Genomic DNA, 288,358 nt, shown 5'->3' with positions numbered 1-288,358 from the left:
CTCTTCTTACCTCTGTATTTGGAAGTGAGATTTAGTGATATATATTTTATTTGCATTTTTTGATGGAACAATTAAAGATTTTCAGCCACTCTTCAGTCTCAGCCTGTCGTGGTTTAACCCCAGCCGGCAACTCAGCCCCACACAGCCACTTGCTCACTCCCCCCCGGTGGGATGGGGGAGAGAATCAGAAGGGTAAAAGTGAGAAAACTCATGGGTCGAGATAAAGACAGTTTAGTAGGTCAAGCAAAAGCCGCGCACGCAAGCAAAGCAAAACAAGGCATTCATTCACTCCTTCCCATGGGCAGGCAGGTGTTCAGCCATCCCCAGGAAAGCAGGGCTCCATCACGCGTAACGGTGACTTGGGAAGACAAACACCATCACTCCAAACATCCCCCCCTTCCTCCTTCTTCCCCCAGCTTTATGTGCTGAGCATGACGCCATATGGTGTGGGACATCCCTTGGGTCAGTTGGGGTCAGCTGTCCCGGCCGTGTCCCCTCCCAGCTTCTCGTGCCCCCCCAGCCTGCTCGCTGGTGGGGTGGGGTGAGGGGCAGAAAAGGCCTTGACTCTGTGTCAGCACTGCTCAGCAACAACGAAAACACCCCTGTGTTATCAGCGCTGTTTCCAGCACAAATCCAAAACACAGCCCCATACCAGCTACTGTGAAGAAAATTAACTCTACCCCAGCCAAAACCAGCACACAGCTGAATATGTCCGCATCAAGGTACTGAGGAATTGAGCTGCAGTTTGACATTTTATGTAATGTTGTTGTTGTTTAGCAAACTCTATTGAAATCTCAGATTCACTATGTCCATCTGTCTCACTGCTAAATAAGTAAACTAATTTCTGGTGTTAGAGGACTGAAACCCCACCGCGGATGAAGTCAGTGCTACAGAATGAACAGGAGGGTGGAGAATGCTCATGACCATCCTATGCCATAATCACAAAATCATGCACATCTGAAGCCCTTTTTGTTTAACAGTATATGTGAAGACTGCTTGATGAACATCCAGATTGTATTCCCAGTATGATAGTTGGAGGGCTGATCCAAACCACAAAAAGCAATTTAGAGATTTTTATAAAATCCTGGGAATAATATTTAGCATCTTAAGATACATTTTCCAAAGGGCTCCACTGAATTTATAGGAATGTAAAAACCAAAGGAATTCATTAGTTTAAGAACTTCCTTTCATACTTTTTCAGAAGTGAAAATTTGACCATAGATAATAATATATTCTTGAAAGCAAAGGAAAAAGAAAAGACAGGGAGGTAAATGAAAGTTGTGTCATGTGTCTAACATCTCTCAAAGCTCAATGTCTGTTCCAATTAAGAAAACTCCACATGGTGTATAAACATGTTAGCATTGGCACGAATCTTTTATCCTGTTTTTTTTCCCTCACAAGAACTGAGAAATAATAGCAGGATACCTACATACTGCTCAGTCACTGTGAGGCACAGTACAAGGAGATGGACTTCTACTGTCAGTGTCACAGTTTATTAGCTGCTTAACTTCCATTATCTTTAATGAGAATTACATGGCTAAATCTCTGTGCTCTTAAAAACTTAGGGCATCCTTGAATCTCTAATGCCTACTATCAGGAGCAATTCTTTCCTCTCCAGACACCAAGGACGCAGAGCATACTCAAGCAGTGAGTTCTGCTTGGCCACGTGAAGGGTAACAACTACGTATTTGATGCTTCTCTGGAGCTCTCTGTGTCACATGTGTGCAGCAGCCCTGAACTCCACAAATTGCAGCAACAGCCCGCTGCTGAGCAAGAGCACAGGGCAAGGTGTTTGCTAAGTCTTATCAGTGCTGTGGTCTAAGGGGAATAAGACAGACTCCCTGACATGGGGCTGTATGAGCTGCAAGACAAGGCAAAGCATAATGAGCTGTGGCAAGACACAAAGAGTACTAGCTTTTAATTGTACTTACTCCGCGGTGATACTTAGGCAGAGCTGGGAGAAGAGGAACATCTCGGGCATGGGTGCAGCACTACCAGGATCCAAGGGCGCTGGCAAACCCTGCAAACTCAGCAGGGGTCACTCACCAAGAGGCCACCTGTGAACATTTCATTCATGCACAATGTCCAGCATGTGTCACATTATCTTTTGACTTAACAACCGTAACACTTGCTGCGACACTCTGCCATGTGAAGACGTATGACAGGAAACAGAGGCAGCCTTTGTACATGACCAAGCAAGAAGCAGACCCTGACAATTTTAAACTGCATCATTGTTCAAAAGACCTCAGGGACATCCCAGCAATTGATGAACAGCACAGCCTGAGCGGCAGGATCAGGACTAGGAGCAAGACTAGGGCATCCTGCCCTGGGAAGTCTGGGTTTCCATCATGTTGCCCATTCAGTGAGTCCCAAGCCCTCACCCGGGAGAAAGGCTCTTTCAGCCAATTCTCTACGATCTAAATCTGCCAAACAGTGGGAAAAGGGCTCCATTTTGTATATTCCTATGTTCAGCAAAGGTCTTGCACCTGAATTAGTATCTCCAGAGACCATCAGACACCATCATCTTCTGAAACAGTCTTACAGAATGCAGTGGGAAGTGCTGGCATCTATAGCAACTTTCCCAAGTCACTCTTCAGGCCAAATAAGGAATTTCTTTTCAGAGAATCTCTCTGCAAAAGAATTCAGGTCACAGAGTCTATAGGAAATATTTCATTTCTCATTAGTGCTACACTGACTATGCATAAAGAGTACTGCAACAATTACTGTTGTCTTTATCTACACATGCTGGACTTTGTGTCAGCACAGAGAAGGAAATACATGTGAAGAATGCTGTCTAGAGGAAGTTTGACAGAGTTGAGTAGCTGTGTTGGGTAAGTTGTTCTGGAGGATGTCTACACAGTAAAACTGAGCTCTGCCCAGGCCCAAACCTGCACCTACCAAAGTCATGTAGATGCTATAAAATCAAACTATCAAGCCTGCCTGCAAGGACCTGTGGATTCCTGTTCACAAAGATTTGCAATCTCTTTTCTTTTCTAGACAGAATTACAAATTGTGTATTTGGTTTTGGGTAACACTGAAGGAAACAGATACTCACATTCCCCAGGATGCTTGGAAGTCTTCTGAAAATGACACCATACGTATGTTCACTTTGGCTACTGTTATCCGTAAAGAGAATACAGCTTCTAGTCAATGACATCAACAACTGAAGAAAAACCTCACAGATTAGAGACCCAGCATGGAGAACCCAGCCTTCATCCAACTGTAGTAACGCAGGAATTCAGAAAATCAAAACATTCTACTGGAATTTGGACAGCCCATGCAATGCCCCTTTTCGATAAAGAAATGTCATTTTAATGATGTTACTAACAGCATTTTAATACCTCATTAACTCCTCTGAAATCTGATGTCATATCAATTTAGCTCTAACACTGTAAGGAATTGATTGATTTTTGATTCGGAAGAAAAACCACCACATGCGGAGTCACCAGCACAACTTCAGCCTCCTGTAAGGACAGCAGGACAAAAGTGCAGAGCTTCACTTGCACTAAGTCCAAGAAACAACCCTGATGATGCAACCTAGTTTAAATTTAGAGCTATCAAGGGATGTACACAACCTACCGCATCTTGCTGGACTGTTCAGTAACAAACTCCTTTCCTTTCACAGTATGATCTTTATTTCATTTGACTTCATTTACCTTCGGTGTTCCACCTTTCACTTCTACGTTTCCTTGTGGTGTCTGAACTCAGTTTCTGAGACAAGATCAGTGGCACTGGTGAAGTGGTACTAGGGTAAGATTTACTACTACTCCCACACCCAGATAGGCTCCCAGATAGCCAAAGGCAGCTCCTAGGAAAGTCCCTCCACCCTATGTCGATGTCAGTGGGAAGATTCTAACTGGCTTTGGGTCTAGCTCTTTGCAGAATGCAACAGGGTCGGTTCAGCCGTAGATCCGAGTGCATATGTTATTCATATGCAATTTATCTCACAGGCTGAGCCCGCACCATCTAACCCAGCACAACATCTAAAGGAACATTACTGCAGCCCCACAATTTAGAAGCATGTGTGTACACGCTTAGCTCTTCTCTCCATGAGCATGGATATACCTCTGCAAGACCAGAGCTTGCACAGCTCAGATTCTCTGCCTTCAAGTGCAAATGACTGTCATATTTCCGATTCAGAGTTACCATTTGTTTTTCCATTTGCCCATCCCTACTTCACGCAGTGGCTCTTCCAAAGCTATCAGCCTGCAGCACTAGTATCTTAGTCCACATTCAGGACTAAGAGCTTTAAGTGATGATTTTTCCTTAGGAACATGGATTGCTGCCTGTGCATAGCAAGGCAAAGAGTGGAAGAGTGACACAGAAGTAAGCATGGAGCAGTGTTTTCAAAACGCTTAGCTCCAGAATGCAATTTCTTTCTGTTTTCCTTTTTTAATATTAAGAGTTATAAAGTCGCATTTTACTAACACACAGCTCTGGTTACTCATGAAGTCACACTACAAAACCCTTAGTAAGTCAACTATTCCTTCTTCATGCTAATATAAGGTTTCACCATGCACTGTATTTTCAGTATTTCGTCCAGCTGAGTTACAATGGAAGAAATGAAAGTTCTGCTCAATTTTCAGCCTTCTGAAAATATCTAGCAAGCCTGGGAGGTGTATGACCTTCCAGCAGTGCTCCCCAAACACCCTGGTCCCAAACCAGGGGAAACAGGTTGTAATTTGTTTCTCCACATGATGTCTTTTCATACCTCACCCTTTTTCTCAGATCATTTGTCAAGGGTTCGCTGATCTCTTCTTATTAGTTACAGGGGCTACAACAAGACAGAAAAAGAATGTTTGACCAAGCATATAATGTCATGAGTCATGGGTTTAATTTACTTCCACCAGAATCTCGATGTGACCTTGAAACCTTCTAACACAATAAATCAGACCAGAGGGTATCAGCAGAGGGTGTCTGACAAATCCCAGTGGACGCTAACTCCATCGGGTCTGCTCTGGAGGGCACCCCACGTGTGAAAAGCCCACTGAAGAGCCATCTGGGTGTAGAGTCCCCTCTCGAAGAAAACCGCCCGTGGGGCGCGGTTACCGAGGAGGGAGCTACGGCCGGAGCGGGTTGCGTTCACCCTGCCCGCAGCTCTGTTTGAAGGCACCGGAGCCAGGCCCCGCCCGCCCGGGTGCGGGTCCTGCCGGCCCGCAGGTGGTTCCCGCACGGCGGGAGGGGAGACCGGAGCGCGGGCGCCGAGACCCCCTGCCTGGAGAGCGCCCCTCTCACCCCGCTCCCCCCGCCTCCCCACGGCCCCCCATAGCGGAGCAAACTCCACCCCAGGCCGTGTCAGTCACGCTGGTGTGCCAGGCGGCAGGAGCGGGGCGCGGGAGAGGAGGGGGCCGGGGCGGGAGGCGGATCGCCGGGGCGCGGGCTCCTCCACTTCTCCTCCCGCCGCCGCTCCAGTGCCGGCGGGGCTGCGGGGCAGGACCGGCCGCCGAGCATCCATCCTCCGGCCGCGGGGCCTCGCTGCGCTCCCCGCTGGGGCAGGAGGCGGTGGCAGGTGTCCCAGGCCGGGCAGCCCGGGATCCTCCGGAGCGCCCGACCTGCAGCGTCCTCGGAGCTCGGGCTTAGCGGATTCCTCCTTCCCCGCTCCCGTCCATCAGTCGGGCGTCGGGGGCTGCCGGTGGCGGCGGCCGCAGGACCCGTCGGTCCCCTGCTTGCCCCCTCACCACCGCCACTGCGGGAGCGAAGGGGAGACCTGAGAGCTCGGGCGAGCCGCGGGAGAAGATTATGGCAACGTGACGGGGAAGCGGAGCCGCCTGGCCGGAGCCCTCCCGTACCCCGGCGGAGCGGAGAGAGCGGAGCCGCGCGGCTCCCCCAGCCGAAGCCGCTATTCGCAGGCAGTCTCCAGGGCCCGCGGCTGAGCGGAGCGTCCCCCAGCCCTGCCCCAGGTTTGTGAGCTTTGCTTTCCTAGGCGAGACACCGGGGAGGGCGCAGTCCCGCCGTCGGAGCTGCGCCCGTGGGCGCGGGCGCTGCCCCGGGGGCTGGGGTCGCGGCACAGGCAGCCCTGCGGGGGTACCCGACGCCTCCCGTGCTTTCAGTCCGGCTTATTTCGCCCTGCCCATGGTGGGGGCCGACCGACGTCCTGCCGCCCCTTCGGCGGCGCCGCCGGCACCTGGCCGGGCCCCGGCGTGCGCGCTGCGGCTCCGCTCCCGGGGCCGCAGGCGAGCGCCGCGGCTCGGACCGGGACTCCGCCGACGGCAGCCCTCGATCTGAATTTCCCTCCCGGCCCCGGGCAGGGCTGCGGGGCGCTCCCCGGGCTCGGCGCCCAAGGGACGACCATTCTGTAAAAGCAGTGAGAGCCAGGAGTCTCTGGCCGCGGCTCACTTGGGAGACTCGCCTACTTAAATCAACCCCCCGACGGTAAAAGTGCAGGCTTGCAGCAAGGCTTGCAGGAATAAAAGCCTTGGGGAGAGCGGAGGGCGATGCGTCCGCCCGCTCCCTGTGATGGAGGGGAAAGCCCGCCCGTCCGGGCTGAGCGGCCCCGGCCTCCCGTGCGCGGCCGCGGGGCGCCCTCCGCTCCGGCTGCGCCGGGCCCGCCGGCGGAACGCCTGGCCGCCGCCGTTTGATAGCCAGCGGCGTCTGGTAGCGCCGCTCGTTGCGCGGCGTCTCCCGGGCAGCCTCAGGCCTGCTTTTTTTTTTTTTTTTTTTTTTTGCATTAATCGTAAAACGTGGCGAGGCCGGAGTCTGCCACTGGCAGTTACTAAACCGGGGCCTTTGGAGGGCGAGGCGTTAAAAACAGACCCGTGTGCCTCATTTCAGTGAGTAACTCGTGTAAGAAGTGGATCGCTTCCATTGTTTCTACTAAGCAGAAAACACGCCAATAATTAACAGGTTAATCCGAACTGAGATTGTTTAAATCCAGGAATATTTTTAGGACATTGCCCCTTGGGGAAATAAAGGGAGTGTGCTAATAGTGAAAAGTATGTGTTTATATTTGGAGTAACAACAATACAGAAATTAAAGAGAATTAAGACAGACATCAAAAGTCCCCATCCCATTTCTGTTATTAACTCCTCCATTTCACATTACCGTGCAGCATTTCTGAGCATAAGCAGTCCAAGTTTTAAAATGTTCTTCCTTTTGAAGACCTGACATTTAAAATGGATGGATTTCTGAGCCTTTCTATTCGAACTATCCAATCCAGCTAACAGGTAAAGTGCTGCACAAAGGATAATTGTGCTCCATTTATAAATATTGTTTGCTTAAGCAACCCCCAAAAGAAGGCCAAAATATTTAAACATTCACATTTCTGCTAGTCCCAGTGATGTGCTACTGTTGTTCTCAATGCATGCATGATGTCCTGGGACTAAATTACGAGGTTTTAATTTTAAACAAGTTTTTAAAAGGTTGTTTGGCTTAAAAATGTCCTATGTGATTCGAACACGTTGAAAGGAAAAAATGACTTACACTTTTCTTCTGAAATTGGAATATTATTCTCAGCTTCCAAAATGAATGGAAAGTTTGTTACTGCATAGGGAGTGTGCTTTTAAAATAGCATTATTTTTTTGAGTGTTTTCAGATGCAATTTGCATTGTTTTGAATGAGCTTACTGAGTATAGACAGAGTAGTTGCATAGATTTGATTAGTTAAGGAAGATGTCCATTTTGGTTGTGGTTTGGGAATGTAGAGTAGAGAACCGTTAAACAGCAAAGGCAATAAAAACACTGATAAAATCAGATCACCCACCCTTCGTTACAGTACCCTAGATCTCAGCAGTCTTAATAGGAAGATTTTCTTTTTAAGTGGTTGTTAACTTACTGTTTAGTTAATTTCTGTAAGTTATCCACCACTTAATTTTGAATATACATATACAACTTATTATTTCTGCTTTGGTTATCTGTGAGCTGAAACATATTTGTGTACAGTTCTATTATTTACATGAAATCTGAAGGGGTCAAATTAGTTTACAAAGCAGATTGTTTATTTTTCCAATAGTGAATCTTTTTTTTTTGAACTTTTGTAAAACTGATTGTGAATCCACATCAAAAGTCTTAAAATCAAACCCAAATCTTTCCAACATTGTAAATTATGGACAAGTGTACTCTGGGAAGATAATACTTTTGCATTGAGTTCTGATAAACAGTAAAGCATCAACATATTTCTCAATTTAGAATCTTAGGTTGGCTATCAAAAATAAGTAAATTCTACTTTAGTTAATTATTTTCTCCCTTGGTTTTTTCATTGTAAAACAATTCACCTTTTAAAAGCCCGGAAAAGATAAACAGAACGGCGCATGCAGCAAGTACGATACCATCTCTGCACCACACAGAGAAGAATACATTAAGCTTTGCTCCATGTGCAAGATTCTGCCATTAAAGATCTACAAGAATGAAGACGATGTGTCATTCCCCCCTTCGACTTTCAGATATCACAGCAACGGAAGGGTTAACTCCAGGAAAATTAATTATACACAATCCCAGAACAATAGTAGTTGGGAGAGGGGAGGAGGGGTGAATGGAATAGTGGTGGAAGCCTGTTAGATGCCGTGAGGAAGACTCCCATTGACTACAGCATGGCCAGCATTTCACCCGACGCGTGGATTTCCGTAGTGCAGGGCCAATACTCCAGGTATACCCAAGGTTAATTTTACAATGAAGCAAACGTGTTACAACTGACACCTGTATTTCCTAAGTTACATCCAGAAGAGCTGCTCTACAAGAAAATCTCCCAAACTAGTTTCTTGTGAAAGAGAACTTTAAGAATTTAGATTGCTTACTTGCCAGATTTCTCTGCTTTGGAATAAAATAAGGACTTTATTAGAAGTAATATCCAGTTTTCAGCTTTCATGAGTGGGAATGTGGCCCCTTTTCCAAAAATGAAATGATCTGAAGCCAAAGTTGTTTCCATGAAACAGATTCCATGATACAGACTGATTTTTTTTGGTTCTGGCAGTTTAGGATTTCTGTGTGCTGGATGAAATTGTGTCAGAGAATTTAAGTATCTTACAGGATTTTAGTTTAATTCATTTAATCTTTTCTTCCCAACAGCTCAACATTCTCTACTTGGAGGCTCTTTCTTTTCCTTTTGTCGATAAAGATGAGAAAAAAGTGGATATTGGAGGATTTTCATTTTATCTTTTTTGGTGTGCTCTGTCTCCTTTTCATAGATGGAGGTAAACTAGAACAAGTAAAACGTAAGTAGACTTCAAACAAAGCTGTCACATTCACCCGAATTTGACATTTTCCTTCTATTTGACAGATGTGGTTCAGAAAAGATCTTCAAACAAGAATGTCCTAAACTGTGGAACTGTGTTCAAAAACCTTCTAACATTCTTCCTCCTTCTATTCCTACATTTAGTAGAATCAGGTCACACCCACATTTGGGGCACATTTTCCTGAAGCTGTACAGGTTTCATTGCATCATAAAGAACATAACACATCAATTTTAGAATCTGTTTTATTTCAAATATCCTGAATCGAGAGAGTGCTTAATTCCATTTTAGTGACCTCTGTAAACATCTGACGGATTATCTGGATTTTATCCCATGTGTAAGACTGTTGTGCTGAGGTTTTCAGCCAGTGTAAAGTTCGTCCAAGACTGCTCTGTTGTGTTCCAAAAACAACCTCATATGAACTGGATTAGAGACATCCTTTGAGAAAATTAAGAGTCTAAGCACTGTCAGAAACTTGATGGGAAGAATTGAAAAGAATACAAACAAAACAAAGGGAATATTTCTACAAAGCCTGTCATCTGTGGGAGATGTTAACACATTTCCAAAAGCATGGCAAGGAGGAATAACTGCCCAAATAAGTCTAGGAGTTATTGACTGCTACAGCCTTGTTACTAGCTCTCTGGAATGCTCTCCTCACCTGCACAGGCTGGGTTTTGGCCACCACCTTACAAAAGACATTGTTTCCCCTTGAGAAGTAGTTAAAATTTTCAGCCTCAGTATCAGCACCTTCTGCTTCTAAGGAGGTAGATCCCAAAAAGAAAAAAAAAAAAAGAAAAAAAAAGAGAGTGAGTTCCAAAAAGGCCACCTTCTCCACTGAACTTACTCACAAGAAAACAATGTGCAGGTATCCCTGTTCAAAGAAAGCACAGTGTGAGAAATTATCAAAGTCCACTTCAGCCGTCTGCTTTTTCAGATCCTGCATTTCATTTGTCATGCTTTTGTGTGAAGTGAAAGCAGATCACTTCACCGTTGCAACTAATAATCCCTACCTCTTGCTACCTTCTTTTAGCCCAGTAAATGTGAAGAATGTCCCTTGATTGGATTATCACTTGGAAGACAGGTATTTTGTTTGATACCCTGAAGTATCATCTATACTGAGGGTGATGAATTAAGCTGAATTTGGACATCGTTAAGAAAACAGGAAGGACTTCTCTCATGGAAACACATGAGAAACACCCTTTTATTGAAGACATTTGAGTTTTCAATGTGAAACCATAATGTGACAGGGAGAGACAGGGCAGTAATGCCCGATAGGTAGATGGATATCTGCAAAACTGCATCTGCAAGATTAGAAGTGCATAATGAACAGAAAGATCTTAAAATATTTTGAATGCTGATGCATATGTAAGTCAGCACAAATTGTTCTGAAATACTAGGACAAACTTCTTTTTTATTAGGTTGTTAAAATACGGAGACACTGAACGTGCAGTGTAAATACAGTGCATTTATCTTCCTTCTGCAGTCCCCTTGTTCAAAATCTCTCTGCTGTACAGCCTGGGATTTTCCTGAGTTAGCCAATTGCTTTGGTTTTGCAGTGAAAAGGTTTTGTTTCCTGTAAACTTGTCTGAGCAATCAAGCGCTTTAGTTTTGTTACCTAAATGGGACCTTAGCCTGTGTTTTTGCAGGTGAAAGGATAAACTCACCCTGTATGAAAGCCATTTTGTCAGCTATTTCAGGAGCTGCAATTTTGGAAAGATGGGAGGCCATGTCATTTATTTTGGTTTGGGAGGTTAGAAACAACAGCACGTGAAATTAAGGGCATTTCTGTTGTGTGATTCTCCAGGGGAAGAAAAAATATTTTACAGAAAACACTGCACACCTAAAAACACTTCGTAAGCATGGCATGGGAACATTCATTCATAGCTCTTTCAATTCTTTACTGTTTTACAGATTCAGATACGTACTGTGTGTTTCAAGATAAGAAGTATCGTGTAGGAGAAAGATGGCATCCTTATCTAGAACCCTATGGCCTCGTTTACTGTGTTAATTGTCTTTGCTCAGAGGTAGGACTGCTGAGTTATTGATCCTACAATTTCTTCTACTTGCTTAATTGACTAGAATCCTTTATGTTGTATCTGCAATTTGACAAAGCCCAAACCTGTTTTCACTAGCAGGTCCTGATCATGCTGCAGGAAATAGAGGCAGGTGATCCTAGCGAAGGGAAAACATTAACAGAGAAGGCCAATACTGGCAAAAAATACTTGCATGGGGTAGACAAAAGAGCTCCTTAACTAGCGAGAAGCTTTGTCAATGCTGAGCGTTACATCTTGAATAATTGGACCCCACTGCTAAATACAATCCTTGCAGTTCCATCAATATGGACGATTATGCTGAACCTGAATTTGGTAGTGTTTTGGTCTATGTACAATGCCCACATCTTCAGAGGCATTTCCACAGTCAAAGCATCTGCTGCCCTAAAGTGCTGAAGGAACAGGCTTGGATATCACTGTGTGTAAGAACCTCTGGAAGAAGAATGAGATGATGAAAAATGAGAACAGGGTATGGGGAGCAGAGAGAACTGGGTAGGACGTGAAAGGACAGGTCCTTGGCTACCATCAGCTGACGCCCGATACGAAGACACAGCAGTCATAGATCCCCTAAGTATGTCATGTACAGCTGCGGGGGGGGGGGCAGGGAAATGAGGGCAGACTATGTCCCTTGGAGTACTTTAAAATGACTAAACAATAAGGGATCTTAATCACTAACACATGAGACACTCCAGATGCTGAGTTTTGTCTGCTGTATTTAATGCAGAATAAAGTGTTCTTGGCTATTTCCCCCCCTGCAAGTGTAAAATATCAGGCCCCTGTGCAGCATTTGCTTTGAGGGATCTGCTACTACAATTTAGTGCAGAGATGCGCAAACAGTAGTCCTACAAGCCTGGCTGCATCTCAGATCTGTGCAGCAGAATGCATCTGTAAGAGAAAAAGCAATGTAGTAGGAAGAAAAGGAAAAGTCCCTGGTTATAGCAAAAAGGAGTTTCCACTCACTTTTGCTGATCTATATGCAAAGTTGAAAACTACGTCAGAGTTCGTGTGTGGTAAAACACTCATTAAATTGCTGGAAGGCTGTGTCTTGGGTGGGGATGAAATTCATTGGAAACCCTAGAGATCTGGATACAAATCATTGCTCAATGATTTTTAGGAAGATGTTAGACAGTCTGGAGGGATGGGAAAGTGCATGGAATGTGCCTCTAGAGAACAGCACTGCTGTGATCCAGGCATACCCATGCGCTGTGAGGCTCCAACAAACGGAGTATATTTTATTTCTTTCCTTCACACATGGGCATGGAAGACCAGAGTGACAGTTCAGGGCAACAAGGTTAGTAAAGAAGGAAACTGCTTGCGGTTAATTATCAGTACATGCAGCTCAGAAGTGGTTCTGGACTCTACTTCCTTGTTTGCTCTGTTTTACCTTTGTTGTACTGTCAGGGTGCAAAATGTAACTTAGGGTTATTTCAGCAGTGGGGATGCTGAGGGATGTCTGGGATGTGACTCTTGTTGACTGGAAGGAAGACGCCAAATAACTGCAGCATCCAGCCATTCATTTGAGCTTTGTCCTGGCCAAAAGAAATGCCCTCAGAACACTGACCTACAGTAAAAGCTCCAGATCATCAGGAAACTCTCAATAATTTATAATTTTAACAAAATTAAGGTTAGATAAAGCATTAGAAAACATGCCATGACATAGCACAAGCACAGACCTTAAACTAAATATTACAACATAAAAAATGAAACTTAAGTGTGCCACAGACAGCAAATAGGAGAGACCTAAGTGTAACCCACCTATGATTCCCTGGCAGTAAATCAGTTAGTTAGGCAAAGGATGTGTACAGAGTCTGAAGCAGCAACCTAGTCCCTCACACTGCAGAGAAAAGCAAAAAAATCCCCAGGGGTCTTCATCACCAGTGCGAGCAAAATTTCTTTGCTGGCCTCAAGTATCATGATGCATATGGTCTCTGCTCAAAACAAGTCATACCAGCCAGGCAACACACCGAGATCTCTGCTCCATCTCTAAACGACAGTCTGTCCGTCCATCCCCCCAAACACACACTTCTGATGTTTAAGAAAAAGGCGAGACAAACTAACTAACTAAACAGAGGCCAAATTACTCAGCCTGGGATTAAAAAAAAAAAAAGCCTTTGTGTTTTTGTGTGTATGTAGTATTGTATTTTTACAAGTTATAACTGACACACTTAAACCAGAATAAAACTAAACATAATTCAGTGTTCTCACCCTGTTCCCCCTTTCTTTTACAACCCCTTCTCCCCCCCAGAATACACAGCAGAGACTGTTGACTGTTACTGTTAGGTACATTGGAGCACTCACAATTTGTCAGATCATTATTTTACTCTCTAAAATACAGCAGCTTTTTGCTTGTGTTCCTAGTCAGATCTGCAGACTTCAGGGGCTAAAATGAATGCTCTCCACACTTAGCACTGATAACACAGCTCGGGAAGAGAGATGCATTGTCACTCTTCGGGTATCTGATGCAGAAATGCTAACCGTGGCCCTAACTCACAGAGGCCTACAGGAGCTTAAGTCCTACTCTAGTCAGTAGGGCTTGGTCTCCCAAATATCACTGTGAATCTAAGCATAAGATCAGTCTTACCAAGCACAAGATCTGTCTAGTCCTGTCCTGCTGCAAACAGTGGAGTACTGAGGAGCAAAGTAGGCCTGCAGAATTTTTATCACAGCTGGTCATGCACAGAAAGTAAACATTCACCTCAGGAGATTTCACAGGACTAATAATTAAAAAGGGAGTGAGGCCATGGAACAGGTCAAGCAGGGAACATGGAGCCAGGCCAGCAGGCAGTGCCAGCCTTTCTTCTGCGGTAGTGCTTTACAGGCTCTCAGATGATGGTCTACTGGGCAAGGAGCTGTGCAGAGCAGTGATAGTCCCTATCCTGCAAAGAATCTACAGCCTAAAATTTGCTCCTCCTCTATAAAATCAGTATATTTAATTTCAATCATCATTGGAAACAGATGGTGATACCGTTTTTAGTGTCTCTTTCCAAAGCAGATGCACAAATGTAGTTCGTGGGTAGTAATGATCTAACAGTATGATTCCAGCCTGTGGTCTGCAGATATTTAGGAATCAATGGACTATTTTGAAAGAGATGGCTAGAAAAGTCTATACATATGCTATCTAAGGAAGTCTGCACCTCTGCTGGAAACATTGCAGTGCTCCAGAAGGCATATGAAAATGAAGTGGGTTTATTCCTGACACCACCTAAAACTACAGTCATAGTACAGTATCAGTGTTCATACTGAAAGATCTTTCTTGCTATAAGCATGAGCAACTCAGAGCTAAATTAGGAGGATAAATTATAGATGGGAAATGGGAATTTGAAATGGATAGTATTTTCTGGTTACAGACAGCGGAGAATGAAAATTCCCTGTGTTTTAATCATAAATCAAACTTAGATGTGGTCAAATAGAATATTATGTTAATGACATGAATAATGAACACTATTCCCAAGACTGGCTCGTATTTCTTAGAAAAATGGCTACTTACCAACTGGTGTTTTTTGTCTACTGGGGAACGCATAAAACAAAAACAAAAGACTCTCCACAGTTTTCAGGAACAATTACAGACACTATTGTCTCTTGTGGTCTTGAACTAACCCTCTGTAGGGGATATCTCAGAGACCTACCATTCATTATCTGTGTCTTAGTTTTGGAAATGCAATTCCTAAGCATAATTTGCTCAAAAGAAAGATTGTTGCAATCCATTTTTAGGCACTTCCTCTGATTTTAAGGTTTGTATGGATTTCTGCTACATTCTGACCTCCAGCATAAATTCAGAGGCAGTGAAAGTAGTCTGGGCTTACCCTGGTGTGAGAAATCAGAATGTTGTAAAAAGGCATTTGTTTTTAAAATATCTAGATGCAGAATAGAGAACATGGAAATTGGTAAGACAGACCATTTCATTAAAGTATTGTATTATGTTCCACCTGCAGAATGGAAATGTATTGTGCAGCAGAATAAGATGCCCAAGTCTACACTGTCCTTCCCCTGTGCATGTACCACAGCTGTGCTGCCCACGATGCCCAGGTAATTCCTATTAATGACATACAGTCCTGAAATAGTCATTTAATATGCTGAGTAACAGCAAAATTAAATGTCTGTGCTGGAAAACTTCTGTGAAGTAAACATCCTTCTGTATCCATTTAGGTCATGAGAGGATTGTCCTACAGTAAGTTACAGTATTTCCTATGGTGGTTTCTTTTTAGGAAATCAGAAGTATAGATTTGGGAAGGGATCAGGTACCAAGTCCAGTCCCCTGCAATCCAGGCAGAAGGTAGCAGAAGTTTCATTGATGAAGTCCATGGACTATCCGCTCCCCACTCCTTCCCTTACCTCTAAACTCCATCACAATAAAACCCCATCCCACAAACTTCATGGGTTTCTGCGTTTGGTGCTTTTCATAAGAGCAGGCTAAAATACGTAGTTATTTGCAATGGTTCTCTGTTAACAAGCAATTCAAAATTGCTGTGGCAAATGTGCATTTGTATAGTATCACTGTACAACCAGTCTGGTAACATTTGCCTTTCACATCTCAAATCCAGGCATAGCTTCATAATTAGTAGAGACTGTTGTAAATCATAGAAGCAGTGCTGTAGAAGTTTATGACTATATAAATCCAATTGGATACTGTATAGTAAATTCCTCCAGACTGTACATTTATTATATGCTCATTATTAAGAGCCACTGTATGAAAGAGACTAAGCAGGATCTTTCACGAGGCTGTTACAACATTCCCGACATGGCCTAATGACTGGTAGATTTGACTGGAGCTTTTCCCTAAATCTCTGTCTTAGTGGCACCCCTCATTTCCACTTATAAAAGAGTATTCATGCAGCATCATAGAAAGGGGTTTTATTTGACTTTCTCCAGGGAGTTTCATTGTCTGAGGAAAACAGCTGTTCCCTGACCAAAACCTGTGAGCAGGAGGCAGTACGCAATGGTGGAGGGACATGAGCGCACAAGTCAGTTTGCTGTTCAGCTGGGTTTGGAGTGCATTCATTGCACTTACTGGAGAATAAATGGCACCCACCCATCAATTTTTGGTAGGATTCGTCTGTCCTGACAATTCTGTACATCTGTCTATCAGATGTGTATATCAATAGCTGATCTAGGTATCTAGAATCCTTTTTTAATCAGTGATGAGGAAGAAGCATTTCAAGCGCATAACTCATCTGATGCCATGATGCCACTCTTGTGTCCTGGGATGAGATTCATCCCATTCAACTTTAGATCTAACACTTTGGCATCTAGTTGATGGTAGAGTTTTATCTATGATGGTCTAATACATAGGAAAGAAAGTTGGTAAGATAGTATGCTTTATTTGACCAACTAGTACTGTTAGATTAATGGTAAGATGCTGGGAACATGAACCCCTTTTCTGTTTTCAGATCAAAAGAAGGACTGGTGTGCCAGTGTGCCCAAAACCCGGTCTGTTTTTCCAGCTAATCTAAACTTCAGTTGGCAAGGGAATCACCTAGATACCCTTTATAGCTGTTGGAAACATGCTGACCCCAGAGGGTGATTCATCCTGTTAGCCAGAATGAGAAGAATTTTTCTCTGGAGATGTCTGTCTCTCTCCACTGATTATTGAGGGAGCACAGGCAAATAGCTTACGTTAGATGCTTACTTTTTTGACAACTTAAGTTAAATGACAGAAATCCCACGCTCAGTATGTAATTGGCATTTGGGGTCAGGAACTTTTTCTTTTTTTTAATCTCTGTACAATATTTAGTGTAGAAAACATAAATACTTCTAGATTGACCGTTTTTGCTTCAAGTGCTCTTTGGCAGTGAGCTGTTTGGCTTTTTTCTGTTCATGAGGCTGTAAATATTGTGATACCTATCGAGATTTTAAAACATTCTACAATGACCTAGTAAGGAAGAATAAGGGCCGCTGTAAACTCTGAAGTCCTTCTTATCAAATTAAGTTCTTGCTATTGACAGTCTTCAGCTAGAATTTTGTACTGTGTGTTTAAACTGATAAATCCAGAAAATTATCAGAATGAGCCTTTCCTGAATTGTGATCCATTATCTTCTCTCAACTCCTCCTAGAGTCTATCTATAGTCTATCTGCTATGGTGGGCCATTAAATTGCTAGCTGGGCAGCATCTCATTAAAAATGAGAGTCCTACTAAGGTTTATTTTTTCCCTAATTGAATCTGTAATTCAGATAGATCTGTACCAATGTTTGGCAAAAGAGGACCAGGAATCTCCTGTGATTTCAGGGGTTATTTGCATTCTGCTTTCTGCAGTGATTAGGCATATCATATTTGGTGCTCTGTCTTCAGCGGTAATGTTCATGCCTGATCTGAATAGGAATCGCAAGCATTCTTGCACATCTTATGCCAGCTTTCCATTCTTATGTGTCTGGCATACAATGTCTTTTGTGCAGCATCCCATGATATGCAGGAAATTCACTTCTCTCGTTTCCCTGGTTATTTTTTAAAGGAACGTGCCAGAGCTCTGGCCATTAGCCATCCATACAAATTACTCTCATAAATGCTCGCTATATTCTGTCATGTATGTTTCCCCTCAGTTTATCAAGCTGCATTTCAGAAATGAGTAGTGCTAGTCAGTGACTTTGGGCTCGTCCTCCTGCCTTTCTGCAGGCCTTGTAGAGCATAACTGCCCAAATAACTGCCTCCTTATTTAATGAAGCAGAGGTAATGCCAGAAGGCAGCAACTTTCATTGGAAACTGAACTTCATAACTACCTAAGTGGAGGAGCTGTTGAAGGGATTCCTTTGAGAAAAGTTGGCACTGCTTTCCCCTTGGAATTAGTCTCCTGCATCCATAGTGACACTGGACTTACTGACACAAAGAGATGCAGTGTTTGTATCCTGTCTCCTTGGCACCAGCCACCATGAATCTTAAGTAGTCGTCAGACATACGTTATGAAGCATCTTCTACTTTTCACCAGTGGTTCAATCCTACCAGCTTCTACCACAGATTCACTGCTAGCTTTTTTTTTTTTGGAAACCTATTCTTTCTAGCATTGGCAAAATCCAGACCTTGTGTCTTATACAGAACTAGATATTCCTCCCTTTTGCAGCTCTGAAAAGGATTTTACTATCTGAATTAGATTCTTATCATCACACATATGTAACCAAAAATACTAGGTCCACATTCATTGGGACTCTTTTTACACATCAGTGAGACCCAAAAGGACATCACATGCTTCTGAGCTTAAACTCCTTCCTTCCAGCTCAGGGTGCGCCAGGCATTGTCAGAGGAGAGGTGATTTATAGAGTCAGGGAGAGAATTCACCATCATTCTTACAGCTGGATCAGCTCTTGAGCTAGAGTGGACTTCAGACCTCCTACCTCCTGTCATGAAAATAAACTTCATGTACAAGTTCTTCAAGCATTTAGCTGCAGCTGTCTTTTATGGCACTACTATGGACAGTGCCTTTATAAATGGAACATTTATTGTAGATTGTATCATTTTTACATGGAACGATTGCGAATCAAAGCATTTAGAGTCTAGTTAAAGATCTAAAATTTTTGAGTACTCTCTGGAATATGTAAATCTAAGATGGGGGAAACTTACATCGAAGGAAAAATGCACAACTGCAGGATTTAGAAAGGGTTTCCATATTCCACTTGCTGGTTTGATTTCCCAGCAGATAAGGCTGCACACTGATGTATGAATCAGCCCATCTGGCTCTAGTATTTTTTAAGCTTGCTGCCCTGACTAAACCTACTGGCTTCCAAGAACGTTCATGATTAGTAACACATTGAAGTTTAAGCTCCTTTGGTACTATGATTTTTCTGTATCAAATTCAAACCACTTTTCTGATGTACTTTTCGTTGTTCTTTAGATATTGAAATAACAACAAAATGCCAGGTGGTACCTATATATATAGCTGGACTAAATAAAGATGGACGAGATCAGGTATCTCACAATAGTAGTCTGAGAACATGACCTAAAAATAGATGAGGCTATGTCTGCACAGTAGACTTGCAGCATGACTTAGTAATACCTGTATCTTTGAACTCGCTATTTTAGATCCTGGAAGCAGCCTGGTTAGGACAGTGCAGAACTCACTGCACTGCCGAACTCACTTAAGAAGCAGGAAAAATGCGCCTGCAATGAGCTCAGTGCTAACTTTCCTCAATTCCTTCCAGTAACTGAGCTAGTCCAGGTAACACACTGCACTCTATAGTGTAGATATTCTTGAAGACGCAGCCTTGCAAGATGCTGAGTATGTACACCACCTGTTGACCTGATACACATCGTGTATGTAAACACAGAAGCATATGTATAATACAATGCATTTGCACTGAATTACAACCAAAATCTTCAACCTGGGCAGTTGGAATGCTCTGGTGGAATGATTTTCCACTGCAGAATGCAAATACAATAAACCATTTGGTGAATAGGTTTTGGGTTAGAATCATAGAGTCATAGAATTGTTTAGGTTGGAAAAGACCTTTAAGATCATCAAGTCCAACCGTTAACCTAGCACTGCCAAGTCCACCCCTAAACCATGTCCCTAAGCACCACATCTACGCGGCTTTTAAATACCTCCAGGGATGGGGACTCCACCACTTCCCTGGGCAGCCTGTTCCAATGCTTGACAACCCTTTCGGTGAAGAAATTTTTCCTAATATTCAATCTAAACCTCCCCTGGCGCAACTTGAGGCCATTTCCTCTTGTCCTATCGCTTGTTACTTGGGAGAAGAGACCGACACCCACCTCGCTACAACCTCCTGTCAGGTAGTTGTAGAGAGCGATGAGGTCTCCCCTCAGCCTCCTTTTCTCCAGGCTAAACAACCCCAGTTCCCTCAGCCGCTCCTCATCAGACTTGTGCTCTAGACCCTTCACCAGCTTCGTTGCCCTTCTTTGGACGCGCTCCAGCACCTCGATACCTGTCTTGTAGTGAGGGGCCCAAAACTGAACACAGTATTCGAGGTGCGGCCTCACCAGGGCCGAGTACAGGGGCACGATCACTTCCCTCCTCCTGCTGGCCACACTCTTTCTGATACAGGCCAGGATGCCATTGGCCTTCTTGGCCACCTGGGCACACTGCCGGCTCATGTTCAGCTGGCTGTCGACCAGCACCCCCAGGTCCTTTTCCGACAGGCAGCTTTCCAGCCACTCTTCCCCAAGCCTGTAGCGCTGCATGGGGTTGTTGTGACCCAAGTGCAGGACCCGGCACTTGGCCTTGTTGAATCTCATACAATTGGCCTCGGCCCATGGATCCAGCCTCTCCCGGTCCCTCTGTAGAGCCTTCCTACCCTCAAGCAGATCAACAATTCCACCCAACTTGGTGTCATCTGCAAACTTCCTACTGAGCTCATGCACCAGAGCTCCCAGGCTCTCAGTTCTAGTCTTACCTTTACATTCAGAAAAACCCAATCTATTTCACAAATATTCATGCAATGGAGGAAGGCATATTGTGCCCAACTCTTCCATTCTCTATGCAATTCTTGTTGCTACCACCTACCTTATCATATTGCTAAGTGAGAAACTCATGGCCCAGAGCTCACTGAAGTTACAAGGAGTTTTAATTGCTTTAAACAGATGGGTGTGAGGCCTGAGTAGGAAAGAGTAAAAAACATACAAATATGGTGATAGTAAGAGATGTTCAGGTGGTCTCTTACTGAGCAGATATTGTTTTCCATGCCGTTAGTATAAGAACAGTTGTTACCTCCCATATAAAATGTATCTCTGTTGACTGATGCTACACCTCTGAAATTAAAGTCAGAAAAACTTCATATCCTGAATTCCAGACTGAAAACAGACTATTATAGCAATACTCAAGATCAAGAATTTTTATGAGTAACCTGGCAAAGGGCATATCATCCTTCTAAAAGTTGTGCCTGAACCAATACGCGTGGTTCAAACACATAAGTATTTAATGAGAATTTGGAGATGGATCCAGACTTCACACATGACTTGCAAAACTTTAGAACTCTCTACTGTCCAAAAGATAAGATCTCTGCCCTACCATGAAAGATCTTCAAGGTTCTCAACCCTGACAAGTTGCAAACACAGAAACCCTTTTCCTTTCTGTATGTTAATCTGTCTCTCTATTGCCTAAGTCCCTAGGCAGCAGAATTTCTTCATGAACTGTGCTGCCAAAACACCCACTTTCTATCTTAACCCATAAAAAGATTTGAGACCATTGGTCATAAGGCAGTATAAACAATCTCTGAGCTTGTGATTTCCTTTCACTTATATAATGGTGAAAAGATTAAGGAAGAAGGCCACAGGGAGATTCTTACGAGAAGAATGATATGCAGATAGCATTTCTTTCTTTCATGATTCTTACTGAAATTTGAATTTGACAGTAGCAAATATTATAGTTACTGAAAGTTGATACATGCTGTATTTTGAGACAATAATAAAAAAAAGGCATCTTACAAAGGTGCCTCCTAAAGGCCTAGATGACAGCAACAGCGCAATAACAGCTGTCATTTTATGAAAGACTTGATAAATTATGGAGAAGTCTTATAAAATCCATCACTTGTGGAAAACAACAACAGCCTGTAAGTGATTTTGATACTGAATTCTTAGTCCACTACACACAGCTGATGGGAGCACTGTGCTTGACACGTGAAGGGCACTCCAGCTAGCAAGGATTAAGGAATGGTGGAGGACAATCTCTGTGTAAGTCATCAATTGAGAATGGTTAAATCTTGGCAGAAACGTTCCGATGAAAAAAAATCCAAGGCAGCACAAGCATCAGTAAAGTTAGGTATTGAAAGTACAACATTATAATAACTGGGGTTCCCTTCACGCAACTCTTGTAGCCATCAACAATTAGCATTGGAGGAGTTCAAACATCTGACCTACATGTCACCTACAAAGTCTAATCTATCAGTGACAGCATAGTGTACCATATGTACAACTGAAAGTCCCAGGAAGTGTCTCCATACGAAACACAGTGCTAAAAAAATGAGGAAAAAGAAAACTCAGTATGCAGAAAGTGATTTCTGAACAATTACTTTTGGAATACAAGAGTGGGGAAACTTCAGGAATAATCAACATTAATGAATGAACTGCAACTCTTGAAAGTACTACTCATATTATTCTTTGCTCATACAACATTATCCACACATCTGGAAGCAGCTGAATTGTCTGAGAGAGAATATAAAAAGCTAGACTCCTGAAAATCTTGCCCATTGGAAACCATTATCCATGCTTGTCTGAACTGTTCATCCAAAGAATAAATTCTATGTATTCTGCAACTGATGCATGGTATATAACAAGTTCATAACCACCTTAGTAATGCATCCTACAAGGATTGTCTTCCTGACACCAAGGAATAGACAGTTGGCACTTAAATAACAGTCCATTGACAGAAATACGAGTTTGGAGCGATAGGCACATCTCGGATTTTAGAAAAACTGGCCACATTCTCAGTATCCTGCCCACTTTGTCACATGTCTGACGTGAGCCTCAGTTCATGGAAGAAATTCTGCATACTCAGCTCCCTTTCAGTGTTCACCTCTGTCTTCCCTTGTTACTTTACCTCTGCACCTGAACCTCTTGAGACCTTTATTCCATGCTGTTGCACTGCCTGCAGGCCCAGTAGCTATGCCTTCACTGCCCACCTCTGCACTTTTCAGATAATGAAAAAGAAATTAAAAATAACCTGTGACCCAAGCTCTTGGCAGTCACGGAACAGGAGACTGCGGAATAGGTATGCCAACATACACAGCAGCTGATAGTAATAACTGGAGAACTACTTACTATTATCTATTGATAAGAGCAAATTTCAAATTTTTCCAGTCCGCATTTGGTTCCTGTGGAGGTACCATAGAATTACAGAGCTGTGCTTGTTTATGGTTATTCCACATACACAAACAAGGTAGATATTCATATCTGGAATCTGAAAGACTCACAGAATGTTACACAGCACCAGAGATTAGTGAGATGCTCTGTTTTTTGTACAGTCCCAACAATGGGTAGCTGTCAGATAGTTCAAATAAATTGTTTATTTGGAAGTAAATGTGATTTGGAAATAAAATGATATAGGCATTCTTGGGAGATGTCTAATTTTTTCCTATTGATGTGTGCTCAGATAATTCAGTTTGTTTTGTGATTTGCCTTTGTTACTAGCTCCATAAGGAATGTTTGCTATCACAGCCAGATTGAGGTTATCACTTGTTTCCATTCTACTTTTTTGACCATAAAAATTCAAACAATCTATCTGTAAATCAGCATCCAAAATGCACTGAAAAAATATGTATCTTCCCACATGGATGACAGAATTAGAACTTCCATTCTTTGGACTGACATGACATGATAGGATAGGATAGGATAGGATAGGATAGGATAGGATAGGATAGGATAGGATAGGATACTCAGAATTTTTCCAAGATAACTTCCAAGAGCTTCAAAGATGCTTCAGAGAGGATTGAAAATGCACCAAAGCTTCATTCAATTTGTTTCCTTGGCTGGGAGAGTGATTGGTAGATTCATATAATAGTTCAACCTTAGAGCAGGAATTAAAATGGAGCAACCTAGAAAGTGTTTTATGACTCCTTCAGAGTTTTGCTGGGCAATTTTTTATGCCACTATAAAAGAAAACACAGGAAATTAAGCTGCAGAAAATATATTAAAATAATGTGAAGAGCTTGACTTTAGCCCTAGAAAGCTAAAAAACAACCAACAGCCTTTTGAATGTTTAAACTGAAACTACATCTTTGCCTTGAATCTGTATGAAAGTTCATACTGTCTAGATAAGGTGCTACTAGTTTCTTCAAGCAATGAGTTTCATACACTTTCTACCATCTGACCATATTAAAGACTAGCTGTTGCGATTAACTCTGAATTACCTTGGAGTTTTTAGAGCTTAACCTGGTCCTTGAAGTTATTTTAATGTAAAGCATTTTGTGGCTTAATATCTTTGACACCTGCACCTCTGAGAGGCACATATGGATTTTGTTTAGAGCTTGTGTTTGCAGTTTTTGGATAGTGCACAACTTTTCAATCCAAATTTATTGTCAGCCTCAGTCACTGCTTTAAAAACAACATCGTTGTACTATTTTTGTTGTTTTTTAAAGGGACCTTCACACATCATCTATGTTCCTTTAAATCATAGATTTATAATTAGTTGGATTGTGATGCATGAGGCAAAAGGCTAAATGCAGATGGACTGAGGGTTGATCCACAGTCTACTGTAGTCAATCAACAGATTTCTATTAGCTTTGATAGTTTTTGGACTCAGCCTTCTATGAAAACAGATGCAGTTATTGACTGTGATATAGTCCCCTCTCTAGAAATGCTAAGGAGTATGGTAGAAATATGAGACAGAAGATGAAAGAGGAAACTGCCTTTACGCTGTACCACACAGAGTAGGTGTTTGGGCCAGGTTCCAAATCTATTTAGTTCAATGGACTTCAGATCAGACCTTGAGGTGACACATTCATGTAGAGTGGAAACAAAAGTAGAGGGAAGAAATTAAGCAAAGGAATTTTTAATAGGAAAGAAATCCATTTGCTCTCTTATACTGTGCTATAATCCCCCAAAGACCTCCAGACACAAAGGTTATTTAAAATACTAGTAGGTGACCCCTAGAAGATAACCTTGCACTGAAACAGTGTAATAGGTTTTCTCTATCTGAGATTCCTGTATTCTCATGAGATGACGAATCAGGATTTAGTTCTGAGGATGAAGTAGCTCTAGAATATTGTGTTTTACCCTTCTTGATGTGATAGTGGTAAAAACATTTACCCTTTCAGCAGCTGGTGGTTTTGACCTTGCAACAGCCAGTTTGCAATAGCAGTTTGTCCCACCACGTGCTGACGGCACTCAGGGCTCACTTTAGTTGTCCAGCCCTGAAGCTGCACTAGGAGCAGGTCAGGAATATGTAGTAACTGAGTCGATGGCGCTGGCAGGTTTCCTGCCTTTCTGAGGCAAATGTTTGCAAGAGGCCTCCACAGATACTGAGGAAAATTTGGTAAATTTCTGGAAAAAAAAGCGCATGCGTTACCCCAGATCACCATGGCACCTGTGTTCCATCATGCCCCTTGCTGCCTATAATACAGAGATTCCCTGTCTTCTCTGTTTTCTTTATCCCCTCTGCATTTGGCCCCTCTCACCAAGTAGCCCCAGCATAGCACACTCATGCTGAGGTGGCCAAAATATGATCACAGAACGTCTCCTGCACTGAAGGCCTTTTTGGGGAAGTGAACCACAGTGGCAGAATGAGGAAATCCAGATTCCCAGCTATATGCTTCTTTGCACTGGTCCTTCTGGTACAAATGCATGAGAAGATAAGCATTAATTGGATCTCTGGGTACAAAGCAAACCTACTGCTGTCACCATACCTTCGTTTCACTGGAACTGCAGGGAAATAGGCAAGTGCTCTGTGTTATATAAAAGCACTGCTATTTGTGCATGAAATGCACTGCATAAACACGGAAGAATATTATTTATGTGATCTTTTTCCCGTATAAACATGAGGATCTTTTTTTAAAGAATATTTAAAAAATATAGTTTGGTTTGAACACATAGCATCACGGTTAGTTCAATCAACAGAGTTGTTCCAGATTTATTCAACATAACTATGATCAAAATCTCGCTGACTGTCACTCTTCTTGCAAACTGCATAATCTCTTTCTGCAGGATGCTTCCCTCACCTCTTTAAGTCTTAGGCTGCTCTGTTTTGAATTTGTAAGGATCAGATTATCAACACATATTTATTCTTCCATTCCAAATATGTGTCTCATACTGAATAGCTGTTTCTTATATATAATAACCATATTCCATTGGCTTATGTGTAGTAGAGGGAGAAGCCTAGCACAGAGGATTTCTGCCTGGAGGCGGGCTTCTTTATCTTTTACTTGGAATGTTACTAGCACTTAGTTTTTTCCAGGACTGGGAAGAGCTTTGGCTGAACCCCTTGGAACACAGACACCAAGGCAGCAGGGGTCAAAGGACCCATTACCTTTTTCAGAGCTCTGATTGCTTAGGTGAAAGGAGGCTAGTTCAGATATTGTTCATCAGAGCAGCTCCACGACTGCTCACATCTATACATGCTTATCTAGCTGTCAAAATGGGTGTTCCAGCAACAGGAAGAGGCACATATCATTTTAAAGCTGGAGAGAGGAGTTTAGCCCAGGTCCCCTCGTGAAGTGAATTTCAAAGTGATTAGATTTACTTGCTTTGTGTTTCTCTCCTGTACATCAGGGTGACAGAGGATTCAAACATGTTCCAACTGGCTCTGCAGTCAAAAGTAACTATAAGAGTACGTTGCAGTCACTCACTCTGGGCCTGCTTCATAAGATGCCAGATTGAAGTCTGTATCTTGCAGTCAGTAGGAGCTGCAAAGGAGCTTTAGATTCTCAAGTATTGTACACATGTCCTTGGTGACAGAGAAAGATAAGTAATGTCACTTAGTAGGCAGCAAACATGCACAACTACAAAGGAGAGTCCAAACCCACTGCCATCCAATGTAATACTAATATATCACTTGCTGTTGCTTTCCCCACATACCAATGACACAGGGCTTTACTAGCACACACCATCGAGAATGAAGCACACCACTTCATTTGCCAGGACCCTCCTTTTAGTTTAGTTTCTCCTGCATGAGGTGCAAAAGCATTACCTGCTGAAGGGAAATGTTTTGAACCAAAGCACAGCTCATGTGCTTTGAATTAATTTTCAATACTGCTGCCCCAAAATTGAAATTAAAATGTTACACCTTGTTTACTTAAGAGTCCTAGTCTCCAGAGTTATTCACTGAGGAGTACTTCCTTCCAGAAGTCATTCCCTGGCTTCACTGGGATTCATTTGAAAGAAATGGACTAATCTATACTGTGGTGTAAAAGATGCTGTTCACCACGTGCAAGGTGGGACCTTGGGGTATATTGTTACCCTTAAAGTTTTAAAGGTTCTGCACCAGGAATTAAAAAAAAAGAAAGATCCACGTGTAAGCCCATTGTCATGGGTGTTTGGCAAAAAAAGACAAGAACTGTTTTTGCTGCTGCCAGTTCCAGCTCCGCTTTCAGATAAAAGCTGAAAGTTGGAGTGGAGGCACAGTTCCTACTCCGCACGTGCCTGGCTCAGGACAGAGCTATTGCTATGAATGGTAGCACTGAGGCTAGCTAATTTGGGGAAGTCTTGTCCCATACACAAACACAAAGTGAATTCCATTCTAAGACAGATGCACAACTCCTATGGGTGACAGCCTGTTTCATGTTAAAAACACATTTCAGTGGTGGAGAAAAACACAGCATTTTTTACATTGTGGTTGGCCTTTGGCAACTGCAACCTGCATTCTGGGAGCAGCTGAAGAAAGCTAGAGAGGTAACAAGGTGCATAACGTAAATAAAGCTTCCAGAATCTTATCTGCGACTCCTTCCTCCCTGCATTTCATGCTTCCAGCTCCTCACATGAATTGCAGTCAGTGCAAGTTACCATTTTATTCTACATTGCTGCCTGGATTTCTTTCAACCCACTTTGTAAATTGCAACTCCACCTGCAGGTTTTTATCCAGAAATGTAATTTTCTGCACGAGTAAGTTATCCCATTACTGTTATTCCAGAGTACTTCAGTTAGTATTTTGGGGCCTCCTAGAATTAATCCTTCACAGCAGAACCTGAAGCCCATTGTGTTAGCCTTTAGCATTGCTATGAAAAACACCAGTAAAAAGACTCAATAAGCAAGAATCATCCCTGTATCTCTCTACTGACTTATGTGTACATTACCCTAGAGAATGATTTTGCTTGTAGGGAAAAGACCTGGACTCCATGAAGGAGGAGAATTAACAATATTTTTCTAACAAGGAGACCTAGGGGTATGTGCAACTCCTACCCAAGCAAACAGTTTTCCAAAAACAGATGTCAGGTCATCAAAGTGCTGCCCACTTGTGTTGGACAGTGTGTGTACCTAAGCTGATTCAGGTTTCATAAAATTTTCAATAAGCAAAACAGGGAGAAGTACTCTCATACTCTAGTCATGTTCCCCTTTGGCATTAGAAATGCTCGTGATCTCCACATTTCCCAGAATTGTGTTTTATTTTGACCTGCATAATTGCTCTTTATGTGTTGCTTCTGAATAGTTAACCTGCAATTCTTATGCCAATTTTAAATGTCAATGCAAGTAACACGGCCTCACATGATGTTATGTGACAATTTGGGGTGACCTGATTTCTGTACAGAAGCAGCATGTGAGATGACCAGTTAGCTGGCATCCAAAGACAGTTTCCTGTACCAGAATACAGCCTAGAGAGCTTTGAAGTACCTGTTGCAACTAAACTGACTCTCCCAGTTGTGTTCAGTAAGTAGCAAAACTCACCGGGAATACAAGTGAATACGCAGGAGAGATGCCAATGCAAACAGTTGTCCCAGAGTTGTAGCAGAATTCAATTGCTTGTCTAGCGAATAGGGTTCTAAAGCAAATCCTCAGTCTCTTGGTCTGTACATGCTTATGCTCTGTGCTGATTCAGAAAACATGTTTCATAAAGTCCTCTCTGGATTCAAATTTGTAATCTATCATCTGTCTACTTACAAAAGACCAGAGAGACTATCTGCAGAACAGTTCCCAGTATGGTAAGTTTCTTAAGGCATTAGACCTCATGATTAATTTCATATTGTTTAGCACTTGATTGTTTTTATAAGGGTGGTTAATAAAACAGACAAACTGCAAAAACCAAGCCAGGCTGAGCACCTAGCATTTCTGCTTGATGTTAAAAGCCCATCTTTTTCAGTAAATGACACTAGGTGATTCTGAATGTTGCAGTTTAAAAATAGTTTCTAAGTCAGCAAGCCAAGAGTCTGTAGGATTTTTAAAAAATTATCTTTACCAGATGTTCTGATACTAAAATAAGCAATGGTGAGAGTGGTAAGTACTAACAAGAATGGCCAGAATATTGTACAATAAAGTATCTCATAGAGATGCAATAAAAACCCACAGACCCTTACTGAGGTGCTGTGCAGGGTCCTAACAGACCCTGCTGAGAGGTATGCAGCAGCATGAACTTTGCCTAAACACCTTCTTTGTCTAATCTGTACAATCTCCATTTCGGGAGTACACTCGGTTACCACTTTAACCTGTTACTGGTTGCAGATCAGTAAAACTCGGCACAATGACTTTCAGAAAGCCAAGATGCTTGGTCTCATTGTCCACAATGGTGACGACCACCTGAAAGCAACTGATTTTCTTGTCTTGAAGGTCAGATGTCACATCATAAATACTTCACTGATTATCATGCCATGACTGTACTGATAATGAGGTGGTTTTGCCAGTTTGTTAGTTCGTGTCCTAAAATTGGTTGTTAGCAATTGCACCTGTACCTCCTGACTTTATCCAGAAGGAACCAAGTTGAAAACTTGATTGACTGTAGTAAGGCCTGGACCCTAAAGCCCTTCCTCAAGTAAGTCACCCTACGGTAACATTTCCCAAAAGGCTAGTTTGCTCATAGCCAGTTACTGCTTTTCACTCTCTGCACATAAATACTTTTACAGAAGCTACTGCTGTTTCAAACACCAGGAACTGCCTGTGGAATTTGTCTAAGCTATTCAAGGGATTAGTTGCAGATAACTGATGCTCTTCTGCTCCATATCCAAGTAAGGGTAAAGCATCTCAGGACCAAGCTTTTGTAACAATCCAGGAACAAACAGTTGTGAACAGAAAAAGCTAAAAGATGGCATTTCCAAAACCGACTGTGGTCCGTGTAACACAGCATCTGTTTCTCCCAGGAGACTGGAAAGCTCCAGAAGCCAGGAAGCCCTGGACTGTGTACATAGTATGGCTGCCCTCAAACCTTGGCCCTTGGAAACCTCAAGTCATGGGCAGACCATCAGGAACCCAGGCATGTTTCCATGAAAAATCTGTGATTGGAGTAGATTCCACTGAACCAGAAAATTTCCATAAAACATATCAAATTGATATCTAACTCCGTTTTGTCAGGCTATCAGGAAAGCATTAGTGCTGCACTTCACACTAAGTTAGCATCCCTTCATGGAAACTTTTTGCCATACTGTTTCTTCACACACCCTGCCAAATGGACTATAGTTCATGGAATACGTGATCTATACCTACATGCAGTTCTAGTTCATAGTGAACTTTTATATCAGGCTGTACTACAGATCTGAATTGATACAAAGCTTGTTTGTATGGCTCAACAGTTCCTCCTAGTACAAGCATCCATCTCAAACATAATCTTAAAAAGCAGCCGTCAAGCAAGCACCTAGGCTAAATCCTGAAGGAAATCTTTCTATTGGCTTCATTGAGGCTAGGATTTAGCTTGTGTGTATGGTACGCCAGTGAAAAATAGCCTAGGTAGACAACAGAAGCTGGACAGAATCCCATGTTTGGAAGAGAGAGGAATGCTTGGATATAAGAATTCAAGCATAGCCACCATAGTCTCCAATTGCTTTAAAAAAAAAAATTGTTCTGAAGCTAATCCATTTTTGATACAGTTGTATTCTGTTGCCTGTTTGTAAAACCTGAAAGATTTCTTCAGCCAGGTTCAACCTTTAAAGCTACTTAAGGATAAGTTCAAATCCATATCGAGTCACGTGAAGCCTCGGTTGCATGTCTTAGCCCCCTGCCATTACCTAATGCTAATGTTGGTGATAAATCAGTGCTATCCATATTGCTAACTCATGGTCTTATCTTGAACGCACTAAAATTGCAGGCAAATGTAAGCATGGCTGTCAACTTCTATACTGAACTCTGAGCCCTTAGAGAATAAATGCCAACCACAGAAACAAAGATACTTCCTTTCTGATTGATGCTATAACATCTTTACCCTATATGTTTTATATTGCTTCCACTGACATGCTATGAATGCCAGAAAGAAAAGCTCAGATTGAACCCAGTTAATTAAAAGGATTCACACAGATGGTTTGCCTGGTACTTTACAGAGGCAGCTAATTAAAGCAATGTTAGTCAGCACCATTAAAATGCCAGATAAAGCTTTGGGAACAATCCTGATTAGGAAGCAAGGTTTACAAATAGAGCTTTGAGCAATGCAGTATATTTGCAGTTAATTAATCTAATTCTAACATATCTTAACTAAGGCACAGAATAATGCATGCTGATATCAATATTAATGCCAAGATTTTTCAAAGTTCAAACCTGGCACTTATTAAAACAATCCACAATGACTCTAATTTCACATTCTACAAGAGAATATGATATCATGAGGGAGACTGAACTCCTCTAATTAGCCATAATTTAAAGAGCACTAGAAAAGAAACCAAGGCAAGTCCTAGTTGTAGAAAGTCAGCCACACATTAGCAAAGACAGAGAGAAACTGCACCAGAGCGAAGTTATATTTAGACATGCAATATAAACAAAGCTTCCTTGCAGTTTTAGACAGATGCTGTGTTTGGAGAGGATCAGTCGCACTCTCCAATATGCTGTCTCCAATATATGGCTGTATATATATTTTTTTGCAGTAACAGTAATGTGGTCTTGATCTGAAAACTTCTAAACCTTATTTTATGCAACCAAATAGGCCCATTCAGTTAATGTGCTAAAAGATAATCATATGCACAGGTATGTGCAGCATAGGACCTAAACCACGGTCTTATTCCCTGTAATTGAAACTGACTTTTCTTATCATTACTTCATCAAATAAGACTTCAAAATAGCAATAGAATTTCATCCCATATTCCAAAGACAGGCAGATGTACATGTGTTTTGGGCTGCATGTTATGATTTAGCTGTTATAGGCCTAGCTTCTATGATCAACTTAAAAGAAATATAGATGAAAGCAACTACCTACTGCAACTCTCCACTGTTGTTTTCCAAGCAATAAAAGTTTCACCATCCTCTTTCCCTTATTTAGAAGCCACAGTTTAAAGGCATTTGGTGATTTCATAGTGATCTGAGCAATGTGGCACATACCAAGGTAAATCTGCAGTAAAATTTACTCTCTTCATCCAATTCTCTGAAGAGTCATGATGAGTCATTCAAGTATTGGTCTTTGCAAACGTCAGACCACAAGCCAGACACTGCTTTCGGACAGGCATCCCACATGGGCACAGCAATGTCCTACAGAGTCTGCATGAACAGGGCCTCATATCCAGACAAGAACCATCTGTATTCTCCTTTCATTTCTCCTTTCATTTTCATTTCTTTCCAGTTCTGCTGCTCTTCCAGTTGCCCAAGGGGCAAGGGGATAACTAAGGGTTTGGCAATCTCTTCTTCTGCTTTCCATGAGATGACTCTCGAAAGCCCAAGAAACTATGGCAACCTAAGCTTCAGGAGGTAGCACAGTCCTGAGAAGTGCCTCTTTATTCATGTTTTCCAATATTTGTGCCTAATGGGACAGTAGCTGAATTTGTCACTTGAATTTTTTGCTGATGACTTTCAAAGGATGTGTCTTAATTAGAGCACACATCTTGCCATTCCAGAATGTGTATTACTAGCAAACCATACAGAAAGTGCCGAAAGCTCTGCATTTCTATGCCAAGCACAGGTGTTGTCAAAGCTCTTTACTATTTATAAGATTTTGGAAAAGTATCATTAGACACCCTTGATTGCACTGAAATAATGATGTATTTGGTGCTTCAAAGGAGGAGGTGCAAACACCATGTCTGTCTCTTGAAGAGAAATGAAATGTCAGGCAAGGAACCCTAAACAGCTAACTTCTGCCATTCTCCTGCAGAATGTTCTTTGCTGACCCGCTAGACTCTCAGATACTGTAGTACATGTATGTTCCACAGCCAGATTTGACATTTACCATTCAAAATATTATTTGATGGACCAATGTAACTAAATATATGCTTTTATGGAAAACTCTAAATGTTTAATGCCAGTGCATGCCAGCAGAAAACTGCTCTTTCACTTGAGCTCCCAGCTGAAAAATGTGCATTCTGTGGTGGCACAGTTTCACAGAAAAGTCTCCCCAGGTTTATCTGATAGATAATGAAAGGGGCTACAGCAAAACCTGAATTTTCAGGTCAGGTTTCTTTTACATGAAAGCCCAAACCCACTGAATGAAATTTCAGCTGCATTCCTAGAAATTTGCAGTGATTCGGGCTCCAGAGAACAAACACTCCACTGTTACTTCCATAGAGCTCTTGTTCGAAATGCCTCTTCCCATGCTGAGATGCTAAATTCATGTGAATGTAAATGTACAATGCCAGATTCACTGCCCAATAGGTATCAAGTGACTTACATTTCATAGGTAAAGTATAATCCCTTTGCACAGTTTGTCAACTGCTAATAGTTAAACAATCTAGGGGATGTTTTAACATAAGGTATGGATAGCTTTATGTCTTAGAAGAAAATTTAACCCATGTGGTGCAGAACTCAATATGATCTTGAGTTGAAACAGGAGGTTTCAGGGTTGAATTGACACTGCCGTCATATGCACTCTGTCATATGCACTGAGTTCTGTGAACAAAATGCACTCATTTGCACATCTGACATTAAAATGCATGTAAGAGAAAAATCAGCTTTTAGGTGGCTTTTGAAGTCTGCCTTTGACAAGTTTTGCCCATTTTGAAAACAACAGCAGCAATGAATTGTGAAGGCCACTAGGAATAAACACTTACATAGTACATAGTTTTCTCTTGACACAGTTCCATCATCAGTATCACTGCTCCGCTACCAGAAGGTTTGTGCCTGTGGATGGCATGGAAGCAGCATCGTGCACGCCCTATGGCACAAGCTGCTAACCTGCAACTCAGTCTTCTATGGGCTACAACACTATAAATCATTAACAAAATTATACCAGTACTAAGAAGGGGGAAACCATGCTAGAACAGTGCTATTGATAGTGTGATTCTGTGTGTATACAGGGCCTAATGCCTTCTACATTAAAGCATGAAAAAGCCACGTAAATATAACAAGTGGGCACATAACTGCACCTAATCCCAATACCAAATACTACAGCAGGCAGAGCAAGAGAAAATACAGCAGCATGAGACATGGCCATCAGTGCTGGCATTGCAGTTGATCATCAACATCCTAAGATTACCTGGGACAGTCAACTCAAAGTATGAATTATTAAAGTTCAGCAAAACAGCAGCATGAGAATATCACTTATACTTTGTAGCATGACAAAACTTGTCCTTTTATAATAAAGAGAAATGAGGGAGAAGGGAAGCTTTTCCTCCCCTGTATTTGTGATATTGCAAGTTGTCAAGAACATTTGCATGAAGTGTTCCTTTCCCATTGCTTCCAGAAGACTCCCTTTTCTCAGTAAGCAGCAAAGTCACCGGGAAATCCTGTGAATACAATGGCACCACCTACCATCACGGTGAAATGTTTGTGGCAGAGGGGCTTTTCCAAAACAGGCAAGCAAACCAGTGTGCCCAGTGCAGCTGCTCAGTAAGTAACATGATTTGACAGAGCCCTGCTCTGTCTATGCTTCATTTCTCCTTTCTAGAAGACATGACACTGAAATATAAGCAATGCATAGCAAAAGCTGGGAGTTGTGAATTAATGCTGAAACTCATGAGATTGCTCAGAGCCAGTCTGCAGCACCTGGTAAATGCCAGGCTACGTCTTACACACAGTGGACAAAGCTTACCCTGTGAAGCATCTGCTGCAAGTGAGCTTACAGTGCAGAGGCAGCAGGTAAAATATTGCTACTTGGCATATGTAGAATATTTCACTTCAACCTGACTGGAAAATATAGCACTAAGCCACTGACTGAAACTGAATTCATTTGGACTGAGCTGATGAGTAAAGAGCCCCCACAGGCTGGGAGTGGACAGCTCTGTAAACTGGCACTGGGCCACAGAGATGTTACCAATTCAAATCCAGTATACTTGAGCAGTCACCCAGTGACTCTTCAGAGCCAGTGTCTGAACCGAAACATCCCTCTCAATCCAGCCAGCTCTTCAGTATCAAGTATTGGCAACTCTGGACCTCCTCTGATCAAATCATCATCATATTCTACATTAACTACAAATTTAACAGGCCAAGTACTGAACAGACTTTATGACTTTTAATTACTGCTAAGCTCTTCCTCCAGTTCAATGGTAAGACACAACAGCGGGAGAAGAGCGAGCGGCGGAAATTTACACTGCGTGATTTTAGTACCAATGTCAGGTACATTTTCAGCCTACAATAATTGCAACTCTTCTCCCCACTCACTTTTACCTCTTCCCTTTTCCCTGTTTTTTTAAAGAAAGGGACCTTCCTCTGTGCGACAACAAATTTTAAAAAAGCTATTCAGACTTTTCATTGGTCTAATATTCTGCTTTTGCATACTAGAGTGGCATTTATGTAAACACACATACTAGATTTAAGTGTGTCCATAAAAAATGCATATACAGTACCAGACGAATCGATGACTCCTTCTAAATTCTCCTTGTGTTTTACTGGCAGGAAGGAAATGTGTACTGTGGGTTGAAGACCTGTCCCAAATTAACTTGCTCTTTCCCAGTTTCTGTTCCGGAGTCCTGCTGTCCAGTTTGCAGAGGTAAGTTCGAGTACAACCACAGAAGGACAGGCTCTGAATTTACTCCTTTCCCTGTCAGAGCCCTGTCTGCGCACCAGCACTGTCACTCAGGACGCTATCTGCAAGTTTCCTGTGTACTTACAATCCAGTGCATGTTGGGAAGTTAAACCTCGAATTCCATCAGGCTAACATTGCTACCTTTGTTTTCCTAAATTGAAAGAAGGAGAGAATGCACTGATGATAAAGTTGCATCCCCATAACGAGGTAAATCAAGGCTTCACATGATGTATTGAAATAGCTGCCATTGCTCTGGGTAGAAAAGCTTTGCAATAAAAGACAAGCTTCTATGTGACAGGTTACCAGACCTGCTTAAGTTATGCAAGGCACAAGAATTTCAATTCGGAGGGTACGGCAAATTACTCCAATTTAAATTAGTTGTCAATCTATACTTAGGTGACTTCAGTATTTTACTAGCAATTGCATTTTAGATCTTGTACACATAGGGAACTTGATTCTAGAGGCTTTCGCAGCCTTTCTGAATGTCTAAACCTAAATGTCTGCCTAAAAGCCTGTCTAAATGTCTGAGAATTTCTGAATGTATTTTATCTCACTGTTAGTATTGTGGCATTTGAATCACCACTTCTAGGGTATCTAACCACCTATGGCCAGTTCTCAAAGATGCAGATAAGCACCTAAAGGTACCTATGGTTTTCAGAAGTGCCACTGTTGATATCAGTGATGCCAGGCTGCTTTGAAAAACTCTCCTGCTTGCACCTTTGTGCACCTATATCCTTTTGAGATTCTGCTTGTTTGAACTCAGTACTATTGCATGGTAAAAATAAGGAGTGTTATATTATCAGTTGTATAATTTTACCTATGGTGCTAGAGTTGTGACACACAAACTAGCATAGTCCCACAGTCCCTGTCTACTGAGTACACACACTGGACCAAAAGCTCTGAGCAGTGAAGGGGCTAAGCCAAAAAGGGGGTACTTCAGAGTGCATCAGTGCTTAATAATGCAGCATGATGCAGAGATAGCACAGCATGCTTTGAAGGAACAAGTTCCTGGATAGAAGCTGTGTAGTCATGTCAGTGCAGCAAGCTGTCTAAGCTACTTAACCTGCAGAGATGCAGTGGTAATTAACTTAAGTGTGGCACCACGGAGGACCTGAACTAATCTCTCGGCAGGGCAATGCTGTGCACTGCATAAATACATCAGCTCAGTCAGAGCAAGGATGAGGATCTCTATGCATGGAGATTGTTCCTCATTCGCTGCTGCTTTGCCATGTTACTCCACAGTATCTTCACAAATCTTGAAACGTTTTGCCAGGCAAACTGCTTATAAAGCTATCTGATTTCAAGCAGGCAAGGTGATAGTCCTGGCTTCCCAGGGTGAAATTTAGTGATACACTGTTTTAAATGTAATACATTGACAAGTTAATTGAAGTAAATCCTTGCTAATCATCTGATTCCTGGTATCTGTTCCCTGATAGTTATATGATCTGTATTTGAAGCCAACCTCTTCCAGTTAACAAAAATCAAACTAACTTTCAAAGTACGAAGTATCAGACATAGCTATGCTGTAAACTAGCCTTACACTGGAGGTAAACTAGCCTTACACTGGAGAAATCAGTCACTTCAGCCAGAGAGAGAGTCACTAATGAGAAATAAGTTCATTAGAATTTCCATATCAGAGGTGAGATTAAATTGGATTATGCAGTAGAGACGACCCAGTGTCTCCATCGATGCAGGGGTTTTTTTAATGTATTCCACTATTACTCTTACTTAAAAATGTTAAAATGATAATTTATCTCGTAATTAACTTTGTCCTTTTCAATATGGCATAAGCTGTTTTATCTCCCCTCTGTGATTCTTACGAAATGCAAACCTAAACAATATGTTTGCATCAAGATCTAGCACAGCTCATGGGGAGGAAACTGTGAGTCAGTTTCTGCTCCCTGCATGGCCAAATTTATTAACGTAATATATTAAAATTTGCTGATTTTCCTATTCATTTCTCTACTACTGACTAGAGAAGGCTCCAAGCACTATGGTTCAGATGCTGATTTATGTCAGGATCCAACTTCCCCTTAAGTTAAGGGGGAAGTTCTCATAAACTGCATAGAGGATAAAATGCTAATACATAGTATGCACTAAAGTAGTGGATCCATGATGGATCTGATTGAGTTAAACTGGATGAGTTAACTCCAGAACTGGAGGCATACCTGCATCAGCACCATGGCCCTCCCAAGCCAGTATCACACACTACTACTGCTGCAGCAGCTATCCTGCTTCGAGGACCCAAGCCCGTGATCTGTGCCATTAATGTAAGGCTCCTGATGTAGTGGTACTGCTCTGCATTCCAGTGCAGTGCTTGGCACATCTAGAGCTAGGCTTTGAGCCACTGGCAAAGCAGTTTTATCTGTACCTGTATCTGAATTCCAAGGCTGGGATAAATTCCAAGCTCCCCTCCACACTAAATGATTCCTCATTTTCTTGTACAAGTTTTCCAAGAATCGGCTATCAGTTCAAGTTCCATGGCTTGTATAATCAAGGAACACCTCTAAATATGTCTCTGAAAACTTCTTAAAGCCACATTCTCTCTCTAGCCTGAACTGGTTTTTCCTTGCCATAATTTCCACCCTATCTTATGCTTAGTTATGTTTGTATTTATGAAGTTGTCTTTACAAAGAAAACAGCTGGGCACTACTCCTGAATAGAAACTGAGGGTTTCTTATTCTTTCCAACTTTCCTTTCCATGAATCACATGTTTGGCTGTGAGGAACCAAAGCCTGGCTCTGCAAGTCGTTCACACTGATTCTCAAAAGCATTCATTACTTCTGCATCACATGCACAAATCTCAAGTGCTCTAGCAAAACCTTTTCTCTTTTAAAAGGCAAGTCAGAATGTCCTTACTTTGTTATGAGTGTCCTTAGTGCTATGAGCCTTATTCTGTAGTACTTTTATTGGCCTGATTCAAAAAAGCAGTGCCGAACATTTCATACTCTCTACATGCAAATATAGGATCCTACAAGCTTAGATGGGATCCGGTCTTAGTGGGCCAACTTCTCATACATCCTGCCATAACTCACCTGGCTTCCTGGAAGAGGTGCTGTTTTGTGTCTCATGAGTCATGCACTGAGCATGGCCATCACTTCTATTTATGAAACAGTCTATCTTTGATAAACAGATGAAAGCACCTCCCTGGTTCATAATCATACCTGGGGGTGAATCGTGACTTAGCAATTTTTATTAATTGAAGCATAAATAAGAGGGAAAAAACAACCATATAGATATGGGGACAGGAAATTTGCAGGACAAAATATGGCTTACTTTTTCTTGATATATATAATACAATGTTATTTATTAATGGCTACGCTTCAGAGCTGACTACAAAAATGTAATTCAGGATTCAATTCTCAGTCAAGTTACATGTCAGCTGAGCAACAGTAACTGTGCTTGTGGGTTCCCTCAGCCCACAGTAGATGGAAGGTCACAGAATTTAGCCTTTCTCTGTGAGCTAAGCTAAGTCATGTCTCCTCACCTTTGCCTGAGATCACATAGCAAATAGTTGCTGGAAATTACCTTGCCCGTAGCATCTTGTTAAGCCGCATAAATCTGATTGATAGTAAATCTTCATCTTGAGTTTGCATAATGTTTGGGAAAAGATCTTCCTTTTGTCTCTACAGAATCTAGTACAATAAAGTCAGACTACAGACTGACAATTCTGCACACTGATGCAACCTCCACCCTAAATTTAGCTGTAAAGCTGGATGAGGCTTTTCCCCTAAGTATCTCCCAAGGTGTAGCACAATTACTTCCCTAACTGATACTGCTCTGTTTCACATACAGGAGATGGAGAATTATCATGGGAACATTCTGATGGAGATATCTTCCGTCAGCCAGCCAACAGGGAAGCCGTAAGTGTGACCTACAATTTAAAGACCTATTTTACTGCCATGCTGTGCGTGCCAGTACATTGGGGAAAAAAGAGAAAAGGATGCTAACAGGTCTGAACATCTACTGCTTCATCCTGGGATCTGTGAATCTAGCCCAAAAGAGGTTTCTTCCACTTCTGCAAACCCTTTAATAAACTCAACCTGAATTAATGAATAACGCTGAATTATAAACCCTATGAGCTCCTGTGGGTTCTGGATTTGGTCTTTGTTGTATATGCTCTATAAGAATAACATTCTACAGCATTTTGTTTGCTATGCAAGCATCACTTTTAAATCATAATTGCAAACACTTACTTCCCAGTTGACATATACACATGTATATATTTACTTTAGGGGCTTCACTACCTCTGGGGCTAAGAGTATCCATTAACAACTTACTCCTCAAGACATGATTTTTATAACATCATTTGAAGAGAATATGAAGAGCTTTTAAGCATTAGGTGCACTACCTAAATACATGAACCAACAAATTGGTTGAACCAAACAAATTTGGATTAGTGAGAAGAATCATGCCTTATAAAATAACTGCTGTAATATACACTATTCCTTCATGCCCATGGGTATTTTGGAAAATAATTCTCTGAAAACAACCAGTGTTTTTGCTCTAGAAAACACGCTGCACACTACTACTACTACTACTACTACTACTACTACTACTACTACTACTTTCCTTTGCAAAGAAAATGAGACTTCCCAGTCCGTTAAGACAAATTCTAGTAAGGTTCTGCTCAGTCTGTGCAAGGCTAACCCTGGCCTTGCATGAGAGTTTAAAGCTGCAAGCAAACAAGCTGGACCGTCATTCTGGATGTGCTCTGCCACTGGAGCCCTAGTAGAAAGCAATTTTGATGAGGAAAACTAGACAGGCTTACAATTCTTCTCATCTAATCTTAAAGTAGAGCAGACATCAGTAAAGTGGATACCTAGCTCTGAACACCATTTTTAATACATGGAGCGAAATAGGCACTTCTGGGTTGTGATTCAACTCCTCATGATCTAGAAATCCACAACAGGTCAGGTTCTAAAATTGCCTCTCTGTCCATTGACTTGATTAGGGACTTCAGATGACCAGCTTAGATAAAGACACCTACACTGACATATACAGTCTGGTGAGATGAGTTACAACTGCATATGTGTAGATTACTTCATTACCATGTTAACTATCTGCAAAACCTGAATGGCCTTTATTTAGTATGGTGCCATTCATTACATTTAACAATGTTTGGTGTTAGTGGCAACACTCTCGTTGCCTGCGTTAAGCATCTAGTACAGCCTCTTTCCCCATGTTCTTTGGAATGAGACATTTACTTCCCTGCTCTCTTTCTGTCTCCAAACAGAGACACTCATACCATCGCTCCCACTATGACCTGTCACCCAGCTCTGCGAGGCAGGTAGTCAACATTCCACGATTTCCCAATCCCAGGAGTAACCGTGGAGTCCTACCGGATCCCCAGCAAGCTTCAGGAACAATAGTACAAATCGTCATCAACAACAAGCATAAGCACGGACGAGGTAAAGACAAGTACTTCTTGTAATATTACTCTGGGTCAGGAATCAATCACCTTCTCAAAATATACAGCAGAATCTTGGAAATTCACACTGGTACCAAGAGATCCAATGCAAATCAGGGAGGCAAAAAGCAATAAGCTATTAAGGGTACAAAATTAGCTCTTGACTGAGATCAGTTGTGCCTACACATACAACAGTGCATTTCACTCTGCAAAGGCACCACCCTATCGTGTTGCTCTCTGAATTACTTTGTGGGATTGTGGTATGTAATTCTGAGAACACATGCAGCGGTTACCAGGGAAGTGAGTGCTTTGTGCCATAAAGGACACCACGATGCCTTTAGATTCGCTAACTTGTTCACACAGTGACTTGCCCAGTAGGAAATTGTTCGTGGTTATTTTCTCTACACTGTCTTCTATTTTGTAACTTTACTAGCTGTAAACAACATATGTTTAAACTGCCCCACAAATCTCAGACCATAAAGCTTTGCCATAGTATCAAGAGGTTTTCTGCCTCCAAGGCTTAGCAAATTATTCTTAAGAAAGACAATATCATGACTTCCCCCACCTTAAGCTATTTGTCTGAGACAGTGGGATGCAAGGGGTGCTTTTCCTCTTCCATGACTAATACTAGAGGCAGGGTAGGCAATTAGCCCGTACTGGATGCCTGAGCACTAAAGAGGCAGAGCTAACCAAGGTAATGAATCTCACTCTAAGAATCCTTTAGTGCCTTTCGAGAATATAATATAGGACATACTACATTAGGGGGACAGCAGAACTTTGAGCCAAACCAAGGCAAACCTTATCCAAGCATGACTAAGCCATATTCCTGCTGCATTACAGGAAGGACAAAAATAGAGGGAAAATATCAATTCTCCAGTTAGTGGGACAGCAGGTTTTGTACAATAAAAAGGGTGGGATGCTCAGTTCCCACTGTGGGTGTACCTTGGTGAACAGAGGTCTGCAGGAACAGGCCTAAGAAGCCATAAAAGAAATAAATAGCTGTAAAAATGCATGTTCAGAACAGCATCTATCCGCAAATACAAATGCACTTAGAAACTACCCACAAAGAGTTAAAAGCCCTTGTATTAAGGCCAACTAATCTTTTAAGGTATTAACTAACAGAAGGAATGTTGGCCATAGGATCGTTATTATCCACCTGAACAAGCATGAAAAAACATTCAGATCATGCCAGTGTTTTATGCTGAATCTAGGAGCAGGAATCTCCATGCAGTGCAATATCTTTGACATGTAGTTCACACATGAAGACATCATCAAAGCAATTTCTAACTGATTTGTTTCAGCAAATAAAGAGCATACAGATGAATAGCATATTTCTGGATGCCAGTATATAGTAACTGCCACAACTTCAGACACTCACTGCTTGGAGAGTGTCTGAGAGATCCCCATGATGGAAACAGGAATGCTGACCATGTATTTTCTTTTGTTCTTGTGCAATTAACAACTGTTTTATTAATTTATGCACATGCCCCTTGAGACGCATTTCAACAAGTTAAAAAATAAACACACAACAATCCTCCTGACATGCAAATACTGTGCAGTTGCATGGATACAGATTTATCATTCTAAACATGAAGAGCACTGAAAACAGGGCATCAGGGAACTAGAAGTTATTTGCCATACTTTGGCTTCTACTGGAGGCTTCATCTGCTGCCTCAGAGTAATTATTTGACTGTTCTGTGCTAAACAAACCCTTAAAACAGAGAGAATATGTATCTACACAATGTCATGTATTATCCCTTCCCCTGTCAGGGAGAAATCATGAAATATTTATGTCCATAAAGGATCTGGAGAACTCTAGCTGGGAAAAAAATCCATATAAGCATAAATACAGTATTTAAGCAAGTAAGAAGCCTGCTGAGCAGCTGAGTACTTACCAGTTTTCTCATTCGTAGTTTTTTCTCCCCTGTTCTTAGTATACAGATAACACTTTATTTGCTTTTATTTGAGAAACAAAACTGTTTCCTACCTCTAAAATAAAAAACATGTCTTAAGAAAGAGTTAAAAAGTAGCAAATTATAAACCAAATGATAGCATAACCCCATGAAAGACAATACATTGCAAAGAACACTCCCCATAAATCTCAGTAACTCAGTAAAGTATAAGCCAGTTGGTCACATCTGTTACCAGTTAGATGTAAATTTCAGATTACAGATAAAAATTAAATTGCTTTTGAAAGTTACAGGCAAAATAGGAACATATTTTACAAATAAAAGCATTAATAAAAATGATGGCATATTAGAAGAATTGGAAATATTTACAACATATCCCAGCTTCACTTCAGTTGCTTTTAGAAATCAGGCAGTGCCCTTTCTTTCACCTTGTTAGGATTAGTTTGCATTTTTCTTTGTGTTTATAAAATATTTAAAAAGAAAGGAGTAAGGTTTATAGGACAAATGCAAACACGGTGTAAAGTGATATAATTCCCATTAACTGCCGGGTGACCCAAACTGGCTTCCACTAGGCATGGATTTTTCCACTCTCCTTGTGTCAGCCGTATTTCTCCATCTCCTAAGGGCACTGATGAATAAAAATTCTGAGGTGCTTAGACACTATTGGAATGAAATTTCAGTCCCATATGCATCCTTTCATGTTAATGGTTTCTTGTGATTCCAAAAGCCAAATGTCTCTATATACCTATAGGCATATATATTTCCACAAAGGACATTAAACGTCATTTTGCAACATTCCCTTGCTTTGTTCTGTGTGTTGTGTAGCAGGAACTCTCATGCAAAAGCAATAAAAGGCCCAGGTGGCACTAATCCATCCTGCTGATAGCATGGCTCTCACTGCAAAAGCTGTTTTTGGCTAATGGTAAGAAAAGTTGTGCAGATGCCTCAGTAGCAAATGTCGTGATCCTGTCATCTGCAGATTCAATTCTAGAAGCCAGAGCCAATGTAGCAGGCTGTGTCCTGTGTGTGGACTGAGATTAGGAGGGGAAGGAGGAGTGAGTTTTATAAGCTGGTTAATGATGCACAACTGAAATGCGTGCACTGGAGAGGAGCTAGTCAAATACTTGACTCAGCCACCTTCACTGTTCTCCTCAAAACAGTGATGGACACCAGTGTCAGCGGAGTTGGAATCAAGGCAAAACCGCTCAGAAAAGGGTGATCATAGGCTCAGACTCATTTTAAGTAGCGAAACTCCAAGTTAAAGTGAACAAGCAGAGAAATGGGCCAGAGACACTAACAAATTATGTATAGAGACACTGCTTTAAACAAATGTGCATGAATCAAATGAATATTCATAGAGAGATAGCCAGCGAACATACCTCTTCCAGTTGTACTTTTTCTTCCTTTTCTCTTCTTTTGTAGTTTGTGTTTCAAATGGCAAAACATACTCACATGGTGAATCTTGGCATCCTAATCTCCGGGCCTTTGGAATCGTAGAGTGTGTGTTGTGCACCTGCAACATCACCAAACAAGAATGTAAGAAAATTCATTGTCCAGAACAATATCCCTGCAAATACCCTCAGAAAGTAGAAGGAAAATGCTGTAAAGTCTGTCCAGGTAAAACAAAGTTGATCACAGACCACCTTTTTGCTGTGCATGTTGAGGGGCTTGGCTCAAGCCCCCTGGTCACAATAAGATCTGATGAAAACAGCAATAGCTGTGCCCATTGTTCTAATGTGTGTGCAGAGGTCTCAATGTGAGACAGGCAGAGCTGCCTGGCCAACCCTGCTGTTCACTGCTGTTCCTCAAATGGGGGGGCTTGCTGCCTGGGGCACATATGTTCTGATCAGTCGCTGCCTTTCTCTCTACTGTTAGCGTGACTTCCTGACACTCATTTCCAAAGAGAATATTACAGAAACGTACACAGAAAGTTCATTACAGTCAAAAGACTCTCCCATCCTTCCCTCACTGCAGTGCCCACAGAACCTTCAAATCATTTTCTAGCTTGTGCAATTTGCATGGAGATAATATCATTTCTGCTTTTTGAAATGCACCAGAAGGATTCAAAACCCCTGATTATAAACTGATTGGTCTCAGTTACGTAACTTAATCCTTAAAATAAATACTAACTTATCACAAATTTAGCATTGCTTCTAAGCTGCACTAATGATTAAACTTATGTAGACGTTACTTACTAAAATCAATGCCTACAACTAGTGAAAAATCTGCTAATATGAATCTGCTGATGGTCTGCCAAATGACCAGCCATGTTGCATATGATATAAAGGGTAAAGGAGTGTCCAGTTCCTTTCTGTGCCTTTAATCTTCTTCTCTAATCTGTATGGCCCATTTCTGTGTTTGTTTGGTGGTGCATTGGGCAGAAATGCTCTGAGGAAATGAGTTGTTCAGTCGTATACAGAAATCCTTCGTAGAATGCACACTTCCCATTTTCTCTTGCTAGCCTTGCTTACTGGGAAAAAGCACGATGCAGTGGCAGTAGGCAGGCAGGAGATGTGTATCTAGATCCTTTTGGATACTTGTGAATCAGAGACCCACAGCTTTTATTGGGCTCATCTGAGATGAGAACCGTCAGCAAAACCTGGCTAACAGGCTTCAATAGAAAATTTAATAGCAAAAAGAAAGTTACTGTCTTTTTCTTTGAGATTCTATGTGCCACTTTTTAAGAAAGCTGAACCTCTTCCTGCGGTCTGTCTTGTATGTGTGGAGATGTATTAATTACTAGGTTTTTCCACAAACAGCAGTCCGAGTTTCTGAGTTGCATCATCTCTCTTACATTCTTGTCCAACTTCCAATTACCAACAGAATAATTACAATTTCTACTTATATGCTCTACGACTTTACCAGGTGGGCAAGAGATAATGATGTGCACTGTGGCTAGCCCAGGCTTGCACTGGCCAGCTGGCTGCTGCCGAGCAAAATGCAAACCTTGTAGGTTCTACCTGCCCTTTTCCTTGGCACAGCATTAATTTAGGTCTCTTCACAGTCCATCCACCAATTTTCATTTAGTTATTTTATTACCTCTGAGACTTCTACCATTATTTCAGATATGTTTGAAAAGTGGACAACAGGTTCAAAAATTGTGAGGAGTCTCACAGATCACATAGTTTTACACAGCTCATTTCCTTATGAAACTGGAGTATAAATACGAATACTGTCTTGCCACCATAGACAGGCCATCAGAACCTCACAGAATAGAACACTATTAAATGTTTGGGGCTTAGCTGGAGATGGATTTGAGTGGCCATACAAGTGAAAATTCTATTTTTAAACTAAACCTGCTTGGCTGTCGGTGCCAAGTAAGTTCTGGAGGACTTGATTACAGCTGCAGTATGTGTTTTGGGCTTTTTTTAAACAGAAGAAGTGCCAAGTCAAACCTTTGACAACAAAGATTACTTCTGTGGGAAAGAGACATTTCCTGTCTATGAATCTGTTTTCACGGAGGAAGGAGAAACCATCAGAAAAATTGCAGTAGAGACTGAAAAGCCGCCTCAAATAGAAATACATGTGTGGACAATTAGAAAAGGTGAGTTGAGCAAGTTCTTTCTTTAAACAGTGTATCATCTTCCATTAAAATCCCAGGACAATTTACAAATCCAAGCATCTTGAGACTGCTGTTCTGGCTATTTAGGATATCGCTATTACAGCCACTTCCAACATAGTCAAGTTTTGCTGTACAAAACCCATTAATAACACACAAAGCTCTAGTTCCGCAAACTCCTACCCTTCATTGTGAGCAAAAGCACAATGACAAACAGGTTGTTAGTAATACTCTCTGTAATTTATTGCAGAGAAATGGGTAGTAGGGTTTGAACCAAGTGCCTGGAGGTTCTTATTTAGGATGAACCAAAAAGCTTTCCATTGAAACCAGTTTGCCCTATCTGCCTTAGTGATGCTACACCCGTGATGGTCTAGAATATGGGCAAAAAATGTGTTAAGGATGGAAACAATATGTTTTACTAGACTAACTGATAAAATTAGAAAAAAATAGAAAAGCATTCAGAAGCCCAAGCGCTTCTGCAAGTCCTGAACTTTTAGTATAATAAAAATTCTCTCCAGCCTCCTAAAAATCCTATCTACTTAATCTACTTTAAGCAAAAAGCATGTGATCCTCATAGGAAACCCTCATATAGTGCAGCCCTTTACACGGAAACGATACATCTCTAGAATGCACTTTAAAGCACAAAGCTAAGCCCAGAGTGTGAGCAGAAGAGAAGTCACAGAGGATCGGATGGTTAATAACTGCCGTGTGTGTTCAAGAAGCCACAAAGCCTTGTGATGATTTGACAGTGATGTTGCCTGCTAGCTCATGACAGGCAAAATGGTATCTGACTGCAAAATGATACTGTTTTTCTCCAGGACATTGGGATTTTGGCTTCTGTAGTAATCTTACATTTACTCATACTGAGGAAGGGTTCAGCTATGTTGGAAAAGAATTGGCTAATTCTCACACCCCTCACAAACTCTCCGCAATCGTAAATCCACAGAAGGATTTACAGGGGAGTAGCAAAAAAACAGGGGGGTGGCAAACAGAATAAAAACGAATAGGGTGAAAATCCATGTAATTGGTAAGGATTATTTCACAAGGTGACTCGACATGGCAGTAATTCTGTGTAAAGGCAGGACAGCAACCCAGGTTTAGAACAACAGGCACATTTCCAGTAACATACACTTCTCATTTCTTTGCTGAAGGGATTCTGCGTCACTTCTATGTTGAAAAAGTGTCCAAGAGAGAATTTGAAGAACTTCCTTACTTCAAGCAGATAACAAGGACAACCCCTAGTAAGTAAAATTCTGACCTCTTCAGGTTTCTATTCTCCATATAATCATAGCCTTGAAAAAACATTCTCTTTTACTCAACACAGTCAAAGAGATGTACTATTTTTTCCTCCAGTACATGGCTCCAATATTTTGTAAGTAAGTTTAGATTTAAATAATCAAAATACAGCAATTTAAAATACAGATCCATATAACAGTAGTTCATGTCCATGCTGTCTTAGTCTCCTGTATTTTGATAAAATACAAGATAGGCTGTTTTCTGCCCATACTGCCATAAGTCTGAAATATGACTGATGTCAGCACAGCAGCACAATTTGGATTTATTTAAGTAACATGTCAAGTTACCCCAATTTTTTAGAAAGTCATTTAGAAGGGAAAAAATTCAGAGATGATTAAAGGAGTTCTCCTACATACATATACGCTATATTTGAAAGAAGCATTTCCTATGTTCTTAACAATATCTTCATTATTAAAATCTGTCTTTTGAAAGGACATGTAATTCTTTTATCACTCGTGATTCAATTTCTTTTTTGTATTTCATCCAGCTTGGGATATGACACTTACTTAATTTGATAGTTGAATTAAGGTATAGACATTTTTAGTTCCCAGTTCTTTTGCATTACAAGTTGTCATTTTTTCTGAGGTCTCTAATTAGGCAAGGAAGTATTTTTCCCAGGAATAATATATTCTTGATAATACAGGCTTAGTGAGAAGCAGACACCTTTTCATATAAAAAGTTTCCTAATTTTTTGCTGTCAGCCTTCCGTAAGCTTGTCATTGTTATCTGTAATATAGGATTCTAGTTACAAGGATAGCAGGCATTTCTATTAACATTATCAAAAATGTATAGAAATACTAATATCCAGCAAAGACAGTTTGTATTACACACAGGTAGGCAGAGTTCACAGTGCCTGAAACACTTAGACCTGTTGCTTCCCAACTTTTAAATACTCTGGTTTACCATCAGAGTTAAATTTTCACATCACTCTGTCCTAAAGCAGAGTATCCAACGTCATAAATGGTTGAACAAATAGGGTCAACTTACAGTACTACTTAATGAAAGAAAGGAATAATATTCTGGTCCTTGTTCATTATTTTTAACAAAGTTATTTTGCATGGAATATGTTACGTGATTGTAAGATACTTTGAATATTTTCCATGGGAGGATTGGACATTCTGTCTTTGACCACTGTGAGTCTGGAGAGTGCTTGTAAATGTCTTCGAAGTTCCCTATGCCCTTTTCTAAGTCAGTATCTGTCTCCTTTGTATTTTTGTTTTCAGGCCAGTGGAAAATATTTAGCGAGGGAGAAGCTCAGATCAGCCAAATGTGTGAAAGCAGAGTGTGCAGGACTGAGCTCGAGGATTTGGTAAAGGTTTTGTACCTTGAAAAGTCTGAAAAGGGTCACTGTTAAGGGAGACAGCACTGGAGGGAGAAACACAAGAAAACTTATGAAAACTTGGATCTGCAGCTGGACTGCAGGCTTATTTTGCTTAAGTCAACAGTTGCCCTAAAAACCAAAACTATAATGCAGTAATTATTCACATCATGCACAGCAAATTTGCTGCTTTATGTGTAGTGGTCTGTGTCAACCGTTCAAATATCTCCTCCAAAAGACTAGGAGGCTCTGTATTACTGGTGGGGGAAGGAGAAAGAGAGACTGTATTTTCCCAGAGTTGCATTTCTTTACAAGTTACAAAGAGAAAACAGAACATTTTTATTATTATTATTTGGCAAGTTATTCAAACTAATGAAAAGAAGGACACCTCATAAATGTGCAGGAGCTATGGAGAGCATTATTTCCAGTGCTGAATTTATACCATTTCTGGTGTTGAAATGACTCACAGATTTTTTTTTAGTAGTGGAGGAAAAATACAAGTGATACAATACTTGTGTTGGAGACATAAAAAACAGATTTAAACTAACAAACTGCTAAGCAGCCTGCCTTTGGGATGTTGTCTTGTAGTTGAGCAAACTGAGTCCATAAACTGAACAGCAGGTGTTAGTGGCAATCACTCTATTTTTGTAGCAATTTGAGCAAATGTTCGCTTTTAAGTGGTTTTCACTGTTTCCTCCACCCACTTCTCTAAAAAATGTGAAGTGTTAGCTCCCTATCACAGCCCTAATAACTTCATTCTTCTGGGCCCTATTAACACGTGGTCTTGGCTGATAAACTGCCTTCTAAAGTGACGTGACAGAAGGTGGTGAAGTAACTTGCAGTACTTTCAAAACACCTAGAGGCTTAAATCTCCCGATTAATAACTCCTTAAGAGTTGCGACAGTGCTTAATTTATGTGTTCTGATTTGTTACAAACCTAATCTTCTGCATTTTTTGAGGGTGACTTCTCAATTCTCACGCTTCAAGGACAGCTCTCTCCCATGATAAACACCAAACAGCTACAGCAGGCCTTTAGAACACAGCAGCTCTGTGAAAACTGTTACCTTTGTGAAAAACAAATCTGAGAGATTCTGTTAAATTTAGTGTCACGTCTACAGCACGTTTAAGAAAGGTGGCTCTCATCTGCAGAAAAAGTGTAAGTTTAATTTAAAGAATGTTTTCTCTGAAGAGTCACCAAAATACTGTACTGCCTCATGGCTGCAATGTTGGATGAAATCCCAAGAAGCAAGTGACTCTGCCTGCTTTCGCTCCCATTTTCTACTCCACAAGCAGACAGGAATACTGCTGTTCGTTTGAACAAAGCTTTTTGGAAATGGTCTGAGCCAGGGGCTAGGTCTTCACAGGGAGTGAAATCAACAGTGACAGCAAGGATTTTGAGGTTTCTCATTCTGCCAGTGACAGCACTCCAGGGTGTACCCATTTCTAAAGGGATGAAGGTGTGGGAGAGCTCAGTGCCGAATGCCAAAAGCCCATTTCAGGCAGAGCTTCACCATCCTGAGGGGATCCTTGTCTTCAGCAGCAAACCCTGGCAGCCTCCCTCTGCAGTGCAGGCCTCAGGGCCAGGCTTCTTTGTGCCGCCCAGGTCCTGCCTGTGCTGCCTGCAGCTTCGGGTGGAGTGTAAGGCAGGGCTTCTCAACAAAGAGGAGCAAGTGAGGAGAACAGACTTGAAGGTGAAGGAAAGGCTGAAGAGAGTTAGGAGAATACATACAGGGTGATCTCAGGTCCTTAGTGATCTTGCCTGTGTATAACCACCCCGTTGTCCCTAGGCCTGGACAGAGAGCAGATAATACTTAGGAATACTTCCCTCCTTACCAAGCACTCGACATGGTCCATTGCATAATAGGAAAACACACTAAAAAGGGAGCTCCTCCAGCAACCGCGTGAATTTGCAAGAACGAAATTCTCTCACCTGGTATCAGTAAGAACCACGGGGGTCTCTTTCCAAGCCTCCATGGGCTGCAGGGGAAGTCCTCCGTGGTCCCTCCACGGCCGCGAGGGAGCCTCAGCTCGGGGCCTGGAGCGCCTCCTCCCTCCTCCTGCCCGGCCCTCAGTGTCGTGAGGCTGTTTCTCACACTTTTCCCCTCACCCCTCACTGACCAGCGGTCTTTTGCCCTTCCTTAAATACGCTTTCCCTGCGGCACCAGCCTCGCTGAGGGGCTCAGCTGTGCCCTGTGGTGGGGCCGCTGGAACCGGCTGGAACCGGCCGTGTCCGGCACGGGGCAGCCCCTCAGCTCTCCTCAGAGGGGCCCCTGCAGCCCCGCTGCCAGCGCCTGGGCACGGGCACCTGGTAGCACTGGTACCACGCTATAGTGCACAGACCTAACTAGCCCCTGGCCCTTAGAAGTCCTGTATCACTGGTCATTAAAAGGAGAGCTAAGTGAACTGTCCCACCGCCTTTCCATGGGACTGTAGCCTCTGCCTCCATAAATCCTGTCCTGGTGTTTGAAAGGGGTGTAGCGTATCCTAACTGAGGTCCTAAGACCAGAGGTTACTGCACTGTAACTGTAGAAGCAGCAGTTTGGCATCAGCAACACCCACTGCACATGGCATCTACTGGGTTGAAATGTGCTGCAGAAGGGCAAAATTTTATTATAAATCTTCTACTAAGTCATGAATTAACCTTATCGTTCCTTTGGTGAAGACATTGTAAGGAAGAGGTTCTGAGGAACTGTAGCGATCTGGTGGGAAGACCAGCAGTTGATTTCTCACCTCACGGGCATCATCTGTTTGTAGCAGTAGCTGGTGAAAACAGACTAAGTGGAAAGTGTACAGTGTTTGTAATTTTTTTTTTAAGAAGAAGAAGAAGGCAACCTGCTTTTTGTATTTGTGACAGGACAGGTGGATCCAGATTGTGTATTTATTTTATAATAAACACTTTTTAAGAAAAGCAGAAAAAAATCATAAGTATCATTTAGTAAAATGCAGCGTTGCATTTTTCCAGTTTCTGGTCACTTAAGACAACAAAATACACAGTGTCATGTTCTTCATTCTCTTCATGGGATGTATGTCTGTTACGGTACTTATTTATGTACTTGTTGTATCACTTTGACCTGGTTTGATAAATTAATAAACTCTGAAGTTGATAATAAAACAAGATGTTTTGTGTACAGTGCTGTTTGGTCAAGCTCCCTGTTTGCAGTCCTGCTGCTGCCACCTCAGAGAAAGCCTGAACCCGCGCACCCGGCTGGGTGCAGTGCGTGGCTGCCTGCTGTGGAATCGGGTACTGAGCTATGGAAGAGGCAGATTCAAGACTTAGACTGCTGGACAGGGTGCAAAGTAAGGCTTCGGCACCTACCCGCATCCTTAACACTTCAAGTGTGAGCTTGAACCACATGGACTTCAGCAGCGCACCTAAGACGCCAGTTTATCAAAAACCTAAAAGATACTCATAGGTTATGAGCAGTTCTGACTTACCGTCACTTACAACTGGGCCTGAGAAGCTGTGTGGAGTGCAGCCATGGGAGTCCCAGTGAACTCAGCAGGATTGTGTGGCCCTCCACAGCCAAATTCCCTTCAATTAATTAACTGTTGCGATATGCTGCAGTGTTTAATCCATAGGGGTGGTAATATTGCTCCCATTTAAGCAGTTTCAGACCAAGGCAGTAAAAGCTTGCGGTAACTCAGCATCCAGGGGGTCGACACTGAGCCCTGACTTCTCACTGTGTCTGAAAATCAGGCACGTAAAGCTTGCAGCAGGACAGCTGTGTCCCCAGTGCTGCAGTAGTTCATTCTTTCGGTCTTTCTCAGGAATGTCTTCTGCAGAATTTTGCAGACCAATTTACACTAGCACTCATCTGAGCTAAACTGAAAAGCTATAGAAATTATCACAACCTGGGTAATGCGAACAGACAAATTAGAAGGATCAGCAGGATGCTCAAACTATCGGCTTATTTAAACTGTTGCATCTCAAGAGCCACGACTGTTTGCTTTCAGGACTTGTTAGTAGGGCAACAATAGTTTGCCAGGGAGACAGCATAGGACCTGCAATACATAGATTTTCTGCTCAGAGGTATGTTTGACCTTTGGGAAATACTCGATTTAATTCAGCTTTCACCTACCCAGCATGATTAATTTTGAAAATCAAAGCATTGACATCCATATATGGAAACCAACTAAAGAAGAAATCAAGCATTGACAACTGAGAGAACAGTACAGGACATACTGCTTTCTGGGCAATACATATTCTGAAACTCAAAATAATTGGGGAAATGTTGATGGAATCAATCTGTACTAATGACTAAAAAGAGGTGGTCTTAAGAAACATAAAGTGTAAAACATTAACTCACACGTGGCTAGCAGTGTAACTAAAACGGAGAGCATCAGCCTTGGGAAAGATGATTGTTCAAAGTGGTTCCACAGTAAATCACTTTGAATCAGTAAGTACACCAAACCTGAAATTCAGGATGTCTCTGGAAATTCTTCATGAAATTAATTTCTGTTATTTCATCACAACCTGCATATTCATCTTAGCCACCTTTTTATTTTAGCAAGGCATCTGTTACAAGAATCCTTTCCATGAGGACACACCCTAGGCATGCATACCTACTCTGCTCTGCTCTCCTCCTGTACCGGCCCCCTCCTCCAAGCCTAACTATCTGAGGGGCATTAGCCTTCCTAGTAGTCGCAGGCCGAAAGTCCCTAACTGTCAGGGTTGCACAGCTGCATCCCCATTGAATGCATTCTCTTGATTTCATAACATCCAAACGCTTTTTAGCAGCACACTAAATCTTATTTCGCACTTCACTCCTATTCCCCTCTCACGTAACACAGATCATCTCTGACTCCACATGGCTCCACAGGCCAGGAGGGGCTGGGTACCGAGAGGAGAGCCCTGTTCACTGCTTTGGTCTTCTGAAATTACTTTTAAATATACCTACACAAGTACAAGAGAAAGAATGTGTCAGCCTAACACTCGCATCTTCATACACTCTCCATTAAAAAAAAAGGTCAAACCATTTCACAATTCAGATGATGAATACTTCCAAAATAATTGATAGCACATGAAGTATTTGCGTATTACTGGTGTGCTCTGGTGCCTATTGTGTTATCCATCTAAGATAAAAGCCAAGATTTTGGAGATTTATTGTGGGAGGGGTGAAAATTGACAAAGTTAATCCTTATTTCCATTTATTGCTTTTGTTTGGGGTTTGAAAAATGTCTTCATCTTCTGATCTGAGGTTTTGGACTGTTTTACTTCTTGGGTAAAGTATGTCTGCAACTACATGAGTATATGCGTATGAACCCACAGCCCTGCCCTTCTCACATAACACCAACCCAACTGTGAGCAAGAATGCAAAGCATCCAAAGCAAAAACAAATAATTGATTTTAACCCGGCAAAACAGTTTTTAATGTAGACATACCAGATGACAGTTCAGCATGTTCAGAAAAGGCAGTGAGCCTGATTTCACTACCACTCAAAGTAAAAACTCCCAATCTGTCCTCAAATGACCTCAGCTCAAGAGACAGAGAGAGTGCAATCACGCTAAGCTTTTAAGTGTAGCTAATTGCTTCTCAGACAGCACCCATAGTTAGTTGATCTCTCCACCAAGATCAATTCTATCTCCTATAGATTTACTTCTCCTGTTTCTCTCTTCTTTATTTGTTTGTTTCAGGATCACACCACCACAAAATCAGGTAAATTAAAACTGCATTCTATTCCCACTGAAGTAAATAGCAAAACTCCCAATCCCTTTAAGAAGGGGTCCCTGAAGAACTCATACTGATACATACTGTCCTGGCATTAAACACATTTTAGTGTGCTCTAGTATTTAGCGTGTACCAAAGCTACATTTTATACTTTTCACAGACAGATTCCCAGCCACCTAATGTTCCTTAGCCAGCACTGCTACTCTAGCCTGTTCTTCCCCAGCTCAGTTCTCCCCTCTGCCAACAGCTAGGATGGGACAATGACTTTGAGTCCTAATTTCAGAGGCATAAATAGGAGTCAAATGATGCTGAAGGTTTATGTACTGGGGTATTTTTGTTCCACATCTCTAAATGGGAAGACTCAGACTTTCCTGTTAAAACATCTAGCTTGAAATTAATACGGTATTTAGTTTCATTTCCTGTACTAAAGTGTTGTGCAGCATGGCCAGGTTGTATGCTGTTAAATATGCAGTCTGGGGTAGCTGCAGTTCAATAGAGACTGAAATAGTTCCTATATAAACTTTTCGTAGTGTACTCAGGGTGGAATGGGAAATGCTGTAGAAGCATCAAACAAGAAAAGTGAGCTCTTGGGCCAGTTTCCTCATTAGTGAAATGAAAAGACATTATGTAGAAGTATTTATAGTTACGGCTGCATAGCTATCTCATAAGCCAATAGACAACAGTCACCAACTAATCAATCTTCACAAAGTTCTTCCTAGAAAAAGGAAGATTTGATTGTAAATACAATTATTTAGTTAACAAAAAAATATTCTTAGAGACACATGTACAGCTCCAAGTGTTCCAGAAAGCTGTGTTTTCAATTCTGTGCTCTTAGAAAATATTTCCTTGCTTTGAATGCCATATTATATATTCACATAAGCTAAGCCTCACAAAATCTTCAGGTTTAGATCTAGCCAGACAGTGGCCTCCTTTCAAAAATGGTCCAATGACAGCATTAAAAAACATTAGAGGATGTTTACAGTCAGAACTGATTATCCACTAAGTTTAACTTTGCCACTTCTATTAATGCAAAGCAGTTGTAAAATCATGCAACCAAATCCTACCAGTAGCCCTTCTCACTCACTTCACACTATGTAAATTACTATAACCAAGTCTAAATTAAAAAAAAAACACGTTATTTTGAGCTTCAGCAAATGTGCTAAATTTCTGGAAATAAAAACCCTGCTGCTATTTTGTTTGAAAGACTTAGTTTATAAATTATGGATTGTTTTCACAAGTGAGAGGAAAAAAATGCAGATTTTTTAATGAATTCAAAGAACATTCAGCCTAGAGACTCTTTTATTTTGCAATCATAAATAACTGAAAGATTCAATTGATAATAATGGTCAAAGCCTACAGAGACTTAAGAACTTACAACAGCTTTTCCCACCCTGATTTTTCTTCTTAATTCAAAGTCAGACGTTTTTTAGAGACCTTTGCACTGATGAGTCCCTGCTGAAGAGACTGGGCTCTTCCCATGACATCAGCTTATAACAAGCTCCCAATTTCTTTATAGTCAGCATGTGCTGGGAATCATTTACCCCATCTAAATGATGTCTATGATGAGATCACTCTTATTAAGACAAAGCTATCATAACTACCATGCTCATGATGATCACGGCTCATATTAATACATAGAGTGCCTAAGAAAATGTAGTCACTGATTTACTTTTCAAGCAAGAAGTTAGGCAAACCCTAGCAAAATTGAGGAGCAGAGAAACATTTGACAACTGCAAAACTGCATTTGAATACTAAAAGTTGAAAACTGGAGCTCTTTCTCCTGGCCTTTCCACCAAGTAGTATATTTCTAAAGAGACATTTTATCTTTTTGTCTATGATTAAAATATTGAAAGGAGCATTTGCTAGAACAGTGCCTCTAGAATGACGCTCCAGCAAAATCAATCTGCTGGAAGATTCTTGGAGCCAAGAATCCAGTAACAGGCAAATGGGCTTCTCCAGATCTTGGACTGCACAGCTTAAACGTACCACAAACTCACTGCCTGCCACTGTTCCCTTAAACTACATTTCCCTGTAAATCTACATAATAGTCACGATAAACTCTGAAGGTTTTTGTGAAACTCAGTAGAAAAAGATGCATCAAGCAGGATTTCAAATTACACAAATTCTGTGTAAATCAGTCCATTTGCACATTAGGGGGACATCTGACCCGACGGAGGAATGAGCACTTTGATCTGGACAGAAGGCGCAAGAAAAAAATTAGGAAAAATATGACATTGTCTGTTATAAGTGTAAGGAGAAAGATTTTCCTCATCTTCACATTTTCTTTTTAAATTGCAGTTTTCGGAGCCATTGCAATCCATTCATTGCTAGTCCTGCTGAACAACCTGTGAAATCTTAATAGATTTCCAAACAGAGGTTCCCAGGGGACTGCTTAGCCCAGAAGATTATTAAAGAGAGTAGAGTAGTTGTCATTTTGAGTTCTACTTCAGGGCAATGGGATGAACCCAGCAGACTAGCTTTTATTTCCATCTCAGAAAACGCATCTGAAGACCTTGCTTGTAAATAAAGATTGTTCTGGTCTAGTACATGAAAGGTAGTCAAGGTGAACCCCAGGATCTCTGCTGGGGCTGTCTCAATCAGCCAACGTATCTTAAAGCCAGTGCTACTGGTCTATAACATGTTACCTAACCTAAATTAACAAAAAAAGTCAAAAAATATAGACTTCTCCCGTATCAAAATAACCTGATTTTTATCAAGTGTCTCCTCTCTACCAGCATCCTTTCAGTCCTAGAGCTAAGGACACCTTCTTCTTGTACCTATTCTGCTCTGAAAAAATTCTGGTAAAACAAGATTTTGTGACCAAAAAAAGCCGGAGAGCCAAAATCTGCTTCCTAAGAACTCTTGGTGCCCTAGCTGGGAGAAACTCTATAAAGTTCCAGCTCTGCTGCCCTGGAAATCAAAAAAGATCCTGGCCCATTTCTGCAAAAACTTGTGAAAAGCCAGTCTGCCCCTGCCAACAGCGTAACTGTTATTTTCACTAATTGCCAACTGAGAGAATCCCAAAAGAAAGTTGGTGATTAAGCTTGGGAGACCTCAGAATGATGTAATGTTTGACAATAAGCTTTTGACTTAAAACAGGTAGTCCAACAAGTTGAAAGTGCATTTAATTAAAATATTTTATAGATCAAAGGGTTTTCCTTTCTACAAAGCTTCAGGTGCCACAAAATCATAAACTTTTCAATTTGAAGGTTTGACTACTGCATAGGAGATGCCAAAATCAGGGAGGAAATGAGAAAATTTGACATAACCCCTTCAAAATGAGCTTTTAGGTAAGTTAAAATAGACTGATGTGCTCTTTTTTACATCTTAAATTTTGCTCTATAAGCTAACTACTTTGGATATGCTTATGTCTCTCTTCTCCATTATAAAATCTCATTAACTCCTCACTGGAAACACATCATCTTCCACTACCCATCTTGTACAAAACTAATTTTTCCAAAATAATGACAAATAAAATAGGGTGAAAACAAGCTTAAGGCAGTGATGGAACTCTTTTATGAAGTGAATAGGTGCTCTCTGTGCCAATACAGTCTGTTTAATCACAGCCTAACATTTTAATTATGTATATAGCTAAGCAGACTTGCTTGCATTGGCTTAATTATTCTGCATGATAATATGAACAAAGGGCCTCTGTTAAAGTAATCAACAAAAATTTTAGCTGGCTGAGTTTCCTCAAATGTTCCAAGAGCAATGAAAGATCTGATCATTAAGCATTTACTGCCCCTGAGAGCTATTTTAAACCTGTTCCCTTCATATCACAGCTGGCCCTTTGAGTAGCCTCAAATTCTTTTTATCTGAAAGCCCTAGTAAGGCAGAACAAAAGAACGTTTCTCGTTTGGAGTGAGCTGTCTGTGTCATCTGTGTGATGTTCACTAGCGGGAGATGTCTATCTTAATGAGCTTTTGGCCAGGAACAGCGCCGCCACTTTCTAACTTTTGTCCAGTTCACAGGACTCCTGATGCAGGGCGCACTGGATGTGTTAGAATTGTAAATGAGCCCCAGCAACTGCACATTGCATAAGGATCCCACAATAACAATTAAGCAATAGCCTCTGCTGTCGTGGGCCTCTCCTGCCAGATAATTGACCATGACGGGAGCTATGCAGAGAACCCACGCTGAAGGTGAGGACACATAACAGAAGTGAAGGTTCATTATCTCGCAATGAAAGGGACGTTAGCACCAATGGGAATTGGGGTTTAAAGGACCAAAGGGTTAAAGCTTTCACATTTTGGAGGCATTTACCATTAATTTCTCCTTTGCCCAACAGAAGCCAAGTGTTTTGAAACACACTCCATTTTAGTGGGCCCTGGGAATCAGATCAGTGGTAGCTGTGTGAACACTCCAAACCTACCCACGTATATGGTAGAAGAGAGTCCAAGAATGCTAGAAAGTCGTGCAGAATGTGTGTCTTCATTAAAAAGCTAAACATTCTGTCATTGTAAAAGCGTTCCATGTAAAATCTGGAAGCTCGGGAAGAAAACCAACAGGCAATTTATTACAACAAGGGTGGATCTCTCTGGTACCCTGCGAAAGTTGAAGTCCAAGTACTTTATGACCCCACTTCCCCCTGTAAGCCTCCCTCACCAGATCACACTTCCCATCACGCACAACCTGCTCTCACAGAGATGACACACCACAGGAGCACCTGTCCATGCTGCGTCTTGAGAGATACAGCTCACCAGCCCCACCGAGGAGAACAGGGATGGGGGGAAGAGAGCTACAGGAGTCATCCAGTACCATGGTGGGCATTTACATAACTTCTGTGTTAAGCCGTTTTTCAAATATCCATTTTCTCAATGGATATTCTTCCTTAACGAAGTATGCCAAAATGTTGGTGATAAACCCAGCAAGAAAGAATTCAGGAAGTTCTAAAAACCTGTTAACTTATTATATGGGAGGCAGATTTACTGGGGGGGGAATAGGGAGGTCTACCGTACTTGCAGGCAGCCCCGTGGAGTACATGTGACTGAGTAGAAGCTGTAGCACCATATAATCCCCATGTCACTACCACAGCTAATTCAGTCTCACATCCAGCATATAGCAATGTGGTATTCCTCCTGTTCAGTACAGTCTTTACTCCTGAAGCTGCACTCTTGTTTTGCACTCAGCCTTCTGCTTCTTGCTCTGCCCAGCTGTCTCAGCCCTGTACCATTCACCCTAATTCTCTTCCCTGCCCCTGTCGCTCCTGCTAACAGGCCTTATCATTTTCCTTAGGCTTGTCAGTCCTCCTTGCCTTTCAGTTCCTCTGCCCCTCAGACTGCAAAGCACGTTTCTTTTCAAACATCGTATTTATGCAGTTGATCGTATCAGTGAAAAGGCAGCGGTGATAGATGATCATTTTGAATAAACTTGTGCAAAAAGAAAGAGCATAGCTGAAGGGAGAAAGTGCAGTGTCACACTGTACAGCGGGGAAGGACTAGTCCCGTTAGCCTATTCTGTTATTCAGGAAAGTGCCTCAAGGTGACGGTTAAATTGTTAACACACTACATCATTAAACAAGGCAATAATAAATATGTATTTTTCAATTCACACTCATTAATAAAGTCAAAGCCACTCCAGAACTGACTATTCCCGGGATCTTACTTCCCTCATCTACATTCTAGTCCAGTCCCTGAAGCTTTTCCCTCACCTCGTCTGCATTTTTCCTCATTATTTTCTCTTTCCACAAATTCAATTAGTTTTGGCCACCAACTCAAAAACTCTAAAGGCTACTGGAGAACAATGGGGTTTTTCTGTCATCTTATTGGCAAGGGTTGCTGTTAAAAGTTAGCCTGAAGAATAAAAGGAGAAATAAAATGAGGCAAAAGGATGACTGAAACTCCTACAACGCACCCGTGGTTTTAGAGAGCTGGATGTTGGTGAGCTCAAATCTACCCTTCTGAGACATAGATATTCACTCCTGATAGGAGATGGTAAGAAGGAAGGAAGCAAAGGAGGGGGAGAAGAGAACTTTTACAGTTGTGCAGATGGCAAACATGAGAAAAGGATCTATAATGGAAAAGAAAGGGTGAAGAAACCACCACACCAGTCTTGTCTTGTCTCTTGCTGAACAACTACGGTCGATCGACTCTGCAAATCCTTGAGCAGTTTCCTGTGCAGCGCTTCGCTGTTTGTTTGCGTGCAAGCCTTTCTGCTGTGGTCTTGGCTCCCACGTTTGGCATACTTCCTCTGTAGGGTGAACCTTATTTCCAGACATACTTCCCCCACCACAACCATTAGATTGGACTATGAAATATTCACAGCCACACGCCTGGTCACAGCACAAAAATGATTCCCTTAAATTGTTCACAAATGTCAATATATACGGCATAGTAACGGCATGATGCCCTGGGGGAAAAGGGCAGATAGCAGATATCTACCAGTCCTACCTTAAGAGCTATACTGCGCCAAACCCCAGCTTTTACAGCTCAAGCTTCACTGTCATCGAGCAGATCATCCCCAGCGCATGCTGAAACAAACAAACAAAAGGCGTCTCAAGCTTCATTGTGGTCTCACTCCAAAATGCAAATCCCAGAATTTATCTGGATCATCAGATTTGAGTTTTGGGGGTCTGAAAATATCTACAAAGCTCTGAAAACATCAGAACCTCACCAGAAACTGCATGGAGAAATGCTTTCTCATACTGTACATTTCTCTGCAAATTCCAAAAACTGTGGCTAACTCAAGAGTTTTCTCACTTACGCTATTTTTATGCAATTCACATTCATTTATTAACCCTGCCATCTGAAAATACAGCTCCGTATTAGACATGTTCTGATCTTCATTTGGAACTATTTATAGAATGTCGTGGTTTAACCTCAGCCTCTGATTTTGGGGAAAAACAATCCCAATTCTCTGTAGCATGGATTTGCCTCAATATGCAGCAAAAGTCAGCAAGAGGTTCCCCAGGAAAACAGGTATGGATGTGATGTAAGCGTGCCACTATGTTAAGGTCAAAAAGTTACCACCAGGAACTAGCTACACCCCAAGGTCTTAACAAATCCTTGCTTTTCTCCTTCTTTGATCTACTGAATAGCCGCAAATTCAAAACTGGTAAAAAAAAAAAATCTCTTCTGCCAGCAGTCTTTGAAAACACCGCTGCAGGAGACCACACGCAGGAATCCAGAGTGTTAGAAATGGATTAGAAACTTATGTGAATAAGATAATCAATAATTAAAACCCTAATCATTTCACTTTTATAATGGGACAGCAAGAAAGAAGCAGATCAGAACTGATTTCTGGCAGTATGCAGTGTTAGCATTCTGGCATCATTTTCCATACACACAGATCTACCAAAATAGAAACAACAAGCATTAAAACAGTTTAAAAAAAATAAACTTGCTTTCACTAGAGATAATAACACTTCTCTCCACCCTGAAGAAACATCCTTTTATTTGTCAAGTCAGGAAGAAAGGTCATGACAGTTTTCATAAAATTTGGACAATTTTCAGCCAGCTCTAACAACAATGACAAACGACAGTTGAGAGACTTAAAGCCAATGTAGGAGGGAGGGAGGGCTCTGCACTATGAGGGATTCATGCTTTCCTGTATTTCATTTCTGTCTTATTTCTATTTTATGTGTTTAGAAAAGCATTTATACACATAGATGTCCAGGCCTAAATTTATGCCTGTTTTCAGGCGAGTTATATCTCTGTCTCTCCTGCCTGCCCTTCCAGTTCTTTCTGATTAACTCCAGTCTATCTGAGTTAATTTGTAAAAAAGCCCCGAGTATAGTTTTCTGATAAGGAAAAAAGAAGTTTGTGAAAAATATTACATTCATCCTGCCTTTCTCCACTTAGTTTCCTTTTCCAAATGTGCTGGTTTTGGCTGGGGTAGAGTTAATTTTCTTCACAGTAGCTGGTACGGGGCTGTGTTTTGGATTTGTGCTGGAAACAGCACTGATAACACAGGGGTGTTTTCGTTGTTGCTGAGCAGTGCTGACACAGAGTCAAGGCCTTTTCTGCCTCTCACCCCACCCCACCAGCGAGCAGGCTGGGGGGGCACGAGAAGCTGGGAGGGGACACGGCCGGGACAGCTGACCCCAACTGACCCAAGGGATATTCCACACCACATGGCGTCATGCTCAGCAATAAAACTGTGAGGGAGGTTGGAGGGGGGGCCGCTGCTCGGGGACTGGCTGGGCATCAGTCAGTTGGTGGTGAACAATTGTTTTCATTTGCATCACTTGTCTTTCTTGGGTTTTATTTTTCTCTCTGTTATTTTTTTCCTTTTCCTTACAATTATTTATTGTTGTTGTTATTGCTTTTATTTATTAATGGGTTTTTATGGGGTTTTTATCTCAACCCATGAGTTTTCTCACTTTTACACTTCCGATTCTCTCCTCCATTCCACTGGCTCTCTATTTATTTTACATGAAGAAAAATCAAAGAATAGGTGTGAAAGCACAAACGGGGAAGAAGCAGGTCTGTCTGTCTCCAGTCTCCTACTAGAAACACTTCTCAGCCCCTTCCTGTGCAAAGCTGGCATCTGACAGCTAAAGGTGCAGCACCCAGACTTATCACTACCTATCTGCCAAATTTTCTGAAGTCCCTGCTAGATTATTTGTGGCATCCAACTTGAATCAGTTACAAAAGTGCTAATTTTCAAAAAGATCTATCCATAAAGACTGTAAAGCTGAGTACCAAAAATTACTCATCCTTTGATCAGGATAGCTTACTAACTGTTAGACAGAGTCAATAAAGATTCTTTTCCCTGAATATAAAAAATTGTGAATCTTTATTTACACTAGAAATCCAACAATGAATACTATATTAGGGTCAAAACATCTTGCCCTGATTTTGTTTCTTGGCATGTATATTCCAGGGTTGTTGAGTTCATCATGGTTGTCTCAGCTCTAGGAACAGCATCTCAGAGTACCCCTGGCCACACCTATCATGAGCAAATGTATAAGTAAATGGCTAGATATGGTACAGACTCACTGTATGTTATTTATCGCCCTTATGTCAGCATGGTCTGTTCTAACAGCATTTTCTGTCCCCAGGTAATCTGCCTTTCACCTAAAAAAGACTCTGAGTAGAACAATTGTGTTGATGCTGTGTGGCCGAGTCCACACCAGTGAACAAAGCGAGGTTCAAGACGACTTGAGCTGCCTTCTTGCGTGTAGTGCTTACAGCCAAATGGAAGCTGGACTGCAATGAGCTGCAAGAGCCAATTATTAAGGAAGCCAACCATATTCTGAAGATTTGAACACATTTCCTAGTGCAAAATCCAGCCTTTTCTGACGCAACATGTTGAGTAACAGAAGACAGAAGCATTGCCTGCTGTGTACATACTCCAAGCAGCATCCTTTCTAGCAAAATGGGTATTCAGGGCTGTAAGATGTCCCCACGGTGGCTACACGCTGCTTAGTTCTCTTATGGACTGTTGGATTAGCTGCTCCCTGCAGCAGTGAGATTCTACCAACAATTTTCTCCTAAGTGAGTAGAAGACCTTCGTCAAGGATGGTTAGATCCACTCTGTCCCAGCAGTAACAAAGCACAAGAGCAGAGTAAGCCAGGACAACGTTTACAGGGGTTCTGACCTACATTTCCAAACTGGGTTCTGAGATTGTGCAGATTCAGAGTCACCTGGCAGAAACCTCAGAGCACCTATTCTCTAAAAATGAATCTTTCCCCAGTATCTCAAATTAGACACCCAGAGAATAAATAAATCTGCAGCACTAATATTCAACTTTCTATTTTCACTAGTAGCAGCTTTTGCCGGGATAATTTAATTCTTCTGTTTCATCTAGCATTGAGGCTTGTAAACTCCTTTGAGGATCCCTACCAGGAATTCATCAACATGAAGGATATATACTGGGAAGATCATAATCAAGTCAATCAAGGGGAGACATTCAAAAGCTTTGCCACTAAAGGAATCAAACATAAAAGCCTCCCTGGGGGGGAAGAGGTTTATGTACCATGCCTGGCCTATGTTAAGAAAATTGAAACTCGTTTCACAACATAAAAGAGCCAAAGTGTCAAGTCACTAAAACCAGTTTCCAGTACAGATGCCCTTTTCCAGACTGGTTTATGAGGGAAATACAGATTTATAATACATTTAAAGAAACACAACTGACAAAAACATAACTAAGGGATATATACAAGGAAGACAGCACAGAACATAAATTAAACAAGGACAATTTAAATGCAATTTAGCAGCCGTCCATGTTGCTATAACTAAGGGTACTTCTGTTTATATGCATGGCAAATTTCTTACTTTTTTCAAAGGAAATGTTTGCAGAGCAGATACCTCTAAAGAAGCTGGCCTAACATAAGAGTTGAGCTTTGCTCTTATTATTTCCCAGAGTCTATTCAGATGGAAGGGTAGCAATGCATGAGAAAGGGAATCCAGACTACTGCTGGGGTATGTGTGCCAATGAATGGAAAACCTACTTGGGTTTGCTGCTTTTTAGTTCTGTTGGAATAGGCAATTCTCCTCTTCCCTCCCCCTTGTCTGGTTCAGTAATTTTGTTTTGAAAGCCTGCATATTTAAGGTGAAGCACATTTTAAATACATCATTCAGAGCAGGATGGAAAGAAATCAGTTTTCTGAAGACGGCTGTCAATGCAACGTCCAGAAAAGGAGAACAGGATATAAACCGATTGTTACAGGGTGCATGTCAAAAAACAAGGTCTCATATTCCTTGCGTGCAAAAAGGATGACCTACTAGTTCCTTTCCAAAACTGTCCTTCCCCTTCGCAACTGTGTCATATAGAGGACTCGATAGAAATGAAATAGAAAATTTAGCTGAAGAGAAAAATGGGGCTCTTTAAACTTGAGGAAGTAAGATGATCTCTAACTTTATGTTAGCAGTGTTTTGGGAAATGCAGCTACATAACTGGGTAAACATTTTGTTGCCTCCAAGAAGAGCCATAAAGAATCTGGTGGAGATTTTTCAAAGCTGCCTTAGGGGCTGGATGTCTAATCCCCATTAAAATTAACAGAAACTGGCTCCTCAAACCCAGTCAATGGCTTTGAAGAATCAACTCCGTGGGGGTAATATGTAGTATCAAAGGGTAGGGATGAGTTGTATGGTTAACTGCATCGCATGGGAGTTACTTGTTTGTTTATTTGTTTCTTTGAATAAAAAGGAAGTGGGGGAGAGGAAGACAACAGCAACAATAACAATAGAGATTGATGATAATATAATAACAATAACAACAATAACAATAACAATAATAAATAATAATAATATAAGAGATTGAGCTAAATATCCAGACAGATTTTTCCCAATGGGCTTTAAACACTTTAAATACTGTGGAAGGTTTTATAATGGTAACTGGAATTCCCTGACTGAAGTCAAGACTCAGATCTTTTCTGGCATGAAGATACAATTCAGCAAATCATTATTGGCTGGAACACAGTTATTTATTTTTAAGTTTGCCAATTTTCTCATTGTATGCTCTTAAGGTTAAAAAGAAGCTTTTAGATATCCAGTAAGAAAGAAAAAAAGGAATTAAAATGTCATGAATGTAAATGCTGAGAACTTTCAATTATCCAAATGACAGCCCTCTTAAGGTTGAATTTTTTTTGGAACATTAATAATCCTGAACACTTTGAAACAATTTCCACCAACTGTACTTAAAAAGCATTTTTAATTTAAGACTGGTCCTTTCCTTAAATTACTAGAAATGTTTATGAACTGCTGTTCTTATTAAGTATTGGTAATATCCAATAAAACTTAGAGGCAACAACTTAAAAATTGATAAAAGGTAAATATTTAATGCAGAACAAGAATCTCTAGAACTCATAGACACAGGAAATAGTTGAGGAAAAGCTTAATTGCATTCACGGAAATATTAAATGATTACATTAATAGACATATCCACGATTCCATAAGACTGGGTCAACAGTTCATCTTTAGGAATTCATCATCACTTATTTAGGTGGGATTCCCCAGAAATACATTGTGTATGGGCAACACATTCTGTTTTCCCAGTCTTATCTAAGATAAAAACTTCTTTCATACTTATCTGAAACAGAGATACTGTAACCTCTTGATGACAATGGTCCTTGGTCCCATTTTGCAGATTGGGAAACTGAGGCTCAGGGAGATAATGCAGTTTGCCCAAGGTCAGCAGCAGAGTCAAGAACTGGCCCTTACTCCCCACACGTCAGGAACTGCCTGCTCCGCGTCCATGACCAGGTACTAGAACAGATTCCCCATTGCTCGGTGCTAACGCGCCTCTTGTGCTCTGCGGTGCAGGGGCCAGGCACACTCGCCTCTCTCCCTGAATCCACCTGCAGCAGTGTTTGGCAACGTTGAGAACGATGGGCCTTATTTGAAGAAAGCCGCATCACTGATGCAGCCAGCTCTCTCAGTCCCACTGCCTTTTTTATAATTTTAAAATCACATGCTCTTATTTCTTTTATAGGAAAAAAACTCTTCCCTAGAAAGACTCCCACAACAAAAGATAAAATGGATCGTTTTGAGAATCCGTGAGACTGATTATGTACAAAGTATTTTTCCTTTAGCCTCTTTCAATATTTGGAGGTGGTGTTTGTTGCAATGCAGAAAAATACACGCAAGTTGAAATGGAGCTTTGACAGTATTAAGTTTCCCTTTCAATTAAACAGCTCCTGCCTTCTCAAGACAACCCACACTTGGTAGGAGCATTTCACTCAGCTTTTCTCCTGGCCTCTGGCTTAAGGGTTTTATTTCTACAGAGTAAAATGAGAGTGAGTCCATACTTAGGTGCCAAGTTGGGGTAAAAGTCACCACAAAAACATGAATAATTCTCAATGTTACCAGAAGTAAATTAAGTCTAACTAAACAAGCCATGGCAAACAGGGTAAACTCACACTGTAAGGTGGACTTTCACACAGAAGGCAGCTATAAACTGAGTGTGGCCTGCAAATCAATCAGCCCCCTGCCTCTACCTAATGAGACCCTTTTCTTTATTGCATTTTTATAGACTTATAAAACCAGCATAGGATGGATTATATGGGCCGTCTGTCTACCCTGTCCATCTGTCGCTATGCTATTGGTGTTCACCCCCGTAGACCAGGATAGTACTTGGCAGGGGTTGGAACTTAAGGGAATATAGAGGTGATTGAGAGACTTTTTAAAAATTAACACAACAACAACAGACGTACAACCTCCTCCCCACTAAAACACTGAATTCAAACAACACCAGTGTGTAAAAAGGACTGTAAAATCAAAATGAGTCAACAGGAAAACTTCTCTACAAATGCAGCACAACACTTCAGCAGCCTTTGTGTGAGTACGCATGTGAATGTCAGTCCTAATGCACGTTAAAAACAGACAATTTCTCAGAACTCTAAATGTAACATAATTACTTAAAAAACCCAAGTTATGTCTATTTGGGTAGAATTATTTTGAAACTCTAGGATAATGCCTTCATTTAACATGCATTACAGAAAAGATGTATTTGGAGCTATTCCCATAGAATCAAAGCTTTCCTGTTCACGTAACTCATTTTTGTTAGCGATTCTTTATTTTGTCAGTGTTGCTGTAAACAATGTGCTGCCCATGGCAGGGAGGGGAGAGGAGAGATTGTTTAAGGAAAAGTAGTCATCCTTCCACAGAATTTTGTAGTTACATTTACCAGCTGCATAAGTGTTCTGATAAACTGCCAAAAAGGGTCACTATAAAGCAACGCTCCTTTAAAGTTTTAATCCCTATTAAAGGAAATTATATGGACTCTCTCCAGAAACATTTTGGGGGGGAGAAAGGGGCAAAAGCTTCCGCAGAAGATCAAATGTTGTTGATTATAAATTCATTACCAGCATAGCTGCTAACTTCAGTAAATTAACAAGGAACTTTTATTACATCCAATCAAGCTCTTGTTAAAGATAACAAGTTCTTTTCATTCCTTGTATTTGTATAACAGTCACTTTTCTGGAACTCATCAAAGCTTGTTGTGAATCCATGCCAAAGCACCACTCTCTCTTTTAACAGCTTTAAAAAAATTAATGAAACCTTATGATCACAGTGAAAAAGCACTGATTATTTTAAAATATTCCAAGATAAAAGATTTGGAATTATAGAGAGATCTGCCCCAGTATCAGCAAAGAGACTGATATTCCACAGCAGAAAAGTCCCAAAATGATGAGGTTTTCACACTTGATTTTTATTGTTTTGTTTGTACAGAAAAAGCTTAGCTAAACAGCCTCTTTATGAAATCTGATAGTGTAACAAAGATCCATTATGGTTTCACTTTAGACCAGGCTTTCACTCAAATATTAATTGCTAAAAAGCTATTTTACATAATCAGTTTAACCATATGATTATGTTAAGAATCCTTTCTTTATCAAATAATCAAAAGTGGGAGGGAAGAATGTTTTGCTTTGAAGCTTCTCACTAATAATACATTTCACAGCAAGTTAAGGATTTTCTAAAAAAATAACTACTTCAAAAGCAAATAACTTGGTGACAGGCTATTGCACTGGGATACCTTTCTTACATGCCATGATCCAAATACATATTTTTCATCCATTTCATGTGTCTGCTGTCCAAGTTTACTAGTGATGAAAGAAGCCTTTCTGGAAAAAAATTAAGAAAATTCTAATGCCCACTGGAATCAATGTCTAGACTGGATTAGTCTAACATAAGAAGTTTTCTTATAAAACTTAAAATTATCCCTACAACAAAGTATGATAAAAGCATACACAATTGATAAGATTCAGCACTTAACAAAAGGCAATGCAAAACAGTTTTTCTCAGTCCCACTCCTCTAGCAGTACTAAAAGAAAATATAACCTAATGGATAATACGTGCCTTTTTAGGTAGTTCAACTAAAAATCCTTCTATATACAGTAAGATATTTCCACAATTTAAAATTTTTGTTGCTACACTCAATCAGTAGCTTATTGCTTATTACTGAGATTGCTTGAATCCTTTGTTCTAACAAGCTATTTAAGTAGGAGCTTTTACTGAAAATGCAGTTCTTTTGTTTATTTCTTTTCGATGTCTGTTGGCCAGAATGAAATACTCATGCACAGAGAAGCTGAACACGAAGATGGTCATTTCTTCTCCTCCCAGTAGGACACAAGTTGTATCTGGGCAGCCTGCCATTGCCTGTTGTCCCGGCATAGAAGTGTTTGAAAATCCTCTGCAGAGGCACAGTCCAAAAGTCAAGAGGTGAAGCTGAGAGAGCAGCCACCTGTGGTCTTTTTATATCTGCGTAATATCAAATACATTCAACTTAAAATGTTCTTGGACAGCTCTAGCATCCTGTAATCATCATGTAATGCAGCCCTCCTCCCCGAAGCAGTCTAAGGTTCATTGGCTCCGGTTAGATAAAAACGGTCATCATTAATAAGACTAACGTTATGTAATGCGCGGATAGAAGGCCTACGGAGCAGCACTGTGGTTCAAAGCATAAGCACTCATTTGCCTCAGGAGACTCGGTCCTGAGTGCTGCCACTGATTTTCTGTGGGGCCTCAAGCAGGTCACTTCATCTTTGTGACACCTCCTTTGTGCTGTGCAGGCTGAGAAGGAAAGAGCTCTGGTATACTCCCGCTGGTTTGGGGCTGGTTCGGCCCTCGCTCTCAGCCTCGGGCTCTCAGCCTCGGGCTCTCAGCCTCAGGCTCTCAGCCTCGGGCTCTCAGCTGCCTCAGAACATGAACAGAGCAGCTTTTTCCTTGGAGGCACGCTGCTAGCAGTAGTTATAGCATTGGCCGTGCTGTGTTTGCTCTTCTCTCTAGGCCTGTTCCTCTGCAGTGCCCAGTCCTGAGTAAACCGAGCTGTATACTTGGACAATGGCAAGTGCTGTGGTAATTGACCTTTGTACATGAGGAGAGAAAAACCCTGGATACAATGTGAGGCCGAAGAGGTGAAAATAGGTGTCTCACATACACCGAAGTGTCCCACAATGTTTCACTGAACATGAAAAACCTAGCTGAAGTTGAACTGAACTATGTTGTACTGGCATCTCTGGAAGATGAAGGGTTCCTTGCAGAACCATGGCATGACGCGCTACCCTGTTTCCACAGCATTGGTTCCTTCCTACAACTTAGAGGTTCTCTGAGGAACACAGCAAGGCAATACTTGGATGCAACAAGCGGTGTCCTTCCTACCCAAGGATGCACGGTCACAATGAGATCTAGGAAGGAGGAAAAAAAACCCAACCGGCAACTAACCTAAGAAAAGACAAAGGAGCTGAAAAGAAGTTGTCCAGAAAAGATGAGGGATTGATGATGGAAGAGAAATCCTGCAGAAAGAAGACAAGTGGACTGTGTTCACAAAAAATCTTAAAGGACCGTAACAATAAATTGGCCCTGTGTGCCAGAAACTGCCGCAAATTAGCTATGATTCTTTAATCTGTGTTTAAACAAATCTGCTATCATCTAAGTTTGATGGTACATCATCTATAACACCAAGAAAATTCACAGTCAGCTTTCCCCTTAGAAGCAGACTCTTGCTCTAGCAGCAGCCAAGGCTGACAGGCGTGCTCCTTGGGTTGCAGACTGTTTCGTTCTCAAAAGCAAGCAAAATGTCAGGAAAGGAACACTGCCACAGTTAGCACATAAAAAATTTATTGAAGACTTTTCTCACAGCAGCAGGCAGGCAGAAACACTAGCAAAAACTATGCAACTCCCCAAACAAAATACAACATGAAGATTTCTTTTCTGTATTGAAAACTTAAAATGTAACAGCCTATGAACAGAAAATGTTAAATAATTAGTTATATAATAAGACGGGTAACAACACCCATACATACCTTTCCTCCTTTGAACCACAGATTTATTGGCTGACGCAGATTACATAAGTATTCTAAACCTTGTACAAGTCAGAAACAACAATCTCTGCCATTGATATTTATCATGTGTTCAAATGCTGATTGAAATTTGAACATCTAAAACTGAAAAATGACCTTACTGGTTACGGAAAAAAGTTTCCTTCTGGTACCAACAGCAATTCAACATTATTAAATCTAAGCTACAGCTCCTGTGTTGTTTTTTTTCTCCTTTCTTTGTTTGCTTTGTTTCTGTACTTGCCTTTCATCCCATTAAATTCATTGGCCAAATCAGTCACTGTTATCTGTTTTAAGAATCATTTCATAATTAACCAAATGGGAAAAAAAAAAAAATCAGGTTGTTTCCAATTCCCTAAAACCCAAATCTTATCCACCCACTCCAACATCTGCAGACGGTAAGCACAGTATGTCTCTTCATTAATATCAATAATGTTAGTTGTTAATACCTACATACGATAATCTTTTGATCTACACTGAAACTATTTGTATGGCCTCGTTCTGCACTCATTGCGCAGGCAAGACTAACTCTTGAATCAAAGAGAGCTTAGCTCAATTAAAGGCTACCAGGAAAGAGCTCTTATTTTGCTCTTGGCACTAAGTGCACTGGAAGAATCCCGTAAGAAGTAGCAGTGCTATGGGGATCTACGTCTTTGTATTCAGCAGCTGCAAGAAGGTGTCTCAGCTCTGTGAATCAGCCCTGTTTCGGTAAAGCAACTACTGGTGGCGATATACAAAGAGATTTTTTGTGGAGCCAACAAAAACAGGGTTTGGTAGGAACTGGTTATGTTCTGCTACAGTTTGAGTATCTCTTACCATTTCAGAAGGGACATAATTAAGCAGTAATAAAGTGTGAGAGATAATAAGGACTGTCCATCTCAAGCATTTAAAAAATAAATCAACTTCTCCTTCCCTAAAGAATGAGCCAAATCAAAATACCCTTTTTAATAGACCTTGGGCTTTTTTTTAATAGATTTTAAGTCTTTGAGGTTTGTGTTTCCGAGCTTTTCTCACAAGGGGTTCAAGAACTTATTTTGAAAACTAAGATGCTTGCAGAATCAAATTATTCTAGCAGCTGAGGCTTTAGAAAAAAAATACTAAAACTCATAAAAAAATTTATTCGCTATTTCTGTATGTCCTACAGATTTAGAATTACCTTCCATGCCAGTTCAAGGCCAGAGAAAAGAAAACCTGTTTTCTGAAATATGGACCACCTTTTTATAACGCTTATCATTCAGTTGTGTGTTTTTGATACTTCTGCAGGTTTCATTTTCTATTTACAAATGCCCTGACTACAGCGCCATGTTAATTCAGCTTTGCCCAGGTTATTTTCATAATGGATAAGAATAGGGTTAGCTGGTTTAGAGACCTAGCTCACTCCAGAAATGTTCTTTTTGAGGAATGCTGCTGCAACCATTACAGACAAAAGAGAGACAAGAAAATTTGGTTTTCCGTGAGAAGAGTGGTGATCGCATTCATTCAGTGAAGGCTGAGCACACTGTGTTTCATGAGTTGATGGATATTCCCAGAACGTGCCATTAAAATGCAGCTGTTCATTAGGAAAATAATACACTATTCTTGCATACGTAAGGTGTGTCATGAGCAAATAAAGGGGTCATTTTTGGTCCAAAGCCAGTCTGTGAATAAACGCTGGACAGGAGATTTCATATACAATTTGATAATCTGCAATAAAGAGGCAAGACTTGAAGCAAGAGCAGCAATAAGCTTTTGAGAGTTGAAAACATGACTTGGAGAAAATCTTCAAAATTACTTTTAATAGTCGAAAAAATCAATACTAGCAACACTTACACTGAATTTAGTTAGTTAAAGCATCAGAAATTTCTAGGAACTTTTCTTCCCCAAAACAAATACCAACCCAAAAAGACATGCAGTCACAAAAAGAACTATGTATTCAATATTAAAAAATTCACAGGGAAGAAGTAAGGGACAGATTCTCACTTTCACACCGACTCTTGTTATTGCTGTAGCAGGTCAGAAGTCTTCAAAACTGCCAGTTATACTCACTCTGTGTTTAAGGTCGGGTTTAATTATTGCAATATGAAAAAGACCTTTGTGCAAGCATAGAGTGGCTATATGGTATAGGTGCTGATCTGGTTGTTATCTAAAATAAGAAAAGGAAACTGCTCGCTGCTATAATTTTTAGTCATCTCCTTATTCATCACATTCCTCTAAGCGTTTGGACCTAGAGGAGAGGCAGCTCCATGTTTCCAGTCTGATACTAGCAAACTCTCAAAGGCTGCTATACAATGAAAATTTCACAAAACCTGGTCACGCAGGATTCCCTGTCCATGGGACAGAAGTGACTGTTCTCCTAAGACATGTGAATTTATCCACAAGTAAGTCCTTTCCGCTCTGGGTTCCTTCACTGAGGTGGCGGGTGTGTTTTGGGGGCTCTTCCTCAAAACTTGTTTTTACTCTGTAATTCAAATATGCATCGGTAAAAATTGCTGGTTTGGAGTTGCGTTCTACTTAGAGAAAAGGAAGATTGTTTTCTCTTTTTCAGTTTCACAAGGAACAATGGCTGGAAATGTAGTTACTGGACAGAGTAAGACTCAAAAAATGAATACAATTGAAAGCGGTATGTTTTAGTTACCGCAGTAAAATGGTATACAATCTTGGCCATTAGGAGATAAGGCCTGCTTATTCATTAACTTAGAGAAAGGCCTTGTCCAAAGATTATACCAATGAATTAAAGCAATAGGATCCCTTCAATATGGTTTTAATTGCACAGGCACCAATGGAATAAAGGTGATTCTTACCTCTAGGGCATAATCTACCTTTATTCCAGTAACTGCATCTAAGGTATGACTAAGCATTACTGTATAATTTTAATAAAAAATAATAACTCAGAGTGATCCATCCATACCTCTAAAAAATTACGTGCACTCTTGCTTTCAGTTCATTTGCTGTCAAATATCAATATATAGAACAGCCACTTAAATTTTTATGATATATAAACCATACTTATTCAGACATATTATCTCCTCAGAGACCTAGCTTGCCAAGGTCATCTTACATGTATAAATTCTTAAGTCAGAGGCCATATTATGAATTATTAAAACTAAGATAAAAAACTGCATTTGATTATTAGTTTTTCATTATTATACTCTAATGTGCATCACATTTATCACCAGACCGGGGAGAATATATGAAAATGTATGCTCTTCATCTCTGAAAACGTGCTTATCCAATTCAGTTCCAAATCAAAACAGATAACAGATAATGTCAATTGAATAAATCAAAAAATGATTAGCTAATATGAGGAAAACAGACTACTCATGAGAACTAGCAGCCACAAGGTTGCCAGTTTTGATCCACAGCAAGAATTTCTCAAGGTCTCTCTCTCTCATTTGCCTTCAAGATCATGAGTTTTCTCGCCCAAGCCTCAGTGGGTAGTTGAAAGGCTATTTATTTTCTCTCTTCTTCTGGATTTCTAATTGAAATCCACCCTGCTTGTGATATTTAATATTCCAATAGGAACTGGTGAAAAAACAGGAATTTTCAGGACTGAGCATACAAATGACAATTAAAAAGCACATGAGGAATCTCTTCTGCATTCTCCAGAAAAGCCTACTTTTCTCTCTTGACTATATCACCTCTATCAATCTCTTCTTAGAATAGCCGAGAAACACTGTCCCTAAAGACACTTTTAGTGAGCTAATCCCTCTTTTTACAAATTCTAACCCAGCTAACAGACACATGTCTTATCTTCTAAGCAGCAAGGTTGGTTAATACTCAATTCCTAGACATATTGAAGAACTGGATACCATTCTTGCATAAATACAGTGGATTCTAGGCACAGGCAAACATATACACAGACGCACACAAAGGCACATATGGGAGATATACTTGAGGTAAAAGCAAATAGAAATATCCTCTGGTAAAGGTATCTTTCTGCTAACAAAACAGGAACATAACACCAGTCCAAAATTACTTATCTGTCTGCCAACGGCTGTGGCCCTTACACCTATTACACCTCAGTAAGTTGGTGCGTGGTTGCAAAACTTGGCCGATGGCTCGTAGAGGACCTACTGACAAATAAGAATTTATGTGATGGTATTTATCTTAAATGTTGCATGTAACATACATTGCCATCGAGAAGTATATGGGAAGGAGGTACTCTGAAGCTTTGAAGCATGCTGCAGACTAGCTTCACTGCTTCTTTCTTTCATCAAGTTTTGTCAAGGTGGTGCCCTGGTTCCCATCTGAACTTCTCCATGGGCCATGGCATAAGCAAGGGGGATCACGTTGACGCAAATAAAAAACTCCATTTAAGACATTTGAAAAATGTCCACCTGAAAATCCACAAAGACATACATACATGCATCGGGCCCACTGTTATTTTGAATCAATCCACAAGCTTTACCTCGACCACATGAGTCAAGAATAATCTTTACAGTATTAAGTTCACAACCTGAAACTACAGAATATAAATAAAACCACAGCATAAAATAATGATACCAATCATTCTGCTATACATAGAAGAGACAGTATTACAGAGAGCTATTTAGAACTTCTCCATTAAACTTTGGTACTTAACATTTCAAATCTGAACAGCATTTTGGCAAAGAGAACATACACAGGAAGGTTAAATTTTCATTTGGTTAAAAAATAGCCCACTAGTTTCCCCTTAAAACTACCATGCAGCCATTCATTTCTACGCAGTACATTTGTCAAGTGAGGAAAGAAGCCACCAGGGCTAATGTTCTAAAATTTGCAACATCTAAAGCAATGCTCTTAAAGTCATGTTTAGAGAGAAGAAATTGTTCAATACCCTCTCTTATATTCTATGATTATCACAGCTCACACATTACAGTTAAATCCGTTTGTAAGCATCAAAACAGAAATGTTCTGACTTTAGAAACTGCCAGCCACCTGCATCATACATTGACTTCAGTTTATTTTGCAGGCACTCATTTCAAATAGAGACTTTCTTCAGGTGTACCCAACTTCAGTCAGCCAGAGCGCCTTCACTTTTGAGTGCTCTTTAAAAGACGAATGTTGAAAAGGCATGTTCCTTCCTCCTTTGCAGTGAACGGATTCTTTGAGGAAATGGGAGTATTAATTGTGATACAGCTACCCTTTTTTTCAAATTCTTTCACAAAGAGATCACTGCTTCTGGGACCCACAGGCCCACATATTATTCACAGACCACACACTGGGAGGAGATGCACTGACCTCAGGTCTGTTACATCACCATTAGTGTTACTCCACCCAGGATCTGAATAGTTCATTTGGATGAAGTTTCAGAAGTTATCAAGAGCAGCCTGCATAATAAGCCACAAACTTGGGCTGATTCAGTTTTGAAAGTCTAAACAGTGCTCAAAGAGTCAGAGAGTCCAGATTTTCCTCAGTTTTTGGTTTTGGTGGTTTTTTTTAATTTATATTACGGATTCCCTATTTTATTGCTCGGTCCCAAGGAAATGAGACAAACCTTTCATCTGTACTCATTTATCTCATTTATCATTTAGAGGAATCATACAAAAATCCCTTCTGGATGACATGGCCTCCTGAATTCTACAAGCTGGACGTGAGGCTCTGCCTTACGTGAGCAAAGAGCACAGTCTCCAGAGCCAGACCGCAGGGCTCTCCTACTTCTTTTGCACAGCTGAAGCAACACAAAGCAAGTGAGAATTACTAAGGATTCCTTCCCTCGACACAGGGGATCCTTTGGGTGGATGGATGACAGGGTAACCGCTTTACACAACAAATGCATGTCCTTCCCAAAAGGGGCCTGTCGGGGGTTGTAAGCAACTAAATGAATTGGAGCAGACATGATAATGTAAGAAGTCTTTGAGCAGCAGAATGAAGGACTGCAGCCCAATCTTGAATATGGGCTAAATTAGATAAAAGCCAGAATCTTATTAAGATGGAGGGAACAGAAAGAGACCTGGCTTCCATGCTCTTCCCTTTTCAGATTTGCTGAGCATAAACCCAGCAAGACTGAGAACTGTGCTTTTGGTTTTTCATTTCTCAATCCACTTACCCTTTCACGTGCCCATAGGACAAAGGGTGGAAGTAACAGAGAGGGTTAATGGCTTCACTACAGTTGACTGGTGTTAAAGCTGGGGCAGATGTGGGCTTTAATTAGAAAGCAGCTGCACATACATAAACCACAGCAATCTTAATCCAGAGAGTGACAGTGTGAATACAGACCTCTTGCAAAAGCACATACGTTTAATCTGCATTTGTCTGTGTTTTTAGGGGGAAGGGGCTTCAGCAGAATTCTATCCAGGAGCTCATAGGAGATAGAAGGAAAAAGTACATATATGTCTAAAAATCAGAAAAGGGCACTAAGAATGTAAACAGAAAAGAATAAAAATAACCACATAGATCAAGTTACTCAGCACCAAAACAGAACAGTAAAGTTTTCCATTACCTTTCACATAACAGAGCTCTCCCACTATGAGCAAGGCTCCAGCTGTTCTCCTGGCTTTCCCTTGGGCATTGATTATGCTGGACATCCTGTGAGCCCCCCCAAAACCGGCAATTCTATCTAGAATATCCCAGCCCTTTAGGAATTCAGGTACCCAATTTGCTAGAAATACTGCAGAGAAGGAAATCATAAACATCAAGTTTACTCTGTTAATTTTTACCATGGTCCACTGGGTAGAATGTGGAGGTTCCCTTGTCAGGAAGCAGATGAGCGCACAAGAAGCAGTGCTGCCAGACAAGCCAGGCGCTACATACTCCCTTCACATCTGCAGGCAGCAGCAAAACCCTACAAGCTGCTCCCTGACAACAGTATAAAATGGAGGTTACTTACTTAGACCCAGAAAGTCCATTAAGTCTGAAGTCCACAGGCTTGTTCATCCTATGTATAAGTATATGCCAGAGTACTCCAGGGAGAACAATTTTTTCGCACTTCTCATTATCCACAGAGGAGTGTTCGTGTCCTGCCTCATCATTGGGGCTGCATATGCAGTGTAAATGGGTGCAATGCACTTTGTGCTGTCAGCTCCTCTCAGCGCTAAGACTCTAAAACTTCAATGGGATTTGAAGGTAGAGAAGAGGGTGGGTAAGCTGGGAATTTATATATCTCGACATATACTCTAGTAAACCATCTCCCTTTCTGTCTTGAGTGATTATCCATATGCAGTCTCTCAGGATGCTTACTACCCACTAACTTTCCCACTCCACCAATGTAGATTACTTGAATGAGAAGACCCTGGCCCTCAAAAAGAAATAGAGAGACAGAGAAGAGGACAATCCTATCAAGAATTACACCAGCCCCAGAACCTTCTGGAATAGCACATTGTCTAGTGTAAATAGAGAACCATGTAGCGGCTTTGCAAATTGCATGCCTCATGAACAAGATGAGGGACGTTAGCTCTCCCTAGTACTCCCGTAACAGTTCTGACAAACCTGATGCCCAGGCAAAGAACTGAGCATTCTTCCTATAGTGTCAAAAGGCGCAGAAGTCTTTAAAGATAGTTGTGTTGGGTTTGCGTGGCAAGGTTTTGGTAGCAGGGGGGGCTACAGGGGTGGCTTCTGTGAGAAGCTGCTAGAAGCTTCCCCCATGTCCAATAGAGCCAATGCCAGCCGGCTCCAAGACGGACCCGCTGCTGGCCAAGGCTGAGCCCATCAGCGACGGTGGTAGCGCCTCTGGGATAACATATTTAAGAAGGGGAAAAAAAAACCAAACTGCGCAACAGCAGCTGAGAGAGAGGAGTGAGAACATGTGAGAACAGCAGCTCTGCAGACACCAAGGTCAGTGAAGAAGGAGGGGCAGGAGGTGCTCCGGGCGCCAGAGCAGAGATTCCCCTCCAGCCCGTGGTGAAGACCATGGTGAGGCAGGCTGTCCCTCTGCAGCCCATGGAGGTCCATGGTGGAGCAGATACCCACCTGCAGGCCAGGAAGGACCCCACGCCGGAGCAGGTGAATGTGCCCAAAGGAGGCTGTGGCCCCGTGGAGAGCCTGCGCTGGAGCAGGCTCCTGGCAGGACCTGTGGACCCGTGGAGAGAGGAGCCCACGCTGGAGCAGGTTTGCTGGCAGGACTTGTGACCCCGTGGGGGACCCACACTGGAGCAGTCTGTTCCTGAAGGACTGCACCCCGTGGAAAGGACCCACGCTGGAGCAGTTCGTGAAGAACTGCAGCCTGTGGGAAAGACTCACGTTGGAGAAGTTTGTGGAGGACTGTCTCCCACGGGAGGGACGCTGGAGCAGAGGAAGAGAGAGAGGAGGAAGGAGTGGCAGAAACAACGTGTGATGAACTGACTGCAACCCCCATTCCCCGTCCCCCTGTGCTGCTCAGGGGGAGGAGGTAGAGAAATTGGGAGTGAAATTGAGCCCAGGAAGAAGACGGGGGTGAGGGAGAAGGTGATTTAAGATTTGGTTTTATTTCTTATTATCCTACTCTGATTTGATTGGCAATAAATTAAATTAATTTTCCCAAGTCGAGCCTGTTTTGCCCATGACAGTAACTGGTGAGTGATCTCCCTGTCCTTATCTCGACCCACGAGCCTTTCATCGTATTTTTCTCCCCCTGTCCAGCTGAGGAGGGGGAGTGATGTAGCAGCTTGGTGGGCACCTGGTGTCCAGCCAAGGACAACCCACCACAGTCCTTTTTGGCGCCCGAAAGGTGGAAATGAATCACTCTGTCGCTAGACAGCTACAGGTTTGAAGCCCACACCCCAGACCACTGAGGGTCATCCAGGCCCTGCAGCCCCCCCGCCACCAAAACCTTGCCACGCAAACCCAATACAATAGTAGAGCCAAACAGGCATGTCCCACAGGAACAGGCACTCAGCTGTGACAAAGCTCATCACTTTTTCCCATTGAAAAATCACGGTGGGAATTCAACACTGAAAGGACAAGATGCTAGCAGAGCTGAAGAATCTCTGTTCTTCCATACGTTTCCATGGTTGAGTGGATGAATGTGCACAGATGAATGTGCACAAGGACAATCAGTCAAAAAAAAAAAGATGTAGGGGGAAATCTTGTATGGGTTCTACACAATGTCTAGCTAAAACTGCCTTTCTAAATCCATATTGGAGTCCATCACTTGAGTAACCCTGGTATACATACACAGAGACAGCATGGTCTTCAGTTGAGAGATGGGAGCGGTCCAGTCTTGGATCCTGTTTAAATGCCACCAGCGATTCACCTCCAAAGGATGGATCACTTCTGGCCTGGTTCAGTGGGGAAGCCACTCAGGCACTGAAGCTGGCTGGGTAACATAGATGCCACAGCAACAACGTGGGATATGAACCAGAGGGGCAAAGAGGGGAAATAACTAGTAATAACCCTAATATTAGCTTTTTTCATTTTTCAGCTCTAATAAGGTGCCTATATCCATATGTAAGCACACTAATGAGGGGCCTGATTTCCAGAACCATTTCTGTGGAAACTGCTGTGTAAAAATCTAGCGTCTTACAAGGGACTAAATGTGCATTTGAATAGCTAAAGCTATGCCTCTGTTCTTAACAATGACATCTTGATATTTTGGTTACATATGGGCAGCTGGGGATGGTGCAATGCTGATCAGCAAACTGAAGTGGGATTACAACATAAAGCCAGTATTAATTGTATAAGCGAAAGCCAAGGTTGGTAACCTTTTATGTGGAGACTGTGCAGACTGAATATTAAAGGGGAAAAACTCCAGAAATACCTGACAGATTTTCTTTGCTGCAGCCACTTGGGGAGGGGGAAGCAGAAGAAAACAGACATTCAAAGAAAACAAGGGGGGAAGGAAAACAGGAGGTTAAACATTCCTTTGATAGACTGATAGGCTGAAATAATTCAGGATGACAACATTTTTAATTTCCTGACAAACACTCGGGCCTGCTAGTTTGAGAATTTTGTCCCTTCTCTTCATAACTGACGCAAGGCAAAGTGCCGGAATTATGGGGATTATTCCCCCAGAAGGCTGTAAGGTGTAAACCACGGGACAGGACACCAAATGGTTCCACTCCCTGACGTCTTCCTTTAGTGACTGATTCAAAGAAATAAAAAACATTTACAAAGATTCTTTACAATAATTGGAGTGACAGTTTGGCAAAGGAAGATAATGAGAAACTCCCCCCCCCGCCCCTGCAATGTTTACCTTAAGCCATTGTGGATCTATCATTTTATCACAGCCTTCAAGGCAAATTCTATACACAATTATAACAGAGTAAATCTGGAGTATGGGTGTGGATTTCATGGATTTGGAATTCCTGATGATTATTGTTACTGAGATTAACATTGAGCAGAAATCAACCTTCAGGTTGAGCAGAAACCAACCCTTCATAAAGGTAGATGACTCTGGAAATACTGATCACCTACATAGTCCTTAACTGGACCACTGCTTAATGAAGGTCGTGATTCACATTTCATTTGTGAATATGTACCACATTTCCTTCATTTCCCAAGCATCCCAGTGATGGCTGCTGGCATTTGTGTGCACAGAAAAGTAACTAGTAAAGTATTTAATATATTGCAGCTTCTTCAATTCAACCGAACAGCAGGAAATAGCCATTGTGTGTGTCAGTGCTTCAGGGACCAATCGCCAGCACCTGATACAACGCTGGTAGACCTTAGAAGCAGTGCAGGAATTACTGGCATAGAGTGAATAATTTGTGAGTGAAGTGCACTACCTCCAAACGAAATCTTTCCACCCCAATCTTCAGCTATAAAATAATGTGCTGCGGCCATTTCCTAACATCCATATTATGCTGCAGCTACTTTTTCACGTATCTTCTTTTGTACAAAGCACATTGAAGTGGGGAGTGATGGGAAGGTCAGATTTGTTTTGGAAAAGACCAAAAGCTCTTTCTGCAGCACAGTTATTAGGAGGACTGTGAGAAGGCCCAGTGGCAATGATATATAGATAAACATCTGCATTCCTTACATACCACAATCATTTTTGCTTCAAGTAGAACTTCACACTTCCAATGCTAAGCAGATTGTGTATGTGTCAATTAGTCACCCAAATTCTCTCTCCCCATTTGGTGTCAGGTATCCATTTGATAATTTGCTTTTGCATTATGAAGAGCCATGACTGACTCGGTGATCCTCTCTTTAGATTTGTCAAAGCTCTCTTGCACGCTGAGCAAACATTTAGTCCCCTCACAATACTGTATTAGCTGACTCCTTAGTCAAAAAGTATTCCACTACCTTAGAGCTGCATTGCAAAGATCCCCAACTATTTTATGCACTGCCTACTTAAAAAATAAATAAAGATTGAATTACATTCCTGAGCCCAGGATCCTCTTGCTCTATACAAATGTAAGTATTTAATTTGGCTTTCCCTGTTTATGTTTGTTTTAGTTGCTCTGTGTCTTACTCAACCACAAGAATGCAGTATAATTGGACTTATTCAGTACTGTGTGTCTTTGGCTGCTTTTTGCTTCCCAGAAGTAGAAAAAAAAAGGGGTTTTAAAAGAAGGTCTAAAAGTGTTTTTTGTTCTTCAGTTGTGAAACTAAAAACTAGACAAACAAGCAAAAGAAATTTCATACCGAGAGCCTGCAAATAAAGGCATAGAGTTAAAAAATGAACTGATTGTAGCATTGGTGAAAGGCAGTGGATTGCCAGCCTGTAGAGATTGAAGTCTGCTCACCCCTGCAGAAACATGTTGGAGATTAGAACTGTGTGGTACCCCCTCCAGAACTCTCTTGTCAGCCTAAGTTGGTTTATGGCAGGTACAGGGGAGAAGAGGAAGAAACCACACAATAGACAGTGATGGGGTGACCTTCCCTGGGAAAGTTTATTCTAGCCTGCAAGAACTGGGAGGTACCAGAAACCTGTTTCAGCTCCCACTGTAGGAAACGGAAAGTCTGCTGTTGGCTGTAGAAGGACCTGCCGCAGGTCACAGGAGAGGCTCAGGTGGTTGTCTCAGCACCACAGTGCTTCATGCCCAAGCAGCAGGACTGACAATACCAGTCCCCACGGCTCCTTCACTGAGACTGTCCACAGCGGGTGTCAGTAGATTCTAATTCTGGTGGGGTTGGTTGGTTGGTTGCAAAAGGCTAGCAAACGAAAGCCTGAGCTAAAACCCTACTTATTTTACACTGGTGTCCGATAAGGTTTCATATGCTCAGTCACCAGGAACACCATTCTGAGAGACCGGAGCCTGGCACCTAGCCTGAAGAGTGGCTCTCTCTGGTTGTAGGGGTTTATCTACATGGAGCTTTTTGCAGTTAGACCTTAGTGATTTAGGCAGACTGCCCTCGGCGTGTTGGGAAATGGTGACCATACACAAAAGCAGGTCTTTCCACTTAGTAGCTCAAGCAAATAAACTGGTAAAGGTTCAACACCTACTGAACTTTTTCTGACTTTCCATCCATCCCATCATTTCATTACATACAGATTAATTGCTTAATTTAGTATTTTTAAAACAAAGAGTTTTCAAATTACAGGCTGTATTTTTATTAGCAGACATTACTGGCAAAACACAAGAGGCCAGTAGGAGCATATTTATTGCTGGTGTAAGCCAGTTCACCCCATTGGTTTCAACAGTACTATGCTATTTTGCACTTCTTTAGAAGCTGGCCTTGTTTTTGTAACTTAATTTAAAATGGTTTAATACTTTTTTATCTGAGTGAAAGAAATTTGCACCAGCATCAATATCTCCTACACCTAAGTACTGACATTCATTCAATGTCTACTATGCCCAAGTAATGACAGCCCTCACATTCAGAGAGGATCTTATGTCTCAGCTCTTCTCTGACAGATTTCTCCTTTCTGCACTCAGGAGTAAGAAGCAGGTTCGGGGGGGATGAGAGCGACCAGGTAGGATGAGGGACTATCTTCAACTCTGCAGGAAAGAAATGCTACTTGAACGTCAGGCTCTAAGGGAAACGGGGAATCCTGTAGGCCATCAAGCAGCAGTGGAATTTAAAGAAATAACCCTGGCCTCACGGATCTTGAAGGTCATCAGCAGAGCTTAAAAGTCGCAGGGGCAGCATCTGGGACAATATGGAAGAAACTTTGTGACCGATGTTACTTTTGGTATCTTCCCTTAGATTCACACTAGTTTACAAGTACATAAAGTTTCCCTAAAAAGACATTGAGGATTCTCCTATGAAACATGGTTTGTCTAGCAAGATAAACTCTGCATAAGCAATCACTCACATCCAGTTCCACATCGAGCACGCCGACAGCTTTTCAGTGCAAAGTGCACGGTCAGGGTCGGGGCTGGAATGTGAAGTCCAGCCCTTCCCAGACACAGGGAGCGTGCCTGAGAGTGAGCCTAGCTGAGGGAAGTTCAGGGCAGCCCTGTAGGTGCTTTGGGCTATTTCTATGAAATGTGTTAAATGAACAACCACCAAAATAAAACTCCACAGAAAGCAGCAGTACCCAGAGCAACTGTAGTCAAATATTAATGACTAGCTCCCAATTTGGAGAGTTCTTAGTTTTTAGATATCTGATAAAGATGTCGCACCCAGAATCCCCAAATCAGTTGCCACATTTTAAAAGACTGACTTTCTTATGCTGGCTTCCGTGCCACAAGAAGCTCTATCTAGCCATAAAAAGCTCAATAATTTTACTGAAACTGCAGGAATTTCAGATCTTTACATTTTACAATTGTTTATAATTGAAAATTGGGTTGTACAAGTATTTGAAATGAAAATTTATTGTAAGTATAGCTCTAGTGCTTGGTTGTTTATGAGCACTGTGAACAAAACTGGTTCTATACTCAGTTTTAAAATGCGTGTACAGCAAGCATTGCATTAGCAAATGAAGGAATAGCCAAAGAGGAGCAACATAAAGCAGAGGCACACCCTTCTGAGACAGAATGCAAAGCAACACCCATAAGTAAGAAATAAATAATTCATCACAAATTTTATACCTTACTGTTCTGTGTTTCGGGGGCCAATACATAAATATTTTGCAGATGCCATCTACTGGGGAAGCAGGAAAATTAATTAATTGTACACGATTTTCATGTAGTAAATAAAATAAATTGGGAAACTATTCCTAAAATCTCATAATTTCTTTAGTGATGTTAGCTGTTGCAAGAAGAAAAGTGACCAAGGCAACTGTCTCTTAAGCACTTATGATGAGCCAAAAAGAAACAGGGGAAATGTAGATACATGAATGTTAACATCACTGAGACAGCAATCAAAATAGAAATAGCTTTTTAAATTAAATCCTGATGATAAAGCTAAGAAACCACTGGTATCCTTGAGAAGTACCACATTTAAACTCAGAGTGATTAGATGCTTACAGACCTTAAGCTGTCATACTCTCATTGTTTATACAATGCTGCCCTCTAGCAACTGAAAACCAGTGCACAGGATTCATGAAGGTTTTTCTCAGAACCCAGGTTGTCTTTTCCTTTCAAAAAGCGTTTGTTGTTTGCCACATCTGTGCTTTAAACCGCATTTTAGAGCTCTTATTTCATAAATTTTCTACACTAGTTGTGTTTCTCCTGGCTAAAGAGAAACAGGAAAATTGGCTACTTACTTGCAATGGTGAAAGTTACACATATTTGGAGACCGCTGCCGCCTTATAAAGATACATATACCTGACTAATCTTTGCTCCATTGGACTACCTGATTCCCTGATGTATTATCAAGGAATCTGGCTCCAGCCCTTTGCTTACTCAGTGCAAACTGCACTATAAGAAGAACAGTCTGGTGCCAGTGAACTCGAGCAGTGGCTCTACATGCTTCCAAAGACCTACGTAATATCTTGTCGTTTTTTTCTAGCGCTACATGGACAGGGCACATTCCAGTTCAAGGCTGGAACTATAGAACCCAACCACACTAGACCACACTCATGGGGTCTGACACATCCTAACCCATTCTGCCTCTCCCACATGTTCCCCCCCGTAACCTGTGATCACTCTCTGCTGCTAACTCAATCCACCTGGGAATTCAGAAGCCAATAAAATACATATTCATTGAAATTAAAAATTAAATCAATAATTTTTAAGGGCAGTTATAAAACAAATAGTTATCATTTAGTTTCTTGTTTGTCCTGGTAAAACACGTTAAAATTCCCAAGCCCTGTGTTGATATTCAGGCCTAGGCTAGCAAGGCATTGAAGCACATGCTCATCTCTAAGGTACCCTGAACAGTACCACTGAAGTCAGTATGAGTTAAAGACAGACCTACAGACTTTTCTGAATGCCTGCCCTAAACAGAAGTTAAGATTCTGAGCTCTAATTGAGTTGAAAGGGCTTCATTTAGAAAATCTTGTTCTAATTAAAACAAACCCAAACTGGCTCCAGACCTAAACTGGAGAGAAACATAATTAAATATTCTGATTAAATGGCTTCCATGATCACAAAAAATAAATAAACACGAGTTTTCTGTCAAAAAAAACAAAGCCATCTCAGGGAAAGCACCAGAAATGCTGACAAAACAACGAAGGTGAGCTGGCAGCCACTGGGCTAAGGGAGGCCCTTCAGTACCTATAAGACCAAACTGTTCTTTGAAATGATGCAGAATTGGAAAGTCATAGCAAAGTAAAGGTCAGGCGTCAATAGAAACATACTTCAAAAGGCAAAGAAATTTGTATTTTACAGAGTACGCTCCCTAAGGACCTAGCAAAAGATCACTGCTGTCATGTGAATTCAGTTGAGCTGAAGAAGCATTGAGAAGAAGACATCAGCAAGATGCATTTGACTCCCTGCTTCTCTTCCTGCCATTACCCCAAGCTGAATTAGATTGCCACAGGCTATAGCACCCATAGGCTGGGCGACTCAAGATGGCCATACTGATCTACGTGCCCTTCTTACCCTCTTTCTTTTCAATGTCTGTTGTAGACAGCCCAAGTGGAGGGGGTATGACTACCAGGAATAGCACATTTGCACTAAAAAATCTGAGCTGTGTATTTGAGGAGGCTTTTGTATTGCCCAAACAAGACAGCAAACTTGATCATTAAATATCAAATATTAAATAAACATATGAGGGGCGAAGGCATGGTAATGTATCTGCCTTAGGGAGACCAAGATTCTGAAATTTCATTTTACAGTAGACTGCTACATTGCATCTGCTGAGAGCTTCATATTAAACTCAAAGCATTTCCACTAACCTTTCCCCCATAAATTTAAACCTTGGGAGGGGTTTACAAGTGACGCTACTGAAAAGCACAGTACAGTAGTGGAAAAATGTGTTACATGGAACAAATCAGTAGATTAAAACCTCCACCTCTATTTGTCCAAACAAATATTCTTTTCCATTAACCATAACACAGGAATCCTGTACCACAGCCTTTGAGGCTGATTATGTGGAACTGCTTTAAATATTACTTTTGGGTTTCTCTTTTTAACTAACTAACCAATGGGACATACTTAAAATACCATCAAATTATTTCCCTTGCTTAATATTAATAACAACACTTTTTCAAATGTTCATCTTCTTGTCCGCACCCCATTTGCTGAAAGGTCAGAATTAGATCCACTAGGGATTCATACTGGATAATTTTTCAGTGTGTTATAACCAATAATTGTCAAATAGCACTGTTTAATCTTGCGTAGGATTCTACAGGCCTCAGGCAAAATTCCTACTGTAGTCATGCGAATTTTTCTTGAGAAAAGACCAAGGGATTAAACTGTTGAAGGAAAAGAACAATTTTATGAAGCCCTGCTGGCCAGTTTACACATCAGATAAACTGGTGTTGGAACTGGCAGGCTATTTGGACAGGAATGGAAGAACTATCTCACCCAGTCAGACCTCTGATTCAACTACTGCAAAATCTTGCCTCTGAAAATCAAGGTTGCATATGCAGGGGGAGACGAGAAAGCCCTAGTACTGAAGATACCTCAGAATAGTACTGAAGTACCTCAGATATGAAAATTACACTTAATCAAAAGAATGGTTAAATATAGTCCTAATATAGTCCTAAATATGGTCCTACTGCAATGTAAACTTACCTTCAGGTACATGCTTCAGTGCTTTCCTGATTCAAGACATTAATGAACATGGCGTTTCCTACAGACAGTACTATCTAAACTGAGAAACAGAAAACTTCAAGAGTACATGTAGCCACAGAAGATGTTTGACATCTTCACTCATAGGAAAAACACCATGAGCTGATAAAAATAGCACTGCCATGGAGAATTCAGGTGCAGAGCAAAGAGCTCCGAGGGACAGAAAAGGTAGCAACAAGTCTCTGAGGTGAAGGGAAATTTTGGAACGATGGTACACACCGTGAAACCTTACTGACGTTGCATTTTATTCCTCTTTATTCCTCTTTGTTTGCGGGTTGTATTTTTTTTTAACTGGTTTTGGACACTACCAAATTTCCCCAGTTTCAAAATGTACCACAAATCAGCTATAGATTGGAAAAAAGCACATGCTTGGGCTCCAGTCTGGATCCTGACATATTCTTCCTGTGCAGCTCTTGACAAGTCATTTAACTTCTCTACTCTGTTTCTTCTTTATTATAAAATTGTTACCCTACCTCAAAGGACTACTGTGATACTATTTTGCTATGCATGCTTTCTCAGGATATTTAGAGAGTCTGACGGCAGGCAGCAGATATATAAAAAATACGTTTAAACAAGAGGAACCTCTAAGCCATCTTAGAACAGAATCGCTGCACTGGAGACAGATAATGATGATGAGAGAAGGGAAAGGCAATGCAGCAGCTGCAATAGCAAATTTTCCCCACAGTCAACATATCAGACAGAATGACACTGATGGGGTTCAGGTTGCAGCTGACTTTTAATGGAACCTTTCCTGATTTGTACACTTCAGAGTAGAATCAAGTCCAACAAAAAAGCCCTAGCTCTTTCACAGAAGTCCATGCATTTAGAAACTGGGCTAATCACAACTATGAGATAAAGTATCTTTCCTTTTCGTCACTGTGAAGCTCATCTCAAGAAAGGATATACCAATCATCTAACTCAACTTCTACACTGATCTGAAATGTGTATGTTTAGAAAGAATTATTTGGATTTACAGCTGTACAATGGAGCAGAACCAGGACCATTTTGCTCACTATTTTCCCTAACATTCAGAATGAAACTTTTGGTAATGGAGTTGTCAGTATCCAGGAGTCAGTTGCTTTGGAGTATTCTGGTTTATACTATTGCATATATAGAACTGAAGAAATATAGGAATGCCAAATTGAATGCTTCATAGCATGGGAATAATTGTGGGTTTGGTGGTTGTTAGTATCAATTTCTTACTATATTCTCTCACTTTGCTGAGGCAAACCTGCAATGCTCGGGCCAAGCAGATGTAGAATATATCAAATTAGCACCTTAGGGCAAGGAATACAATAAGATGTTTCATTATAAACTCAGGGAAGCAAACTATATCCTTGACATACTCTGCTCCCAGACATTGCTGAGGCAGTTGATTTCTTTATGTCTCATGTGAGGATCACCAGAGAAAAATCTCTGGAACTAGTCATTAATCAAACAAAGCATAGCACAGAGTCAGAATTTTTGAAATGGTGCCAAAAGCAGTTGTGGAAATTTGAAATGACAACTGATGAGAAACTCAGTGCCTAGAGGGAGGGCAGGGTTGTGGCTTTCTTCCGGTTTCGGTTTTTTTATTTTATTTTTTTATTTTTTATTTTTTATTTTCTTTTTCACTGATTGTGACAGAATCTTTAGAGGGATCTCAGAAAATTTTCCAGTCAGTCCTCTGCAGAGAAGAAAATCAATTTTACGAAGAGTTCCTATTATACTGGCACCTTTCCTGCAGTTACACAGGATGAGACTCCTGCCCCTCCTTCTTCACTGCCCTTGGTGCCTGCAGAGTTGTTCCTCTCACATGTTCTCACTCGTCTCTCCCGGCTGCTGTTGCGCAGGGTTGGGTTTTTTTCCCCTTCTGAAATATGTTATCCCAGAGGCGCTACCACCGTCGCTGATGGGCTCAGCCTTGGCCAGCGGTGGGTCCGTCTTGGAGCCGGCTGGCACTGGCTCTATCGGACATGGGGGAAGCTTCTGGCAATACAGTAGATAAGAGCAAGTGTCTAGGCCTACTTGGCCTTAGCTAGAACGGGAGAAATATATTGTAGCAAGTCCGTGTGAATCAGTTGTCAGGTATGGGAAGGGGCCTTACTTTCCAGGTTCCTGTCATAAAACGAGATATTCTGCACATTTTTGCACGCTGCCTAGATAAACAGTGCTAGCTACGGATCGCTGTACTGAAACAAGGAAAAAGGCAGTTGCAGTAATCAAGGCCATTAGCCTCAGGTTGCCCTATCCCACCAAAGCCGGACCCTTACTGTTGAAAAAATTCAGCTAGACACATTCTTCAAGGCACTAACACTTATTCTTATGATATGCCCTGGGACACTAGTGATGCCTTTGAGGACATAACAGAAGGAAAAAAATAACCACATTAAAAATAATGCGCACACAGAGTATCACTGGCATTCCAACCAGAAGTTTATTTAACATATAATACTGAGCAGCAGATTATTCCAAGATGCAGCGGACCTTATGTTTAGGCTTTTAGATTGGCATTTTCCAAACTACTGCGTTTGAATTGTCATTTAGTATCAAACAAAGCATCTAGGAACATATTACATGAAAGGCATCACAGAAGAAGGTTGATTTGATACCTTAAATGAAATGGGGAAAGCCTTTTAAGTGCCCCAAGGAACTCTCAATTGTTTTGATTCAATAGATCCAGTTTAACCCCACATTGTTAAACTTTGGTAGAAATATTTTGGTGTTGATTTAGTGATAACATAGCGAAAACTATGAAAATTGCTCTGAACACTGGTATTTTTCAATTCAAAGTTAGGAAAAAGACTAAAATAAAATTTCAGCAAATAAAACCTCACGATTTATTCATTTTGCTTCTTTGTTCCTATCATGCAACTTTCCACATTATTTCGTAAGAAAAAGAAATACATATTAGACAGTTAAATCCACCTTGTCAGTGAAGAATTGGGATTATGCCTATAACTGCTTCAAACAGTAATTTATGGTTAAGCTCTACTCGCTACCTTAGCTGCTTAACAAGGATTTATAGAAACTACATGTATTCAGCACAACTTTCACAAGGTACCGATGAACGGAAGATAGCTGCCTTTGTGGGTACTACACAGGTGTTTGAGCTAAGTATTACATTGCTAGCATTTCATGAAAGCATAATATGTTATTTTATTCTCAAGGCCATTAATTATTTCACCATTAACAGACACTTTCAGCAGATCTTCTCCAAGTTTACTACTTTAATTAGGACCTCATCTAGCACCCTGAATCAAAAGGAGTTTTTCTATTGATTTCAGTGGGACTAAGATTTGTTAGTAAATGTTATTAATGTTATTAAAACCAGGATTTTCTCCAACTTATTAGCCAAGGTATTATATTAATTTAATGATTAGCTTGTTTTGAGTTCAGAAAGCTCTCATACAAATTTTGGTCTTTTTTTTTAACTCCAAGTTACTTCAGGTAAGTTAATCCTTAAAGTTTTCATACTGCAGTGTATGTGTGCTCTTTCTCTTCTCACTGATCTTACCAGGGCTGGCATTTGAGGCCTTTTTTTCAAATGATGGTCACAGTTTTGGATAATGCAAAACGTCATTTTTGTACCTACTCTAGCATTGTCATTAAAAGATAATTATCTGTCAATCCACTGGAAATTTTCCTACTTCAGTGACTTACATGTGCCAGACATAATTTTGAAGTTTATGCTCCAAAGAGCTCACTGAACAAGTGACTGTCTAATAGGAAAAACAATTGGTGACATCCTGCCCCAGTGAAGTGTGTAAAACATTCACCTGCATTTCCCGGTTTATTTTGCTCAACAGGTTTCTGTAACGGAGTTCTCATTTACAGCCACAATAGTCTGGTGACTCGAGTGCACTGGTAGAAAAAGGACTTGGTTTCTCCAGATCAACCAACACCTACAGGCAAGGACTCTTAAAGATTACCGGATGCTGAAATCCAAATCCTGATGTGCATACGACACAACGGCAAACGATTTATTGATCACGCTAGACTATACAGTGGGCTCACAGCTAAGTCAGTCCTGGTGGGATAGCCCTAGTTTCGGGTACTTCTCCCCTTCTTTCCAGGGAAATCAAAGATGAAAGCCAGTACGTGGCTTACACTGGGTGCTCAGGCAAAACTCAAGTCACATGATATTAAAGAAACGACTGAATTGAAGAAAAGAAGAACAAGAGCATTCAAACATTTAGCTCTCAAGAGCGTGTTAGATAATTTAGAGGTATCATGATATAAAGCATCATGCTTAGTGGAAGATGTACTTTCTCCATACATCTGTTTGATAGGCACCATAAGCATTAGTGTTTCACTCTAAGAACGATGAATGTATGCTAACGTCTTTGTTTCCATGCCAAACCACCCATCTGTTCTCTGCTCAGAATTCTGTCCTGCTCTTTTCTTTTCACTTTTGCCCTGTTATATTTAAGTTAAAAAATACAAAAATATGCATTATCTCATATATATAATTTATGATCTAGACTCTCAGTACTGATGAAATTCAACAAAGAGAGAATGGAACAAAGAGAGAATGGTTCAGAATACTAAGTTTCCAATTCGAGATGAAGCACTGCTTTATTGTGTTGCATTAGCAACCTCTTCATAACAAGGAGAGACAAAAAGAGTGTTTGAATTAATGACCTCATTTGTGGGGGGAAAAAAAATCTCATTTTTTAATGCATAGTTCATCTGCTAACACACAGGCACTAGCCTCTAATGATAGTCTTCTGCTGATATATCACTAGCAGTGTACCACACATGATGAATTACCCAGTAGCCATCATTATTACTGGCTTTAGGTTTTATTAACTTACAAAAAAGGTGCCTAGAAAGTCTTTTGTATTATCACTTGCTGCTTCAAAGACAGGAACAGAGGTTTGCATTAGGAATTTTTAGGAGATTAGTAATCAGGCTTCTTGAGCTCACCATGAAATTTATGAGATAATATATACCAACACTAGACATGTGTAAGTGCTTACTGCCTTTTGTCTGAGAGTGAATGCTGCAACATGAGTCATAATTATTTAGGCCATAATTTCTAATATTCTGCATTTCCTTTTGGTCAGGAGAAGTACTTCAGAAAGTTCCTGCTGGGGTATAAATACAAATAAAATGACCAGCCTACTTCAGGGATTGTCTATTCTTCTAGCTCCTGGAACAACACTTACGAGCTGAACAGTTAGAATTGTAGGTAGACCAAAAGACCTGATAATGGGCCTTTTTCTCCAAAGCACCTACAAAAGGGAAGGTCACAGCTAGGCATTCGCAGCTGCCCTTGTACATGTGCAACTTAAACGCCTATTTATTTTCATTGGACAAATGCTTAACTCCTTAGCCCCACAGAACGTCACTGTGAGTGTGAAACTACAGCAACTAGTATATATTAAATACATTCACATACACACAGCATCTTCAAGATAAAATGCACAGATACTCTTAAAGAAGTATAGCTTCATTGCGTAAAGTGGACAGTCGTATCAGAATGATTAAGTGATCACACACCACTATGGTTGAAGCACATTAAATATTTTGTTCTCCCTATGATGCCGTTATTGTTTGGCACATCTTAAAAAACTGATGTTAAAGCGAAAGCACATTCTGAAGTAAGGGCAATATTCAGCTCTTTTCTCAGATGCACAATTGCTTTCCAAAGCAGCAGCTTCTCATAATCCAGTCCCATGCGGCTTGAATCTAACCCAGTTATAGTACTGAAGCTTTTTCCCTTTTCAGTGTCAGCACGAAGAGAACTGGGGACTAGCTCCTAGTCCATGCTCTGGCAGCTTTAATATTGTCCTAAAGGGGTTACTGAGGATTATGTTTTGCATTACTTGGGAAACTTAACTGATGTCAAGCCAATGTACCCAGCTTTGTGCCAACTGCTTCTTGTTCTCTTCTAAATCAGGGAAGTAACATAAAAAAGTGCCAGGGAGCAAGCTGAGGACTGGGGCTAAAGTATGCTACGCTCTAGTGATCCGTGTAAGCACAAGGAATCCATAGGGGACACTTACAGACCAGAACAACCTGGAGTAGTCCTTAAGCTACTATAATTTATTCTGGGCACAGTACAGAGATACCAGCGCCTCCTCCAAGGCTGTGCCAATACCTTGGCAATTCTTGATATTTTGTCCATAAGTCAGTGTTTACAGAAAATTTCCAATTTCCTAAAGTGTTATGTTATCCTTCCTTCCTTCCTCAAAACTTCACCTGAAATCCTTTCACTCTGTGGGACCACAAATGGCTTAAAGGGGGTATTTAGCATACACCCTATGCAAGACTGAGCTTTCCAGAAGTTAGAACCCTGCAGTTTCCAAGACCTCTGCAACTGACTGCTTTGAAATTTAGGAAATAGGGCATTGCTATAAAATATTGCCACTACATCATAGATATTACAGTTGAAAAGAACTTTTTTTTGCTCATATTTTCTCTTCCACCTGCTATTGCAGAACTTTCTTCCAAGCTGAACTCTTAAGGGTTAACTGGCATCGGGTGGAGGAGGGGGAAATCAGAGGTCAGCTCATGTTCTGATACCAGTGAACTCACAAGTTACTCCTTAAGCATGTGGTTTCATCCTAGGTTCTTCCTGCCAGCAATTTCTCACTTTAATCTTACACCCACAGCAACCCAGATCTTTAAATTCAGCAATTCTTTCTCAGGTTTCAGCAAGTCATTGGCAGCCTGAGCTATTTTTGGGATATTTTCTCTACTGCAGATGCAGCTCAGGAAAACGCAGGGAGCATGCTAAAGACCTGCAGCTATTTGCCTTGTACAATTTGCTCATTTCTCTTTATTTCTCTGTTTTCCTGCACTGATCACTTAAAGGACAATCTCTCTTGCAAACAAAATCCCCGGAGCCTGATTAGAGGGACTGGAGGCTCCCAGACACGGATTGCCTGCCAGCCACAGCACGGTAAGGACATGGACACTTTTGGCTAGCCTTGCATTGCAGTTTTTTAAGCTTTGCTGAATGTTTATTTGTGTCCATCGCTTCCAAATCAACACTGCTGGCATGGCAGGCAGTCTCCAGCTCCTGGTCTCCATTTTCATTCCCTAAAATCCTCAGCACTTGTAAGTAACACATTTATACTCACCGTCTCTTTGTGTGTTCTAGAAATCAATGACTGACACTGATTTTGATCAGTTCCAGGGGTTGGGTTTTTTTCCTTACATTTTAGCATCTTTGGGAGAGCTGTAATTTGTAATCCTGATTGAAACTGTGGATATTTCTATTGCCTGGTCTTCCCTATTTTAGGTATATTGCTAGTCTTATTATTTAGCTCAGCAAATTATTCAAATCAGGGAATGGTTTTATGTACAGTAGAGGGAAACATTATTAAAAAGACCTGCTACTGCTGATTTACAGTTATATACATAGCTTTCTTGTCTTGTCTACCGGCTCTGCTATAATACCTTTAAGCTGCCACAGAGCAGGGAGCTAACACTACAAAGACATATACAGCATAAAACCAATGCAGCAGACGGAGCTGTACCAAAAATGAATAGGTTTTATCACGCAGTTGTTTTTATATATGCTCACAGAAATGCATCAAGTAAGCTCTGCAAGAACGGTGAGATTCCAGTTTTATAGGACATACTATTTTATTGAAATACTTGTAAAAATAGTTTAACATCCTCAGGGACATTTTACTTGTACATACTACTGCAGGAAGATTAACACAGTACATGTCTAATGAATGTACAAACCAAATTCTGGGAACGTCTGGTGACAGAAACTGGAAAAGGGATTCTTTTGGTCCTTCCCCGTACTTCAGGCTTTTTAGAAAAACTGGAATTACTTTATGCTTTATCCTTTCGTGTTCAGTAATACGATGATTGCAAACAGAGCATTCCCCTGAGGGCTCAATGTACATCATCCAAATGTTTGACTGCAACTCAGTGTTTGTTGTCCTATTAAGAGAGGTTTTAGAAAGCCTGGCTTTGCAGTAGAGGTAGGGAGGCCTGCAGATAGAATAAGCAATCAAAAGCTACCTGTGCCTGCTGCCAGAACAAACAAGAGCATACGGTACAATTGTAGCTCCATAATATTTCCTATCAAAATGCTTAGACATCACAGTCTGCAGCAGAAACAAAAGTCAGCACAGCCTTTGAAACAGTATTTTAAGAACTTATTCAAACCTCACCTTTCACCTTTTCAATATGGGAGAATTTTTTGTTCATTTTCTAGCTTGCAAATGTTTCTTGAGGGATTTGTAAAACCGATTGGAGGGATGGGGGAAAGGCCGTATGTGCACGAGTGGACTGAAGGTCTTTAAGGCTTAATTTTCAGTATGGGAAAAGTTCTGATGTTGATATGCAAACAATTAAAAAAAAAAAAAAAAAAGAAGCCATCCAGGATATTATGACTTACAACTCAGAACACTAGAAGCAAAAAGTGAAAACTTAAAGTACCAATAGATTTAGGATCAGGCTCCGAAAGTGGTATTTTTGCTTCTGAAAGCCTCTTGTCAATTTTGAGACAATTTCTATGATACCATTTATGTTGCTTTTGAACATAAGACTGATCTCTGAGCCTGGCTCTCTCCTCCCACTGGTGAATCTCTGCCTCAGTTTCACTGAAGTCACTGATACTAAATTAGCTTAACAAGACATATGAATCAATCCTTTAGTCCTTAGTTCCATCTTAAACTCAATCCCAAATGTTAGCACTCAGCTTGCTGGAAATCTTGAGACTCGACACATTTCCCAGAGACCACAGAAAGAAAGAAATTATTATAGCTGGATGTGTTTTGCTAAAAGTTAGCAAAGCATTTGATTGTTTACTGTTAACTGAGGATATGTCATTAGACAAGTTACAAGGCGTGCATGTAAATCCAGATCCCGTATTTCTCTCTCTCAAAAAAAAAGTTACTCTCAGCACAAACCGAAGTCAATTGAGGAAGTTCTACTGACAGGACAGGTCTGTGCAGAATTGAGTGTTTTGGGAATTGAGTGAGATAAAACTCAATACAGTGATACACCTGTACAGATAACTATTCAAGTGGTGCTTGTTTGGGCTCATTTTAGAAAATGTCATACTAAATTGTGCCATTGATAAAAATTATTATTAGAAAGACAATGCATGTTATTTCACAATATGTGCAGAAAAGAAATAATCGGAATAATGAAAAAGCAGGTGCCATCTAGGATATATTAACTTTTCCTTTTTAAGACAAACTGTCGCATACAGGAGCTCTCTGGAAGTTGAAAACCCCATCTTTGTTAGAGAAGGAATATAGACCACAGGGATTAGCAACTCTCCAGACGGTCCCGGCTGAGGATACACTCATGCTGTGTTATTACACTTACTTTGGCTTGCCACAGCCTCCTGAACAGCCTTTTCACAAAAAATCTTCAAGCTAGGACGAAGAATAGCCCCCAACTCTGCTATGTACAGAAGTCGCTGCTGTTCCTGGTGTGTGATAGGGATCATACTTTTGGTATGCAGGCCATGTCCCTGAAAACATAGATGTGGCTCCCCATAGGTGCCCCTCCTCTAGAGGGGCCAGTGGAGCAGACGAGAGGCTGATTGTCAACAATAGACGGAAATCACCTCCTGATCTTCCACTACTGCTGCTGTTCAGGTTCTGCTGGTAGCACCCACTAACTCCACAGCTCCTAGTGCAGGTAACAGCATGTACCTCTCCCCACTCATTCTGTTCTGCTGGCTGAGGCCCTGTCTCACACCCTTAGTAAAAAAGCACTAGATGAACACTGCCCTTGCACTCCCTCCTGGGGTTGGTGAAAAAATTGAAAATGTAGGGGAAGAAATCAACAACTCTCCATGCTGTTGGTTTTTTGTTTTGGGTTTTTTTTGTGCATATACATTAAATCAGCCACACACAAGATACAAAAGATTAACTGACTCTATAAATGTACTAATTTATAATTCAGCAGCAGCTATGATGCCAGGCACTCCATAACTCATACTTGATGGTCCTTGCCTAGAGACAAGTATATATAAAGGGCTAATGGGTATCGTAAGGGCAATGGCTAAAGTGGAACCCATGATGACTTACAGTAGAACTTGTTCTAGAGTCAGAACATGAGTCAAAAAACACAATCATTTCTTCACTTGGACAATCACAGAAGTGGGTCCCTCCAACTTTAACGACATCCTCAGACACACACTAAAGTTACAATAAGTTATTGCGCATGAGCACAGCCATGGTAATTGGCCAGTTATAGTCTCTTCACCTGACTTTTTTTTTTTAAAGTTTACTCTTTTCAATTTTAGCTTAAAATTCAGTTAAAAAAAGGTTCAATTGGTCCTGCACTACTCTGTAAATGGCTAGACTAAAAGCACATATAGCCTCAATGGCTCCACTGACATGCAGTAACTTACTACACTGTAACAACCTGATCAAATGGCTGAGCCCTTCATTAAAATTGAAGAAACAGTTTTATTTTTCCTGGCTGTCACTTTGCACCAGACTAATTCTATTAAATCCAGTTGAGGGACTGGGTTGAAAGAGGAATCGTCAACAAAAAGTGACTAGTACAAGAATTCTTCAAGGACTGGGTCTGAATTTTAATAGCCTCATAGAGAGAAGAGAGGCTCTGCAACAAAAACCAGGAAAATACTGACAAGTTTTGCTGGCGATGTGTTGGGAGGCAGCATCAATTTAGAGGAGGAATATCACAGAGTAACAGAAATGAGAGGAAATGTAGTAGAAATTTAAGGCTCATGGGAGGCAGGAATAAGCGAATGAGGGAGCAGCCTAGAATGGCAAGCTGCAGACTTGTGTGTGAGGAGGTAGGCACTAGCTTGGCTAGCCCAAGTAGCTCAGCTTTGTCTTCGCTGTAGCTGCTGACCCCTGGCAGCGCCAGCAGTCCCCAGCCTTCTCCCAGGTGGCAGCAGAAGCATGAAGATGCTCTGCAGCCCATTTCTCTCTGATCCTCCCATCTCCATTTCTTCGCACATCATCCCACAGCAGGAGTAGGCCTTGGCCTGCTTCCGGCTCTCACCTCAGCCTCAGCCTCTGGTAACAGTTAGAGAAGCACAGGGAGGTAGTAAGGGCTACCTGGGAAGGATGAGAGAGGGGCTACAGGCCTGGACAGCAGGGTGGGAGTGACACAGGAACGGAGATGTAACAGGACATCCTGGGAGGAGCGTGGGAAGAGACAGGTAGACGAGCGAAGTGCAGCTGCTTCCACCCAACACTTCCCAATGTGATACAGCTGAGAAAAAGACAAATCCATTTTACAGTGTGCCACTAAAGATAAAGACACTAGAGACAGTATAGCACTGATGGCATCCTATAAGTATGGGTGAGTCCCTATTTGGAATATTGTATAGTTCATGTCACTCACAATACAGAAAGATCAATACGTATCGTAACAATGAGCCAGGAGTGTTATTGGTAAAGATATAATCAGGGAAATTAATTATTTAAGATGTATGACAATGTTGGCCCAAGAACAAACAGATATAAATCAAGCATAGCAACTAGAATTAGGAGAATACACTGAAGCAGTGAGATGGGAGCAAGAATCTTAACTATCTTTTTTTTAAGATGGAGCATGATCAATTACCAAAAGCATTGTATGCTTTTGCAAGTTGCTGCAACACTATAATCACTCCAGGACTGTTTTCTAGGTCACTGTGATACACGTTAATATAAGTGAGATAAGAATCAGTTCCTGGATATCATGCATGGATGAATGGATAAGTGCTATAATTTACTTCAGCAGATGTTGGTCCTTTTGACATCACTTCTATCTCTGTACAAAGACAAAGATAACATCGATGCGGTAACATCAACCTCTTTAAGACACACAAATGAAACTAGCACTTTGAGCTAGAGAAGAATGAATGGAGCAAACTTGGTTCTTGTTGATATTCTGAAGAATCTAGGAGATCTGTTGTGAGGCTGCACAGATTAGGGTATATTGAATGTATTTTAAGTGTAAACAAGTACCAAAAAGTTATTTTCATGTTAAGATTTTTCCTCTTTTGCTCAAAACCCAAGTTGACCTGGTAGTCCAACAGGCTGCCCTCACTGTGGAGGGAGGGGAAGACTGAGAGCATGAGACCCTTACTTCCTTTTTCCCCAAAAGAAAATGAAATTGAATGCTACATGGATGAGAGACAGAGACTATAATATAGATCTGGACTGATTTGTCTGTTTGACATCGAAGCAACAGACCTCAAGCACCAAGGCTAAAATTTTTGTCAAAAACATGTCAGAATATCATAACTCAGTTTCTATGTTTCTATGTAGATTCTACAACTGCCATATAGATTACAGTATGTTTGACTTGTATACTTCAGAGGTCTTTTCACAGGCTGCGGTATCAATGAAGAGAAGGCTCTAAGTAGCCTTCAACAAATCAGCATTGCCGTTGCAATTAACCTTTAGAAATGGATGGCTGTTCTTTTCAAATTAACTTTTGAAAGATATCCTTGCAAAATTTATGACTGAAATTCCATCCCTAAAACTGGAATCAGTCACTGCAAATTCCATAATATTCAAGTATTTAAATTTTCTTGAGATTGTAAGGCAGTGAGCTCTCACAGCAGCAACAGGGAGTACAATATATCAAAGAGATCTGTTTAAAGATGACATGTCTGAGGCTACATAAAACAGTGGCTACAAGAAACAGTTCAACTTCAGTCACTGGGTAATTTTACCTTAACTGCACTGAAAAGAAATAAATCCATTGGATGAAAAGACTAGATTTCTGGCATTTAAGATACCTAATTTGTTGCCAAAAAATAAGTAAAATTGTTGAAACGGGTAAGCTGGATACTTTCAAATGTTACCTATATAAAGACTGACTTAGTTGAATCACTTAATAATTTTCCTTAAAACTAGTTGGGAAAACAAACCATTGTCATTAACGTTTCATGAATTTCAGTGGTAATGCTTTGTAGTCTGCAAGATAGATAGATATAATCCCCGATACCATCTTTTGGCTTTCTAGACATTGGCTCCAGTTAAATACAGCTGCAATAGACTCCTTAACCTTCCCTATCAGATCTGTCAAACTTTCTTTAGTCCACTCTAGTGGATGTTTCTCTAATCTTGCTGATTCTTGATTGACTTTGGTTTACTACATATGATGATCAGGCCAGCAATCATAAGAAGGAGGACCGTTAGCAAAGACATAAAAATGGTATTTCATTCTTGAAAGTCCAAGCCCAAGTCACTAAGGCAAGTCACTGACAGATACTAATGACATACAGCAGATCCTAACTCCGACTTCTCATTACACAATATCATTTCCTCCGCCACCTTCTGTTAGTAACTAAAGTCACTAACTTTATCTAAAGCTAGATAAAAGTATACAAACTCAAAGAATATAATATATCAATGCAGCAATGGTCTACTAAATGTAAATACTACTTTTAACAAGGATAACAAATGCAGGCAAAATTTGGCTCTCATTAACACTGTCTCTCATTTATGCTGTAACTATGTCTGTCTTGCTGCCAGACACAGTATTCAGCTGTCAGTCCTCAAAATCTGAAGGTATAAAAGGGTTGAAATGAATCATTTTTCTGTTTGCAAAGGAAAAACAAAAGGTCTCAGCTGAGAAAGAGGAAAGAGATTATTACCACTAAGTATGAGAAGGCTTTCAGATAAGATATTGATCTAGTCGTAATTATGTCTAATAATTTAACCATTTTAGGGTTAGACAGAAACAAATGATATTTCAGCCTTGCAGAGCATGCTGACATCACACAGCCCCCAAATTTAATTCTTTCATGTAGTTTGTCTGTGCTGGTGTTATTAATAGGCACGCTAAAATGGGAACTTCACCCTGGCTCAGCTTTGACTCACTGAATGGCCTTGGGCATCACATAACCTCTGTCTCCAGTTCTCTATCTGCATAATGCATTTGTCTATCTAGTGACTTTTACAGAGTCATGGGGCAAACAAATGAGCCACTTCACAGAATTTTTAGATTGCAATACACTGGCTTCCCTTATAATCCCTGTGCACTTTTATAATATATTTCCTGAATTTTAACATAAACTTGCCTTTTTCATGAAGGCAACCAAACTGTTTAAACAGAAGGAAGAACTTTTTAAAACTTCCAAATTAAGCCTCCTAGGATTAGTACCTTGAAGTAAAAGAATGGAACCATAGCCACATAACAAAGCTTGTAGTCTCACAGACCAAAATATCTTTATTTGGTGATGTTTTTAAAAAAGCTCTTCACTGTTCGGGGGAAAGGGAAGAAAGAAGGAAGCTTAATTTCTCACCTTGCAAAGAAATAACAGATAACATGGTTAGTAAAATCTGCACTGCAAAGTATGGTCTGGGCATACCAGATGGAAGAATCTGTCAACCAGTCTCCATTATTAAACTGGCAGGGAAAAGAGCTATATTATTTTGGAATCCAAACTGGCTCTGAGTACAGGACAGTCATATTCGTTTGACCGCACCAGAGGACATAAATCCTCAGTGCAGCTGAGATGATTTGCCCAAAGGTAATTGAGTTACTTATATGCTTAGTTAATTTTTTTCCTGTTGTCCATTGGAAACTATTCAAATTTTCTAGCCTTCTCTAGATTATAACTTCTCTGCTCCAAGTCTGACCCTTTCTGTCTTAAAGAGATAAAGACCCCCTCCCATCAAGGAAGCCCCTGAGGGGACTTCTAAGACATGGACATGCAATACTCAAATGTTCATTTATTTATAATGGGAGCCTAAAGTAGACGTAAAAATAAATTATGGAGTCATCTGACATTAATTTAAAATGCAAAGATGGACAAAGCAAGCACATAAATTATCAAAAGTTGAATAGTTCAACACTGATTACTGCATCAGTGAATGCCAGGAGATAATCTCCATGCTGCAGCTTTACAAAGTCCAGACATTAGGCTAACTACTGATGCCTCATTAGATACAAGCGACTGAATCTTTCAAGGTGGTATTCTTTGGATGCTTACTCATCCATCGTTTTCTTATTTTTTTCTTATGACTTGATTGACTCTTTGCTTGGATTAGGGTCTAGATCAAAAATGAACAGACAGTAATGTAAAGGAATATTTATAATCCTGGGATACATGAGACATATGTTGAACAGTGTTGCCTTAACTAACTGAGCAGTGAGTTGTTCCCCAAAGTTAGACCCTCTCAGCTATGCTAACCAGGAGCACGGATCTCCAGATAGCACAACTCCCAGAGAATGGTAAATGCCATTCCACTTCTAATTATATCACTACAGAACAGTGAGGAAAAATAATGTATTACCCAAATAGAGCTGCACGTACATATGTATGAATGCATAACAGATGCCTGGTGTTGGAATTGCCTTGTCCATTCCACAAGAAAAAATAATTCAGAGCTCCAATCTAACTCACAGCTTGTGTCCTCATGGAACTTGGCAACAGGACAAGGGAAAAAAACTCTGAAGCTGATCTAATTACCAATAATGACATAATTATTATGACATAACTACAAATTTATGATAGATCTAGTCTGACAATGCTATTTTAGGACGATAGTTCAAACAAGGATGCAAAAAACCCAAGGTCTAATTCATTCCCAGTGTAAACTGGCAGTATTCCCGTTGACTTCAATGGGAGATTTACTTGTTCACCCCAGTTCTAATTTTGGGTCAGCACCTTTCCAATATTTAGGATTGAGTTGCACCAGCCTAAAAACTACTCATTCTTAAATCCAAAGCAAGCATCTCCAGGGAAAGGCATATTTTCATTTAAGTATCTGCATTTAAACAGAACATTTAGATTTACTGTTATTGAGTAACTTACCCATATGAAGAGAAAAGTTCTTAAAAAAAAAAAATTAAAAAGCCTCAAAGGCAGAGCAGCCAGAGCCAGTCTAAAATATCTATGTGACTCTTTTATATGCAGATAACCAGAAAGCAAGACTCGAAAGTTGCGTAATGGCTGAGCAAAATAAAGTCTAACATACAATTTGATGGCAACAGCTCTGAATGTCAGATGAAAAAAGGTACAAATTCTTAGCAAAAAGAGAATGAAAGATAATGGGCATTTGGGTACATAGAGCCCCCCACCATGATCCTGACTAGTAGACAGGTTTACCGCAGGGGAAACCTTCGGTCATGTTAAGCTGAGGAAAGAATAGAAGTCCCTGAAACAGAGAATAATGAGGAAGAAAGGACAGGCAGAGCCTTAGATATATGTAACCTGCTTGGGTTGTGTAAGCAACAATAATAAATTGAAACACTAAATCAGAATGAAACATTTCTACTTTTTTGTTTTGCGGGAAACGGGATTTTGTTTTCATTGTGATGCAACAAAATGAGTTTCAAGCCAGCAAAATTTCCCGAGGAAGGGAACTTTTGAGTTGTGCTATGTGAAATACTTTAGTCATGTTAGTGTGTGAATTGCAGTAAAACACAAAAAAATACTCCACCCTACTGCAACCCAAACTGTAACAGCCATGAGGCTAGAGGATCGGTAGTAGCCCACAGACAAACCAAAAGTATTGCAACAGTTCTTGATCCTGGAGAAAACACTTCACCATAGGTTGGGCTACCTTTATAATTGCTGTGATGATAAAGCATATATTTAGATACTTTACTGTATTTTGCACATTGTAGCTTTCACAGAGTAGCTCTATGAAGGGAAAAATGAAGAGAGAACTGAGGCAGCCAAGTGGTCCATTATGTCTTCTCGGAAGACAAAACAGTGAATCATTTATGATTATTTATCATTTATGATAAGCAAAACCACTGGTTTTAGAGCTTAGCTATAAATACATTTTTTTTAATGTGGTTATTGATTTACTACTTAATGATGGTTGGTTAAAATATGAGGTTGCCCAAGTTCTGCATCCATTACCATTACAGGATAAGTGCCTAGGACTTGTGGATAGGTGCTGTTTATTGACTTTGATATATTGCATAAATATTGTGGCCATACCTCAATGACTCAGTCAGGTCAGGGTGTGTTGCTCAAAACCCTGTACAAATGTCGAACAAGTGAAATCCCTGAATCAGTATTTTATATATTAAAACATAAAAAGTAATATGTTTCATAAAAGCACAGGACTTGAACAGTAGTTTCTGAACTGCTAGGTTACTTTCAATAAAGATCACCTAAATTTTCATCCACTGTAACTATTGCTTCGCATCAAAAAGAAAAGAAATAGACTGGGCTCCATTGCCTAAATAACACTGCAAGTTTCTGCCACTAGAGTGTGCCAAGGCATATGTGAGGACTAAACCTCATTATACACCGTATCGTTGAATTCAAACTACTACCACAGCATTGGACAAAGACAAGCAGCTTGAATGTACCATTTTTCTGATTTCTTGCTTGACTGCTAGAACTTGTCTTAAAGGCTATACTACTGAGGAAAGGTCTCACCCCATTACTCTGCTGATGCTGGGCATAGGGATTTTCACATGAACGCTGAACAACACAGGCATCCAGAAACAGTCCAGCCAATTTTAAGATCCATTACACTGTGCCTGTGTTTTCAGCTTAATGTCAATGAAATATCCCTTCCAGGCTAAGACTTACTTTGATGCAATACAATAACCCCGTTATTTTGTATTGAAAAGTCAGCACATCCAGTCAATGTATGTAAATCGGTCCCGCCCTGCTTCTCTCTCTGCTGGATGTGTGCAGTTGAACAGTTGCAGTAAAATTTGGGGAAAAAAAACCCACGTACCTATGCAAAAACTGAAAATCTGCTGTTGTGCCGAGAATGGAGATGCTCTGCTGTATTTAAGAAATCATTCTGAAGAGAAACTATAAAAGCCCCTCTCTTTGATAGTAAAAAAAAAATCAGAACAGTTAAAATTAGAAATGCGTAGGCATAAAGCATTGCCAGTATCAAACAGAATATGTTGAAATCTACACATTTAGAAATGCTAAAAATCAGGTTCTGCCTCCATACTTTACTGAATCAAGGCTTGGCCCCTTCTCCATCTGTAAAACTGCACTGACAGCGCTCCCTTCCTCTCTCTTTTTGCTCATTTTTGCCTCTTCAGGTTGCAAACTCTTATTAGTTGTTTTGATTACAGAGGCTAGCTCTTAGTAATAGCTTTTCACTGTCCATACTGTCACCCTCTTGCTGAAGATTTTAGCTACCAGACCAACCCCATTAACTATTCTTTAAAATACATTAAAAAAAAATTTAAAACCCCCAACACCCAAACAACTACCATATGAGAGATAGGAATCCTACACACAAATTTGTAGTGACATACATGCTCAAGGGGTGTTCTGAATGGAGACATGTAGCACTTGATTTCATGATCTACTTTACTTCCCTTAGGAAAGGTTTGCTAAGCCTTTCTCGGAAATTGTATCAGCTTTCTGAGCTTCCAAAGGTCCACAATGTTGTAGTGACAATGATGACTGAGCAAAACACCTTCTGAAATCCTTAAGGATCCTTCCGAGTCTGCCACATAGGGTCAATCATAGAATCATAGAATCATAGAATCATTGAGGTTGGAAAAGACCTCTAAGATCATCGAGTCCAACCGTCAACCCAACACCGCCATGCCCACTAAACCATGTCCCTAAGCGCCTCATCTACAAGTAATGGGAGAAGAACCCCGGATCTGAAGATCTAGCCTTTGAGTTGCCCGGATCAGCCTGAGAAAATGAGAGAGTCTGACAGGGCACCTGGAGTTCTCATCTCCTGCTCTGTAACTTTACATGAAAATTTTAAATGTCGTATGTATTTGAAATGAACTGGTGGCTGACAAGAGAACAAGGAACGTGAAAGAGAAGAATAGGAACACGAAGTATAAGGGAAACATCAGTGACCGATAAGGTCTCTTTTACTCAGCGTATACTGAGCTAATGATACGTTAGGTAGGTATCCCCCAATCACATCAGAACTAAGAGATCCTTCTTTTCATGCGTAGCCTGCTGAAATCCCAAATCCTTGCACACCACATTTTCGTCCCAAAGAATAGGAGTACAGCACAGGCAGAGTATGCAGCAAGGCTCAAGGTCTAACACTGGTACAGCAGAAGGGAGGAACTATATCCTTACACAGTAACAGAGGTGTAAGCAAATGTCTTTTCACAAGTCACCTGAAACTTATCAGGACAGTGCCTCATAAAGATTTCATAAATAGAGCTGAGCAAGTGAAGTTTTCTCCAGTTCAACAACCAAACCAAAAAGTCAGAAAGAAGCAAACAGAAACCTCAGTTCACATAGAGCTCACACAGAATATTTTTTTTCTTACAAAATAAAAAACTAGTAATTTTAATTTGGGATAAACCTGAAATATTACATTCAATTAAAAATAAAATGTTTCATGCCATTTTTAAAAAAACCCATATTTTACTTTTTTTTAAATTTAGATTAATTTTGAAGTGGAAAATGGTATTTCAGTTTCAAAAGATGAAAAATTGCATTTTAAGCATGTTAAAATATTTCCTTTAAAAACTGAGAAAATGTTTTCATATTTTTCCTATTATTTCACTTGAAACTATTTGTCTAGTTCAACCCACTCTCAAAAATGGACCCAGTCCTTTCAAACCTCTGTTATTCTAGGAATTTAAACATAATTCAAAATTTTTGTCCAGCTCTATTCAGAAATTCAAGCCACATTTTGGCCCTACAATCTTGGGAAAGGAAACATTCAAGAGCCTTTCTAAAATACGTTTCCATTTCCTGCCACTGTGTCCCTAGTTGATATTGCTTGTATCCTTGTGCAGCGGTAGCTCTACCCTCACCATGGCAGAGTCCCTCGTTAAACATTTTCTAGAATTACAGTGTGAAGGCTAGAAAGTGAACTTGCTGCTTTTATAAAGAGGGAAGAACACCCAGGAGAAGGTATTTAAATTACGTCCTGAGGCAGAACGAAGTTGATTTATGTCAGGGATTATTTTTATCTCTCCAGTCAACTAGAAGTTATGCAGCAAAGTCTGCATAGGCACAGGCATGCAGCACTGTTTTGTACCAGGCTCTGACAGCGTTTGAAAATAAAGGAAACTTAACAGCAGGCGGAGCTCTGCCCTTCTGCAGCCCTTCATGCCGTTCTCCGCAGGAAGCGTCTCCCAGGCCAACCACCCAGGAGCTGGCTCTCTGCTCAGGTAGGCACCAGATCTACCCAGTTTGCACGGCTCAGGCAGCACAAGCCAGACTGCGCCTTGCAGATTGCCAGTGGAGAATTTCTATAGAGGAAGGAGACTGCTGGGTTTGGCTTCTGCATCGACCACTCCACACTTGTCCCGGCATAACGATGATGGAAAAATGGGATGGTTATGGCAGAATCCCGTGCCCCGTCCTTCACTCGCATACTGACACTAAACATCGCTAATCCGTGCTGAGATCAGGGTAGTTAAACCATGAACACATGGGATCTTTCTCCCTCCTTTTTGGGCTGGCTCTGACACATGAAAGAATATATTCTTCCACCCCGAGACCTCAATCCAAAGCCCACGATCTTTCCATTGATTTCAAAAATCCTTGGATAAAACGCTAACCAATTATCTCTGCAGAATAACAACAGGAAAACAAAAAACCCCACAACTGTGAAATTGCCTCTGGAAGAGGAATGGCTGTTCCCTCAAGATTTGTTTCTTTGAAAAAAGGCAGTGTTTTTACTGAGTTTTTAACATGTAGAGGCATGTATTCAGTTGCCTGAAAGAACATGATCTAAAACATTAAACCTCTGCATTTAATTTTCATGGGTAGAGAAGGAAAATCAGTAAAAAGCTGCTAGAATAAAAAAATAGAGAAATGTTTCCAAGCAGCGTACTAAAATAAATAAATTACTTGGATTTTAAAATTCTCTTGCAGTGTTCGAAATACAAGCATTGCACCACATTTGCAGTGCTTGCAAGCAAGAACAAATTCATTATAAACTAACATAAAACTACATTTTCCTGTACCACTGGTGAACAAGCAGTGATGTGCAAGCTCTTAAATAAGAAATTTAAATGCATTTGTATGTTAGTAAATGTAATGATGTATATAGCTGAATTGTAATCTAGTGAATACAGTTCCTAAATTACAGAGGGTAAGGAACTAATCAGATTCTCCTCATCTTGTCTGTTGGCTATGAGTAGCATATTGTGCGTTCCCTAGAACTGAGAAAGGACACCACTCTGGAACCAAAGGAAGGAGTTACATCCAGAGGCCATCAAGTAGCTTGAACTTTATGATGAGGAGCTTTTTCTCTCTTTTCTTCTTTTAAATTTTCTAAGTAAAAATACCACTTATTTTAAGAGCCCCCCCCATCCTTTGAAACAAATACAATTGAGAATCAGTGAGATGTGTTATAAAGAAAAAGATAATTATCAAAATAGTAGCTAAAAGAAATAGTTCTTAGAGCAACACACATACTTTAATCTCTTTGAAATTTCAGACAGCACATCTTCACAAGAGCTAAAATGTGATTTTACGTTATTTAATACAAGCGTAGAGGTGCAGTGGATATATATGTTTTCCTAATGAACCTATCTCTGAGTTCTTGACATTTTGAATCAGAGCAGCAAAAAGCACTGGGACATAAGATGGGGTAATGCAAAAATAAAAAATTCAAAAAAGAAAAAAAAATCTCTGTACATGTTTTCTGCTAAATACATGGTATATATATACTACACTCACAAGCTTTATTCCTTTCTTGGCATGAATTTTTATGGCAACACTACTTGGAATTAGAACAGAAAGATTATAACATATATTACAGATTTAACACATATAAATAGTGTTCTGCCAACTAAAATCCAAAAATTTTTTTGAGTCCTGTATTATATTTGGTTATCTTTTTTCCTGTTATGAGAGGAATCTCATATCATTCCTATGAGATAATGACATCTAGTAAGAGCAGATGAAATTTGCACAGCAGTTTGCAAGAAAGAGAACTATTTTTTAATCTCCATTTTACATAAACAAAGCTGATAATAGCAAACCTTCTAGTGAATAAATTATTAGCAATTAGCCTTAATTTGGGTAGTGTATGCTATTGGAGCATTTCAGCAGTAGACAAATGCAATTTGAGAGAGGTTTGTTCTCTAGCAGTAAAATAACAGGCTGAGGTCGCTTTAAACAAATGTTTGAAATGCAGTGTATTATTAGTATTTCAATCACTGCCAATTGCCTTTACTTACTTTAATTATTGTTTCATAAGATTTAGAAAAAACATGTTTTGCTATCTGCTGCAAGACAACATATCACAAATTGAGGTGATTCAGAGAGAGACTTCTCTTATTGTAAGCACATTCTGAAGCCAAGACTTTAATCCTAATATAAATTATTCAAATCTCCTCACAACTGTACCTCTTCCCTTTAAAAAATAAAGTAAATCTTGTATGAATTTTGCCCTTCCTTCTCAGAGATGGCTGCTCCTCTGATTCTCTTAGTCAGGACTCACCCATTCCAAGTATTAATTCCTTTCTACCGCTTTTCCTTTCCTGATTTTCCAAAAGGAATCTTAGTGGCCACAATTGTCTGGTTTTGTCAAAAGTAACTAATTTACAGCTTTCTACAAGCTTCGTGGAGTGGATTCCCTTTTTCCATTGAAGGGTGATGCAACAGGCCACCCTGTTTTACCTAGCAAATTAAAAGCAAACATTGGAATAATTTACTTGCAATCTAATGTGTTGGTAATGAATAGAAAACTACCTGATAATGTTTCTCATGATAATTTTTTGCACACTGATGTTGGATGATGACCAGCAGTGGCCTTGCTGAGGGAGCATATGGTTGGGACACTGATGACCAGAGATGACGTGACATTGACTTTAGGGACTTACCCAACATTTTTAAAGCAGACTGTCTTTTGATGTCCTAACTTCTAAGTGGTTATAGTAAGATAATGCTATCAGATTTTCATAAGTAAAAAGTACATACGTTTTCCATTGTCATCAGCTGGAGAGCTATCACAGCATTTCTCTTCTTGTGCACTTGTTTATAATAACAATTACCTCAAATATTGACAATCATAAATCTATTGTAATATTAAATGCTGTATAAGCAAGTAACTATCTTTCCAACAGATGTTAAATGTTTTAAAATAGAAACTTTAAAAGTTTCATAAGAAATGCATTCATAATGTATCAGCTTTGCAAAAAAAACCCCCAAGCAAACCTCCAAACTTTTAATTTATCTTTCAGGGGAAAAAAAGGTATATGTAGGACAGTTAGCATGAATGGCTATTATTATCTCCTTGGACTTGGAATCTGTGAATGTATGAATACAACGGTTCATACCACTCACTTCATACATCGCAGATAGAACAGGTTTCCTGCATTGTCCTCATGGGGCCCATAAGAATTGAAACTCTGCATTAAGGCAATAAATGTAATCAAACCACATACTTCAGCCAGCAATCCACAGGACTCAGGAAGGAGTTAGTTTCCCTGATGCACAATTAGTTTCCCTGATACACAATTAGTTTTTATCTATTGGATTTAGGTTTGGTATTTTTCACTTCCCTCTGAAGCATCAGCTCAGCCCTACTTGCCTAGACATACATCCAAACTCTACCCACCCAGATCAAGTCAGAAATTAAATCAGATAGTGCCAACAGACTTTTAATTTTAAAAAGCAATGTAATTCAGCAGTGTATAAATCATATTCTTCCACTGGCAGCTATGCAACTCTAAAGCTCATCTGGTGATTCTTGTTCCAAAGCAGAAAGAAATAATTTTATCTTCATTTAACAGTTTCTCAAATAATTCCACAAACTTTGTATAGCACAAATGGCTTTTCTGATATTTTGATTTATTTTTCCCTAGTAGTGACAACTATATAAGTAGGACTAGAAAAGTGTACTATTATGTTACAGAATTCTGTTTTGGTTAATATATTTCTAGTCTTTGTGACCCTTTTCATGACTGTACAGCATGGCCCTCACCCTCCACAGTCCTGAGACCCCTCCCTCTCTACCTCCTCCCTACTCTGTGGGGTTTTTTTACAGCCCTTTTTCTCAAGCACACAGCCTAGGTCGGTCATGGAGTCCACTTCATGATGGACTGCAGCTTCAGACCTCTGAGTGAAATACAAATATGATCTCATTTGACATGGCTTCTTTTCCTCTTGATAACAGCATGACAATACAGTTGATGGCAACATAGCTGTGTTAGAGCCTGGGCTGCTGCTAAGGAGAAGGGAACTTGGGAAAACAAGGTAGCAATGTGACTTTAAAATCCATATGCACACAAGGTCTTTCACACATCTATATACTGTCAAAAGTAACTAATTTACAGCTTTCTACAAGCTTCATGGAGTGGATTCCCTTTTTCCACTGAAGGGTGATGCAACAGGCCACTCTTTTACCTAGCAAATTAAAAGCAAACATTGGAATAACTTACTTGCAATCTAATGTGTTGGTAATGAATAGAAAACTACCTGATAATGTTTCTCATGATAATTTTTTGCACACTGATGTTAGTTATATTACCTCTATACTGGGAAGAGGAATACAGAAGTCACAAATGGCATTATTTCTCTATTCCTTGGATAACCAAGGAGGGCTACCCATGAGGTCAGAATTCATACAGAAAATCCCAATCTTTTTCACTCCATCTCCATAAAGGCTACCAAGATCACATGTAAAATTTGGGGAGACAAGAATTCTACATCACTTTAGGTACTGACAGCACTTAGAACAATCTTAATTTGATCGACTTCTGATCCCTTTTCTGTTTATGTCCTTGGTGCAGGTAGTTCAAAGAACAGGATTTTCCTTATCCCCCTTCTCCTCCTCTGCAAGTCCTCTGTGGTGTTCTCTGAACTTTGTTCCCGGCATCTCTTACTTCCCTCTCTGTCTGGCAGACAAGGCAACCTTTGGGACCCTTGTGCTCTTAGTGTCACCACAGGGCAGAGGTTACGATTCAGAGAAGAGCTGTCTCCTGCCAGGCTGTGAGCGGTACGCTAACGTGACAGCTTGGCAAGTATTTGAGAATGTCACTTCTAGAAAAGTAACTGTCCTGAATGGTATTTGTCATATATACCACATATCCATCAACAAAAAAGCCCTACAAAATCCAACTCTAATATATATTTCAAATGAGATGCCCACAGGCACTTATAACATGAGTACATGTCAGTAGCCATATGTGCTCTAATCCTCCTCTTTATACATATACCCAGCATAATCCTTTCATGCACCATATAGCTAATCTGTATTCTCTGTTTTGGAAGCAAGATTAATCTAAAAATTTCAGAATTAATTCAAATGCATTACGTAGAATATGAATCTTCATTACTTTGCTACCAAGCAGTTAAAGAATGTGGCAAATGACCAAATCATCAGTCTGCCATTCAGTTTCAGCTATATGCTGTGCTACCGTTTCATTTCAGGTTCTTCAAAGCCCTGCAGCTGAACTACAGCCGGGTATTTAACGCAGAATTGTATCTTTTGGGGGAATGTGTTATTTTTAAATGCTTAATAATTATGAATTCATTTGCCATTCTTTTTATAAGCAGAGGATCATAATGAACTCATCTGTTATTCATGTGAATGTCAAATGTGTTCCCACAGGAGTTTTATTCTAATTCACTATTAGTTAGTGGACTCATAAAATAAAATGCTATCCATTTTTTACTCTGAACATGTAACGCTTGGTAATTGTTCATCAAAGGGCAAATGTAATATTTTTCTTTGATAACTTTCAGTTCTGATTTAACCAGATAAAGAACTAGGTTTAAAGTAAGGGTACCTTTAGAAACAGAAGTAGATTTGATAAGCTGTGAGTCTTCCATTTAAAATGCAGTGAATGAGATTATCATGAGCTAGTATTTAAAAATATAGATGTATTATACTATAAGGATACATGCTTGAACTACGTGCATGTAACGTAACAAGACAAACTGTACCCCAATATATAATGCCTAATGATAGTTCAATGAAAGACACATTTTCAGTATTCATGAGGTGATCGCAACAGTTTTCATGCAGCTGTTCTATTGCAATAGCAAATTGAGAGGTGAGATACTTACAGGTCACCGCAGGATTTGAATGTGATGACACTGGACAGTGGGACTTTGACCTGTGAAAACAAACACAAACTAAGCAATAGAAAAACAGAGAATTCAGACTTTGATATGGTTTTTTTTTTTCCAGAGAGTTAAATACATGGGGTTTTTTATGAAATTATTTTCAAATTTCTTCTAAGTCCCTAATCTAAACGGAACGCTAGCTGTAAGGACTTACCCCATGAAATGATAGCCCTGAAACATTTCAGCAACAGTTCCTTAGATCTCACATGCTGTGCTAGGCTTCTCCTCAAGTATGTCACAGTGACTCTTCCAATCTTGAAATGCTCTTTAGAAATGCAACCAAACTGAATGAATTATTATAAAGATGCATTTTCAAGGCAGATGGTAACAAATCCAGAATCCCATTTGTAATTGGAACCACTAGATTAATATATTTATAGTTTTACTTTAAAATACACAAGCAAAGGAGTTCTTTTTTTCAGTTGAAGTAACAGAAGGATATGTTTTTAGTGTTAAGGATTATCTCAATTACTTTTTTTCTGCATGGAAATGGTAATTCCCTCAAATCAAATGTACAGTGTTTAAATCAAAGTATGTTACCCCTGTGCAATCTCTGGCAGTCAGTAGGTTATTAGAATACTAACCATGAAGAAACCATTGAGAAAAACAAGCATGCAGACCAAAGCTCAGATGCAAGTCTTGATGATCACAGATATTTCACAGAAGCATAGAATCATAGAATGGTTTGGGTTCGAAGGGACCTTAAAGATCGTCCTAGTTCCAACCCCCCCTGCCATGGGCAGGGACATCTTCCACTAGCCCAGGTTGCTCAAAGCCCCGTCCAACCTGGCCTTGAACACTTCCAGGGAGGGGGCATCCACAGCTTCTCCGGGCAGCATGTTCCAGTGCCTCACCACCCTCACAGTGAAGGATTTCTTCCTTACATCTAATCTAAATCTACCCTCTTTCGGTTTAAAGCCATTCCCCCTTGTCCTCTCACCACAGGCCCTTGTAAAAAGTCCCTCTCCAGCCTTCTTGTAGGCCCCCTTCAGGTACTGGAAGGCTGCTACAAGGTCTCCCCGGAGCCTTCTCTTCTCCAGGCTGAACAACCCCAACTCTCTCAGCCTGTCTTATGTTAAAGATTGTAACTTCATGTTTATAACATTATGTTTTTTAGCAGAAAAACATAATAAGCAACAGTGCTTCCTGAATGCTATGACTTCTTTCATAGTTGAAGAAATACTATTTACTTTACTCTTTTAAAATATTTTTTACTTTATTTAAATAATGATCATGTTAAAAACAAAAAGTCTGTCTTTAATTGCTGTAAGGTCAGATAGGAGTGACTGAGTTATACAGATAATGTGAAAATAGGAATATCAGAAATAGTGAATGAAAGGAAGAGTGCACAAGAGGGCTAACACTACTATGCCAAGAATTGGGTGAAACTTTATTGAAGCTTGCATGTTTATCAGCTGCTTTTTATTCAAAATGAATGTAACGTATTTATTTTATACATTAAATAACTGTGACAAAAATTGTCACCACCAGCAGGCAGCCTGAAGGCCCTTCCCTGGAGTGAGAATACAAATGTGGGAGATAAGAAGAATGAGAAGACATACAGTTTTGTTTAATGGAATTTGTGTGTGCATGGACGTGAATCTATATAAATACTGCTTTCCTTGAAAGCAGAGGATAGCTCAGGAGACTTAGGAACAGACAAATCATTCACCAATTTACAAGGGAACCTACAGGTTTAAAAGGCCTGATTTTGAACTCATCATTCTGTAACGGTGAAATTCTATTGACTTCATTGGAGTAATTTGATTTATGCATGTCTGAAAGGAGAACTGGCTTTTGCAATAGAAAGTACATTAGAAAATATTATGCTGGAGAACATGAATTCTACAGAAAGGAAGCAATAAAACTAATTAATAAGTAACTATGAATAAGTGAGGTACCGAATCCTACCAGTTCCCACAGATTCAATTTTATTCAGAAGCTTGCAGGACTTGGGGTTCAGGCTTGCTAGTCTCCTCTAAAGCCTTAAAGGTACAAGAAAGATTTATGGATGCGGCGCACATGAGCTGTTTGGCTTTTGCTACCGCACCCGAAAGAAAAAAAAGAAGAATCTGCAGGACTGAATACGTGAAAGCAGATAGGGGTGAGGGTGAGAGGTGACTCCGAAGTGCCGTGAGGATCAGCCTTACTGGGGCTGCACTCACAAATTGCCAATGATGAAAGTAACAACTGCAATGAGAAAGGTTTTGCTGGAGCCCTGCTGGCTTTTTGCCACAAAGGGTAACATCTGCTATTAATTAACATTCTATTTATATCACTAGGCTCTTTTAAGACAATGTATTAGTGCTTTTAGCGGTTACAGTTTGATAGCGCTGGAGCACCAGCACCTGTATGGCAAAACACTGGCATTTGCCATTTTTTTCTTTGCATCGAAAAAGAGAAAGATAAGTGCACCAAAGTGACATAAATGGTGATTTTATAAAACTAATCACAGAAAGGAGGATTGATATGACCTTCAGGGTGACACGTACAGATCAGAAGCACTGGAAGACGTAAGGTTAAGTAATTTAGGCATTGACTATAAAAAATGCTGATGCTTCTAGGGAAAAAGGAAAAAAATACATTCAATAAATAATATGTTACAATACTGAAGAAAGAGAAATACTTACGACTGACATGCATATTTTTATAAGCTGCAATAGTCTACTGCAGCTAATGAACATTCTTTCAAAACAATAGCCAAAATATTTCATGAGGTGTGACTAAAAACATCCAATATGAAGTGATTAGATGTTCGAACCTGGAAGAGTGGAAGCGGTTCTTGGCCATCTTAAGAGTAACAGATTCTTTTATAGAAGTGAGAATGGTAAGGGCAAGCAGAAGGATTCACTGATTTTTCGCTGCTCACAAAGATTAAAGAAAAAAGTTCTTCAATCTTTGAAGAAAAGAACAATATATCTCATTTCTCTGAAAGGAACAGAGAGATGACAGCTTCAATGCTATCTGAGCAGTGTAAAATACCAGAGCAAGGGAGCATGAACCTAAGCTAAGAACTGGCCGTTAGAGGAATGGAGGTGGAATTCTTTCACACCAAAAGCTAGATAACATGCACAAAAAGATAGCAAAAGCAGCAGCCAGAAGAAATTAAATCATTTCACAAGAAAATTAAATAACATCTGAAAAAGGAAGCTCAACACAGACTTACATCAAAAGGAACAACAAAATTTATGCTGGCTAGCTTCCTTACACGGGAGCATTTCTGTCATCCTAATCAATCGACATTGTTAACAATCAATTAACATTGCTAACATTCCCCTCTTTTCTGAAATTTCTGCTCCTTGTATTAACTAAATTTATGTGAAAGTTTCATTTTGGTGTTTTTAGATGAGAGATAAAATCAAGTGCTGACCACTTGGGATGGTTAAAGATCTAGTGCAATTCTTAGAAACAAACAGGCATGTAATCATGGTGTCCTGATCAGATTTTAATTCTCAGCAATTGCATTCTATCCTCCTAATTTACTCATTCATTTGAACACTAATGATTACATTTTTTCCTAATACCCCTCAATTCCTGTGTCCTATTAGATTGTGGTGTCCTATTAGATTGTTGCTAGGTTTCATTAGGGGTGGCTGTATGACTGCACTGGATAAACAGACACCTGTATATTGTTCTAAATTTATTAACTTAAAAACTCTTAAAGCTAGCACTTTACACTCTTCAGAAATGAGAAATGCTATTAATACATATGGTTGCTCTCAGTAGTAGAAAATATTTTATGAAGGGGACCAACTACAAACAGCCATGTCAAAAAATATGTCCTAAGGCTTATTATTAATGTATCAGCTAGCATAAATTACTGTAGCTCCACTGACCTCAATGAAACCATGGTGAATTTATACTGAGAATATAGCTATGTAAGCTACATCTTTTATCACTGTACAATGGAAAAATACGTTCAAAAAGGATAGGAGATTGCATTAACATTAATATTTGAGGAACATTCCAGCTCACAGAATTAAGTGAAAAGAATTCCATGAAAAAGCTACTACTAGTCTCACCTTTCATTTATTGCAAATGCGTTGATCCTTAGGATTATAACTGAATAACTTTTCTGACTCCATTGACACATTTAATGTTTTTATCTCGTTAGAAAACTGTCCAGTCCTAGATATTTAGTTTGACAGATAACATTTTAGAATACATGGTGGGTTTTTTTTGTTTTCTTGTTTGTTTTGGGGGGTTCGTTGGTGGGGGCTTTTTTGTTTGGTTTTGGGTGTTTTGTGGTGGTTTTTTTTAAGAAACCAATGCCCAGTTTTGCAGTGCAAGCTCCATGCGCAGATGCTTTAACAGGACCAAACCCTAAATTTGCTTAAGAGCGAAAAATGTCTGTAAAACAATGTTAATTTTAAAATAACACAGATTGGATTCACAGTATGGTGAAATTAGAACATAGCTCAAAATTTGAAACAGGGCCAGGATTCCAGTAACACAACATGTGAGGACCTTTTGTCTGCTGGCTGGTATCACATCCTGAGATGACTTTTTGTACAAGACTTTTTAGAAGAGACTTCAATAGGGGCTTGATATGTGGAACAATAGCAGGATGTGGCCTCTAACTGGTAGGAGCAATTACTGTTCTCAGACATGTGCAAGTTAACTTTCATTAACTTTATTGGATTTTGTGCACACTTTCTGGCCTAGATTCAGAGCTGCATCTAATTTCTCCTGGGGACAGCTGAGACGGGGAGTGTACTGAAGAACAGTAACTATTCTGTCTAAGCAGAATATACTGAGGAAAACTCACATGAGCCTCAAGAGTGCAATAGACCAGTTTGGGAATAATGTGAGAAATTAATACAGGCAAACCCACTTTCTTCCCAGCTACACCCATAATGCCTTGTAGGCTGCAGGGCAAGGGAAGAGTTGTCTAGACTGTCTCCACAACGGGTGGAAACTCCTCAGACCAAAGGAATTCTCAGCATGTAAATCTTCCAGTTTTATGGCAGGCCCATCCAAAAAAGATCATTATGATGGGAAGATACAAAGATAGAATTTAACCTTTGAATTTTGGGAGATGTAAGTACAGACTCTTCTCTAGAATAACAACTAACCAGAATAATAACTAACTAGAATAATAACTAACAACTTCATAGAGATGCTAGCTGTTTACACTGTTCAATTTTTGGAGTTTGGCTTTTACAGAATTAACTGTGGTATAATGTTTCCTTTAGTTCTAAGAAAGTGGAAAATGATATATTTTGAAAAGAGGGCTGTTTCCCTCTCTTTCATTTCCTAGCTCTGACTTTTCTACAATCTCAGGCATAAACTACTTCCCCTCACTTTCAAGGCCCTTTATCCACCCCTTATCTTTCATGTCTTTCCTCAACTGGCTTTCTTCACCTATTATTATTTAAAATTCAAACACTTCTGTGACTTCTCACAGTTTCCCCATAAATGTGTTTCCTGGTTTCAGCTGGGATAGAAGTAATTTTCTTCCTAGTAGCTGGTATAGTGCTGTGTTTTGGATTTAGGATGAGAGTAATGTTGATAACACACGGATGTTTTAGTTGTTGCTGAGCAGTGTTTATACTAAGTCAAGGACTTTTCAGCTTCTCATACAGCCCTGCCAGCGAGGAGACTGGAGGTGCACAAGAAGCTGGGAGGGGGCACAGCCAGGACAGCTGACCCCAACTGACCCAAGGGATATTCCACACCATATGATGTCATGCTGAACAAAAAAAATGGGGCAGTTGGCCAGGGGGGTGCAGCTGCTGCTCGGGAACTGGCTGGGCATCGGTCAGCGGGTGGTGAGCAATTGCATCGTGCATCACTTGTTTTGTATATTCTTTTATCATTATTATTATTTTCCCTTCCTTTTCTGTCCTATTAAATTGTCTTTATCTCAACCCACGAGTTTTACCTTTTTTCTGATTCTTTCCCCCATCCCACTGCGGGGGAGTGAGCGAAGGGCTGTGTGGCGTTTAGCTGCCTGCCGGGTTAAACCACAACACGTGCAATGCCGCTTTAGGCTGCATCTTTTCATTTTTCACCAGCACTGTTTAAGCTGCCCAAGGCTATTAATTCTCAATTTTGTATAGCTACTCCAATAGGCCAACACAGATTTTTGTGCAGCCCTCTGATAAACCAGACTGGAGAACTGATTTGGCTGAAAAATAAGGGAGGGAAAACTATAATTGTTTTTCAGCTTGATCTCCTGCCTCACATCTGCACAAACAGCTGCATGAACACAACAGAATGGGTGGGACAGGAAAGAGAACAATTAGCTGAGGTAGAGCTGCTTAAACCAACATTACTACTACTGCAGAAACACACATGGAACCACAGTCTAAATGTGCTATTTTAAGTACCCTTTTAAATCCCTCACCTGTCACAGTGCCTATTAAAAGAATTGATACTAATAAGGCAAGGATTATATCACTCCTGCTTACTGATGCAGCCCAATTTTGGCTCACTGTTTCCTTGTTCTGGTTGTTCTTGTCTTGTAATTAGATTGTAAGATACTGAGAACACATATCATCTTTTGGCCTACTTGAGAACAATCTGACTTCTACTACAGTCAGTGCAAATTATACCTCGGATTCAAAAGGAATTGGATCATGTCTGTTAGGATACCATTTCCCCCAGATACTAGCCATTCTGATTTTTTGTTTAAGAAGGGCAGTCCTTCAGAGCAGGATTTGGATCGCTGAGAAGTATCTTTCTGCAAATAATTCTATTTCTATTTTTCTTATCATCATTTCTCTAACAGCTCTTTTCAAGAATCATGGGTTGTGATTTTTAATTAAAAAATTAATTTCAGTCTCTCACTTGTAACAAGTGACAATTCTAAAATCACTGGGGCTTTAGAACACGAGGTGAGCAATAGTGCTAAACAGCTGGAGTCATAAAGGAGAGCTACATCACACCTAAATTAAACTGATCTAATTGCACTGCCATACTGACTCCGTTCGTGCTGTTAAAAGAGTTTGGTTTTTATACTGAATTCACTCAGTACGTTTGACTCATATGAGGCACAGCATAGTCATCAAGCAACAGGAGAAAATCTGCTAAAGTTAGCAAAATATAGAAGTACTATATACATGAAGGAACTGAACACATTCGGGGTTCCTTGTAATAAGAAATGTAAAGGTCCTTGAGACTTAACTGAAGCAAAGGGTCAATGAAACAGATGTTGCAGTTAACTGAAGCCATCTTATCCAGAGAATAAACTCTTCTTCAAATATAAATGGAAATTTTCCATTGAGCTATGAAAAATGTTTTGCGAGTCAGCAGTTCTCTCCACTTCAAGATACTGACAAAAATATTTGATAATACAGTTGTGTCTTCCTCTTTCCACTAAACAATAATTTCCACGGTTGTGTTCGCTATTTGCTGTTGTCTCTACAAAAGAGAGATTTGGTATACATTACATTGCACTGAGGTAAAACAGGAGGACAACTATAGGCAAATACAGCAAAGAACATCTGCAGAGGTGGAAAAAGGAAGGTGTTTTTAATGAATAAGTAATATATTTAATTTAGCCTTTCATTCAGGGACCATTGCAATACAGTATTTAATCAAAAAGTGATCGCTGTGCACTATCAGTAGTCTTGATACTGCATAAGGATATCAGTCCTAGCTCTGAGACTTACACTGAACCTTACAAATATCTGTCTCAGTGGAGTGAACAATTTATATTTGTGTCTGTATCATAAGCTTTTGCAATTACTTGCTATTTTTATAAATGTTGGTGTTAAATAATGTAGGATGGTAAAAAAAATTAGAAAAAGCCAGAATTCAATACCTGGAGAAACTGTTTTCCCAAAAGCAACAGAAGGTGTCACTGCTAACTGATTTTAAACAAATGAATCCCATAAGTGGAAAACACTACCTTTGTTTTGAAAGAAACTTGAAAGTTGTTTAAGAGACGGGAACTGGGTTCCCTTTGCAAGTATTCTCCAGCTCCAAACATAAACATTACATTTAAAAATGAAAAAGACTGCTTTACACCATCTAATTCTTCTCCTTTCTGTTTGCTGTTATTCCCTGCAGCTGTTTCACCTCAGGCTACGATTCACAGTCAGAGCAAGAGAAGTTTAGGACAGTATTTGGACAGAAACCCTCAAAGGGCTTTTTAACCCATTAGTATTAGAGCTCTAGTAACTGGGGATTTACTCTTCAATTCCATGATAATTCAAGATCCAGACAAAATTAAGACCATGAGGATGCTGGAGAAACCATTTCCAACAAGAAATGTAAAACTGAGTCTCTAAGTAGTTTGTGACTGTGAAAACTTCCTGTAGGCTGCATTTTAGCTTGGATAATGACTGTCCGTCTTTCTAAACTTGCGATATTATTTTAACTCCATGTGGCAGTCCTCACTGCCTTGTCTTCCTTGATACTGTACTGTTGCTATTCTATGTTAAACAGCTGTTACATCCCATGCCAGAGATGGCTGTGTAACACTGACGGGTGAGATGTTATTTTCTAAATATACATACACACAGCTTTTGAAGTACTTTGTGCCTGTTTGCAGGTCTCTCCATAAATTCAGATATATCTATATGTGAGGCTACTATAAAACACATTTCCCCTCCCACCCTGGTAGCTTGGTAAGCTTAATTTTAGATGTCTGGAGCACTGCAGGAACTCACATCCTTTTCCCTCTGGACTTCCCTTCCCTAGAGCTCTCGCCATAAGGAAGCCTGGGCTGCGGGCACCGAGGGCCATGGTCTCACAGGGTCACAGCCACTTGCCCCGTGGCTGAGGGCCTATGCTCTGAGCCGCTACTTGTTGGATATGAAGTAATTGCCAAAGCTGTAATTAAAAAAAAAAAAAAAAAAGTATATATAAAGCCCGTAGCTTTTAGCCATCACAACTGCACGTTTAATAGGTGCATCCAAGCACTCTCTGCAGGCTCCCAGCCTGCCGACTCCAACACAGCCCCTCGCGTCTCTTCTTTTTTCCCCCCCTCCCTTCTCTTCCCAAGAGAAAGGCATCTCAGGTCACTTGAATTATTTAGCGGGGTGTTTTTAACAATCTCAAGGGCTTTGCTTCTGCCGTGCGGCTCCCGCGGAGCTCGGGTTTGTGGGTTTATTTTTATTTTATTTATTTATTTTTAGCACGCGGGGTGGAGTTGCTCCACTTCCCTGGCAGAAGGAGGAGAAAAAGCACGGGGGGAAGGCGAGAGGGGTGGCTCGGCGTGTGGAGGGGAGGGGAAAGGCCGCCAGGCCCCGCCGCGGCCGCCACACCTGCGGGCCGCACTGCCCCCTCAGCCCCGGCCCTGTCAGCCGGGGCCACTCACCGGGTCGCTCTAACGCTGCTCTCTCTGTCTCTCTCCCCCCCCCTCCATCTTCCTCCCCTTCCTGCTCCTCATTCATTCTTCCCCCCTTTCCCGCCGCCTCCCTCCCTCCCGCCCCCTCCCCGTTGCAGGCGGAGCGGGCCCGGCAGGAGGCGGAGCGGGCCGCCGCACGTCCCCCGGCCGGTCGGCCGGCCCCCCCGCCATGGGTCGGAAGCGCTGCGTGGGGGGAGACGGCTCCAAGATGGCGGCGGGTTGCTGCGGGGTGAAGAAGCAGAAACTCTCCAGTTCCCCTCCCTCGGGCTCGGCCGGCCCGGGAGGCGGCGGCAGCGGCTCCCACTGCGGCGGGGCGGCGGCGGCGGGGGGCGAGCCGGGGGCGCTGCCCCCGCCAGGGGGCCCCCGCCTCAACGGCCTTGGGGGGCTGGCGGGGGGCGCCGCCGGCTGCGCCCTCTCCCCGCCGCTGCCGCCCAGCTGCGGCGGGGGCCCCGCCGGCCTCTCCCCGCCGGCCGCCTCGCTGCTCTCCTCCCCCGGCGCCGGCTCCGGCGGGCCCGGCTGCAGGAAGATGGTGGTGTCGGCCGAGATGTGCTGCTTCTGCTTCGATGTGCTCTACTGTCACCTGTACGGCTACCAGCCCCCGCGGAGCCCCCGCTTCACCAACGACCCCTAGTGAGTATCGCCGCCGCCGTGCCCCGGCCCGCCGCCCTAAGCCCGCCCTCGTGGGCGCCTCGTGCGCGCCCGTCCCGCCCGGCTCCCCCCGCCGGGCGCCCTGCCGGCACCCGCCTCCTCTCCCGGCACCTTCCCCGCCGGCGCCCGGCCCCTGTCCTCGCCTGGCCCCGCGCGGCCCGCCTGTCCCGGGGCCTGGCCCGCGGGCGCCCCCGCCCCGCGGCCGTGCGGGCGCCGGCCGGGCTCCCCGGCGTGCCCCGGGGGCCGCGCTGCCCTCCCGCGCCCGGCTCGCCTCAGGAAGCGCCCCGCTCCGCGCTGCCCGGCGGCCGCTGGCTCTCCGCTCCCCGGCGGCGTGCCCTCGCTGGCCGGTCGCAGTGTTAACCCCTGCCGGGCCCCTCTTGGCCCGTCGTGCACGGGACTCGCTAGTGGCATCTCCCCCCTGTTCCCTGACACCTCCGGCCGGGCCGGGCCGTGCCTGCCCCGGCAGCGCCCTGCTCCGAGCAACCCGCCTTTGTGCGAGCACGTCGTGCCGGGCTGCACGGGGCCCTGGCTTCGCGGCGACGTCCGACTGCAGGCGCTTCACGCAGCGCCCCGTGGTCAGTCCCCTCTCCCCGCTCCTGGTTTTTGTTTGGTAGCGCCTGAGTAGACTGCTCCATGCTCATTTCGCCACTAGTCCTTACTGGGACCCCTTCACTAGGCGGCCTCTCTCTGTCCATGTGTTCTGCATGAGTACGGGCCTCTGCTTCGCCAGTGTGGGATGGCGAGTACCCAGTGTGAGAGGCCTGTGGTGTGAATCCCGGATTTGTGAGCACTGGTGTACCAGTACGTTCCCTGTGCCAGGCACTTGTAACGCTACTTTGGTCTCAGACTGTGCAGAGTCCTTGCTTTGTAATGACCCTGAAGATCACCCAATGTTAGACGTCCCGGGTCCCTGAATAATCCACCACATCAAATTCCCAGAGTTTTGAACAGATCACATAAACACCTGTTACTCCCGTCCTCCTCCGCCTCCCAAGCCTCCATGCGAGAGCCTCCACCAAGGGCCTGCTTCGTTCCCGTCCCTGGCCACCCTTGTTCAGTGTTTGTCTTGAACCCCATGCCCTCCCGCCTTCAGAAGTGACCTGCCAGGATGGCGTTGCTCAGCATGTTGGCACCTGCAGCCTGCCTCCGCCGGGGAACCAGGCGTGCTGTTGCAGATAGAGCTCAGAGACTTCAGGGAGTAACTTCTCTCTGACAGCAAGTTACTTCCTTTCAGCTGGGATGAGTTACCAAGTTGCTGCATGCTCCAAGTCTGTTTGAATGCAAAGTTAACGTAAGGGGCTGTTGAAATTAAGTTTCTGCTGTTTTACTTTGCTTTTAAATGGGATGGAGTTCATGTGGTGACTTTCCAAGCTTCAGCTGAGACTCGAGTGCATTGGTCCACCAGAGTGCATGTCACTTGTTTCCTCTTATGTATAGCATGACTGTTGAATCTGTGAGAACCTGTACTATACCGGTACTTAATGAATACAAATTTTTTGTGTGTGTCCTAGACCCTCATGCACCCTCACCAATGCAAATGGTTATCATGCAGTCTGTGTTTCATTAATGAGATGTAGTGTATGCTTCTCAGTGTTTAAAATAATGTAATGTATTAATGATCTTATTTGGAGTCCTTGCTATTCTAACACCCAGGATCTATACATCTCTTGCATACTTTCAGCTGCTGTCATGACAACCCAGCTCTGTGGATTCCTACTTAACCTGCCAACCCAGCAAGTCTTCCCTATATGCTCTTCATAACTCCTATGTGATTACATCAGAGTACCAATAATGAAAGGAGGGCAGGGAGACTCCACTGTGAGTTTCTTTACCCAGGTCTTTTGTAAATCCATGTCTGTCCTTTTGTAGATACCAACTGTTTAGGAACTGCTGCTCTAAGTAGCCATTTTGCTTTGCATTGTCCTGTATCTGTTCTCCATCCCAGACCACTACAGGTTACAGCATCGGCTTTGTGCTGTTTCACTCTTTCATTGCTGTAAGAGAGTTGAATTCTGTCTGTGTCTCTCTGTAACAATATTACCTTGCTGTTGTTATGGTTTTTTTAATTGTATTGCAGAATGTTTTGTTGAACAGCTTGGTGCTACTGTCTCTGTTTCATTAGTGGAGGAAACTGAGGCAGGGGTGAAGATCTCGCCACTGAAATGTTTTCCAGTAAGCACTTTGATTCCTCTTAGTAATCAGTAGATCATTTCACTTTTCTTCTCCCACTTCTTACTTTAACAAGAACACAATAGCAAATTAAGTAAAATGATACGTATTTTTCTAAAATTCATATGTGTGCATAAGTGTTCTTCAGATTTAGTTGCTAGACCTGGTGAAAAGTTGCTCTGTCAATGGACTGCTGAAAATGACACTGCCATTAAAATTAGTGATATCATTTCTGCTTATTCCCATGCTTGTGCCAGCACGCACGGTTGTACAGATTGAGAAATGATCTAATCATAATTTTATTTTTTTCCCTGGTTAGTTTTCACAGAGATTGGTTCCCTCTAGATCGTTGCATGGCTTCACAAACACTTGTGCCTGCACAAGTGTGAGGTGGGAATAAGCAGACAGATGGCAGAACTGCTGCTTTCAGCAGCCTTGTGAGCTGATTATGTTTGTGCAGTTGGGGAAGCAACTTTGAAAAAGTTGTTCAGTATTACATGGAAAATTCTAGGTCGGTGAATAAATTGCTCCTGCTAAGTGTTCAGAGGCAGCATGACTTCTAGCATTCGAAAGATTTGCAGGCAGTCTTATCGATAACTGGGTAGCTCACAAAGATATGACGTTGTCTTTGAAGCTGAGCTTCCTCCTGTACAGCAAAAAAACCTGAATGAGAACTGGCATTTTTCAGCAAATGTATGTTGCAGCTTTCTGTCTGGAATCCTTCTGGAAGTTTTGTCCGTAGACCAAAATACCTGTTCTAAGAGTAGTAGTCTAAAATAAGAGTTTGTATGTGAATTCTAGAAATACTTCTTTTTAAATTACATTAATTACTGGGAGGATGAAAGGCCTGTAAGCAGGTATCCTCACACAACCATGACTCGTAATCCTTGCAGGTCTTTGAACAGTGAAACTGGGCATGGTCAAAGAAAAGCAGGCGGCTGAATCACTTGGGCAAGAGGTTCTGGTGTGTTGTCTTTTGAACAAAACCTGCTTGTTGACACCTCTGGACTTTTGTAACTTTTTGATGCCAAGATGAGGACTACGGCAGGGCTCAAAAGGAAGGAAATTTGGAGCAGGTAGTAGAAATGAGATGAAATGCCTTTTCTGAAAGGGTGCAGGTTTTGGACTCTAGCACAGCCCATACATGGATAAAATAGTTGGCATTTTTGTATCTCTGACTGTAGTTCCTAAAGCACAGGGTATGGGGTGTTGGTTGAGTGTATTGTTAGGGAGCTGTTGGGTTGGAGAGAGTGACTCATGGAGTCAAGAGAAGACAGCTGGAAGATGCCAAATCTGTCCAGCAGTGTCTTGGTGAGAATAGGCTCAGCAAATCCTTCCAGCCACAGGCTTCCTATTCTCTTGTGGGCTTCCATTGATCTGCCAACATTTTATTCTATTACTGTCTTAACTGAGGAGCTTTCTTCTACCTATAATTTCACTTCACTTTGAGTTGCTCTCTAAGCCACCCCTTCCCTTCTTCACAGGGTATGTTCTGCAGGGCAGGCGCTTTCCCCTTGCTTCTACCAGTGTGGTGTCTCTCAAACTATAGGTGCGGAAGGAATGTAAAAATTATCCTGGAGGTCTGGAAGCTGATACAAAGTTTGAAAATTGCTGCCCCAGACAAAAATTGTCACTTATACAAAGTGTCATTCAGACACTGTTCTTGAAAGTCAGTTTGATGAGAAAAATTATGGAACACTGCAATTGATTAAAAGCAGGTTTTTTTAGAAGTAGCAATAGAAATAAATTGTAAGGGGATGTAGGAAGAGTTGTAAAAACATTTTACCCCACTTATTTAGGGAGAAGGAAAACTGAGTAGCCTTTTTTCCTGTGTTTGTTGCCTTTCTGACAAATAACTCACATCCTTTTATTTCCTTTCTGGTTTGGTCTCGTGCAACACACCCTGTGCCTCCGTGATCGGTGGAAACAATACCATGTCCTGCCTTCCATTGTGGAAGTGGAAAAGGGCCGCCCACCAGTGCGAAAGGGCTCAAGGTTCACGCTACTCACTACTATTTTTCTTCTAGTAGGAAAGTGCTTGAGCAGAAGTGCAAGCGTGTGCAAGAAGGTTGTGACAGGATGGGAAGGGTAAGTGTGCGAAGAGGAGTTCAGTTGGAGCTGTGCTGTGGGGAATGAGGAGAACTTTTTTTTCTTAACAGTTCTCACATCTCTGCTCACTATAAAGATTTCCCTTGGCACACAGAAATCACCCTTCTGAGTTTTTGATCCTGCACAGTGTCTGCCTCAAGCTGTTCTTGCCTACTTAATTTTAATGTCGACATCTTTGTGGGGAAGACATTGTATGGCAGTCCAGCAGGTTAACTCATTTGCCAGTTGTTTGCTTCTTATGGTCCCTTCCTGAAGGTCACCTGCTAGCGAACAGGGTTATTTTAATGGTGACCACCCATACTTGACACAATTTGTAAGGGGAATTGTTTGTTCTGCCCCTGTCATCTGGTACGTGGTAACCAAGAACAAGATTTTGCAGCTGGAATGGCTAATGCCACTTGTGCCCTGCTTCCCGTCTGGCTGAGGAGCTCTTCGGGAAGATGTTTACCACGAGTACCTTGCATCCAATGCCTAGATGATGGCTTGCTCATATCCTCCTCATCTGGCAGCGGAGGGACTGTGCCAGAGGCATTAAATGGTGTGTATAGCTGATCTGTGTACCTGTGGTAGATGTGGTGCTTCAGGGAAGCATCAGACCTGCTGTGCCTGCACAGGCTGTTAGCTCTGTGCACGTGGAGAGACTCCATCCATCAGACAGAAGCATTGCTGGCAACCACGTTCTTTGCCACAGGAATAATCTGTATGGCTTGACCATCTTCTGTGATTGAAGGCCTCTGGATTAAAATATTTTCTAGGCGAATCCAGTCTCGACCTAAAGACTTGGAAATCCATCGGTTCCTTTCTTCATTGATGACTTGTAGTATTTTGCAGCAACTCTTCCATTTGGTGACAGGACAGAGATACAGATATGCTGTGGTGTTGATGTGCCTGACCTTTGTGCTTCATTGTGTTTTCAGGTCTAAGATCTGTCAATTTACATATTCTGGAAGGGTATGGGGTAGCAGTACTACACTACCTTAATTCTTCATTAGTGAAGTTTGGAGACATTTAAATTCAATACAGTTTAAAAATGTGGAGCTAGCTAATCTTGTGCCCATTAGTTTTCACACTCTCAAAGAAAGTTGTGATTCTGCTCAGAGTGAGTGTAAATTGACCCTGTACTGGCCATCCAATTTTTTGCTTTAGTTACCGTGTCCTGATACTGTGTTGACGCTAGTGGTGGCGATTTGCTAGTAATTTAGATTGAAATAGTTTAAAATCTTCCTGTACAGTCCCAAAGCTGATTTTTTTCCCAAAATGTTAAATTACTGTCTGATGCTTTCTTTTAAGGCATTGAAGAAAGATTAGGCTTGTCTGTAGGTGTGTACATATGCTTACACATATATGTAAATAAAAATGTTACAGCTTGCAAGTTCATAGGATTACATGATTTTCTCAATTTCTTGTTTCTTGGCTGCAGCCTGACTTCCTGTTTTAGTCTCTACAACTTAGTGTAATGCTTAAAGTTGGAGCCTTGTGTTTGACTCCTTGCTTGCCTTGGTATATGTTTCGTTACAAGCATTTTTGTGAAACTTTGCCTGGAAGCTTACCAAAGTATGAATTTCATATTGTCTTAAAAAAACCCAACATTCTGCCTCCGCAGTCCCTACTCAGAGTTCAGCTGTACCTATTGACACTACTATTCTTGATGTCAGAACTTTGAAATTTTGTTGTTTCTCTGCAGTATTTAGTTGTATGGCAGTGGAGACTTAACTTGTGTGGCAGACTCTGTGCAATAATTTGTATTTATTGTCACACTCAGTAACATTACACAACAGCTATAATGATTGCTTGGTCATGGCTAAAGATCAACACCAGTCATAAAACAAAAAACACAGCAACAAAGCACGCAGACAGGGAAGTGTTCTCTTGTGTCTGTGTGTCTGTCTGACTTCATTCTGTTTTCATGTGTATGTCGTGGTTTTGTATAAGCTTCAGTATTTTCTTCTGACTTGACACAGTCTTTACTGTTGAATATTAAATGTTGGAATATGAAGTGGTGGTTCTTTCAGAGTGGCATTCTGTGGTAGACGTTTTTAAAATACAGTGCAGTAGAAAATGTGTATTTTGGCTGGCATTGGCAGTGCTCAGCAGGGAATTCCCAGCATATTTGAAAGCAGGACGGGTGAATGCATCTTGGTACAGCAGAGGAGGAAAAGGGATAAAGCTGGATGGCTTCAGAAAGAACTTACCTTTGCCAGTAGGTTTGTCTTCTGACTTGATTGGTGAATGGAGAAAATACTGCTATGATAAACTCCAAATTAGGTTAACTATAATTTGAGGGCTTTTTCCTTCGTAAGCTCATTTTAGTGAGCTGTTCTTAAGTCCAAATGAGGTAGTTCCTTTTAGTACAGGAGATCACATCATAGACAGTCTTAAGCATGGACCCTGGTTTTGTTTCTTCAGCTAAAAGCAGTCACCACAAAGTTATAATAAATGCTCTGATTCGCTGCAATACTAGTTTTGCGGAAGTTAATTGTTCTCATACCCCTTGTAGGGTGAGGAGTCATCAGCAGCCACCTCTCCCTGTGCTATCAGTCTGGTCATTCATTTTTATTGCCTCCTTTGTTTTAGTTACATTCATCTCTTTTGCCATGTTTTCTTTTACTCTATCTTGTACTGAAGATAACTTTCTGAAAAAGATTTCCATGGATATTGCCAACTCAAATTTTGACATTGTTTTTGACATTATATATTTCTATTTAACCTGTCTGCCTGTGAGAAAAATATGTTTTAGGTCTGAATTTGACTTGCTTCACGTGTACATCTAGCTCTAATATTCTTTGCTAGAAATTGTTGAGAAGTTAATGATTTAAGAATGAAAATATTTTATTTGGAGTTACTAAAAGAGTGCAGAGCTCTGCCTCTTCTTCAGTTGTGAGTTAAACATGTTGTTTCTTACGACACCTTTATAATTGTAATGTTATTTAGCATTGAATACTAAAACAAGAGGAATCTAACGTTGGCACTTTTTTGTCATATCTGTTAAGAAACAAGTAGATATCATCTAAGTGTATGGACAGTTCTGTTATCAAGCCCTAAACATCCTTTTAATTGCTCATCTCCAGATAGATAGGGAGTAGTTGCTGTTGTTGACAACTAAGAGAGAACCAGGAAATAGAAGTTCGGAAGACTGGGCTAGCTCAGTTCGCTTAGTTTACAGATCTAGGCTGTGACCAGTCAATGAATGAAATATATTTATCTAGTCCATAGTTTTTGGTTCTCTCAAGACTCATGCCATAATTAATGGAGCAAACTCAGTATGCCAAGCTGTCTATTTTTACATTAAGTACTTGTTTACAGTTAACTGCTGGTTTTCCATAGCATCAAATTATCGTCTTCAGAAGTAGAAGTGCTAGTATGCTAACACAGAAGTTGTTTGAGCCATATGCTGGTGGTTTCTGTGGAAAGATGCAAATTATTTAAAAATAATAGTAGACTTGTCAGAGTTTGGCCGATACATAAACTGTTGCTAGGCTGGAGGCCAAAACAAGTCCAGTCAGGCCCTGACCCTCATTAGCAAAGCATTATGAAAATGCTTGACTTTTTTTATGATGTTCATGCTCCTACGGAGTGGCGTGTTATATTGGTGCTCAGTTTAGCATTGCAAAGTTTGTATTTAAATAAGAAGATGGGGCAGCCCTACCGCAGTTAATTCACAAATTCTCAAAAACGTGTCCTTAATAACAAAGAATGTTAGGGAGTGCAATAGCTGTAAAATGGAATGTAGCTGTTAAGTTGGTCCTAGTGCTGCATTCAGATAGCATGTAGTTAATAATCTGAATTTGGATTGATACATTATCTAGATTTCTTTACTGTTTGTTAGTGCTGTGGTGTATGCTGACTGACCAAAAGCTGTGGTGTCTTTCAGCCCAGCACTGTAAACAACAGTAGGTATCCTTCCTGGGCTACTTGTATGACCTTTTGAAAAGCCCCTCATTTTCATAACTGGGATCTTGGCAAAAGGGATCAGTGTAAAGAGCTTCATTTGTTAAGTGGGATACCCCCCTGCTTCACTGGCCATAAACATTTATTCGGCGAGATATTTGTTGCGTTTGTCACGTCTCTTCACTCCTGCTGTCCCCCTTCCAAACTGCACATACATTTCTGTGCCTTATAGGATATGTCCTAAATTTTTGTGTTCTGACTGGGCTTTGGTAGCTTCCTGGAAGGCAGTGCTTGTTGTGAGTAGGTGGATATTGCTTTGCCACACTGAGTACTTGCAGCCAAAGTTATTAAAGTGCTAATTTCATGAGAATGACATCTTATGGAATGCAGAACAGCTCTGCTGAGTTGTGGCAAGGTCACTGGGACAGCAGCCATACAGAGATGTGTATGTCTTACAGAAAGGCACGAGTGCTCTGGGTTACAGGGAGTGAGTTCTCACAATCCTTAATGCCATAGAAAATCTCATTTTATGCCCTTCTTCCCATTAGCTTGAACTCTGTGGCATTTTTGGCAAGGTCCTGCCTAGGGCTGTGGTGTTTGTAATATGTGAGCCATAGACATACTCCTGTAATTTATTCTTTGCCCCTCTGCCAGCAAAGATGTCTCCTCTCCACGCTTCGCTGGCACGTGATGGGTTCCAGCATCTGCGACACTGCTTTACTGGGTGGTACTTGGAGTCCATGTTTGAAATGGAGGAGAAAGGAGGGAAGGATCCTTGTCATAATCCTCTTCTAATCAGCATCAGAATTACTTCTGCTTCATCCTTTCCAGAGAGTTAAATCATGTTCCTTGTTTTCCATGTGGCATTTTGCACAGAGATAAGAATTGTGTGGATGAAGCTTTAGAGTTCATGAGTTTTAGGTGTATTAGGAAAGGTGGAAAAAAGTGTGTGATCCTCCACTGATGGGCAACAATGTGGGCCAACTAAGTAAATCTGGCCACTTCCAGGCCCTTTTCCAGGTGACTGTAAGAATATAAGGGTTGGGTGCCACACCATTTTCCTTACCTGGTAAGTGAGCACAAGGATAAGTTCAGCTGCCAGTGAATGACAAGTTGCAAGGCAGTTCTTTTCTGTATAAATAAATGTGCTGAAAGGTTGACTTTTTGGGAAGATGATGTGCTAGGTGGAGGTCCCTTGTAAGCTTTATAAGGAGAAAAAAGTATTTTTCTAGTCCTCAGTACTTTAATTTGACTGCCACATTAAGCAGGCAATGAATGCCAGTCAGATAAGTGTTGCACCGGCCTTCTCTAAGTAGTCTTTCTGCAGAGAGAGTATTGGAGGCTGAGGAGGTGGTTGAAAAACCCACAGAAAAGGTGTAGTCGTGATGAGGAAAGAAGCCCTCTTCAAAGACTGCTGCAGTGCCTGGAGGGAGGTGAGTTAATTGCAAGTCATGTATCCCTTATGCATGAGGGGAACAAAACTCCAGCAAGCCACTGGACCAGATGAAAAACTGCAAGCCAAGCAATAGAAGGCAAGTTCTTTCGGTACAGTGTTGTACAAGCAGCTATCCAAACTCTGAAGAACCAAATGGAAATGTAATATTAAAATTAATCCCTATTAACATGCTGATAGAATGTGAAATTCTAGTGATTAGACTCATTCTTCCTTAAGAGATAGGAACATAATTCTGGCCGTACAGAATTGGTTCAGTTCAACTGGAACTGAAAAGTAAACAGACAGAGAAGAGGCAGGTGGCAAAAATCTCATGTGGGATACTCGCCACCATAATATCTGAATTTCTGTAAAATACTGGGAACAAAAGTTGAAAGATAAAGATTGGTGCTGTTCATTTGGAAGGAACGCTGGTTAAAACCAAGCATTAAAAATAAAGGGTTATACAGAAGGATAAATAGAATACAAATTACCTTTCTCTTATTTCACAGAAAAAAAGATTCAAGTGGAAAAAATATTCCCGTGTACGCTTACCATTGTGGTCTCGTTTCACCTCAAGGATGAATTATTGCAGTTTGTAGTGCTTTGACTACATTTTAACATCGACATCTAAGCCGCTGCAAAAAGTACCTCCCAGTAGCGCCTCTTTTTGGGGGAATATGAAATCTGTACTTCAGGTTATTTGCTGCCAGCTGTTTGGTTTTTTTGCTTCTCCCCCCCCCCCCTTTTTTTTTTTTTTTTTTTCATTTTGGAGGATTTCAAGGTGTTTTGGTTTTTTACATATGTAATGTAAGCGGCTTGGAATAACCTACTCAAAGACTGCTTACTACCCTATACCATTCTGCTAACTTAAGTGTGTTTTCTTCCTCTTTAAATGTGTCAGAAATGCTCAGCAGCATATGAGTCTTTTTTTGTCATAAGCTGAAAGTAGTTACACTAGACAGGATAGATGAAGATAGAAGAAGGTGATGAGCACTCTGCTGCTACAGTGTGTTTTATGCTAAGTGGTTGGAAATAAGAAACTTTTGTCTTTGCTAAGTAAGTGGGTTATTCCTGAATGGTTCCTAGTATGGTTTCTGTAAATTTTTGCAGCCTGTTCGAGACTGTCAAAATTAATAAATTGAATTATGGAGGCTATAGGTCTGATTATTTCTGAAGTTTACACTGAAATTTTGTCTTGATTTAAAAAAATGTTCTCTTTTTTTTTTTTCTCCCAAGGAAAAGTGCTAAGCCATTGAGACATACTTAGATATGGTTTCATCTTAAAAGTCCATATGCTACAAATTGGAGATGTGAAATATTTACTCTTCCTCTGAGCAGTATTCATCTAAATGTATGGATCACAGATGTACACCAAAAGCTAGGCAACATAAGCATAATAAACTTTCTTGGTTGTCATTTTATATAGAGTGTTTAGTGGAAATTGCTCTGGAGGAGAAAACTAGAGCAGTCCAGAGTGTCTCTGACATTTTGATACTAAAGTTTAGGTTTTTGGAGATGCCAGAAATTTCTTGGAAGATGCCATTGCAGAGAGATTAGTAATCTTCACCTGGTTCCACAGATACGGCCTCTATTTGTTTTTAAGTGATTGGATTAGTCTAAAAAGAAAGAGATAATCTTACATAAAAACACTGATTGGCCACTGGACCTCTGAGTGTTTCTAGGATTTTGCAGGTTCTGTCCAACTTCTCTGTATGCAAGTTATTAGATGAGGCAAATGTGACCTGAAGGATAAATCACTGCAGTGAGGTTTGGAAGACTTGTGTTTTGTTCCTGACCATGTCATTATGGTGGACAAAACTGGATGAGACCCTCAATCTGTCTACCTTGTGTTCTTACTGAAAAAAAATAAGGTACCTCGACCTGCTCTTCTTTGTTAAGTTAGTAGTGAGAGGGACTATAGGAATTGGCTATTGTTGCAATTGTTCTTTCCCTTGACTGGATTACTGTGAAAGGCACGCCAGGAAGCTCTCCAGACTCGGCTCAGGATATTTTTGCCTAAATTGGCAACTTGGAGGCATACGCTTTTTTTTTTTAAAAAAAACACCTGTTATCCGTTATATCTGAAATGAATCATGGTTGTATTCATGTTAGCTTGAATCTTTCAAAGGCTATTGTTGCCTCCCAATTAAGTCACAGAATTTTCAATGAATTTTTTTCTTCAGGATAGTTTTCTCCATCTGGGTACTCTCAGTCAGAGTACCCTCCTTCGTCTTTTTAGGCTACTGTTCCGTGAATCCTTTCTCTGAGAATACCTTAGACAGTTTTAAGTCTGCTAACACAAATCGAAGACAAGACCTTCCAAAAATTGTTTTGCATAATTGTTTCTGCTGTAGACATCCTGTTTGTCCTAGTCGCGTGAACACCATTCTTTTGTGGACATTTTAGAACTGAGAGGAGGGTATGGTTACCTATTTGGTAACATAACTTAACATGGTTCTGTTACGAAACAAGATTCCTTGATTTACTGAATGCTGAAAAATGGAGATGAGCAGAAAGAGAAGGTAGGGTGGCAAGGAAAGGTACAAGCAGTGACTGTATAATGATACTTCCCCAAATATTTTTCTAGTCTTCAGCAACTTTGTTTGGGATGTCTTGAGCCAGAAGTGATGTCTTTTATCAGTTATCCTCCCCGACACCCCCCCCGCCCCCAGCAATGGGTAGGTTATAATGAAATTTTAATGAGGCAAAGTTGGGAGGAGGGTCAGAATGCTCTACAGGAATGATTGAAAAACTTTAGGGGCTATACTGTTAGAAATGGGATGAAAATCAGTATTTTATAGAGCCGCTTTATGTACTTCAGGAGTAATTAAAAACTGATTCTGTAAGTTTGGAGTTTTTCTCTGCTTAGTGGTTCCCAGGTATTACCAGTTGACTGCCAGTTGTCTCTTAGCCTTCATTATGCTATAGATATGTAAAGGGCAAGTGGCTATTTTAAAGAGAAAATAGAAAAGTATTAAATACAATTGTACAAGAGAGGCTGCTACTCAGGAGAAAGACATTTTGCTTTTGTAGAGCAGGGCAGCCAGAGTGCCTGGAAGAAGTGTGAGGTCAGCTTGCAAAGGAAGATGAGAAGAGCTAGGCTGCTTTAGAGGATCAGAACAAAAGCTGAGAGGTACAAAATTTGATTGGGGGGCGGTGTGTATACATAAAGTATACATCTGTTTGTGTGTGCATATGTATGTGTATATAGGAGAAGAAAGACAAAGGGACACAAATTAACTGTTTAAACTAGATGCCAGTACTGCCAGAAGAACAAAAGGAGATAAAATGACTGTGAATAAGTTTTAGATTTGGAGTGTAAGGTTTCTACTTACTGGAGCAGCATGGCTTTATAGTAACCTTTAATAGGATTAGTGGGGGCAAGCAAGCCAAATAGTTTAGAAGGATCTTGATCACTTTATGATAAGAAATATATGATACATTGCCTTTGGTAGTGAGCTTAACAGATTTGACAGTTTAAAAGGTCCCTCATTCTCTTTTGAGTTCATTGGAGTGGATTGTGGATTTGAGCTTTAGGCATCAGAGTGGGGATTTTTTTCCTTCTCATGGTCCCTCTGTGGAAGGGGACTGATGGATGGCAATAATCCTGGTCCCTTAGTGGTTTCTACTTTGGTAATATGTTCTAGATTGAGAAATCTTCAGGTGATGAAGTTTTCAAGAATGAAAACATTAGTTTTGCCATTGAAAGTCTCCAGTTACCAGGCTATTGTGACAACGCGTATCTTCTCTGGATCACATTATTGTCGGTTTATTTCTAGCTTAAAAATTCCTCTTTTTTTTTTTTTTTTTTTAAATTGACACTTGCAGACATTGGTAAATTGTTCATGTCCTCTTGTACAGCCACAGTAGGTAGTAATGATCTACAGATACTTCTGACATAGAAGTTCAGTGCTGTCACTAGTGGCTTCTGTGTCTGAGTATGGGGATAGGTGTTTTAAATTGTGACACTGATGCTGCTCTTCTTTTTCTTTTAAAGGAAAGATTATTATTGGAGAACAGTGATGATAGGTGAAGTTTAATACCTTATCTCTAAGGACTGTTAGATGAACTCTCTGTAGGCAGCTTCTGATAGAAAGTGGAATAACTTATTTTTTAACAGATGATTTGTTTAAGTGTTAGTTCAGAGATGCCCAAGTTGGCTCTCTGCAACCTGTTTAGGTCTAGCAGGATTGCTAACTTAGTAAGTGGGGTTTGTTTTCTAATAAGCTGTTTTGCTTTGGCAGAGAAAGTTTTACTGTTCTTTCCACCCTGCTTTTTGTTTGAGTAAGATTTATGTCTTTCTTGAGGTGGAGATGAATAGAGGCAAACGTTGGTCAATAACAGAGCTCTCTGGAGGTAATGAATTTGGGGAATGTTATGTGTATTAATAATTTTTCACTGAATTGGAACTGAACCATAACTCAGTAATGGTTCATGTTGAACAGGGAATGGGGATATTGCTTTTCTGAACACAGTATCTTTGCTCTTAGTAAGAAGGGTTGCCAAAATAAAACCCGAGGAAATGACAATTCAAATGGCAAACAAAGTATTTGTTAAGCAGTAATTTTTTTGAACTAGTGATACTGGAGACTTTACTACTTGACTTCAGCCAACTAACAAAATGGATTTTGATTTGCACAGCAATTCATGACAGCAAAGAAATGGAGCAGTTTAGGAGCACAGGTTCTATGAATGGGAGTAACAGGGAGCTGAAATGACAGGCTCACCCTGAGGTATCTGGGGAAGTCGGGGCTTCCACGTATACTTCGGGATGTCAGAAGACTTCAAATTGATAGGTTTTGAAATTGTGGTATGTGAACAACTTTGCTTGAAAAGCTGGGTTTTGGTGGGGTTTTTGTTTGGGTTGGTTTTTTTTTTTTTAAAAAAAAACCAGCGAAGTGAGATAGCAGGTGATTATTGCTTCCACAGCTGATAATATGTTTATTGTTTATCAGTGTTTTTAAATGGTTGTTCTTCTGTTTCCCCTCATCCCAGTTGAGGTTTCCCCGATCAGCTGAAGGATGGCTACTGCTACCTGTGCTTTGGGCTTGGATGCAGTTGAGGGAGTGGCAACCTCTAAGGAGATAAAACTGGAAACGAAGGTCAAAGGAAGAGTTTGGCCTCACAGCATGAGGTAAACTGCTGAGGTGGAATGTGCCACCTCCTGTTCACGGAGGTGTGTATGGTCTGGCACAGAGCTGAGTGCTGTTGATGGGGTGGATGCTGTACCAGTGGCTGTACCTGAGCAAAGTCAAGTATGTAAATCCATGCTTTAGTTTTCAGTTGAACTTGCCAATCACAGTGTAAACCCACCTGTCACAGGTTACCGAAAGAAAAATAGGTGCCGATCTCCAGCTGTCAGGTCTGGTGAATAAGAATTGCAGCCTGGAGTCTGGTCAATGAGTGAGATGATAGCTGAATAATTCTGCCTTGGAAAAGGTGAAAATAGGCGACCTGGCACCTTGAAGCATTGCATTGAGAAATCCAAAAAGGAACAACTTAGACCTCTCTGTTTTCAAGGAATTTATAGCCTTTTTCACAGTCCTTTAAAAGCCATCTAACATTATAAGTGTGTTGATTTTAAAAATAAATAGGCAGTAGGATGGTTGAATCTTTAGTCTTCTGGAATAAAGATACATCTTCAGTGGTTTGGCCTTTAGAAACTTCATTGACTAACCAATGTACAGATTTAATAACGACAAAATAGTATTGCCCTTTAGGTCAGTGATTTGGTCCACAGCTGTTTTATTTCAGTTAATTCCCAGAATAATGATTGAATTATGGTTGTGTGGGATCTGTTCATGGATAGTGAGTTGTTGGGGGCTTTTTGGTAGTATACCAAATAACTACCTTTAACAAAACTAACAATTTTATACTATATATTTTTGTGACAGAGTTGTAGCATACAGTATTTTCAGAGAACTCCGGTACTACTTTTGAAAGGCTATATATATTTTGCTGGTGCACAATGTAGTTGTAATTTCACGTTAGATAGCTTCAGAAGTGTTGCATAATTTTCAAAGTTAATTTGAAAATGTAGTTAGCTTTTTGCTTTCATAAAATGGTAGCTAGTGAAGAAAAACCACACATGAACACGCAGGTTTTAATGTGTCAAAATTAAAATGCACCCTGGTTATTTTCCAGTGTTTCCAGGCTGATGAGATGGTTTTTGAAATTCGGTTTTGACATTTGAAGGGATCTTACTGAAGGTGTTCTGTACATAGTTATGAGAGACTGTTTGTATCTCATGTGGTGTTTGAGAGAGTATTTAATTTTAGAAAGAAGTGTTTAAGCTTTGTTGTGGAAACGTTGTAGTCTCTTTGCTTGAGGCTAATTCTAGGTCTTCCAGAATTTTGTTTTCCTTTATTATTGTTAGTGTTGAATAGCTGACTATCTTATGCAGTGTATTTGTATCCTGTGAGCCACTTGAATGACATTGTAGAACTGGACTGTAGTTTCACAATCTGACTTCAGTCACATACCAAATCTATTGCAGGCATAATTAATGGTGTGACTATAGTCTGCTGGTTTGGGGAACGAATGTGAGTTAAATGCAACTTTTGGATGAGACTGCATGTCCATGGCAAACAAAACATGCTCATATGTGTGCCCCACACCCTCACTTGAACTACTTGCATTGATCAGTGTATTCTTGCTGTGCTGTTTCTGCTTGATAAGTCAGCAGCAGATACTCTACTGCTTTTTGTTAGGCTATTTTTTTTGCTGCGTTGTAAGACATTTTTGCTGAGTCTTTTAGCATGCTGAATGCCAGAGCTAGCTTAAGGGATTGGGTCTTCCCATGCAGTCTGGGAAGGGATGGGACCGTTGCAGCCAGCCATTATTAATTTTAGGCTGCCAAGAACTACAGCTTAAGTTGCTTTAACCTGAATTTGTTTTCTACTCTGAGAATGTAACTGCTTTCCTGGTTGAGACCAGTAGCCTGCTATTGTCTCCAGCAGTGCTGAAGATACCAGTGGAGAGAAATGCTTGAGTTTCAACCTGACTTTTTTTTTTTTTTTTTTTTTTTTTTTTTTTGTGGACACTTCAGTGACTTTTTTCAGCTTTTGCCACCATTGGCAGGTAGATTGGTGCCTGTGAGTACATCTAGAAGCTATGGAAGAAAAAGCAATCACATATGGCAGACCTCCTTTTGCGTATCTGTTCTTGGCAGTATTGCCAATTGGTTTGCCCTACATCCAATTCCCCAGTCATCAGAACAAAGCTTACAGGCTGGAGTATAAGGCTAAGCAAGGTTACGGGATTTTTTTTTCCCCTGCTGAGTTCATCTGTGTGTGTCACGGTGCTTTTAAGCACATAGTTGCAGACATTGCAATGTACAGCAAACATGTGCATCATGGTTTTAAGATGAAGTTTGCCAGGAGCCTGCAATATCAGAAGACTGAGGTACTCAATGACTTTTTTGCCTCGGTCTTCACCGGCAAATGCTCAAGCCACACCACCCAAGCCGCAGAAGGCAAAGGCGGGGACTGGGAGAATGAAGAGCTGCCCACTGTAGGAGAAGATCAGGTTTGAGACCATCTAAGGAAGCTGGAGGGGCACAAGTCCATGGGACCTGATGAGATCCATCCATGGGTCCTGAGGGAACTGACAGATGAAGTTGCTAAGCCACTATCCATCATATTTGAGAAGTCGTGGCAGTCCGGTGAAGTTCCCACTGACTGGAAAAGGGGAAACATAACCCCCATTTTAAAAATTTTAAAAAAGGAAGACCTGAGGAATTACAGGCCGGTCAGTCTCACCTCTGTGCCTGGGATGATCATGGAGCAGATCCTCCTGGAAGCTATGCTAAGGCACATGGAGGACAGGGAGGTGATTCGAGACAGCCAGCATGGCTTCACCAAAGGCAAGTCCTGCCTGACCAACCTTGTGGCTTTCTATGATGGAGTGACTACATCAGTGGACAAGGGAAGAGCTGCGGATGTCGTCTGTCTGGACTTCTGTAAGGCCTTTGACACGGTCCCCTACAACATCCTTCTCTCTAAATTGGAGAGGTATGGATTTGATGGGTGGACTGTTCGGTGGATGAGGAATTGGTTGGATGGTCGCATCCAGAGGGTAGTGGTCAATGGCTCAATGTCCAGGTGGAAATCAGTGATGAGTGGTGTCCCACAGGGGTCCGTACTGGGACCAGTACTGTTCAATATCTTAATGACACAGACGGTGGGATCGAGTACACCCTCAGCAAGTTTGCAGGTGACACCAAGCTGAGCGGTGCAGTCAACACGCTGGAGGGAAGGGATGCCATCCAGAGGGACCTGGACAAGCTCGAGAAGTGGGCCTCTGTGAACCTCGTGAGGTTCAACAAGGCCAAGTGCAAGGTCCTGCACCTGGGTCAGGGCAACCCCCAGTATCAATACAGGCTGGGGGATGACGGGATTGAGAGCAGCCCTGCCCAGAAGGACTCGGAGGTACTGGTGGATGAAAAGCTGGACATGAGCCAGCAATGTGCGCTCGCAGCCCAGAAGGCCAATCGTATCCTGGGCTGCATCCAAAGCAGCGTGGCCAGCAGGTCGAGGGAGGGGATTCTGCCCCTCTACTCTGCTCTGGTGAGACCCCCCCTGGAGTACTGCGTCCAGCTCTGGAGCCCTCAGCACAGGAAAGACACGGACCTGTTGGAGCAGGTCCAGAGGAGGGCCACGAAAATGATCAGGGGGATGGAACACCTCTCCTATGAAGGAAGACTGGGAGAGTTGGGGTTGTTCAGCCTGGAGAGGAGAAGACTTCAGGGAGACCTTATTGCAGCCTTGGACAGACTTTTTAGCAGGGCCTGTTGCGACAGGACAAGGGGGAATGGCTTTAAACTAAAGGGGGGTAGATTTAGACTAGATCTAAGGAAGAAATGTTTTACGCTGAGGCTGGTGAAGCACTGGACCAGGCTGCCCAGAGAGGTGGTGGATGCCCCATCCCTGGAAACATTCAAGGTCAGGTTGGACGGGGCTCTGAGCAAACCTGATCTAGTTGAAGATGTCCCTGCCCACAGCAAGGGGGGTTGGACTAGATGACCTTTAAAGGTCCCTTCCAACCCAAACTATTCTATGATTCTATGAATAAGTAGCAGAGGAATGTGCAGGCTGTCACAGAAAGTCTTGAGCCCCTTTTGGGTGGCTGAAGATTACACTTAGAAGTTTTTTCGTAAATAATCCTGATTGATCCCTTCCATAAGACTAGCCAGTGTTCAACCCAGATATTCAGTGGATCCAACAGCTCAGCCCCCAAATTCAGAGGGATATGTAAGCTGGCACCAGCTGGGGGGAAGAGTTGTGGTCTTGGCAGGATTTCCTTTTACAGAAGCTGTGCATACTCTTTCCAACAGACTGTGGTTGTCTGTGTGCACAGTGATTGGGTCTGTTGTTACTTTGCAGGGATGGAAATCATATTTGCTTTTCTGTAGTGCCAGTCCCTTTAGGGTCTTTTACGTGCACTGGAGTTACACTGGCAACCTGTTGCCCAGCAGTTCTTCAGTTTCAGGTTTGGAACTGTCCTGTAAATGCCTGGTCTAGGTGAACTACATCTAACTTGTCCGTTCAGCCTAATGCCTCCTCTGTACTTAATTCAAATTGACCTAGTCCCTCTGACCTATATACTATAAAGGTAGGTGTGAAAGTTTCCCCAGTTGCTTCACCAGTAAAGACTGGGAACAGCGTTCAGTGAGCTTCCCTGCATTGGTGCCGTCATCCTTGTATCCCTTTTTTACCTTGGTCTGCAAGAGATCTCACTGGTTTTTCTAGTTGGTTTCCTGGTTTTGATGTAGTTAAGTAACTTTGCAAGGTGCTACCCAAACATTTTTAGTTCTTTATTTACTGTTTACTTTTGACCTACTATGTGTTTTATAATCTCTTCTGATCTCATTAGGTAAGCTTTCTGTTTTTAAAAGCTGACCTCTCTCTGATGCCCTCCTTAACTTCCCTATTCAGTCATGCAGGGAGTAGGATTTTGTTGCTGGGGCTGAGGTATTCTTTTGACTGCTTTTGTTTTCTCTTCTAACTGTGGTGAATGTTTCACCTGGTCTTTTAATACAGAATTTTGTCTGCTTTTGGGGTTTTTTTGTGTGTGTGGGGGGTGGTTTTGCTTTTAACAGCCTCCAAGCTGTTGCAGTCTTTTTGCTGTTTGGATTGCTCCTTTTAGGGTTGTGTGTGTTTGGGTTGGTTGGTTTGTTTGGGTTTTTTTGTGTGGAATGGGTTGGGAGGATTACTAATTACTTCAGTTTTTTTTTACACTGTTCCCTTTCTTGAAATTCATTATCCATGTGCCAAATATTTTTATTGCCTGCTGTATTCAATTATGATGTTGAAATATAATTGCATTGCAGGCACAGTTACAGAGCAGCTTTCCTATTGATACCCTTTAACTAGGTCGTGTGTACCACTCAAAACCAAACAAAAAATGGCATCTTTTCATGTAGGTCCTAGCACTAATTTCCAAGGAAGCAGTCATTACTTGGAAAAAAAAAAATACTCTCTACGTGTCATTCTAATGAGGCACAGGGTCCAGTTTATATCAGGAGATTTCAGTTGCCCACTTATTACCTTTCCTAAATTTGCAACTTTATAATTTCCCTGAACTGGTAGTACAGTTGATGATACGTCTTTATTACTTGATTATGTGACTTCTACCATAAGAAGTTTATTGGGTTTCTCTTCTCCTGTAATACTTTACGCCATTAAATGTTTATATGTCCTTCACATACAGTGCCGTTTCCCACCTGCCTGTTGTTTGTCATTCCTGTTGGAATTGCTGAGTAAGCTGGTAGCTTCTCAGCGTTATACTGCATTGATTTGTCCTCCTTCCACCAAGTCTTGGAGATGCTTATTACTTCGAGGGTGTCGGGTGAGGCCAAGCATTTGGGCTTCCCACGTGTTACTTCTGAAATTTCTAGCAGTAGTGTAGAAGTGTTTGTAAGTTCCAAAACTCTTACTAGCATGCCAGTCTGGCTGACTCTGGCATGACTAATGTGCATGCCTAACAAGTTCTTCCTGTTCCCATCATGCCTTAATCCTCTCCCTCTGTATCATTGGCTTCCTATGTCAGCCTCCCTCTCAGGCCTCGCATGTGGAACTGGCAGCATTTCAGAAAATAACACCATGAAAATCCTGAACATGAGTGTTCTGCTCAATGACCTGAGCTTACTCTCCAGAGCATCCATCCTGTGTTTCCGTACACTACCGTTACTGGCATGGATCCTGTGGACTACTGTTTTCTTTGCTGAATCATCAAGTAGTCAATGTAGATGCCCTGTGAGGTTGCTACCTTTGCATCTGATGGGTGGTGTGCCAGCTGATCATCAGATGCCACAAATACAGCTAGCTGTTTGTCTAGTGAAGTCGTTCAATACCCCCGCCTGCTTTTTCCTAGTCTTTAAGTCTGTCTGCTACAAAGAGGATCCCTAGTTCAACAGGACTCAGTAGTATCAACTGGAGGGTGGATTGTTTCTAAGAGATTAGCTCTGACCCAACTTATGACCACATGAATGCTTGAGATGGCAAAAGACATGATGAAGCGTGGAACAGAAAACAAGTAGGCAACATGTGAGAGCGCCTTTTTCAGTGGCATTGCTAGTTATCGATTATAAAACGGCAGTGAAGTTCATACGAGGCAGTGTTTTGTGGTTTGTTTGGTTGGTTTTTTAAACTTTTTAGATTTGTTCCCTTGTAATGAAAGCATAACCCTAAACTTGTCAGTCTTCAAATACAGAAAGTGCATTTTTTGGAAGCAAAAGTACTGTATTGTAGACAGCATCTCTGTATCTGTGTGAACTTGTGTTTGATAAGAGACAGTGAAAGAACTGATGTCCCAAATGAAGATCCACTTAGCCTTGTATGTTGGCTCCCAGGGCTGGCCAATGGCAGATACCGCTGGAAGAATATAACAATAGGGGAAGTCTGTAAAGATGCTGCTGTATCTTCCAGTAATTTCCTATACTAGAGCTAGTGTCTTTGTGTTTATTGGTTTTCTAATTGTATGGCTAGTGGCAGCATGTAGTAACCAGTATACTTGCTCAGAAAATGGTGCTTTGTCTGTTATCTTGATGTCTGAGAGTAACTAAGGCATGTCTGCTGTGTACTAAAAATTGGGGCCTCAATTAGATACTCTATGTACTACTGCATCATTCTGTCACTAACTGCAGTTTATCCCTCTTCAAAGGGACCAGTGACTGGTCATCTGGCCTGTCGCTAACGTGCTTCTCTGTTGCCTAAATGCTAAGTGCTTTTCTTGTTCAAGGTTAGCGTGGTTATGTTTACATTATGAGTAGTTTTGTTCTGTCTTGTGCTTTGCTTAATCTGCTAAAGCAGCAATGTGTCTGAAAGCTCCTCTTCTTTTTCCAGCAATATAGGCTGGTCTAATAAAAGTAATTATCTATCTTTAAAAATTTTATTGCTGTTCCTTTTTGTTTAGGCTGTACTGCATGCATTTCTTCTTGTGGGGTGCAGATGTAAGCAGTCATCATCCTTGCCCCTTTTTCACTGCCCCTTTTGCCTCTTCCTCTCTTTTTGAGCTGATGTCCCTGCACATGCTCCTGCACAGTGAAACACAGCAGAGAAACAAGCTTGGTCTAAGTTAAACTGGCAAAAAGGAGAGAGATATATTTTTAACCAGATCAGTTCCCCAATCACACGTTTGTTCCAGAACAAGAAAGGAGGCTGTCTATCTGGGGATGGGAAGGTTGCGTGAGGCTGTTTTTAAGCAACAGCTCTGAACTTCACTGTTACTCAACCATCTATGCAGTCATTTGTGATTTAAGGGGTGGAAAGACATTGAGAGATCGTCTAGTTCTTCTGAAGGCGTGATATCTCTGTGTTTGTATACCTACGCTGACTGACAGATGTCCATCTGTCTTAAAAACATCCAGTCTCCATAGCAGACATTACTTTCAAGACCACTGAGAACTCCCTGATTTTGAATCATCTTTGTCAGTCTTAAAAGCACTCTTTGGTATGTCTTTTCTGTGACAAAAATATAAATTCCTTTTGGCTTTAATTCCAGCACTGTATTTAGTCTGCCTTTGAACCGTTGTGTCATTGGTTAAATTACATGGCTAAGTTCTATACAAATAGTGCAATCTAGAGTGCATTGATTTAATAGTAATTCGTGTGATCCAAAAGATTAATTTATTCCAGCTGTAGAGTTAGTGAAGTCTGAATTAGAGGGCAAATTCAAATTCTGCTGAGGCTTGTTTCTTAGCTTGTCTTGCAACATTATCGTGAGCTTCTTAAAAACCAGTACCAAAATAATTGAATGGTTATTAAATTGTCAAAGTTATGCATTTTAAAAATATTCAAGTATACTCTAATGTGTCTTGTTATTGTATAGTTCCTAGCGTTTCAAGTCTCTTGCAAGCTACTGTTTTGCAGTGGACCTTTAGAATATGTAGTTTAACGTGAAGAAGGATCAATGATTTTTAAAGGAATAGTTTTGAATGTTTGGCTGAATTGCAGTCTCTCCTGTTAGCTGATATCTTGACATACAAGTTTTGTAACATATTACTGCTATTAAAAAATCCTGTGTAGTTCCAGTTTTTTCTTAAGAAGAAACCTTTTCTTAGGTTTCTTTAAATATTTCTCATTCCTTTGAACTAAGTTCCACTTAAGCAGAAAACTCCTGTGTGTTAATTTCTCACAGGCTTGGCAAATTCTCAGTTATTGGCATAAATTTTTTGTTCAGCTGTTTATGTTGTGCCCCTAGGTGCTTATGTCTCAGCATGCATTGTGCATTTGGCAACTAAAAAAAGCATTTTAATGGTCCAAATGGATGCCTTTATGACTGTATGTCTAGTGTCTTGTATGTGTAAAGTGTGTAAATTTAATTAACAAAGTTATTTTCCAGAACAAATTGCATACATTTCTGCCTGCTTCTACTCATTCATCTAATATTTTGAAAGAACAACATGTCTCACAGTTAGCTGAAATTCATTAAAACATAAGTTATGATTCATCTGTAGCAGGAGAATCCCAGTTATAGCTCTAATAAAATTTTGTGTGACCTTTTAATATCTACAACTCCTGGTTTTCACTGATGTCTTGACTAACTGCTTCAGGTCATATTTTAGCAGAACAAAAAAAAAAATTATGAAAACCCAGCATCCCCGTTGCTAATGGTCACTGGCAGTTTGGGTAAAACTGTCAAGTAATTGGAAGGAAAAATTCAGTATCCTCATTGGCAATGAGAACAGACTTTCTTTTAAGGTAGTATGTGTAGACGCTAAAGGTAGGAGTTGTGTGTTAAGCTGCTGTCTGAAATCTATGCAAAACAATATTCTCTGGCTCTTGGTTTGTAGTTAATATGCATGGAATTTCTTGCTCTCTTGGAAGAATGGAAATGGTGCTGTGGTACTAAACTTCCAGACTTTTAGTGCCTAGAGAATGCTTTTTCTCAATCAACTTTCAAAACTAATTTTATGCCTGAATCGTCCTGCTAGTGATAGAAGGGGAAACATTATACTAGTGCCTCAAAACTAGTGTTTGCTGCATTCTTGCTAGTGACTTCTAAGGAAAGAAAGAATCTAGGAGCTGGAGCTGTTCTTGTCTGATCTCTTTAGCATTGTCTTCACTATTTTTTACAGGGTAGCAGTTCTGGGGACCTTATGCAGCTTTCTAAAACATTTTGCATGTGGTGTTCTTAAAACATTTGGTTTTGGATATGTTTTACTTCATGGAATTTTAGGAAAGGGTTCTTCTGAATCTTTTTGAAGTATTAATTGCAAAAAAAATGGCTATTTGAAGGAAAACGCTTTCACTGGAAGTATTTTGTCTCAATTCCAGTTTGTAAGTAGGATGATCATGAACTGTACATGAGATCTTTGGTGGTACTGAAATTGTTTCAACTTCGACTTGCAAAGCTTCCAATGACATCTTTTTAGGGTGACTGTGTTGCATCCTTCAAAATGTTATTCTTTGACATTAGCATCTCTAATTCAGGACTACTTGCTGCTCCTGGAGAGGAGACTGCATAGCGTTGCTGGGGGAGGATAAGTAGTGGCAGTCCTTTTAAGTGCTTGTTAATTTGAACATTTGTTAATCTGACTACACTTGGAACATGGAGTACATGGGTTTTGAGGTCATTTTTAGATATGGGAGCAGCATGTGGTTTTTAAGTTGCTCACTTTCTTTGAAAATTGGGTGGGGAGGTGACTTTGGCTGGGACCTATCCAGTTCAAAACACTTACAATGTAGCCAGATGCAAACTATTTATTGGATCAAATGCAGTATTTTCCTGGTTTTTCTGTCTGCTGCTACAAAAGCGAACATAAAATCATTTAATGTCTTCTGGGGTATGAGAAGGGTAGGAATAGCCAGGGAGAAAATGCCAGCTTTGCTTTAATAGTTTTTGTGAATAGTTTTTGTTAACAGTCCAATAGTTTCAGTGTATAATCTGAAGGTAGTTTGAGTTGATGAAAAGAAGTATAACGTATGACTAATAATAAAGGTATTGGGGAAACAAAATTATATTTCTTAGAAATACTTAAATATGCCCCATAGAAAGTCATAATCAGGTGACTGCAGACTCTGAAGTAATAACGTTAATAATTTGTAATGACACTGAATTGATTTAACAACTTCATAAAGTCTGATTTTTCTGCCCTGGTTCATAATTGTGCGATTGGGGAAAAACAATTTGCTTAAGTAGGTCAGAGCATAAATGTGAACAGTTTTATAATGTAAATATACATATTGTTATATAATTTTATTAAATGTTACAGATTATGGTGTCTTAATAACGTAGAATACATTGGCATTTGTTCTTGGTTGCTTTTGACATTAGAGCAAAAGTTTATCTGGAGGCACAGTCCTTACTCTGGATATGTTTAATAAGCATGTGTACCTTCTTGAAAGATTAAGCATTGTTTTGATAAGAGGAGTTAAGTCTTCGTGTTTGCATTCCAAAATTCAAAATCCACTTTCTCATAACATTTTACTGAGTTTTTTGGGAACGTGCTGAATGCTTCCGAGGTTTTAATCAAAATGAGGGTTCCAGAATTTATGAAAGCAAATAACCCGTTTAGGGAGAAAGGCCTCAACCCTAACTGACTTGTAATGGGCATGTGGAATGCAGTAACTTACTACTACTTTTCTTCTCCCCCCTTTTCAAAAGCTGGTCACAAAGGGAGGTAGATTAAGTATGAAAAAGATGGAGGGAGGACAGAAATGGAAAAGGAGATGGAAGGGGAGGGGGAAGGGAAACAAAGGTTAAAAATACATGAAATACAGAAATGAGCACAATGGGCAGAAGAATGAATTTTGAAGCGTAACGAGTTCAGAGTCTGATGGAGGCAGGAGTACGCACTTAAGCTGTCAGTTCCCAAATAAACAACTAGTTTTTAAATTTGTACGTACTGATGGTATTTGGCATTCAGGATATGTGAGTGCCCTACTACTTCCCATAAGGAGCTGCGTAGAGAAGGGATTCTGTGGCTTCTCCATCCCTGCCATTCTGATGCTGGGCTGCCGAGAAGGCTAGAATCCCATGGGTTGGAGGGCTCCCTGGCTTGGCGAGAGATGGGAGCTGGCAAGTCCAAGCTCACACCTGCTTTTCATCACCTTTACCTTGGGCAGTATCAACAGTGGCTGCTACTGTTGTGTTTCTGCAGTGTTCATTGAATAAATTGTGATTTTTGGTAATTTATTCCCATTCTATAATACCTTGTCACATCTCAAATTGTGTGAGGCTGGTAATGCTGATCAGAGGGGTGTTATGTGGTTATGGCTTTGTTACAAAACAGTGTATGGTTCAGCATTTCCTGATCTAGTGCTTAATAAGAGCCAGAATCAACTGGGCTAAGTGCAGAGCCAACCTATCTGCTTTCACATGTATGGCGCTGTACTGCTCAGATAAGCATGCTCGACTCGAAGTAGCTGAGGGATGTCTGTCTTCAAGCTCCATTGCTCCCTCTAGACCTGTGCTGAGAGACTTGTAGGCACCTTTAATGGAAAGAATATGTATAAAACAATAAGCCTTTTAAAAAAAGCAAGGCTGATTGATTATTGTCTTTTGTGATTTTTGGTGTTGAAATAGAGAGATTTGGTTGGTTGGTTTTGAGGAGCGTGTTCCTATGTTTACCTTGCTGGTCAGGACTTGGATAGGATTAGCAGAAGTTTACAAGATAGAAGGCTAAACCGACAAGTCAGAGGTAAATATGGAAGAGCAGGGGATCATGGTGTGCGTGATCACAGAAAGTACTGTGATAATACCCTGGTGAGGAGCCTCGGCATCACAATTGCTGTGTTTTAAAGAGGATGTAACCCCTCGTCCCATTCTGGTAGTTCCTTTTTATGTCATTAGTTTTTATTATTTAAGACTAGCAGGCTCGTTCTACTCGGCATTCAGAGGAAGATGAAAAAACTCTTCTCTTTCCCCACTGGTCCTTCACTTCCACAGTCTTCTGGAGGAGCTATAAATTTTCCATTTTACTTCTTGCTTTTTTCCTTCCTCATGTCTACTCTCAAATCATGTCCTCCCTTCCCTCTTGTGTGGGTGACAGCTTCATGCCACTGTTCTTCATCATTGCAATGAGTATTTTAACTTTGAAATGACTAATGATTTCCCTGTTGCATGCATGATTCTGACAAGAAATAGTAAACATTAAGGCTGTGTTAACACTGCTGTTGCTAAGATCAGCGGCCAAGATGCTGGAATAACCTTGTGTCATGGCATTGGCTAATACTTGGGTCATACTTGGAAAGCTGTCTCCGCAGCTGTATGGGCTAGAAATATTTTTAAGGTTTGGGGTTTTTTTGTTTGTTTGCTTTGTTTTTAAATTAAAAAAACTTAATTAAAAAATACAGCCATGTCTATACCCTTCCTGGCCTAACTGCATAGGATCTGTGTTGGATCCTCACTTAAACTTGATTTTAATGTCTTGGAAAAACAAATGGCTTTAGTGGCTGAAGTACAACCCTAGGGATTGATGTTCTGAAGATACTCAATTCTAGGTAACTTTATTTCACTTAATGATTTAGCAGCTATCCAGATGTATAAACCTGATATCTAGTGATTGAGATATAAAACTGCTTGATGATCTTGGGTTTGTGGTGGACAAGAACTGCAGTCGGAACATGGAAGCATTGTAATTTGAAGCAGTACGAGCTGATTAACTGGTATGTCCTGTTGGTTAGTGTATGCATACTCAGCTGTGTGTCTGTGCAGACACCATGACAAATTAGTCCCTCATACAAACTCAATTTATACCCAGTTGAGGTTGTCATTATGGCAATTTGGGGAAGAAACATTCAATCTTAAAGGAAAATTCAAGTGTCTCACCCTAAAACAAGATACATAGACTTAGACATGCATCAGTAACTCTGAGCAACGGAGCGAGTAATTAGATAACCTGTGTGGAAGGTGCCATCCTGAGGAATTTCCAGGTGCCCTGTGACCTGTGGTGCTGCAGCCTAAGTGCTCTGACATTGCCACCCGTACCGCCCTGAGGAGTATCTCTATGGAGGATGTTACGATTTTGAAGGTTGTTTCTTGAAAGTGCAGTTACGTCGTGCTGCACGTCCTTACGTTCGGTTTCAAACACGCTTGTGGGCTGGCAACATTAAAAACTGTCTTGAGTATAGAGGTGGGTGAAAACGGTTTTGTCCTGAGCCGTGAGTCTCTGCTTGTGTGGAATGTAACTTTTACTGTCAATTTTGTTTCTCTGAGGAACTGTAAATATTCAGATCTTTTTTTAGCAGTGCTAAATAAGCCTACATAAGCAACTTGTGTGATTTCTGAGTAGTTCTGGATTTTGTTACATGTAAATATTTATTTTAGCAAAGTGAACAGCAAATTTAGGAACATATGTCATAGAAACTCAATTTGTTTCATGAAGTTGATGGACTGATTGTCTTGGGAGAGTTGGAGGGAGAAGGTGCAAAAGAAGGACTTTGTAAATAGAGAATAGAGTCTGACTGAGTGTCCAATCTGAGCATACCTAAGAGTCATCGTCTCTCCCTTGTAAATTGTTACTTTTACCTTCTCTTTTCTGGAATGCTGCCCATGTTGCCTCAGCTCGTCTAATACAGTACACAAGAACAGCAGCACTGGTCCTGCAGCCGAATGAACAGCCACATCATCTGGCTGTATTTGTGAATTTATGTCCATTTTTTAAAAATTAATTTTAATATATTGAATGCAATCTTAATTAAGTTGTTGTAGGTTCACTTTAGAAAATGACCTACCAGTAAGCAGTCCTCTTATTTTTAACCCTGATTATGCTGTTGTTTAAACTAGATTTTCTTAAAATAGTAGCTGCTTTCTGAGCTTCCTTAAGATTAGCTGCTTAGCTAAGCAGAACTTGCTAACAAATTGACGCCTAGCAGCTCAGGTTTTGATTGTGAGGCTGATCTCTCTAGGGCATGTAATGATTTCAGGAAAACCACCAAATATACTAAGTCTCTTACATGGGTAGATAAAGAAATCTCTAAATGCTTGTTTCTGAAATACAGTAGTTGGAAGAGTTGCTCATTTGATCATTTAGTCCTGAGAATGACTGAAAGAATATGCTGTGTCCTCAGAAGTATTTAATAACTTTTTCAGTAATTATATAGTATTTTAAATAAAAAAATTGCAGATCTTGCTTCCAGCTTCTGAAGCCAGTAGATTGTGGTGATTGTCTTCTGATCATTATGTATTGGCAGTAATGAACCTTCTTCATTGACTAAATGTGTTGAAGGAGTAATGTAATATAGACTGTTTTTAAGAATCTCAGCATATCTCCCACAAGGAAGAAGAATGTTATCGCAGAATAAATTTCCTGTTCAGGGAAATCTATGGGTTTTTTTGACATGCTCCAGTCTTTATGATTTTTGCTAGATGAAGTCATTATCCTAGTAAGTTGGGGGGGTTTGTGTATATGTGTATAATTGGACACAGGCAGGGTAATGGATTTCAAACACTTTACTCAATAGCTAATTCTTTTTCTGATTGTGTAAAAGTAGTCAAGCAAGTAGTGCTTTTTTAACTCATGTCAAAATATGTGTTAAGTAGCACTGTAGTGGAAAAAATAGCTTTTTGTTTGCATCTAGGCTAACTAGGCTGAAGGAGAAACTAAAGTCTTTAAGGTGAGCTAATTCTAGAAAAAAAGTGGTATTTACCCTTCCCCCAAAAGGCCCTTTATATTGGCTTTCAGAATAGGAAAAATATCATCCATGGGCTTCAGTAAATTTTCACCTCAGAGCCCACTTTGAACTTGTAGATAAGTTGCTGAAGAAACTGGCTTCTATTCTTGATTCAGAAAGTGCTTACACACTCAAGTAAATGTTGAATGGCACTTGAACCTCACTGAAGCTACTCAATCTTACATTTTTTTTGAAGCAATAAATAAATTAATGTTTTCTGATCTTTAGAATATGGTTCATGTTACATATCTCTTTTTCTTCACTCACTTCTGTAATACTGCTACATAGAAGGAAACATACAGAAGGGTAAGATGAATGTGTTTTTTCTCAGATGGTATTTTCCGATCCTGGAGGTTTGTAATGACAATTGTCTCCCCACAATTTAACAGATAGTTTTGTGTGTGAATTGTCCCTTTGTTCTTTTACATTGCATCATACAAAATCAGAAAACAAGTCTGCAGTAAACATCAGGAGGCCATTTGGTCTCGTCTCTTGTTAAAGGGCAGAATCAAATATACTTACAGTATTCCTGACACTGGTCTGGTTTTGGAGGCCTTTGAGGATGCACTGATATACGTCCTCCCAGGCAGTCCCAGCATTCATGTTTCTTACCATTAGGTTTTTTTAAACTGAACATTTTACAGTTTGGGTTTCTTAGCATCTCTTCTGTTGCCAGATGTTCCCCTAAGTCTCTGAGTTAAGTGGCTGGCCAACCATTTCCTTGTCTTTCTCTTTCTTCTCATAAATGATAGTTGTTTTTCCTTTATACTCATCAATATTCATATATCATGTTGCAAATCGATTGTCTTCATTGTGCCTCTTTTTCTTGTGCTTTGCTGTTTTTCTGTCTGTCTTTTCAATAACCCCATTTATTTCCAATTTCTCCAAGTGGATCTATTATTGTGATTGTTGGTCTTTTTTGCACTTGTGCCCATTTCCTTCGAGGAAATTTCCTTTCCTGTTAGGAGCTACTGACTTTTTCTTCCTTTTCTTGCTTCTCTTGTCTTCCAGAAAATCTTATGTATTAACTGTCTACATTTATCATATTCTGTCTTTATAAATTTGGGGGGGGTGTTGCTGTTCTCCCTTATTCCCCTTTAGAGGTTCATAAACTCTTGTCTTGACTTTCTTGTGTCTTACAAGATTTTTTCCAGAATATATCTGGTAAGCTAAAATGTCCTCGCACCATGTTGTGTGCTTGTAGGACTGTTGCGGAAAGGCACTCAACAGATTTTGTTGTTGGCCAGCTCCATAATACCATCCATCAGGTTTCCCCTTTCATCACAAACTAGATACTTTCAACATATCTGTCCCCCTCCTGTGCCTCGGAGCGTATGTACAGATGCCCTTGGTAAAGCTATCGGTGTACATGTTCCCGCCTCCTTCATTACTAAGTTGTATTCTCTTATATTAAGTAATGTGAATTAGTTCACTGGATTGTGACATTTGGAAATGCCACAGCCTGGAGTATAACAAGGTTTAGAGTGCATCAGTTGCTGCTTTCTGTGATTCTGAATAAGGCTGGCATTGCTTGTGCAAGGGATCACGGCATACTGTTCTAATGATAAACTTTAATTTCTCTTTCTCCAGATGCTTCTAGTTTGAAACAGTATTATGTGAGGGTTTAGCATTTGAAGGTGTAGCGTGATCCCTAGTAAGATAGAGTAAGCTTTATGTTAAAAAATATAAATGTTAGAATTTCTAGAATTCAGGAACAATAGCTTGTTCACTTGTGTAAAACAAAAAGGAAAACACTGCCATTGCAACTTTGCTTGTTCAGAGTACTTTCTGGGTGTGTTGTAACTTGGAACTCCTTGGAGCTGAAGTGAACGCACTCTGGTCTTACGAAGGGATGAGTGTGCTGACTTTTCAAAGTGTCTGATCCTACAGCCCTGGGTGTCAAGTAACATTAGGGCTATAGAGACTTTCTTCCCTTCTCTGGTTATAAAAGATGGTAGGTTAAATGACTATAATTAAAATGTCTGTCTAAATATCATTTTACCTCTCAGTTCATCAAGTTTAATCCTTGTCACTTCAAAGTCCTGCAAGTTTTTTTACTACTTGGAAGTCTTCAAGTGAAACCAAAAAAAGTTCTCTCTCATCTTTTATAAAAGTAGAGGAATATTCTTGATCTGTTACCCTTCCTTTCCGCTATTCTTCCCACCTTCCTCCCCTTTCTTTTCCTCCCTACCTGTAACAAGGAAGAGAAACTTTTCATAGTGCTTCTGATGGTACCAGCAATAGACCAACGTATTCACACTTACTGCCTTTTCCCCCACACCCCAACTTAAAGCATCCCTTCACTTTTTTTATTAAATGTTCTTGGTAAATAAAAGGCAACTTGTATCCAGTGCTGCCTTATATTAAAAGAGGATACTTTTAACAGTGCTTTCTACATGATGTCAGCATAAGTTAGTGGCATGCTGACTCTTACTGTGATAGCTGACTGATTACTAGAATAGCTGGCACACTTTTGCTTTCAGTCTAAATATTTTCAGTAACATATAGCAAGCAGGTCAATAATTGGTTTAGGTGATTTTGATTGTAAGACATTAATAAGAAATACGCTTAGGGCACTGGTAAGCATGGTGTATAAGAGACTATTTTGATACTTTCTTTTGATGTTTATATAGGTTTGTACCTTGTGACCTTCATATGAAGTGCTCCAATTCTCCAGGAGTTGTAACAGACTAATGGTCAAGTAAAGTACAGGGCTGTCCTACTATTTTCATTAATGAAAATAATGTAGTAGTAGCTGCAGTGACACATGGGGCAGCACTCTGATCGGGTGACCCATGCTCCTGTGCTTCAGCCACACATTTTCTGGCTAGCCTTTAAGGTCAGTGTTTAGAGTGTTGGATACGTGCATATATTTCAGTAGTCTGTCAAGGAGACAGACTATGTATGTTTGCCTCTTTTGATGACAGCAATTGTATATAAGGAAGCAATATTAGTTTAAACTTACTGTGTTGCAACTGTCTCTTTAATTCAGTTTTTCAACTGAAAATAGGGAAAAACAATATACATATGATCAGCTGGTTTTCATGGAGTAGTGCCTGACAACCTCTATAGCAAATAACCTAAACAGTTGCCTGTTGTTTAGATTAGAGCTGGGGAAGACTTTTCAATAAATAGTAAATTAGGCAATGGCAGGATGGAAAGTTTATAGTCTTCAGATTGCTTGGGAATTTGCTGTAGCACCTGTAAATAGTTTTAGATGGAAATATTTTTTCAGTGTGTAGCTCAAACAAACAAACAAACAAACAAAAAAATCACAAAATACAGACCCTTATGAAAGAAGAAGATATTTACAGGTGCTTCTAAGGGTCTGGATTTGGTCCCTTCTGCTTCTGTACAGTTTGAAACATCTTCCACCAACTTGCAGCTACTGAGTATTCGGGGTGCTTTGTATCACTCCTGCTGTTAACACCGTCAGCAGGGTGTGTCATAGGTTCCTGACACCACGATGAGAAGCTGGATAACCCATCACACAAGCAAATTTCCGAGTCTCTTGGTTCAATAGGGCTCAATCCCAAGCTCGGAGCTGTTTTGCTTTTTAATAAGATGCTTCACCCTAAATTGCGTAAAAGAACTACTTGAAGCTGATTGTTAGAGCCCTCCCAGGGAAGTGCAGCATCTGGTTTGGTGGATGTTCTTTAAAAAACAAACAAACAACACCCTCCCCAGCTTTCATACTAGATCAAGAGGGAACCAGAGTCAGAAAGATGAGCACACTCCACCCCAATATGCTCTCCCACTCTTGTGGGATACATGGGTTCAAACTTCTTTAGGCAAAAATAGGACTCAGATCTCCAGCATGCGATGCATATCCTTGCTGTATGTCATTGGATAAACGGGACTCCTAGCATCACATCTGCTGCCTCTTCTGCTTTTTACTGAAGATTTTCTCTTCTGTTTTCTTTCAAGTGCCTGGAGGTGCAAACTTTCATCTTAGGTCTAACAATGTGTTGCTCAAAAACCCCTCCTTTTTATTCTAAGAAAAACAGATAACAGATGAAAATAAGGATTTTTTTCAAGTTGAAAATGTACGTATTTACTTAGCTGTTCTTGACATCGATACCTGTGGAATTCAGCACTTAGCCTCAGATCTCAGATTTGCAGTTAGGTTAGATGGCAAGTCTGTTTGTGGGTTATTGGCTTTAAAACACAAGAAAAGCATTGCAGGCTTGGAGAAAATAGGCAAGTAGCTGGAACCAAGGATGCCAATAAAAAGCAAAAGAACATCACTAGAAAGAAACAAATTCTTTTCTCTGTATAGCTTGTCTAGGTTCTGTGAGCAGGTTTTCTATTGTCTTTGTTTAGCGTAAGACTAGAAATGCTCTGTCAAGTTTTGAATCGCAGACTCGGACTTTATATTAGGCTGTGAGAATTAATCCCAAAATGTAGCAGTCAGTGTTTCTAGTTCAGAGATGGAAGCATTAATGCAGGTGTGAGACCCTCCTCTGTAATTCTGCATACAGTTCTGGACACTGATGTTCAAGAAGGCGAATTTAAACTGGAAAAAGGTGTAGAGAAGAGCGATGGTCAGAATGGAAAGATCCCCTTTGAGAGGAAACTGAATGAACACAATGATTTAGCTCAGCAAAGTGAAGTCTGAAGAGGCATACAAATTCTTTCTATAAATACTTTGGGGAATAATAACCGGGAAGGGAAAAGAACTATTTAAACTAAAGGACAATGTTGGCACAAGAATAGCTGGGTACAAGCTCACTGGGAAAACATTTTGGCAGGAAATCGGAATGTTTCCAGAGGTTCTGAACTTCAGTGAGGTTTTGTGGCAACCTTCTAATTTTTCATTTTGGGGGTTTTGTCCCCATTATTTCTAGTAATTTTTAAGATGGAGAATGTGTATCATTTATGAACAGAATTATATAATATAATTATTCCTTATGATAGCAGGAACCCTGAAGGTCCCTTTCAGCCTTATTTCTTGAATCTTAAGAGTTAGAATCCTCTTGGGTCACTGTGCTGTGAACCTTTGGTCCGTATTGCACCTCGAAGACATCTGTGATGGTAATTAAGAAAAGTAATTCTGTTCGGTAGGCTTCTATCTCCTGTGTAGACATGCTGATACCTTTAGTGGCTCCTACTAACAGGGAGGCAAGTGTGGGGGAATACAGAAGTTGAAAGGTTGGAAAAACATATTTAGTCAGATTTTGTGATGTATGGTTACCAGTGGTAGTTCATTTACCTAAAGGCTAGAGGTTTAAATTTAGTCCGAATGTTATGTTTATATCACTACTACCACTAGTACAAAAATATATGTATGTAACCTTTACTTTTTCTGTTGGTACTCACTGCCAAGGACCTTCAAAGCATATGCAAATGTTTCAGTAATCTATTTGACATTCAGTGATGGTCTCTGGATGTTTTCTTCTATTGTCCTTTTAAAGCAGCAGTAATGATGCATCCTAGAAGGAATTCCCTTTTGACAAGAAAGTAAATGTGTATATGTTTCCCTGAATTGTAGCCCTCCACTAAGTGTATTACAGCTAATAAATCTCATAATCCAAAGATAAAGGTCAAGAGAATAATCCTAAAGTCCAATTTGAATCTTACTCAGGCTTGCTTCTGTGCAAGGGGAGAGAGTGTCTTCAGTGCCATTGCGATCTAATAATTTTGTTGATACTATTTAGGGGATCTGGGATACCTTTCTTCAAAATGCTAGTAAAATGCCACTTGTTGATGTGAATGGAGAACAGTGTAATAACCTGCGTTCTACTAAATGTCAGGTAATAGTCCCTTCTGGCTTTATGCTCTTCAGTTTCTATCAAACAAACAAAAAAAAAAAAGTGGGGGAGAAGGGGGCAAAAAGAAATAAAAGGAAATCTAAAAGAAAGTTATGACTTCAGCTTCCTCTTCTATTCATCATCACTGAGAGAAGGGAACTTGTCCAGTTTAATCCAATAAGGAGGAAGTTGCTCTACCAGCAGGCGATAACAACAGGTTTTGGAAAGTTATGAGAGGACTGGGTGCTGCTGCATTGGTGCTGTAGAGACGGAGAGGCATATCCTTTTCTGCCGTCACATGATGAATGTCTTGTGCCACACCAGATAAAGCGAATGGGCTGGAAGGAGAAAAGGAATATGGGCTATTCCTTGAGAGTCCAAAACCACACACGTACCTACGTATATAGCCCCAGTACAGTTACACCGTGCAGTGATTCATGCAGTTCTGCAGTGACTGATCTGCTCATATAATAAAGCTCTTCGCCTTAGTATATTTTAAGAATCTCAGCATAGCTAGAAAGGGAGGTTCTGTTTCACAAAATACAGAGAAACTTGCAGATTATACTTTTACTGATCCTTCAGATAAGGAGTCAGACGCGACGTAGTTATCAAAGGTTGTCTTGCAGTGCAGCGTTGTTAATCTTACAGTGCATTGTTGCAAATCTGCTCGTTATTTGCAGCTGATAGCAGTAACAGAAGAAGATTCTTATTTTTTGATGCAGCCAACTTGACTTTTTGTGAATTTTTGACTGTATCTGTGCTTCTGGATCTGCTCCCCTCCTTAAAGGCACATGTGGTAATTATGTTTGCTTTGTAATCTCCTGCTTCTCAGATGCTAGCCTGAGGTAGGTTACCTCATGTTAGACTTCTTGATCTTCATAGCAATGTCCTATAGTAAGGACACTGCGTAGGAAACAGCTATAAAGGAAAACAAGACGAATTGGGCATGATGGTTTGTACATGTGTATAACGCTGAAGAGCAGTGCCTGATCAAATAGCTTTGGAGAGAAATGGGTTGTGCATCCTTCAGCGTGTGTGCGGTGGTTGCAGGTGCTCTAAATGTCAGAGATGCACCTTGCTTCTGTCAGCTTTAGTGCAGCGTGGCTGTGGTCTTTGTATCAAGAATGATAGATATTTATGCCTGAATGGCCTATGACTTTCCACAAAAATTAACACCAGATTTACTTCAGGATTTAAGGGGGAGGTGCTTCGCAGTTGCGGGGGTTGCTTGTTCTGCAGAAATGTGAACCTATTTGTGTATCAAGAGTACTCTGTGTCAAGTTAGTTAACTGAAATGCCTTTTTTAAAATTACTATTTTTTTTTAAGCCTAACAGTAAGGGAAAATGCACTCTTCTTTGTGTAATCCACTTTGACTTGTCTCCTTTCTGGAAAAAGAATAAATTTTATATGCTTTTCTTCTCTATATGTCCCTATTCATCTCAGGGTTAGAAATCTTTGTTGGAGTTAAGAGGACTGGGTATCCAGGAGCCATGTGCACTCCCTTGAGAAATTCAAGTCTGTGTAGTTTTCTGTTGCTTGCATATTGATGCAATCCTCTGGAACTGCAAGGAAAACTTTGGTCCCAAAAAGTTGTATGGTTTGTCTCTTTCTTGTTAAATTAGTGTATAGTTTTGTACAAAAAGTCTTTTGATAGTAGAAGTATTTATTTGTAACTGTCACACTGATATAATTGAGACATGTTCAACTTACTATACTAGAGATTTTGCTCCACTCGTGGTCATTTTTGAGATTCTTAAATACTAACTTGGGATTCACGGCGAAAATATCCTTTCCTCAGGCAGTTCTTTAAGTTTGGAGGGTGTTCCTAAATTTTCTTGTCTTCCAAAGATTTCTGGTAGCTTCTTGCCAGCAGTGTTAAGGACCAAAGTATTTGTGTTCTGGTGGAGGGGTGGCTAGTGTGACAGGGGTATTTTTCCCTTCTGTAAAGGGTTCCTTATGTACAGATGTCTAAGGCGAGGCTTTTCCCATTCACAGGAGAAGGCTAATGGGTAACAGTGAGGGACACTGGGCGCATCATACCTGTTACCAAGCAGTTTCATTCTGTCCATTAAATATTCCAGTGATTGTTTTCTATTATATCACATGAGCAACGTTTCTAGAACAGTCAAAAGAATTGCAAAGGACATTTCTAAATACTATGGCCTGCTCAGATACAGTTATTTTAGAGATTTGGTCCCCCATTGCCCGAAATGGAAGGGCGCTGTTGCTGAAATTTCACACTGACTGTCAATATTGCTTCTGTGATCATGTGTTTTTTTCTTCCCTAAAACAGCCCACTGTTTGTAACGTGGAAGATTGGTCGAGATAAACGATTGCGTGGATGCATAGGTACTTTTTCTGCCATGAACCTGCATTCAGGACTCAGGGAGTACACACTTACTAGGTAAGATTTTGTTTTCTGTAGCCTTGACTTACGTGTTTAAATAGTCTACTGAGGAGGTGACAGGTGTGCTTTGGTTTGTTTTGGGTTTTTTTGGCTGTGTCACTGTACTGATCAATGAAAACTTGTATCTCCTTTTGATGCTAAGCGTATTGCCTGGTTATTTGACTACTGGTGTCATGAGGCTATGGTTTCAGTTAAAAACAGTAACTTGAGCTTTTTTTTTTTTTAATTGGTCTCAAACTACTCTCTGGTAGCTTATTGTAACTGACTATTACAGTATATTTTTTCCAGTGTTCAGACAAATTTTAATCTTAATAGTTAATGTCAGGGCAGAAGACCAGAAAGTCAGATTTGGGGATTATCCTATTCACACTTCTAAAACAGCAGGTATTCTCACCTCTTCTCCATCAGGTGCTTCCAATCAGCTGCAGTTAATTTAATGCTACAAATTTCCATTACATGTTACTCTTCAGATACATCCCAGCCCCTGAGTGGGAAGCTTCTGGATGAGGGAGGTAAGTGATGATGATCCTTCAACTCCCTGGCAGCATAATCCTTCATTTTTTTGATCTACACCTAAATTCATTCACCTTAATATTGTTCCATTTTCTTTGCATAGAGTGAAAACTAATAAGTTTATCACTAGAGCTAGTAGCAAGCTTTCTACTTGTTTTTTCTAAGAGTTTTCTTAAGTTTATTTTCTAAAGAATCAATGGAATTTTGTTCCGTTCAGTTACAATAGACTGTTTATAGTACTTTAAAATAGAAACTACATTCCGGCATGTGTAGACCTCTAAAATTGTCATCACTTAAAATAATTGGTGCCTCCAGATCACTTTAGATTTGAGGCTTTCCTCCATTGCAGGGTCTTCCTCTTTGCTGTTAAAATGCCTTGTTGATCCCAGTACTAAGTAATATTAAAATGGGACATGTTCTTTCTTATATGTCTCACCAGTTTGTTGCAAGCTGAAGTTCATTTCATGCTTCTCTCTGCTCAGCTGGAAGAAATCAACTGCTCATCTCCTGGGGTCCTTACAAACTTCTGAAAGACCTAGTTACCTTTATTGTGTTGGTTTTATTTATTATGTGGTCTGGAGTGTTTCTGGTTGTGTCCTTTAAAACCTCAGCAATCAAAATGGTCAATGAGAAGAAGTTTATAATAAAATTCAAAGCAATTTCTCTGTTGAAGGTTAAAAGCCTTAAAATCTTAACCATTAGTGAGCCAGACTGGAGAAAAACAACTTGCCCCCTGCACTGGGGAGCATTTCATTTAAGTGTACACTTTACAGTGCCTGATCGAGAACAATGAGCTTGTACAGAAAATTACCCCCTAAGACTAGGAAGGTGATAGATTTTTTTTCCATTCTCACAAGTCAAATAGTGCTGTACTCTTGCATACCTTTAAAAATGCTTATAAGATTCTTGTTACTGCATTCTAACTCTGAAAGCTGAAGTCAAAATACATGAAACGTGATGCAAATTAAAGGGAACTGAAATATTTTCAGTGCAGTATTTAAGCGATGGCCACATGCTGTGGAAGTTTATACTAGGCTATTCAGAGGATAGTTCAGTAATTTTCAAGATGAAAGAAATGAAACTATATACCAACCTATTTTTCAAAAATCTTGGAGAGATCATCAGTTGTTTAACAAAAAAAAAATTATAGTGGCATATTGGATTTTATTACCTTTTATAGGCAACCTTTTTCATGACTGTGGCACCAAAAATGTTTTCTGTTTAAAAAAACAAAACAAAACACCACCAAACTTCAGATCTGACCACTGAAATGTGAAGTTCATATCTGAATTTACGAAAAAGTTGTTCCCTTCAATCAATCATTATTTAAAAAAAGAAAGAGAGGGTTACCTGTGATCAGTTTCCTTCATGGTGTTAGTCCTTTCAACTACAGAGCTTCCAGAGGAGAGCATTTGAGGAATAAAAGAAGCACCTTTGAAACGTCTATGAACTTTCAAAGTTTGGAGCTCCACAGGCCTCCTCAGGAGGGATCAGAAACTAGGACATTACAGCTTGATCCAGCAGTGTGTGGGCAATAGGCTCCTGCAGAAGATATGACAATTTCTGAAAGAGGAAAAAAAACTTCTTCAGGGAAGGCAAAAATTAATTGACAAAGTAGGTAGAATGAGAATGGACTCTCCACTGACCAAAATTTTCAGTTGAGGATACAGATATTCTTCTGACTTTATTTTACTTTGACACTGAGAGACACTTTTATTCAGTTACTCTGGAGGTACAGTGTGGATAAACAGAACCAGGTTGTTTGTCTAGTTCATTCTTATCTTTTTCAGCACCTTCTGTGGAATTGTGGCCCAACTTTCAGTGAGTAAAATGGTACCGAAGAACAGCTGTTCTTAAATGCTTGGTGCTTAGCAATCAAAATACCCTCAATTTCCTTCATGCATGATTTTATTACAAATATGCTGAGTAGTGCTTAGGATCACAATAAATCAAATTTCCCTTAATTCTAGTAGCGATCTCTAGTTGTATATTGTATACAATGTGTAGCATATACATCTCTATCTGCATACAGTAGAGTAGTTTCTTCGAAATAGCATAATGATAGTTCATCTAGGAGTCTGAAGTGAACAATTTCTTTCTTGGGACACCCACACCGCCCTGCTTAAACACCTTTTGGGGGTCTATAAACAAAAATGGTGATGATGTGTGACCAAGTGAGTTTCATTTCTCCATTTTGAGCTCTGTAGGTTGTTATGCTTGTATTGCCAGTATGTTCTAAACAGGAAATTTATGTAGAATGATTCATCATTAATTGGATGCATCTGCCTAAGTCGTGAGGAGGGATGAGGATACCCATAGTTAAAAATGCTAGTACTGTATTCCTAATAAAATCTACATGTTAGAATTCAACTTTCTCTGCAGTTACATCAGTGAAACACAGGGGAAAGGAAGTGTATTAATAAAATCTTCTGCAGAACTTTAGGAAAAGATAGATTCAGATTTAGTGATTTTTATATAATTTTACTAGGAGGTTAGCTGGATAAAAATCTATCCTTGTCCAAAATGTTTTACAGTATTGACTATTGTATATTAGGACGTAAGAAGTTTATCATGGGCAAAATAGTCCTTTAGACTGAATGTGTTAATTGAATATCCCACCTGAATACGTGAAAATAAACCCATCGAGATTATGAAACATACCTTGTGTTTTGCAGCTCCTTCAAGAAAATACACTGAACTTGGAAGCAGGTTACCACAGAATTTCATAACAGGTTGATAAATTACTTTTTCATGTATTCTGTTCAGCAGTAAGACTTAGGTTTTGGTATTGTAGTTTTAAACTCCTGCTCTCTTACACTTGAGATACTGAATGAAATGGTTTCGTTTACTAATTTTAGTTCAGTTTTTCTACCCATTTCATATAATTTGAAGTCGTATTTTACGCCTAAGGATATAACATGTATAGGTGTATAAATTAAGTTTTAACTCTGCGTTGGTTTATCCTATCAAGGCTAGAATATATATCTGGGGAGGGAAATAGTAGAGAAGAGGCAGGTAAAGGGAGACGTTGTATGACAGAGCCTTCTGTCATAGAAGAAAGCAGTGAAGAAAAATTGGAGGACTCCAAGCCTTAAGTGGATTAGCATAATGGCTGAAAACTGGATTTAAAATTTAAAATCATATGTAACCCACCCTCCTTAACTAACATAGGCCTGTCTTTACCGACTATATGATATAATCAGTCTTTTTGTTGCCTGTTCTACTTAACCACTCCACCTGGGAGAAATGCAACTGCTGTCAGACATTCAGCCTAGTTGTGGTTGATCAAGTAATGAAAACAAAGAGGGAAGCTTGGGATGAGAAGCACAAGATTGAAGGAAATGAAGCCTGCAACCAGCTTTCTCAAAACTGAATTCGGGTGTAGATTCCATATGAGGATTTGGCTGCCAGTGGCATCAACTACTGCCCTATATTTGTCAGCAATTTCAAGAGTCTTAGTCCATGTTGCTGCCATACCGCCTGCCTGCTCTCTGTGAAAAACATTGACCCTTTCTTCGTGTTCCACACAGTAAAGTTAACTGTCCAACTGCAAGACTACAGTATGGCAAACTTATTTAAGGAGTAAAATTAAAAAATATTGAATGACTGATCACATTAATATTGATGTTGGCCTTATTTACTAAAGACTAGAGGCAAGTATTTGTGCAGACAGGGCAGCTTCCCTCTTGTGTTTAGCTGAGGTTACTACTCTGTTTAATTCCTCTTTCTTTTTACTAATCATAGACTTGTTCAACCTTCCATGTAATCAGCCCCTACAACTCAGTGCTAACTTCCCAAAGCCTTTACTATCAGGCAGTCTTGCTATGGGTGTAGTCAGTCATTGCCATTGATCCAGGGCAAAGCATACTCGTGTATCTGACTGCAATTTTTGAACTGCAGAGTTGGGGGAATTATATATGTTTTTGACATTTGTTGTGACCTTCACTGTTCACAGAAGTCAGTCTAAATTAATTCCTGCAAATAGCATTTCATGTAATATTTCAGAGCACATTGTTGCTTCTGTGTTGCCCACTGATAACACTTCGCAGGCTGTCTTATTTTGTGGCTTTGATTTATAGTAGACCACTGCTGAAAGTCAGCTTTTTTAATTCTATTACTACTCTGCGTCTGGTGGCCACTGATTAAAAATGCCTGATAATTGTGCGATGAAGCTTACACTATCACTTTCAAAATTAAACTCTGCAGAGAGCAATGTAGACTCTTGACAGCCTGAACAGTGTTACGCTATTCTTGTACGTTTAACATGGTCGTTAAAGCCAGGAAGCATCATGTTGCTTCCTTTTCATTTGTACGTTTCTGTGAAAAGCAGGCGTCTGCTGATTGCCTCTGAGTTTTCAAGGTCATCTTATTCAGGCAGAGGGCGCAAATTTTGCCCCTACTAAAGGATGACTAGCAACAGAGGGAGGATCTCAAGGCGAGAATAGGTGCTTCGGGAGATCTGTGGTAACATGGTTCTATGTCTAGTTGAGTGGACGGACAACCGGTGTGTCCCACTGAGCATGTGAGAAGCCAGTGGCAATAGCGATCTGGAATGTGTAATTCCTAACTCCCACTTACCCCTCATGACCCGAGTTAGTTGTTTTTAGTGGGGTTTCAACTTATAAAATCCACTAAGCTTTAATAATAAAAGTGCCGTATATGCTGTCAAAGCCTTTTGAGCCAATAAGACTGCAGGCAGCTGGGGCTCCTCACGCAGTCACAGCACGTGTCGTTCACTTACACCATCGTATCCCTTTGCTGAGTGACAAGGTTCTGCCCTAGAGAGTCTGCAGTTAGGAGTGATTTCAGAGCATCCTACGTTCCTGGGGAGGTAAGAAGTGGGGAACTAAACTGACACTTAAAATGGTGTGCTGAGTGTTTCTCCCTCGGCGTGGGGTGGGGTCTCTCTGGCCCTAAGGAAGGTTCAAGGATGCTGAACCTTCAAGAAGTTGGAGGACTGCTTCTCTGCTAATTTGTACTGTGCGCCCCATTGAAAGATTGGTAGTTGAGGATGTTGCCATGACATGGACATCTTCCAGTGACCAGTATAAGGCAGATGCTGTTCATCATGTAGTCAGCAGCAGAGAGTGGTTTAAGTGATTCTCATCCCTCTGTAGCAATCTCCAGTCACTAAAACTCCTTAGCAAAAGAAAGAGGAGTCTGAGCCAAAGCCATGTTTGAAAAAGATTTGGAAATACATAAGCACTATAACCTTGTAGAGTTATTGCTCTGAAGGGAGGAGGGAGTAGCTGTTTCAGAGAAGGTGGGAACGGATCCAGCGAAACAACAGGCCATACCAAGGCAGTAGATGAATTTAAACTAATTTTTACTAGACTTATTTTTAAAACATATTCTATTGTGACTCAGAGATGAAGTGCAAGGGCTAAAGATAAGGCATCTTTAAGGTTTTTTGTTGTGTGGTCACAGGATTTGTGAGCTGTTTCAGCTGCCAAAATACAGAGTAGTTGAGATGCTCCTGTTCTATTTGGTGTGTTTACTCTTCTGTAAATTCTAGGTGCGCTGTCTCTGTCTGCTGGCCTGTGCTGCACCTGATTTACCTTTGTGTATAAATCATTTGCAAGGATAGCTGTAATTTTTGCTTTTCTAACAGGCTTAAATGAGTTCTGTTTCTTAGTCCTCAACAGTTGTCCTATCTGGGCCACGTGCTGTTTCTCTCCCCCTGAACAAAGTGCAGTGCAGGAAAGGTGGGTGGGTGGGGGGGATTTTATTGCAAATGAGTGCATTTCAAGTAAAATCAGTAATAGGGGGCAGAAGTATTGAAAGTGATTTCTGTCAAGCACCGTTAGACATCCTATTTGTTAGAAAATGCATCCTTTAAGTTTCTCAAATTGGTGAGTAAAAGCAATTTAATCAGGTTGTTCTAGTTTATAAGTGAGGTGGGATGTATAGAGATGTCATCTCTTTTGTTGGGCTGATGCAGTCACATAAAATTAGATAAGCTTTTAGCATACAAGTCTTTCTGTAAGTTGTTAGGAAAACTTTTTTAAGAAGGCAAGTTAATCTTAAATGCAATAGAAGCCTCTTCAAGTTTTGATTTTTTTAATTAATATTTTATTTTTATTTTGGTTTGTCCTTTAATTTACATATCTGTTCCCTTCTCCTGATTATCTTTTGAAGTTACAACTTTACATGTGAGATGTACAGGGTTTCCATTGGTGTTCTGGACATTTAATTATAGTGTTAGTAAAGATAAGGTACATTGTGTTAATGTTAATATTTTATTATAATCTTTATAGGAATTGCAGCTGACTTAATAGAATTGTCTTAAACTCTTAAGTTGGAACTGGGCCAAAGTGTATTCAGACAATTCAGCAGTAAACTTTGCTGTACAAATTAGAAGATATATAGACATGTAGATATGTATATATTTACGGTATATGTCTATGTGATATATAGATATGGTAGATATGTATATTTATAATCCCTCCAGAGGTATTATTAACAATCTTAGAACCCCCTTTTTGTTTTCCAGAATGCTTCTGGTAAAATATAAAATTCAGGTATTAGCACCTTAATTTTTAAATGATGACTGATTACCTTTAATGAAACTGAGGCAAAATTATATTAACATATAGATTTTTTTTTTTTTTTTTTTTTTGTACAGGCTTATGTGTTTTGCCTGTCACGTCATCTGTATAGAGATGAGACCTGGAGCTGTTCATATTTCTAAATTTCATCTAAGCTGAAAAAAGCTTGTTGCTGAACTATTGTAGACATTAATTTTACATATAACACCACTTTAATTTGGGTAAATCCTCAGATCTGTTACAGTGGAATATAATTGTTTAGTAGTAAAATGGATTGTGATGTAAACTCACAATACCAGAAACTCTAAATGAAGTATACAAATCTGAATTTATTGAGCCAGGCTTAGTTACTCTGCGTGAGTCAATTCAGTAAGTAGGTCTGTAATGATTTGGTGTGCACAGTGCCAGGTTGTTATTTCAGGCAACTGTTGCTTAACAGAACTGTCTACTGCCTTTTCTCAAAGAGCAAACTAAGTACTATACTGGCTCTAGGAGTGGAAAAAACCCCAAACATTTGCTTTAATGATGGGTTAAATGCTTCTCCTTATTTCATTATGAAATGAAAATAAAATACTGTTGTTTACGAGGGAGAAGGAGCATGCCCTAGTGAATATATGTTTCTTGCACATTATGTGTGTTGGGGATGTAGTCATTCTGCCTTAATTTTTTTTCTTTTTTTTTTTTAAAAAGATACTGGTTTTGTAATTGTTGGTCTATTTTTTCCTGAGAAAACCCTTGCTAGACCCTTGGATCTAATGGTAGATGATAGTGTGTTTCCTTAGCAACACTTCCTGAAAGAAAGCAAAGGAGAACACTACAAATGGAAGGGCAGTCCTTAGATTATTATCTTTATGAAAGGAGGAGCACGTAACGATGCCCTACCAAAGCTTTTTAATTAGATCCAGGGTTATCAAATATTGATAACCATTTTACTGTTTTGCTGGGAAAACTGGATTATAGAATATGAATTCTTTGGCACAGGGGAATGCATTACTGCATTTGGTGGAATAAACTTACTCTGTGAATTGTCGGTTTATGAAAAGTAACTGGAAATCTAGCAAAAAATGGAATTTTAGAATTCAAAATTACTACAAAATTGCTATATCTGTATACAGTGGCTCAATGAAGTTTGGAGAGGGTTTTGCTGAGACTGTCATGAGTCTAAGGTCTCAGCAGTAGAATCTGGTGTAACTAAGGAAACTGTCCAGAATTAAAATATTTATTTCATCACCTTATTTTAAAAAACATGCATTAAAAATTGGGAATTTCAAAAATACGCTTCTCATAAAATACATGCTTTGAAAAAGCCATGATCAAGCAAAATAACTTGCACTAGTTGATGTAATTTGTGGTATTTTGAATAAATCGGATATTCCTGAAATTTGATTGAGCGTGAATGAGTAACTGGGGACATCCAGCAGTTACTCAGACTTTCCATATGGGTTTCAGGGAGGAGCCATGTAATTTGTGATTCTAGTCTTTCCCACGATGCTCTTGCATTTCATGTTCTTCCCACACAGTCTCCTTCTATTATGCTAACAAAACGGTGCACACCCTGTAAGTTCAAAGACAGAGTTGTAGTTGAGTTGAAACACTGGTTTGGTTGAAAGTCAGATTTGTATTTGTCTTTGAATATTACTTGACATAAGTATTTGGGAGGGAGGGTGGAGTAAGGGGAACTGGCCGCCCTGGTTTTTCTAGCAAAGCTCGACATTGCCGTAACTCTTACTTTTCCATTACTAGTATGGATAGTTGTTGGTACTCCATGGTTTTTGGTCAACTTTTTCATCTTTTTGTATGATACTCTTAAAGGGAACATCTTCAAAACTTTTCCTAAAAATCTTCTAGAACGGAATTTGCTTTCATTTGAGACTTGTGATGACTTGTTGATTTCTTAAGCACTACAAAAAATATACTGGGTTATGGGCCAGTGCTGAAGAATACAAGATAGGGCTGTGTGCTCACACAGCAGAGAGAGGTGTAGATGAAGTGTTGTGTCAGAGCATGTGCGTTTTAAAGAAAGGTGTGTATTTGGAAACTCTTAGCTAGGAGAGAATGGAAGAAGTTGGCATAGAAGTTACCTGCTTCTGGGCAAGTTTCATTCTCTGGCTGTTCTCAGCTTAGCAGTAGATACTTATTTTTAATATAGAGTAAGGGACATTTCCCACAACTTTATTGCGGGGGGGGGGGGGGGGGGCATGGTGAAGAAAACTTCCCACTGTACATACTGGCTAAATGTGCTAAATATGAGAAGGATGTTAACATAGTTTGTCCCTCACTTCCTAAGACGCTGGAAATTGAGATGCAGCAGTGGTATATTAGATACCTTGCCAAGTAGAAGTAAACTTAAAGGCTTGCTTTGGCTCAAGGAGCTAGTTTTTGGTGAAATCTACTGTTTTAATACAAGTTATCAGGGATTAAGTGAGGTCAAAGGAAAAAGAATTGTCTCATGCTTATAAGCTGTTAAAATCTTTAAACTCTGCAGCTTTGTGTGGGAGGCACTGTGGGAAAGGAGTCTCAATTAAAGTTTTCAGTCTGTCAGCACCTCCTCCATTTAGGTGTTTTCTGATGCTTCCTTTCAAGACTGTATAAAGAAGAAATAGCATGAACTGGGTGTGGGGGACCAGGCTCCAAAAGCCCTCGTTATCTCTGTTCACTTTAACACAAAGATGTGTTGAAACTTTTGAAATTGAATTTACCATTTACCATAGACCAGAGTAATGAGAATTAAAATGCTCTTGTAAACTGTAGCAGAGTTTTCTGGTATTTTTAAATAGTACCAACAGATACCTGTTCCTAAAAATGATTCCTGTTGACACCAAGAAGAGAGAAGTTGTGTCCTTTACAGAGCTGTATAGTTGAGATGGTAGAAAAGCTCTTGGAAGAAGAAATAGCATATCTACCTCTGGTGGGACATAAGCAGCCATATAAAATGCTGAAGAATGTCTGAAGACATCTAAGCCTAAACACACTTCGGATTCTGAAGTAGTCCAAAAGTCTTACAGGCCCCAGCGCTCTGTACTCTTTCAACTCATAATGTACGTGTTTGTGAGCATGTGATCTCGGGGTGGGGGGAGAGTTGACCTGTCTTGAATTTCTTCATTTACAAATGACTGAAGTTTTACTATTAATTTGATGCATTGTAGGAGGAAATATGTATTTACCTGAAAATAACAGTTACTTTTTTTCTAACGTGATTTAAAAATATAATATTAGGGACAAAAGCACTCCAGGTTTGTCGCTTCCTTTTGATTTGTTGATGTACTTCTCAAATTCTGCCATTTTCAACTGTACTCCGTAAAAGTGTATGGAGTGATATATACACTCCATACAAGTGTATATTGGTGATAGTCTTTATTTTAGAAACAGAAATCAAATGTCCTTTGATTTCTTAGCTATGTAAATGACAATGTATTGCTACAGTTTACAAAGCATCTAATGCTGTGAAAGTATGTAAATAAAGTTTCTTAGAAATATTTGATGTAGATCCAAAAAATATTTCTAACAGATTCTCACAGATTGCTACTTCTATGTGATTTTTCAAAACTTTTAATGAAAACTCTTCTAAATATAGTTGTAATTAACACACAGAGAATAGCTTTTTGTCCATAGTGGAGAATAGGGTTTTTTGGCCATCAATACCAATTCTAGTAGGACTGATAACACTCAATTCTTAATGCAAGGATATTGCGAGGGGGCGGGAATGGTGACACGTGCCTGTGTTTTAAATATAATATGCAGGCTACAAAGTCTGTTAGCTCACATTAGCTTAAATTTAGGTTTGCTGTTCCAATGCAATAGTCTTTTTTTTTTTTTTTTTTTTTTTTTTTTTTTAGTGCAGATTACTTGTAATAAAGGGTCAATAGTCTGGCAAGCAGTCTCTCAGGCTGGAGAAGTACAGTATGTAAATAACTCCCGCAAGAACTTAGGGAACTTGTACAGGTGTTAAGGAGTGCTCTGATGAGCCTGAGCACAGCTCTTGGGAACTTCCCCATCTGTCATAAGCTGCAGCCCCAGCTTCATTGAAAAGGGCCTTTGTAATAATGGCAATTACTAATGGTTGTATAAGTCAATATATGAAATCAGGTATATCAAACTTTTACCAGCAAGGAAATGCGACTTTGTTGAAGTGAGTAATGTTACACCTTTTTATTTTTACTAAACTTTTCAGTTGAGTAAATTTTATTTAGTTTGAATTTGGTTTGATTTGACAGGGGGAAAGAAGAAAAGCTCTTGGTTTTTTGAACAGCACAACTTTTTGATACTTCTAGTTCAAGTAGTTTTAATGACTTACACTTCTATAATACCACAAACTGAAATAGGTTCCAAGCTACCTGTAACATGCAATTAAATTGCCACTTTAGATACCGGCCTAATTGCCAGTAATGTTTTCAGTGTTTTATTCATAAACAAAAGCCAGATTAGAAATGCATTCACATTGGTACATTCAAACAATATTTCTCGGTTTAGAAGACTGTTCATTTTTCTCTATGAGGAAAGTTGCTAAAGTGAATGATTTAGAATAAAAATACATTTTGTATGTAATAAAAAGTTTAAGTAATTCTTCAAATATTGGCTTATATCCCATTCAACTGAAGTATCAATGTAAAGCCAAAAATGTTTAAAGCCATTCCAACTCAACTGTATGAAAGTTGAAAGAGATTTGAATGTCTGCATTTAAAAAAAGAAGTTCTGTGTGCATACGTATATTTTTAACAGTTTTGGTTCTTATGGAAGACAATTAAAAGAGCTACTTCTGTTATCTCTAGACCAGTTAATTCCAGATGCTATTGTTAAAGCCCCACGGATACCACGTTGGTTTTGCCATGAAGAAAAAGTGCTTGTTACGTATATGAACACAAAGAAGGGAAAAGGGAAATGTAACTTAAAAATAACTGAAAGGTCATTGCAACCTGAGTCCTCTAAAAGGGCATCACGGCTTTTCACCAGAAATATTTTTACATGTTCTGTCAAGAAATTGGTGCTGGTTTTGTTTCTGTTCCCAGAAGCTTCTGCACAATTTGCAAGCTGGTTAGATGGCCCTTTCTCATCTGTGCTGAGGATGCATTCTGCAGTTTGCTCACTTAGCTACAGAGAGGCTTTTTTTTTTCTTTGACCTAGACTGCTAATCCCTCATTGCAAAGAGCAGCAGCTGTGCTTTGTCTGTGGAGGTCTCTGCACTGCATGCAGCCTCATTCGTTAGAGCACCCCCCTCTTTGTGTGTTCTGCTTTTTCAATTACTGAAAGGGTGGCTTTCTGTTTCCTTGCTCAGAAAACCCTCCTCAGGTTTGTGGAAGTCTACAACGCGTGAAAGCCGTTACATACAGTTTCACAAAACTGTGTGTGACTAAAGCGTTCCTGACATTCAGGAGGTGAAACATTTCTGAGTTGCTTTTTAGAAAGGTGATGAAACCTATTTCTGTTTAAATACTAAACACTTTAGATAGATGCGTTGAATTGTAGCTCTAATGGATGTAATTACAAATAAACCAATATTTTGTGTGTGTCCACGTTGTATTCTCATTTACCATTGAATAATCAGGCTTCAGTTGCTCTTGGTATAATTCCCCAGTTAAACATATGTAGCAATGTAAGATGTTAGTGGTAGTTGAAAGCTCAGTTACCTCAAGAACAGAACAGGTAGTCATTTGCTGGTTTAGGCTTTACTGCAGTGAATGGCAAAACTCCTACTACCTTCAAAGAGAGGAGAATTTGGCCTGTAGTTTCTCTAAGAAGATACAATGTAAAATATTTAATTAATAAGCACAAATTTCACATTTCAGTTAATCTCACAAACATTCGTGTTTATACTTTTATGTTTTGTAATAATCTTGATTCTGTAGCTGAGCAGAATTTTCAAATGTATGTAATGCTGTTGAGTTAAATAACATTCCTTGAATACTTAAGTTACAGTTTTTGAGGCTACAGACAGATGTAGCCTAACCTGAGCCTTTTGCCTCTGCTTCATTACAGAACTTCCTTTTCATTCCACTTCAGCTGTTTTTATTTGCTACTCAAAACCTGTTTTAGAGTGGAAAATGTATGCAGAGCAACAGCTGGCAGACTTGGAACTGAATGTACTGTTAAGCTGAGCTTGCAAAGGTTCTGTTGCTCGGGCATCTTGACCTTAGATACAGTGATTTGTGAATGCCCCATCCAGTCACTTCTGTAAGCTAAGTTGCAGGTGGCACTGAATGTAGCACCCCAAGTAGACAGAATTGTGGCAGAAAATTAGAAGGAATGAAGGGGTGAAATGGTAACCTGCTCTCATGAGAGAGAGAGAAGTGGCAGAGTTGCTAAAAGGACAATAAGAAGGTAGCATACAGACAACTTATTTGTGTGTGGAAGATTGTCAAGGGAAGGAAATGCAGGAAGCAAAGCTTCCAGCTGTATAGAATGTGTTTATAGAACTAAAGCGTACTGTATTTTTTAATTGGTGATTTGTAGAGGTGTTGAACAACCATAGCTTAATCTGTTAATCAGAGTCATGTATGAAGTAAAAACCTACACAAGCACCAAATGAACAGAAAAAAATGTTGAGAAGCCTTGTTCGTCGCCTTAAATAAGGAATTAAGTTTTGTTCCGATGCAGCAATCTTCATGCCTGCATTCTAGGATGGCTTCATGATAGCAGGAGTAAGTGTCTAGAAACCAAAATGGTTTCTTTTGTGCCTACCAATTCTCATGAAATAAGGAGTGGCTCTTTCTTTCCCGGAGGTCTTGTTACATACAACGTGCTACAAGGGATTCATCTTGTGTCTGTCTTTTTTACTATATTTATAAAAACACTGAGAATTAGTAAGATGCCGTGAGCTCATATACCAGCCTTTACACTGACAGCACTCAGATTTGCATCTCTTTGCAGATGTACTCGCAGTATGTGGAAGAGATTGCACTGAGATAAAAACCAGCTGGCTTAAACATAATCCAAGCTGAGTAGTGATATTGATGAAACACATATCTTAGGAAGCAAGCCAGGATATTATTCAGTGCCCTGTATTACGAGTGGTTGTATTCCAGTCTGTAAGATAGTGTGGACCCTTGCTTATCCTCAACTTACGCACTTGCTCAAGAATTTCAAGACTGGATTCGGTTACCTTTCATTTCATTTATCAGACTATATTCATCAATACCTTCATATTTCAGAATATTTTATTGTCTTAATCTTTTTCTATGAAACATTTAATGCAACACCTCAAGTAAGTGAATATGATCTTTTTCCTTCTCAATTCAGTTACTGCATATTCTACCATGCCTTTTGCTTTCCTTATTCTTAACCTGATTATATATATTTAATTTGTCCATCACTGTGGTTTCAAAGTCCTGACCATAAAACATAGTTTCTGTGTTTGTGACAAACAGTATCAAAACTGAGCTTAATTGTAAAATTCTATCCCCAGCATTTACTGTCTTGGTTGTTTTTAAAGTGAATCATATTGACAACTAATAAAAATTCAACTACATCGTATTTTTCTACGAAAATATAGTTTGTAGTATTTCTGGTGACAAAAGGAATATTGAGAAAATCAAGTACACTTTTGTTCCAGACTTTCAACAGTATAATAAAAACAAACCCTTTTTACAAGCTGCAGGAAATCGAACATGTAAATGTTCAAATTATATTCATGTATTTATATATCATTGCATCGCTGAGATGTCTAGGAATGTATTTTTCCATATGTGCTTAAGATGAGGCTTTTTAAAGTTCATAAAGAATTAAAAATACTTCATGTTAACCCGTACTTTTTTAAAATTATGACTCGAATGCATCTTTAGAGGGGAGTAATATTTTGTGGATTGATTAAATGAGGGTTGAATTCAGCAATGAAGTGGCCTTAAAGATTTTTGTCTTGACTTCAGTATCTGTTTTGGCAGGAAGTGGTGATCTTAGGTCAATATTGAGAGACTTGCTGGAGATACAAAGAATTCTAGAGACTTCTTTTTATGCTCGTAGGGATTTGAGTGGTTAGTGTTGCTCAAGCTGTACAGTTCTAAATGTAATTGAGCAGTTCATTTTTGTTAATTATCTAAACTTTGCCATCTGCTGGAGAGCCTTTTAGTGACATTATAATTTAGTCCAGTTGGAGCTCAATTAGAGTATTCTGACTAGTCTGTTATCATGTGTTCACCAAACAAAAACCTACACACCAAACCCTGGTCAGTTTTGTTACTCAGTTTTTAAATAAGCATCTGGAATGACTGTGACAAGCTTACTGCGTTATGTTGTGAGATTGTTTTAAATGCCGTGGATTTGCTTTTTATGTATCGAATGAGAACATTTCCATGGCAATTGACACCTTTCAGCTTCCTGAATGTTTGCAGGAGTATGACAGAAAAATTGTCACGCCTTTTTGAATTCCGTTGTCCTCATTTATCCCAGCGTGACGATAGATGCAAGGAGGGGTGAGGGACAGTACGGGAAAAGGCAGAAAAAAAGCTGCCACCTACGAAGAAACTGCTGCATACAGCTGCTTTACCTTATGTTCCCCTGTAGTCAGAAAATACTGTTCAAGGTCCATGCTGAGCAATTCAGAGTACAGACAACTGTTTTGCATGGGTATTCTGAACTGACTTTGTTCAGTTCTGGAAGTGTGGAGTGTACGGAACATAGCAGGTACAGGGGTTTTTTTGCTACACCCGGGCAAATGCGCAGTAATTGCACGCTTTGTGTTGCAATTTGCTATAAGCTGTACCTCTCACTTACTGACCTGTTATGTGAAGACTTTGGATTTAGCATACCTTTGTGAAGGCATACCTCTAAACTATTACTGAAGTTCTGATACATCTTAAAGTTAGGTTAATTTAAGATTTTTTTTTTCCAGTGTAATAGGATATATTGTCTAGTAATTAAAATGATCCCCCCACGTCCTGCAGGATTAAAACAGTATGAGAAAAATGCAGAATCTTTAACTTGTTTGCTCTTTCCTCACGTTCAAGGAGAAAAGTAAGTCCTTTAGAACCACAAAAGCGATATAGTGTAAGATTTCTGGCTTCAGGAAACAGTAATGAAGTTGAAGCCATAGAAACTTGACTCTTATTAATGTAATCAGGACACTACAGTATTACTTTGTGGATTTCTTTAGTTCTAACTGCATTATATTTTCTGATAGGAGCAGATTGCAGGAGCTGCGGCTTTTGTGATCATACTTTTCTACCTGAAGGCCATAACAGCATGTACACAAAATTCTCCTAAAATTTAAGGACCTCTCCGTACAAGCCTTCATTGTTTCCTTGATACATTATAGCACTAAGAAAGAGAAACGAATTTCAGGCATTATGTCCACACAGTGTAACATTATTGTGGCATAATGATGAACTGGATTTATTTGGAGGAATCTGGAGTGTGATGGAATATTTCTCTGGGTAATTGTCAGAGCTGTAGAAAAAAAACATCTTTATTCTTTTTTCTTGTAAAAAGCTCTACTTAAATTTATGGAAGGCTTAGCTTTCACAGCTTCCGTGGTTATGAGCTTTCTTTTCTTACAAGAAATTTTGTAATGGTGAGTAAGTGAGGAGTTTGATCATTTTCATCTGGTATTTACATCAGACTGACAGACCCAGCTGAAGAACCAGCAGCAGTTAAAGCTCCAGGAGTTTCAGACAGCGGTCATTATGCAGGTGCACATTAGCTCCATGTCTTAACAGATACTCACGCTGACTGCAGATTCACTGAGCAGCATCCCAGACCATTAGTCCGTGACTGTTAGTCATTCCATATGTGCTGTGGGGTTGATCTGTGCATGTACCAAGAGTCAAGATAGCCAGAGTAAGAAATCAAGGTTAAAGTAAGGATTTGTCTGGAAATTTTAAGTACCCCTAGAAATATTCTGTAAATGCCTCTTTTGTTGATTTAAACAACTGGTGAACTTGTTTGGGGAAAAACAACAAGGTCCCAGAACGTTATCAGCAATACCAGTATGGTTTGCTTTTCAATTGTGTGTATGGGCGGCGCAATACATGCGTGCGCACACACAAAAATACTGTTAAGAATATAATTGAAGCCATTAAATCATTTTCCACTTGTGACTGCAGTCAACAACAAACTCCTCGGTATGTGTTAAAGAATTTTTTTAGGATTTCCATAACCCTTTGCCTACATGCTGTGATGCCTTAGTGACTATTGTATTGTCTGCTAATGGAACTGCTGCTGCACAAATGCAAAATCGATGAGTTCATATAGCACAAGGAACAGGTGGTAAAAAAATACTTAATTTCATCTGCAACTGAAATGAGCAATGATGAGGAAACAGCTGAATGCAATATATCCTAATTGTCTCTGTTCAGGTTTCAGGAGTACTCCAAACAAAATATCTGAATTACTCTTCCCCTCCCCCCGTGAATATTTGACTAATATTTAAGTTAATATTTTTATAAATATATCTTTCAAGAATTTCCAGTTCAGTGATGAAGTATTGACAAAAATCTCTAATTTACAGCCATAAATACATACCATTTTTAATACAGCTTTTGTTAACTTTACCTGTGTTACAATTTCTCTTTTTTTTCAGCATTCTTCTTGAAAGTAGTCCCATTAAGTGGGGATTGTTAAGGTTTTGCTGGGTTCTGTCATCACCAGCAACAGCCACTTCTGTTCTGTTCCAGACCATGAACCTTTTTGACGTGGCTTGCCCGGCACTAGTATTAAGACACACCGCAGCCGGACATCTCCGTCACAGAACACAGAAATGGTGGTCCCCCCGTGGGAAGATGTGAATTACCCCTGCTTTGTTGGCAGCAAGCTGCAGCATTGATTCAGAACCTTGCCTTTTTTTTTTTTTTTTTTTACATGTCTTAGATTTAGATGAGTAATTTTACCAACCAAGAAGTTTAGGTATCTTGACTGTAGCAAACTCCCTAAAGATGGAGTTTTTAGATCTTTTGACATCCGAATTCAAAAAAAGCTTTGAAATGTAGTTGTTCTTGTCCCTGTTGTCACTGTTATCTGACTGGGAGAGGAGCTCGGGAAACTATTGAAGTGAGCAAATAATGGTTTCTCTCTTCTTGGTAGATGGTTCTTCTTTTGCCCAGAGGTTCTTTTCGTCCTTGTCACTCAGCAATTTGAAACTGGTAATAAAACCTTGGTATATTGGTTTGTCCTTCAGGATATTGTGAACAAACCGAAGTGTTCTCTTAGGAAAATGTTTGAAATAGAACACTGTAAACTTTTTGTTCTCTCCTTCTGTTTCTGGGTCTACTCTTAATAGATATTATGTATGTTTTTTAATCAGTGTATTATATTAATGTATTCTATAGCATTGTTATGCCATCTGCAAGAAGTCTGACAATGTCCAATCCTGCATGGTTTTTAAAAAAAAAAAAACCAACACAACACCAAAAAAATCTGAATGACTTTTGGTAAATTCAAACCAACCAGATGTGTTTGCTGGCTTAGTGTATTGTGTCCTGTAACTACTGCAGCCTTGCTGATACTAACCAATTAACAATTTCCACACTGCTAACAGTTTCAACACTTACTAGAGGATTAAGGCATTTTGGAGGACATATAGACAGCTTATTTTAGGCACCTCTGGCTGCCTAAACTAGAGACTTAATTGTCTTATCTAGTCAATGAATGGAGTTTGCCTTTTCTGGTGAGCCCTTCTAAACACTTAATTTATGTACGTGCTCTGAATTGTCTTTTAGAGGAATGGTATTCTTTTCAAAGCTAAAATGACCGTCTAAAATAGAGTATCAGAATATTCCTTCCTCCTATTAAACCACATGTCTGAATGCAGACAGAGATTGGGAGAGAGACTTTCTGGCATACTTCAGTTTTGTGGAGTTTAAAAAAAAAAATTGAAGAGCTAAAATGCCAGATCGATATTTTATTTCTCCCACCTGAAACACTGTTGCTATTACCTGGTGCACTGTGCTAATAAAATAGGCTAAGAACTTCAGAGAAGTATTTCTGTGCCAAATATCAACAAGTGTGTATTTCTTTTTTTACCCTGTGACTGCCACTTAGCAACATAATGTGCAGGAAGCATAAATGTTGTTCTTTCCCTTTCTGTCTCCCAAATGTAAGGGAGGGTTCAGGAAAAATACGTCATTCACAGTTGTTTTGTTTCCTGGAAATTTTTCCAGTCTGACAAAAAAACCCCACACCAAACAAGACAATATAAATAAATTCTTTTTCCTTGCATTCAAGTGATTTGATGATGCATGTAAATCACGCCTTGAAATCTCCATTGAAGCTGGCAAAACTCTGCTGGTCATAAATAAAAGTTGTTAGAAGCCTGTCATGTGGGTTGTGTTAGGCTGTCTGATCTGTTACGCTGAAAGCTAGGAGAATTTTATTCATAATAATTTCACTTTCTGAAGAAGAGCACACTCTGCCCTGTTTTTCTGGCTTAAAAATTAATTGCAAATCGTGACTTGGAAGCTGCTAGTTTTTTCTGGTCTCTGCCAAACTGAGTTATGATAGCTGATTCTCATTAGGAAAATACTGGTGAACTGCTTAAGTGTTCCTTAATTTCTTCCTATTGAAGTTACTGAATGAAAAAGTAAAAATCTTAACCAGCATCTCTGATCAGTAACCCAGCAATGGAAAAAACAATAAATATTGACATTTTTTCATGAAACCCTGGCACCAAGTGTCTCTTGCTGCTGTCATCTCTTTGCTGTTACCTAAAATCCAGTGAGTTTGCCACTCATTAATTTCAGGATGTTTTGAATTAATGGAAGAACAATATGTAGGCCCTTTGGGCTCAGTTTACTGACATAGGGCCATTTCTTTGTTAAATGCATTTTCTAAGGTAATTCTGCTAAGCACATTTCACTCGGTGGAAGAAGGTTCACTGGGGTTATACTTATTGAGCTAAATGAAAAGGGGTTTTCAGAGCAGATAGAATTTAAGTCCTTTGCCTACCATCTAAAACTAGTGCCAATGGACTGTTTTTCAGAAGAGCGTAATAGTTTGTAAAATGAGCTCTTTAGCCTATTTTTTATAACTTTACTGATGATATTTGAAGAATTGTTTAGATGCCAAAAACCTGTGGTTTAGTTTAGCTGTGTTCAATATCGGAAACCGGTTAAGAGAAAATTGACTATAGCAGAGTGAACTGAAAAAGTAAAATATATTTTTTTTTAGATTTAATCAAATTAATCCAATCTATCAGTTCTATTTTGATTAATCCTCTGGGAGCTACGTTTCTACATGGTGCGCTGAGCAGATTGTGAAAGAGAGGCTGTCACAAAATAGATTTTTAGGAGTTGGGGATCTTGGATTCTATTCTTGGTTCTGTCACTGACTCACTGTGCAAGCCTCCTAAATTGCATGAGTCACTTAATGTCTCTGCCTCATTTACGCTTCCTATAAAAGTGAGGATTACTTATATCATGCACAGTGTTTGACAGTTTCCTTTGCATCTCCTTCTCCTGTGCCATGTTTAAGCCCCCAAAGTAATTTCCAGTAACGTACAAAATTGTATCCAATTCTGCCTAAACTCTACCCAGTTTGGGTCTGTAGATGTGACTGTCCCCAAAAAAGAGGCTTAGTGAGAAATTTCATTGTTAATTATTGTCATTAAATAACAAACAATAAAATAATAAGAATTTAATTCATTTAATACCTTCATTCATCTACACCTAAATCCTTCTTTACTAGTTTTGATGCTTATATGCTATCAAACATTTTTTAAAGGATCCTTTAAATTCAATCACAAAGATTTTCAGGCACTTCTAAACTGAGTAATGTAGCTCCTCCCTTCTTATTTCCCCAATTTGTGTCCTCTGTTTGTTACCCGTCTGCTGCATCACATTTAAGCGCCATAGGTTCTTAAAGACTGAAGCTGACTTTTTTTTTTTTTTTAAAGCATTTTTATAGCCTACAGAAATTACAGATGGACAATGCAATGATGTATCGCATTTTGGTTCACCTGCTCATACTATTATTTCATGATTCTGAGAGCTGCTCTGGTGGTATTTTACAAAACCAAGATGTAGTCTTAAGGAATATAAACCTTAATTTTATTTTTTGCTAAACTTCATGCTGTTTGTCATGGTAACTCAAAATACTTTGCACAATTTCCTTTTCTTTAAATATTTTCAGTGTCTTTAAAGTGTTTGCAAGCTTTTCTGTATCCCAAGTACAAGGAGGAGTGGAACATGGAAAATGAAATTATTGAAAAACATTTCTGGAGAGCTTATGGCCAAATAAACTTCATTTGAGGAGAAGCTGAGATTTCTATAGCATGGCTCAGCTGAAGAAAAACTGATAGCTGAGTAACACTTTGTTTTGTTTTTTTCTTGACTGGCAATTACTTGATCTTAGTAGGACACCCAAGACTGCATAAAGAAAGTATATTTAACTAGAAAGGCTGTGCATGTGTGTGCATGCATTTTGTGTCTAAAAATAGTTTTCTTTGAACAGGAGTCAACTTTGGCTTTGCCTGCTTCGCTTTTAACATGGAGCAGAACTCCATGTGGAAAAACTAATGTCCTTTTATTGGCCAGCTAGAATTCCCCTTGCTTGGCACTGCTTCCTTTCAACTCCACTACCATGTACTTCCATTTAGTCAGCAGCCATATATGTAAATTAGTTCTGGGCATTAAGGAATAAAGAACAGATGGTTTAGAAAATGCTTTTAAAATTAGTATTTTTTTCTTTTAAAGTAGTTTTGAACTCTGCCCAATTTGTCCAACTTATTTTACTAATTATTTTCACTTAGCCTTCCTTAACTCTAAGTTTAACAGAAAAACTGTGGAGTTAATATTTTTTGAACCTGGTATCTAATACGCCAGATTTTGTTCCATAAGAATCCTTTTGTCTTTCTAACAGAAGACTTAACAGAAGAATATGGCATTGAATAAGATTGTAAAATCACTTTCTAATACTACAAAAATAACGCTTCCATCAAATAAACAGAACAAAGTCTTCTCTACTAATCAAGAATGCCGACACGCAGTTATACAGTGACTTTTCACTCTGAACACCTCAGACCAGTAACAAGCTTTTGAGGAAAACAAGCATACATTATCTTGTCTGTATTTTATGCTTGCTTTGGATTGGTCATCAAGAGGCCAACTAGCATGACAAGTGAGGCAAAAGTCTGAATTTAGTACATGCATCCTTGTAAAGCGTATATAGTGTATGATAAGTGCCAAACTGCTGCCTCTAGAAACTGATATTCTTTCTTCCCAGAACAGGAACAACAAAAGTAAAGGCTCATGCAAGCTTTTTTATCCTTGGTAAGTGTCGAGATCTGCTGACGTTTCTGAGGGTGATGCCAGTCTGTTAACCATTGAGAGCTTAGGTTTTGTACAATGTGGACAGCTGCCCCTGAGGAACCCTACTGGATACCATCCACTTGTTTTACTGACGTTGTCAGAACAGTCAGTAGATGGTGATTTATTCACTACCCACAGAGATAAAGTTTAGGCTTAAGGATAACGACTGAATTCTGAAGGGAAGCATCTCAAATGACATAGGTCTCCTGCTAACCACGCATTTAAAAAATGCAAAAATGAAGACGGTTAATCTGTGAAGAGATGGCACGAAGCTGGTCTTTATCTGGAACTTAATTTAGAGTTTCAACCATGGTAGTAATAAAAGAACGATTGAGAAGACAACTGATACTCTAATATACAGCACTTAAAAGGTAAACATTTCCTAGTTTTAAAGTAGTACATGACGCACCTAGATCAAACTCATTAGGGCAGGGTTATTAAGTTTTAAGCTAGTTCTTCTAAAACCAGCACCTGATATAATAGCTGGACTATTTTAGTTTCATAAATTTTGCATTAGCAGACAGAATATTTCATGTGTAGCTAACCACTACAAATAAATGCTTTCTTGTTGGCATCTCCCGTCAGTATGTTTTGTTCCAATTGCTGATTGCTTGTCAACACAAACTTCTCCAGGTAAATTTTGGTTTTACTTATGTAACAACAGACACAAAGCTGTTTTGAAGGATGAAAACAGATTGTAACATGGGATCTGGAGACGGGGAAAGGAGGAATAGACTAGCAGCAATATTCTGTATTGACCAGTCACAACGGTGTCAGAGATTGTTACTGAAATCTCTGATCTTGTTCTGCCAGGTATCTCGCTTACCTTCAGCAGCGTGAGTGCTGATGCAGGATATGCGCACAGATGTGTGTAGTCATGGAGGTGTTGAGGAGCAATTTTTCAGCAGGCTGTACAGAGAAAATAGCATGTAGCGGTTCTGAAGGAACTAGGTATAGTTGAAATAGCACTATCATTTGATAAACAATATTTTAGTTATCATGAGGTAGCTACGTGAAAGCAAGGTATTTGTGCCAGTGTTATTGAATAATGGAATTAGCCAGCTAAGCTTGCTAATAAGTATGCAATGTTTACTGCGTTGCTCTGCTTTCTCTAAAACTGAACTACTTTGTCGGCGGTATATGCCTGAGGCGTTTGTGCGCCTTTCTGCTTGCACTGTGTTCATGGGAAGGTTTCATATCTCAGCTTTTTATCAATATTCAAATTTGTCATGATTCACCCGTCTTGTTTCAAATTATTATCTCGGTATTTGAGCAGCCTAGCTGAGACGTGGCTGACGTGTGCATTGTATGATGTTTTTTTCTGTACAACTTAAAGTACGTTAAGTTAAGGATGGTTTCTCCTCTAGTAATGCCAGTGCAGCAGATCTTCAGTGAGTGGGCATTTGCCTGAGACTTTACTGCTAACATTATTGGGATCAGGCTTACACCCATAGTAAACAACCTTTGCTTCAAAAAGTTGAAATTCCCAAGTGCATTTTGGCAGCTTGAAGGGGAATTGAAAGTTAGATAAACTTCTAGTATCAAGTTTTGCAGAAAAGTTTTTTGAAGGTTGAAAATTCTCACAATACGGGAAATGTTTTGCGTGGTAAGATTGTTGCATAAATTATGAAAAACAGGTTTAAACAAGTATTGGCAATATCTATGCATACAGTTGTTTCCTAATATAACTGAATTTGTTGTTTGTTAATGAAGTAATGCTTGTCTCTCTGGGTGCTTTTCAGTAGTGTATTCAAATAGATTAGTTATATGATAGAGGTACAGCATACCTCAGAGAAATGAGAAATTTGCATATAAGCAAACTTGTAGTAGCAATGGATTTTAAGAGGACTGGGGTTTCTGAACATAATTTTTTAGTTTTTAGTAAAAGGTGGGATAAAATATTAAAAGCGTGTATGCATGCACTTATTAAATAAACCCATGAAGAGCTTTTAAGTGCACAGATATCATCTCTGGCTCAAAATACCTAAGCTATGAGCAGCTGGATTCCTGGAGAGCATTCCAAGAAAGTACCCCTCGATACTTACCGTGTTCTCATATTCATTCATTTTGCTAACTGCTGTTGGTTATTAATACTAGGCTGGATGGACTTCCGGTTTGAGCTGTCCCTGTGTTCAGAGTATTCTCCCTTTACATATATATATATATATTATCTTTTTTCCTCTGTGTGGAGCGATATGAAGGCTGAATTAGCTTATGTTGTATTTTCTTATGTTGCAATGATGCTGTGGCTATATGAGTTGATCCCTGATGTTGCTCCGAAACACCAGGCAATGGAGGATGGCAACTTTGCCTGGTTCCCAGGAGTTACAAAGCTAGCTTTGCAAATCCCACCAAGAAAATCTTGGAGAATACCATCTTTTGATACATCTTCAGTGAAGGTCATTAGTTAAATATCACAGGCATTATGCTTTAAATCTCCTTAGTGTTCCCAGTTCTTCACAGGTCTGTGTAGGCCTGTCTGTCCTACATAAATGTCAAAAGATTTATCTTGGCTAGTTACTTACTGTCCCAACATCTTCTCTCGCATCTATGGCAACTTCACCTGGAGTTGCCTAGAATCACTCCTAAATAATGAGTAGCATAGGCCCACTAACTGTTACTTAATTATATAACGAATTTGTCTTAGTAATGAAAATCTAAATTTCTGACCTATTTTGTAATGTAAAAATACCAAAGCTTGGAGAAGGGCTTCTAGTCTAAATTCCAATACTATGTTCTTTTTCGTAATTGTAGCACATGTGGGGAAAAAAGCCTGCCTTCCCCAGAAAATTAAAGGTTCTATTTTAACTCTTCAGTGTCTGGTATTAATTTGTGATGGGAAGCTATTTCTGGTTATACATATGATGATTTCCTCTAGCTAAACTTTACATTTTTTTGCTTATGTGTCCTTATTTGGTCTGCTTTAATAAAGTTGTACTACTCTTTATATAAAATGGTGGTATCTGATGCAGAGACTTCAGCCGTATTCTAAATGCGATGGCTGCGGTTGTATCAGCTAATGGCAACCGCTGGCTGTATGCCAAGTAAAATGAATAAGAGTGATCTAATTGTTAGATGAAACAATGAGACATGTGAAGAACTTGGTAGTACTTTAGTAAGTCTCTTAAATTCTCTTTACGCATCAAAAAGCTTAGTTAGCAGATCACTGGTTTTGGTGGAGATGAGCATGTTTGTATTCATACATGTCATATTTCAAATCGTAAGAGAAAAAAAATTGAGATACCATACTCACTTTAACCTTCCCTTTTCCAATTTAACTGGTTCTTGACCAAACTTACGCAAGTAGGTTTGTGCAAATGTTCTTACTCGTGGTACTGCTTACTGTCTGTTAACCGCTTTGTTTTTCAAAGCGTGCTGGAATGTGCACAGGTAGCTCCTCTCTCTATTGAATTTTACCCCATTAGGTGTATGTTTGTCTATAGAATGGTACGTTAGCCTGAGGATTAGTTTAGCTGTTCGCAAGCTTCCCTGTTACTCATCATTACCTCTGCTTTGCAGAACATATTCAAGTCCTGTAGGTTTACAGGTCTGTAGAGCCCTTGGATGTTTTTACCTTTTTATATTCGCCTTTGCCAGTAAGCATGAATATTATTCTTTTTTGGAGAATATTCTGCTTGTTTGGATTTTTTTTTCACTGAATAATTAAGTTCTACAGTTTGATGACTGCATTATGTGTTTGATTATTGCAGGCTATAGAATTTCCCCCTCTACTTTATGTTGTATAGTTTCATCCTTTTTGAAAGGGATTTACTAAATTGCAGGTAGAAGAGATCTTGCTTTTGTAACTTTTTCCAAAACCTTTCTGCTGCTTCATTAATAAGATTGTCGCAGTAGCAAAATCAGCTCAGGAAGGAACGACCCTCAGAACACCACCTGACTGGCCAGCCAAGAACTGAAACAAATATCTAAGGAAAAAGTTGGGAGCGTTGGTCAGTGTGTTACACTGGCAACTGGATTATCAAACTGGTCATCATTTCATCAGGATTTTTTTTGTCCTTTATACTTTTCAGTTGATTCATTAGATCCCTGAACTTAAAATAAACAAACAAACAAACAAACAAACTCCTTTGAAATTCTGTTTTGTCTTCAACAGTGCCCTTAAAGATAGTCGTTTCCCCCCAATGACGAGGGATGAGCTGCCACGGCTTTTCTGCTCGGTGTCTCTGCTCACTAACTTTGAAGATGTATGTGACTACATGGACTGGGAGGTAAGGATGTCAGATATCTTTTAAGAAAATTACTCTGATACCATGAACATCTATAGCAGAAGTCACACCATTTAAATTATCTGCATATATTTAGTGTAGTTGTCACTGTTTTGCACTCTATACACATTGTTTTGTGCATAGGTTCAAAAGATCCCTTTGGTAGAACTGTCCTCACCTTAAAAGTCTGAGCCATGAAAATGGAATAAAGTTGTATTCTTGCCCACTTACGCACTCAAAGTAAGAGTGGTCTGCACAGCTGTATTTGAGTCTAAGACTCCATCAAGCAAGGTATTGTCTGAGTGAGGGTGTCCTGAGACCTCTTTTGCAGCATAGCTAACTACAGAAACATGGTAGATCAGTCCATCGATTCTGGAAAGAGGATGTTCCAGTATGAAAGTTAATAGTTTGATGTATGCCTCTGGAAACAAGCACTGCAAAAAAAATTGCAATCCCAAAACAAGTTGCCTTACTTAGCTTGTAGGAGCGAGCAATTTATCTTTCCCCAAACTTTGCTCAGAGCGAGGGGCCTGCACAGACCCCAGAAAGCCCTTATACAATGAGGCCAAGTAAATCATTGCTCTTGTTTTTCTTTGGTACTTATGCACGGAGCTGAATCTATTTTAATTGTTAGGTTCTAGGAAACCTGCATGCATTCTCTTGGAACAGCAGCACAAAAGAGATTAGGAAGCAAATGCTGCTTTTAGAGTTATTTCTGGGAAAGTATACTGAAGGAAGTGTTATTCTGTATTCTTCTGCTTTTTCAAAATTATTTGGTATTAGGCACTTGCAAAAAACAAGTTACTGGACTTAAGATGAACTTCTCAGTCAGTATGACTGTTGTGTTGCTCTGAGTCTATATTTGAGTGGACGTAAAAAAATTTTGAATTGTCATATATGATAATGGACATGTTATAATGCCAGAGACACCACACAAGTTACAGTATTTCCCTTTAATAATGACTTAGCCCTACTAAATATTGAGGATTTCTTAAGATAAAAGAGGCTTTCTGCTGTATTCACACATAACAAATGTATAGTGAAAAGAAATTTCATTTGTTGTTAAAATGGTAAGAGGCCCTACTGTATCAGAATGGTGGTATCCGGCAGTAACCTCAGCATTATGAATTTTACAGTAGCTGAAAATCTAATAAAAATGCATTTCCTGTTCAACTCATAATGGCAAGGGCTTCTTACCTTCTGATATGTAATTCTGAATGAGATGAATGTAGGTTTCCTTTGGGGTTTATCAGCATTTTCACCATAAACAGATTTATTCATTTTTTATGTAATGTCAGACCAAAAAATAAATCTTAGCTGAAACTGCATGTGCATTCTCAACAAGAAGCTTTTTTCAGAGAAGGAGTTTGTCTTGTCACTGAGCCCTTAGAGTACTTTAAAAAAATGTTTTCAAGTAATCAAAACGGTAGTGACTTTTAATACTAAACCAAGCTGGAAATCAAAATTAAAACTGGTAGAATTTTTCTGCTTTACTAGGTTGACTTCTGGTAGTAACCATAGTGATGTTTTCAATGTAATTTCATTTATTATAATTTATTAAAAATCAGACTATGAATACACTCAGAAAACGTCTCTTTAAAAGTGTGAAGTGCGTAATGAAATAGCATTTAGCTCTTTCCATGTGGTAGCCTATAAATATTATTAGATGCTGTTTTATTCTCTCAATAATAAACTTCGAAGATGACCAAAATATTCATCCTTAAAGAGAAGCTGAAACCAAAGCTGAGTTCAGAACTCCACTCTCCCTTGGAAAGACTGGTTTTAACTTTGTTCCTTGGGAGACTTCTGATTCATAACTTTAATACTTGTATGAAACAAAGGAGGCTTTTACTTCCGATGTCCTTTCTATATCTTGTTGCAGAATCCTTGAGACTTGCAATAACAGTGTAAACAAGCTTAATGCAGAAACTGTAGTCTTGCTCAGTTCTGATTAATTTTATGGATTCTCACGATTCTTCTCATTGGAAAGCCCTGACTTACGGGGGAAGAATGGAGGGGTCAAAAATAGACTAGTCCTTGTGTTATCCATTTGCTTAGTTGCTCTCTCCTATTTCATTTAAGGTTTTTTAACAGTAGGCTTTTAAAACCTCTAGCAAATTCCTAGGAATTCTAAGAAATGGTCACAAAGTAGGTTCCATGATTTTTTTTTCTTTTTTCCTGTAAGTTAAATGTGCTTCTCAAGTGATTGTATTATATATAGTTGTGGATGATCCACAGGCTTTCCATGAAAAAGGGGCAGGGGGGTGTATAAATATGAGAAAGATAAAATTTGTAATTGTTAGTCCTTAAAAGAATGATTCATCGCTGTTTGTGCCTCTGTCAGTGAGATAGCTTATGTCATCCATGTTTCTTTTAAGGGAGCTGCAGTTATGCAATATTAATGGCAAAAAGACATTTCAGGATGTCTAGAGTATGACGTAAAGAGAGATTCTGCATCTTTCATCTCGTATAATGCTGATTTCCAGATCATCCTGAAAAACATCAGCCTGGTTAGGAGACCTTACTTCTGTAGGTATGCTACTGATGATCTCGTGGGAGCCAATTCAGCAATTTGCTGGCAGAGGTCACACTATTTAAAAATTGCCGATTCAGACAACTCGCAGTGCTCTGGCGGCTTAGAGACAAGATCATTTGAAGACACGGCCCAGGAGTGTCTCCTATATCCTGAAGCAGAGTGATAGATCTTCTTTTCTCTGACTAATGAATTATCTTCCCAAACTAAATCGGTTAATATTTCAGTTGTAAAAAACAATGTGAGATCCTTTTGCAGCAGAAACTTCAACCAAGTAAACAGGAGATATGAGTGAATTGACTGCTATTAGCTCCCATATGATTTTTCAAATTGCTGCCATTTTCACCTTTTATAAAAGTAACTAGGAGAAAGTGCAAACCTTTAAATGACCACTTCAATGCCATGGTTCATGAGGATGCTTCCTAAAATCTTATTTAGCATTCTTACTTACATGTGACTTTATATGAATTGCAGTGCGCTTTAGTAGCTGAACAGATGTAGGGCTTTGAAATGAACACTGGGGCTGTATGAACTGTTGCTTCATTTCTGCTAGACAGAACCCATGAAATATTGCTGTGGTCCAGTTGCTACTGGGGTGGAGTTTCACACCCTTTCTGTCTCAAAGAAATGGACAACATGAGAAACTCTAAGATACGTTTCTTCTTTTGATAATACTGCTCTTTTATTAAAGATCAGATGTCAAAGCACTACTCGGAAGACAAGTCATAAAAGACCAATTATTTTTAAACACATTTGATATTGGTAGCAGTCATTCCTTCCCCGCATAAACTCAGCTTTATCCGTGTTTCCATTCTCCTTGAGCTCATCTTTTTGATCTGTCCTTCTACCAAGTGTTTTCTTTCCTGCACAAATTTGAATTCCTGCCTCAGGATGCCTCCAATTTTGCTGTTCATTCCTAATGCACATATACTTGCATCTCATGTTGCACTGGGAACTGTGTGTGTAGTTAGCAGCACCCCAAAAGAAGGAATGTAGAAGAGTTTGAATAGATTGCTGTGAAGTATCATGGCTTTGGGTCCTTTAGAAAGAACTTCTGTTTGGTTTGTGAAGCTCGTAAGTCTGCAATTTGGGCAAATAAGCCTACACTCAGAAAGTCCTCTGAGCGGATTCAGATCCCAGAAGTGGCATATATAAGGTGTGATCATGTTGTAGGTCTTGCAACTCCAGCTTTGGTGCCACAGGCTCTGCCTCCTTGAGAGGGTATGGCTGCAAGGTACGTTACAATGGCAGATGATTCAGTGTATCCCCTGCGTGTTTTTTTTCTCTAGAAATACAGAAGAGAAAAGCAAAGTGCCTCTACTCATTCCCTCTCTATTTCACGTTATAGCAAATGAACACCTTTTTAATTTATTTTCTCATTAATCTAATTAAGAATCTGTGGGTGTTTTCACTAGATGGTAAAGCCTGTCTTGCTAATTCAGACCCTCTCCCCATTTTTTTATTAAAACAACATAAACATTATGATTGTATGTAATTATAATAAGAAACTTTTTGGAAAACATTATTGTAATTCCAACAGGGTAATAAATAACTAGAATTGACCGGTGGCTCTTCCTTAAAATACCTTGAAAGAGATCTTTGCCCTGAAGTTGCTGTTCTTCAGTAAAGTAAAATCTGCAGAATTGTACATGCTTGCTGTGTTGATACAAAAGGCCTTTAGCCTGTGCGCGCTGGTTTAAATATTAGCTTAAATAGTTGTAGCCAATAATGTTGACTGAAAGGTGGCTTTTCATTGTCGACAAAGTTAGTACATTTAAGAGTTGTGGAAATTCTTTCCTTCCTGCAAGTGCAGCAGCACCAGCAACTCTTGCAGCTTATATTCCTTAAAACAGAGAAGAAAGAGTCTTGATCTCAATATTTTATTCTCTTTGGACGATATTCAGTGATTCCATGTATGTAAATAAATGATTCTTTAAAAAAAGAATGCTTGTCATGAAGTAGAGAGCATATCTCCTGAGTAGTCTTTTGCCTCCATTGTTAAATCAGAATGTAGTATTTGAGCCCTACTAAAGATGATCAGAAAGAAGCCAGCATATTTGCTACAAACGTCAGGCTAAAAAGCTGTAGAATTCAGCTAGTAAAAAGTGGGGTCCACTTCTAATAAGCAGCAATAGTGACTTAACCAGAAGCGTTCCATTTCCAGACAAGTTTGTGTACGGCTATTTCTGTAGTACTAGTTAGGTAAGTAAAGGGGAAGGTTACTATGTTATGCGGTATCATAAGGAATACTGTACACGTTATAGGCCAACTTCTTTGTTTGAAAACGTTTATAGCTTGCCGCTGTTCAAAGATTGAGCTGACAAACGGTCAGTCAGTAGAAGGATTAGCCATAACCCAGAACAGCCTGATCTGGTTCATCATGCGCTTGCGTGAATGCTTTTCCTGGGAGAACTGAGAGGCAGGCAAGCAGAGTTTGTCGCAGTTCAACTGGCGTGCTGGCAGTAAGGATTGTACATCGAGCCATGTTTCTGGTCTTGAGTGGAGGAGAACAGCAAATAGTGAGTGAACTTCAGGAACAGGCAGACACTTGTTTCTAACACCAAGGAGGAGCTGCGCTCCTCCAGCTCTGGGGTATTCCATGTGGATTCTTTGTAACAGATTCTTTGTTACCTGCTTTAACGGATTTCTGAAAAAATGTTTACAATTAATTCATCTTAAACTAAGTAGTGATAATTGCATGCAAATCTCTTACAGAATTCAGTGCAGTAGATAAAACTGAACAGAATGATTATCTGATGATAATTTACTCCACAGTGGACTAGAAGCTTAAATTTCAACAAGGCTTGATGTTTTAGATGCTTATCCAAATTCCATGTTGATAGTCTAATGAGAATAATGTTATTTTTTTCCTCTCAGTATGGTTGGACAGTCAGTACAAGAGGAACAGATTTGTAAACTGTGTTTGGAACTTTGAGTCAGAACAGTCAAACGTGAGAGTTGCTTGAACGTTGGTTTCAGGGTGGGAACAATTTTTGGAGCAATTTTTTCTTAGCCCAACTGAGGATAGATGTATAGAGAAACGTATTATGGGCAATAATCTAGCAAGTGCCAGAAGCGCTTGGCAAAACAGTAAATGTGGTGTGTGCGTGTTTTCCCCCATGCCGAGGTGTATGTAAATAAATGATTCATTAAAAAAAGAATGCGTATAAATGAATTTGAATGTGTATAAATACACAACAAAGTCTGAAGTTCTGTTGAGGTCACTTCAGAAGTAAAATAAAAAATGTAGTTTAATGCAATCCTTAGATTTAGTGAAAGGTCTGTGGTTTTTAATTAATATTGTCACTGGACCTAGTTTTAGGTAGCCTCTGGCCATTTATACAGTGGGCCAGAGAGTTTATATCCACAAGTATCGGATACATAGTATATACTATTTCATGCTTTAAAACCCTATAGAAATATTTCTGTCGGAGGGGATTGGTTTATTGCCTTTCTGAGTCCCTTTCCTTATCTCACTCTGCTCTCCCAATAGCAACAGTCTAAATAGATTCTATCCATCTGGGAGGCTGGCACGGCAATTGTGTCGTCTTTTTGCAGCTCAGAAGGATACCTGTATATAGTAATTTCCTAAATGGTAAGAGATGAGACAGAACTTAAACTCCCTCTGCAGAAGAAGATTGTTTGGTTTGCTTTTCTGAACTGCACGGATGTTGTTATTCTACAAAAACTTGCCTGTAGTGTATCAGTATTTTTAGTTTGAGAAGCACGCCATAGGCTTTGGATAAAGTTCTGGTAGGCAAGCCAGTTACAGTCCAGTTAATGCCTTCCAAACATGTACCTACCCCTTACCTCCCATCTTAGAGAGGAATATTTTGGGAAATTTCACAGAAGTTTTCATCAATGCAGGAACATTGGTCTCTTGAGGAAGTCAAAATAAATTCCTAACTGTGCCCATGCCAATCTTAGCGTGGATCATTCTTATTTTGCTTGTGTGTGGCTTCCATTTGTTTAACTCGGGCCTGGTTTTGATTAACTGGAGCTAAACAATGAAAAACCATTTGTACTGGACTAAGAATACTGCTTAGCTATGCAGTTGGAATTCATACTTCACAGAATGCCATGAAACTTTCCCAACCAGAGGAACTGTGGGTGCAGTTGTGTTGCCTTATTCATTTTGCTCCACATCTTTTCCTTCTACAGGCATGGGCCTAGAAGTCCATTAAAATGGTTAATGGGAAACATCCAGTGCAGTGCAATTCCCTGCTGCTTGAATGTTGCATCATACTTAATACTCACTAGTGCTTCTGGTTAGTTTCTCATGAATGCTAGATGATCACTATTATGCAAAACAGTTGTGTAGAATTTAGAATCTAATATTCTGCAGGATTTGAAGGTGTGCAAAACCTGAAAATATTTGATCTTAGTGCTTAGGCAATTGAATATAGACAGTTACAAAATCACCAGCTGCAAAAACTTGCTCTGTTCTTGGAATAAACTCGGTAAGCTCATTTCAGCTTCTAACACTGTTTCATTTTACTTTCAGGTCCTTTGGGTTCATAATTACATCATCTGAGCATACAGATTTGATGTCTCTAGTGATTATATATCCATGTTATGAAAGTTAGGTTTAGGAGTGTTTGGTAATGAAATATCACATTAAAATTTGCAGTGAATTAAATTTGTTAGTCTCAAAGTAATTTTTCCTGTTTAAGAAATGTTAGGTTCATGGGGAAAAATTGTTGAGGCCATGGCCAGCCACAAGAGAGACTCTTCCTCCCATTTCCCCGTGCTTATATATAAAGATTATAAAGATTAAAAAAGAAGGTCTTAATATAAGCAAATATGTTAACTGAATAAGTGGTAGAGCTTTTTAAATATTCCTTATTTGTTTTTTGACTGTCATGCAGTTACAGTAAAATAGGTTGTCACCAGAAAAACTGCTACGGCATTTTTTGATTAATTTTGTGTCCAAAAAGAAGTGCCATACCAAATAACGTGATACCCTTTTAAACATAAACTATTCGTTTCCACATACAATGTTGGGAACTTTGGATTTAAATGGAAATGACTTCTTAGTTATGTGGGCATGAAAATAAAAATGTCCGTCTACTAATGCTTTGTGTTTATGCACAGAACTCAAAAGCAACTGAAAACTTACTGGCAATGGAATATCTTTTATGGCATGCCTGATCCAAGTGCAGGTACTCTCAACTGAATTCTTGTACCTTGAAAAGAGGAGTGGTTAAACAGTGCCCTGGAAAGGTGCCTAGCCTCATTTTATGTTTTTTAATTTTTTTTTGGCAGTTCAACTTTATCTACGCCTAACTCCTTGGTATTAGTAATTTTGGTTTCCATACTGGCATTTTGTCATATTAGAGTACTTAGTAGCATGGAAATAGGAGTTTGAAGCTGAATGCTTTGGAATACATCTCCTTTTCCTCGTCATACATTGGCAGAAATCTTGAAGGCTCCAGGCTCGAGTTTGTAGTGTGACAAATCTTTCATTGTTCAGTTGTGACTTTGAACAAAATTAATGCTCTTAATTGAAGCATCATTAGACTTGCCAGCTGTTTGGTTGCCTGCAGATTATGTCTGGTGACCAGGTGATTTTATCAGCAACAACATTGCTGACAGCGTCAGAGGGAGACAGTAGACTCAGAGACAGAACAACTTTTGCATCTCAGCTGGCTTTCCTTCAGACCAGAAATGAAGCTCTGTGGTGGGGAGCTGAGGACCATATTTATGCTGCTGCTGACCTTACAAGGTTGTTAAGGTGAACACCTTTCAAAATGATTACGTTCACTTCAGTACCACCTCTTGAAACTCTTTGCAAAAAGGTATTAACCACTGAAAGGTTCACGTTTTGGGTTTTATCATGTTAGAAATCTCTTGTATCTTTTTTCTTTTAATGTACTAATAAAGCTGCCAATTTCTTGCAGGTGGGTGTACATGGCATTAGAATAGAATTCATCAATGAAAAAGGATCAAAACGCACCGCCACCTACTTACCGGAGGTTGCAAAGGAGCAAGGTCATTGTTGCACTTTATTTCATATGATCTGGTGAAGAATTTAAACATACGTATAAATCTAAAATGCAATATTTGACCTTGCACTGATGTCAGATGATGGAGCAATATTTAATTGTAAGAAGACTCTTATATAAAATGCCAATTACATGCCTGTATCGATCCCCTTATAGGGATTCAGTAAACTGTAGCTGTTTTTTAAACAAGTCATAAATGCAGTGTAGCTGTAGGAAAATAAAATACGGAGGGGGGGTACAGTGCTGTCGACCAACTTTACAGTTGTTAAAAGCTGTCAATTTTCGTATAGTTGTTATGCCGTGATGTTAGTGACATGCAAAAATTCTATTAAGTGATGGGATGTCTGGTCAATTATCTTAACTGCTGATTTCTTCCTAAATTTGCAATAATCAAGGGTTTTTTTCAGTTAAATACTTTCTGCTAGTACTTAATTCCGTTTATAAACACTGGCTTCCTGGGGTTTTTGATGGACGGAAGGGAATTATTTCCAATACGAAAGTCCAAAATAATGTTGTTAAAGTCCCTTTTAATAGAGGCACAGACTTAAGTTTGTGAATTAAAAAAAACTATAGTAGATTTTGTTGAATAGTAATCTTTTGGACCAAGCAGCTGACTATAACTGCTTACTGTGTCGGTTTTTTTCCCCAAGCTTGGCAGTGTGTCTCAATCTTCTACATTTTGCATTGCTGGTTTTTGCCTTTTTTTTTTTTCCTTTTTATATTTGAGTTGGTCTACTAGGGAAATGAAACCTTTACTGAGGATCATCTTTAATTGATAATTCCATTTCCAAATAGTCACTTAAAAGTTTAGAGGCTTTCCAAGACAATTTTTTTGCTTTTCTAATCTAAGGTTGGCTAGTTAGAGAAGTGGTTTTTTTTGTCGATACCTTTGGTGATCACTTAACAAGCTCTTTTAAATTCAGGAATTGGGGGCGGGGTGTCTTTTAAATTTCTAAGTTGTTTTAGTAGACCATGCATTGCAATCTGACTTTTTCAAGTACCCAAAACTACCCATAACTACCCATTTGTATTTTTTTATGTACTCAAAACTACCCTTCCCCCCCCCCCCCCCCCCAATGTAACAATGTGACTAATCTAATTGTGTCTTTTGGAAATAACATGTCTAACAGCTGCTTAAAATATTAGGCTTTCTTAAATCCATAAATAGGAGTTTTGAATAGCATGAAGATGTTATTGAGAACAATAATGAATCTGTATTTTTAATCCATCACTTCTTTTTACTACCTAGCCACCTATAATATAATAGTTCTGAAATTAGAAATATCACTGTGAAGTTAAATGATATTTATGGAGAAGTCTAATCGCTGAAGTTCTCTGCACATGTTCAACTAATAATTCTTTTAAATTTTATACAGAAATTTAATTTTTCATACTGTCATAGCCATTTACGATGTATAAAGTGATTATGATACATGATCATACCTGAACGTTTCAGAAAAGTTTGACTTTGTATCTCGCCCCCAATCTAGGACACCTGGATATAGTGGGTCCCCTTTTAAAATATTTCAACTACGAGATAAAAATGTACGTTGTTTGTAGAGCGAACTTTGTCTGTAAAGAAATCCTATACGTGATATTTCCTTCAACTGTTCTTAAGTAGGGAAGAACGATCTATGTTTTATACAGAACTTCAGCAGAGCACTTTCATTATCAGTAACACTACGTACTGTACTGTATTTTTGCAACATCTATTCTTACTGCTATATTTCTCACTAATTTTTACTGCTGTAAAATTCAACAGGATGGGACCACATTCAAACCATAGATTCCTTATTGAGGAAAGGAGGCTACAAAGCTCCGATTACTAACGAATTCAGGAAAACAATAAAGCTAACCAGGTATGCATCGTGGGATACTACAGATAAGTCCTGTTTTTGTAGTACTGTGATGTGTTCATTCCTGGTAAGTGCTTATTTCAGATGTTAATAGTAAGCTTTCCTGTATATATTATTAATGATTTCTTTCTTTTCACAATAGCAGTACGGACTTTCGAGAATATCTGTGCCTTGCATAGGGGTTAGTGGCACTAAGCAAGAAAGAAAAGGCTGTTAAATATCAGGCTACATACATATCGGGGTACCTGCATGTTTTGTTTCATAACTCTGAAAAATCTTAGCAGTGTATTAGCTCTTGTTTTTTACAGTTTGTTCATTGGCTGTAACGGATCTTCGGGGGCTGTTGTTAACAAGGATTACTTGCCATTGTCAATTTGTATTTGAGCAGATGGTGCGCTGTGGGTCTGCCGCTGTGAAGTCATGGAGGCCCCTCAGTCCTAGTAATCTGTTCGATTCTCAAAGAAAGCATTGGGTCTTTTTTATCTCCTGTGGAGTATAGATTTCCCTTACCTTAACAGGTATTAGGTATGCAAACTAGGTAGCTGATTGACAGTCGGTGTACTAGTTAAACTATGCTCAGGAGCAAAGACATGAATTTAATATTTTGTTTCATACTCTGTCACTCTCACACACTACTGTACCTTGATTTTGCTAATTTAATAAAACGTGTTCTTGAGGGCTTCTTGGTGGGAGCCAAAATATTTCAGAATTAGCAGCAGATATTCTGCCCGTAATATTGTAGTTATATGGTGAAGGGTGGAGGAGTAAATGTCTATAAGAACGCCTCTAAAACTATATATTTTTATAAGCTTGCAGTATGAAATGACTGCTAAACTCTAGCTATCTATTCCATGCTTGGAGAAATAAGAATTTTTTAAATCTTACGTCATAAGGAAGTATTGACTGTTCATCCTCTTCAGGGAGGCCACACTTGACATACTATTAATACAAATAACAAAGTTAGAATCCTTTGTCCAAAACTGTTATCCTTCCTATCTTTTACCAACTTCTAGGGACTCACAGGGTCACAAGATTAGTTCTAAAAGTGTTGTATATATTACTCTTGTTTCTGTGTCCTGATTTCTTTGGAAATTCTTTCCTCCTTAGTGCAGGTAGGTGTAAGCCAGACTTGACTTCCTTGTCCATAATTAAAACCTAATCCTTTCATTTCAGACATTTGAAAATACTTGGATTCTCCTGATTTGTTTATGCACTTTTATAGGACAAAGACCCGACATTTTGGTTCTTCTCAGCTTCCATGCTTGTCATCTTTATCTACAAATCTTGCTATTACTTAGCAGTAGTTTGTTTAGACCAGCTGGAAGGCAAAGCATTTCTTAGAAAAATAAATATTCTAGTATTAGAGGAATTACTTGTTCAGTGACCTTGTGGATGAAGGATAAAGACTTTGTGTCTCAATGACTACTCAGAATTCTGGATTCTTGTAGGAACCCAATTACTTGTGGAGTAGCTGTGACTAAGGAAAACATGCTATTCCGAAGGTTAAATTAGGGAGGAAGGATTTACAGAATCCAGCTAAATTTCCAAATGCAGAACCCCAATCTCCTTTCAATTTATTTCAGCTGTACACCTTGTTATCTTCTGTTAAAAAAGAATATATGGAGATAGCTGAGGGCAAGAGTAACAGTGCTGTAGTTCTTAAATGACAGGTTCTGTACACCTCAGTAAATAAGGAATATATTTTTTCAAGAAACAAAAATTCTATATAGCACACATTTTCTTCCAGCTACATGATTTTATTTGGAGCAATGGCATGTGAGCACAGAACAACCCCCCCCATCCCAAAACAAAACCCCACCAAAACCCCTGTGTTTAGTGTATTTAAGTTCACAACATCCAAACTGCTAGCAAAATCACTGGCCTGATAAGTAGAATAAACAAAGCATAATTTTTATGTTCAGAAGAAATTTTTTTTTTTGGCTGTCTGTTTTACTTGCTTAAAAACTCAGCTTCTGCTGACATATTATAAACAGTAGTATTAAAATAGTAACCATTTCCCAGCATCAGACAACCTTTTTAGAGCCTCATTTTAATAACTTCTTGTCATGCAGTAAAACATCTATTGGAAGAGTGGAATAAGTGCTTTTAACTTCTTTTTCAAGTCTCTGAATTAAAGTAAATGTCCTGTGTGTGAATAAAGCTTTAAGCTGATCAAAACTAGTCTACTGCTAGCTATCTTGACTTCAAGTTAATACCCAGTAGTTCTGGCCATGTTTTGAAGAAGAGGACTAAAAAAAACAGTGGAGCTGAAAGAAGTGTACCAATTCTAGGGGTCTAGAATGCACAAGGACCGTAACTGCATTTTCTCTTCCACCTGCTTAAATGAGCAGATGTGATTCTAGTCAGGCTGCCTTTGGCCTGCTTTGTGACCCACTTACAACCAACTTCATTAACTGCCAAGCTTATGGTTTAGTTTCGTAGTGGCAGGGGATTTCATTCACAGACCAGCTTACTCGTCAAGTCCAGAGCGCCGCATACCATTCACAACAATTCAAGAAGAGCTGCAGCTAATCTCTCAGCAAGGACCAGCGGCCATTTGTTAAATTAGTACATCATTAACAAACTCTGTTGTATCAAGTAAGCGTGGGCGCCTTTGGTACTCTGAAACACGTCCACTGAAGCAAAAAGCTGCAAGCGTAAGATGTTCTGCTCTGTTCCTCTGGCAAAGAGGCAACGGAAGCAAATGTGTTTGCCACCTTAATTGCTGCAGTTGGTAACTCCACAGTAGTTTAAACTTTTGTGTTGGGTTGTGAGTGCGAGTGGTTGAGCCATCTGTTGTGGTTTTTTTAGACCTGAGAGAGGAGAGAACAACCAGAGCAACTCCAGAAGAAAAATATGATAGAGAGGTGGCAATATTTTAAATCACTGTAGCTGGATTCACCAAATCTCATCTGTCAGATCTCTTACGCAAGGTCTTTCTAAGTGAAATTTGTGGAAATGTGGAATAGTGTTGGTTTTGTGTAGATTTTACACTTCTACAGATTAAGTGTAAATTTGGCAATGTCTTCTTTGTGGTCAAACAATACTGATGCAAGTATATCCAAAACATTTGTTGCCAGGGCCTGGATTCTGCTTTTAGTTATAAATAGCTGGCCGATGCTATTGCAGGACCTCTCTCCATTATTTTTCAACAGTCTTCGGAGTCTGGACAGGTCCCAGTCGACTGGAAGCTGGCAAATGTTGTCCCATTTTTCAGGAAGGGTAAGAAGGAAGACCTTGGCAATTACAGGCCTGTCAGTCTCACTTCAGCGCCTGGTAAAATTATGGAGAAGGTTATTCTGGGAGCTATTGCAGAACACTTGAGAGACAACGCAGTCATTGATCATAGCCAGCACGGGTTCACGAGGGGAAAGTCCTGCTTGACCAAATCAATTTCCTTCTATACCAAGGTCACTCGTCTAGTTGACCCAAGGGAAGGCAGTAGGTGTGGGGTTTTTTGATTTTAGCAAAGCTTTTGATACTGTCCCTCGCAGTATCCTTCTGGACAAAATGTCCAGCACACAGCTAGACAAGTCCATAATACGTTGTGTGAGCAATTGGCTGATGGGTCGGGCTCAAAGAGTTTTAGTAAATGGGGTGACATCAAGCTCGCGGCCAGTCACCAGTGGGGCTCCCCAGGGCTCAATTTTAGTGCTCTTTAATGTTTTTATAGATGACCTAGATGCAGGAGTCAAATGTACATTAAGTTTGCTGATGATACTAAACTAGGAGGAGCTGTGGACTCCCTCGAGGGTAGAGAGGCCTTACAGAGAGATCTGGATAGACTAGAGAGCTGGGCAATCACCAACCACACGAAATTTAACAAGAGCAAGTGCGGGATTCTCCGCTTGGGATGAGGTAATCCTGGTTACATATAGAAATTGGGGGATGAGAGGCTGGAGAGCAGCCCCGCGAAAAGAGATCTAGGGGTTTGGGTTGATGGCAAGTTGAACGTGAGTCAACAGGGTGCCCTGGCAGCCAAAAGGGCCAACCATGTCCTGGGGTGCATCCAGCACAGCACAGCTAGCCGGTCGAGGGAGGTGATTGTCCCACTCGACACTGCACTGGTGTGGCCCCACCTCGAGTTCTGTGTGCTGTTTTCGGCCCCTCAATGTAAGAAGGACATCAAACTATTAGAGTGGGTCCAGAGGAGGGCGACCAAGGTGGTGAAAGGCCTCGAGGGCAAGACTTACGAGGAGCAGCTGAGGTCACTTGGCTTGTTCAGCTTGGAGGAGAGAAGACCGGGGGTGCCCTCATCGCAGTTGACACCTTCCTTAAGGGGGGCAGCGGAGGGGGAGGTGCTGATCTCCTCTCTCTGGTGACCAGCGACAGGACACGAGGAAAGGGAATGAAGCTGCATCAGGGGAAGTTCAGATTGGGCATTAGGAAAAAGGTTCTTCATGGGGAGGGTGGTCAGTCACTGGAACAGGCTCCCCAGGGAAGTGGTCACGGCACCAAGCCCGTCAGAGTTCAGGGAGCGTCTGGATGACACTCTTAGTCATATGGTTGAGTTTTAGGTAGTCCTGCAAGGAGCAGGGAGTTGGACTCGATGATCCTTACGGGTCCCTTCCAACTCGAGATACATTATTTTTAGACTAGAATCATAGAATCATAGGGTAACTCCATTTAATGTAGCTGGGATTATTTTAAAAGCAGAATTTGGCAGACAATTGATACTGATTGTTTAAAAACAGCCCAAAAATCTGTAGTGTTTGTTTACAGTTTTTCTCCTAGGTTTTATGTAGAGAGTTGGCTGAAGATACGGGATATTCTCAATAAATCATCATGAGTTTCTATTCCTCTACTTCGAGCAACATAGTAGGCAACAATTTTTAACAGTTCTGTTTGCTTAAAATATTTTTCATAAGCACTTATTTGTCATGTGATTCAAAAATGACCCTGACAACCATGGCGGTTCCCTCCCTGCCCTTGTGCAACTGAAGTTAGTCTTACTCCAAACATCAGAAGTACAGAGCTGTTATTAAACATACCACTAGTGCGGTGATTTTAGTGCTACTTACAGCTTCCTGGTAACGGTTCTTGAATTTGCTTCTTTGCTCTTTTCTAGGTACCGTAGTGAGAAGATGACGATGAGCTACACAGAATACCTTGCCCATCGTCAGCATCATCACTTCCAAAATGGTATTGGGCACCCCCTTCCACCGTACAACCATTATTCCTGACACTGAGCCGCATGACCAGTCACTGGACCTCTCTGCAGACCTCTTCCCAGGAGACCCTGCCCCTTCTTGGTCTAGCTATCTCTATTACTGTACCATTTTATGATGATAGTTTCCGTTGCCATGTTGAGGCTTCTTAGTTGGTTAAGCTCATCATGGCAACGGGAGGGAAAACTGCATTACTACAAAGACCCCATACTTTTTTTATTATTGAGTCACTGCAGATTTTTTTGCAGCATATATAACCCTTGGGTTTTTTATGAAATTTTAAATTTTTACTTCATTAACATTGAATTATATCAATCAAGGCTTTCTGTGACTGTGGATGGAAGGAAGAGTTTAAGGATTACAGTTAGGGATGCTTTGCTTAGCAAAAAGGCATTCATGGCTTTTGCATTAATAGGTGTGACAGGGAATGAAACATATCAGATTCAGGTATTATACTAGACAATGAATTGCATTTTCATAACGTTCTTCATAATGTTGTGTGTACAATATCTCACCCCCGGAGTAAAGATTTCATGTAGCTATATACATGATCTTCAGATCCAGCACATACAGCCACAATGTCAAGGCTGACATACAAAATGCTTTTTTGGATGAAGAGAAGCAATTACATGTACGATGAGAGGGGACGTTAACATGGCAGCGTTTTCAGAATCGAGTGGTCTTAATTGATAGGGCATGACATAGTCCAGCAGGCTACCAGATACCTTTGTCTCCCATTCTGTGCTGGGAATCGAGGGCAATCCAGCCCTGTCAAGACTAGTCATAATAATGCATTTGTAATGAGACGATGCCTTTCTGATGATCTCAAATTAGGAGTAACATTTGTTTTTAAAAACAGGTTGGTGAGTAGCAGCTGTCATATTAGGAAGAAAATGGATTTAGATTTTAGTGCCTTTGACTATGACATAACTATATACTTATATATAAAATTCATAGAAGAAATATAGCAAATACGTCAGACATTCTAGCAAACTATATTGAGTCTGCTCTGGCGTCAGGTTTTTGGGGATTTTTTTAAAGTGAAAATTTTTTTTTAATAGAAACCTATTTTGGAAAAGAAAAATCCCTGTTTTGTTCTTTCGTCTGCTTTTGAACTTGCTGAGTTTTATCAAGTCATGAATAGTTAGATAAAGTTAACTATTGTTTAAAAAAGAAAAAAGACTGTTGTGAAAGAGCACAGGACAAGTATGCCATAATTTTACATGTTTTCATCTATTACAGGAATAGTACTTGAGAGCTGTAAGTACTGTGTAACAATTCTGATACCCCTCCACACGGTAGAAGGAAGAGAACCGATCGGAACTTTTTCCTGCAGTAAAAATAGGATTTAGTAAAAGGTATGTGTGGTATATTTGCAAGCCCAGGATATGGTAGGATCTAGCTCCTTGCTCGTGTGCCTGCAGAACTCCCACTAATACCTGTCGTAGTTCAGTGCATATTCTAGGGGACGATACATGCCGTCTATTATAGAAAAGACCTTCCTAATATGAGTAAGTAAACCACAGTAAGCAGAAATTCCAGTTATTTTGAATAATGAATGTTTGTAAATATATAGATATATAAAATTCAAATAGATAAAATCAATTAAAATTCAGTCGTTCAAAAAAAATCAGAGTAATTGTAAAAATGTTTCAATAGGGTTTCAAAACCAGATACGGATAAATTACGCTCATCTCTTACGTGAGGTTAGCTTTGCCGCTTAATTTCTATGGAAGTTCTTGTAGAAGGTCTTTGGTATTCCTTCATCCACAGCATTTGATGTCCAAATATTAACGTTTTCAGTTGTGATGCCTTAATTTATAAGCAGAGGGCCTGAAATTTCAGGAGCCAAGAGATGCCAGCCAGAAGCTGCAAAAATTAATAGATGTTTATACAGAGGCTATTTTGGATGATACTGTTGTCTTGTTTCTACTTGGGGAACACTTTTAAATGGCTTAGTCTTCAAGTGGAAATTGTGAACAAGGGGCTACCTGATAGAGTTGTGTTGGTTTTTTTCTTGCCCTTATAGGGAAACTGAGCACAAACTGAATCATTCTGCTGCAAAAAAAAAAAAAAAAAAAAAAAAAAGTCATCCAACCCCATCTTTATCTGTCATCTCGTTACAGCGTGCTCATGCTTCTGCATGAGCTCATTGTTAGAAGTTTTTTAAAAAGATCTATTATATATAAAAATATATATGTATTGAAAGGTGCTAATCAACCTCAAGCAGGTCACGTGACTGGTCATGCGGATCTAAAATCATATCAGATTTTTTAAAAAATCTTCGATATATGCAGATGTTATACAGAATTTCTTACCAGTGTAATAATGATATACTGATGAATAAACAATCCTGCAGGTTTTTAAGGACAAGGTCAGCAATACTTCCCACCATGGCTTGCGGGGGAAAAGGATAGTTTTGTCTCCTTTTTGTACACAGCATAATGCACAATGCATTTTTGTCTATCTCTTAGTAGCTGTTGCTTAAAAATATAGTTAAAAGGGTGTTATACAAACTGTAAAGGTGTGCTTTTGAAATGAGTTAATGCCAGACCCTTCTGGACCAGAGTTTTGTATCACTAATTAAAAAACTGTTACAGAGTCTGTGGTCAATCAGATTGTATGATATTTTTTTAAAAAGATTGGAATAATCAGTCTATCTACAGTGTTTCTAGGGCACCTACCTCCTCAGCACGCAAGTGCTGAAAATGCTATGGATTGTTTCTGTGTAATTGTGGGTTTATTTGTACAAAACGTGCAGCTCACTGTGACATGCACTGGGACAGAATAGGTCTGTTTGCTTAAAGCTGATCAACAATTGCTTTCACAAATGTCATTCCCTCGGAGTTACGTCTAGTACCCTTTTCGATATATTGCTGGGTTTAGATACAGATTTTTTTAAATTATTTTTTTGTTTTTTCAAATTTGGGGTACTTTATAAGAAGTTAAGGTACAACCAAGTAGCTTATTTCACTCTTTTTTAAGTTGGAATGCTAATTTTTTATGAGCACTACTCAGTTTGCCTTAGTCATTAAAGAGACTGTTGGGTTTGCGGTTTTTTTAATTCTTTTGCTTAATGTTCCTAAAAACCCTGTTCTGTGAACTGAGTTAGACAACAAAACCGTAGACTTGACATGAAACTATTACTTAGTCACGCTTCAAGTGGCCTTCCTTCTGCCTACACTGCTGTAGCACTGACTTTTCACCATCTCAACCCCAATGCTGATCGTAGCAGGGGGAGGGCACACTAGCGTTCTGACCTCAGATGTACTATTAAATCAAGGCAGTCAAATCCATTTGCACACCCTGGCGTTTGTATACGGACCTCTTTACTTGTCTTCAAATGTGCGGGTTTTTAAAATTGTTGTCTGGAGTAGGTTACATCTCTTATGTGTGTTAGATCGAACCAAAGAAGCCTCCAGCCATGCCCAAATGCTGCTCCTAAAGCCTGCCTTCCAGTCCTTACAAAATCCCTGCAGGATCAAATGTGTTAACTTTTTTATTTTTGTACAGTTTCTAACTGATTTTTGCTAGTGATGTTAATTGAATTAAGTTTATTTGGGGAGTCTGAATATCTCCTCCATTTAAATAAACTGGTGACTTTCCTTTTATGTTTTAAAAAAAAAAAAAAAAAAGTTAAAAAAAAAAAAGAGAGAAACCCAAAGTGTGCCTCTCAGATTTAAGGGTTTCTGGTTACATTTATTCTTAAGACCAGCAATGATTCTTTATAAACAAAGATATGTTTTCCTCGTTTTTTATTACTGTTAAAGAAAAAATAAAAAAGAAGAACCTCTTTCTTTGCTCTGGACCCAGTAATTGTGCTGGTACATAAACGCACTGAGAAAACAAACTTTTGTTTGAAACTTTTGTAACAACTTATGACTGTTTTTGTATATCAAAGTTGATTCTTTTCAAGATATTTGGATCTAGTTTCTAAGTTATTTTAGTGTTTTATATGTTACAAAAAAAATTACTTTAAATTGTTCACCAGCATCTTGAGTTATCTTAATGCAATGGTGACACACAAGGGGCTTAGAGCTACCTGGAGTAGCTTGTAAGGCCTCTGTCTTTTCCTTCCTTCCTTAGTAACTTGATTGATTACAATAATATCACAGATTACCTGAACCCCCTTCCTTTACAACTAGATCCTCCTTCCTTCCACATTTAATTGCTATTAGTGTGAAGAAACTGTTGAAATGGGCATTTTAATATAAGTACGGCTTAAAAAGAGAAAAATGAGGAAAAAGCAAAAAAAAAAGATATATATATATAGAAGGTTATCTGTGGGTCTGTGAGATATGGCTGTGGAAAGATATTGTAGTAGTTTTAACACTATTGTTACTACCTTTTAAATCATTTACCCAATAAAATAAGGAAAAAGAATCACCATTTCTTTTTATGTTTCTCTGCTTAATTGTGCGGCTTGGTCAGTTTTCTTTTTATTTAAGCATTTGCAATGAGTGTTCATGTTAAAGGCTAATGATGCGTTAGGAATATTTTCATGTGATTAACTCTTGTCTTTCCATTTTGCCTACCATAGGAACAGATTGTGGACAGGTGCGTGCAGCTTTCAGTCTAATTCAGAAGCGAGTCACTAAACACTCCAAGTTAAATCAGCGTTTATATCAGTTACATCAGTATTTATATCAGTACATTTATCAGTATTTATGTAAGTTATCAGTTCAGTTTTGTACTTTTTATGTCTAACTTTAAACACAGCATTTTGCCCGGGCTTGGGCTCCTCACTCTCTGAGAGGGAGAAGTGGTTTTAACCTTTTTAAGCAAAACTTAACCAATACGTTGCCTACACTATTTGTAGCAACATTGTTCAACAGAATAATGTGGCAAAATGTGTATCAGAGTATCTTGAAGTATCACCTAAAATAATTTCAACACACTTACTTTCTTTGTATTACTCTGACAGTAGTAGGTGTGATTTTAAAGACCGACTAGGCTTGCTTTGCCATGAGGGATTCCTTTGTCTTGCATGTCATATCCAGCTCATGTGTAGACTGTCACGTTGACCAAATTTCATGGAAAAAAATTACAGTGTAGAATTTGCACTGACTTAGGGGGTTCCTGCAAAGCATGAAGGGCCGGGGAAGAATTCTTTTCCCCTTCCCCGAAAGCCTTTAGTCTTAACACAGTGGGGCCGTTTTTAAATTGTTTTACTTAAGCAGATCCGGTGAGAACAGCACGCCAGAACCTTTAGTTCATTAAACCAGCTTTAACTGTCAGCACCAGTTTCCAGTGTCCCTGTAGCAACTCTGGCTTGGTCGCAGGGCTTCCTGGGGTGTTGGTCAGGGGGTGAGGGAGCCTCGGCAAACCTCTGTGTCGGTATGGCTAGCTGTGCCGATACCAAAGAGGTGGTTTATGTGAGAAGGGAAGGAGTGCGTTCCTGTGAAGCAACAAAGCCACAGTCCAGCTGATGACAAAACAAAGTCCCCAGACAGGTAAAACTGGCTTGGAGAACTTTGTTCCCTGAGCCAAATTCTTAGTGCTCTGAGAGACATTTTCTGCCGAGTCTGAGTTAAAGGGAGCGTATTTCCTCCGTAGGATAATTCCTGAGACAAAGTGAGAAATTTCTAACATCTCCCTGGAATTCGGATCTGATTTTAGAAGTGAGGTGTTTTGCCTTTGACTAATTCAATATTAATAGATCTCCTGTCTGTAGATGCAAAGTCTGTGAAAACAAACCAATAAAATCCATGTAACCTTTAGATGCTGAAGATCGATGCCGCCTTTACTCCGCTTGCTTTGAAGCCTTGATTTAGAAGATTAAAAAAATACCTCTGAAGGGAAAACCTGCCTGAGTAAATAGCTTCCATTGTTGTTTTAGTATCTCACAGATTTGGTATCATTAGTCTGACTTGGGTAAAACCTACCTAAAACTCACAGTCCATTGAGATGTATAGCTAGTTAAAACTGCCTACCAAAAATTTCCCACTCTTCTTGCTACATCAGCCAGCTATGTAGTTATCACACTATAAAAATCAAACTAGCAAAATAGTACCGAGTATTAAGGATGTTTCAAAGGTGGAAACCAGCTTATTCTTACATACGTGTTGCTATTCATTAAACAATGAAAGGCTGACTTACTTACAATTAGAGTTATAGAGAGATGCAGAGGATAATTAGCAGTGCCTGAAAAAGGAAATTGCTTGCTTAATTCATCTCAGGTTTCCATAAAGCACTTTCTACTTAAGCTGTTGTATCAGTCTTTACCCTGTTCAAGAGAAATTAAGCTGGAGAATTGGTTCTGTTCCCCAGCTGTGTGAAAACTTAAGGTGGGCATATCCAGTATGTTCTTTTTCCAGGAACAGTATTTGCCAGGAACCTTACACAGTGAAGTACCTGCTTGTCTGGGAGGTACTGGGTCACAACATTATTGCAGTCTATTTAAATGTATTTTTAATTACAGCCCTGCACATTTCTGAAGTGCATTAAAACTACTTTGCCATCAGCTATGGTGTGAGATTGTCCGAGTACCTAAGTTTTGAGCTGAAAATGTCTGTACATGTTCCGTGATCTTCTACTAAAGTGACACAGAACAGGAAATAAAAGTCACTACCAAAGTTGTGGCAAGAACAGTGGAAGAAACATAGAGAAAGCATCATAATACTGTAATACTGTTTCCTGAGCTCTTTACCTGAAAGACATGGAACATTTAAACAGTGATTAGAGGATTTATGTCCTACGGTGAGGTCTGCCAGCAAACTCAGGCTTGGCTTGTGTTGGTTGACAGAAAACAGGCACAGGTCATACTTAAATGTTTAAAACTTCCAGAAATCCTGGTAATCATTGTTCTCACTTACAGAAACTGCTACGTGCAAGGTAGACTACGTCTAGCAGTACAGACGTAGTCTGTAGTAGTAGTCTGTTCTCTGCTTAAGAGGGGAGAATCCATATTCTTACCTGATTTGATGATTAGCTATCTAATATTAAAAGTCCCTCTGTGACTCTAACTGTTAATATTACAAACTGAAGTGGAAAGTCAATTTCGGTTTTCTTATCTAGTTTTAAAAAGTCTTAAGCAAGACAGACTCAGTGCCTGGCGCGATTAGAATGATAACAGAACTGTACAGTAGCCATTAAAATGCCTTTATTTGTTTTAATTCAAAGGTTTAACAACTATTTGCCCAGTGATCTGGACTTAGGGCACAACAACAACAAAAAAACCCAGACCAAAATACAAAACCAAGTACACAAATTACCCCTTATTTGTAAATGTTACCTCATAACCAAGTTTTAACACATTAAAAAGTTTACAAAATTTATAACACTCTTAGATTATTCAGAACTAACAGCATATGTGGCAGTTGAGCCTCTCCACATCCATCCTTGCCCTTGCCATACCATTCTGTGCCTGGATAACGCCACCCTTGAACTGGAGGGTTGGGTAACTGGAACCGCGAGTTTCCAGACTGCTTTGCGCTTCAGACCAGTGCCTGAGCAACTCCAGCTCCCTAGCACAGCTTGGCTGGTGGGAGCGGTGTGGGTATGCTCGCTGTTCTGCCTGCTGCGTCCTCTGCAGCATTGAGATAATGACTCAGTAAATGCAGAAAGAATTTTAAAAAAGTACAAAATTGACCCTGAAATAAAATCATTTAAAAAAACAGCTTGGCTTTGACTAAGTTACGCTAAAAGCTGCAAGACAGATTTATAGCAATATCACTTCAAGTACGAGAGCACAAAAATCAACAGATTTGTTATGAGTCTTGTCACTGTAAAAATGAAAACATCAAAGTTGACCTGTCTGCCTGTAGAAACCTTTCGCCTCCTAACAGAAGGGCTGACATATGCCCTCTTCCTGGTTTTTGGCCTTTTCAGAGCTTTGTTAACTATTAAGACCAATTTAATTCCTAAGAATCTGCCTCTAGTGAAAAAATTGCAACAGCGAGAAAAACAGCACGTCTATATTTTCCATTAGCTCTAGATGCATAGGAAACAAATGCCCGTGGTTTAGACTCAGGACATAAAAGTAAAGTACAGTAATTTAACGGTTGCAAATAGCCATTTCTTGAAAGGAAAATACACCTGGGCTTTACAAGATGCTATCAAATGTACAGAAATATCAAAACCCTGATTGTGGCCAGACACGGATAAATCTCCAGTGAGGTACTCTATAATCTTAAGGTATGCAAATGGGCTGACTTTTCATTTCTCCCAACTTCAGCAAGGCAGCACCTGCTTAAGCACAAGTCGGCTTTGCTTATAAGCAGCGTTCGTCAAGCCCCAAGAAGCTGAACCAAAACCAAGTATAGCTAGCTGTGTGTTCGCAGGCTGTGGTTTTTCATTGATTTATACAAGCATGGTCAAGAGCTGTTAATTTTCACACTTCAAAAGAAACAAGACGCAAATTCTTTGGTGCTTAAACAGGAGGAAGTTAAACAAATGGCTACAGCTCAAACACAGCGTACAGTGTCTGAGGCCTTGAAAAATAGCACTGCATGTATCCTGGACAGCTAAAGCCTTGGCACAATAATCTCAATATTCACAGGCTGAATCGCCAGATGTTATGGTGGGTGCAGAAATTTTACTAGCTCACTTTTCTGCTCTGGAGGGCTACTTACTCTGAGGCTGCATAAACAAACCGATCAGCAAACAAGTTGTTTATTGTAGTTACTAATGCTTCATTTATGTGTATATTTGGGGGCAAAGTTAGAGAGTCATTCACTGGCAGAAAGAGCAATCCATTTCATCGCTCCTTGTTTCTTTCGTTTGAAGTGCCTACAGTACTAAAAATTAGGAGAGTAGAGGGCTCTGTTCAGACACCTTAATACAGACCAGCTTCTCTGTGCAGTCCAGGCATCGGCACTACACAAGAAGTTTTTTCTGGTATTGTGCCCGACTTGCTGGCGGACAGCAAATCGGTCCACTTCAGGGTGAGATTTTACAGTCAGCGTAAGCTGCTGCTGCAAGGCATAGTCTGACTGGCTGTACGGTCCACCTCCTGCTCCGCCCCATAGCTATTGCTAATGTTTTCCTAACTGTTAGTACTGTGACAAAAGATTTAGGAACGTTTGACCGGGGAGGACCGGGACTGCCCTTTCGATTGTACACTGCACTGCTGCAATGTAAAATCTCATCACCAGGTACTGGCCAACAGCTTCAAGTTATCTTGACACAGCTTGTGTGCATAATAACCACAGGAGAGAATGCCAATTAGATTTCAAGAATAGCAGTATAGTTTTGCTCTTAGATTTCCAGCATAAATAAGCATAAAAGCAACCAAAGAAATCATCCGTATAGCATAACTGCCTATAAAATAAACAGTTCAGGGAAAAGAAAATCAGCCTCTGCCAGGGAAGAGAATAAATAACCCCTATGGAGATTTAAGTATGCTGCTTTCCCATTCAACCCAATATGCTGCACATTGAACAAGCTCTGTGTGATGCACATTCCAAACAGGCACCAGAGACAGCTGAGGAATAAAGGCTGTGAAGTTCCATGACATTAGCTTCAGAAGTTCGTTCCCTTTCTGCTCCCATTCTGATCTGTTCTTCTGTGAAGCTTGTGTCTCAGCTAGGCTGATACAGTGTCTTGCTGCCATACCATAAACCAAAATGAAACACTAAGTTTAAAAAGCCTTCAAAAAGGGGCAAGGGGAGGGAATAATTTAACTTTTGGGCCCCCTCACTACAAGAAGGACATTGAGGTGCTGGAGCATGTCCAAAGAAGGGCAACGAAGCTGGTGAAGGGTCTGGAGAACAAGTCTGATGAGGAGCGGCTGAGGGAATTGGGGTTGTTTAGCCTGGAGAAAAGGAGGCTGAGGGGAGACCTCATCGCTCTCTACAACTCCCTGAAAGGAGGTTGTAGCGAGGTGGGGTCGGTCTCTTCTCCCAAGTATCAAGCGATAGGACGAGAGGAAATGGCCTCAAGTTGCGCCAGGGGAGGTTTAGATTGGATATTAGGAAAAATTTCTTCACCATGAGGGTTGTCAAGCATTGGAACAGGCTGCCCAGGGAAGTGGTGGAGTCCCCATCCCTGGAGGTATTTAAAAGCCGTGTAGATGCGGTGCTTAGGGACATGGTTTAGGGGTGGACTTGGCAGTGCTAGGTTAACGGTTGGACTCGATGATCTTAAAGGTCTTTTCCAACCTAAACAAGTCTATTCTAAGCCAGCTTCACTGATACTGTACAAAAAGCAAAGAAGCAACAGCTTACCGTCAAAAAGACGTGAAGGTTCCACTTCCCTCCCGCCTGACTCCAGTCGCACCATTCAACTCTTTTACAGCAGCTCCAATACTTCTAAAATCTTTACTGAGTGTAGTAGTTGGTTTACCTCTCTATTTTTTTTGCTGAATTACCTTGTTCAGTTAGTCATTTTAGCAACTTAAATTGGTATAGAAGAGTTCAACAAGCTCCAGAACCTGCACGGGTAAGGTTTGGAAGGGGAATACTGAGTGTCCCGTTGGCTTTGATGAGCAGTTCTGTCAGCATACTCCATGTTGCAAAATTATGCCTGAAATTTCTAGTGCGACTCAAAACAACGGGACCAGCGTAAGGGAGAAAAGCATGAATCGCAGCACAGTGACAGCGACAGGCATCTATGATACAGGCTGGGAGGGAAGGCAGGAGCAATCCCTTACAGTGGCTCTGCTATCAAAGTCAACGGTGCAAGTGGTACAACTACACCAAGAAACCTGTCATCCAGATTGCCCCAGGGATTTCCCTCGCGTTGGCTATATTTAACATTGCCATTCCTGCTCCTGAATTTTAAGTCAGTCAGAAGAGCTCACAAATTTTGCATTCCAAGCAAACGGCCTGCACTGAGACACCTGAGCTTGTTTAAATGCTTCTGCAGTCTCAATTGACCAGAGGCCGTCAATGGTGGCAAATAGCAGCTGTTTATACTTGTTTAGAATGCGCTGGAGCACACGACTATAGATAGGAAATGTTGTAGTTCAAAAAGAAAAAAACAAAGGCTGCTACTTTCACATAACTCAGAAATTTTTCCAGTAGCTACAACGTTCTGAAGAAAAAATAAAGAAACAGGAAAGATTCTTTAAAAAAAAAAAGTTAAGCAAATAATAATGCTAAATAACGTTTGCAAAATTTGGTTAAAATCATTCTATTGTAACCAAACTTTCCGTCTAAACAGGACTGAATCCAACACAAGGCGTTTTGCCAAATTCTTAAGCAAATAAGTAAACCATGATACACTTGACAGTAACCATGGGGAGGGAAGAATCACTGTGTGTTTCATTCAGCTCTTCATAGGAGATGAAGTATATTAGTAGGGGGCATGCTTTACATCCAGCACTGTGCATCTTAGCATCTCCCAGCAACATCCTCTATTTCATCATGAAATACTGAATATGCCGAACTAAATAGCAAGAACTTCTGTCACTTCAGCAGCTAATTAAGTGGTCTTCCACAGGCGGACTCAGGCCTTCAAAACCAACGCATTCTTTCTTTAGGCCCCACTCTACAAATACTTAAGCAACATATGCCCAGCTTTCCTGAGGCGGCAGCGAGACTGCTCAATGAGATTCATTATGTACTTTTGGACATTTGCAGGATCAACAATTGACCGTTAACTCTGTATGCTGGTAGTCCTTATTATCCCGTGCTTTGCTTTCTCAAGCTGAATTCTGATTACAAACACAAGGAGCCGTTATACAGAGCCGTCTGTATAACTAAGCTATACGTGGTTGATGGATAGTTTAGGTATACGTCTCATGTTCTCAAGTTGGGAGAGTACAGTACATTTATTATGTATATATACACACAGCAAGGCGTGGAAGAAAGCCAGAAACCAGTTTGTAAATTAGAACATGGGACAATATATTTCTGATTGAGGTGGTTTTTTTTTTAGTCATACGAAGTAAAAATATTGGAAGTAGCCTTTTGTTCCCTCTCCAATGAAAATTTTTCTTTTGGGGGGGGGGGAAGTCAACCACTTCTCATTCTTACTTTTCCTTCTTGAGGTATAAATGACTGTACCTTAACTTCAGAATATATCTTCAGGTGATCCAGCTGGAGGAGGTATGATGGTTTTGTTTTATCTTGCAAGTCACAGCTTTGACAAGACAATGAATCTGTAAATTGCAACAAACTTTTGTACAACAAAATTCCTGCAGCCCTGAAACACAGCAGTCTGCATAATAGACTCACAAGTAACTATCTGGAGGAACACACTCAAGATTTCCCATCTTTCTGCTCAAGTTTCTCCTCTAGCCTTGGGAAATTTGAACAGGTACCCACAGTTTACTGTTCATCATTCTGCCTATCTACATCCCGTTCTCCAAAAGACGTGTTGACAGGAAGATATAGTCATATTAGTAAACTGGAACACTTTCTTTTCAGTAGAGGCCTGCACTGATTTGACATTCCTTTTTATATCTGTATTTTAAAATCAGTCTACAGAGTGTATTAGAGCTGTAGAGAGAGAACATCACAGTTCCATTTTGTTTCTTCACTAACCGCTCTACTGAGCGAGGATCAGTGTAGAACACAGAGGAGGAATGTTTCAAAAGCTAGTAAGTAAAAAAAGAAAACGCTGATGTTTACATTGGACTTTGTATCTCCACTCCCTCCCCAGTCTAAGCTAAGTGAAAAACCCATTTTGTTCAAAGTCAGGTCAGAACAGTGGATGAAATACCTTATCACGGCTTATACGTAACACGGTCTTTTGAAATTATTTCAACATGGTGTTTTTCCACTCGCTCAAATAAAAGCATCTCCATAGCGTCAAGATCTGATGGGACTCAGCCAGATAGATATTTATGCACAGCAGCTTAGAAATTAAGTAGTCGATTTAAAAAAAAAAAAAAACAACTTTTGAATGAGTTATTGTTCCCTAGCATTTTCAACCAGCTTAAAGAAAATACAGTAGAACCTCACTGTTTCGCACCTACGACTGGGAGATTAAGCGTACATCGTTTCACTGTGACCGTTTTGCAACATTCAAGTGCTAAGAGTTAAGCCAGGATGATGCACTTCAACATGTGTTCTGTTCGCATCAGTGGAGTGTTGTAATTCAGCTTTATTTCCTTATCCTGTGATGTAAGTGTACTTACATTTAATGGAAAATAAGTCAAAACGAGGTAGCACTGCCACTCTCTTTGCTGGAATGTGGACAGATCCTGGCCTAATTTTGAACAGTGGCTTAGCAAGATTCTGCTGTAATCTACACAAAATGTATAAAACACGAACCTTCTCCAGATTAAGGCCACTAATTTTGCCATTGGCAATAGGCAGTGAGAAACAGCAGTTAAAAAAAACCTCACTTGATTATAGAGGTGTTTCTGAGGCAATAAACTGTGGGGAGAAGTATAAACACATTGTCCTCTCATCCCTCCTCTTTGTTTTCCAGTATAAGTATCTCTGCTTCCTGTACGTACTGCTCCGTGGGGAGAAATTTCAGTCTATTTTCTTAGCTGGGAGTCTGAGCAAGTCCACGCTACATTTAAAGATGGGGACAGCACTGTAAAACAGTAGGATTACAAGCTTCCCGTGAGTCATGGTCATGACAGTCTGATGTCCAGATGCCCAGATTCGATACCAGGGCCCATAAAAAGGATCTGAGACGGCTGGGCACAACATGTTGTTCAAATTCACTTCTGTAACCTGAGAAAGTGACAACAAATTTATAAATTAACAATATTTTTGTGTTGCACTGATTCAGACCCCTAAAATGGTAATTTTGAAATTACCGTAATAATAAAAAATGTTGAGGTGACAGTCCTTTGTTCAACACACGTAGGGCAGCTTTCAGAAGGAAAGCAGATCCAAATTCAGTTGTGCATTTAATAGATGGATTTATGCAGGTACATAACCAATTTATGAAATCTTTTACCGATACTCGTGAGATATGAGATACAAATGCCCATCAGAACATGCAATTCGAAATCTGCATGTAACTAGTCTTATCCATATATATCTGGACACTTTGAAAAACTAGTCAGCATTTTTACTTTGAATGTACTTGCACTCTATCCATTTATTAACCTGTATTTACTTACCAATCCCAGAATCTGCAAGATGCTAAAATGATATACAAACATAAACCCCGTGGATAAAAGAGCCCACCAGAAATTGCAGAGTGGTTCTGGAGTGTAGATACCTTGAAAAGAAAGGAATACATTAGTGTTCAGCTGAATTGCCGTGTCCATCAAACACTCATGAATAATCCTCTCTCTTCTCCTCTGTGGATGTTAGGGCATCTGGCTTTAGCTGATAACCTACTCAATACCATTACAGTAATTAATATCCGAGAGCCTTATTTCTTACCTGGAGCGGCCTGATGGGTTTCTTCCCTCCTTCTGGTCCAGCAGTAAAACGTACGCTATGTTACCTCATTAAGCTTGCCTATCTTTCACCAACACCAGTGAGTTTTACCTCATTCTTCCTTCTACCGCAGAAGTACCGAATGATTTTGAAATACAGTACTGGTATACAACGAATCTTCAAAAATCAGGTTATTTATACTTAAACGCCTCCTGCTTATGGGGGCTATGACTTCAGCATGCACAGAACTAACCTAGGTAGTGGCAGATCCTGCACAGCACTGTGTTAGAGCATAGCCTAATCGCCATTTCCTAATTTTACGGTTGTTTAACAACTATTAAAAAGTAACTTGCGCCAATAATGCCTAGGAACAGAAAGGCTGTATCAAGGAGTCAATCCAAAAGTATTCGACCGTGCTTTTAAATGAAAACTGCTGTGGAGATATTTTCAGAGATACACTACAAACAACTTTATAATCAGTAGATATCACATATACTGTAAAATATTTTTTTCCCTTCAAATGAAGTAGCGGATATCACATTATTCCTGGGTTCACCTTTCTCCCTCCTCCTGAAAGTAGGTTTTGTCAATTTACTGACAAAACACAATGTCATGTGATCTAGAATGTACCGAGGAAATCGGAGCTAATAAAAGTACCCTTAGATACAAGGCTATTTTTGGAATTAAATATTCAAACATCATATGGTGAGAACAAAAACAGTTTACAGAGTTCTCAAGATTCTTACTAGCAGACATGAAAATTTCAGTATAAGATATGGGGAAAAATATTTTTCTTACGACTTTAATCACCTAACCTAGGGACGCAGAAGAAAAAGATGCACAATGTCATGCTGCTCAGCTGCTATAAGAAGTTGTAGAGTTTCAGATGATTATAAAAATCCATTGGCATTTTTTAATCTGCCTTTGTCTGTTGTCTGATCCATTAGATATCATTAGATATTGGAACGTGTATCCAGTGTTCAAAGGACAGCTTACAGCACAGAGTGCAATACTCAGCCTTCGCGAGCTGGCACGAATGTAATTACCAGGAAGATTCAACAGACTTCAGCATATAGTGTACAAGGCTACTGGGAACTCGAATAACTACACACGCGTAGCTAGCTATGACAGAACTCGCCAGCCTAAAGCTGGTATGAGTATACCGACGTATGGTATGGTATGTAGATGAAGGCAAGTAAGCGCTGTTACTTGCTTTACCACACCACCATATAATAGTGCACCCTGTCTCAGGTTTAAAATCCCTAGAGGACGGCTTTCTCAATCCCTGCTGCCCTTTTACAATTCTTTTCTGCGTAGTTTTCTTCCATAGTTTGTACCCGTCGTGCCAGTTCAGATTGATTCTGCAGTAGCTACCTGAAATAATCTAACTTAAATATCATTTTGTGAATGTTACAAATTCAAAATTACCTACGCTTTATTGTCTAAAACTGTACACCTATTCATTGTTCCACTCAAAATAACATCGCTTCTCTGTTGCTAGTCAACAGAGAGTAAGGAGTTGATCGTATGCTTGAATGACAGCAGCACATACGCACCCCATGTATCACTCACTGACTTCAGTGAGCAACACTGTTAGTGTAATTACCCAGGATCCAACTGCACACCATGTTTTAGTAAGCCGGCTGTGACTTGGTGCAACCATGATAAATATGAGCGGAGAAGCTACTTTGAAAGCATAAGGCAGCTTATCAGATTTCTTATCCAGTGGGTAGGTGAAGGTCAGAAGTGTCTGAACTATAAGCAAAATCCAAAGATAAAAGTGAATTCTACATGAGTAACTTTAAGTGGAGTGCTCTACAGGTAAAGGGAAAAAATTCACAACAGTCTAACTCTTCGAACATGCTTAGCAAGCATGATCGACGAGCTGGTCTCCTGTTTAGAAAACGGTACAGGAGACTTCACTTAAATAGCCATGATATTCATTAAACTCCATTGCCCGAAAACATCAGATACGTGATACCACCTTGACCGTGGTTTTTCACTAGAGAGAGCAAGAGAAGCAGCAACTAGCCTTGGTGTCAGAGTTCAGGAGACCATGGCTCTATTTTTGGCTGCACCAACTTTAAGTGACTTGGTCAAGCTCTACAGAAACTCTTTGTGCTCCCTCCTCAGCTGTAGAGTAAAGAAAACATCGTTTGACTTGCAGGTTTTTTGTATTGTCTTTTATATGTTATAAAACTTATATGCAGTTTTAGGTGCATGTTTAACCTAGATGCAAAACACAAAATTTAAATAAGTTACCTGAAACAGCTCCCGGGAACTGGCAGGGCAGTGCTATAGCAAATTTGGTTTCACCTGAACTCGCCAGGTTGGCAGCTGCCTGTGTTATTGCAAAAGTATTCGACAAAGCCTGAGAACAGATGGTAGTAGTCTAAAGAGGTAAACACTCAGAGAAGCTAGAATCCAGAGACCTTGATATTTGGGGGACTTACAGCGCAGGTAGTATATAAACTCTAAAATAGACAAGTGAACCCAGCTATGAAACCAGAGTGGAGGGAGAAAGCAGTCATTAAAAGACTAAGGAAATTGCACAAGATGACAAAACAGAGCAGTGGCATAATTTGGCTTTGAACCCAAGCTTCTCATGTCCAGCTTCAATCTAGTCAGGGAATCATGTTTCAGAAGCCACTTAGGAGAGCGGTTCAGGTTCCTCCAGCAAAGAGTTTCACACTGCTACATCCTCTCTCTCTTGCAAAGCTTCAAAAAAAATACATTAGCAACTCTCACCCTCTACAGACTTTTGATCTCGCTATATAATAGAAAAATCCCTCCTTGCTAGACTTTGCAATCCTGAAAATAATAGTGTGATTTTCAGCAGTATCATTATTTGGACATCAAGGGACAAAAAGGAAACAATGACCTCCACACAAAAACATTTCAGAGCGCTCTGGATTCCCAAGAGTGCTTTGGGAAACTAATTTTAAATGCATACCTGGGGTATTTTCTGTACATTTCTCATTAGACAAATAGTCACTATAGATTTTATTACTCTACAGTCCTGCTATTCGACAGACGACTGTTTAACGGGGCAGTGTGGTCCATTTTCTGTAGCACACCGTCTGTTAACAGAAACGTACAAACAGGAAAGCTGAGACCCGGCCGAGTGGTTGGTTCAACGGCCTGTGTTGGCTTTGGCAAAAGCTACTTGCTGCTTACATAGGAAACCAATTTCAATAGGCAGCAGTGAGTTTCACTCTCTATTGACTAAGGATCGCAGGCAATTCTTATATGTTAAGCACTTTCAAAAACTTAATCCAACTGCCAGTCTGGCACTAATCTCATTGTCAAAAATGCTCACGCCCCAGTCAGTTGAGACCGTTCCAGATCAGGGTCATCCAAGTAGGCTATATATTTGCTCTTGTGTTGAAATAGCATGGCAGTGGATATTTCAGTTTAAATTAAACTTCATTATTTCAATAGCATTGATAGGAAGGATTTCATATAGGTTGAAGAGTTTGGGGTTCATCATCTGCTTCTGCAATGAGAATTTGTTGACCTTGAACATGCCAAGTAGTTAATTTTGCCACCTAGGAAATGGAAGCATGGCTTTAAAAACCTAAAGATCAACAAAGAGACTCAATTTCTTTTATACCGCTTCCCCCCCCCAATGTCTTCTGCTAGTTCTAGTGCTCTTATGAACTATTATTCTTCTTTAAAGTTCTCAAAACACAGGCCTGTAAAAATTTGAACGCAACTTAATAGAAAGTAATACTCCTTTTGTATTTCTGTGAAAACATAATGCAGGAGAAAATTACTCCTCTGTTTGAAGTAGGGAATTAGAACCTAAATATAGTACAATTTTTTAATTTAGTAGGGTGTTAAAATAATCTCTTTTTCCTAGTTAATGTCTTGCTTTCATTCCCAGTACATTTCACAGAGCTTTACCAGTTTTCCAGCCCAGCACTCTCTCCTTCGGTAGTCTCGCAATTACAGGTAGACCTGCTTAATGCAAAACTCAGAGCAACTATTACAATTCCTTCATTTTCAAGCTTATAAAAATGTGAGGGCAAATTTATTTCCATTTTATTTCCCTTGATCAAAGGGTTAATTCTAGTAGCGTGGCCTGTTGAGCCAGCCTAGAGACCAAACTTCCTTTCCAGGGGAAAACAGGAAAAATGTTCTCAAGAGGGTGAGCCTGAAATCCACCGTTTCCCCTACAGCTCTTCTGAATCTGTGTGTAGATTTCAAAATACTGCCTTATGCCAGGAGATTTCTGTTTCCCTGAATGCCAGCTACCGTCATCAGAATCAGCTCAGACAGGGGTCTTTTACCTGTTCTGTTAACAGGTCTATTACCCGTTCCTCTCAGCAACCATTTTTTATATTCCATAAAGAAGCAGCAGCAGTTCTTCCTCTTCTTTCATACAGTAGTAGTTCTTCCATATACTGGTACATACCCTTCTAAACTTCTCTGTCTCCTACCAAGAGAGAGGAGTCTTTAACAGACCCCGGGCCCACTCAGAGAACGCCACATTAATTTCCTTACTTAGTTTTAAGTGTTTCGTAACAGGCCACCACAGTTTCAAAGGAGCTGTAACTGCATAAAGCTCAGAGGGTCACACGGCAGAGGCGTGTCCCCAGCTCTCTTAAATCATCAAACAAAACTATCCTGAAACGATCGAGCTGCGAGCAAGACTGCAGCAGGAGCCTGCAGCCAGAGCAACAGCACGCCCCTCCAGTCGCTGAACAGTGCCACAGCTACCCTGCTGCTCGAGGTGCCACAGTACAAGCACGGCTGGACAGTGAACCAGGCACTCACGTCTAATACACGGGATTTGGGAGGTAGAGAAAAGCTGGAATAGGAACACGGAAGCTGCCAGCAGGAGAGCAGGAGAAGAATACACAAGAGTTGACAGCTCTCCAAGTAATTAAGAGTTTCAGTGAAAGTACCGCAGATTATCAAGTATTTCAATGAGGTTGGAGATAAACCAGATTTAGGACTACCTAACTATATTCAAATATATAGTGATTTTTTTCCTGGATTACTCCTAAAGTATATAATAAAGCCTGCTTTATAACTCCATTTAAAAGCTAAGGAAAGATACTGCTAAATACAGATAAGTGTCACAAAGCGGGGAAGTGGCTGAGAAAGGGTACAAGAGATAGGAATGTCTTTAAATACGGTAATCCCTCACTCTTGCCAGCAAGTCCTAACAGCCAATGGAAAGCACAAGTTTAGATCCCCAATTGCTTTAATTGCGCTTTCCTAGTTTACAGCCACAGGAAAAACGATCCTTTCATCTGTACTTGGTATCTGTGTTCCACATCTTACAACTTAGCCCAGCTTCTCATTAGGTAAGAAACGCTGCACTGCCCTTAAGGAAGGTGGCTCCACAGAGCTGCTTCTGTCCATCTCCTGGAGTCCGACAGAGGCATGCTCCGTGAGAGGGGAAGAAAGGGGAGGGGGGGGAAATCATCGACTTCTACTGACTTTCTGACAATGCCACAGAACTTCATCCCTTCTGATGCCACTTCTGAAGACACTTAGATCGAAAAAGAAAAGGGCTTTATGACTTGAGTCAGAGAGACAGTTTCTTTATTGCTTATAAAGATACAGCACTTGCCTTATAAGCTGAAAATTCTGACTCGACTCCCAGAAAACAACTCACCTACTTAATCATTTAGGGTGTATGTGTCTGTCCACTTGTGCACAGCTGTACAACAGTGAACCAGCTCTTAAAATACGTGGGGCCAGACCACAGGACTGTCCAGAATTTGCAAGGCCATTACTGTCAGTTTTGGCTCCGGAGGAAGATTCCCCCCCCCCCCCCCCCCCCCAAAAAAAAAACCCCAACCAAATCAATTTACTCTCTCCACAGTGTGGACAACCTGCATTTCAATTGTGAATTTTGAGAATTTGTATAGCCATTTTGACAGAGTGGGTGCTGGAGACTATCTCCCTCTGCAGGCTGAAGTGTCAGAACTGCACAACCATTCCGTGACACCAATACAGAGGTCTCTGATGAAGCATACATGCTATCCTGGAACTTCAGGTGCAGCTGTCCATACATCAGATTGCTCCTTAAAGTGACAAAATCCTAAAAAAACTCAACACCAACCTCCTTTTCTACTTCATTAAGTTATTAAGTCAACTAAATAATGCTGGGGATCTCAAAACACAAGGAAGATTATCTCCTGAACTCTATTGCTAGGGAGCTGCTAGAAATTAACCCTTGTTTCAAACTACTGTGGAATGATATCATTTGCTCACAGCACGCAGGAAATAATTCCACTTTGACTAAATTTCAGTATGATTTGAAGCTCTGAAATAAGGTGCACATCTAATCTTGTCAAATCCATCCAAAAATCTGACCAAACTAGCTTAAGGACCAAGGCAGTCAAGAACTGAGAGTCTCTAAGGCTGATGCAGTGCAAACTAGATTTTTTTTCATGACGTTAAGAGTATATAGTTAGAAAAACTAAATTGTCCTGAACATCACTGAAGGTCTCTAATACCTTGATCTTAGAAGGTCAGGTTAATGCACTGTTGAAATAGTTGTGGCAGTTTGAGACATTACAGTTCCTCAGCTGCCATCTCCCTAAGCCTTCTATCAGCAATCTGTATCCCAGTAGCATGAAGTGTAATTATCTGAGCGTACTCATATGCTTCAGAAGACTGGCTTAGTTGCAGATGAAAGCAGTTTGAGGAGTTTTTCAATGAAGGGGTTGGTTCCATGGTCTAAATCTGCGCTGCTGTGGTTCCCGTCTTCTTCCTTCCACCGTGACCATTCATTCATTCATTGCACCTCCCTTTTGCCAATCCTAGCACTCAGATGATGCAACAGTAAACCAATCCAGAAGCTACGAAAGCACTCATACTTTTTTGACAGGGAAGCAAGGGTCTCAGCTCCTAAGGACAAGAAAACAGTGACCTACAGCTCTGGTTCAGCCTACCCAGGAATGCTGTGTCCTGCCCAGATGCATGCTATCATTTTTGACAGGGTTCACAGGTGATAGGAGGTGAGATTCATTCAGCAAAAAAGTTGCCAACTGCAGATACACTTCATGTAAGAACTGCCTTGAGTTAGGAATCTTCTGTGCTGGCCTGTTACATCTGCACTACATGTATTTTGCTTAAGAGCCTCTTATTGCAGCCAAGAAAGATCTGAGCCATAGTGCATAAGCAGTTATTTTGTCTAGCCTGGCATGCATGTGTATGTATACACGCATACGTGCACCTGGAAAGAGAATACGTTAGAAAGGTGTGCTGGTTTTGGCTGGGGTAGAGTTAATGTTCTTCACAGTAGCTGGTATGGGGCTGTGTTTTGGATTTGTGCTGGAAACAGCGCTGATAACACAGGGGTGTTTTCGTTGTTGCTGAGCAGTGCTGACACAGAGTCAAGGCCGTTTCTGCCCCTCACCCCACCCCACCAGCGAGCAGGCTGGGGGGGCACGAGAAGCTGGGAGGGGACACGGCCGGGACAGCTGACCCCAGCTGACCCAAGGGATATTCCACACCGTATGGCGTCATGCTCAGCACATAAAGCTGGGGGAAGAAGGAGGAAGGGGGGGACGTTTGGAGTGATGGCGTTTGTCTTCCCAAGTCACCGTTAGGCGTGATGGAGCCCTGCTTTCCTGGGGATGGCTGAACACCTGCCTGCCCATGGGAAGGAGTGAATGAATGCCTTGTTTCGCTTTGCAAAAAAACTTGGACGTGCAGTTCTGTATAGGATGAGCCTCAACTCAACTCTGCTTCAGGTGTTCTGCTCAACCTTCCTTTGAGAAATATTAATATTACGACTGAGATCCTATTAAGGCCATCAGTAATACTGGCAGATTCCCAATAAAACTGAAGTAGTGTATTTTTCCATATACAATCCATTCCTTTTCATTTTTCCAATTTTACTACCCTTCAATTACTTCTCCCAAACATAATCCATAGATTCACTGATGGAAATTTCTATTTAAAATACAGAAATAAAGCTGCATGCTGATCAACATCAGTGACGAAAAAGCAATTTTCACAAGATACAGTTAGGAAAAAGGGTGGGATCTACTCAGAAAGTACTTTAAACAAAGGTGCTAGTGAAATGACAAAATATTAACAAATGTTTTCAGGCCGAATAATTTTTCTATCAAAAATCAAACATTAGGTCTCCTGTGGCACTAGCCATAACTACTACAAAAGTCCATGTGTCTTTTGCTAATGAGGTATTACAGTCAGTCAGGTGATCAGGAGCCAACTGCATCAGAAAATGAACAGTTATTAGTTACGCAGCCTAGGGCAATCTCAATTGATATATTTAGCCAACAAAGTTCTTCTAGAAATTTCACTGCTATCACGTCAACATTAGATGGCAGCAAATACCTGTAAATTAATAAAGGGCAAAAATTTAGAAAACTGCACTAGGGTGACAACTGTACGACACAAAGCCCTTCAAACTGCAGACACAGCCCTATTAGCCCCAGAAAACAGGTGCTGAAGAACCCAGAGAACCTTTACTTCAAAACAAAGAAAAAGCCAAACCAAACCAACCAACGAAACAAAAATCAGAGGAACACATCAAGTGGCATTCAAGGACAAACTTTAAAGCAAAAGAAATAAATGTCTTAAAATGCTGTTATAGGGGAATTTCAGGGCCATCAAAAGAAGGGGTTTAGTGACATCACAAGAGCTTGGTTTGCCGTTGCCTACGGTGTACTACATGGCTGTTTACACTTTCTCCCCTCTCCCCACCCCCCTTCTGCTTCAATGATTAGGAGTTTGTGTAACTTCTACAACTATACTGCACTTTAGCTTTACTTGCCAGAATTCTAGGATATCGAAGATGGATTAAAATTAAATGTGGCTGGCATATTTCTCTGATAAGAGAAAGAAACAGAATGATCTTTTGAAGTATGATACTTCACTTTTTCCTTTGGATCATTTTTATTTCGTTTCACTCAGCAGTGAAAAGCCAAAAGGTTACAAACCTATAGTGAAATAAGTGTGAAGGATTAGAAAAGACGGCTGGTATAGATACCCTCAGCAAGTTTGCAGGTGACACCAAGCTGAGTGGTGCAGTCAACACACCGGAGGGAAGGGATGCCATCCAGAGGGACCTGGACAAGCTTGAGAAGTAGGCCCGTGTGAACCTCATGAGGTTCAACAAGGCCAAGTGCAAGGTCCTGCACCTGGGTCAGGGCAACCCCCAGTATCAATACAGGCTGGGGGATGACGGGACTGAGAGCAGCCCTGCCCAGAAGGACTTGGAGGTACTGGTGGATGAAAAGCTGGACATGAGCCGGCAATGTGCGCTCGCAGCCCAGAAGGCCAATCGTATCCTGGGCTGCATCCAAAGCAGCGTGGCCAGCAGGTCGAGGGAGGGGATTCTGCCCCTCTACTTCGCTCTGGTGAGACCCCCCCTGGAACACTGCGTCCAGCTCTGGAGCCCTCAGCACAGGGAAGACACGGACCTGTTGGAGCGGGTCCAGAGGAGGGCCACGAAAATGATCAGGGGGATGGAACACCCCTCCTACGAGTAAAGGCTGAGAGAGTTGGGGTTGTTCAGCCTGGAGAGGAGAAGGCTTTGGGGAGACCTTCTTGCAGCCTATCAGTACTTGAAGGGGGCTTATAAGAAAGATGGGGACAGACTTTTTAGCAGGGCCTGTTGCGACAGGACAAGGGGGAATGGCTTTAAACTAAAGGGGGGTAGATTTAGACTAGATAGAAGGAAGAAATTTTTTACGCTGAGGGTGGTGAAGCACTGGACCAGGTTGCCCAGAGAGGTGGTGGATGCCCCATCCCTGGAAACATTCCAGGTCAGGCTGGACGGGGCTCTGAGCAACCTGATCTAGTTGAAGATGTCCCTGCCCACGGCAGGGGGGTTGGACTAGATGGCCTTTAGAGGTCCCTTCCAACCCAAACCATTCTATGATTGTATGATCCTATAAAATACAAAAGTTTGACCAGAATGGAAGAGGCTATGCTTGTTCTGAGCATTTGCTAACTTGTATCCCATTGCTTGACATCACAACCTCGGGGTTTTCATTAAAGGCTACTGAACATCTGGAGCAGAAATTACCACCTTTTATTTCCTGGATGAAACAATTTAGCTCTGCTAGAAAATGCAGCTGGAGGCATGTCAACGCTAGAGGGGGGCAGAGCATCACACCAGATGAATACATACTGCATTCCCTTCTACGGAGCAACAATTAACAAAAATCACTGGCCAGTGGAACAATTTGGGATTCCCAGACTTACTGAACTATTACGGCGTAAGTGAGTGCAAGATCGTAAACTTGTTAGAAGAGGTAACAAGCAAGCTAGCTCATTTCACTAATATGGGTCACTACATTTCATTAGAGCTTCAGAATTTCAGGAATTTATCTAACCAGGCAACTAATATTTACGTGGGGATATAATAATAATTTTTTTTTTCAGCTCATTTTAAGTTGCAGAAGGCAAAAATCTTAAAAATACATCCCACCAACAACTTAGAATGTTGCAAGATGGCAGAGATGCTACTCAAGAAGACAGTGCACATTATGCCAATACATCCTTGATATTCCTTTGGGCAAAACACCATTTTTTTATTCCCATTTCAGTGCCTGACACAAGTCTCTGTTACCCAGGTTATAACTTCAACATAACATCAGAAACTATTAAGTAACAACATAGAGAAAATTGGTAAAAAAGAGTAAGAGTAAAGCCTGTGGTGACCCTTAAGCACAGCTTTTTCATTGCAGGGGACCATTCAATACATACAGAGTAAATTGCCAACCTACCTCCTTTCCGCAGCAGATAGATGGGCACAACATAAAGCATCACATGCTGGATGTAATAAATTTCCATTTCAAATGGAAGCTGTGGAATAAGGAAAATATCTGTAAATGTTTTTCATCACTAATAACTGAGTTACAAGGAACCATTCTCCTTATGACCCATGACAATCCCTTCAGTTCAGTTATTTCATCACCTATGTATATTATCAAAGAGATGACATTAATGGTCAGTGCTCTGAAAGTGCAGCTAACTGTACCCATTCCATTCCCCTTGCCACAAACGCAGTGCAGCACTTCAAGCAGACAATCCTCAAAATTAGCCAGAAGCACAGCAAAGAAGGAGTAACATAAGATTGCTCTTTTCCCTTTCTTAGTTAGCATAAATTACCAATAACAACGCAAAACCCTAAAGTAATCAAGCCAGAAACTACACATACCCCATATGGCAGTAGCCTATTTAGAAAGAAAAGATAATTGCTACCTTGTGAGTGATAGAACTCTATATAAAAGTGTATAAATGAATATAAAAAAGTAATTACTGAGGAGACCTGTGCAAAAATCAAAAGACCCGATTTAAGGCAATCTGCATGCATGTGTGAAACTGCTAAGCTTTACCAAATACAAAATAAAATAACCAATATTTTATTGGTTTTAAAGAGAAGCTGCAGAAGGATGTATGTAAACAAGTTACCAGTTAGTAGAAATCAGATATTTCTCACCTGCTGACAACTTTTGGGAAATTACAGTTAGTCATTTGTGTGTTTAGTTGAATTCATGTTACTTCTTAGAAGAGGTCAGACAGACTGTGCTAAAATAATACTGTGCTAAAAATAACTTGAACCACAACTCTGAGTTTAATTTGAGCCCCTTAATCCAGACCCAACTAATTCTAGCTCTTTATCAGTTAGAAAAGGTGATGCACTGTATTTGAAATTTATTCCTGTCTGTAAATGCCTTTGCCTATATCTATTTGTTAAACTAAAGCAACACATTTAAAACTGAACAGTAATAGTAGGACAGATTCAAATTCAAAATTCAGAATTCAACTTCTTGCTGCAGCTCACTTACAAAGCTGAAAAGACATACTTCTCCATTATTTTTCAGAAGTGAAAACTGGACAATACCACCACACAAGTATGAAATCTCACAGGAATAACGCAAAGCCATTAGCTTTGGTTCAAATGCAGACTCATTCTATCATTCTGCAGGCTAAAGTGAATCCAGATGCAAGTCCTACCATCGTGGCTTGTCTGTTGGGAAGAAGAAAGGAAAAAAGAAAGAAAAAAAAAGCGCCTTGCTTTTCTATTATTGTTCTGAGACACTGAAGTCATATGATTGAAACAGAAACATTACAAAAATTTCTACATCGACAGATGTAGTAAAGAGAGGTTGAAACAGAGTTTGGTTTTCTTCCTAAATAGCAGTCAATAAACAGCTGGTAATTAATATAGTGACCTTTTAAATTCAACAACAATTCTTATATCCTATTTTGAATGTAAAAGATGCTAAACCCAACAGCTGGATTCTGCTAGTCCTGGCATCCCCCAGCTGAACACTGTCAGCGTCCTGATCGCAACCTCCAAGATGTTCAGCCAACTCTCGGGAGACTAAGCTAAAAAAAATCTTCCATACAATCTGTTGAGTTATTTTATTCCAAGTATTCTGTAGCAAAACATAAAGCCAAGCAAGACAATACTATGCAAAAGCAAGAACTTCACGGAAGTTGTCAGGTTTCCCCAATCTGAACCTTTTCTGCTGTTCTTTGTTGAAAGACACAGAGGGCAAAGTGAGGGAATCAAAATTATTTGGGAAGAGGCTAAAGCAGTTTTCCTAACTGGAGAAAAAGCTGTAGCTCTCCCAGTTGGAACAGGCACGCTTCAGAAACAATAGCTCCTGATATAAACTACACAACGTGAGGCGCTCACTCCTGCCAAGGAGCATTCTCTATTTAGTATCTGCGGTTTCATAAGGGCTTCTACACTCGCTGAGTTGTGAGGGTCAGTTACACAAACACTACGCTCAGGACACTTCTGAGAACAAAGTAACAGTTGTTTTGCTGCAGTAGTGTTGACAATATTTTTTTTTTTGGTGTAAAACAAAACATCTTTTTTTCACTATAAAAGATTGCTTGTTCTGAAGCCTGGCTAATTATGCAAGTGCATTTCCTGCTATAGAGCTGCAAAAGCAGCATTTCTGTACAACCTAGCCCTCAAGTTGTATAGCCAGGCTACAACAAACAGAGAAAGAACCCACACAAAAGATGAACTATAAAGTTGTACTGAGCAACTGACTCTCCTAGCTCTAAAGGTCTTGTCTATAAACTGTTTTATCAATAAAACACTCACTCACAGATAGCAGATAGGTACCTTTTATATGCAAAGAGCAACTGCAAGTGAAGACAAGGTAGAAGGGATCAATCTAGGATTTAAAGAACCCCTTTGTGAAAACAAGGAAGCACTTCAGCAAGTGGTAAAGTTTGAGAAATTAAAAAAATCAAGGCAACACTTACAGAACAAAGTAAGTCAAAATATTGAGTTGGTCCCTCTAATAATATTTGACCATAGGCACCCGTGAAGACCGCATGTATTTAAACCCAAACTCCAACAATCTCCAACGTGGACCCTCTTCACAGGCCCCAAGAGACTTGGCCTCTGCTGTCAGATGCCACTGTGGAAACCTAGCAGCCACTCTAAAGAGCAGTATTTCCCTAGTAGCAAACCAATGATGTTCACGGTACACTTCTTCAACCACACCTGTCCCCAGAGAGATTCAGAGTCACTGGATATTTGTTACCAAGATTCTTCCTGCATTTCATCTTGTTTCCCTTACTCAGAATCTTAAAACAACTAATGGTACAAGACAAAAGGACAAATTACCTATTTCTTCTACTAACTTATATCCTAGGCTCCCTCAACAGTGTAAATGAATACAGAGGACAGGCTACTCTGTTACTCAAGACAATAAGGAAGTTTTTCTCCTTTAAAGATTCTTAGTTGTGGCAAAGCAAATCTGCTTCATCCATTCATAGGTTTTAACATCGGTATAAAATCATATACGTTTCAAAACACACCAAACTAATACTGACATACACAATTCCTCTAACATACAAGATCAAAACATGCTAACAAAGTACTCTGGAAATAAATATTCAGACTATTCACTTTTTACATTTTGTAATGAAGTTTCTGTTAGAAAGTAAATGGTGTTTTGTTCCTCCAGGAAGAGTTTGGCTCAAAGCAGCCACATGTGCTTCTAGCCCCCACATCAGCCCGGTATGATGTAGATTCAGAAGTGCCACATTCCCCGGACACATGCTAAAGGCCCTGTGGAAAGGACCAAGAACAGTGAGCAGGCAGTAGACCTTCACCCCAGGAACGGGTAAGTTATGTACGGTTCTATAGTCTAGCTAAACTCCTAGCAGCTGCTTACATTGCTTGCAAAACTGTCACGAAGGATTAGAGCTCACCCTTGCATCTCTGAGCATGAAGAGCCACAGCCATCAACAGCAGTCCTCCGAACACGTGCTTGATGTCCTAACTTAAACCAGCTACTGCCCTAAGGAAACAGCTAGGTCTTTTCATCGACTGCGCTAAGCTTTAGAAAAATCTCTTCAAGACAGCAGTAGAGTTGAGCCCAAAAGTCAGATATTCAGATGAGAGTTTCCCCCCAAAAGAGTATGGCACACAATACTAGTTTAAACTAGTTTAAACACACTTAGACACAGCAGTTGGTTTTCAGTGGGCTAGGAGGCTACCACATTGCTCTGTTTTCTGAAAGTAGTACTCCTCCCTCTGTTAATTATTTATACCTTGGCCTTGTATTTGCAACAACAGCTCAAGCACTGTACCGTGCAAGAGGTCTCCCTCCATCATCCTCTACAAAGACTGCAGAGTATAGCAGAAAAAAGGAATAGAAGGAATTCAACTCCCAGATTCTGGTCTTTTCTGTAGCACATCTAGCACGAAGTCTAGTAAACATCAAACGTCATTCTGTACCAGCCACCTTCTTAGACATAATCAGTAACTCAGATTCATAACCTATAATCAGTAACTAGTTTCCTAAACATAATCAGTAATCAAAGAAATAAACCAGAATCATAGATTTTTCTTTTTACCTGCAAAGCAGATCACAGAACAGATTAAACAACAGAGGAACCTATCATAAAGTTTTACAACACAAAAATCATGGGGCAGACAACTACTAGGCTCATGTAACATACTGGTTACTTCTCGGCATGGTTAGGGTTGTGATAGCAAATTACTTATTTGGCAGAGAAGAAACAGCTGCCAGAGACGCTTAGAAGAATGGTCTAAAAATGGACATGAAGACTTAAAAGAAAACACCACCAAACAAAACCCAAACACAAGTGGCACTGGGAAAACAGACTATTTCCAGTCTTACCAGGAGTCATTTCTCCAGCGTACATCCACGCTGGCAAACAGCCGAGAAGCTGACCCATGCTCAAGTTACTGTCACACTATTCAGGCAGTTCTACAGCCCAGGCACCAGCTTATGCATCTGGCATAGATCAGGCAAGACATTCCCATATATTTGAATATTGGGAAAGAGTAGACTGAGAAAAAATTTTATGTTAATATTGGCATTAATATGTCAACAGCAAAGCCCCAGGAAATAAAGGAGTAGCAGGGCTGTCACCCGTCTGCATGACGGTCTAAAGCAGCATCCCAGATTTGATTTGCAACAATTCCTTTTCATTACATTTTGGGGGCAGAGTGTTTCATTTAGATTTCCTGCCATACACCTGCTTGTCTGTAACCGATATGAACGCATATTGATGAGTCCCAATAAACAATCTCTGTTTCAAGGAGGTGTCTCAACCAGTATCCACCCTCCCAGCCGTTCTACACAATCCAGTCAGTGCAGGCGATTAGAATTCCCTTAAAGTAGCATTAATTGATCAGTTTTATCAATGAATTTTATCTAGTTTTCATTTTCAATTCATGCTGTTAGGGTGGGGCATGTATACAAAGGGAAAGATCAGGATCCACACCTCTTACCAAAGGCAGTGTTAGGATGCATGAGCTATATAACTCATTAGAGTTTATGAAAAAGCATCTCTTGTGCTGACAGTCTGTAGAGTGAAGACACCGTAGAACACAGGACTAGAAATAACATTCTGCTACAAGGGTGGAGGGGACCAGAAACATAACTAAACAAGAAACACGGCTGTATTTTCACTAGTATATGAATTCCAGAAAATCCAACTAGGGCAAGGCAAGGCCTCAGGATTCCAACTCATGACATACCAAAATTCTGACAAGTTTTAAGAGAATTTTTTTCTTGGTGTGCTGGTTTTGGCTGGGGTAGAGTTAGTGTTCTTCACAGTAGCTGGTATAGGGCTGTGTTTTGGATTTGTGCTGGAAACAGCGCTGATAACACAGGGGTGTTTTCATTGTTGCTGAGCAGTGCTGACACAGAGTCAAGGCCGTTTCTGCCTCTCACCCCACCCCACCAGCGAGCAGGCTGGGGGGGCACGAGAAGCTGGGAGGGGACACGGCCGGGACAGCTGACCCCAACTGACCCAGGGGATATCCCACACCACGTGGCGTCATGCTCAGCACATAAAGCTGGGGGAAGAAGGAGGAAGGGAGGGACGTTCGGAGTGATGGCGTTTGTCTTCCCAAGTCACCGTTACGCGTGATGGAGCCCTGCTTTCCTGGAGATGGCTGAACACCTGCCTGCCCATGGGAAGGAGTGAATGAATGCCTTGTTTTGCTTTGCTTGCGTGCGCAGCTTTTGCTTGACCTACTAAACTGTCTTTATCTCGACCCATGAGTTTTCTCACTTTTACCCTTCTGATTCTCTCCCCCATCCCACCAGGGGGGAGTGAGCGAGCGGCTGGGTGGGGCTGAGTTGCCGGCTGGGGTTAAACCACAACACTTGGCCTGTCACTGCAGAGGATGATGCTCACTAAGAAAATCAGGAAAAGGCATTGTTCAGTGCACTGCTGATCTCAACTGAATGCATTTGTTTTGACTTTTATCAGTGTTTTGAGTATTTGACTAGCACTATATTTGACGTTTATTGTGTCTCATAAAAAGGCACCACTGTCTTCTGGTCACTCAATTTGATTCTACAAACCAGTTCACATGAATGACGCAATGGACACAATCAGGCATTTGTAGAGTCAAGTCTAAAAACAGGAATTATATGAGGTAAAGAATACCAATTTCAGAAACAGTATTTTTCCAGTTCCTCTAGAGATAATATTTGGACTATTTATCACCACCAGCAGAAGGTAGATTTACATTACCAAATAAAAGTGAGATTGTGGACTCCACTTACACACCCGTACCATTTTAATGCACATAGCATAGGTAACTGCTGAAAGATGCAGAAATCTTGGCTTTAGCACCTACCAGCAACCAAAGCACAATATCCCAACAGCCCCCAATGTGCAACTGGTCTGTTATTTTTCCTTGTGCCAGTTAGATTAAGCCAATTTAGATATGACACAATGTGTTACCATAACCTATTCCATTTTGCTGTGTAGGCACAGGCATTTCAGGCAAACTTTAGTACAGTGAATCATTACCTTAACAGTCAACAGAAATGCAGTAGGCAATGATCAGAGGCGCTACACAGAGTGCACTGTAAGTACTGCTCAGGGTATGATTCTGTTCCTAAACCAGATTTAGAATGCGTACCTCTCAAGCCAAATAGTTCTAATAATAGAATATAGCAGCTTCTGGAAACATTAAAACTGCACCATCTCAGCTGTGTGAGCAGAGACAGCAAGTCCGACACCTCTGGGACATGTCCTGTTTTTTACTTTATCTATATCAACATTTTCAGGACATCAGCTTGCAAAAAAAAAAAAAACAAACACTTTTAAACCAGCAGAAAGAGTTTCCTATAAATTTGATTAATGCAATATGAAAGTTCAAACAAAAACAATTACTCTCCGAACACTTGGAGTCTTTGTGGCAGTTAAATGAATTTACTCGCATAGCTAGGTTATCAGGACCTACGCTGTATTCCATATAATATAAATACAAAGTAAAAAGAAATCTTTCTCCTCCTGTATATCTTCGTATACCTTTCTTCGCTCCCACTTGGGAACCTAACAATCTGATTCCTTTAGCATCTTCTTCTCTATTTACTTAAAGGTCATAGAAGATTAGCCTATTTTCCATGTGAATTATTAATGCTGACCAAGAACGATTTTCATCATAAGAAAGGAATGAAATTATGAGAGAAAATTAAAATACCCTCTATTTCTGAAAGGGTAATAAGAACTCACAAACATTAACTGAATAAGAAACAAACTGTTTTGTCTTTACTCAGTGACTATTCCAATGCACAAAAATTAACTCCATCAGCACACTGTAAATAATTTTGCAAAACTGGACTATGTAGTTGCCAAATAAATACAAGTGGGCGCATCTGTTGCTCAAGACTGTTAATTGTTGGCACCTCAACATCATGCCAAGACAGGAAAATATTTTCTTGGAAAGAACAGAATAGAGTGACCTCATCTTTCAGACTCTGTATTTTTTTGGAACACTATCCCAGGTGCCCATTACAATCCAACAAGATTTTTAGTAAGTATGGTGTCACTGAAAGGTTCAAACAACAGAAGATAGAAACTTTCTACCGTAGTTTCAATGAATATCTCAACTCTCCATTTCCACTGGCAACATCCAAATATTTAAGAATAGTTTTGAAATGACTGAGGTTCTAAAAAAATTTAACAGATACAAGAAAATGGAAAATGTCAAATTATGCTAGAAGCTTCCAAAAATTTCTTTTTCAGGATTATTTAGCATTGAATCATATATACAAAAAGAATACTTACTTTGGTAGCAAAGCTATGTGATCCTAACAGACTGCACCACAAAATGTTGTAAGAGGTGTTCTGGAAATTACTGTGCACAGGTTAATACTTAGAACCGAAATCCTGACACCCACTAGTTCCTAAAAAAATATCCATCAGCTGGTGAAGTAATTATTATCTTTCATTCTCTATCTTCTGCCTCTTGCCCCTTTCAGATTATTGATATGTACAAGTAAAACTGTACATCTAATATTTTCTCCTGCATCTCACCGCTTTCATCTCCATAATGATACACAATTTGCTAGCTAGCAGGTACATGCCTGCTGCTGAACTTGCTAAATTAGCAGCCTTCTCCAAAAAGAGACTACAGCTCAACAGTAATCATCTGCTGCCTGTAAGATAACTAATAGGCAAACCACAGGGAAGAGAGAGGTTTAGGAGAGTGTCAGCTGAAGACAATGAAAACTACCTACAACAAGACAACAGCCAGCTGTATATCAAATAACTCGTAAGGATAAAACACATTTTACACTATGAAAGGTAACAGCAAGGCATGTTGGTGCTTATGGCAATACATCAATTTGGTACAATCTCTCAGAGTGGTGGGAGGCAACAGTCTCCTGCTTTCCAGTTCCCACTGACCTCAGAACTCTGCCCCAGACAACATCTCCCTCCTCACCTCTAAATTAATAGATGGGTTAGGTGCCCAATTTTTCACGCTCTTTGTGCCACACACTATACATTACAACTGTTTACGGATGTAACTAAGTATACAAAATCTTTGTATGAAACATGTACACACCAAAATATATGTCTTAAAATATCATGAAACTGAAATTAAAAAGTTGAGGCACAGAGACACAACAATTCTTGACTGAATCAAAAGTTTTTCACTTAGATACTACAAACCAGAGCAGACAGCACGGACAAAATTTTGTCATTTTTTGAACTTCCTACTAAGTTTTAAGAGACATTTATTGCTTTCAGGACAATGTCAGTGCAAACAACTACAATGACAGTTGCAGAGCAGAATGTGTGTCTACCACGAAGAAAATCTGGGTCACAGCAGCAGTGCTCTAAAACATCACCCACATTATCTTGTGCCAGAAGAAACACTGAAAAGAGAACAGCCTAGCAAGTAGCTGTTAGGCCAAAAATATCCTAACTTGTATTTATTCAAAAAATATTTGCTCTTGGACATTATGCTTCGGCTCCTCTATCCCTAATTAAGGAGAGAATTTTGAAAGTAGTCTGTATTTTTCCTGTTTAATCACCACTGCCCTAACATGAATGAGATCTACGATAATGGCAGAGAAAATACCAGCTAATGATTTATTAAATATTTCAACCTTTTATCCTTAAAAGGTTACCCAGAAAAATAATTTTGTTATGCTAAAGTTTATATTTACTTAAAACCTAGATAGTTTGAAATACAAAATGAGTTCTCCTTATCAAGAAAATCACTTGTTTTACTCATTTGATGCCCCTTCAGCAGTATCAAGTTTTATTAAAATATAATTGCAAACTGCACATAAGCTGGTATAGTATAGAAAAGAATATATGTAGTTACCAGATTAGGAAGGGCAACATAAATCTTCAAAGAACTCTAAGGTTATTATACTACTAAATCCATTGAAATCTGAAAAATATGATCCAACCTGCTATGCATGTGTGTGTCATGCTTTATGGAAGATTATTTGTAACATGTAACAGCCTACAGATGGTATTATCCTCACTCTAGTAACTAAACTGTGTCTCAGTGCAAAATTTTATAGCCTTAAAGAGGGGAAAAAAGAAACCATTTACAAGCCGACAATAAAACTGTCAGTTTTCAGGTCTCCTAGCTACCAGTGTGGCCAATCAACATAGCGTATCATCCATAAAGTTCAATACAGATGCAGATTTTTATACTTAATCTTTTATACTTATTATTTTTATACTTAATCAAGATTTGCAAACAGACAACCACTAACGAGATTTGCAAGAGTCTGAAGTCCACAACAATTTTGTTAATAATATCATTAATTCACATGCTATATGGATATAGATACGAGTACTTTATCCAGACACCATGAGCACATAAGCAGATAAATTTAAGTGAACTCTATCTTAAAACAGACATTTAAATAACTGCAACAACAGATTTTTGCAAATAAGTCAAATGACAAAAAATGAACAAGCATGTAGGCATATACACATACACACCCTACATATGCATGCATAACAGCTCTTAAAAATAATCCTTAGAAATACTTCATATGGCTCAGACTCAGGATAACTCCTGAGTTTAAGAATCTTACCAGGGACACCAACAGGCTACTTTTTCACCCAGGAGACAGGAGTTTTATAGCAGATTTGAAAACTTGGATGGAAAAAAGAAACCTGCTGTGCCTTATCTTGGGGAGAGGGGGTGACAGCCACCGACAACATTTGGCATTCTCCATGCCTGAGGAATCTTACATTTACATATAGTCTGAAAAGCCTGAAACTGAATTTTGACCACAGGCCACAACGCTAACCTGTGAAAGCCTCTTTCAAAGTCATTAAGTTTGTCCTCCATTTAAAGGATGGAGGCTAGGATGGACTTGACAAAGTAGGTTTTTCTACACTTAGACTACAGCAGTGTTAGCTTTCCACGTTGATTTATAAACACAAAAAAAAAATATCCAAGATTGGTATTTTGGCTCCTTTGTAGTGACCTGTACCAGGAATCTACAGCCTGGTAAAATGAACTTTAAAAGGCCAAACAAAGCAAAGGTCTAACATCTTTCCAAAGAAAATCTTTTAGAAAGAAATAAAAAAGGAGGAGGAAAAGTACAGCACACTCACCAGGCGTGTATTAACGACAGGAAACAGCAATGCCAAGAGGGCCCCGTTCAGCATATGCATCTGCAACCTTAGAAAAGAGATGTGAGACTATTTTCACAGATGGAAATAAAATGCAATATTTTACGTAGTATCTCTTCAGTAAAAGGTAGCAAGAGATTGAAGAAAATTCTTTTGGCTTGAGTTTGAATAAAGCCGCTGTTAAATGCAATAACCAGATACTGTTAAATGCAATAACCAGGACAAAAACCTCCCTTTAAATACACATTTAAATAATTTCCTGAAGTAGGACTGCTTTCTATAATGAGCTTTGGATTCCTAGAAAGCCTGGACTGCCCATTTGTGTTAATCCTGTTCATGATGCAAGCTGCTAAATAGTTGGAATTCTGCTGTTCATTTGTCTTTCAGAGCTTAAAATAGCGTATTTGATAAAGGTTTTTACTCCTGTCTAACTCTATAAACGTACAGCTTCAAAGTAAAGCTTCACGAATTTGGAAGAAGTACCTTAAAAAAAGAAGAATTACATTTGTCAAAATGCAACAGCAAGTCCTAAGCAAAGAATAAGGCAGGAAAGTAGTATTATAATACTGTATTTTGCATAGCTTTCAGCCATCTTTTTCTGAACCACCGTTGCATCACAAGAACACAAAAATAGTATCAGTACTGTTTCAGTCTACTTTACATAAGACACAAAGTAAAGAATAAACTGTCTACAACCACTGCCTGTCATAAACTGTTAGGAACTTAAAAGTAACTTGAGGGGGAAAAAGGCATTACAATTTCAAAACAGTTTTTCAGACGCAATTTATGTGCTCTCAGGGTGTGAGAAAACTGAAAGGCTCATTCTGAAAAACAACAAATATTGTGGCCTCCGCTCTGCAACCAGTCTTTTGCAAATGCATAGCAAATCCAGGATTTCCTGGACACCAGGCATACTTTTCACACTCTCTGAGATGGAGACGCTAACACAGTATCTCTGTATTCAGCCTACTCCCTGCCCAGGTAAGGAACAGCGGGAAAAAGTTGCAGACAGACAGTAGCAGTTCCAAAATAATTCATGAGGCATGCCCCCAGCATCATTTTTCCGGTCACTGCCTAGACTAAGACAAGAAAGAGCTGAGTTAACTGCCAGGGCAGCAACTACAGCCATTCCTGATTACCATTCTGCCGGGGAAGTCCCATGACCCTCTCCACACTCCTTAGCTGCTTACTGGCCTCTACTGCAGTAGTCTGTTAGAGCTTCCTGCACATTAGAAGCTCCTGCTGTTCCTAAAGTTAGTAACAATACACAATCTTTTAGAAAAGATTGCATCGGTTTGAGAAATACCCGTCAGCAAGAATTTGCTTTCACTATTTAACTTATAGCCACAATTTTAAAACTAGACCCATACTGTATGTATAGCCTTCAGTGAAGCCCAGTTACTAATTTTTAGTGAGGATAATAAAAAGGTACAAGGCACATGACATAAACTACACAAGCCTATACGTTAATCTGTAGGAAGACGCTTGCATTCTCATCTGTTACTGAGCGAATTCATGTTGCTAAGCGAGGCCAAAACCACCAGTACAAAAGAACCAAGGGTATGTGGCTCAACACCCACGATTTAAGCCCTGACCCTTTTCAAGGTGTCACTTTTCAGTCCAACCAATATGCCTTTCCAACTGGATATATATTTTAATATTTTATGACTTAAGCTGTGATTAACTTCTAAAATACATTATGCAAGTAGACAGAAAGATAGTAAGGAAGAGGCATTACCTGAAGAGAATCATTGCAATCCGACATGGAGGACAGGCAAGAAGAAAAATCTGAAACGTTAGAAACAAATTTAAATTAATGATATGATCTCTTTTAGACTCCATTTTCTATATCTTTCTTTCCCAGTTCTGTACGTCACAAATAATTTCTAACCAGAAAAACTGTTTTATAGCAGAGCTAGAAAAGACTAAAAATCTTGAACAAACTAAAAGGTCTCACATTACCTATATATAAAAGGATTTAAGCGGTATGAGCAGCATCTAGGGTTCGGCTTCTGCCAGCGCCTAAGAAACAAGTCAAATTCTAGCCTATTTGATATTGTCATTATAAAAGGTCTCTCATGAAGCTGATTACTGTATTACCAGTCATTTTACTACAGCAGCTCCCTTAGCCCTCAATCATGATAGGGTCCTTGCTGTGCTAAAGACCAAGCATTTACAATGACAATACTTCACTTGAGCAGTGCAGGACCCAGCTCTTGAAGATCTCATGTGAGATGGCTGTCTAAAAAAGCCTCCTAATACTTCCCAAAATAAGGCTACCACAGCTACCAGAGTATCTGCTCTACGCATAAGCTTAGTAGTCATCTTTAAATATGTCCACTGCCACACTCAATAAAGTATTTTTAAAGTACTGTAAAAATTTCATCAATTATTAGCTAGCTGTTTCACAAGATCGAAAGTAACTGAATACAGTTGGAGCAGCACGTTTGTTTTTCTTTACAGGCCATACTCCTACCATAAATAGGACCTGATTTAAATTTTTATGTAATGAAGTATTGTTGATTTGCAACAATGCCCCATCTAAATTTAGAGGATAACCATCATCTTTTGATACTGCCGTCCAAAATCTCCACAGCAACTTAAAATACTTCATATCAGCAAGTCTTACTCTAGATACGAAGAGATTACTACAGAAGTGTTCAGTGATAAAAATCCTATTTTTTTATATTGACCACTACTGCAAAGAAGAGACTTTGGCCTATTGTTTGATAAAAAGTATTTCAGAAAAAAAAGGATCACGCTTTTTACTGCTGTTGCTAAAATAAATTCACAATAGATTATTTCACTGCCAACCTACAAAACAAATTATCATTAAATGACTTCAAGTGAGAACATTTGGACAATATGTTTGCTTTGTGGACAAGTCAGATTAGACAATTCACCAAACGTGTGTCTTTGAAGTGTTGCAGGGCTGGGGAGCGGCCTCTGATGTATATTCAAACTCATTACTACCAGATCATGTACATGCTGCAGCAACAGTAGCAATGTTGAAGCCTGGATCATACTACTGAGCCCTTGTGTGTAAAAGGGGCTTGCTGTCATTACCATACAAATATATGTACAAATTCCAAATATTTTATTTCCGGTGCAAGTTCTTAATATACAGTGGTTTATTTCTCTGATCTTACTTGTACGTTCAATTCAAGTCAGTCTCAATAACAGTTTAGAACATGCACACACACAAATTGTTTTTCCTGTCATACAGAACTCTAATAAAGGCACAGCAAGAAAGAGGTAGCAATTAAATTTAACTGGATGTACCCCAAGACATTTTATTAGTGAATACTGTTAAAATCCAATCAGAGTTTCTCTTAAGTTAAATTCTCTTAATTTCAACTCATCAGGGCAGGTGAAAGAGGAAGAGAACGTAACAGATGCATGATGACAATCCACTAATGGATGCTTTTTTGTGCTAAGGAAAAAAAAAAAGAAAAAAGTGTATGCCAGAAAAATCTGAGAGGTCTATATATCACCTTGCACATACGACCCATATGGCTTCTGGGAAAAGTGTCGAACACTTACTATGCTTCGCTATTCCATCATTGCATATTTTTGCAATAAACTTTGTTTACTAACTAAACTAAAGTTCCTTGAATTGTGGACTATATTTTCCCTTCTTTGGAGACCATAAATATCTTCTGCAGGTCTCTTATAATAACTATTTTTTTCCCATGCTACTTGCATGCATTAGTCAAACTTTTTAAACATTCCATGTTGCACGTTAGCAAAAGGAGATAAGATATTTAGAATCTCACTAGTTCATCCAGAGTTTTAAACTCAGATTATTTTACAATTTCCTTAAATTCAGAAATCTGACAGAAGAGACATGTTACTTTTGAAGCATAGTTCATACCTTCACGAAAGAAACTCTGCTTTTCCAATACATATTTTTTTCTTTTTATTTCCTACATCTTAAAAAGAAAAAACAGATTGACCTTTTTCTCTATATGCACAAAATAATCAAACCAGAAATGTGTCTTAATCACACCAGTCATTTCTTTTTCCGACACACTGCAGAGTGCTCCAACTACCACACGGTAGAGCAAAAACTAAAAGACAAGTCTGTATACTGTCTGAACCTCACCACTGAGGATAAAAAATAGCTAGTATTAAAAAAGGATGGCATTGTTACACAGACTGAGATGGACACACCAATCTAAAATACCTCACTACCATGGAGACAGGCAAAGAAGAGAACAAGATTCACAGCTGCTTATTTTTACGTCAACTCTACTGCAAGAAACAGTTTCAGGGACTGATGAGGAAAAAATAAATATTTAATATTTTTAAGCATGCAAGTCCCTCTGTTATGGGGGATCTTTCAGAAAATAAGTCTGACTTCCATTTTTTATGACAGCAGAGGAATCATAACTAGAATGTTTACGTTAAAATTTTACGATAATGGAAGAGATCTTCAAATGTTTCAGCTTTAGCAGTTTAATGTGAAGCACTTTCTCTCTAAATATGGATATACTTTCTGTGATAAATAAACCTCAACTTCTTTAAAGGGATGTTTTACAAGACACCCTTCTACCTGATTTTCAAAGAACTACATCACTGAGTAGATTCAAACATTATAAAGTGTCATCATTCAGCTCAGAGTAATTAGCAGTCTTAAAATACCTAATTCACAGCAGACAAGCTCACAAGCTCTACCACAAGTGTTCACATACTTATCCCATAATCATATTACATTTCACTGTCATACTGGAAATAAAATCCTTTGCCTTGCAGGAGGAAACAGCTATGTTTTATAAACCAAACAACATCATATTAAATTAGCGGCCTGGCTGCGAAGAGTTCCCAGCCTCTGTTCTCCTGCTGGAACTCTCAAGGTTTCACGCACTCAGGCTAGCACAGATGCTAGCCCCCCTTCGCTGGCACATTGCAGAGCTCTGGTATAAACAGGGCAGCATATATTTGAAAGCTCACTGAAGCAGGCTTCTCCTTGTTCAAGGCAGAATAACTAAACTTTCAATTTAGAAGAAACACTAAGAAACAATTTCCATGTCCCTCCTTATTCTGTCAGATCTGTTACCTGTTACATTTTCACGTTACAAACGAAAAGAAGGACAAAAGAATTAACCGGAAATCCAAAATGTACAGAAGTAACTATTTCGGGAGGGAAAAATAAACTATAAAATAGACATTGTCTGATAGGCTGAATTCTGGGCACAGTTCTGATCATTCCCTTCCCCTTTAACCTCTCTCTCTCTCAAAAAAAAAAGGCAGATTTAGAAAAGGGTTAGAGAGGTCAACAAGAATGATCAAAAAGCATAGACCATCTTCCATACATGGATTGATTTAACACATTAAGACTCTTCAATCTGTAAAAGACTATAGGCTAATGAGAGTGAGAGAAAGAGAGGGTACAAAATCACGAGTGGCCTTGAGGAAGTGTAGAGGTAACAAGTCCTAGGTGGGGACAATATTGTGTGTCAGGACGTCTGAGTCTTTTTCACCAGCACAGGACCAGAAGATTCTACATCTGTCCTCAGGCAGTAAACTGCAAAGAAACTCGTAACACTGCTCAATCCGCAAACTGAAGTTCACTTCAACCTTGAGGACTCAGATGAAAATAGAAGTCAGAAATTCTGTCAATCTACTTCATAACTGCTCTGCAAGACCATAAATATCATTGTCCATCCCCATGGGAAATATTTCTGGCATGAAGAACTGCATGGCCAGCACTTCCCTGCGTAAGCCCAAATACAAAGGTCACACCACAACACATGATGGATCAGCAGGGCTGTTATAATTTGGGGACTGTAATGTACAGGATTGCACTGCTGAACTATTTCTTTACGGAGACAAGATCTTAAAGAGACTGCTCTGACCTAACCCAGGACTGGGCTGTAAATCAGCCTCTTCCACATTCCCTTCTTCCAACCATGCACTAAGAAGAGAAAGCTCCAAATGATATCTATGGGTCTGGGACAGACTGGAAGGCAGAAGGAAAAGGATGGTATTTTTCCACCTGTAGTAATATGTTTTTTAAAGTTTTTCTAAAGGAAACATGTGCAACCCTGTCATTCTGTATTTGACGCAGCTCACAAGAAATACCTTTTGAGTTCAGTAAACTTCGGAGATCATTATTTCCTTAAATCTGATTGTATTACTCATTTGCGTCAGTGTAGCAGGCAGAAGAGCCTGTATGTAAAGGGACTCTTCTGAAGACAGTAAGAAGGTACCGTTGTATTAGTTTATTCAGAAAACTTCTTTGATCACAAACAGTATCATGTGAAAGACCACAAATCTGTAGAGTGTTCTTTTATTTTTTAATAATATTAATATTTTTTAATATTTTGATGTAGGAAGATGTGACCTTGAGAAAAATGGTTATAGATAAACTGTTCTCTTTAAGAAGTTAATAGAGCAAAGTCTATTAGGATCCACACCACTGTTAAGGGAGGTCAATAGGAGGTTTCTTTCCCTGCTACATCAACCCTCACTGCCCATATAAAAAGCAGAGATAAAATGCAGCCTTTATTATTCCCATGGTATTGCGTGAGAGATGGCATTCTGTAGGGCTTCAACAGTACTTGCAATTCTTCGTTTGCCAACTAACCCAAAAATAATACTTTCAGACTATGCATTCCCTTCCTTTAGGTTTCCTGGCAGGATGAACAAGATAGCAATAGCTATATATCTCAAAGTATTACATTGGCCCTCCACAAATCCCTGTTAAGTTCGCTCCCTTTTTAATCACTAAAAGAAAGCATAGCCAAACAAGGGAAATGTTACTGTCAAAAAGGAAGCGGGTAGCTGGGAAAAAATGGATCATTTTTCATAAATTCATTTTTAGAAGTCAGAATTTACAAAAAAAAATTACTCCTTGACATTGCAATAGTGTCTCAAGGTAAAAGTCAAACTCACATGCATGGGAAAAAAGCTAAATATCAACCAAAATAAGCTGGTATTTTGCAGCAAGTTAGTTTTTATTATTTATTGTATCTGTTTTCCGAGTGCCAAAACATGACAGCAATAGGTACCCAAATTTCAGAAGTTTGGAAAAAATCCAATACTGAAACAAACACCCCAAAATCCACAGAAGACTGCAACATCATGAAACCAAAAAGAACTACGTTAACTTTAATCTGACCTCTCTTTAATACAATCCAATTTCCTAATCTCTATGCACTGTGTTAACCCCAATAGTATTTTCACTTCTTGCACTTCAAGCATTACGTGCGCTGCAATTATCACATTAATTTGGAGATACTAGAGGCTTCCATTATTTGATTTTTTAAGTTCATACAGAAAGTATTTTATTCAAACAACCTCTTTTACAGTTTGCACATCTAGACTTCAGCAATGGGCAAGTGCATCAGTATAAAGAGGTGGAAAAAAGAAAAGAACACAAACCATCAAACATATCCATTTCCTATTTGCCATTTAACTGTATTGCTAGATCAAAACCCTTTTCCTTTCTCACTGTTTTCATTGTTGTATAATTGTGGTTTCTTTAATCCAGCAGTGCCTCTACAGTACATTTGTTATGGATTACTTTTTTGGAGGGGGGTGGGAGGGAGAGGTCATGAGGTGAGCAGATTTTACTAAATCTGCCTTATTACAACCCCAACATACTCAGATACTGAGAAACTCAAACTTCAACATACGGTCCCAAATATATTAGTGAGCTACTACCTATAGTAGCTAAAATCTACTATACTAGAATGCCTGCAAGCATTTTACCCAGCCTGTCATTATGAGCTATGACTTGCCTAAAATAGAGATCCTAAAACCAGTTGATTAAATACCTAAAATGAGAGGCTGTGGTACATGCTAGAGTTATATCTAGGAAAACTCTCAGATACCGGCAAGGATGTATATATTTATGTTATGTTACAGGTTCTAAAAGCTTTGAGACTATTGCCATAAAATAATTTGTCAGCTGCAAATTTTCTCACATGTCTAATATTTCCGAGTTTCTTTGACATGTAAGCATGCTGCATTCAACCACTAGTTTTAGTAATCAACATTTCAAAAATCAAGACTAGTAAAAATCTCAAGAGCTATTCTCAAAAGATATGCACAATCTCTTGTTCGAAAAGGATGCGACTGAAGGGTATAACAGCAATACTGTCTCTGAACTGAAGTAAAAGACCTCTTCAAATATCTAAGCCTGGATACCATTCTATTCATCGAATGTTATTGCCTCACTCCATGAGCACTCTAAATAGGGAGAGCTCACTGGTTTTTTTTTTTTTGTCCTATGACTTGGCTGGATCTCAAGGTTTTTTTGATTCCAAAACATTCCAAACCTCTACAAAATATTACACCTAAGAGCTCCCTTTAGAAGTATTTTAATGACCCTATTTTTCAGTTAGTACACTGAGGCAGAGTGCAGTCAAAACCTGTCATGAAAGGCTTTTCTGCTACCAGCCTTAGTCCTGCTGAGACAGAAACATGCATAACACAAAGATCATCTTGTTTGATCAGAAACAAACTAAAAAGACAAAAGACGACAATTCAAGGTTGGGGGGGGGAGACCAAGTCACACAACTCTAACCATTCCAGATGAAACATCACACGAACTCGCGCTTGTAACATCAATGGGAACACTGACAGAAGCCTGAGTTGTTTCTGGCAGATGATAGCTAAGCATTCTACAAGTAAAACCACTGCCTCTCACACATGCAGCACAGATTTCATTCACCTTTCAAAACAGCAGCTTGTCTGTCCCCGAGCCGCCCGTTTGATTTAGTATCATGTTGCAGCAGACTGGAAACAGACCTTTCTTTTCAAACATTCCAGTCATGAGCACTTAACCGGGTCATAAATTGATTGTTTTAGTATACTATTCCAAAATGAAAACTTCCAAGAGGTTAGATTTTAATCTCTACGTGCAATATTCAGAGCAATGTGAAAAATTCACGGAAACTGGATTCATCCAAAACTGGAATGAATTTAAAGAAAAGAAAAAAAAAAAAGACAAAAAAAAAAAAAAAGACAGGCTTTGGTCAATCTACACTGAAATAAAAATTTTCACCCTTTCTTAGGTGTATCAAAGTACCCTCCAGAGCAGAAGAGATTAAAAGGTATGTTTAAAAGACTAAGATACAGTGGTAAGGTTAAGTGTATTTTACTGTACACGTGAAAACCATCCATTTTCCACCACAATGGTAAAACGTAAGGCAAGGACCATTCAAGCAGCAGGATAACTTAAAAGATGTAGAAGACTTTTTTAATTATCCCTAAAATTAATTTTTTAAGTAAATTCAAAACAATCACCCTATCATTTATCAGAAAGTAATGGTTTAACAACTCCATCGTACACCTTTGATTCAGCATCTAGGTATATGTTAGATGTCGACTGTTTTTGTATAAATTATCAATTCAGCTCAGAACAACCATATCACTTAAAAGCCATCTGCTTGCCTTCTAAAAGGTAACTTTAAAAAAAATAAATAAATCGTAACTGTGGTTTGACAAGTTCAGACTGCCAAACCTGAAAAGAGAACAGAGATCAAAAGATGTTACATTCTCATTGCTAAATGGCAGCAATTTGAATGTATTTAATATTTTAGCATAAAAATCACAGCCGCCTTACTGCAGCTGTCAGGTTCAGGGATTAATTAATGTGTCCTGTGGAACTGTTAATCTAGTGTTAAGAATTCTCATGACTCAAAGCAACATCGCTGGCAGAGCATTAAGTAACACTACAGTAAAAGTAGTTTCTGTGTTACATAAACCAGACTCTGGGAACATAAGAAGCTGCCTGACCCTCCTTCCAACCTCCCAGTTTCCCAGTTCTACCCAGGGATGAAAGAAGTGTCGCAAGCTGAACAATTTCCATCCTCTGCAATCTAACGTCTTGTAAATTGTATCTGTTCATTGGGACATTCTAGATTAATCTCCCCTTCCACAGGCTTAATTTGTTTACTCAACAAACCTGTACTCACCTTCTTCCCTTTCACGGTCTTAGGTGAAAGATTTCTAGACCTCTCATATTTTAGGATTAATTGTTAACGTAAGAGTCAGGTCTTTCTATGTGTGCAGTAGCACTAGTTATCACATCTTAGGAATTAGTATTTCAGGGAAAAAGTGTCACTGAGGTTATTTTTCTTCCTTTTTCTCTAATCACTATCTGTACCAGCCCTTCACTAGTAGTAGGTTCCTTCCCACTTCCTAGCCTAATGCTTTAGCAAAACCTGACAATCAAAAACATATCTGGGGGTAAAAGAAAAAAAAAGGTTGATTTAAAAAAATAAAATATTCAAAAGTCCAATTTCTTAAGAAAATTTAATTTGCACTGAATTGAGATTAACTTGCATTTACGTCTGTCAGTGACAGTGTGGAAGCTTGCATGAGTTCACAATAAGATTCTCATGTGCATATCCATATACATTCACTTTTGTTACTTTTTCCCCAAGCATGACGTTTCATATCAGTTTCCTACGGAAGCAAAACCGTCGTAGAAAAGTCCTGCTCTACTCTGCCTCAAGTCACCAATACCTTTTTCTTGTCATAGTTCACAATTCCTCAAGTTGTAGGATTTTACAACAGAAATTTGGAATCTTTAAAAACAGCAGGATAATAAATATCTAATAGCTTTATTATTACAGATAATTTTTGCCGAAGAAACAGAAACAGTAACACAATCCATAAAAAGCTAAGGCATATAACATCATATTCCTGATAATTTAAGTTGGCATTTCACTAACTACCAAAGTATTAAAATATAAACAATTACATTCACTTGACACTAGTTACTTGGCAATCTGAATAAATGTAAACCCTTACCACATCTATCTAAAGCCCTGAGGAAGTGCCACGAGAAACCCATTACACTCTTTGCGGGTTTCAAATTCATGGTACAGAACTTGTTCTTGGTGAACACCAACACAGTTCAAATTGCTACAGTGAATGTGGTTGATGTACAACCACTGCAGTAAAACTCATCATCCGCGACTAGGAGCGTAAACTTTTACAGCAGTGCAAGGGAGACAACAAAGAAGGGGTTTTTAGAATGGAAACCATTAGATGAAAGTCATCCCTGTCCCTGGAATTTATAAGGTGTCCAATATGGTTACTGCTGCTATTTGATTTAGTCCACCACTCCGCTGAAGTTCCTAAAGGCCTCAGGCAGCTACTCCTGAAAGATCAGTTTAAGCTGCTAGCAAACAAACAACCTACATGGAATGCTGTGTGAAACTGCTAAATAGGTTAAAAAATCCATCCTAAAAATATATTACAGCCAACAGTGATCCATTACAACACTGGATAGTACACTGAAACAATTATTAATAGCTCCAGTCTCAAAAAAAAAAAAAAAAGGAAAGAAAAAGAAACTAAACAGAAGAGGAAAAAAGAAACAAAAAAAATGCCTGTCTCTCCATAACGTGTTGCTCAAACTATGTATGTTACACTTTGCTCAATATTTGCTTTAAATCTATGATGATCTCATCAAAACAAACCAATGTCTGATTAGCTAATTATTCATCTAATGGCCTTTAGATAATAACCCTCAAATAATGTAAATGTGTAAATATTTGGGGTAAGAGCAAGTTAAGCTTTGTCACCTAGAATTTCCAATCATGCAATTCCTACTCCTCTTTAGAGAGTTAGATTACTTCTTGTCAATTCCCTGCTTTTTATATTCTTTTCTCCTAAGAATATACAGAATAAAGGAGAGAATTACCAAAGCATGCGTTCTATCCTCAAGCACAGCAGGTATTTCCAAATTCTAGCAACTTCAAAACAGAAGCTTAACCCAGAGCTTTAAACTCCAATTCCTCAAGTAGAGCATTCGTAGGTAGCATGACATATTGCCGTGATCCCTATCACCTTGACTAAAGCATGCACATTTTCAGCTCAAGATAAAGCATGTACTGGCCAAATCTTGTCTAAGTTAAAGTGACTGAACTGTAATCTCTTCAAAGAAAGAAAACTGTGATTCACAGCCTTAAGACACGTTTGCTATTCTTTTCACACTAAATTAAAAATTACTATTATTTGTGAATAAGAATCCTTGCCTTGCCTCATACTAATATTTCTCCATTTCTCTACTATACGCTGGGGTTTACTAAAAATAAGCACAATGGTGAAACAAACTATATACAGTGTTAAAATTATCACAGAAAAGCTTTTCCTCAGCTCAATAACTAATTATTACATTAATTACGGTATCAGTTAAAGCCTCTAAGCTTTAGTTGACAGCGTTTTTTAAACACAACAAAATCATTGCTTAAAAATAAACTGTAACAATTAAGAAAAATTTGACAGTTATTGGAACCGAGGGCAGATTAAACTATACAAGCGAGCCATGGTTTTTTTGAAAGCCAAACTAATAGTTCTGGAGCGTCCCAGACCCAGTATAAAGGAACTGATGATCTGTCTCATGACCTGTCACTTCGTATCTATGCCCCTTGAGCTGCTATCATCTTTCTAGCAGTAAAATGCACCCTTTTGCAAGAAATAAGGCCTTGCCACCAAGAAATACTGGTGCTTTTAGTGCTTTAATTGTTCTTCATCTGCCACTTTTCACCACACACTATGATGAATTTCCTCTCCAGCAGTCAGCTTTAAAAGGAAGTATCACAAGTTAATTAGCAGTTGTAAAAAAGCTGACTTGTGTATTACGCAGATCTACAAATCGAGCTGCATACTTCATAATCCGCTATGTTTGTGAGCTGTGATTATGCACATCTTCCACTTAAGTTTAAGTGATGAATTTTACGTCTGCCAGATAGCATTTCAGAGCGCTGAAAGGATTGTTGACCTTGCTACAACAGTCTCACACACCTCCTGAATGTACTGATTTGGGAATAAATCATACTATACTCCTAATATGTAGCCTCGCTTTTCTCAAATATTTTTTTAATAATCCTTAACATCTCAAATTCTACTAAATTTCAGTTTTATCATCTCTCCTGAAACTGAGTCCTGTCTTCTGAGGTGCTTTAAAAACTACAAGTTCTGCAGGTAGCGGTACCAGGTTTTGGAACGTAGGAGGTATACACAAAAATTATGTAAAGGAAATACGCACACATACAAAAAGGGAGATTTAGAAGCTTACATTTAGAGACTTACATTTTGAAAAACATATGTATATTCATAGGAAATTTTGCCTTTGCTGCTCTACATCTCGCCCAACAATCTTAATACATTAAGCAGTGAATGAAACTATTGAAAAACATCTTTGATTTAGAATACTGCTACCCTTTAAAAATTGAATAACTCATTAAACTTTTACTTGCAGGCTGTTGCTCATGTAACCCAATACCATTATTCAGTGTAATTTCTATAAAAATTTACTGAATTTCTGTAATCAAAGGTTCTTCATACTCACTCCCAAATAACAGCATATGAATGTCCCTTTAATTCTAATTCAAGATTTTGAAGAGACAGAATATAGAAAACATACACAATTTAACTGGATTCTTCCAAATATTACAAAGCATTTAGGAGCAGTGTACGCAAATTAAATCTAGATTAGCACTTGAAAAACCACATTTGACCACATAATCAGATTTTTCCCAAGGTTTAAAAAACAAAAAGGGAGGAGGGAGGAAGGGAGAGAGAGGGAGATGATTAATTAGTTATATGTTGGGACATACTCCCAAATGACGCAGAATTCTGTCAAGCTATGTTTATTACGTAAGTTCCGAAAACAGCCCATTGTTTCCAAAACCACAGTAGCCTCTTTTGCAGAGGACAGAAAGGATCCAGGTCTCTAAAGAAGCTAAAACTGGAAATAATGAACCCAGGATTTAGTATTTACTGAATTGCAGATGCATTTAGCACTGGTTTTAGTTATGCAAACATCAGATCGAGATCACTGGATGAAACTAGACTCCCCTATACTTCTTTCCCTTGCCTTTTTCCCACCTATCGCTTCCCCTTGAGTTTACTTCTCTTTGCCTAAAAAGATCACTGTTTGAAGTAATCATCCAGCAATACAGGCGTTTCCTACAAAAACATTTTCTTTATTCCAGACAAATGTCAGGCCTTAACTGTCTTAAGTGCAATAATTTGGTGTAGACTTGGAAGAGAATTATGACAACTTACCAGCTGAGGATTCACCACTGAGAAATGATTCTGCAGGAAGAACACTTGCAAACCTCTTCCCAAAACAAAACAAAAAATAAAAAATCCCAAAACTCATTTTACAGATTGATATTAAGTCACCATTCTGGAAGAAGGCACTAGCATATTAAAACCAAGGAAGCTGACAATTTACAACAGTTTAAGAGAAGGACTAGCTCTACCGATTATTTTAGGATTAGATCACAGTCATGTTTCTGCCACTTCCCTAAACAAGGTTTCAAGAAACTTACACGCACACTTTTAATTTCTACAAACTGGTCAGTCATAACCTTCAGTGTTCAGAACCAAATAGTCTTAGCGACGCTCCAAGAAACCAAATTAAAACTATCAGCTTCAAGATCCAACTCACAAACCTAAAATTCAAATTTAAAAAAGAAAAAAATAACAATCACATAATCATTAAGGTTGTACAGGACATTTTGAGATCACTTCACCCTACCACTGTTACCCACAAACTCTCATTTAGATGGCTTCACATAATAGTTTTTCCTTACATTTTGTTTTCCAAATTTCTCCTCTGCAGTACAGACCAATTTTATCCCTGGGTCCTGGTTTATATTTGTCTACATTTAATCTTAGTTGCCTGTTAACTCCAGCTTGATGTCTTACAGGACATCAAGAGATGCCTGTGTTCATGCATTTTAATTAAGTTACACTGATTGTGAATAACAGCTTGCAAAATACGCGTGTCAGAAATTACTAACTGGGGGTACAGGAACAAATCATGAAGAACACGGAGTTTTTGATGGTGTGCTGGTTTTGGCTGGGGTAGAGTTAGTTTTCTTCACAGTAGCTGGTACGGGGCTGTGTTTTGGATTTGTGCTGGAAACAGCGCTGATAACACAGGGGTGTTTTCGTTGTTGCTGAGCAGTGCTGACACAGAGTCAAGGCCGTTTCTGCCCCTCACCCCAACCCACCAGCGAGCAGGCTGGGGGGGCACGAGAAGCTGGGAGGGGACACGGCCGGGACAGCTGACCCCAACTGACCCAAGGGATATTCCACACTGTATGGCGTCATGCTCAGCACATAAAGCTGGGGGAAGAAGGAGGAAGGGGGGGACGTTCAGAGTGATGGCGTTTGTCTTCCCAAGTCACCGTTACGCGTGATGGAGCCCTGCTGTCCTGGGGATGGCTGAACACCTGCCTGCCCATGGGAAGGAGTGAATGAATGCCTTGTTTTGCTTTGCTTGCGTGCGCGGCTTTTGCTTTACCTATTGAACTGCCTTTATCTCAACCCACGAGTTTTCTCACATTTGCTTTTCTGATCCTCTCCTCCATCCCACTGGGGGGGAGTGAGCGAGCGGCTGGGTGGGGCTGAGTTGACGGCTGGGGTTAAACGACGACAGATGGAAATTCTAACTGCTCCTTCACTGAACCGGAAATGAAACACAAGTGAACTTGTGTTCACTGCTACGTGAACACAAGTGTTTTGATTGAAAAGTTAAAAAATGTGTACTTTAAAGAATATAGAACAGATAACAAATTTATTTTGATATAATTGGTTTTGACATTGCAAGGCATGAAATTTTCCTTTCACCTCACTAAAGCAATGCTGTAAGTATTTTGATGCAATACACAGGGAGACAACACTCATGTATACACTTCTCAACAGCCATGCCCTGGATGCTGCTAAAAGTCTCCTTTACGAAACTTTTAAAGAAATCAGTAGTGCTGTAATTGGCTATTGGGTGAATCCTCCCTCTTACACTGCTGAATCAGAAACTGAAAAGATTTCCTTCACATTTTCAATTTCAATACTATAAATATGGGTCCTAAAATACTCAAAAGCATTAACGTCTTGAAAATATAATACTTGGTCCCCTAAACATATGCTGAATTTTTTCCTGTCTGCAAAGGAGAATAGGTTTGCAACGCCCTAGCGGACTTAATATTTCCCTTTTAGGATACCCCTTTATGCCAGGTTTACAGCAGTATCATTGGTCCAATCATATCCTCAGTCCTAAAAAGAGAGTGTTTTGTTTTTAGGGCTTTTTTTAATAGAGGTATTCAAATAATTTTCAATAAGACCACTCTTTATGTAAAGAAAGAGCTTAGTATGAATTCCTTCACAGACTCCCCCCACCACTGCACCACGCACTAACTTAAATATTGTACTGCACAAAAACACCCCCATCCCCATCGGGCAGCTGTCAAAGAAACCACAGAAGTTTCCATTCACCTTTGGTTTAAAAATATATATGTATAAATGTTTTAAAAATGAAGTATTTATCTCTCAGTGATGCTGCACTTAGGTCACTGGTGAAGAAACAATATTGCCCTTCTTCCTCCAAAAAGCTATGTGAGAAGCCAAAACCAAGACTAGGGCTGGAAATGAGTAGTGCTGTTTCTAGATAATTCAACTAGGTGGCAGGACAGCAACAAATTCTCTGAATCTGATTAACCATGAGAACTATTTAGGCGGTTAAATATGTTCATTTGATCGACACTTCATCCTTGCGATGACACACCTAAACTAGTTCTTCCCACTTACGAAAAAGATTTGATTTGAACACAGGTTGGCGTGACAGGCAGGAATCAGACACCTGCTCAAAACAGACTCATTTGCAGAACTCAGTATCCATTATATTATGCAGTTTTGTCTGCCCAAATGCACCACAGATGTAATTCCCATTTTATTTTGTGATTTCATTTCAGTCTTAGGTCTTTTAACAGCAGAACTTTTGCTTTTATGCAGAGAAAATCTGAAGGCTAATTTCCAGTTCCAAATATTTTTGGCTCAGAGCCTTTGTTACTCTGAGGTGAAACAGTCTCAGCTGAAGAAAAGGAAAACAGAAATTGAGTGAAAGAAGAGACCTTTACCAACAGCTACTGTTGGCTTCCCTTTGAAGTGATCTTGACTGTTGTAGCACGTTTCATCTCTTCACCTCCTACTTTGTTCATCCTAATGTTTAGGCACAGCAACAGGATTACGTACAAACTACTGTAAGAATAGAAGTGAAGCATAAACTGTATTTTCTTATATTTCATCTTGCCAACCTGTTGCCCTCAGCAAATTCAGGCCAGAAAAACAACACCTGCAAGATTCCAACTACTATGTATTACTTTCCTGCTGACGGAGTAACACTATGTATTACTTTCCTGTATTGACTTTCTTTGTACCTAACCTGTTTTCTCTGCTGAAAGCTGTTGGGTTTGCAGATACTTTCATTCTCGACAGCAAGCCCAGGCCTATTTCTAATACATCTGTTTGAGGATGAAGAGGCATGACTTCTGAATTTTGCTGACATACCCATCTTCTCAATTTCACAAATGCTGGAGCACCATTTCTAATGGGTAATTAGCATAGGATTATAAAAAAAGCTTCACAATTGGTCAAAAAGAGATTAAGAACTGCCCATGCCTGACTACAGAGGTTAAGCCTCTGTCTTCCTGGGGGAGAGCATTAATGAATGAGGTAAACAATACTAGCTCCCTCATTTATGTATAAGCATTGGCTTTTGCTGAATACTTATCATAACATCGTATTATAATACCATTTCAAGACAACTAAACTTTCAAATCATAATGGTAACACATCCTCACCTTCTTCCCAGAGAATTAACAGGAAAACTTCCAGTAAACATTAAGTATTGCCAAGAAATGGAATGTGGCCATATTACTGTAATTATTTCTACAGCTCTTGCATACCTTCTACTTTCCCCTTCATTACTAATACTGACTAATTGATTGCACAGCAATTGTTACCACTTCATGGGAAGCAAGCGTCCTATGGTGTAAAATACTGAGCTAACATTGCATCACTGCTTTAGGAATTTATGTAACCTACTAATTAAGTCCTGGAACTGTAAGTTAATTGCTGTAAAGGTTTTGAATATTGCTGTAAGAGCTTGTTTTCCCTCTTTTGAAATAACACCCATCTCCCTCAAACCGCTGGTACAACTAGAAAAGATGTTTCCATTCCTCTTAGCAAATGCTCTCCAGGAGTGAAACTAACAACTGGCTTGATCTGATACAGCCCAGATCACTTAGCATTCAGCAAAGGGAGACTGAGAATGGCATTGGTCTGATTTTCATCTGTTACTGATCTTCGACAATGTTGTCCTCATGGCAGCTTTTATGAAAGCCTTTTTGACATTCTTCTATTAATTCCTGAGCTTAAATTTTATAAGTTGTCTGGTGTTGAGGGTACAATATTAGCAAAATTAAACAAAATAATAACAATTTTTGACATCTCCCACACTCCTTACCAAGCTCAGCGAAACTGACAGTTAAGTACATGCAGAGGACTATTGACAAATACAGCTTGTAAGCTTTAGATATGCCGTTCAGTAAGTGTTTATGAGTGTTTCCATTATTTTGGAAGCTACACAAATTCCACATTATCACGCATCAACAACCAAGCCACAAGTCATGAAAGCACATAGTTTATCCGCAGGTATTAAGCCAAATCAGTTCTTCACCCCATGTATGAGACACGGGTAGCACTTGTTTCATTACTATTCAGCTTCTAAAATTAGAAAGGTAAACGAACATTGTCTGCACAAAATAAAGAGCAATTTCTTTCCTCAACACCTTCACAAAATACATTCACACCCCTAAAAGTCACTTGCTTGAAAAAGTTGCATGTAAATTACATAGCCGCTTTAGCAATAACCTTGTTTTCATTAAATTTGGTGCAAATTCTACCACTGCTGTCAGTGGAAACAGCGTTTTCTATTCTTGAAACAAGGATTAGGTGAAAGCAAGTGGTGAAACAGCCTTAATTATTTGCATTTTCAACCAGAGATTTGGACATTAGTCATAGCTACAATTTCACCTTTTCATTTGACTTGGGTTTTTTCATAGATTTCAATTCAGCTGATTAAAAGCCAAGACAGTTTTAAAATGTTTATACCAATTCTCGGCATTTGTACTTTTGCTATGCACTTTTGGTCCACAAACCGACCATGGGGAAAATACTGCTTTGCACATATAAAACCAAAGCAAACTTCCTGGTGACTGCACACAAGTCTTACCTGCATCATAGTGACCACATGGCAGGGGTTCAGGAGGTAAATGACAGTCCTGGTGGCAAACTTGAACCCCACCTCCAGCCCAAAGATAAGACACAGCACCACCAGCAGCACATTCTTGCCCAAGCTCTCCTGCTTAGCCTGGGGCTGCTGCAGCAGATGACCCTCCAGCTCCCTGAAATGCAGCTGCCTGAGCTTCCCCAGGGACAGAAGGATCTCCACGACGCCCACACTGAGGAAGACCAAACTCTCCAGAAAGCGCTGCTGCCCGGAGAGAAAGGCCGCGCATTCTGGCCCTCCATTGCCAGCAAAGCTGGGGTCCACACCCCCATACATCCAGTCCAGGAGATTATGGAGGCTGTAACGAGACATGGTGGGACGGTGCCTTCTCTCCTCCCCGTCACTGTCCAGGAGCAGGTAGGAGCAAGATAGAAGCAAAGCCAAAATGCTGTCGGGCTGACGAAACATGAAATGCAAGGACGGCCCCTCTGTAGTCCCCTTCCTTCCCACGCTTCAGGAGAAGCGAGCAGCTCAGCTCGGGGCAAGGCTGATTTTTGGCGTTTCCTTTCGGTGCCAGGACGAGACCCGCAAGCGGCAGCCTGCAAGAAGGGAGGAGCCACCGACGAACGGAGCCCGTGAGCACTGGCGAAAGCCCCTCACCTCAGGAGCCCTCCTCTTCCCCGCCTGGCACTATCCGCCCAGCCCCGCCAACACGCGTCGCTCTCCCCTTCCTGACCGTTACAGGGCTGCCCTTCTCCGCAGGACAGCGCTACGACCTGCCCCCACCCCGCGGCCGCCTCTCCCCCCTCCGCCCGGCCCCGACGCCTCCCTCCGCCGGCCCGCTGCCTCCCCGCCCACCGCCGGCCCTACCGGCCCTACCTGCTCTCCCTGCGCCCCTCGGGCCGCGCCGCAACCCGCCCCTTCCCGCCGCGCGGCGATGGGCCCGGTACCTCCGTCGGCGGGGGCGGGTATCCCTCCGTTAAGGAGCGCGGCGCGGCTGGGAGGAGGCAGGCCCAGCGCCCCCCGCCATGGGGCCGGCCTTGGCGAGGGAGGGGAAGGAGGAAGCAGCGCTCCCCTCAGCGGCGGCGCCGGCACGGCCGAGAGCGCGAGCCCGAGCGGGCGGGCCGCTCCCCTCTGCCGCCGCGTCCCGCGGCTCTCCCGGCCCCTTCCCAGCGCCGCAGCATCACCCCACCGACGTGCCTGACTCACGCCGAAAAATGGACGGGCCCCCCGGATTGGCTGCGCCCGGCCGCCCGCTCCTCCCTCCGCCCCGGCCGCTCCCGCCTCCCGCGGCTGCCTTCGCTCCCCACCGCCTGCCCTCGCCTCTTCTTCCTCGGCGGGCTGCGCTCGCTTCTCCCTTGCTCTCCCCGTCCTCGGCGCCCTCCTGCCCGTTGCCTCTGCTTTCGCCCGGCTGCTCCCCTTCCTCCTCCTCCTCGCCCCCAGCCTCACGCAGCCGCCCGCCGTTCGTCCTGGCGTCCCCACCCGCCCGGCTCCCCTCTGTGCCACCGGCGGAGAGGAAGTCAGGGGCCAGAAACAGCTCTGCTCTCCGCGCTGCTCGGGCCGCGCTGCTGGCGGGCCTGGAGTGCGCGCCCACAGCCGCGGTGCTGTTTGCCACAGCCGCGGTGCTGTTTGCCGACCCGCTTCAACAAGCGGCGTTAACTTGATAAACTAGTTTCTCAAGTGCCGTTGCAGCAGGTATGAGTCGGCCAAGAAATGGCAGTGGCCTGCGCCTTCACGGCGCACCGCAGAAGGCCGAGCGTGAGAGGGGCTTCAGCTCAGCCGCGGTCTGAACGCGGGGTAAGCGCGTGCAGTGAGCTGTGCCCTTGTGCGATGCGTAGAGTGCTGACCCCGTCTGCGTGCGTGCGCCAGCGGCGTACTTGCATATGTGCAAAGCTGAGCCTCGCGCAGGGTGAGGCCAGGTTTGGTTCCTGGAGGCAACTGGTTTGTGGCTTTGTGACGTGGTTATACTGCAAATATGTAACTGTTTCTATCGGAAAGGCAGAGGTAGATCTAGGTGGAGTAGCGGGTTAAGGAAATGTTGTCACGGTAGTTAGAACTGTGGACAAACATGCCCTGAGAGCTGTCTCGTACCACAGGTTTTACTTCGCATACCCTGCCCCTGGCACGTCGCTCTCCCCTTCCTGACAGGGCTGCCCTTCTCCGCAGGACAGCACTACGACGGCACTGCCACCGGCTGAACGGTTGAGCCTGCTTAATTGAAAATAAAAGCTCAATTCCACAGATAAATTTGAAAAGACCAGGCAGATATCGCTACTGGCTGAGTCGAAGTGATTTGCATATAGACAGGGAGGCAGCAACACCTGGTCTGTAAAGCCGGAGGCAGTATGTGCGTGCCATCCTGCCATGAAAGAAATTATTCCTTTTTTGGGAAAGAAGGGGGACCCACCAGGCTTTTCCAAGATCTTCAAGGGCTCCTTTCCACAATTAGAGCTTGGTAAGAATTCTTCTACAAAATGCTCTTTTCTCAGTCATTGCTGATTCGTTCAAACACCTGTTGTTGATCTAATTATGCACAAACCTGCTGCCGAAACCGGATGCGCAACCTGAATAGGCACAAACCTCCTGCAAATGCCTCCTCCACTAACTGGACATGCACAAACCTGCAGCACAAACCTGCTGCCTTCACCTGCTTCACAGCCTGAATGCTCAAAACAAGAAGCTCAGCACTAACACCAGTATCTTGGCAGTTGTTTTCTTCCCCTGTTTCTAAAATACAGCAATACTGCTCACAAAGATAAGCACAGAGTATTTTCGCTCAAGGGGTCTACCAGTTGGATTGTCTGCTGCCGTGAACAACCTGGATCAGATCCGTCCCTTTCCACTCCCTCAGTCAAGTACAAGAGGACAGCTACGGCTGCTAAAAGCAATCCCAGGCAGCTTTATACCTCGCCTCTGCATTTCGTTCAGTCTCTCCCCTTTTGCAGTGTCTGTGATCTGTTTCTCGGACTTCTCCTTTCCTGAGCTTTTCTTTGGTGAAGTGAAAAAGGCCTGAATTAGAACGGCAATACGTTGTCAGGTGTTGGTATCTCGGATGTAGTGATTTCTTCAGAATATGGACTAGCCACAAGAATATGAGGGCTTGGTTGGGTGGTTGGTTTTGTTTTTTTAGAGAAAGCCAGTGAAGAATAACTGGCTGAGAACATGAAAGTGGGCAGTATTTTGCCCACAAAGAAGAGCATTTGAAAAATGACAGTTTGTTGTCCATAGAAAAGGAAGGAAAGAGAACAGCTAAATAAAAACAAGCGTCATGAAAGCTAAAGACTTAAGCAATTAATAGTTAAGACCTCATAGGAAGGAAGTCTGACGAAAGGAGTTAAGAAAAGGAACGATGCTTTAGAAAAATAATTCTAAGAGTGCTTTTATCCCAATTATGAGTAGAATAGAAATAATAGTAAGGTTAGCTTGACCACATCACGAGGTGTCTATGAAGAAAATATAAAGGAAGGCAGGTCAGATTACTAAGAATAAGAAAGACTAAAAAAGGTGTGCTGCAGAACAACTGAACTATCAAGAGCTACCAGATAAAAACTGCTCTGTAAGTATATTTGTACTAAGAGGAAGGCAGAGAAAAAGATTAATCCCCTACTCAACAGAGAAGAAATTCTGTCAACAAATTGTAAAGAAAGCTGAAGTGATTGGTGCCTTTGTTGTATCAGACTTCCAAGACAGATCACCTGCGAGCAGACAGTTAGGACTGGTGGTGCCGAGAACAAAATTATCTCAGCCCAGTGTAGGTAAAGAAGAGATTAGGAGCACTCGGATAAACCAAATGTTTTCAAATTGTTTGAGTCTAGTGAACATGATCGAAAGACAGTTAAAGAACTGACTGAATTAAGGAGGTGAATGAGATGCTGAAAAAACAGAAGAGGCTACTGTAAATTGCTGTTACCAAAGAGGGGACGGAGCCAGAGAAACACAGCTCAAACAGTGTAATTAACTTAAATCCCCCCAAAAATCCTGGGACAAATAATCTCACAAACTGTTATTAGCACCTAGATGATAACCAGGGAATGACAGCAGTCAACATGGATCTGTCAAAAATAAATCATGCCAGATAACTTGATTTTCTCCTGAAGTAAGGAACAGGCCTTGTAGATAGGACAGGCCTGTTGTCAGTTTGATTAGGTTTTTGACACTTACACGGCATTTTGATTAAAAAGTTAGAGAAATACGGTCTGGATAAATATAAGGTCTATACAAAACTTACTGGATAGCAAGCAGTAGTTTACTGTCAAAAGGAAAGAATATATTGCTGGGTTCCTGGAGCCTTTCTTCAGCCTGGGTCTTTTTGTTATTGTTATTAGCAATGTAAATAACGGAACAGAGAACATACTTACTAACTTCGCAGGTGACGCAAAGCTGAGGGGAACAGAATTAAATTTTAAAATAGCCTTGACCATTCAGAAACATGCTTTTTTAAAAAAATAAAGAAGATATTCAGTAAGATCGAGTTGCATCATAGTTCAGCACGTTATACTGGTATAAGCCACCTGGTATAAATCATCGCTGCCTTTCCTCTCCCCCTTGCTACTCATTTTCTCTCACACTGTCTTAAGCCAGCGTAAGCTTTTCTGGGGCTATGTGGTTGCCTGTATGAGGAAGCTGATTAACATTACAATTATAATTCCAGAGGTAGCTGTAACCTGGAGCACTTTGCTGATCTATTTGATCCTACTTTGGGTCATGGCGATGGATGAGACGACCTGCTGATTTCTTGTTTTTCTGTGACTTTCCACCCATTAGAAAGAAGGAACATAGTTGGTATAAAACTGGACATCCTGGTACGATTGATATTTCTTTGCAACAGCACAATATCATTAATTCATGTTCAGATTGTGATCCACTATAAATCCAAAAGATCTGGTTCTCTGATCTTGATCTGCTGGGTGGCTTAGGCACAGTTCCTTCATTCTCTCTGTTTCAGCTTCTTCAGCTTCTTTGAGAAGCACTCTGAAATCTGTGAATAAGAATTTAGTATTATTGACTGAACACTAAGCCGTTGCTCTTTTCTGTTTGTTAACCATTTCTTCTCATCCTTTCACTAAGTAATTTAGGCTCTTACTAAGATCCATTGTAAACATATGTATCTCCTATGTCAATAGAAATGGTTCTCTAAAAGCAATAAATTCCTGTAACTAAAATGTTTGCCCAAGAGCCTGAGGCTTGTTCTTGTATCTAACGTGAGATTTATTGTTCTGTCTGTGGCTTCTTGAAATATAAAAACGGTGAAATCTAACGCTAATCCATGAAGAAATGCCAGGGCCCTGGGTGCGCCAGTAGTCCTTAACCACCCGGAGCAGCCTTGTGTGGGGCTCCTACTCGCAGATCATCTGCCTGGGAGCTCCGTGTTAGCTCTGGCCCGGACCCCCGTCCTCACCCAGGCTGTGCAGTAGGCAGACCTCTGTCATCAGCTCTGCCCTTTGCTGTTCCCGACTTGTTGACTGGGCTTCCCAGACTGGCCTTGGACCCGACTTGTCACCCCTCATTTCTCTAATGATCACTGGACTCTCAACAGAACCTGTCACCGTCCCCAACCCTGTTCTGCTCGCCTGGCTTGGTGCTGTGGGATGGCACCCTTGTTGGCAAGGTCGCTGCCCCTACCCGTGCGTGGTCGCCCTTGGCTCCTGGATTGCCTGCCTCGGTGGAGCAGCCCCGCTCTCGCTGCTCCCTGACAATGTATGAAATTCAAAGTCAGCTTACGTAACGTTGCTCCCTCTGTAAAACAAAACTCTGCATCTTGTCTCTCCCTAAGGTATCATTTGCAAATTCCATCTTAAGTAAGCCTGGAAGTAAAGGCAAGGCCTGAAGTCTTCTATGTGGTAGTTATCATCAATAAGCATCAGAAGTTGAACTTCAAAGCAGAGGGACTGAAAGACCTTAATTCTTATTCAAAAAAGCATTTAAGCACGTGCTTAGCTTACGCCTGTCCTGAAATCCTTTGAATTTAAGTATATAAATTCAGACCTTTCCTCAACATCAAGCTATATTGCTGTACTTTAGAAACGTGATTCTACACATCAGTATGTAGTTACATGTGTAGATTTACTAGAAACTGTGTGTCCTTGTTGTATAGGAGTTGTTTAAAAAAAAAAAAAAAAGAAGAAAAAACTCACAAACAAAATGAGTAACAAAGTAAAATAATATTTTAAGTCTTGAAATGTTTCTGGTGAATAACTTCACAGGAATAGCTGAAGACATCAGCAGAGTTACTTTAACAGTGAAGCTGTAATTTATCATGCACTTTTATGCACAGAGTAATTATTAGAGTCTTCTAGCTGATGAAAAACTAGGTTGTTTGAAGTGTTTGAAGATTAATCCTTTATTTATAACTCATAATGTATTATGCAAAAACAGATGACCACGGCTTTAGGCAAAAAATCCACTATATTGTGGGTACTAATGTAAAGTTAAAAAATAAATAAATAAACTGAGAGGGACTGTCATCTTAGTAATGGTTGGAGCTGGGTGCAATTGTCAGATCTCTGAGCACATTCCCCTCTGACACCAGTCTGTTGTTTTGGAGCTGATGCATCGCTTTGAAGCATAGGGAAGAGGGGGTTTATTCCTGTTTCTTGAAGGAAACCTGAAGCATAAAGCGATTGTGTCTTGTCTAATTTCACATAGTCTGTGGCAGTCAGGACTGAACCAAAAAACCTTCCCACCATTTTATCCTCTCTTCCATTTCCTCTTTTCTTCTCCCACCTTTATTAGAGATTTCTTGGTCAGCCATGAGTGACACAGTCTTGCAAGGTTGACCGCGCATTGGAGACAACGGTTTGCTTTGTTCCCTCAGCTTGCAAACTAGCATTATCGTAGTTTTATGCGCTTGGTCTAGGTAGTGAGGAGTGAGCCTTGTGTGAATTCCTACTCATACAGACATAGGAACTAGGAAGGAAATGAGAATTGCCTACCTAAGACAGGAAGGAAAGAGGGCACCTGGATTGAAGGGAAAAGCAGGAATGGGGACAAGTTTTGCAAAGAGTTGGGATTAGGTGGCCAGTTAAAGTACTGCTGTTTATTTACAAGGTTTTTTAATAAAAGAATGTGAACATTACATGCAGGATCTTTGATCTGATGATCTTTGGAGATGCAAATGGAGTCAGTCAGCAACAAATTTATCACTCTTATAAGTTTAAAATGGAAGCTGGGTTGAGACATTGTTAGTCTGTCATTTCTTGTCTGAAGAAAAGTAGTGGGCACAGTATTGCAGTCTGAAGTATGCTTTGAGCAGTCAGAATGAGACTTGGAATAGCCACTGGGCAGCACTGGCAGGCTATGGGCATGAATATATTCAAGTCGTGTGCACAGAAAGCAACAACATTTCTACTGCTTAGACTTGTAAACCAGAAGGCTTGTTTCTGTACAAAATAGAAACCAGAGTCTCTTTGACTTTCTACTAACATCCAATCTCTTTCCACTTTTCACCTGGCCACCTTCCTGCATTCCTTGTAGCCCAGGAATTAAATCAAATGTACTTTCCCTTCACAAATTAGGAAAATTGCTCCCCTGCCCTGACTAAATCTTCAGAAGTGTATACATGTACATGCTTCCTCTCTCCTTCTCTTATTTTCAATGTGGTTTTTGTTGTTGGGATGGCCGTGATACCCAGGGCTGGGTTCTACTGTCCTGAAGTATTTTTATAGTCTTAAGAAAATTCTTCTCCTTTTATCCACCTTTCAGAAAGTAATCCAAACCAGGATCATTTGCGAAAGCAGTGGGGCTGCAAGCAATGCTATACTGACTACGGTAAATGCTGATTACTTGCTTTGTTTTATTGAGCATGAACATGGGAAATAGACTGCGATAATTAGGCGGCTGTCAAACACTCTACTACTTAACTACACTTCTCATAATTAAGCTATAGCTGGGTATATATCAATGTCACTAGCATACAATACACTTTTAGATCTAATATGAAACGTCGCTTACCTCGCTGTAGATATCAGATGCCGGGTAAGGGGTCTCGCAGCCTCGAGGGGTAACCTTGAGAGGTGTCCCGGCTCAAGGAGGGGATCACCGCCGCGCAGCCTGCTGCCGCACAGGAGAGCTCGGTGGGCTCGGGGGGGCTACAGATATTTATAGCATGCAGTGACCGACTCGTAGTCAAACCCCGCTTTGGTGAACGTGCAGGTGTGCAGCTGTAGCAGGTTTCTTTTTACCTAGTCCCAGCTCAGGCTGGTTCTGTTAGCTCCTGGTAAGACGTGGCCTAGACTCCTTAGTTCCCGAGAAGATACGGCCTCGCACAATTCTCACGGTTTGCCCAGCAGGGCTGACTTCAGCCAGGCCCGCTTGCCGGCGGTGCCTGAACCAAAGCACCGTTCACTCAGTCAGAGTGGGTACATCCGTCACATCATCCTACCACAAAAAGGGACGACGAGTTACAGGATGCGCCGTCACCACGCAATTTATGGTGCTGCAAGGAAGAGCTCTTCCAGGACACCTTGGGGCACAAGCTGCAGAATTAACAGCATTAACTCGAGCATGTGTTTTAGCAGAAAATCAAACTGCTAATATCCACATAGACTCCAAATGTCCTCTGGGAGTAGTGTTTGCAACAGGACTGATCTGGAAAGAAAGACGGTTTCTAACATCAGCGGGACAGAAAACAGCACATCAAGAACAAATTTTGGATCTTCTGCATGCTCTACAAAAACCAAAACAAGTAGCAGTATTATACCGTAAAGCCATACCAGTGAGATACTTCTGATCTGACTGAAGGAAACAATCTTGCCGACAGTGCGGCTAAGGCTTGTAAGCAGCCTTACAACCCTTACAGGTCCAACCAAAAATATAAGAATAAATGCTATTTACCATAACTGAAGAAGACTTAAAAAGAAAACACAAAACATAAGACAGGATCTGAAAGGAATAGAATGGCGGAACTGGTTGTCACACCTATTTCCTTCTATTATCCCGATACTGAAACAATTTATCAGTTTGGTATTAACAATATCGGGAGTTTTACTTGTTTTAGGGATCACATTCTGCTGTTTTGCTCAAGTATGCTCAACCTGTCTTGCTCAAATTCATGGGTACAAATACTATTCTGCTCCAATCTAAAGTGTGCAGGTATGCACAACATAAAAGGAGGGAATGTAACATAAGAAAAAGCTACCACGTAAAGATGGCTTGGAAGACATGCGCAAGAGAACTTGACCGACAGTGACCTCGCCTGTACAAGAGGGTCCGCTGTTCGAAGAAACCAGACAAAACCATCTGAAAGCGGCAAAGTTGCAACAAAATGGTGCAAACTCAGCTAATAAATATGCATTAAGCGTGCTTGCATGGGAGGTTTGCGTGAACAAATACTCAAAAGTGAATGGTAACAAGTGATGTCATGGCCAAAGCCAACAGGTTATGTAAATCGTAAAAGTGAATACGTGAGTAGTCTTTAAAGTGTATATAAAGAATCAAAACATGGGGTCCTTCTCGGGCTCCCAGCCGAGAGGCACCTTATTGCCGGCAATAAAAGGGGTTTTAGCCAGTGTGTACTTCTGCTGCCTTCTTTCCGGTACCCGCGCACAAACTAGAAGAAAAGAAGAAAATGCGAGCAAGTCCTTTCTGCTAACAAACAACTGACTGCGGTTAAGTGCTGATTACTGTTTTTGCTGTACTGAGCATGAACATGGGAAATAGACTGATCAGTTTTGATTTCCATTTTTAAACAATTTTATTGTACTTCAGTGACAGGGCAAGAGAATATTAAATGTAGTCTTCAAAACTGTTTAGTTTAGGAAAAACATCTGACCATGAATATTTCCTTCACTGTTAGTTTTGATAAATGTAGCATGCTCAAACTGAGCACGAATGAGGAGAAATACCAGTTCAGAAATAGGTTTCTTTTCTCTTCCAGTTTTTGTATATAACTTATAAAAGGTCATGTTCAGAATAATGTTTGGTGGGTCATTCTCAAGTTTTGGCAAAAAAAATCAGCACTCTCCTTCCTAGGGCACAAGAAGATGTCTCCCAGCAAATCAGTAAGGTCGTATCTTTCTTCTTGCATGCTGATATCAGCAAATGAAATAACCAAGAGCTAGTGGTTATATTGCCATTAATCCCTAGAGTAAATATTCCCCCCCCCAAAAAAAAAATGGAGATGCTTATAGATATTATACTTTTGCATGTTGAATTATCTACAGGTCACATTTTGAAAACTACATTTGCAACCAGAAGTGCACATAGGGCAACCAACTGGAAAAATTCAACCTGGTAAGCCACTCAGTACAGGGTGGCTTTTTTTGTTGTTAGTTTGCGGTTTGTTTTTTTTTTTCTTGCTACAAATCTAGGTTCATAGAGATTCTTCCATCAGTTATTCTGACTTCCTTCTGTTTAGTCAGTTGCTTACATGTATTTTTTATGAATTTAAAGAAAGGCTTGTGGTAGTGTAATTGCTGATTTCCTCTCAAGGAATTTTCTTGAGAGAAAGATGAAAGGCTGTTGCATTTATCATATCTCTCCCTGTCAGCTAATTTAGCTAGAACATATGCTAGACAATACTGAAAAAAAGTAAATGTCAACTTGAAACATTCAAAATAGAAGCTTAAAAAGCGTATCGCATTTTCATGTTTTTTAATCTGATGGACTGACAATAATTATATAAAGCACCAACAGAAACTTGTTAGATGTCAACTGTGTGAACCAGCTTTTTGTTGAATCACCTTTCTGTCATGTTTGCAGGGTTTGACTTATTTTTTCCCTTACATAAAAAGCTGCAATATTAATAGACACAAAAACAGTTGGATGTAAAAGCAGGGAGAAATAAAGAAACATCACGAATGTGCGAGGTTTGCTTTGAGATAAAGAAAATCATAGTTACCAGTTCATCTGCATATTAATTACTCTACCCATGTTGAAGTTAAAAGGTCAAACAGCACTGTCAGTAACTGTAATACAGGTTGAGGACGCATCTGAGAAATGGTGATACGTTTCTTTGTAGGTGCGTATGTTAAATGAGTAAAGGCATTCTCTGAACTTGTTTGGAGCTTGGGGGAAAAGACTTTTGTTGAGTGTGAAAAAAATGGATCTGCTATAAGACATACAAAATGTGTTCTTAAGAAAACTGAAGTTTCCATCCAGATGTTATTTATGTGTTCTTCTTAAACTTGAAGTATCTTGAGAACTAACAGAAAGACGACGACTGCTCTTTTCACATGTCAGTAACTAAACATTTTATGCCTTTAAGTGCTCAATGACATTCACTCCCTTTTGTGTTTGTGTCCTGTATTGTTTAGCCATTTTTCAGTTTTCAAGGCATTTGCTTTGTTTCATGTCCAGTGCTAGCACCACAATGTTGCTAAGTGTAATAAAAGGCATTTCACAAAGAACCACCCAAACTCTCTTTCTTGGAAGCTCAGCCTTAACAGCACTTTTCTCACTGTTGCCTTCCAAGTCAAAATATTGTATTAATATAATGCACACTTACAGATGCTTATATCCACAACAATTCAATAAATTTCCTAACAATGCTTAGCTAGTCTTTCAGTGAACCAGACCCAAATGGAAGGTGATCTCTGAAATATCTATAGGTAGACTACAAGATACTTTGATGCTGAAGTCTCAGAAAAGTAAGTGAAGTCAATGAATGAAATCGCTGATGAATTTGATTGCCATATTAGTTTTACAAGAATTGTTAGCCTGGTTCATGTTTGTTAGAGTTGATTTTAGCTATGACTGGTATACGTAGGAGGTACGTGATGCTATAAATCTACATAGATATGCAGAGAGAAGAATCTGGGCTTTCTATTTTTGTTCTATTTTGCTATAGTTTATTGCGCACATTGCCAACCCTTTTGGTTAAGACTGAGTTCAGTCTTAAAAACTGAAATCTAACTTCTGATTATGAGACATTCTGTCATTACTTATGAATCTCAGCCTGAGAGATTCTGAACACTTGTGTCTTCCCTAAACTTCTGTGTGGAATTTGCCTTTATTATTAATACCACAGTGACATTCGGTATTCAAAATCAGGGAACTGCTATATTTAACTTAATGTACAACAAATGTAATTCCAGTCTCAGAAACAAAACAAAAGGTAGGAAGGAGAACTATTACATGATGTAAGCTCTGGTTAATTAAGTTGTACGAAATTTGTACTATTCCATTCTACCATGGAACAGTATGTGATCAGGTCTATTAGGTCATATTATTGTGTTATCACTGTGTATTTTTATGTCTTGTGACATTTAGGGAAGGAGGCGTTCAATACCTCAGCTTTTACAGTGATATATCGGGCGGTGTACGTTTTTTGCAAAGATTTCTGAGCCAGACATGGGTTCTGTTAGACCCTCCTATCATATATTACCATACATAGATATCAGTCACACATTGTAACATTTCTGTTGAATACAATCCATGAAAATAGATGCTGTAAAATACCAAAAGGCTGCTCTTATACCCTTGTACTGGGTTTGCGTGGCAAGGTTTTGGTAGTGCGGGGGCTGCAGGGGAGGCTTCTGTGAGAAGATGCGAGAAGCTTCCCCCATGTCCAATAGAGCCAGTGCCAGCCGGCTCCAAGACGGACCCACCGCTGGCCAAGGCTGAGCCCATCAGCGACGGTGGTAGCGCCTCTGGGATAACATATTTAAGAAGGGGAAAAAACAGCTGCGCAACAGCAGCCGGGAGAGAGGAGTGAGAACATGTGAGAGGAACAGCTCTGCAGACACCAAGGGCAGTGAAGAAGGAGGGGGAGGAGGTGCTCCAGCTGCCGGAGCAGAGATTCCCCTGCAGCCCGGCGCGAAGACCATGGTGAGGCATGTCTTTAGAGTTTGTTTTAATAAGTTATTGAGGAAAAATGGGTATACTCACGTTTCCTGTGCAAGTTTATGTATTTCATAAAGTGTAGGAGCCTCACACAAGACAGAGGTCACGTTTAAGTTCTTTGTTATTGAAAGATTTATTAACCATTTTGTTAAAAAGACTATATGGAATAATGAGCCCTCTAGCGATTGTTCACCCTCTTAAATTCTCATTATAATGCTCTATTAACTAATACAATAAACACCCACACACACCCTTTCTTTTTCAGTAGCAGCACAATTTTTGTTGTTTTATCTCTTGAGGATGTTATCACTACTTTTCTACACAGAGAAAATGAAATAGTAAGAATTGGACTAGTTCTATTCTAACGATACATGACACACCTGCATGATACATGATACTCTTCTATAAGGGAGTTCTACTTTAAATACGAAGAACACATGCCTGTTTCTGCAAAAGGCGTGATGACAGGGCATTTGGCCACTGAGGGCTCGGCGGGGGCCTAGGCACATCAAGCGTTTTTTAATACTTCACACATTGATAGAACAAATGTTGGAAAAAGGTGTCAATGATTGCAGAAAGGAAGGCAGGAATTGTGTTCTCTCCTGTTAGAGCTGAAAGAGGGAAACAGGTTTCGCAGTTCTCTGTTGAGGTGGGGTAGGAAGGAACCAGCTCGAAACTGCAGCAGTCACTGGACTGAAATTTAATGATAAATAACTTGAATTAAGTTCTCTTGAAATGAGTAAAAGGATTGCATTTTTTGGAAAGGAGTTGATAAATATAAAAGGGTTTTATGCTTAGGCCAACGTAATGCACAGTGTTTGAAGGAAACAAGAAAATACCTATCTTATGCAGATTTAGTATCTCTGCTTATGTTCTCATCTCGGTATTCAGATGAATCCTGTAGTCAATGGCTCCTTTATTTATACTACATCAGTGGATGCTTGCTAACAGGTTTCAGTAATAGAACGGGGGAGGCAAAAGAGTTTTTCTTTTTCAGGTCTGTGATTTCCAGATAGCTCGTCCCCTTTTAGTCTCTTTCGTAAGTCTTAGAAATACTTACCACAGAGCTCTCTAAATTTATCAGGACTCCTGGCTTATGTACATATGAGCATTTTAACAGCTTGGCTGATGGTATGCGTCATGCTTCAGAGCTAGTTGCTCTTTGTTTTCTCCTCTGGCTGATCGCTGGGAAGACTTTTTCCACAATCTCAACCTGGACACAATCTTTTCCTGCCCGGACAGGGGCTCAGGGCTATGGTGCTCAGTACAGGTGTTTTACCCAGCAGATCGTATTGGACTCAGTAACAGATTTTTCCGTTTAGGAACTCTGACTAATGGTGAAAAGAGGTACCCAAATTATGCCCTTAAAGCCTTTTTTACTAGAAACAGAGAAAAAGGGATAAGCAGAAACTGGTGTGGGTGCATAGCTCAAAGGAGGGGCCAGACCGCTGCAAGCATGTAATTGAAAACTTTATCCCATAAAGGGGGAAAGAAGTAACAAATATTTATATCCCAGCTTGAAACATTTTAAGTTATTCATGTTTTTCAGATCCATTTGCTGCTGTTTATAAAGTCCAAAGAGCCAAATGTCAGCGAGATAAGCAAAGAAAACTAGATGTTCAGTCACACAAGCAGAATAAGGTACAGCTTTCTCATTAAAAGATTCTTTAAAACCTTCACCATAATGCCAGTACATGCCTGCTCCTCTTTCTGTAATGCCATGAGGCATCTGCAAATTATGTAAAAGAAACAAGGTATAATTAAAATATCCTTGGTCTCTATGTAATTGGTATCTTTACCTGTGAAGGTATTTTCACTGGTATCTTGTGAATAGAGACTACTACCTGCTATTACTTGGCAGGGAGGTGATATTAATATGGAAGAAAGTGCAGCATAATCAGTGCCTGTCTAATTGGTATTATCAAAATAATTCTGCGTATTCTGAGAACTATTTTGTAATACGTCAGAATCCGACTTTGTTCCCCAAAATAACCTGACAGAGGCGAACAAATTATTTGAGTGGTGCAAGATCAACTTCAAAGCATTCTACTGATACAGAGTAAATTCTAACAACAGTGCAACATCCTACCAAAGCACTGATTTCTGTGCTGAGATCTTAATGTCTTCCCAAAATTCTTTAATAGCTTTTGGTTGGACGGTTTTGCTAGCTGGCAGGTCTGCTCTGGCTCCCATTAAAATACGAAGCAAAAATTGCACTGTGACTTAAATCAGTCACCTGAAACAGGTAGCCCTGTTTGAGCTTTTGAAACCTTCACTGGAAGAAGACTGAAAACAGACTCCGGGTTAGGCAGTGCTTTATGCATATTCTCTCAGGAGATAAGTGGGGAAAAGGTTTAAGAAGGGAATATATGCCCTGTATTTCATGGTACGGCATCTGTAAATGCAACGTGTACATTTAGTATAGAGCTTATTAAGAACAATGCTTGACATTAGTGTTCTAAATTTTCTCATTATGTGCACTCTTGCAGAAATGTTTATTTTCCTGTAAAAGAGGTCTATAAAAGCCTAGAGAAGAAGTCACCTGGAACTAGGAAACTCTGTGAGAAGATCTAGGACAAGAGCAACCGTTATGCAAGACAGAGTACTTGAAAAGGCATCTAGTTAGAACTACAATCCTGGCCCTGAGGTGTAAAACAAGTATCAAAGTTTGGACTAACTAGTTCGTTCATGCAGAAACTATGGGGTTTGGAACTCTGGAAGAAAAGAACTGAAAAGGAGTTGAGATATGATATTCAGCAGTAGTGTTGAGCACGAAAAAGCTTCTTTGAGAGTTGCTTTTTCTGCCTTGAAATGTGAGCAAGTGGGTTCACTCAAAGGATCTGATTAAACCTGTCTTGGGTAGAGGAGTGAGTTCTGAAAAGGGCTTCAAGTCTTTCAGTGACATTAGGGGAGAAACACCCAATCACTGAGGCATTGTCAGCAACAAAATACCTTCTGCAAGCATGTACTATTATAAACATGGTGATTTTTTTTTTCCCTGTTCAAAAGGTCTTGCAAATGTTTTCCAAGTACCCGCTTTGTATTTTTAGTTAGCATTTGTCAATATTTTAGTCAACTCACCACTTTTTCCCAAAAAATTTTAATAATAGCTGTAGAGAGCATAGGGGCACTAGTGATCAAACTGAGAGAATTGTTCTATCTATCTAATGAATGCAACGTAGATCTCAACAGATTAAGTTTTACTAGTCTGCTTTATTTTCAGCAATTTCTGTCTGCCTCCACCCCAAGACACTATTTAACTTTAATGTATTGCACCTATCTAGAATAATTCTCATGAGGAATTAAAAGAGCTTTCCAAAGTGACACAAGTCTAGTATTCCTCTTATTCATTAGATATCTTTGTATTTCAGTAACAGATGGGTGGAAAAGTTCTGAGAGAAACAAACATTTTTTTTCATAGTGGGCTACTTACCTAGTAACTGAAGAAAGTCTGCTGGGAAGCCACATACAGCTGATGTGAATATTTCTTAGCTGCGGCAACTTCTCTGTTTTGTGAATACGGAAAACCCACAAATCTTCTGCTTTTCTTTCAAAAAAAAACGCCCAAACAACAAAACAGGAAAAAACCTCTCAGTCAAGCACACGAGTGCAATTTAGTATGATTAACACTTAGCCAAACCTTTGTATTATCTGTAGGGTTAAAGAAAGTTCTTACGCATTCATCCGCATACTTTCTAGAACAGTTTAAATGTCACCAGTAGTTGGTACTTTGAGACTATTTATTTTGTAGAGATTGAAGTATATTGGGTTGTAAACATGCAGATAGTACGCACGTAAACTAACGTCACAGCGAAGATGTGCGCAACCTTCTCAGCTGAGGCACCTACCTGTTTGATTTTGCATGAAAACACCACGAGTGCACACCAGAAAACACACCTATGCTTCAAGGCACGTTTTTCTCCATTCCCATATGTGTCTAACTCCTCCCCTCTAGAGGATTTTTTATGAGAGAAATTAGGCTAGGCATCCGCATTCTGCAATATAATCTTTCGTCACAAAATTGCTTGCGTTTTTAATTGAGACTAAAAATTAAAATTGCACAGCAGGTGGCAGCACAGGTCCTGCTTGATTTTAGCCTGGTTTGCACCTCTGAGCGAAAAAGTCAGGCTTCCAGTCTTATAATGGTTACTGCTATTAAAGAGATGTCCTTTCCTTTCTTCGAAGCAGGTGTTTTTTAGCAAAGAAATGGAAATTACCTGTGCCACTGGTCACTGCCGTACTACAAAGGCAGAGTGGTTTTGGGGAAGAGCATTAATTAGGCTGCAGAGATACAAGTTGTGTCAATAGAATGTCAAAATAAACAGTAAATCTAACTCTCGATAATCCTGCTTGAGTACTGCTACACAGACACCTAGATTTTTGGATGTTGACACGTGTTAATCCACGTGGATGTTGAACGGCCTGAAAAATACAAAACATTTTGGCTAAACTGTAAGGAGTAGAGTGTAGTAGTCTAAACCTTGTAGAACCGAGGATTTTAAAATTCTCAATCAGATTCTGAAATTTAATTCCCAGGTGCTTCTTCCCTCTCCTCTCTTCTCTGATCCTTAAAAGGGGTGTGTGCTAGGGATCGGGTGAGCAGGAGGGTTCATATCTTCTTTGCAAATTGATTAGTTTGCTTTGAAATATCTTGAACCAGAATTCTCAGAAAGTCCCCTCATCAGCTCCAGCATTTGCACCCATTCTTTCTCCAGACAGGCCTAAAAAACTTGATGTTATCATTGAATATTACACATCCTTGTTCAATTTCCTCACCTAGCCTGTGGGGAAAAAAGCAGGAATCCTTCTGGGAATATGTTGATCATTAGATAAAAACTTGACAGCATTTATTTATGATTATTTTGGGCCAATGGCAGGCATTTCAATCTTGCTCTGCTAAAATTATTTATTTATTGGCCTGAATCGCACATTTCAGTATTTGACTAAAGTTATCACCTAACAGCCAGGGGAATGTCATAGAGCTACAGACTTATGAGATTATTAGGCTTAATTGGTATTATTACTGTAGACCTCCCGTGGTATTGAATATGGCTTGCTTATTTTAAACTTTTTAATCCAGTATTAAGAGGAATTGCCATTAAGTTACACCAAAGAAAAATAATTAGTCTAAAGTTAAATCTTGGGTTGTTGGTTTAAAACTGTTTAAGCCTCCTGTTCATCACAAATCCTCTACCATTTTTCCTGAACTCCCTTACGTTTGTGCTGACACTTTCTATTGCACGTGGGCCAGACTTGTGCCCAGTGTAGCACCAGAGAAGTCAGTGGGGTCATACTGGAGATTAATTTGATAATATTTAATAATATTTCAGTCATCTAAGTTGCTGGCCTCTTTGTAAGGACAGAGCTCTATGCTGCTGAAGTCAATGGAAGCTCATTAAGTGCCTGATCGAGTTCTCACAGAGTCTTGTTTTTGTGGAAATATCTGTCCTTGTTCCTTTGCTTTGTGTGATAGCTTCCCCAGGTTTAATTATGTCTATTTGCAAGATGAATTCTGAAAGTTCCTAAATTTTGTGCATGGAGTGTAACGTAATAGGAATTGCATTGAGGTAGCATTTGCTGTTTTTACTATGTAAAAAAGAGAAAATTGGATAGAAGTCTCATAAATCAATTGGTAGGTTTATCACTGAATGCGTAGCAGAAGTAAAAGCAGATGTTTATAAATTAGAGTGTCATTTCTGTTTGTAGTGCTTCCCCTATACTGCAAGTACTATATGCATTTCAAGTGCTGTTGTAACATATTGGAGAGGTGTATAAAAGTATTTAACATTTGAAATGATTAATAGGGGGAAAAGGAAGAAACAGTAACATTGATTATAAATCTAATTTTGTGAGTAAATTTGAACAAGGAGACTGGTACTTTAGTTTTTTCCCATCTGAAATTCCTACCCGAGGCATTGGACAAAGCTTCTTTCACAAGATAACTAGGACTGACCCAAGACTTCACTATAAAAGCTCTACGAGGAAAAGGTATCCCACCTTATAAGCTTTTTGTTGTTTTCAACCCTGTGCATGGGCTGAAGTTCATCAGATAACTTCTGTACAACAGTGTAAACAGCTACATATGACTTAGCTAGTTAAAGGCCTGAGAGTGTTTTTAAACTTGAGATCAGTTTGCTTTTTTGAAAAGAATTTGATATTGAGTCAAAATTTCAGGTATACGGGATTTGCATGTGCAGAGTCACATGGCAACCTGGTTTATCATGGAAATGTTGAATAATGTTGAACGATCTTTCATATTAACAGCACAGGTTGTGCAATGAGAGGTCAGTCCGTATTAAACAAGGAATCCATGGAAGAAAAAGAGCTAGGAATTCAAATCTATTTAAAAAAAAGTAGGTAGGCTTCATTAGACCAGCTGTTCATAGGAGTAATTGTTTATTCTGCATAGCAATATTTCAGTCTATAGGCTTCCTCTCCTGTGGTCAACCGTTTCTAGGAAGGAAATGAATGTCAGCGTAACATTGAATAAGGATGTAGCTTGTAATTCTCTACTCTCCAGCAGCATTGTGTCAAATGCTCAAGTTGAAGTTTCAGACTTCCTAATTGTGTTACAAAAGTCAGATGTGTTTCAATATTTCTACATTCTCTGTGCTTCATGGGCTAATACTGAGAAGCATTTAAATAAAAGATGGTACCTGGAATTACAAGGTATTGCAGGCACTGTTGTGAAAACATATAGTTAAATGTTTGGCTGCCATCAGTACTACTTGGGATAGACTGAACGAAGATATTAAGAGAAGAGCAAAACTCAGTAGCGCAGTTTATGCTAGTATCATTCGGACTGGTACCGGAAGGGCACGTAACTACAATCAAATCAAATGAGACAAAAACCAACTGAAAACAGAATGGACAGCTACTGCAGTTCTGTAGTGTTCAGCCATGTCAGCAATGTCACTCCACTTTCAGTCATCAGAAATGTTTCAAATTTGCCCTTCAAAGTATTACAAGTAAAATAAGGCTACGTGATCAACTGTGTAAGAAATTCACAAGAATGGGTCTTCTCCCCAGTCCATGTTGTAATAACCACTTTGTGCATCTTTAAATTGTATTATTAACATTACCTACTTAATTTTCACAGCATCTTTGAGCTACCGGTACCCCTAAATTGAAAGGATAAGCAGTTTATTTTAGTGGCAGAACTTGGAGGTTACTGATGCCAATCACTACACTCACAGCTCATTAAAGCATGGTGTTGTTACTGCCCGCATTCCTTTTCTCCCCCTTAACGGGTAACATAACAGGGATCAAAATCTGAAAGCAATCTACATTTGCCATCTGTGACAAGAGGAAGTTGAATCTGGAAGTTCTCTGCTCTTTCATTTCTTTGGTATTGCTTCCCAGGGGAATATGAATTGCATGGTTTAATGTTAGGGAATAACCCCCCACTTGGCTAGATTAACAGGTATTTTTGAAAGTAAGCCAGCCTATCTAACACAAAGGTTCCGTGTCGCAAAGAATGAATCATTGAGTGAAAGTTTCTTAGGAGTCAAACATGACGCCAGAATTCCAGATGAATAAAGATTGGTTTATACTATGGAAAGATAAATGAAATGTAGGTTGCAAAGTCTATCCAACATACATACATACTACCTAAAAACTATGTCTGTATCTTACAGATCCTCCAGGTACTGTTTTCCAAAATATTTCCCATTAACATATCTGGAAATAGACTCTAGTGATTTGACATTCACATTTACTCGCTGATAGTAGTCCAAATGCAAGTCCTTTCAGAGTATGGCTGTGCTGTGTATGGCTGTGGGCTCAGACCTGTTTCCAGTGGTGCTTTCATGGGATGGGAGCCTAAAACACCCGTTCTGATCCTTTATTTATAGGTTATTTATATATATTTGGAGGTTTTTAATCTAACAAGACATTGCTGGACTTCCTTTTCTTTTTCTCCTTTACCCATGATCTCTAGCTAACGCTTGCTTTTTCTGGAGTTCATTGAAAAATGAACAAACAAAAAAAAACAGGGATGCTGGTATTGTGTCAGTATAAACAAGTAGTTTCTTCTGTCATTGGACAATGTGACTTCTTCTGTCCTGCACAGGAAGAGCCCTGGTCTGGAGCTGACTGCTGAATCGTGGTCTTTCCTGATTGATTGCCTTGACAAGCTTTCTGCTTAAGGTGTTTTAACACTTCTGTAACATTTAAAATCAACTGTTTGCACTCCAACTGCACAAAAAGCGTTGCAAAGCTTGTGGGATGTCTGGGGGGGATAGTCTGCCCCCTTCTCCCAGCCAGCCAGGTCTGCTCTGGTGAACATGGACACAAAACACATTCCCTGTGACGGTACTGTAAGTTTGCAGTTAAGTTCAGTGGAAGCAGATTGCAGGCTGGATTTGTAAGAAAAAGAAATAGTCAATGACTTTATAAGGTAGTGTGTTCAGATATAAACCAAACTTTGATACACAGCAGAGATAAAAAGGGGAAAGAGCGAAATTATGTTCTATTTATGTGCTTTGTAAGTCTCCAAATTACAGAATTTACTTTTTAGTATGAGAAATTTGCTCATAAGAAGGAATGAACTTACTACACCAGCCCAAGACAGATGTAGCTGGTATTTTGGGAGTTCAGAGCTTACCATAACATACATAAATCCAGTGTGAAAACTTGTCTTAGAAATATATCTGCTTTGTTTTAAGTAACCCTTTAAATTCTGAGAACTAGCACACAGTCCTTCACTACATACTCTGCACTGGCGATTTTCAGAGCTTGCTTAACAACCTCTGCAAGCAGAACTAACTGATACTTAAACTGTGAAGAGGAAAGGTGCTACCACTGCCATGCTCCATTGTCCTAAACTTAGACTTATGCTACTCTTGACTTTTCTCCTGAAGGGTGTTACTGTAAATACTGACCAAGAATGCTTAAAGAAAAAATAGCCATAGCGCTGTTTGTAGCCTTGATAATCGGGAGATAAGCAAGGCAAAGTTTGTGAAGAGTAACATCTCTTGTTAGGCCGAGTGATAAAGTTGGAAGAAGTCATGAAAATAATATTCAAAAACTTGGTAAGAGATGGAATTGCTCAGGCTATTTGTCTAGTGAATATAATGTACCTTTTGTTACCCTGCCTATTTTTGCACTACCTTCTAATTTTTTCAAACTGCTACAAGTCTTTTATTTGAAGATGCTTCTATTGTCTATTAATGAAGAAGTTAAATTATCTAGGCGACATGGGCTAAAGCTGAAACTCCCCCAGCATCATCTTTCTTCACTATCGTTGTCCAGCAAGAAAATAGGTCTGTAAGTGATACTATTCATCTGAACAAAAAGAAACTGTTACCGTGGTATTTGTCAGCTGTGTGTAATGCTGATATCTGATCTGGCCTTTGGAGCCAGATATCGTCACAGATAATGTAACGGTGTCTGCTTTCAGGCAGTTTTGAATTCTGAGTGCAAGACCAGCAGGAGCAGAGAACACCTCAGAACGCAGCCATTCCTCACCCCGACTCCAGTCTGCTAATATTTGGAGCCAGGTTTCATTCACAAGCATTTACTTCTTCTACAACTACTACAACAATAACAATTATTTCTGCAAACAATTTGCATATATAGTGTCATGTGAATAAATTAAATAATTGACTCCAGGAATCAACTTGTAATAGAACTACTGACAGAAATGAAAGCATAGTCATGAGAAGTATTGTGTAAATGAAGCATATTCTATTAATATTTCTTGCATATATGACGTTACTTGTAAACCCGAGGAACAACGTGTACAAGTAGGTAGCAGCTACTGATATGACAAACTGATGGTGTAAGTAGATTTCTCTTCTGTTTTAATGGCAAAAGGGAAATCAATGTCACAAGTGCAAGCGTTTAGAACAGTCACGGTGTTGTTAACTTCACCACAGTGTTAAAGATTGAAGTTCGCCTGGACTTGTCATTAAAAGTGCTTGTACTTTACAGATCTGAGTGTCGAGTCAAATCCTTGATCACATGGGAAGTACTTTTTAAGGTAAGAATTCAAGTATCTTTTTGAAAGATTCTGCGTTAAGGTGTACTTCTCATCTTTGTACGTCATTTCTGGTTTTTTATGGATAGATATTTTGTGTACCACAAACATTTAGGAATGGAAACAGATCAATTTAGACCCAAAGATTTTGACAGTGAGGCTACTACGCAAAGTGGTTGTTGACTTGTTGACTGAAAAACACTACTAAGAATGTAGGAACTTGTTACTCTGGCATCTTTGTCCATGTAAGCAAGAGCCTGTATAGACAAATGTGGATGGGAGAGATAAAAGTGTATGTGGGGAGTGTTTTGTGGGTGACTTCTAAGGGGTCTGAAAAAGGTGACCAAGAAAAAAAAAATCATACATATTTATTACATTGTTCGGTGTAATATGAAAAATTGCTGAGGGGGCGGTCTGTACCACTACTGCAAACTGCCCATAAATAACATTTTAAAAGGTTCTTCTCCTGGAATTTGTGTTCTTTTTTCAATGGTCCACAGTGCTATGGAGGCGATTCTGCTGGACTGATGGGAAACAATGCAGTGATCAATCGGCCTCTGAAGAAAGAGGCTGTGCTAGAGAAAACAAGATACGATGGAAAGTTTTGCTGCAAAGACAGAATGAAAATAAAATCATTTGAATTCCAGCAAAATCCTGACATTTTGACAAGCTGGATAAATGAGATTCTTACAGGTACTCCATCTTGTAAATCATGACAGAAAGGATGGAAGCTGCAAGACTGTCTTGTGAGGATGCCCTTACAAGTTCAGGAACAAGCTGAAGCAGAACTGCTGGAGCATGTCAGGGCAGACTGGCAGCTTGCTGTAATTTAGACAGGATGTGTAGAATATTTTAAGACTGGAAGGCTACCTAGCTGCTTTAAAGCATATATAATACTTCTGTCCTTGGGCTGGAGTTTTGTGCTGTGACTTCAGAATTTCACCTTCTGGGCACAGCGATCTCTTGAATAAAAAGTAGACCTGATGAAAGCAGGATTGGTTTGCACCGATTCTTATAGGGATATATAATCATAGAAACAGATGTTCCAAGAGTCATTTACAGTTTGTTTAAAAAAATCACACAAGGGAGTTCACAATAACAAGGAGATTTTATAAGACTTGCATAAGTAGATTGCCAATTTATCACCAAATAATTTTCAGAAATTACTCTTAGATGTGATTTTACATGAATAAGTATAGAAAAGAGCTCATAGTCTGTCAGTGTTAAGAACTATGAGTTGATTTATGTTTTTTGCTTTAAGAAATGAAACATCAATAAACAAAGAAACACGCCATTTAATCTTTGTGTAATAGTTAAATTGTTACGTAGGAAGCCAGTTATTCTAAAATAAGTAAGTATTCCTTCATGCACCAAAACATGTTTTGGACACAAGATTATGTCTGTCCTTCATGCAAATCTACTGATGTGTATTTGCCTCCAAAACTTACAGGAATGACTACAAACAGATAAGCAATAAGTTGAGTCATTCTAATCTTACCAACATTACTGCTCGCATTACAAATTCGGAGGAATAGGTGCACATGCAATGGCTCCCTGTGAGAACGATTTGTGTGGAAGTACAACAGAAGATATTGTTTGTACTTGCCTGTTACATATTCTACAGAAATGTACCTGAAGTGGTAGCCAGCCCACAGACATACATGATTAGGACTCGCGTTATTTTTTTAATCGAGTAAAAATTGAGCTCAGATGACAAACTGGAACAAAGTTAAGGTGAACAAGTAATTTTTTTTGCTATCTAGGTTCTAAATAAAAAAAATTAATTGTGGAAAAAAGTATCATTTGGGAGGTTGGCCTTGCTGTTTCTGTCAAGACAAACTTCTGCCATGGCATATGTAAATAGAAAAACTATTGAGGTCAAGGTCCTCACTGAATTTTAGTCTTTGCTCTAATGAATTCCCCAGATGGTTTCATACTAAATTAGGGCATCATAGTGTTTAAAATGTTATGATTCCCTTAAAGGAAATTGTAAGATTCAAGAGAACCCGGTAAGAAGAGTGTGGAATGGACCAGAAGACGACAATTATTTAGCCATCATTTTAGCCATATTTTTAGCCATAATCTATCCTAATCTAATGGGTCTGTTGTGGCTATTGCTAACTCTGGTTGTGCACTTTAGACTGGATCTTGTGAAAAATTAAGAAAACATTCCATTTTTATAGCATTTTATTTTCTTTCTTTTGAACGTCTCTAGGCAGCACTAGAGGTATTTCATTACGTGAGAACTACTCAAAGTCCTCCTTGTAACAACTGTTCAAAGTTCCCTCTAAAGTCCAGAAAATCATTTTTAGGTACTTTGCTTTGTACAGCGATCTAACGATTGTACAGTTGCATATGTTCTGCTAACAAGACATGTAACTGTTTGCACCAACAAAATTAGAGTGCCAGATCTTTCCCTAGATTTACTGCGGTATAGATCAGAAATATCTCCGTCAATACTGCTTTCCTTTCTTAAAATGTATATTCTTCAGTCAGGAATTCCATGTCCGTATAGCATCCTATTTAGGATCTAATACTCTGAAGCTCTGCTCCCGACGGGGCTTTTCAGTTTTGTCATAAACTGTACAGTAAGACAACATTGAAACTGCATTCTCCTTTGACTTTAGGTAGTGTGCAAACCTACCAATCTCAGTGGTACTGCCTATGAAGTGCTGATTGGGCCCAAGATCATTAAATAACGAGGTGCCCGCTTGCCTGAAAGAAGCAAAATCCAAGCACAAAAACGTGAGTATGTGTGCTATCATAGCCATGGTATCTTGAAGCCTACTGGGCTGTACATATTGATGTGTAATGCAGCCCCCTGTGTCTGATGAATTAATTGAGTGTATCGCAGTCTCTGAAATGCTGCCGATATTTAGGTGTTGTGGGGCATAGTAGGTATCTGGGTAATACTACAATAAGTTGTCTCTCTTGCTGCCTGAGCAGGCAGAAGGTTACTGTCAGGCATTACCTCTGGAAAAGAAAGTAGCTCTAAGCTCTGCAGGGATCTGAGCAGGTAATGAATGTGATGTTTTTACAGAATACAAATGTTATGTCTGCAAGCAGGTACATGTTTCTGTTTCATGCATGGAATATGGCTTAAAACAAAGATTTAATTACGTAATGCAAGTATATGTTCACCGCTTGCAAGTTGCTGTACGTTCTTCTACATAATGACTCAGAATGAGAAGTCGTATCTGTGTAGATCCGGGTACCAAAATTGATTAAAGGTTTTTAGTTCAGAAGACCTATCAAACTTTGTCTCTACCTTCCCCCTTCTCCTTCCCCAAAAGGCCCAGTATGTTGGCTGTAGATACTAGATGTGATACGGATTTTTTTATTCTTTATGTAAAATACAGAAACCGGTTATTTTATGGCAACTATTATAAACAGATTTGCAGATAATTTTCCAATCTGGTTTCATGTATAAGAGTGAGAAGGGAATGGAACTAGCTTGAACAAAAAGCATCAGAGAACAAAACAATTCATACATTTGGAAGTAGGCCCCTTCCCTTAAAACGCTGCCCTTTATTCAACAGGCCATCCCTCAATTCCCCCCCACTTGAAATTCCTCCTTGAAATGCACTTCTTTGGAGAGATCAATAATCCTTTGTGTCACCAAATGTGTATGAGTGACTGCTATGTTGTTTTTGTTGTGTGTTCTTTTAAAACCTGAGAGTCAGTTTAAAAAGATCTAGAGTGAACAAAAGTATGTTACTCCTGATGAGCAGAGCTAATGTGGAGGTCTGACATGCTTCAGCTTTTTTTTTATGATGTGCTCTAATTTTATTGAGAAGTAGCAGAAATACCATTTAAAAAAAAAAAAAAAAGAAAAAGGAACACATTAAAACTTTACCAGCCTGAGACAAAACTGAGGCAACTTTTTCTGGAGTGTGCTTGCTACATAATGGCAAAGTTTGTGTACAAAATTTGTTTTCTGTTGTTTTGATTCTAACTGTACATTCTGTGAAGAAACAGGATTGCATCAAAGAAATAGTTGATTTCACCAGTCACTGCTCCTAATATAAATAAACAACCCACAAGGCTCCAAATACTGATTTACTACTTAGATTAAAAGCGCTAACATTATGCAATCCCTTTGCTGATATCAGGAATGAGGTGAGAAGTTTGCCCTGAATCATGGGTGAAAAACAGAGACCTTCTAGATTGGCTTTAATCTCTCCTCAACGTACCTTTCTCGTGCTTCTTCTTGACCTCAGTGATACGGATGAAAATTGGCGTTGGTACAGAGCAATTGCACCGTCTGGGAAGTTCCGTTACGCTGATCGCATTCCACAGAGACCATTGCTGGGTTTTTCTTACTGGAAGGATACAAAACAGTTGCAACAGCGGAGAAAACAAGAATGCTTTCAGTCAGATTTGGTTTTAAAGATAGTGTGACATACTGTTACATAAAGGCAGTTTTAATTTTTGTTTGTGGATTCCTAAAATGTTTGAAAGGCGTTTCTGAGCTCTTGTAGTGAATGTCAGCTTCCTGACAATAGGCTTGCTTTTCTTAGTTACCTGTTTTGAAGCCTTTGGAAGTATTCCACTTATCCTCAGGGTATTGCTAGTTCACCATAGCTTTATTTATAGAGAGCAAATAAATCTGTTTCTGCTTTGCTTTCAAAAAAGAACGTTTGAAAGCTTTCAAAGAACTAGTTTAAACACAACTATTTCTTACGGCAAATTAAAGAGCAACTGCTACATCAGTAAATCCTAGATAATTCAGTTAGGCGTTTGCATACCTGTAGCTACAGGACAGGTTTCCCACAGTGCTGTTTCTAAAGCCCCCACAGAACAAGGTACATTTGACTCTTCACTTGGATACCTTCTCTATAGTAAGTTGAATTTTAGGACTCATTACTGTAAGTATAACCTGACAGGTTATAGTTTTTCCTTAGATTGTAATTAACCAAAATTTGTTTCCAACTTTGCTGAAATCATTAATTTGACTTGGTTATTCATCCTTCTGAAACAAACAAAGCATTTTATTGAGCACCCCCGACAACGCTGCTGAACCTGGATGTCATTCAGTGGTGCCCTGCGTGGGGACATGAGTGGACAAGCCCTGCAGGCACCAGGATTCCCCACTGAGCTTCTCGCTATGGCACGTGAGGCCAGCTTGTCCAGGGCCGAGAAGAGGTTGATGAGGAGGTTTTCTACAGGGAGGGCACTAAGGAAGGGGTGATGGAAGAGCTGCACTCAGTAGGAGTGCACAACCTGGAGCACTTGAAATCCATGTCGGAGCAAGAACATGCAGTCTGAGAGAGAGATGGAAGCCCCAACTTAAATTTGTTTGAGCTACTATGAAACTGCACCTGGAAAACATTAGACTTGTCGGCCTAGAAGAGAGATGAATGAGGCAGTAGTGCAAGGAATCTGTGATACAAATCTATAAAACAAGGAGTGGCATGGAGACAGCTAAGAGAGAATGATAATTCATGGTTAATTAACGCAAAAGTCAAGGGACAGCAAATGGAAATACCACACAGAAGGCTCAAAACATACAGAAGTGATTTTCACACAGCATGAAGTTAAACTGTGGAACTGCATCAGGCTGTAGATGCCGGAAGCTTATATGGATTAAGAAAGCAATTGGATTTTTCTTCCATCAATTTGTCTATCAAGAGCAGAAATAGACTACTTTTAGCTAAAAGTCTCTGAGCTGCAGAATTCGTTCTCTTCCCAGGAGATGACCAGCCACCGCTGGGAGCAGCGTACTGTGCTAACTCGGTCACTGTTCTCACCCACTGTGGCCACTCCAGTGCTCTAGCTGGCTTACGCACAGGACATGCTTCCTTACCCACTAGCAGGACACATCACAGTAAATCCAAGCTCAGCTAATTCAAAACTTAAGACTATAGGAAGTCTAGAATAGTTGGAATGAATTACAAATATATTCTCTTACACATTTACTGTTTATGAGAAAGATTTAGGAAATAGGCTAATGTGTCACTGGTTTAGTTGGAAAAAAAAATTGTAGCAAGTTTGTTTGCCTGACCTTTCCTAAATACAGGGAGGTTAGATCAAAATAATATTTAGTCTGCATAAAACAGATGTGCCTTTAGGCATCTTGCACAATCCAGGCCGTCTCATTAGTGATGATTTGACATTAAGCACAACAATGGGGTTTGAAACAAATCAGAACAAAAGGAGAGTAATAACAGACTGCCCTAAAATTCAAATAGCCCAAGCAAAGCAAAAACCAGTGGTTCAGTTCAGCCTCCGTCCAAGGAAGTGATGCACTTTTTGCTTCTCTGAGAACTATTAAATATAACATCCACATTGCATATTCAGTTGTTGCCAAAAAAATTTTAGCTGCCTGCGAGGTGTTGTCTTTTATAGGAACAAACTCTCGTTACCAAATATAGCCATAGCTTGTTTTGTAATTTTGCTTTTTTAACACTCTGTCCCACTCCATATGGGGTGGGGGAGGATTGTGCTGGACTTCTGCTCAGCATAGATGGAGCATGAAATGTTTCCTCTTCCTTTACGCGTTGATAAGAAGTGGCTATGTGTCTTGTCAAAAGTTGGTTATTTTGTGCTAGGTCTCTTCTGAAGATGCCTCAGACTCCAAAACATGGAAAACCATCTGGCAAACTCTTGCATGAATCATAGGGATATTTGCGTCCTCTGGCTTTTTGAACTGCACTGTGAGTAATCCCAGTTGCTCTCGTCAGTGCTGCTGCGGAAACCCATTTCTTGCGTTCTCAGTACAGAACATAGAATCATAGAATCATACGTAGGGGCCTCCGACTCACCTTGGCCGTTTCCAGACTGTCAGGAGGCAAAAC

At 40.1% G+C, this 288,358-nt stretch overlaps 3 protein-coding genes and 1 non-coding gene across 9 annotated transcripts; 2 read left to right on the top strand and 2 right to left on the bottom strand.

Moving 5' to 3' along the window:
* The first annotated feature begins 5,487 nt into the window (after nucleotides 1–5,487).
* CHRDL1 (chordin like 1) lies at nucleotides 5,488–52,194 on the top strand. The gene is made up of 12 exons (XM_076347386.1): nucleotides 5,488–5,900; nucleotides 9,000–9,145; nucleotides 11,075–11,187; nucleotides 15,147–15,240; nucleotides 34,314–34,459; nucleotides 35,465–35,558; nucleotides 39,390–39,457; nucleotides 40,831–41,005; nucleotides 44,337–44,531; nucleotides 46,291–46,458; nucleotides 47,625–47,714; nucleotides 48,993–52,194. The coding sequence occupies exons 2-12, from the start codon at nucleotides 9,049–9,051 to the stop codon at nucleotides 49,121–49,123; spliced, it is 1,371 nt and encodes a 456-aa protein (XP_076203501.1). The 5' UTR covers nucleotides 5,488–5,900; nucleotides 9,000–9,048; the 3' UTR covers nucleotides 49,124–52,194.
* Nucleotides 52,195–80,068: 27,874 nt separating this feature from the next.
* On the bottom strand, nucleotides 80,069–80,155 carry TRNASTOP-UCA (transfer RNA opal suppressor (anticodon UCA)). The gene has a single exon. It is a non-coding gene; the product is annotated as a tRNA-Sec (tRNA).
* Nucleotides 80,156–95,076: 14,921 nt separating this feature from the next.
* Nucleotides 95,077–208,537, top strand: AMMECR1 (AMMECR nuclear protein 1). Of its 3 annotated transcripts, none has more exons than XM_076347387.1 (7): nucleotides 95,077–95,248; nucleotides 123,653–124,184; nucleotides 161,965–162,075; nucleotides 188,481–188,595; nucleotides 197,026–197,116; nucleotides 198,893–198,989; nucleotides 204,055–205,478. In XM_076347387.1, the coding sequence occupies exons 1-7, from the start codon at nucleotides 95,077–95,079 to the stop codon at nucleotides 204,167–204,169; spliced, it is 1,233 nt and encodes a 410-aa protein (XP_076203502.1). In that variant the 3' UTR covers nucleotides 204,170–205,478. The 3 variants fall into 3 exon arrangements, with proteins under 3 accessions (XP_076203502.1, XP_076203503.1, XP_076203504.1); XM_076347388.1 differs by lacking the exon at nucleotides 95,077–95,248 and having other exon boundaries at nucleotides 123,724–124,184; nucleotides 204,055–204,128; nucleotides 205,397–208,537; XM_076347389.1 differs by lacking the exons at nucleotides 95,077–95,248; nucleotides 161,965–162,075 and having other exon boundaries at nucleotides 123,763–124,184.
* A 2,702-nt stretch (nucleotides 208,538–211,239) lies between these two features.
* Nucleotides 211,240–259,954, bottom strand: TMEM164 (transmembrane protein 164). 4 transcript variants are annotated; one of them, XM_076347390.1, is made up of 7 exons: nucleotides 259,682–259,953; nucleotides 258,806–259,401; nucleotides 241,496–241,545; nucleotides 239,740–239,806; nucleotides 229,116–229,194; nucleotides 218,124–218,224; nucleotides 211,240–217,728 (listed from the first exon to the last, which is right to left on the bottom strand). In XM_076347390.1, exons 2-7 carry the CDS (start codon nucleotides 259,268–259,270, stop codon nucleotides 217,522–217,524), a joined length of 969 nt encoding a protein of 322 aa, XP_076203505.1. In that variant the 5' UTR covers nucleotides 259,271–259,401; nucleotides 259,682–259,953; the 3' UTR covers nucleotides 211,240–217,521. The 4 variants fall into 4 exon arrangements, with proteins under 4 accessions (XP_076203505.1, XP_076203507.1, XP_076203509.1 ...); XM_076347392.1 differs by having other exon boundaries at nucleotides 259,753–259,953; XM_076347394.1 differs by lacking the exon at nucleotides 218,124–218,224 and having other exon boundaries at nucleotides 259,682–259,954.
* Between the last annotated feature and the right edge of the window lie 28,404 nt (nucleotides 259,955–288,358).

The sequence above is a fragment of the Aptenodytes patagonicus genome, chromosome 9 (assembly GCF_965638725.1).
Source record: "Aptenodytes patagonicus chromosome 9, bAptPat1.pri.cur, whole genome shotgun sequence".
Classification (NCBI taxonomy): domain Eukaryota; kingdom Metazoa; phylum Chordata; class Aves; order Sphenisciformes; family Spheniscidae; genus Aptenodytes; species Aptenodytes patagonicus.
This window is presented reverse-complemented; position numbering and strand designations above follow the sequence as displayed.

What these genes read in the sequence shown, in the direction of transcription:
- CHRDL1 (XM_076347386.1), top strand. Translation starts at nt 9,049, where the DNA reads ATGAGAAAAAAGTGGATATTGGAGGATTTTCATTTTATCTTTTTTGGT. An exon ending in CTGCTGTCCAGTTTGCAGAG is followed by an intron (nt 35,559 to 39,389) that starts GTAAGTTCGAGT and finishes TTTCACATACAG; the next exon opens with GAGATGGAGAATTATCATGG. An exon ending in TGTGTGGACAATTAGAAAAG is followed by an intron (nt 46,459 to 47,624) that starts GTGAGTTGAGCA and finishes TCTTTGCTGAAG; the next exon opens with GGATTCTGCGTCACTTCTAT.
- AMMECR1 (XM_076347387.1), top strand. Translation starts at nt 95,077, where the DNA reads ATGCTAAAGACCTGCAGCTATTTGCCTTGTACAATTTGCTCATTTCTC. An exon ending in CGCTTCACCAACGACCCCTA is followed by an intron (nt 124,185 to 161,964) that starts GTGAGTATCGCC and finishes TCCCTAAAACAG; the next exon opens with CCCACTGTTTGTAACGTGGA. An exon ending in GGAGGTTGCAAAGGAGCAAG is followed by an intron (nt 197,117 to 198,892) that starts GTCATTGTTGCA and finishes AAAATTCAACAG; the next exon opens with GATGGGACCACATTCAAACC.
- TMEM164 (XM_076347390.1), bottom strand. Translation starts at nt 259,270, where the DNA reads ATGTTTCGTCAGCCCGACAGCATTTTGGCTTTGCTTCTATCTTGCTCC. An exon ending in ATGTGGTCACTATGATGCAG is followed by an intron (nt 241,546 to 258,805) that starts GTAAGACTTGTG and finishes CTAACGTTTCAG; the next exon opens with ATTTTTCTTCTTGCCTGTCC. An exon ending in ATTGCAATGATTCTCTTCAG is followed by an intron (nt 239,807 to 241,495) that starts GTAATGCCTCTT and finishes CTCTTTTCTAAG; the next exon opens with GTTGCAGATGCATATGCTGA.